At 37.6% G+C, this 288,358-nt stretch overlaps 2 protein-coding genes and 1 long non-coding RNA gene across 4 annotated transcripts; 2 read left to right on the top strand and 1 right to left on the bottom strand.

Moving 5' to 3' along the window:
- The first annotated feature begins 26,647 nt into the window (after positions 1-26,647).
- LOC129784354 (uncharacterized) lies at positions 26,648-32,700 on the top strand. The gene is made up of 3 exons (XR_008747007.1): positions 26,648-26,731; positions 28,182-28,310; positions 30,870-32,700. It is a non-coding gene; the product is annotated as an uncharacterized LOC129784354 (long non-coding RNA).
- Positions 32,701-47,550: 14,850 nt separating this feature from the next.
- Positions 47,551-62,213, bottom strand: DCUN1D5 (defective in cullin neddylation 1 domain containing 5). Of its 2 annotated transcripts, none has more exons than XM_055801346.1 (8): positions 62,090-62,213; positions 59,094-59,176; positions 56,471-56,541; positions 56,013-56,104; positions 49,963-50,071; positions 49,765-49,869; positions 48,646-48,748; positions 47,551-47,889 (listed from the first exon to the last, which is right to left on the bottom strand). In XM_055801346.1, exons 3-8 carry the CDS (start codon positions 56,510-56,512, stop codon positions 47,834-47,836), a joined length of 507 nt encoding a protein of 168 aa, XP_055657321.1. In that variant the 5' UTR covers positions 56,513-56,541; positions 59,094-59,176; positions 62,090-62,213; the 3' UTR covers positions 47,551-47,833. The 2 variants fall into 2 exon arrangements, with proteins under 2 accessions (XP_055657321.1, XP_055657320.1); XM_055801345.1 differs by having other exon boundaries at positions 61,823-62,200.
- Positions 62,214-62,373: 160 nt separating this feature from the next.
- Positions 62,374-240,325, top strand: DYNC2H1 (dynein cytoplasmic 2 heavy chain 1). Its single transcript, XM_027777052.2, is given in 91 exon segments — positions 62,374-64,086; positions 65,821-66,000; positions 67,005-67,140; positions 67,459-67,577; positions 68,149-68,293; positions 69,066-69,298; positions 69,560-69,694; positions 69,790-69,903; positions 70,098-70,209; positions 70,393-70,517; positions 72,310-72,485; positions 73,866-74,061; positions 75,248-75,343; positions 77,137-77,289; positions 77,400-77,498; positions 79,546-79,685; positions 79,777-80,005; positions 80,472-80,599; positions 81,868-81,983; positions 83,236-83,363; positions 86,698-86,847; positions 87,619-87,824; positions 88,723-88,878; positions 88,970-89,084; positions 89,481-89,651; positions 89,838-90,220; positions 90,985-91,117; positions 91,210-91,327; positions 91,491-91,603; positions 91,692-91,811; positions 93,976-94,126; positions 95,654-95,856; positions 96,352-96,534; positions 96,734-96,916; positions 97,075-97,298; positions 98,058-98,173; positions 99,929-100,128; positions 100,798-101,062; positions 101,396-101,603; positions 101,984-102,113; positions 103,523-103,678; positions 104,711-104,970; positions 107,179-107,425; positions 108,170-108,321; positions 108,847-108,913; positions 108,915-108,992; positions 110,217-110,319; positions 112,291-112,458; positions 112,592-112,662; positions 112,664-112,717; positions 113,854-114,102; positions 114,934-115,042; positions 116,053-116,166; positions 116,951-117,093; positions 119,377-119,458; positions 120,782-120,936; positions 122,624-122,761; positions 125,157-125,270; positions 126,513-126,673; positions 126,830-126,953; positions 127,741-127,862; positions 128,558-128,644; positions 129,981-130,107; positions 131,823-131,964; positions 132,492-132,601; positions 135,602-135,700; positions 136,924-137,047; positions 139,906-140,069; positions 141,325-141,444; positions 143,738-143,872; positions 144,644-144,787; positions 146,069-146,158; positions 149,739-149,804; positions 153,282-153,332; positions 155,452-155,529; positions 156,683-156,814; positions 158,745-158,817; positions 161,393-161,553; positions 166,177-166,302; positions 169,578-169,688; positions 171,103-171,258; positions 173,253-173,328; positions 175,410-175,621; positions 177,463-177,567; positions 201,120-201,236; positions 207,761-207,970; positions 210,418-210,507; positions 226,050-226,159; positions 226,500-226,581; positions 234,904-235,020; positions 239,756-240,325. Coding segments are annotated over 91 exon segments (12,930 nt in total). The 5' UTR covers positions 62,374-63,885; the 3' UTR covers positions 239,915-240,325.
- The last annotated feature ends 48,033 nt before the right edge of the window (positions 240,326-288,358 follow it).

Here is a 288,358-nt window from a genome sequence, read left to right as displayed (position 1 = left end):
CAGGAAAAAGACAAAAATCAGTGAAGCTGAATGTGTAAAAGCTCTATTTGTTACTCAAACAATATCAGCCTTGTGTCTAATGATGACAAACAGCAAAAGCAAATAAAGCTGAGAGGAATTTGTTATGTAGGCTATTTCTGCCTCACTGCCCATCTCAGCCAATACTAAATATGTTTACACCAATTAGGGACAGACAACATCTGTTCAGTCAATTTGTATATTCTTCTTTACATTGTCCATCACCAGCACTAAGACTTTTTTACTGAACAACAGTAGCATAAAGATTGTTAATTATCCCACCTTCTTAAGAAGTGCTCTCCCCTGGAGTGCTTCAGGATGAGCACTGAATCATATTGCCGATGTTCTCACTGCGCTGCATTCCTTGCTCATGCAGACTGTCACATGATGTACGTGTCTCATTTCTCTCCTTCCAACACTTCTATATTAATATTTGCAGCATTCCTTTCATTAATGTTGTGATACTTGGTTATGTGGTAAGCAGAGTTTACAGTGAATTTTTCCTGCTTTGTGTGGAGCTTAGGAGCAGCGGTGCTGCCTTGTCATGGTTTTCATGGCTATAAGGAATAATTTCTTGAGACCACGAAGCTCTATCACTGCTCTGCAGAATAGTACTCGATGTATCTCAGAAGTCTGAGTAAAACGAACACCTTAAAACTCCACAGGTAACATTCTCTGAAATTAGCTTTCTTGTACCTAAGGGAGGAGAATTAGATACCACCATTTGTATATCACTGCCAGACTTAACTAAAAGTTTTTTTATTATTTCCAGGCCATTATATCACTATTTTTTCTCAGCTCTGATGTTGGAATCTTTGCTTCTGAAATAGGAGAAATTAATTTCCTAACCAACTGTTAATGCAAAAATGTGATCAGCTCATCACACTTTATGAGAGAATGATCCCAAATTATTCCCAAATGGTTTCAGGGTTGCCTTAATAAATATAGTTTAGCTAATTGGTAAATAAAGGTAAAACCAATTAATCAGGGACAATATTTCAATGATACAAATGTAGAACAGAAAAGTTATTTAGGTAGGCACAAAAGTAAAATTAAGAATTATGTTAGCCTGTTGAATAATGCTCCAAGGAGTTGTGGAGCCCTGTTGTTCAAAACACTTAAGGTGCAGTAGTCAAAGCAGTAGTAGAGAATTGTCTTGCATGAAGAGAATGATAGATTAGGCAGGGAATAATGATTTTTCACTTTCTACTCTCTGTGGTTTTTTTTACACAGGTGCTGTGAAGTCCTTTGATGTTCACAATGAAAACTTGTTCAAAAACTTTGCCTTTGGTACCCTTTACGGAGCTGCCCTGAGGCATTTCCAAGTAATATTTGAAAAACTGGGCAAAGTAATCATAGCAAAAAACTAAACGAAGCAGCTTTTCTGAAAACAACCTCTCTTCTTAGATTTGTCTAAGAGATGCGTAAAGCTCGGTCTTTTGCTATTATAAGACAATGAAAGTAACGAGTGAAAAGACAGTTCACTGTTTTGCACAGGTGCTGTGAGTAAAAACATACCAAGAGAAAAAAGGTAGGAATTCTGTAAAAATTTTGTCATAGGGAATAAATCAAAATGCTAAACCAGAAATTGATCTCTGAATGATTGTGTGTAATGAACCATCTGAGAGCAGATATGGCTGTATCGTGTTTTCTGCACATTCAGTTGATTCCTTTGGGAGCCCTGGTCACGTAAATATACATATTCCAATATGTTTTCTTGCCCGTTTTATTGCTATTTATATTACACCAGTGGCTAGAAGCCTATATTGAGGTATGGATTTTTATGTCCTCTGTATACAAACTGAAGAAACACTGGTGAAGCGCGGTGCAAACAAGCACATAAAAGGGCCAGTGAAAATGAGCAGTATTCCCTTTTTCTGAAACAGCAACACAGACACAGTGTGTAACTTTTTTTTTTTTTTTAAGGGGAGACAAAAAGCCTTGACAGAGCTAAGTACAGACCTGTGAAGTTGCTATCAATTACCTTAATAGCTTGACTCTTTAAAGCCTCAAGAAAGTGAAGTTTTTAAAGTTGGGAATGATGAATGACGATGTCAAAGGCTGCCAGTGCTGTGCATTGTAAGATGTAAAATCTATGGCTCAGGTTCAAGTGATACCACTGTCTGAGTTAAAAAAAAAAAAAAAAAAAAAAAAAGTTACAACTGTGAAGTGAAATGTAAATAAAGGTAAAAGCAGTCAGCAGTGGTTCATAGACCTTGTGCTGACCCCAGTGCAAAGAAGCAAGCATGGAAAGTTACAGTTTAAAAGCACTGAAACCCACAAAACTGCTGAATTGTGAGATTTCAACAAGCACTGCAAAATTTCTGCAGTTCTGGCATCTTGTGGGTGTGGGTAGTTAGCTGGACTGATGGTTAATTTTCACAGGCACAGCAGAGACTGGAATGATCATGGGGGTTTCTCCCCCGCACCCAGGAAGAACGGATAAAGAGGGATGCAACAAGAAGAAATGAAGTGCCTTAAAGCAGCATTTAGGTACTAATTACTTGAAAACAAGAATTATGCCAACCATATGGTTTCAACAGACATTTTGCTACCACAAATAATTAAAAGGTGTCATGTTTTGATTTACATTCTGTGTTGGTGCCCTTAATAGCACCATACAGTGAACGTGGTGAATGCTTTGTGACCCTGAAACAGCAGACACCTCACTTAGGACAAATAAACGAAAGTCAATGGGTCTGTTTATTAGTGTCTTTTACTGCAAGCTGGATTTCCAGTGGAACACCTCCAGTGCCTAGGCCTCCTATACCATCACATTTAGATCAGGTTCCTCTAGGAAGAAAGACAATATTCTGAGACCCGTTGTGCAAGTGGGTAAATGGAGTCCCAAAATAGCTAAAAACACACACTCTGGCTCTGCCTCTCCAGAGTGGGACTCTATCTGTGGGACCTTTCACAAGAAAAGAGTCAAAAGACAGCTAAGAATGGTTTCCACAAGCAGCTCTTAAGCTGGGATAGCAAAGAATTTTACACCAACCTGACTCCTTTTTATATTAAACAGCAGCATCCCTGTGGCATTTTCTGGGAAAAAAAGATGCAATTGGGGTGCCCAGAGGTGTTCAGCAGGTTCCAGTGCCAGAAGCAAGAAATATATAAACAAGTCTCGAAGAGGTAATGCCTCTTGTTAGAATGAGTCTCTGCAGATCCTGTGGACCACTAGGTCATACAGAGGCTAAGGCACCGTGGAGTGGCTGTCTGCCTGTAGAATGAGACAGCTTGCAGTGCAGCACCTGCAGGAGCCTGGCAGGACCTGGGTGGGGGCTGCTGCCACACTAGGAGCTGCTGATCAGCAGTACCTTTCTTCTGGACTCACCGAGTTCCAAGGTAAGGTTCAACTGTAGATTAAAAGAACTAAATCTGGGCACCTTCCTGGGTGCTGCGTGTCTAAACTGTCATTGTATGTAACGAAGCCAATACACTTACTAAACCCTAGACAGCAGTTCAGTTTATACTGAGGTGGACACCTTCAGATTATTTCAGCACCCTACATATAGATATCTGATGTTGTTTGAAGGACAGAGAGCTCTTATCAGTCCTATGTCATATCTGAGACATTTCCCTCCTGTATCTCAAATGGCACTAGATGCCTTTCTCCAGGCTGCTGTGCGAGTCCCTCAGAGCCGTGCTGCGCTGACGAAGGCAGCTGACTGCAGCGGAGACCTGTCACAGCACTCTCCAAACTATCAAGCTGCAACAAGGCCTTTCACCACCTCATACCAACATATTCTTCATACAGTCCCTCTGCTGCCTTCTTCTCATCCCACCTCACCCAGGGTGCGTGTTCTGTTTCTCTTGCTTCTCCCTCTCTCCACATCTTCCTGGGCTGCTCTCCCTTCATTGGCTCTCAACCCCTTAACAGAACCAGCCACAGCTGCACCTTATCTACATCGGCCAGCCCGCCGCCCCTGAAGCCAGCCCACAGCTGTATATAATCAATGATAATTAACCCAGCTTCATTCCACTACACTTCCCTTTTTTTTTAAATGTTTTTAACAATCATTACAACCTTTATACAAATAAATTTTTCATACAGTCCTCTATAACTCCTCTACAGAGCCCCACCATCTGGTGCACACAGAGACACTTCAATTTAGGTGACCTACCCTAGAGCTGAACTTCAGGCCTGTTTTCTGCTGATGCCTGAACAAGCCAGCGGCCATGATGTTGCAGAGTTTCTTGTGTCGCTGTGCAAGGTGGCAGCTTTGCAGCTGGAAGGCAGTGGGATGCCGTGCACCTCCTGTCAGAACAGTGCTCCTGCTCACAGCTACATCTGGCCTTGGGGAAAGGAGGGGTTCCTACCTCATGCTGACAGCCAAACTGAAATAGAGAAAAATGCCTCAAAGAGATGTGAGAATACAGGTTTTCTCTGTCCAAACAACTCCTTCTCAGATTCAGGAAAACTGCTCCAGAGAAGTGAGTGTGCCCCAGTCAGCTGCTCCATGCAAAGCATCAGCTGTAAAGTCCTGTGGAGGTCAGACCGTGCTTTTCTTCTCCTTACTACTCTAAATGCTCCCAAGGACTGTCACTGGCTTCCAGTTTTGGTCTAGCCATTCTATATGAGCCACCCACAACTTTTTCTGCTTCAGGATAAACATACGATGCTAAACTATCTGTTATCATGTGGCAGTTGTTGCCTTTTTAATGGCAATTTTTTTACATCTGCAGTGGTATGTACCAATGCTAATCTGCTCAAGACCTGCTTATTTGTTGTGCTTCATATTGCAATCAGGATAGTGCCTCTGTATCCAGGCCGCACTAACCTTTTGAGGTAGATATTTATTGTGTCTTTTTTTTTTTTTTTTGGTAACTGAATTTTATTGATTCTTGAAAGAAATAGATGGAACTAAAAAAAAATTATAATTATTTGAAGACTGACTGTAGCCATTATATTCTGAGATTGTAGACATGTTTTATTCTTTCATTACAGTTACTTTATTACTTTGTAAAATGTGGTACCCAACTGTCAAAGTCCAGTACTCTCTTGACTGGGCTTTTTCAGATATTCCACATGCGTAGGGTTTAATGCTTAGTACAAAGTTTACTTACTTGAAGTTATTTGAAGTGACATGGGATTTTGAATTAGCACAGTGATGCAGCAATGTACATAACTCACAATATAAGTAAAATTACATCTGGCAAAATATAGCAATTGCAACATACAGCTGAATCACAGTACAAATGTGATTACCAGTCTCTATTATATGCTCACTGTAATGACACTAGGTGTCCACAATCCCTGGAAAGAACCCAGCTCAAGACTCTTTCCGTCTTCAGAGGTCTTTGGCTGGTTTTTATATTCAGTGTGGGCCTGAGCCACATATACACTGCCCCCACACATACACTGCCCGTGCTGCTCTGGCTAACTCAGGAATATATTTTCAACTCTTGATTGACTCAGGGATGAACACTTACACAGCTGGCTGATTCACCCAGTAGATGTAGCCTTCAGTCCCATTTGTGCTGAGACAATTTCAGCTTTCTTTGCAACACCCATGGACAGTCCCTCCTTATATTCTTCCCCAAGATTTATGAGAACGTCACCCTTATCCATGTCCTCAGAGCCTTCTTCCACTGTAAGGGTTCATTGATTGTTCAAATCAAGTACAAAATAACCTGTTATCTCTATTGCTAGCAAACTGTAGGTAAATGATGAGTTTGTGTCTAGCCAACATAATTTTGCTCTTAATGGGAAGAAGCTGGTCAACAGTACAAAGAATAGAAAATGAAACCCAGAAATCCAGTTAAGTAAATTAAATTTAATTAATTAATTAAATAAAAATCCAATTAAGTAAAAACTTAATTTTTTAACTTTGTTTTTTGAGACATCCAGCACCTTATGTTTCTATTTTTTAAATGCTGATGTTTATGTTTGCAAACACTTACAAAAATATATTTAAAGACTACCTCAGTAGCACTGTGGCTCTTGGACACTCATAATTAGGTCTTGGTATGTTTTGATGTATTCTATTTCTCATGTCAACTCAAAAATACATATATCTTTAAACCATTTTAATTTTAGCTCTTCCACCATGGAAAAATATGTTTGCTGTCTGCCAATTTGCTTTAATAATATGCTATAACAGCTTTATTCTCAAATCTTAAGACCTCCGCTATGAATGAATAGCCATTGTTCATAGAAAGACATAGTTCATTGTAGACATAAAAACCCTCAACACTAAGAAGAAAAAAATATTTCCAGGTTTATTTATATAGTGATTCAACATCTCCTTCTAAAAGTTTAGACAGTCAAGGTTTTAAAGAAATTGTTTGGGTGAAACAAATTTTGCATGGTAAATGCCTAAGTGGAGTTTCAACTTTAAATTAGTGCATTACACACCTTCAGGAAGGACAAATAGCCCCTTTAGGAATGTGAAATAAAAAGTGGTATAATGTCTTCTGAAATGTTTTGGTTCAGACTATTTATTATTTATGAAAATTGGAGCTAAGACCCTAACAGAAACACATAACATCCTTCTCCTGTCCTCACAAGCTCTTTTCTCTGATGTATGTTAACAGTTACTATTAGTAATGAAGACCCTCATAACTTCTGACTCAGCTTTCTAATGATCGCTACTTAAGAGCACTATATCTTCTATACCTCTTAAGTAATAACAAACCAGAACAAGTACTATTACTGAATCCAGACATTTCGAACCACTGCTGGCTCTAGTACCTAACCCCATGAATGCTTTGTAGGTATTAGGTAGTCCAGGTATTGTAAGAAGAAATGCAGCAGAGGAATAGAGGAGTGGAGAGAAATCCTCTCTTCAGCACCAGTGAAAAATATGAGAGTTGTGGCCACTGTTCACAAGATAATGATCTATAGTGAATTAGGTACTACCTGACACTTTCCAGATGCGTCAATCATTAAAAGTACAGCCTAATTGAACTGTATGCCTGATGACTTTTCTTTATCCGAGTCAATACCTACTGGAATTTCCACCTGTGTGTCTACCTCAGATTTCTTTTCAGGATCAAAGCCTCCCATATATGCACACAAATTGTTCAGAATAACATCAATTTAAAAAGTAGCACTGAAATTACTGAAAAGAGGTATCATCACAAACCCTAAGGACAGGTGCTTGTCCTTCACAGAAATGCATAGAAAAAAACCTCTTTAAGTGAAGCTTACTGTAAATTTTTGATTTGTAAGGACTTTTAGGAGTAAGACCATACATTTTAAAAACATTTAGGAAAGGAAGTATAATTTTTAAAGCCTTGGCTTTTGCTTGCCAACCACATTCATGTTGTTTATACAGCTGGGCTCTTTAAAAACCAGTTTCTCAACTCTATTGCAAAAGCTTTTGAGAATAAGGGGGAAAAAAACTAGATGTCTGATGCATACAGTTTTATAGGAAGTACCACAAGCAAGTAGTAAGTTTAAAATTAAGGTCTGAATTACTGGTAAGAGATTACTAACGGAGGATTTAAGAAAATTCCTCGTGATACCTAGTAAAGTGCATGTTTTCAACTATAAAGATAAATGGCACAGAAATAAATGCCTCCTCTTTCTCCTTTACAAAGAAATATAATAGAAAAGTGGCTGTACATTTAATTAAAAAATTCACTCCCCCATATGGATCAAATTCAGGGGAGGCCACTGAGATGGTGGGGGCTGGAGCACCTGCCCTATGAAGATGCAGATATGGCTTCGGGGGACCTAACAGCAGCTCCCACTGCCTATGGGGAGGTCTTCGAGGAGCTGGAGCTGGGCATGTCACTGTGGTGGAGGGCAGGAGGATGAGAGACAGTGGGCATTAACTGAAACAAGACAGGTTCATCCTGGATATAAGGAGAAGACTTTTCGCCATGAGGACAGGTTTTGCAATGAGGACAGAGAGATTATGCCCAGGGAGATTAAACAGTCTCTGTTCTTTGAGGGTTTCAACCCCGACTGAGTGAGGTCCTGAGCCTTGAGTAGTCTGGCCTCAGAGCTGACCTGCTGTGAGCAGGAGGTTGGACCAGAGGCCTTCTGAGGTCTCTTCCAGGCTGAGTTATTCTGTGATTCTATACCTTAATATCAGTAACCAAATATCAAAATTAGATATTTTGAAAACATTTCAGTGGATATACTGATATGTGACACTGAAGACATACTCAAATTCCATACATCACAGATTTTTGAGAACGAATTAGTCTTGGTAAAAAAAAACCCACAAAAACAGGCTTGCAAATGCTGGCTGTCATTTGAAAACTATCTTTAAAGGGTTATCATGTTCAAATTTATTTATTAATGTCTTCCTGATATTAGTGGGTCTTCAGTTACTGCAAAATACTGGTCGGATGTATAGAATCATAAAATCATTTCAACCCAGTTAACCCAGGACTGCCAAGTCCACCATTATATACTGATACAGAAAAATTAACTACCCAATATAGTTTGCAAATGCAGATTAACTCTAATGTGATTCAAAGGTAGTTCTCCAGATATGTAATTTCGATATTTTGAACATCTTATTAGCCTATCTAATGCCACAAAATACCCTACAAGCTAACAGTGCTCTATATGAATCATGTTAACAGAGCATTTTCAACCATTACTACAGATTTCCTCATTTCTCTTTCAGCCATTCTCTAATATTCTACCATTTTCACCCCATCCTCTGCTATATAGATACCCTTCTATATCCACTTTCAAAAAAAAGATAACAGCTTCCATTCCTCTTTTTCACAAGACTTAGCATAAAATGACCAGCATTCAATTGCAAGTACACAGGATGGGGAAGAGATGATGATGTTTTCTCACACAGAGTCCCTGGTAAAACGTATTCAGTCTCCTTGTCATGTGGCTCTAAACACTGAGCACTTGGAACATGGTAGCTGTGGGATGAAATGAGAATGAAAAGAAGGAATTTCTGCAGTGTTTTTCCAAGTCCTTAGAAATTAATTCCTCATCACAATATCTCTGTTCTTATATCTGCTGAAAAGTTCCAGTCGTGTGTTTCCTAGCCTTGACATTCACCATTTTCTTTTCTGTACCAGCAAATATAAAGTGGTATTTTCTACTTACTTTTTCTTCTTTCCTCAGCAGGCAGTGTGCTCTGATTCACTGCAGTGGTAAAGACCATCTACTAGTAATTCAAACAGGTTAGTGGGTTAAAGGATTATAAAAAAGTAAAATTAGGAATATTATTGGTTAACAGAAGACTTGCCAAGGCTGTGACTTCTGTTAGAAATGCTTGTTCATATTCATGCTGAAAAACTGAACTTCAATAGCTTAGAGGCTGGAACAGACCTCTGGAGGTCATCTTATTCAACTCCCTTGCTACAGCCAGTTACCCAGACCAAAAATGATCAGAGGGATGGAATACCTCTACTGCGAGGACAGGCTGAGAGGGTTGGGTTGTTCAGACTGGAGAAGAGGAGGCTCCGGGGAGGCTTTATTGTGATCTTTCACGTACTTAATGGGGACATTTTGCAGGGCCTGTTGCAATAGGACAAGGGGCAGTGGTTTTAAACTAGAAGAGGGTAGATTTAGACTAGATATAAGGAAGATTATTTTTACAATGAGGGTAGTGAAACACTGGGATAGGTTGCCCAGGGAGGCTGTAGATGCCTCACCCCTGGAAACATTCAAAGTCAGGTTGGACAGGGCTCTGAGCAACGTGATCCAGTTGAAGATGTCCTGCTCATTGCAGGGGACTGAAATAGATGACCTCTAAAAGTCCCTTCCAACCCAAACTGTTCTATGATTCTATGGTTCTATTACCATCTCCAGACATCTTTTAAATATTTCCAAGGGTAGAGACTCTACCACCTCCCTGGGCAACCTGTGCCAGTGCTCAGTCATCTTCACAGGAAAAAAAAAAGTCTTTCCTGATTATCCTGAACCTCCTGTATTTCAGTTTGTGCCCATTGCCTCTGGTCCTGTCCTGGGGCACCACTGAAAAGAGCCTGGCCCCATCCTCTTTGCACCCTTCCATCAGGTCTTTATATACATAAGATTCCCCTGAACCTTCTCTTCTCCAGGCTGAACAGTCCCAGCTGTCTCAGACTTTCCTCACAGGAAAGATGCTTCAGTCCCTTCATCACCATCATGACACCGTTGTGCTCTCTCCAGTATGTCCATGTCCCCCTTGTATTGGGAAGCCCAGAACTGGACACAATACAGCAGGTGTAGCCCCACCAGTGTTGAATAATCCTATTAGCTTCCAATGGAGCTTCCTATTTCACAGAGTTAAGGGGTTTTTTTTAGTGATTTAAGTTATTTCCTGCATTCCCTCTCTGTGTTTATCTGTCACAGTGCTTTTTAGAACTGCTGCCAAATCTCTTAATAAAAAATAATTCTTTTTAATTGTCAATACATGCCAAAACCCGACATACTATTCCACAGTTAGTTTTCAGCTAGATGCATATTGAAATCTGCCCTTTACCAAAAGAAAGGCTAACCATTAGAAGTTTTGGACACCTTATAGACACAATAAAATAAGCAAGTCCTTCTTTTGCTAAAGAGCACTAGAGGGAAAAAATGAACTTCTCTGGTTATTAGTCAATACCTGCGTAAGGAAACATACAGGAGTTTATATCTGTAAAACACCTAAGGAAAATACAGCAGAGAAGTCACTGCTTTAGCTAGTTCAGCTAGACCTAAAACATCACAACAAAAAATTGCTTGTTACAGATAATAGTTGGTCAGACATTTTCTGTGGCTCATCGCTGTTGATTTCCATGTAGACTTCAGCTGTCCAACAACTGCATACAGTGGCTTATTGGGTTTATTTCATTGCCCTAATGAATATTATCTGAAGGCAGTCATACTTGTTACCAAAGTGCTAAACCAATTGGATTTTTTTGTCTCAAATCCAGTACAGATGTCTACTTTTCCCCCATCTCTATAGTTAACTAAGTTCTGATGTTTCACAAGGACTAGGCATATGAAACAGCTGCTAGGAATCACTCCCACTGTTAAGTATGTATGCATCTTACCAGGTAGTTACCATTCCATGACTTAAACCAGTGATTAACCTCCCAATAAAGGCTCAGAGTTGTTTAATCAACCTAAATTTCCTACTGTCTTTCCCAGCAATTGAGGGTGCACCAGTGGGAGACTAGAGGCTGCTGGGAGTCACCAGTATGTATTTTCTCCAGGTGGGCAAGCATGGTTCCATTTATTGGGAGATCTAGAAAAAGAAAGAAATGTTACCTGTGTAAAGAATACACAAAATGCAAGCAATATTCATGTGTGTCATAAATGTGAAATACTGTGTGATAGTTCATACTTGCAGTTTCATAACTATTAAAAGCATCACTAAAATGATACAAGGTTTAAGACAGAATAGATTCTATCCCTGTCTATTTTAAAATGGTTAGAGCATCTTCTCTTCACCAGCTTTTGTGCTGAAAACAATCATGATATTATCACACCCATGAGACAGTCACATCAAGGTCTTGGGAAGATTTCAAGTCACGTACTCCCAAAGTTTAATTATCTTCCAGTCTGTTTAGTCCACTTTTCACTAGCCAGATGTGAAATGTAGTTTATCATATACACAGGTTAGGAAGTATCTGCCCATAGTTGTACCAGAATCTTTCAAGTTAATAAAAAATCTGGCACCATGTGCCTTTTGGTTCCCTTAGCACATAATGTAGAAATCCCCAACTAAAAGCAAACCATGAAAAATGTTCATTGGAAGTTTCAAAGAGCTTATGCATTAAGTTTTGCTATTGCTTTATTTCTTTTCAGTGCAAAATAATTTATAAAATTTGCTCAAAACTGACATGGAAAACGGACTACTAAAAATGCTTCCATTACTAGCAAATAACAAGACTATTTACATTTCAGCCTTAGATAAATGGTTAGAAATAAGGTCTGTGTATTTTTGTTTTTCTTTAGTTCTGGATGAGGAAAGAGGAGCATTGAAGCAATATATTTTAGCTTTGTCTAAAACCCAGCAAAATATTATGACACGCCAAGATTTTCTCTGAAGCTTGCTTTTCTATAAAGAATTATTTGAAAGTATTGGAATAACTGAAAAATTTTTTACCACTTCTGTTTAGGAAACATCACATGTATCAACTACTGACTTACAACAAAATTAATCCAGTTGACTTCCAGTAATGGAAGACTTCAGACTTGAAGAGGATGTTACAACATGACAGATCTACTTTTGGTTATTAGGGAATTTGACTAGGAGACAAAATTTCACATCCGTGCACCTAGCAAAGGAGGAACTTGAGGTTCACCTACATCCCAGATGAATGCCTTTGTTGCTGTACTAAAGGGCTGAATCAGTTCCTCCTGCCTTTGTGTGCAAAGGGATCAATCCAGTTTTTAATCCTGTTTCTTGGAGCACCTAATTCCCAGAGCACAAAACTCTGATTGTACCATTAAATACAAATACCTTCATTCGGTTTTGCTGAATTGCTTCAATCTCTCCATGTAACATGCAGATGACTATATGATCCATCTAAGTCAGTATTCTGTCTCAGCAATTGTAATAAGAGACAGTATCTAGGGAGAACATGAGTCTGATGAGTTTTTGACTGATGCTGGCTGCTTTCATGGTTTTCTGTAACAGCAAGTTCCAGATATTCACTTACCACTCTGTAAGAGATGTTTTCATTTCTCTGTCTGAAATCAGACTCCTGCAAGCCTGATGTAAAGCTCTCTAGTTCTAATACTGTAGAATCTGGAACATAAAAACTTTACATTCAGCCTAGGATTATCTTACGATTTTACAAATCTTAGTTATATCAAGTTCTCGATCTCTTCTCCAAACTGCTAACTTGGTAGCTTGTCCATTCACTTAATAATTTAAAATGCCTTTCTGGGTACTTTTGTCACTGTCAGTATATCCTTTCTGAGATTTGGAGACCAAAACTGCACAAAGTACTCAAGGACTGGACACAGGAAGGTCTTCTATAGTGGCAAAATTACGCTCTCCATCATTCACTTTCTCAGCCCTTATACTGGTGATGCTGAGCACTTTGTTGACTACTTTTGGCTGCCACAGAATATTAAGCCATTGATTACTGAGTGAAGATTTATTCTTCTGGAGTTTTCACTTTTGCTCTTATACAGCAGGCTCTTTACCTTCCAAATCCAGAAGGCAGAAAGAATGTCAACCAACTTTAAAGAATAAAAGTTGACATGACTGTAGAGTTTTTGCTACTACTGTCTTAGTGGTAGCAAAAAAAACCCCAAACCCAAAACAACTCTAGAAGTGCACACTGTGCTCTAACATTATCAAAACGTAAGAATTATTTTATCTTATTGTGCAATTTTAGCTGCATTCCTTCATTATCATTTACAGGAAAAGAATAACAGTAAGAAAAGATCAATTTCCCATTCAAAGCTGACATGACAAAAAACCCTCATGTGGCTAAACAAAATGTAAGTTAAATTATAGGATATACAATGTGCTGTGCAGCAGATAAATGTGTGGGTTTTTTTCTAAAGCTGTGTGAATAGCTGATATTTTTGTTCAGTCAGGAGAAGACAAAATTCATTTTTTAAGAAGATTTATTTGATCTGAAGTTTTTTGTGTTTGTCTTTCTTGTCAGAAGGAAAAAATAAAACACATTTAATGTATATTTAATGAGAGCTAAGGCTTAAGCAAAACCTGTTTAAAACCCATGGGTAGTATTAGCAAGTACAGCCGTAAGATCCAGGGAAGTGATCACCCCCTTTGTTTGGCACTTGTGAGACCACATCTGGAGTGGTGTGTCCAGGTTTGGACTCCCTGATACACAGAAAAGGCTACTAAGACAGTCAGGGGCTGGAACACAGGGCATAGGAGGACAGGCTGGTAAAGTTGGGTTTGTTCTTTCTGGAGAAGAGAAGGCAAAGGGGAAACTTTACTGTTATCTACAAGTAGCTGACAAGAAAATGCAGAGGAGATGGAGACAGACTTTTCTTGGACATGCACAAAGAATGGACAAGAGGCAATGAACACCAACTGGAACATCAGAAATTCCACTTAAATATTAGGATATTTTTTTTTATCATGAGGGGGGTAAAACATTTGAATGGGCTGCCCAGAGACATTTTGGATCTTCATCCTTGCAGGTGTTCAAAACTCAAATAGTCAAGTCCCTAAGCAACGTGGTCTAATTAAACACAAGCAAAGGTTCCCATGTGACCTCTGAAGGTCCCTTCCAACCTAAATTAATCTATGTTTATTTAGTTCTTTGAATGAAGGCTGTTCTGGATCCAGTAGGTCACTGGAAGGTCTTTCAGAAGGAACCTAAGTAATTTAAGACCTGAGCTGCTGAGAAACGATACTCTGCACACTGCTCTTGGTTTGTTGATTTTTGTTGTCCTAAGTCTGAATGATGTTTCTTCCACCTAGTTCAGATTTGTGAACATTTTCAGGTGCTTTGAAATGGCATTTTTTTTGGTGAACAAAATATTTGTCTAAAATGTTGGGGTTTTTTTAACTCTGAGTTTTCTCAGATTTAATAGTAGTAAGTCAGCAATAAAATTCTGAAAATCAGTCTTCTAGCTTCAAAGTCTTTCACAAGCAATAGGTGATTAACCATCATATGTACCTATTACCTAACTAAGCAGTTTCTTGCAAGGTGTACATTAAATTGAGAAAGATTGGTCGCAAACTTAAACAGTGTCTGCCAAATTAATTGCATTTATTTCTGGCAGTTTGTTAAGCATCTAATTTTAGTCCTCAAATCATGAGGACTCTTTGATTGAAATGAAAAATTAATTTAAAAAATGAAAAATTAATAGTATGCATATAGAGGAGGATCCTAAAAATAGTGGTTAAATCATCAATAAATATTAATTTACAGACAAGTAATATCAGAAACTCATTAAAGGTGGTTGCAGATTTGAAAGTCCAAATTCTAGTGCATGATGCTAAAATGAGGTTTGCAAATTAATTCTTCAACCAATAATTCCAACAAAAGTGTATCCACTGCTAATGGTTTCCCAGTCCAGTCTCCATGTAATCAGTCTGTTGGTATTCAACTTCAAAAAAGAAATCAAGTTGACAACCCAAAACTACATAGAACTTTGGTAGATTTCTCCCTTTAAATTCTGTGTCAGGCTCTCTATTGATTCATAAGCTTAGCCCATTCATTTGAGAAGGAAAATAAAATGTCAAAGTGGCTGGATAAAAATTTCACAAAAATGCTGTCTACAAACGCTTTGTAAGAGGACTAAGTGTTCAAAATAGACTGTTCTTAATTCTTTCATTATGGAGTTTAGACATGTGAGTGAGCACCGTGTATATGAGGGTTACAAAATGCCTGGGAACATAAAATGAGTAGTTCAGTTGCCAAAGCTAGCATGCAGTCAGGCAAGATTAATTATTATTGTGCCCACTTTAACCTCAGAGAACTGAAGCTGTTCACCTGTGATTTGATAAGACTTGGTTGATGGTTATCTGAGTCACATAAAACTATGACTCAAGTCTGAGTCTGAAACTCAGACAGTATTTTTAGGTTATTAAAAAATGAAGAGACAATTGAAGCAGGGAACTCCTCTGTCTTGTTTACCTAGGGAGTAGAGTAAGGTGTTTCACAGACATTTGAAAGTAGAGGTCTTTCCCGTGAATCACTAGCGGATTTTCCACAACTGCTATTAAATAACTAGAAGCATAACAACAAATAGATGGATTCTTAAATGTGCTGCATGTTAAGGAAGACTCAAATTAATCTCTTCTATATGCTAAGTCTTTCTGTTTGAAGAAATACAGAGCTAAACGTTGCCCAGGTACAAGAGTGTGTTGTCATTTTCTCAACTCCTTTAGGCAAAAGATTCATTTGACATACTACTTAATGTTAGTCCTCTTTTTCAAGGACAGACACTACTCCAAACAACTTCTAAATCTCTGCAGAGTCAAAAAACTGTGTTAAAAATGTCCGAAATTTACAGTTAATTTATTAACAATCTATAAATGCAAGCAATTTTCTCACTATCAAAATTGCTCCAGAGTGCTAGGATCCTGGTAAGTTGAAGATCTTTCTGATTAAATAAAATATTTTTTTTTTAAATACAATCCTATGTGGACAGTAATACTAATATAATATTTATTCAAATATTCAGATATTCAGACATTTATTCAGAACTTTCTTGTTAAGGACTTGGATACCTCTCCCTGTCATTAGACCAGGCTATGCAGAAATTGAAAATGTGTCATAGGGAGAAGCCTGCTCAGATTGCTCCAAAAAATTTCTTGGACATTCTGTTTAGAGTAAGCGTTTTCTGTTTCTACAACAGAATCTGGTGATTCAGCCCTGACATTATTGATCGCATAAACTGCAGAATACCTTAAACGGACATTCTTTGCTGATAGCAATGAAGCTACAGAGTTGTTGATCTCCCTGAGTAGCTGCTAAGTATCAGGGGCTCTTCGTCAAGAAAAGTTTGAGTATTGTCTGACTCAGACTGAAACCAAACCACACCAAACCAAACCAAGACATCACAAGGGGTAACCTTACTTGACAGTCATCTTTGTAGGAGTAGGTGGTGAAATTCCAATGTAATGACCCTTATCTTGATTAACAAGGGGCAGACTTCCAGTGGTAAAATGTTGAACCCCTACAGCTCTAGGCTAAATCCCAAACCTGAGATGCTAGAACAGATCCACATACTTTTAGAATGGTCATGGCACAGAGAATGCATAATATAAACTGGAATTATTTACTCCTACTCATCCTGAGTTAATGAAAATTTTGACGGCGGTATTCGAGAGGTCAGTCAAACATTCTTTTTAATAAAAGCCAGTTATGCAACGGTTATGAACAGAACAGTGATTACAGTCCTTAGACTGTAACATCCAACTAAATGGGAGTACAAGGAACTTTCCTAATATATATTGATCTGCCCTCCACACTGTATTTACAAATATATGAAATCCTCTAATGTAGAACAAAAATTTTCAAGATTACCCCACTTTACATGAACTTGGATTCTAGACAGGCCTGGGGTCTGAAAAATGTACAAAGATGTAATAAGAGAGACCATATTTGCAAACTAGAAAATATCCTATGATTTAGGCATTAAAAGCACAGGGCATTCAGATGAAGCAGTGAAAAAAAAGGCAGGATAACAGTGTAAGCCTTTCATAAAGGTGAGTAGGCCGATTCATTTGGGAGGAAGATTGTCATGAAACCAAGCAGAAAAGATTTGATGGGATTAGTTCTTTATCCTCCTCACGTAAAAGATGCTGCAAGTTGTCCCAAGTATAGTCACAGATTCAAGCAAAGCTGATCAAGCAGCAGTCTTGCTAGTGGATGTATTTATTTTTCACATGAAAAGGAAACATAGAAGAAAAGCTGATTTATGGGTTCAGACTTTTTCCTCACATATTCATGTTTTCCCCTCTCCGTTTCTCTTGAAGGACTAGCTTTAGTTATGTGAAATTATGTACATTCTAGTTGCAATTCACTGTGGAGAAGCATGTTAAAAATGGAACTTTCTTTGAGAAAAATATGGCTTAAGAAAATTTGCTTAGTTAAACGTCTGGAGGTAGCTTCACAATTAACCTGTTCTTGATAAAAAAAAACCAACTTCTACATAGACATAAATAAAACAATCATAACAAAACACAGTGCAACTGTGTCCTTTATTTGAAGCTTCTATCAAGAACAAATAATAGTCGTATTAGTGTGTAACTATTAAAATTAAAGAGTAAGCAAAGTAAGGGAGTGGAGGAAACTATAGTCCAAAGTTTGGAAAGGTGAAACATCTGTAATCCCAGGTGTCCTGGAGCTGATGGTCTATATTATGTCACAAAATGAAATAAAAACTCTGGTAAACACAACACATGATTCATATCCTAGTACTGAACTCAAAATGCCTAGGAATAAGTAGAATAAGCAAAAATGAAAACAGCAAACCCTGATTTATTAGGTACCTTGAACTTGCTTTGTTTTGTTCTCCACTGGAATGAGTTTTTGCATTCCAAGGAGGAAATGTTTATTGCCTATTGCAAAACAAAGATATTCAAAACCATTGGATATGAAAAGCCCTTATCTCATATACAGCACTCGTCATCACAAATTATTGATAAAGAAAGGAAGCATAACAGCCGAATATAGCAGCACAGCAGCTGTTAAACAGTACATGGCAGTTCCTACATTGTCAGGCTAGAGATGTACTTACTGAGGCATGTGTTGTAAGTGCACGAAGTGCTCTCTCCAGGTCTATAGCTTATGAAGAAGACTGAAAAACATCAGAACTGCGGATCCATGTTTATTATATAAAGCCCATAGTTAAAATCCAAGTGTGCAAGAATCAATGCCTGTTGAAAAATATTTACCTATAAATATAGGGACTTGAGCAGCATAAATACTGACATCAAGGATGAGCTTTTGTGACCAAAGGGAATGTAAAATTACTGAGTCAGGATGGTATGCTGTCCTCAGCCTGTGGTAGCTTGTCCACAAATATAGGTTAATTATCCCGCAGTTTCTTTGGATAATAGAAGTGGTCACTAGCTAAGTCAGAAGTTCTTGCCAGAAGTTACAAATGTTCCAGGATGGGTCCTTATAGGCATTCACCAAATCAAGGGAATGATGTCTCAAGCTTCCACTCTGTAATGCAGAAGCTGAAACATGATGGAGTTGAAAAACTGCATTAAGTACTAGTACCTTTGACAATGCTTTTGAACTAATGATACGAGCAACAATAGAGATTTCAAAGATTATTTTTCTATTTGATTACCAGATTATTTTAAAAATATAGGCTATGTTTTGAGTCCCTGGGCTTAATTAATGATGGTTATGGAGGACATTTAATTGTTCTGGGTATCGGAGGTGATATTTCTCTTCAGCAAAAGATAATACTTGCACATACTATTACTAATATTTGTGTTGTTCTAAATCGGTCCTGAATGGAAGCCCACAAAGAATTTAAGATACCCAGTGTCACCACTGCTACCCCTATATATGTGAGTTACAGGGCAAAGTTCTGGATGGTTTCAATGGGTATCATGTGAAAACCTGGAAGTGGAAAAAGGTGATAGTCTGAAATAGGAGGGAGGTTTTTCAGAGTGATGAAATTCTACAGAGAATTAGCATCAAAAGCTGCACAGGAGAACCTTTATTAAGTATTAAATAATCTCTCTTTAGATCAGTACTTGGTCTGTTGGATTTAAAAATATATTTTGTACATATATGATCTTATATTTCTGTCATATCACAGCTCACTTCTGTAAGCAACCAACAAAGAGCCGTTAGATACATATAATCTTTCTTGACTAACATGGTTTGTTAGTCTTTTTGTCTTTAATCTCCCATTTGCTATTAAAATATTTGAAGTGGGATTTAGAACTACATTTTCAGATCTGTATCTTGGAAAAAAATATTAGAAAAAGAACAGATGAATTACAAACTTGTTATTGTAGTCTGCTGAAATAAAACAGAAGAATTCCATCAATCTGTTTGTAATGCCACAAATCTATTTGCAGTAACCACTTTAGAGTCCTATCAGGATAATATCTTCCCCATCACATACTGGTGACTTATTTTTCTGGAACAAAGGGGAAGACTATGATCATGAGCACTGAACAAAGAGATCATAAGATTTTTAGGGCATGTTAATTCCCGGTGTAATTCCAGCAGTTGCTGCAGAACGGCACCACTGTGGGTTTCTGCCTGTCTGCTGCTGATGTTGCTACGTGCAATTGTGGAGTGTGACAAGAATGAGAAGCCAATATGTGGCTTTTCCATTAATTCAGTCTTCATTGAGGTATCAGCAAATTTTATTGTGTTTCTCTGCAGGGTCAAAGGAGGAAGGGGATGTCATTAGGCACGTTAGTAAACCTTTCCTTTATTCTAACTTGATTTGCTACATTTTTGTTGATAAAACTACTCAGGAAGAACTGTAATGATTGAGAAAGTCATTGTCACTGAACATCCCGGCCTTCCCCCTGCATTGTCCTTGGGAAGTGGAAATTATAGAAGTTTTACCAAGTCAGTTGTAAATAAAATATTTGCCTTGAAATAATTCAGCCAGTTCAATAAAAATTATTCATCTTGTGAGAGGAGTGAGACAATTTGGGAGCTATGCAATCTTAGCAGAAAAACAGGGCTAAAGTTATGGCCAGCTGTAGGCAAAGTCAGCCCCACAGCGAGGAGGGTTGGGGTGGCTTGGGCCCTACAGCAAGGAGGGTCAGGGTGGCTCAGCCCCCGTCAGGCCCAGCACAGGCTGGCAGAAGTTTCCAGAAGGTGCTGCAATCCCTGGGACACATCACAGTGCATCTGCAAACCTGAGCCAAACCACAGCTATTAGAATGACTTCCTGGCCAGCCTGTATGGAAGTCTGTGACCTACTTCTTGCCACATCCCAGCACATAAACATACCTCCCTACCTGAACTCTGGATTAACTTCCAAGAATCATTTCTTAATATTTTCAACTTGATTTCCCCTTTTCTTTCCTCTCTCGTGCTGGCTGGCCTGATGACCAGTTTGTACGTCCCTGTTCCTTCCCAGCTGGGCTGAACTCCATCTCAGAGAGAATGTAAGCAGAAAAGCCAGATTTCTCACAATTAAAGGTGAAGGGGATATAATCCAATCACTCATCTAAATGCACTATGATATTTGTATTCATACACTTCTCTCCCTGGCACTTCCCCCTAGACAATAAGAGGCTTTCTAAATTACCCAGCTTCCTGCAGCAGGGTCTGGCAGGATTTCTTTATGGGATGCCTCAGTGTTTTTCTTCTCACACCCAGAGGAGTGAGAGACAGCCTGCTCCTGGAGAGCCTGTGATGGAGAGGGAAACCTGGAGATGGGGGGACAGTGCCAGGGGTTCCAACAAAGCCCCATGTGCTAACAGGAATTTCCACTGTGGCCACCGGGCACCTGCGGTGCCCCTGAGGGTGAGCTCAGGGAAGGGAGCAGAATGGAAGCTTAACCTTGTTTTATTATTAAGACATTTATTATTAAGAAATAAATTATTATTTATTATCTAAGATGTTGTCTTAGAAGGAAATCGGCAAATACACATTTCTTTAATGATAGCTAATTGTTCTGGTTTGCATAGTAGAGTCATTGCACTAGTCAGGGATAAATTTTGACATGAAGCGTTATCAGCTGTATTGTCTGCAGGTTTGATCATGTGGTATAATAAAACATGAACTCTACTACCCGAATGCAGTGAAAGCCATGCAAAATAAAAACATAAAACCATGTACACCAATTTTTCTTGTAAAGGACCATGGAAAATGTCCTAAACAAGGGAAGTTAAATTCCCATGGAGTGTTTAATTTTCTCTAGAGGGTTTTTTTTCTTCATCATCTTCTACTGTTGAACATAGCCTTCTTTCTCCAACCTCCTCTGAGGGCATCTCCAATCTCTTCTGGGGCTATCTCCAATCTTCTTGGAGGATATCATGCTTTTGCTGAGACCTCTGCTCCAGTTTGTGTCTTTCAGGCCTGATTTTTTTGTCAATAGTAATATCTGGATAGTCCAACTGGACTTCTGATTATGCATCTTGCCAAACAACTGATTTGAATAAATCAGTCATAAAAATTGCCTTGGAGGGCTCTCACAGCCCCAGAATCACAGTTACAGTTAGGCCCTGCAGGCTGTGGAATAAGCCTTAGCAAAGACCTGAACATAATCATGTGGTGTTGAAGTGAATGATGTGAAGCCAAGTAAAGCAAAGTGAAGCGAAAGGGAGGTACTGGAGCACGAGGGTAGGACGGGTGAAGCTCCATTGCCATGTGGGCACACCTGTGTTGCGCGCTGCTCAGTGCAGAGCAGCAGACGTGCCGTTCTAGGCTGCGTTAATGCAGCAGTATGGCTCTCCTGCGTTTTCTGTGGGAATGATCCTTTGGGATCAGTCTTGTACCTAAGGCTGCACAGCAGACATATAGCAGGGGTATGGTCTGGAATCATGTTTTCTGTACAGACCTATGGGGGTACATCAGAAAAGATTGAGAGAGGCAGAGGAAACAGTCATGACTGTAAGTTTGAGAAGGCTGGCTCGGAGACCACAGCATGGGATGGGAAGAAATACAATGCCAGCATACTCTGGCTTGACACCAACCATTAAATTGGAAACTTTCATGATCTGCTCTCTCTGGAGCTGCCCATCCTGTTGTAACTCACCTGGCAGCCCTGAGGCAGGGTGGCACCCCTCCACAAAATAAATTGCAATAATCCCTTCATGTGCTCTTCCCTGTTTCACTGCTAACTGACATCTCAAAATCTTGTCCCACTAGCTTGCTGCAAGATCAATTCCTAATCTGTATAAGGTAGCTAAAAACTCAGTTTGCATGTTGGGGTGGCAAAGAGGGGTTGGGGCAGAGACCTGACATTAGGCCATCTAAATTTTTTTCTCATTCTTAAGTATTGGGTAATCAGCAGACTTTTTTGTAATGGCAGTTCTTATTGGTTTCAAGTCCACACAGGATGGGTGCTGTAATACAAACTTCTGAGTGGCTCACACTGCTTTTTCCTGTTTACCAAGCAAAGGGGTTTTCATTCCTAGAAGCACCACTTTTGCCAAGAATGGTAACCACAAAAATTGTTGTTTACATCACAAATTCAGAGGCAGCAGACAGCAAGTCTCCCTCTTGTCAGAGTAGAGAGGAAAAGAAGCTTGAGGCCTCAGGTTACCTTAGCGGGGAGGTGACTGGCCATCTGAGCTGGCGTGGGAAGAATCCACCACAAGGAACATGACACTAGCAGTGGTTTTGCTGTTGCCAGTAAGGACTGCAGAGTGCTACAGAACAGAGCATTTCTTGGCTCTTTTTTGTTGTTACACACTAACGTTTAAACAAAAAATACACCTCCCTTCTCCAGATAAACTTTGCCCAGTTTGATCATCATAGTGATTACAAACAGGAGAACTGACAGTAGCTACTGACAGTAATCTGAACCAATAACAAAGAAATCAGCTTTGTGGGAATGTGGAAAAACATGCCAACACACAAAGCATTAAAAAGCAGGCAGGAGGAACCAGCACATGCCTCTAAACATTTCTTCAAATTTGTGTGATTATCTGTTCGTGTTTAAGATGCACAATACTGCTGGGGAGAAAGCAGATTTGTAGAAACACTTTGTTTCGGGTTCAATCCTGCCATGGTGCTGAGCAGCAGAGCTTGCAGAGTGCCAATAGACCTCCTGCAGATGCTAGGAGCAGGGCCACAGCATTCTTCACTTCAGAGCTGAGCGCTGTGCTTGCAACAACTCTCTGACCATGCTGGAGAGACTGACTTCCCAAGTCAACCATAACTGTTTCTTCACCCATTGTATTAAAGCCAAAGGATCCAGCACCTTTATATTGCTTAATCAGCAAAGCACATTTTTAGCCCTTCAGTTTTCCATGACATATAAAGTACATCCTCTGCAGTTTCTTTCTTCTTTTCTTCGTTTACTTGAGCTCTTCAGAACTGAAGTTGCCTCTGATCCTTAAAAATCCCGCGAAAACCTTCATGAGAACACAGATTACTTTTGGCTTTCTTGCTCAACATATTTCCTTCTTCTCTTTTAGTGTGTATCACTCAGACACTTCATTTGACTGTTAAATTCCAATAAATCTTTAGTGTATAAACTTCATCCCTTTCATAATTTTAATCTGCTGTTTAGCATCCTATAGAAGCATTAGCATTCTATAAAAGGAATTCAGTTATTTAATGTAAATCACTGGTTGTTTTTCAAATGAAGTAGAAAATATCCCTCTGTGTTTTTTCATACAGATTTGAGTAAATAATTATTTATCTACGTCTCAGCTGTATTATTTTCATAGAACTCTCATGGTTTCTTCCCTGCTAAATTTTACAAGGATCTTCTGTTTACCTTTAAATGTTTTCGAGACCCTTGGAAGTGAAAATAAAAGACCATGATTATAAGTGTCAAGAGAAATTAATGATAATGTACTGTCTCATCCACTTATATGCAAATGAAAATTAATAAGAAACAAAAGCTTCAGATTAAAATAAAGCTACAAAATTACTCACAGATCTTATCACCCATCTAGGTCATTACCTAGCAACTGTAGCTACTGTATATTGTTTGCCACAGCTTTTCTCTTTGCTTTATAGATAATGCTTGCTTTTGGAAAGGAAGAAGGGATAAGAGCAGTTGGAATAAGAATGATTGGTTTCAGGAATGCAGACCACAAGAAAATCAGGGAAGTGGTAGGTGCAATCTTTTAAGAAAACAGTCTAAGAAAATAACCCCCGAGTGTAGGACAGAATAAGAGAACCAAATAAAGTGCATAAACTGTGTAAAGGCAGACTCTTCTGAAGCAAGAGAAAGGTCAAAGGAAGATACCATTATACTTGAAGATACCTGAGAATAGGAGGGAACTGAATAAAATGTAGAAACACTATTAAGTATGAACATAAAGTAATGACAGTAGCATGTGGGCACAAAGTGAGAAAGATTAAGACAATAAATCACTTTTGATTGTTGAAGGTAACATAAAGCAACAAGTGTAGGCCATACAGTAAGATTAGAAATAAAAGAAAGACAAAGGAAACGGCTTTGTTGCTTAGCAGGTGAAGGAGCCAGGTGGGGAAGTGGATCATCAGTGTGTGAACATCATCAGGTGGGAGCACAATGGGTTCTCAGTGAGACTACAAAGTTCATGCAGTAGCCTACCTCCTGGATCTGGTGTTATTCAACATTTTCTCCAAAGGCTGGATGGGTGAATGGAGAGTATGACAGAATGTGTTACCACATGTGCTTACACGTGTCCTGGACAGCTTTCTTTATCAAGTAACTTGACCATCTTTTTCTGTTGTTTGTTTTTTGTTGTTTTTTCTTTTAAAAACTTCTTTTTTTAGGTGTGTGTCTTTGCTGTTAAAGGTGCAGAAGCCAGTGCATAGTAAATAGTTGACGTGCTGCAGGATTTGGCAAACTGATGAGCACGTTTGTGTCTAAGCTTCTGCATTTTGCAACATACAGTAACTAAGCAAAGATGAGCAGGCTACAGCACCATCCATGTTGTTTCAGCTACTCCTGGAAAATGCTGTCTTTGTTTTTCTCTGATAGAACCTAAACCACAGTTGGTACAATTTTAATTAATATGAATGTAAACATGAGTAAGGCACTATAGATCTCTGGCTGATAAATAGCATCACATAACTAATGAGAAAAGCAATCAACAAGCAAGTTTTAATTTTACCAGTGACTGTATGCTTCAAATACCAGTTACTCTCAGTCAGGCTCATAAAATATGTGCATTCAGATGAGATAGAATGAGCTAGATCCATAGTACAGAGCTGTTGAACTGAAAGCAGGCCTGTAGTAGGTGACTCAAGTTAGTGACAATACTGGAATACTGAAAGGGTGACCACAGGCCTCTGGACACTTCTTCCACCACAGCTCTGAAGTCAAAGTTGGAGTCACAGGCAAAGGAGAGATGAGCTGTGTGTCTTCTTGCTAGGAAGACTTTCAACTTGTGAGCAGCTGCTGCTTCCTCTCCTGTGTATTACAGATGGTAAAAATTCCCTTATGTTGCAATTTATAAATATTCCAAAAGGCATTTTGAGGGTTTTGTTTTATGAAATAATGTAGAGGTGAACTTTGATTTATTGGATTTCTTACATCTATACTGGTCCAGATTGCTTACATCACCTCTAAGATCACAAGCTCTCACTTCACTTAGAAAAATGCAGTTACTTATTGTGCCAGAATAAACTAATGACTACATGAAATGATTATTCTCAGAAACTCCCAGTCATAGTCAAATGAAGCCGTTTTGGATCCAGGGCCTTTGTACTTGTAAAAACAGCTATTAGCTTCTGTTTTCTGGCGTGCTGAGTAGTACTTGCAAGTCAGCTCTATTATTGATGATTTCAGCATTCTCTCAATGTGCTATGGAAGCCACTGGTGCTTAGTTTTCTTTTTTAGTTATATATATACCGCAGTACAGCTAATATAGCAGCAAGAAGTACTGCTACTTCATTTGAGAATAAACGTCTTTGCCCAGGTGGCACAGAAAATGCAAATATTTATATGAATCAAACTAGTAACACTAACAATCTGATCATGTCAATGGTTTTGGGTCAAAAATATATAAGTAAAAAAAAAATATCTTTGGACTTCCTAGGATTTCAGATCATTTGCCCCTCATAATACACAGACTGATTCAGAGTTGTGAGATAATGAAGCTGACAACCATGCTGCTCAGAGGAAGGACTGATAAGGCTCACAGTTTTGTGCAGTAGCTTTGCCTTTTATCCTTGTGGTGTACTTGATGATGAATACTGTATATAGGATATAATGTAGGTCCAATGGTCAATCCTTAAACCACCTTCCTAAATGCACTGTGATTCAACTAGTTAATACAAAGGGCAGAAGCACAGAATGGAATGTTTTTCTCCTCAGTTATCAACCTATAACGTTATTTGATAAATGAGAGTCATGCCAAACACTTAATTTCTTAGCAGTGGGTATTGCACATAGATTTTACCTTGGCTTTAGCCCATCGGGGCTGAAAGCATCCACTGTGCTCTTTTCTTGGAATCTTTTCCCATCACATACTTACTTTCAAAGCAAGTTCAGGCATTATATTAAAAAAACAAACCTTCGCTAAATTACGATGTAAGAATAACTGTAAAAAAATCTTAAAATTTGTGTTTACCACTGTCTTTCGAGCTGCCTCGTGGTTCTGCTATTAATTAAGTCTGCTCTGCTTTGGGAAACCATCAATGGGAGCCAAGAAGGATCTAATGTGTTGTTCTATTTGCAGGATCCACTTTGGCTTTAATACTTCTAGATGGAAACAAGAGAATTTTGTTCTTGGCTGTTCCCAGAATTAGCTTATTTTGGGTAAGTTTGGTAGACCTTGATGCAATGCCAACATCTGAAAAATAATAAATATTATGAATGTGTTTCTAGGAGAAAATTGAGTGTCATCACAGCTATACAATCATGCAAGAGGGTGCAATCCTTCTCTATGAGCTTCACAAATTCAAAGTCCTTCACAGTATTTTCTGTACCCATATTGACATCATTTGCAGTTCCAGGTCCCAAAAGAACAAACAAGCAAAGGATGAGGAGACAGGGTGTAATAAAAAGTAGTAGAAGTGATAATAGAAGTAGTTACTTTATATATTCCATTCAGGTATTAAGAAAAGTGATGATACATCCTACAAAAAAAAGGGAATGAGTAGTAAAATGAGGAGTCAATCTTGGATCCTGGCTGTTTATCCCCCAACAGAGCTGTGACTTTGCTGTTTCTTGGAATTCAGAAGAAAAGGATTTTTCCAATTAGAGATGGAGAGCCAAACCAGTCATGAAACACTGCTATAACCATTCTGGAATGGGCTGCCAAGCACCAACCGAGATGGAAATTGGGGGGTTGTCACATAGCTCTGTGCTGAATTGAACAGGAACTCTTTTAACCTCCAGCATCGATTAGTGCCCATTACTTAGCACAGAAATGTAACAGAATAATACAACTGTAGTTCTTTTACAATATAGAGCTAATTTTGTCTGCTCATTGCTCTGATTTGTGCTCCAGATTACCTTTGGCTCTAAAAGCAAAAAGAAAACATGAACTACAGTGGTTGCAGTTTAGGAGAGCTCATGGTTGAGTGATTGTGAATAGCAAACATGGGACTAGACAGAAATTCCCTGGCTGCAAATCGGAGCCCAGCCCAGCTGCCTGCCAAGAAGGGGCAAGTGGTTTTACTTCACTTTGCTTTTGCCAATCCCTTTTGTTCCTAAAGAGTACCTAGAGATACAGAAACTGTGATAAGCTGCACTTGAGTCAATGCTCTTGTCTGCCATCAAAGAGGTAGCCCTCTGCTAGAATCATAATGGAAATCATAAAAATAAGAGATGGGGAGGGCTAATTGTCATGAGTTAGCTGATAATCCTCCCTGCCAACACACAATTATTACCTACCATGCCCAGATTAGAGCTTTGTGCCAAGTAGTTTTTAGGAAGCCTGTGCTTTGTAGAAATTTCTCTGGAAAAGCACCATATTTATTTTCCTTTTGTGCTTAAATTTTCAACTGTGTAATGTCACTGTTAATTATGCCTACGCTGATCACCTGTAAAATGTCCAAATACTCTCATTGTTCTTGATGGCATGAAAATAAACTGATTAGCCAGCTCTGACCAAAACTTGTGCTCTTGGTTGGATGCTCCAAGCCTCAAGACAGACATGATAAGAATTACTGAGCAGTGACATATAGGCTAAGAACTTTGGTTCATTGGGAATTATAGGACTTCCTGCACACAGATCAATTTTCTATTTTTTTTTCTAATACAGGATAAGGACCCACCTTGTCAAAGGTATCTAACAATTCAGGCATGCATATAACTGGATTTTAAAAAATGTGGAGGCAGCAATGGGAGCTGGGTACTCACGTTCTTTATGTATTTGACTCCAAGCTGCAAGGTAACCACTGGCATATTTTTAAGACCAGTCATGTTCAACTATCAAATTAAGTCAAATACTGAACAGAAACTTCCAGGAAAGACTGATGTTTGTGGCTGGAATGTCTATATGGAATTACAACAGCTCTGAAAGTCTGCAATAATATTTCTTACATCTGAAAGACTACCTTAACTGCTAGTGACTTCACTAGCAACCAGCTCCACATTATGCCTTTCTTGCTACCTGAATACCCTGTTAGTGTAAGAGTCCCCTGGTATACTGACTTGTAACTTTCCATGGTCTTTATACTTACCTAACTTAGTTGTCTATTTTTGTGTAAGAATAAGTCTCCCAGACAATACTGTCATATTGCTATGACAATAACAGAGAAAATGCAACTGATATGAAAATAGATTATTTTAGAAGTTTGGTTTTAATAAAATAAATCTAGGCGTATGAGCACAAATTAGTAAGTAGACATGACAGTTGCCTGACAGTAGATAGCTATCTATGAAGATAGAATGTAGTGAGAATTGTAAGACACATTATTAAATTTCTGGTCCCTTTTATTATCAGGTCATTAGGATTTCTTAGTGTGATTTTTTAATTAACCTTTATTCAGTCTATTTTTAAATGTTTTAAGGTTGCTTCTGTGACTCCCCTTGGGAGACTATTTATCAGTAAAACAAATCTCACATTTGGAACTTATTTGCTAATATGCCTTAAAATAATATAGTTTTAATTTGTGGTTCTTATGATAATTAAGAACTCTTCATTACAGCTAGTTTTGCACTTCGAGTTATTAATAGAATATTTATTCTCTATACTAAGGTTTTTCAATCACCTAAACTCTTGTAAACATGTTCCGTCTTTTCTTAAGCCTCAAGTCTGAAAACACTTCATATATGTATAGTGAGGTTATATGTACATAAAGCTATACCCATGCTAAAATTCTTAGTGGACCAAATCTAGAATTGTCAGGGAAAAATAATTATGGTATTGTTCTGTTACACTATGCATATACGTTATCCAAACACTTTCCAAACATACATACACATATAAATCTAAAGTGTTTTTTGCTATAGCTAGGGAAAGGAAATTATCCTCTGGAAAGCCAACATCAGGATTAATGAACTCTGGGGTTTAGACTCAGGTCTAATCAACTGCATCAGCCTGCTCTTTTGGGTGAGAATATCCCTCAATGAATCTCTGGGTTTTACCAGTTTGATCATGAACAGTTGTAGCAGTATGTTCTTTGAGACGTTATGCTAGCCTCACGAGTAACCAAGGTGAGGGTTAGATTTTTAGGTGACAGTAGACACGGATGATGTCTGAGGAAAAAGAGAAAAAATGTGCCTGATTATAAAATCCACCTGAGCAGCTTTATACACCTGAACTATTCTGTATCTGTACAGGGTGTTCAGTTCCTAAAAGATAAATACCCAGTGCCATTTGGGAGGCCTCCATAGTGCCCGAGACCCCCGGGCAGAGCTGAGCCGAGCTGAGCCGCACGGTGCCGTTTACACCAGCCCTGCCCGGCCCCGGCGCAGCGGGTACAGGCCAGGGGAGGCTCCTGGCAGCGCCTGAGGTGACATTGCGGGGCCTGTTCCCAGGCACCTGGGCCCTGCTCTGTGCGGCCGGCTGTGAGCTGACTGTCCGTGCATGGGGACAGCCGCCTTCTAGGTGCTTATTGAAGTAAGCATTTAGTGTATTTTCCCCAGGTCCCTTGTCCTATCTGCCAGTTTCACGTGTATCCATACGACACCAGGCTGTAAGACAGCCCAAGTGGCCCTAGGCCAGTCTGTTAAACACTGAATTGCTCCCGGGTGTTGAGACTTCCCCTTTGTCTGTGTGCACCCTCATGCTGAGCTCCACCTCGCCCTGCCCCGGCCCTGGCAGCAAGGCTGAGGCCCAGGGCACGTGGGGTGGGACAGGACGGTGAGGGGCTCTGAGGTGGCCACAGCCCCGGGTCAGGAGGCTGTCCCCGTGCAGACAGGAGTGACAGCCAGCTCTGCGTGTCGGCCATTTTCCCCATGGGCCTGAGTTGTGGGGTTTGTCCATCCCACTGCATTTAACATGGCTGAAGAGCTACAGCCCGTTTTTCCCCGAGCAGCCCAGGGCTGGGCCTTCCATCAGCCCTGGCTCACGCGGTGATGTGGTGGCCATGTCACAGGGGGCTGGTGTCAGGGCATCCCAGGACAGGCACGGAAAGGGCTGCGCGGTGAGGCAGCTGGAGGCGAGCAGGCGGGTGAGCCAGGGCTGAGGTGGGAGGGCAGCGAGGCGGGCAGGGAGCGGAGCGCAGGGCTGCTGGGCCTGGGCTGGCAGGAAGGGGTTGCCCATGGCATGACGTGGTGGCTGCTTCTTCTTTTCCTGAGCTGGAGGCTCGCACCAGGACAGGACCAGAGCATGGTGCACTCCCACACCTTCCCTCCACAGCCACTCAGCCAGAGAGGTTTGCTACCTTGTACAGGGATGTTGACACTAAGTTAAGGCACCAATTGTCTGGCAGGGCCCTGGGCCAGGCTTGCCCATGGGGAGCAAGGGTGGCTGCTCCTTTGTTTGTAATCATGCGTTTTACAGTTGCAGGCCCAGGACCAGACCATGGCACACTCCCATCCCCTCTCTCTGCAGCCATTCAGCCAGAGTTGTCTGCAGCTTTCAACAAGCCATTGACCAAGGCCCAGGAAGCACACACACACAGTCTGCACCACGCGTGGTCCCACAGCCTGCTGGAGGCTCCTCACAGCCGTGGACGAGGGGAGTTCTGCACCACCTGCCCTCTCTCTCTGAAACTGACCTTGGAATTATTTTTCTGATTCCTGAGCTATTGGCTGTTTCTTCTCCTTTGTGCAGTCTTTTGGGGGAAACCTCCTGGGCCTTTTCTTTGTTATCATAGAATGTTTTGTGTTGGAAGGGACTCTTAGAGATCATCTAGTCACACCTGCTGCCACGGGCAGGGACACCTCCCACTAGACCAGGTTGCTCACAGCCCCATCCAGCCTGGCCTTGAGCACTGCCAGGGATGGGGCAGCCACAGCTGCTCTGGGCAACCTGTGCCAGTGCCTCACCGCCCTCACAGTAAATTTCTTCCTCATATCTCATCTACATCTACCCTCTTTCAGTTTAAAATCATTACCTCATCTTATCACTGTACTTCCCGATAAAGAGTTGTTCCCATCTTTCCTCTAGGTCTCCTTTTAATTATTGAAAGGCCACAATAAGGTCTCTCTGGAGCTTTCTCTTCTCTAGGCTGAATTACCCCAACTCTTTCAGCTTGTCCTCGTATGCAAGGTGCTCCAGCCCTCTGATCATCTTTGTGGCCTTTCTCTGGACTTGTTCCAACAGGTCCACGTCTGGTCTGTCTTGTGCTGGGACCCCCTGAGCTGGATGCAGTACTCCAGGTGGGGTCTCATGAGAGTGGAGTAGAGGGAGAAAATCACCTCCTTTGACCTTCTGGTCATGCTTCTTTTGATGCAGCCTAGGGTATGGTTGGCTTTCTGGGCTGCAAGCGCGCACTGGCAGGTTATATTCAGTTTTTCATCCATCAAGATCCTCAAGTCTTTCTTTTCAGGGCTGCTCTCAATCCTGCTCAATCACAATCATCACCCAAGCTCTAGCCAGATACAAGTTGGATGTTTTGATTATTTTTCAGAAACATCCCTAAAGCACAAATCTACGTAGATTTCCTATCTGTTTCTCATTTCCATTGGGAATCAGTTGCATATTTATCGGAAGCTGCACAGCATCAGCAAGGGAAAGAAATATATTCCATTTCCTTTGAAATTCTGTCTACTGCAGCATGGTTTGACCACTTAAATCAGTTCACAATTCAGTATATTATGAAGTGTTTTCTAAAACAATAAAATCCTTAAATGTCATCCCTACTCTGCAAGGAAGTTTGCAGAGGTGCTAGAGTTTTAAAGTACCCAGATGATTGTTGACTATATTTTGATGATATTCTTGCATCAGCCATGCCATATTAAAATATGTAGGATGGAAGTCAACAGGAAAATTTGGCTACATGGATAGGAACAGAAAAGTGGTTTAACGGGCCTGTCAAGCTGGCTTTATGGTTTATTTCAGTCCCTGCAGTACAGTGGCACAGTTAGCCTACTATATGCAAGAATGCAGTGTGTGTGTAAAGTGTTCAAATTTCCAATTGTTTTGAATTATTATTTTATTTTAGCAGCCGTGGTGGAGTTCTACAAGAATCACAGGACCTTAACATTAGATATTTAAGATCATTAAGTATTTTTTTATACTTTGTTTTGTTATAAAAGCCTAGTGCACATTGATATTCCACATGAAAAAAAGTGCAAGAGTAATAAACCACTTTTGGTATGGTTTTGGTATGTTTTTTTGGTTGGTTGGGGGTTTTTTTGTTTTTTTTTTTTTGTTTTTTCTTGTTGCATTCTCAGCATTTCTAGGTACTGGTATGAAGCAAATCCCAGTTCCATGGGACAAGACCCTATTATTTGTCTCCAGATAAGGAACTGTAAGTTTTATTCCTTCTTATCTGGTCATCATTCAGTTATAGGTAAAGTGGATATTGACTTCCATTCTAAACTGTATTTTCAACTTTTGGTTTTCAGGGTCAGATTTGTGTTTAAAGAGTTACGCACCCAAGATGCTTTGAGAAACCTCCACTTCTGTGTCCTGTTTTCTAAATATTTTGGGTCACAGGAGACTGCTTTCTGTTGACTTTCAGTCAAGGCTATACACTGGAAACAGCAAAAATGATAGATTCGTGTAATATGTATCCTTCAGTAACTCAAAGAAACCATAAAACTGGGTTATCTGATGAGGTTTATCAGAATCAGATGCTTTCACATGGTTGCGAATGCCATGTCCCTAGTCCACATTCCAAAATGAGACCTAATCCAGTAACTCACCTAAGTGAGGGAGCAAGGCTTGCCCTACACAGAAACGTTACTTAGAGGGCTCTTCTGGTTCACTTTGTCCTTGTGCCGAAATAAATACCACACCAAACACAGGCAGAAGTCGACCCACGGGCAGCCCCGCCGTGCCCAGCTTTGCTGCGCCCGTTCCTGATCAGGCTGGACCCCGCGCGGGGAGAACCCGCAGCTCGGACGGACGCCGGGGGCGATCGTCTCGCTGGCGCCCTCTGCCGGCAGCGCCCGCGCCGCCTCCCCGGGGCCGTGCCGGGCGCTCGGCCAGTGGGACCCGGGCGGCGACGGCAGGGCGACCCCTAGCGGCGGCGGTGGCCCCCCGGCATGGCCGCTCGCCCTCCGCCTTACGGCTCAGTGCCACCCCCGCCGCTGCTGCTCGTTAGGTCGGGGAGGAGGGAGGGTGCTTCGGTTTCTTTCCGCTGTTATGACAATCTTATTGTTTTTACAATGGAAAAATGAATTTGTTGAGAAGGTTTACAGCACTTCAATGCTGTGCCAATATATAAAAAATTAATCTGTTCAGCATCAGATACTGCTGTTGGAGAACTAGGTAAAAGAACATCTATCTCCATAGCTAGAATCACTAGGTAAAACTCTATGGTCAGCATTACCCAGAGATTAAAACTAGGTAGTTATTTTGGTTGCTCCTGTCCTTAAAATATGTGACCCACTCACAGAAGCAAATTACATGAACAAATGAAGAAATCACACACACACACACACAAAGAAAAGGCACCCCCACACCCCAAAACCCAACCATAAAGTTCATGCTTTTCAGGCAGACAATATTTAGCAAAGGACAGCAGAGCTTCTGTGTTTCCCAGTGCCACAGACAAGGTATGGCTATTTCTATGGTTAAACATGGCCCTGAAGTTGTACAAGCTTACAAACTCACTACAGCAGCCTGAACTCTCTGGGAGCGATGGAAGAATTTCATACGAGGTTTAAATAAAGACAAGGGGCGCTGCTGATAGATGAATCTACCTGGGTCTCAACTGCTGGACTCAAAGTAAGTATGGATTAGAAGAGGGATGGAACAGCAGACAAAAGCTGGACAGAAAGGAGGCCGCAGGCCCTTCTCTGGTGGAGAAAATGGATCAGTGTAGAACAGGTAAGGTCAAAGTTTGATGGCATCAAGTGCCATATATCAACTTGTTCCTGAAACAAAACCACCACAAAGATATAAAATATTTCTGTATTTGGTTAAGCTTGCAACTATATTCATTCTTAAAACAAAACAAATACTTATGATCCAGTACGGGATAATGCTGAATATCAAATCACAGCCTTGCTACCGATAGTAATTTGACATGAGTAACTGGGCTTTCTTAAACCAATGCTCTTGTAAACCAAGTTGTATACAGACATCACCCACTCCTGAAGTGAAGGAGTTGGCAGCTACCACAAGAATAAATAAAACTGTGCAGCACCCATGTAGGTCAAAACCATGGTAGTACTGCATTCATAGATATGGGTTTTTTTAAGACAGGGTGGGACTAATGTTGTTCCAGTTTATTTCTACATTGCCTGGGCCCCATGATGTTACACTGTGACTTCTGCATCAAAGCCTCAGTTACAAAAAAAAAAAAAAAAAGGAGTGCCTTTTTTCCAGGAGATGTGCATATTTGGTAATAAAGAACACACATTAGGAAATAGATAGAGTACATTGGTAAATGAAACAAATTTTGCAGTATTTGCTCTAGAAGTCTCCTTTCAAAAATCCCCAAAGAACCGCAGCCTTCTGAGTTTTCTGGGCTTGCCTATTATAGAGCTGATGTACTACAAACACTTACCATTACATAATGCTTAGTCAAAACAAAGACTGATGCAGTATGCCAGTGACACATCAAGGCTGGGAAAAATATTAAACGTTTGTCAGCAAGCATTTCCAAATGAGTTATGAATTTCAAACAGGACTGCATTCCTTACTTAAAATCTAATAAACAACTGATAACTTTTATGACCTTTCTGGCATCAAGTCCACTTCAGATGAAGTCTGAAGTTGTAAAGGTGGTTTCTAGAGGAACAAAAGGATATAGAAACAGAGGGGAAGAAATTCCCTCCAGAACATGCCATAGACCTCAAGAACAAAACTTCCATGGTTTCCCTTTACCCTTATAGCTCGAACAATAACTCTGGCCCAAAGAGTCTGTGCAGGGATGCTGACCTACCTACCTAGTCCATGCAGCGGTCCCTTTAACAGTGGAAAAACGCCTTCTGAACAGAAAAGTAAGAACCTTTCTAATAATGAGTTTACTTCAGAAAGAAAAATCTGCACAAGATAAAGGAACTACTACTATTGTAGAGGACAAACTATTTGTATTTTTTATTTATTGGGAAACAAGTTAAATACTTCTTAAACTTTTCAAATTATAGATGGAGAAGCAATCAAAGTAAAGTTCCAATTTTCTTTGAAATCAGCTTTTTACAGATATCAGATGAAGCCACAGGAGCATTTAACACTTTGTCCTACATAGATGGCAAGTAAAAATCACACCCAAGCAATATTCACTCTGCAGCAGTATTAAGAAACCCAACTTAACCCAAAATAGGCTAGTCTGAGTAGCAGAAGTGGGCTGATCCGATTCTTCAATTCCCCTGCTTTTATTATACTCTGTTTTTCTACAAACCATAGGAAAAAAACCCCAACATGTTATTAAAAGTTTCTATGTCTGTAGGTCTCCTAAAATAGACAAAAAAAAATGCAAGAGAATACAAAAATGAATGGAAATGTGTTTGATCATACTCTCTTTACTGTTGTTAAAAGCATCGTGTCTTTCTCCCTGATGGCTTAGCTTCTCAGTTCATTCTCCTACCTGTGACAGTTCCTTTAATCTATTTATGCAATTTGTATTACAGTTACTGAATTTCTGCAGACCTTGGACATTTATTTCATAAACATTAAACCGAGATGGACTGGGCCAGATCTCCAAGGAAATTCCAAGTGCTGAACAGAGCAGTTTTAGCAGCTCACTCTTCTGTAGCAGAGCTGATGCTGTATCCCCTGCTTAGATTTGGTTGCAAGATAGCTAGCGATGCCATCTCCCACAGGAAATGGCCAGTGACCCATCTGCTCCAGCTTCCAGCAGTCTGATGAACTCATTCAGTGTCTCTGATTTACATCCAACCTGTTTACTCAGCTGACAGGCTACACTAAATATATTCAGTTATAAACCTCATTTCTTCTGTTGAACCGCACTTATGAGTCAAAGTCAAAAGTGATTTTAAGAAAATTTCCAAGAGTTGATTTAGACTGTGCCTACACCTTATTTCGTGGAGCAGGTACTTATCAGAAATACAATCCCTACTGAAATGAATATTCAAGTTTATAACATTTATCTGAGTTTTCCTGAAAGTCCTGTAAGCTTACAAGGTTACTGGACAAAAGGAAGACCAGTATCTCTTTTCAGGACTGTCTTTTGCGTGTGGCTCATACAATGACGTATAATCTGGGATTCCTCCCATATTTTGCCCAGAAGCATACTTTCAGTTCATAGTTTAAAAAGAGGGAAAGCCATTATTTCAAAAGAAAACATTCCATTTTGGGTCAGCTTAACATACCTCATTTCATTTTTTAAAAGTAATTTTGAAAAGACTGTTTCAAGTTAATGCCACTAGTGGAAGCATGAAATACTTTAAACGCATTTATAATGTGGAGTTTTAGTTCAAAATTTTTTGTGGGATTTTTTCTTTATTTAAAAATGTTGTAGCTAGAAAGCAATTGCTTCAATATTCTTCCAAATACTGGATTATTAGTACTCTCTGCTCTCAGTTTCTTGCACCAGATAATTTTGCTTGAAGTAGATCTAGCAGATTTCCAGTTAGGTTCCTTCATATTACCTAGGTGAGAAACTACTACTTTGTTCTTGTTTTGTACAACCTTTTCTCCATTCAATTCTTTATGTAGACTAAGATGGAGAAAGATTAGATCCAAGGTGTAGTTCTGCTGAAACAGAAACATTTGACTTTGATAGCAGTCAAATTCAAGTATTTCCTTGAAAGACAGTTGAACCTTTAATGTCTTTTATTGAAACTAGGAAGAAAAAAAAAATATTTTAACTATGCAAGCATAACTTCTCCAAGATGTTTACAACACTCAACAATACTATGCAGAGCAATACTGTAGCTTTATTTCATTGCACTTTTTTTCTGAAGCTTAGCATCCAACTACATAATTTTCAAACCAAGTTATTCAATAAAATGATAATTAAAATAAAACTCTCTTGCCTCTAGTCATAGTTTCTCTTAATTTCATTCTTCTGAAATTTTTCTTCAGGATTTTTCCATTCATATACTGGAAAGATACACAATTACAGAGGAGGGAAGCCGGGTTGGAAGGGACAGAGGGACCATAGATTTCTTATTTGCGGGTGTAATTTCTAACCTTTGTCTACAAATTTGTATAAAGTCGTGTTTGTATAAAACTATAAATTTACTTTTTTAACATATTGCTAATTCACTATAGTTTGGCCATACAGAGCAAACAGTGGCAACGTGTTACATAAGGAATATTTAGTAACAACAGTAAGCACATACAATCTGGGGGCAAAATGCACTGGCAAATACGCAAGATGTAAAGCTCTCCTCTGCTTGTTGAAAAGGTAAGCAAATAAACAAATTCCTAGCAAAAATTGCTACTCTGTACTTAGGTAAAATCATGCTGAAGGGTGATGAGGGCTACAGAGTAGCAGATACACGTGCACCACTAATTCCAACCGTACAACTGGATCAAAGCCCATTAATTTCTCCTTCCTGCAGGCATAAACCCCGCAGCTTTGGAGGGACTGTAAAGGTTAGTAAAACAGGTCAGCAGTACAGTGTCCTGATATGCCAGTCACTTGCCCTGTAACCTCTCGCACATCAGTCTGTTAAATGGAAAATAATTTTGTAGCTACAATACTGTAGCCATATTGTTATATATATATATATATTTATATATATATAAATAAATACAAACAATGAGCACAGTGAAGTTTCACTCATTAATAAAGTGCTTTTAGATAAGTACATGAAGGCATTCTGTAAGTGCTCATCTAAATTCAAAATATAGTAACCTTTGGCAGAAATCTGTTTATTTTCTTCTGTGTCTATAAAGTTCTATTTTATACAAACAGAAAATATGCATTTAAATGATGAAACACATCATACCTCACAGTTTGTCGTAGATTTATCAGACTTCTTGTTTGGATGGAATTAGTAACTTACTTTGTTTAGTGTGAGGTATTCTGAGTATCTTCTAGTATTGGTGTGCTTAGCATTTGTATTAGCAAGTAAAAACATTCAAAACATCTATCTAATATCTTTAGAATAAGAAGAAAACAATGAGATAATATTATCTAATCATGTTTTAGCAGGAACCAATTCATAATTGCTTTTGAAATGGAAACCACATGCACCAGAAAGCTGTTCCCAGAACTGGTACGGCATCTCTAGGCTGCAGTCACTGTGACTGACGGATAGTGCAGGCAGACTTAAACTATCTTCCATCACACAGCTCCCATGACAGAGTTCTCCAGCTGTTTGGCTGTGATGGTCTCCACCTCTGTGCATACTGTGAAGCCTGTGCAAGCGGCTAGAAGAACAACGTTGGCCGAGCCAGCAGTGAGCTTTTCACTGCTGCATTCCTAGTGCAGTGCTGCCACGGGCATCAACAGTACTGCCAGCTTTACCACCAGCAATGGAAGAGCAGAAGAAAATAGTTACATGCAAATTTCTGTGTCCATTTATACACTGATGCTCTAACATTTCAGTTAATACCAGTTGCTCCCCCTCTGTGTTGGTGGGACATAAAAGATCAACTCATTTCAAAGGACTCACCTGTGCAACTCTTGTCCATGCTGATGAGCACTTGCAAAATTCAACACAGTAATGCAAGAAGTCCTTCTAAAACCAGATTAGCAATGTTAAATAAAGCAACCATGTAAGCCATCCTCTGATAAAAAATGATACATTTTTATGTCCAGAAATTCTACCTATTCCTAACCATATTTTACTGGCACTACATTGTCATGTAAAACCACAATCACTTCCTTGTTTACAAAATGTGTTGTATATTGCATGGAAATAATTTCAGCTGAAACCCCATAGAGCTAACTCAGCAAAACCAAAGTAACTTGGGGCTTTCTGAACTGCATAAAGGCAATTTCAGCCCACAAATTAAATCTATTAAAGCTGGTTAAATCTAGTCCTGCTTTGCTTAGATTTGAAATGGCTGTTGTAATGTTTTTCCTTTCAAATTAGCTACCAAGCAGTGATGTGTCACATTTCCGTAACACATGGATATTCAGGAAACTTCTGTTGGGAGCACTGCTTACCAGTTCTGTACTCCAGATGAAATCTGTCAGAAGCTGATCGGCAGGTAGGGGTGGTGGCATCACATATGGCTGGGGACAGCCTAAGTGCATCTGCTCCTGATGTCCAGTATGACATCTCTAACCAACGTACAAGAGAGGAATAGGAGTCCACTGGTCCTATGTCTCCTGTGGACTCTCTTACAGTTAGGAAACATCCAGTAATCCAACGATTTCCTCTTCCTAGCAGCCACCAGAATACTATCAAGGGGTTACATTGTTGCAAAGGAAAAGTGCCAAAATTTTGGGATATTCAAAGCTTCTTAAAAACAGGCCCTCTGCGTTGCATGTTAGGCATCTGCATAAGGAAACATCCAAAAACCTGAAAATTCAGACCAGACAGATTTGTTTGTGTAATGCACTGTACCAACCAGAAGCCAAGTATGTATCTCAGACACTGCCTGATGCTTCCTTCTGTTTCTCTGTGCCTTACTGTGCCCTATCATTCCTACACCTATGAAGATGTTTACAATGTAGCATGGTGATACTTATTTCTCACTGCAATATAACAAAAAGAACGTACTTAAAAGCAACATAGCCACCTTCACATCTGTTTCAAACTGTAGCCCTAGTGACATTCACCCAGCCTGCAATCCAACCTAAATGCTTCCTCTGTCTTCCACCTGGCATTTCAAAGCAGCAGAAGCTTAGCAATTAGCATTTACTGCTTCTGTTGTACTTGAGACAGCCACTATTTTAGGGATGGCAGAAATTTCAGGGATGAACCATTATAAAATCTAAGCTCAAAGAGCCTAAAATAAATGCCTTGTCAATCATTAGGTACCTAATTTCTGTAAGGATGAAATCTTAATGATGTTTGGTGAACTGGGCCCGTTACTTCCTTCCAAAAGGCAAAATTTAACCAAAATAATTGTATAACTTGATGAGAATCATTGGTGAACTCAAACTATGCTAACACAAATCAAATCTTTGAGGTGAAGGAGGTCAAAAAATTCATCAAACATATTAACAAAGTAATAAATGGATATAGGGTGATTTTTCTATCTTGCATTGGTAAACATAATACTAGAAAACAAGTTTTTGGTTTCTAGTATTTTTAAGGAATTCTGAGCAACTATAGATGATGCAGTTGAATGGAAAAATAATATCGATTGTAGGAATATTCTAGTTAAGAGACAAGCACTATGCAAAGCGTAAGCACAGTACTTATTTGTAGGACAGTAACACCATTAGGTTGGGACAAAATTCTTATTAACAACACAGTACCTAGTACAATGAAACTGAAGCCTTACATGCTAGTACACTAGCTGCCCCCCACTCAAATTAATAGAAAAATTATATTCTGTTATTAAACAAAGATATGAACATGTACCCTGATAAATAGGATCCTTTAGGAAATTAAAATAAGCATAAAAAATAAAATAGCAAATAAAATTGTGTTTTGAAGCTTATTATTTGCTGCTTACAAATAGCTACTGACACTTAAGATGCTTCCCCATGACTTCAGAAACCAGTGGTTTTCCATTCAGCTATACATCATATTCATTATGTTGCAAAAATACATGAAGAAGCTCCACATACTGTAACAACCTACAGCATTAAAGTCATAAGCATTTAAGATTTACACATTGTAATGAACTCAGTTGTATTGCACAGGAACAGCAACATCCTTGTGTGATTTAATACAAGACCTAAAATCACAGTTCCATAAGCAAAGCAAAAAAAGTCAGAGGCACTGGCAAAGGGCACACTTGGCACACACATATGCTGGTGGTTCACCCAAGTATCGGTAATAATTATTGTCTTCCCATGAACATTGTTAGGTTTGGCTCCTGCAATTCTACCATGATTTTTCCACAGCTGAGGATTCATTCTGTGAGTAATCACCATATTGGGGGTGGGGTGGTGGCGGTAGCGGAACCCAACAAAACAAAACAACCCCCAAACATACAATTACAGTCAATGGGTCTTGAATAAGCCTACCGAAGATTCAGGAAGGGAACAGCATTTCACTGTTAAAACTTTAAACTGGCACCTAAGACAGACCTATTCAAATACAGAAAAAACACCACTGAGGGAGATTTTCGTACCGCCTACCTCCACAGCCCCACAAATTTACATATGTTATAGGAAAGCTAAAGGAGAACTAAAGTCCTTTCATAATTCTCCTTTCACCTTCAAAGTCTTTCTGGGCAGTTTCCACTAGGTTGAACATCAGACTGTAAACATCTATAGATTTGTTTTTATATATAAAAAAAGTGTGTGCGTGTATACAAACTACAAGTCTGAAATAGACAGAATATTCCCCTGGTAAAACAAATAAGCATAGAAATAAAGGGAAAAATGGTAGGATATGGCTTTTTTATTTGCAGATATATTTCCTGTTCTTTCCCCTATGTGCCATGAATATTTCTGTTTCACATCATGGCAAAATCACAGTGTCACGATCCATGCCCAGCCCTTGGAATGCCAGCACTGCTCATACAAATACTCAGCAAACTGTATTACAACTCAAGCCCTGATATAAAAATCAAACACGTATGAGAATAAAGTGTTTGTTTTGTAGATCTATGCACGCAGAACCAATAACCCAAATTACTACACAAAAGCACAACTCAGAAGCAAGTGCCAGATACCCAGAGGACCTACTATTTATATAACTAATGCTCTTCTTCCCACTGTTGCCGTAATCTGCAAAAAATTAAAGTGATTACATTTCTCATGTATTAAATGTGATTTATTTCAGATGTGTTCCAATTCATTCACTCAGGTGTCCTGACTAACACTTTTCTATGTTCAAATTGAAGTACATTGAGCAGCTAGAAGAGGATGTAGTATTAGCTGTTGAAGTTAATCATATTTTCTTAAGTTTTAATTGAGAGGCATTACATCACAGGATAATCTCTCCTCCTTCATTAGAAAAATTGATTTAGAGTTAACTGATTTTGAATGCAAAAAATAATTTCACATTAAGCCTATAATAGTTAGCAAGCCACAAATCACATCTACAATTTCATTTTATTGTAATTTAAGTTACTACAATAGGTATAGTAAGTCTTCCCCAAATATTCTAGTATTTAAAAGATTAAAAGGAATCACCTCCGTGCTATTACCAGGAAAAATCAGACTAGCTGGAAATACTATGCTCGCTATAATAAAATGTTTAGTGAAAGTAAAGTAATTCAGAAAACAATAAGAAAAAAACCTAAGTTGTATATTAGCTAGCATTTAATTCAACCAAAAATGCCTTTAAATCATTTTATAATCAGCAGTAATACAATACTGAGCTGAAAAAATTACATGAACAAAACCCCTGAAACATGGAGTGATTTTTTTTTTCTTAAATTGTTGGAATTAGGGAAGAAATTTAATTTGAGAAGCATCTTTATCAATAGGCATAGTTTTTAGAGAACAGGACAGGACACAACCGTAACATTTTAAGAACTTATAAAGTATTACGGTATTAAATAGAATTATGTTGGAATTAACAGATTAAGAAATAGTACTTGGCTCATTAAGATAAAAATCTGTCTACTCTTAAGTCCTATAAAACAGACAAAGTCAGGAACTTGCATCTTCTGTTACTGTTATTATGGTCATGTTATGATTATGATTGTTTGTATGTTATGATTACTATTCAGGAAAAAAAGGCTAAGAAGGTCCCAATATATCGGGAATGCCATATTCTGATTAGCTAAGATAAAAATAGAGGCAAGATTAAAGTTTAGAGTCCGGATGAAGTGATTATACAAATCTAAGAAACTAATTCCATTTCTGTGAGAATCCTAGCTGTGGTTTAAAAATAAAATTTAAGGTAACACTAGGCAGCAGCATCTTGCAGTACACATTCAGTCTTTAATATGCCTACTTAGCATTACAGTGTCCTCTCCCAGAGACAGAAAGAAACACAGAATAACATAGAAGACAAGCATAAAGAGAAGTAACAGAACTGTTGCCATTGCTAAGACACGAGATGCCTGGTTTGCGCACCTCTGAGCATCCTACTGACTCAGGAAAGACACTGGGAAATTGATTATCAAAAGAAGATAGAACTGGAACCGTGGAGACAACAAATGGGCATTGCCTTAAGTCTGAGAGAGACTGCTGGTCTTTGGGAGAGAAGGTGGTCCTGAGCCAGGTACAGCATCAGACCTCAACAACTACAAAGTGTCAAGAGTGGAACAAGCTGTATCTGCAAGGAAAGCAGTATCACTAATGCCAATGCTTGACAGGATGCTGGCTTTGGCCCTTTCTGGAACAGGTTCTGGAAGACCTTATGAAAAAGTACAGTAGAAAACACCAAGTCCTTTCCTAAAAACAGACGAGTGACCCGAGACATATGTGGAGGGGCAACTGGGGTGGTGGCAGGGGCAGGGTGAGGGAAGTATTCAGGGAAGACAGAAAAGCTCGTTCTCTTTTCATTCAAATGCATTGCAACAGGTTGTTGGAACAGTGTTCCTCCGATGAATAGTTCCTAATTACCAGGACCATTATGTTCTGTCAGCACCTAATAATGTTGGATATAATCAAGAATGATGTTTGATTTGAGTTGAGATCCCAGTTGAGATCAAGTTCTGTTTTCTGTATGTGCACACAGGAGCAAAACCATCATTCAGTAAGGTTAAGTTAGAAATTAGACTGATCCATCTTGCTGGAATCAAGTCTCTCAGTGATTTTAAGAACAGTTACACATACGCAAAAGAAACTAAGAGGCAGCATGACAAAAAGAAAAGGTTTCTGGCCTGTTACATACCATTTTATTCATCATACTTAACAAGGCTAACCTGTACAAGTTTGTACATATTGCATTGAAAGAACTGTTCACTGGCTTAAGAAATGAACAAAACATCAGACACAAACTTCTGGTCCCCTTTGCAATTTTTGTGCAGTCAGCATCCATGTACCAGCGCGAAAGCCCCTGACTGACGGCCGCGCGGACCGCAGCGCCCCCTGGCGGACCATCTGGGATTGGCACCAGGCTCCTGTCCCCAGTAATCTCAAAGGCAAAATTCAAATTCTGCTATATAGAAATGTGAGATTACAGCCATTAGTAAAGAATTAGACGTTTAAACAGTGAAGATAAACTGGATCAAAACTACATATACAGTTAAAGACATAGGTAAATATACATAACTGTTTAATTCAAGATCACATTTTTACATAGGTGAAATATTACATTCCAATCGACCAGTATGGCTTTTTCCATGAACAGGTGGGCGTTTTCAGATTTAAAACCCAAAACTATTAGTCTAAGAGAACTAGAAAAAGTTAGTTATCTTAGGAAGAATTAATATCAAGAAATGAAAGTGAGAGTAGAGTGAAGTTTAGAACATCAAGATAGACATCACTATGATTTAGTTTTGGAAGACATTTTACCTTCGATTTTACTATTTGTCATAACTGTGGCACATAATTGACCTCTGAACTTTCATCTCAGAATACTGAAAAAGAAGGTGTCTTTTTTATTAATTCAATAGACTGAAATGCACCTGAGCAAAGCAAAATTAAAGTTCAAAGACTAAAGAAACCATTTAGCTGAATTCAGTTTTGGCTTGTGGACATGCACAAAATTAAAAAAGTAAAATAAATAAACAGCTTTTGGCACTTCTCCACAGTAAGCAGTAAGGTGATTTAATAAAAGACAGCTAATAAAAGTGATCAGCTCACAATGAAACTGTACAAGCCATTAGTTCACATTTAAATAATAAATCTGATTGCAGTTTTGAGCACAAAAACATAACTTAAAATCCTATTTTATTCAAATTTGAAAAACTATATTGATTTTAAGTAGATTAAATACATTCATTCCTAGTCAAAGTTTTACAGCAACTGATGGTTTTCAACCACACGCACAACCAAGTTATAAATCCCTGAAACATGGATTTATTATAGGAATACTGATAAAACCTTAACAGAGATACAAATGATACATCACATAGTGTCTCACACCTTAACGGTAAGTACTTGATCACCTTGGATTGGTAGATGCTTCACTCCTACCGTTATACTCTAATACCATCCTCTAGGTTTAAACTGAATTCACAACAGTTCGCAGTTACCTAAAAAAGATGCCTTTTTTTTTTTTTTAATCACACTATAAAATATTAATCTTCTAACCAATTATTTCAAAACTTCTGGAAAGAGAATTTCCCAGTTATAATGGGGACTAAACATACTAAGCAAGGAGAATCATTGTAGTGAATTTAAGAAAGCAATTTCAGAATCAGTGCCCCTGCAGAGATTTAGTACACAGCAGTACTTCCCTTGACGTAAGTTAATAGATGTATGTTCATCTGCACATCTCAGGACCTTACTCTACCAGTAGATTCTGGGTCTCTCGAAGTTAATCTCATTATGGCACTAACCTTCTGTGGGGAAGGGTAATTTCCAAATGAAAGACACTCTTATGAGTGAAATCAGAATTATCAGCAATGCAAATGGACACCTTGTAATATATTGAAGAGGACTGCTGTAGCCTGCATGAGGTCTAAAATTAAGTACTTCCCTTAAGGGTGTAGAAATACTTAGAACAGCTGTAGTGCATGTGTTTGCATGTGCACAGACACTAGTCACTGTGTAAGCAGAGATTTTCCAAGTATCTCAACTGTTGTTTGGTTTGGTTCCCCCCAATGCTTTTTTTCACTTGGGCAGAACCAAGTTTCTAAGATTCAACCAGACTACGAGGTGACTTGCAGAAAAGCCCATGGACCACCACTACATTGCTTCCTGCAGCCCACAGCAAGCAGGTCTGGAAAGTAAGCTGCAAGAGTGTTCCTCTGTAGTAGGACAAGAGCACAGGCACACACTACTTGTCTGTCCCACTTACTCTTTCTCTTCATAAGTTTTTTCTTCCACCCTCTCCTTGTAAAAAAAAAAAAAAAAAAATTAATCTTGGGAATAAAGCCTTCCTTAAGGATAGGAAAACTCATGCTTGTTAGTCTGAATAAGGGATGTGCAAAACAGAAGTCATTTCCCTGAGGCAAAGATCTTCAAGTCATGCCTAGCTTACAATTGTCTATTCTTATTTCAAGCTGTTGAAATATTTGGCACGAGGCCTTGATCATTGACTGAGTCTCATGGCATTATCACAGTCCACATAATATATTTATAGAATAAAGTAGAAGTTGCAAATGCTTCATTCTCTCATTCTGTTTTGGTTTCTCACATTTACTCATTACAGTCCCTTTCCTTCTCAAGAGTGGCATTGGGCCTCCTGGGCAGGAAGGTAGAGTGACAAACTTCTACTTTATTTAAACACCGCCACGAACACTGAGCGCCTAAAAGGGCAACTACAGTAGTTATTGGACTCAATACACAGAGTAACAGGGTAAAAATTAATCGTCTGTTATATACAGGTCAAAGGTAGGTGATGTAATAGTCTCTTCCTTAATTACACTATGAAAAGGATCCAAAGAGATAAAAAAAAAAAAAAAAAAAGAGTCATGTTGTGAATGCTTCCAGTCTAAAACATGTAAGAAGCAAAGCTTGAAACCAGGTCTTTCCAGCTTTCCCTTTTAAAATATAAATTGCACTTTTTATACAAAGCAATCCAAAGTCTAAATTGTAGTAAAAATTTGAAGCTGCCTTACTGTACCAAAGAGTATCTGTGTTCACCATCCGAAGTGAGGCAAATAGTTTTCAGCCGTTCCGCATATAGAGCCATATGGTCTACACCTTTCTGCTTTAAAAGGGCTTGCCATTAAATGCCGTGCCACTGGGTGGGTTTTGAACAAAAACAAAACAAAACAAAAAACCCCAAAAACAAACGAAAAAAAGAGTTTAAGGCCTTTATCTCCAAAAGGAGCTGAAAACTGTGGCACAACCCATGACCAATACTTAATATAAAATTAGCACACTCCCACCCAGGGCTCCAAAAAAGCAGTCATTCTTTCTAATGTTTGTCACACAAGACAATCATACCATCAGCAAGCAACAGTGCCAGTTAAGCAATTTTAAGGTCTTAAAAAATTCATAGCAAAGGGCACTTCTGAGAAAGATAATCTTAAAGATTTGGTTTTAAAAATAGACACCACACTCACATTCAAGGGACATTCTTCACTTTTAGGCTTTTGTCACAAATCTGAATCTTTATTGTTCTGAAATAAAGGCTATAAACATAAGACTCAAAACAAGAACTCCAGCTTTCAGTCTCAGAAGAGGTGTGGTTCAATGCCCATATCACATGTAACAAAGTTTCCTTAAAAAAGGAAAAAAAAAATCTTAAAGTCTTTCTTAAGAATGAAAATGCAATCCTTTGTTTTTCTCATTAGCTTGTGTAGAGGTGGGCATCAAAACAACTTTTGCATTTTCTTTTGAATTCTTGCTAGGACGCTTGACGAACTTTTTGCCATTCAACAAATTCATCCAGAAGCACAGGCCCTGCAAATGGATGAAACTTGGAGTTATATTTGCCACGGTCTTTCAAACACTTTCTCTTAACATATGGAGTTAAAACTATTAGTCTAGGCAACATCCATGCCAATCCTACAGTCAAATATTGATTAAGGCTCAGAGATGACCACAATCATTTCAATCCAGGTGTAGCAAAAAGTGCACAAATAACACTACACTGAACTATGTTAAAAAAGCATTGCTGACATCTGACAGGAACACTGAACTAAAGAGAAAGCATAAAAATAAGGTTATATTGGAAATAGGCACAACTAGGTCCTTCTCCTAGAGTTTTCAAAATTGCACGTAATTAGAGATCAAAATGGGATGCCTAATGCAATTCAGTCATGGCATGATTGACTATCAGCCAGGCATACAGTTCAGTCCCAGCTGAATCAGCAGCTAGGCTATTTTATAAACTAGAGTTTATTATATATTAGTACAAAATGAGAGTTTGCTGTTCATAACTTTATTTGCGAATCCATAGTTTCATGTAGCAAGCAGCTTCATTAGATCCTCAGCTGAATATAAGTTAGATCAAGTACACCATCATACCCCTGACATACTACTACAATTAATATCTGCAGTTTGAAGAGGGACGGTTATCAGGATAGTTTTTCTATGCATTGCTGGAAAAGAAATATTTTATACCTCACAGTATTGTTTCCATTACAGAAACTTTTTTCATGCAAGTTGAAAATACTGAAGTAATAGTTGAATAAGCAAAAAGTTATGAATACTTACATGCACCATCTTCATCATAGTTGCTAAGATCTGCATGGACAGTTCTGCTAAACTCGAGCACATTGTACCACTGATCCTTGTTCATAACTCTGTACTTCGATTGCTAGGGAAAATATTTCAGAACATTAAAATGTCAAGTGATATTTGGTAATGCCGCATCTCATTTATCTCATTTTATCTTAAATCAGTTCCTAACAAACAATTTAACTGGTATCAGTGTCTACTATTTCCTTGTTTTTCCAGTTTTTAGAATACTATACATGTACATATTTCGTAGTTCTGAAACTACATAAACTGGTTTCTTGAAAGATCAGAGCAAAATCAGAATACCAGGGAATCAGGAAGTCATCACTCTTGAGCTTCAAAAAGTGGTAAATTTTCATCTTGCCCTGAGGCGTGGCGTATCTAGCTCAGATATATTTCCAGAATGAACAATTACAAAAATCTTGTTCTCTCCTGGGTACAACACAGTATCATCATAAGGACATCTACTTTGCAACGTTAGTACTGATTTGAAGCCAGTGAATAGTCTTCAGCCTAGTATGCTCCACGGCCTACACACGTCCACATTACTAAGTCATAGCTGAGCTGACCAAAATCTTCCACAGACAGCCAGAGCTCTAGGTACCTACACACTGTATCCACACAAAGCACACTTGGAATTCAGCACCGATGAAGCTGAAAAGACTACTGGGGCTCTATTATTTAATTTTAAATTTACCTTTATAGTCTAATCAAGACTGAATTTTAATTTACTTTGATAAGAGAAGGGGGGTGGGACACAGGAATGGAGAAAAGGATCTGTAATGTATACAAGAACATCTCTGTTTCATAAGCACATCGAGCAAGGGAAGAGGAGCAACACAGAATCTTAGCATCAAAGAACCATTTAGGTTGGAAAAGACCTTTAAGATCATCAAGTCCAACTGTTAACCCAGGACTGCCAGCTCCACCACTAAACCATGTCCCTAAGCACCACATCTTCACACCTTTTAAATACCTCCAGGGATGGTGATTCCACCATGTACAGTCTTGAGCAAAACAACACAAACCCTGAAATCTTTTCACAGAACAGCCCAACTACTATGCCATCATTCAGAAAGTCAAGGAAACTTGTACCTCCAAGTATTGATAAAATACTGAAAACAGTGGCCAAGTTCTTCCAAGCAGAAGAGCTAACATGGATTTTGCAGTATCAATATCAAGACTTCGCTGGTCTTTATCCTAAGGTTGAATAAAGAAAGCATAAAAAACACTCAAGTACAAGCTCATTGAATAATTAAAATAAGAACTTCTCTAACATTCCAGTAGTCTTACCCTTGCAAAATCAAAGGCATATCTGTAGATATTCTTAAAGGATGAAAAGTCATTCAATTGTGACTGCAAGAAGTCAAATTTACTCTGTAATTTTTCTGTACAGTCACACCTTAAAATAAAGAAAACCAAATGACGTTAGAAGTTCAAAACAAAACATTTGGACAATGAAAAAAATGCCAGCAAACATAAAAAATTAAAATCACCAAAATTCAATCATCAGATGTACAGGTGTAATACTATGAAAGTGACTTAAGGCTGAACATGCTCAACATTTGCAGCATATTGAAATGATGAACATCTGGCTTCTGTAAGCCAGTTTTTAAAAAACTTATCAGCAACATAATATACAGTTTCTGCTTTACTTCTCAAATAGTAGTCTTCTTATGCCATACTCTGCAATTTACATTCATACCCAGCACTACTTTATCTTTCAATCACTATGAAAGTTTGGAGAAAACAGTGTGCATTAAGGTACTAAAACCCAGCTGTAAATAAGGGCTTTACGCCGTATTTCTTTGGAAAAAAACAAAACCCTGAACACACACTTCACAACTGCATATTTACGAGTGGCAGGATTAAGCAGGTACTTTGCGAAACACACTAGTCTGCTCATGTTTTATGACTGATACATGCAAGCTCTGATAAGTGTTACACCTGGATTAGTCAGCAGCTATTCAACTGAAACTCACAGGCTGTACAAGAATGTACAGGTGTGACACTTGACAGGATAACCCTTTGGCAAAAAACCCCCTTTGGCAGAAAAGATGATCTCCATGTATTTTACTTAGCAAGGACTTTTGTTTCCAAATAGAAAAAGGATTAGATTCACCAACAATGGCAGAGGAGAATGTAATTTACACATGGTAAACCTCCAGGAAAGATGCACTCAAAAGAACAGTTGTTATATTATATTGTATAATATTCTTACAAAAGAACAACTGCCTTGATAAAAAAAAACAAACAACAAACCAAAACAAAAACATCCACCTTGCCCTGTATCCTATGTGAGAGAAATACTTTCAGAAATGCAGATGTACATAAATACTTCCCTTCATAACGTGTCCCCCTTCTGGCAGCCCGCCTCTCAGATAATACGTTTGTATCTTTAACTGCTCCTTACGGACTTGCCACAGCACCCCTGAGCAAGGGCCCTTCGGGAGTACTGCAGCAGGTTGCTGAGATGCTGTGCTTTGATACTGTTCTTTGCCCCCAGCCCATACTTCTGTTCCTCATGTTTGCTAGCCTGCCCGTCTGCCCCTCTCAGGCTGCCACAGCAGAAATGTAGCAATTTCAGCTGCTGGAGCCTTTTGTTATTTCTTGTCTCTAACAGCATCTACCCAAAGCAGCACTAAGTCCCAGTCAAGACCAATGCTAAATAAATAAAATTGTTAGCTAATCAGTTTGCATACTGAGATGACTAGAACTAATATATTTTGCAATAAACCACGCATTAAGTTGAAAACAAGTTCTGTTAAAAAAAAAAAAACACTTTGGTAAATTTAAAGATAAAATTACTTTGGTCTTCAGCCATCTAACTGGCCTATGTATTCTATTGTTTAATCCTTAAAACAGGATTATGCTATGCTACAAAGCCATCTCATTTTATATTTATAACTCTTCTTTCTATATTCGAACCTTCACACTGCAATAATACTGTCCTCTACATTTGAGGACAAACCTACCCATTTAACACGTAACTAAATGCTCATGTTGTTAGTGTACTAATGACACTATATAGAAACTACTTAAAGCGGGTTTACCACACATTTTGTTAAATATAATTTGATTGAGATTATTTACCATACCATGGATAAACACAAATTGCACCATGTTTAAATTTCTTACAAAACATCTTGTTAAAATTGTTCAAGTAATCACAAATTTAAGTACAAAGTAAAATTGCTGTTATTGTCTACTGTACTACTGGCTATACATATTTTAATGCAGAAGTGATTCTCTTGAAAGTGAGTATGAAAATGTGCAATTATTACACCTCAAGACTTCAGAATTACTGTCAACCAATTTAAAACCAAACTGTCAAATGGATCACACTGAAACAGACAGGCACCACCCTCTGAAGACTGATGCAGGGACACATCTCTGTTAAAGCCATTTTAGGCATTTCCACACCGGGGCAACGATTTTCTTCACGCTAGTGAGGTAAGGAGCTGTCAGACTCCTCTTTTATAGCGATACAGCTGCTTGTGTGGCTACAGGATACACAAGATGACTGAGGTCACCCACACTTAGAATAATCTTCCTAACAGTCAGAACAACCTTCTGATTAGCACAGCTGAATTAACACCAAACTCCCATGCAAAGGCTAGAAAAGAAAATGTGATTTCTTGAATTGCCTTTACTGAAAGACAGCATTAAATGAGGTTACCTCAAGATCAACAGAACAGAATGTTATCTTTCGGCATTCTCTTCACACCCCTACATCATATTTATAACAAAACTTAAATTAGCATCACAAAGCAGTCCTACTTTCATTTCTACTGAGGCAGAGAGTTCATTTGAAGCATAGCTAACAGGGACAAAGTAACTCCTACCCATATATTCCAGTGTTTCATACTTCATAATTAGTCACACATGCTTGTCTTTTACTAAAAACAAAGATCAGTAGGATGTATACAAACATTAAACCAAAAGCATTTAATAGTAGTATATGAAGTACTTTGATGGTCTTTTAATCTACATATGAGTAGGATGCCCTCTAGATGGACAAAAGGAAATTATATCCGTCTAGCCCATCCACTCTCTTCAAACACTGAAATAGGATCTTTTGAGATTTAGGTTCAATGTTTTAACTGGAGCAATACAGAGGTCCAAGGAAGTAATAGCTTAAGAGAGCAAAGGGACATTTTTTCCTTAACTTGACAATGCTATAGTTTCACTATGTCAACTATTTACTGGTCTGGAGACCAGAAATTGTTTAGATTCCAGTACAGATTGAATGCTATATGGCCATAAAAAAATATATTTACACTATGCTTTGTGTTTGCCTCACAAACATTAGCAGAGAGACAATAACAATGAGCAAAAAGTTCACTGGAAAAGCAGCTGATATTAGGCTATCATTAAATCCAACACAAATAAGTTGGCTTTACTAACAATTCTGCAAACAGCAAGAAGTTACCTGGCCTTTCCTGCCTCTCCCTCTCTCCCATGTGGCTTCTTTTGTACCTAGAGAGATCATTACCTTATCTTTCCCTCAGAATCTAATCTGACTCTTCCCCCATTACCCGGCCACTCATTTTCAAAAGCTCAACTTTAATGCAAAATTTGGCTCAGATTCTAACGTTAAAAAAACAGCCAGAGGGAAGTACTCAGACAATACAGCTGCTTATGCCTCACTTCCTTAAAAACAAAATTGTTTGTATTTACTTACCTAGTTGAAACAATTACTTCTATGGAGTTTTACAAAATCATTAATTGTAATCCTTTTTTCTTCACCTTGATTTTTTGACTAGATTTTTTTGTTTATTTATAGGTCTGTAAAGCCCACAATTGACAAATATATGAGTATGCTTCTTCTGTAACTCAGATATATAAAGTTAAATGCCCAACGCTAAGTTATCCACCCCCTAGTGGCTTTAAAGCAAATGCAGCTGAACAGTCACTTCCTGAGGGCTATTCATTTCATCCTAAGGAGGTGTTTAAAATAGCTGAAATGAATGGCCCAGCAGAGAGAACCGTTTCTCTCTGCTGACTATGAAAAGAACTTCCAGTGATTATTTTAGATTCAGGCACCCAGCTTTCATATATATATATATATATGTACATGCATACATATATACACACATACACAAATATATAGGGCAGAATTTACCCCTCCATCACGATATACTACAAACATTCGCTTTCACAGCTTAAGTTGTTTAAGTCTCATAAGCTGCTACTTAATGCTTAACTCACCTAAATTTTTAAAGTGTATACCTTATCACATATTTATTGTTCTCCTCTCTGACGAGCAAATCACAATCTCTTCATCAGCATATCACAAAACCACACAAAAAGAATGTGACTCCAAGATTCAGGCACTCAAACGTTGGCATCTAACTGAGTATTAGCTTTAGGTGTTGCCCATCAGAGGTCTAGCCAACCAACGTGTAAGAGCAATTCAGGTGATCAGCCACTAGGTCTTAGGGCAAACTGAATACCCCCTCAGGCTCCACTACATTGGCTAGATCTCCGGAGATTGCAGTAACAATTAAAGAAATCCAGCTCTTGCATGTAAACCATACATTTAGGTGTCTTACTATGGAGCTGAACTCCACTCAATCCTGTTCATGCAATTACCGTATGTGACATTTCTCATATTTTGAAAAAAGGATTCTGTAATATAACTCTGACTTAGAATACACTCTGGGGTTTTAATGCATTTTAATGTCATTTCTTCATGCAAAAAATGCTGTGCAAGAATTTAATAATATTCTATTGCTTTAAGAGTGTAAAATCCTTCAAAACTTTTGTCTAATCTTTCAAGAGAAACTAGATTCCCCCATTCCAAAGGGAATCCCCATAATATGATTCTTCCTTCCCACAAACAGCACAAGTCTACAGATTTATATTATCTTTTGTTGTGTTTTAACCCCAGCCAGCAACTAAGCACCAATCAGTCGCTTGTTCACTCCACTCCCAGCCAAAACTAGCACATCTTTATAAGCTAACAAATCTTGAATTCCTTTATGCGAGTGTCACTGCTTCACCCTGCTGCTTAGCCTACAGCCTGCTATCAGAGCACACCCAAGGGAAGCAGAACATACAGGTTAACTGGTTTAGGCTTAGGCAAGTGGTCCAATCACAAGTCTCTTTATATAAAAATACCAGCAGTACCATATTTTCTGTTTTCAACACATATAGCCTACAGCATGACCAGCTCTATTCTTAAAAGAACCAGAAGACTCCTAATCACAGAAGATTATTAGAAACAAACTCCAGAATATTGCCTCTGAAGAGCTGTCTGATTTCATACATCTTTGTGCTTGTGTACTGCTAGACTGGCTAACTCTTGAGAGCCTCCACTTGGACACAAAAATTAAGTACTTCAGAGAAGTGACCAAATTATACCCATTCACTGCATCTAAAAATTTATGCACCCGGAACTTAATCTTTGCCATCCTGAATTTCAGGCTATTTAATCATTGCAGCTCTTACTAAATTTAAGAGCCTGTGATAGTCACAAAACAATCAAGGCATCTGTTGGAAGCATGATCCCAAATCAAATAAGATTTGCACAAGACAGTCAGGTCATAGTTTTGAATAACCAGAGGGTATCTGCCCAATACAATTTCCCAAACCAAATCACAGCTGATACGGCAACTGTGCCAACTCCAAGGGTCAAATCAGCCCCTCCTTCCCACCATGCTGCAACAGTAGCTCCCTGACATTTTTAATATTGAATGCAGCACCATAACAAGTCACACTTAAAACATCCATGTACTGGAAGTAGTTCCATGAAGAACAAAAAGTGACAAGTGAACTAAGCCTCACAAAAAGCTGATTAGTTTCATGAAACAAACAATCCCTTTAGGCAGAGCATTATCTCACCAAAAAAGTCTTACAAACAGGAGTGAGAAGTTTATAAATTGAAAAATTATTTAATCTAAGCATTAAGGATGGCTTCTGATCCACACCTAATAAGTAACACTAATAACCTAAATTATTATCAACGTAGGCCTCACCTACACAGCTTAGAAATCAGTAAAAACTTTCTAGAATACCAGAGCTGAGATATGCTAATTGGTATCTCCTGATCTACTTATTGATGTCTGCTAACTGGAATGGTATTTTAACATGTTTTTGGTAAGAAAAAGAAGCCACCAAAACCTGACTTTTTAGACAAAACTATGTAACTGGAGTGAACTCAACAAATTCACAACCTGAACAACAGTAGCTACTTCCAGTTGTTGCCCGAGACCAGACCTAAAAGCAAGAGTTTATGTTTCTTATTGCCAATGTACAAGAAATGGAGGGCAAGAATGATTAAGCTACTGGTAAAAACATAAAATTGGAACATTCTCTTATATATGTGAAAACACTCTTACTGTAAAGAGGTCATTCCTTTTAACCATTCTTCCTTGGTAAAAAATCCCATGCTTTCAGCCTCTAGTTTCCAGGCCAAAACTAACATAATAATCTATGGGGAAAAAAACAAGGGAGAAAAAGCAATAAGTATGTAAGGAAAGACTGATTTCTGGATGTCCAAGAAACTCCAAGCATTCAAACATTCTTGCAATTGTTGTACACGCTTGTACTTTGTATGTGTTACCATTTAATAATTCAGCTATGTGCAATCTTTCCCTTAATTCCTATTTCTGAAAATGAAGTATTACTATAATAAAACAAACCTCACACCAGCCACACAAAATTGATGAAATATCTAGAACAGTCCCTAAAATCAGGAGGATAAACAACTCCTTGCCTACTGAATGTAAGTTTTACACAGAACCTAATCTTATCCAATACCTGCTTTTAAAGTGTTAGTATTGTGCAAGAAACCTACATTTTCAGGCTCAACACCGATGTCTTCACAGAACTTTTCCATTCCTTCGGGCCCCACAACTTCATCGGGACCTTCAAAACCAAAAAGAAACCAGACTAAAATCTAACATTCTCTTTTCACAAGGGTTAGACACAACAATAATTAGACTATATTGCATACAAGCTATCTTTAGAAACACTATTAAGTAGCTTTTATGTTAGAACCATTCTATCAATTCCAGTGAGGAGACATGTATATTACATACAAAGTAACACTACAAACTAAAAGTAAAACTAAACCAGAACTTTCATGTTGTGCACTGCCTCCCTACAACAGCAGACAAGCTATTTCAGTTTGCATCTGTGAGTTTTCAAAAGTCTCCACAGAGTTTCCCATTTACATAGCTCAACTCCAGTAATTGTGGCAGTCAATTGTTTTTAAAGATAACTTTGTGTACTGTTACTCTGCGCTGAAGTTACTCTATGAAAAACATTCTTCAAAGAGTTTTTATCAACAATGAAAAAATTAGTTCCACCTGAGTTACTATTACAGATATTACTATTTCAATGTTGTTAACTTTGTGGGTTTGCACCAACGATGAAGATGAGTCTTCAAATAATGTAAGGTTAGTTTTGTGATGCTGAGTAATATGAGAGTGATAATAATAAATCAGAAAAATGCTAAGAGTGTTAGGCATGTAGAAAGCAGAAAAACGTTTATGACTGCAATGAAAATAAGTTGATCAGGACCACAAAAGTTAGTGTTACGCTGTCACTTTTCAACACAACAAAAGCCTCTAAAAAGCAGCAAAATAGCATATTTAAAGAACACATACAGACACACTCTACAACACTTTGTTTCTCTGAATATCCCTCTAGTTTCAGTTACTTCTAGTAAGCCTGTTCCAAAAACTACTCCTACTAGGTAACCAAATATTCTTAGAAGGCCTGTTGATAACACTATTCTGATGTGTCTTGGATCATTATGTTAACATTGCTTTAGTTAATATGAACCCATGTAAAAGGTAAAGGCTTTATCTTCCAAAGCAACATGCCATTTTAGCCTTTTTTTTTTTTTTTGCAAATTTTGCTACTTGTACATAGGCAGAGAGTCCCTTCCCCGTCCCCCTGCCCTGATGATACCTGTCTCCACTTCATCTGTATCTGCTGCTGTTATTGCAGCAGAAGTCTTTTTAAGAGTTTGGATTATGTACTTCGAATACTCACTGTGAGATAAGAACATAGCCAAAACCTGAGAATGGCTACTTTACAGGAAAATAAAATGCAACTGGCATTTAAGACCATGAACTCCCACCTCTTGAAAAATGTTGCAAAGAACAGCTCACCTAGGTAAGCAAGGCAAAACACTGCCGTCAGGTTTTGGGAAGCCTGTACATAAACTTGCAATTTTTTTAGCACATTCTAAGTTATGAAGAGAAACAGATACAAGGGTTCACTGGTAATGACAAGTATAAACTTGAATCAGTGTTTTTCGCCCAGATTTCATACGTACAATTCACATATATGTGTGTACTTTTCTCTTTAATGGAAACATTTAATTTCCTACACTGTATAATTTCACTGGAATTCTTTTTTATGCTAGAAACATGGCATATTTTGATTACGGGTTAACTAACAAAGTATAACCTACACTCAGACTTAACAACAGAAACAAAATTTACAGGCCTTGTGTGCAGGCGCATTTATCAGAAGAAAATTAACTGAGAATTATTATTTTCCTCAGAAAATACTCCAAAACAGTATGTCTCAAACCTAAATTAGAAAGCAGACTACTAGAATCAGGAATAGTTCATTACTGTGGAAAGACTGCAAGGAAAACACCAGTTCTGATAAATATACGCAAAGCAATTGCTGGCAGGTAAATCATCAGCTTATTTTGTACCAAGAAATGGGAATTAATGAGTTTTAATCAACTAGTTATGATGGACTTAAAGCAGTGACTAGACAAGAAATCAGTAATAGTTTACAGATCCTGAGGTTCTAAACATAATTGGTAAACAAATGGCAGCAACAGTCTAAGAAATTCTCTAAGATACACTGCATATTCACTGAAAGCAACTGTTACTTGGATAGCAATTTTGATTTATTTGAAAGAGGCTACTTTTAACACTTCTGAATGCAACAATCGTTATTTAGAATATCAAAAATGTTAGGACAGATTCCCAGATACGAAAAACTGTGTAAGTATCTATTATTTTGCTTTGTAAAAGAGAAACCCAAAGGCTTAAATTATGTACTATTTCATTATTGTTCCAATTTGATCATAAACAAGGTCTAGTTAGATTAAATAAACTTCCACTGTCTCTCAATTTCCTGGCTTCTACTTGTCCATTTCAAAATAAGAAGTATATCCTGATTCAACACTGCACTGTCCAACTCATTCATTTCACTTTAAAGAATGCCATAGTAAGTTACAAAGCACAGAGTAAAGAAGAAAAAAAAATCAAAAAACAAATACTGAAAAAGTGGTAGTAAAAGCTATACTAATTCATGTGCATGTTATAAGGAAGCAACTATGGACATATTTTTTATGTCTGCCTCAGCATAATGCAAATGATATTTGATATATGCGTTTATTTTAAACAAAACTGTATAGTTTTAAAGATGAATCCATTGTGTATTACCTGCATATTCATAAAACCAAGCCAGGCACCTTTTGCTTGAAAAATGTTCCTCTCCACTTAGAACTTTACCAGAGGCTTGTGATCTGCAATAGGTTATAGTAATACAAGGATAAGTGTTATTAAAATAAGAGAAATGAGAAATACTTTAAAATTTAATTCCAAATTGTTAATTATTAGTTCAAACTATATAAACTGTTTCATGAAGTCAATATACATCAACAGTGAAGCTGAATTTGTTAATGGGCAACTGTCATCCTACTTCAGCAGCTGTTGGAACATAAAATTACCTTGAAATACAACCCTCTCATAGCCCAATTTATTACAACTATTATTTATCCTGAAATGCAAAAGTACTGTTATCTTGTGCAGATATGAAACCAAAAAACCCACACACAGATGGTCAAAGTATCACTACTCAGTAATTCAAATGCCTTATTATCTACTTATATTTATACATATAGGCATTTAAAGTTAGGTCTCTAATAAGCAGTATGATCTTCAGGAGTGCTGAATATGCACAGATCCCATTTAGGTCAACAGGAGCTGCAGAGTTTGACATATTTAAAAGTCAGGCTATTTATAGTGAAGCAGCCAAATTTGGGAAGAAAACTTGGTCAATTTGTTTACATTAAACATGTAACTACATATCTGTAATTTCTACAGATGTTTGGTACACATACCAGAATAGTAATATGCAATCTATGCACACACAGCTCACCCCACCCCACACCATTGTCTTCATTATGTGGCACACAACTCAATTTGCCTAGGAAGTGAATTTTCATAATTTATCATTCTTTAAAAGAACACATAAAATAACTGATTTCTTCCAGCAAAATCACTAACCATTTGAAAGCATCTTTAGTAGTAAGGAATTGCAGCACCTTTTCAATGCACACTCCTTTCAAATACAAGTTACAGACTCTTCGAACGAGCTAAGATTATTTCTAAGAATGAGGTGAAAATTAATCACATGAGAGGATTTGAAATTATGCAGCTCCTACATTGCAATTTTAAAATGAAAACGTCAAGCAGGAAAAGAATACTTCAATTCTGAGAGGTGTTGAACAACTTTTATCTCCCATATATCACTTTAAGCTTCACTGGAAAAGAAAGCAATGCTCTCCAAGATGAAGCCATATGTGCTGAAAGCTAGAATTAAAGATGTACTACATACAAATATCCATCAAAGTGCCATTAAAAATTCAAGTCACCAGAATGAAACAGAGCCCTACAGTATGCTATTACTTGCCAGCTTTATCTAGTTTAACATATATCCATTTGTAATTACTGGTTTTATTAAAGAATATCACCAATATATTACTATATAAAGAATGCTGTGTCAAATATGCTCATGTATCAAACACTTAGTGACTAGCTAGCATGAATTCTCATTTACATCATAGTTTTTGCCTAACGGCTACCAGCTCCCTATAGAGTCTGGTATATTGGGCTGTTTTTTAAGGAGCTTTCAAAAGATTGAGGTTTTTTAAAGAAATTAAGACCATAAAATTTTGGTCAGCAGTGTTCAAGAAAGATGAACTGAAACTGGAACAAATGCTGAGATGAGCTATGATGAGCAAGGAGAATGAAAATCAGTATTACAATCCAGAAAAATTTAGCGTGTTTAATTTAACAAAATGAAATATGAGAAAACATGCTCACTCCAAACACACTATGAGGCAGGACCATAAGGGAGGAGTGTTATATAAAATATAATGCAAGCACAAGAACAATTATTAACTGGTTATGAAGAAATTTAGACTGAATCTAAAAGACCATAAATGACTGCAGAAAAGGAAGCTGTGGAACAGTTATCCGAAATGAATGGTCATAACAAAATAAAAGCCTAGGTACTTCTAAGCTTAAGCTTGGTCAACCTATGGGGACGACTGTATGTCAGTTTCTTGCAATAGCCATTCCAGTAGCATTGATTTCGTAAGTCACGACTGTCATAACTACTGGTTTAGCGACATACTTAACAAGCTGTAATAGATGAAGGCGGCATACAGTTACTTTAGGGAAGCCACACTGGAAGCTCTACACCATGGTTTATCATTCTAATGGTAATTTTTGGGTATCATGGTATAAGTGGTCTTTTTATGGCTGTTAATGAACAGGATGATTCAGACTCCTGAATTTATTACAGATTCCCTGATTTTGTTTTGGAGTGTGCTGACCATTCCCTCCGTTTCACTAAAAAAAACCCCACCAACAAACCAAAACAAACCAGAAAAGAGACGATTTAATGCAGACACCCTGAGCACTGGCAACCTTAAAATTAAGGGAGCTACGTGGGGCAGGTCAGAGGTTAGAACGAACACGGGGACAGACTCTGGAACAGGCCCCGCTGGTGCAGGGAAAGCCAAAGCCGGGAGGAGCGGGCGCAGATCCCCTGTTCCCCAAGGTGTGCCCTGCACGGCGGGCGCCCGCACCAGCACCCCCGCCACCGGGACGTGCCCGCCGGCAGGACCCAGGCGCTGCGCAAAGCCGGCCGGGCCCCGCACCGCCTCATCGCGCCCACCGCCCCCGGTGCGAACCCCCGGCACCCCGGGCCCCGCGGTGCGGAGCGGGGCCGCCTCCGGCCCCCCCCGCCGGCGGACAAGCGGCCCGCGCCGCGCCCGCCCGCCCGGGGACGTTGACAGCCGGCAGCAACCGCCGCCGCGGGCCCTGCCCGGCCCGCCCCGCACACCGTGCCCGCCGGGCAGCACCGCGCCGCGAAACGGTACCTGCCGAGTTTACGCTTCCTGGGGCCGGCGTCCTCCGGCGCTGCACCCGCCGACCCCGAGGACTTCCTCTTCTTCTTCACCGGCATCGTCCTGCCTCGGGGTGGGCGCCGCCCCACTGCCGGGGCCCGCAGCCGAGGCCCCCTCGGCCTCACCGCCCCCCCGGCCCCTGCCGCCGCCGCTGCCGCTTCCCGAGACCGGTGGCGAGGAGACGAGAGGAGCCCCGTCCCGCCCTGCTCCTCCCCGTCCCGGCCGGGCCCTGCCACCCACCCGCTCGCCGCGCGGGTAGGCCCCGCCGCCACGCCGGTGCCAGAAGTGGGTGTCGCGCCCGGGGCGGGGGCGCGGGACCGGCCGGTAACAGCTGCTCAGGGAACGGCGAGCGACCCGGACACAGACACCGCCGAACAGGAAGTGAGAGCGCCGCCGGGGCGGGCCCGCCGCTCTGGCCCCGCCCCGCAGGGGGGGAGCCAGGCACGTGCCCTTCCCGCCGTGCGGCCGCGCCCCGCCTTCGCCTCACCCACGTGCCTTTCTCGGCCCCTCTGCGCCACCGGGGCACGGGCCGACCCGCTGCGTGACCGGCAGCTCCGAGGGCGCTTAATGGACGGCGGGGGGGGAGTGGGGCGGTAGCAGAGCACTGAGGCCGCATGGTGGTTACGGTGGGTGTTCACAGTAAAATAAAACCAGGGAAGCGCGAACGCCGGGCCGGGCGGCAGCGCTGGGGGCCGGCGTGAGGTGGGGCGGCCGCTTGCGGGAGCCGCAGGTGCGGGTAGCGGGCGGCGGCGTGGCTGGGGGCCGAGTTAAAGAGCAGCTGCTGGGGGAGGAAGCGGTGTTTTTCTACCCCGACTCCCCTGCAGCGTTGGCTGTTGGTATCGCCACCGCACGCTCCTGGCCCGCCGCCTGCCGCCCTCCAAGCCCGGTGTGGCTCAGGAAGCCGGGGGCGGCGGGGAGGGTGTCCCTCAGGCGGGAGGGTATCGCTGGCGGGACCGCGTTCCTCCGCGGTTCCCCGCTGCTGCTGGCCGGTGTCAGGGAGCCCCGGTCACGCACCCGCCGCCCCCTGGGGCCAGGCCTGCCGGGGGGCTGCCGCCCCTCGCCGCTTTGTGGTAATGAACCAGCCCGCAGGTTCGTTAGCGGAAACTGAGCGGTAACGGAAGCGGGCAGGTGAATGATGAATGATGTACCACTTATCTATAGGATGATGTACTTATGTTTAGCTAAAAGTTGGGAAACGTCCAAGGACCCTTATTGCTAACATGACGGATGTACTAATTGCTAAGTCCTTGGATCTGTCATCTTTACAAAGGCTATCTGGTCCTAAGTTCCTGTTGTTTATACAACGTGGCAAAGACAAGGACTTAAATCATGGTCACTAGTTTAGTGAGATATGTAAATGAGTTCCTGAAATTGTAATGAATATGTAAACGATTTCCTGGAAAGTTAATGAATAGGTATGAGTAGCTTGTATAAAGAGGGGACTGAAAAATCCTCTCGGTGCGCATGACTTTGGTGGAGCGATCCCCCATGCACCCAGCGCTGCCGAATAAAGATAACCTCCGCTCACTCGAATAGTGGTGACTGATTCTTTACATCACAGGAAGCACGGCGGTGCCCGTGACACCGTAACGCGGCTGGCGGCGGGAGAAACGCTTCGGTGACTCCCGGAGGCGAGCCCGGCTGCGGCCGTGCGGAGAGCGAGGGACGCCGGCCCGCCTCAGGCGGCCTGGGGGCGCCCCGGCCACCGCCGCCCCGCCCCCAGCCCGGCCTACCTGCCGATTGCCGAGCGCGTCGACCTCCCCCTTTCGCCCCGCTGGCGCAGCGGCGCGGCGTTTGCCCGTCGCGACGCGGACCAAGCTCGCAAGCGTGCCGGCGCCGCCATTTTCGGTCGCCACAGCGACGGGGCCTGGCAACGCGGGGACGCCGGGAGCCCTCGGGCCTCGGCGTGCACCCCGGCGCGAGCCGCCGTCCCGCCCGCCCAGCGGCTCTGCCTCCGCCACCCCTCCGCGCGCTCCCGCGGGGCTCGGGATCCATCCCCGCCTTGTTCCTGCGGGCGGGGGGCGCCGCCTGCCAGCATGGCCGGGGAGGGAGACAAGAGGAAGCGCTTTATTTCGGCCACGGCTGCGAACTACTTCGGCCTGGCGCCGGCTGCGGGCGGCGAGGCGCTGGCCGCGGGGCTCCATGCCCGCCCGGAGCTGGCCAGCTTCCTGGACGACGGGAATGAGTTCCTGCTCGCCGTGCAGCTCGCGGGCGCCCAGCTCACCGCATCCAACAGGGTACGGCCGGGGGCGGGGGGTCGGGCACCGGCGGCTCCGGCGTGCCCACCGCCTCCCGGTGCACGCCTTGGGGCGCAGAGCCCGGGTTCAGTGGTCATAAAGGGCCGGTGCCTGGTTTGGGAGGCGTCTTCCCACGGCTGCTTCCCACCCGTGCTGCTCCCGGTGCCTGCCACGGAAATTACTGGCCCAGGCGCTTTGCGAGGGCCACCAGGGCCAGCTGTGCGGCGCCGTTAGCGGGCTGTGCCCGGGCAGGCGGGTGGTTTCAGTGCTGCGTATTGTCGCTGTGCGAGTGCGATGCAGGCTGGGGAATGGCGTGCTACCTGGCCGCAGGTGCCAGGTGGAGCCACGTTCGGGTTGTTCCCGAGATGTGGCACATCGGCTGGTTTGGCAAGTCCCAGGGTGGGCGTTTAGCCGTATCATGTATTTCGCAGACTGATGTGTCCAGCCATAATCAGAGTTCGTTGCGTGCCGTGTCCTGCTCTGAGTGTGTTCAGCAAGTGACTCGCCACTGAATGCCACCAGGCCACCAGGACGTGGCGCGGCGCCTGCTACACGGAGTGTACAGGCAAAGCCTGCGCCTTGGCATCCTTCTGCTGTCTTGTGTCAGTTACCTTTTGTTTCCACGCTGAATGGGTCCTTACCATACAAACCTGATGGGTCCTTACCATACAAACTGCTATGGCGACCAGAAACTTACATACCTCCTTGTGTAATCCTCTGGGTGCTCGGTGAAGTTCTAGCGCGTGCTATATTCATGCAAGAGTGAATATTTGTGTGTACCGGTTTTTTGGGGTGTGCTGCTAAGCCACTCTCTAACATGCAAAGCCACCATCAGCAGCTGTGGGAAAAATGCATATGGGGGCTATAATGTGTACCTGTTGTCTCAGTGAAACAATGTAGGCATTGGGCTAAAGTCTGGATAAAAAAGTAATTCTGATACCATCCAGTGAAACTGAAAGCTTTCTTTACTAGCCCTCTGTTCCTTTTAATAGGGAAAAAAAGATCACAGATGTTTACAATTGCACCTAATTTGGGATTTCAGCTAGTGTATCTTTTTGCTGTTATTTTATCAAATGTTTAATAATGTTCTCCTGTTTTATGAATTCTCCTCAGCCACAAATAGTTTAAATTATATGATTGATTTAATGTCAGTTTTTGGAAATTTACCCATAAGTTGGACTTTGAAGAAAACAAGAGTCGTGTTACAACTTATGATTTCAGTGATGAAGCAGCATGCCTTTCTCTGTGCTTGAGAAATTTACGAATTGCAGTAGAGTTATGTATTTACAGACTCAGGAGAACAATAATGAATATTTGGAAAAATATTCCCAAGGTTATGTAGCATAAAAATGCAATAAAAAAAGAGAGACTTCATGCTTAATTTTCTCTAGGCACAAGATGGAGTTTCTGGTTTGTCCCCAGAAAGTGGTAAGTGAAGTTTTCAAAATCAAAACAGTGCAAGTAGTTATGGTGTGTACAGATATTTATAATGAAAAAGCCATTACGTATTTGATGTTGGAATTCAGGTTCCTATGAACTTAGGAATGAGTATAATAAATGTTTTCATTTTCTGTGCAAATTAGATACTACCAGAATTTTATCAGAGCCCATAGGGAGTGACATACTTTATTTTTTTTTTATGAAAATAATTTGTGTAAATGGTGTACATAAATTCAGTATAATATTCAGTCAATGAAGTTTTCTAAACAAATCCTGTCTTCTTGATTATTACAGATTGAAGTGATTGAAGCTACTGAATCAAAGAATAATGTGTTGGTGTTCTTTAAGCTGCGACCTGATGTAATTACTGAAGATAATCTTCATAGTAATATTCTTGTGTCATCTATGCTAGATTCACCAATTAACACCCTTTATCAAGCTGTACGACAAGTTTTTGCACCAGTATTACTGAAGGTGAGCAATATACCGGTTTAAATGTTCTGTAGTTTTATATTGAAACACTGAAATTCTATAGTGTGTTAACTATTCTGAGATAAATATTTTATGTTTTTAAAATAAAATATTTTAAGAGCTTAAATAATAGATGGTAGTTCTAATTTCTAAGTTAAAGAAGGTACTTCACCTCCTATCATTAAGGATGGGACGAGGAATCTAGTCATACATATGTCTGAACTAGAAATGTGGAATACACCACTGGGCAGTGGTGGTTAATGGAGACACCATCTCCTTACCTCCTTTCCACCAGTAATTCCCATCTTGAGTGGTTTTCTTATTTTAGATATTTTTATTTTACACACACATATATATATACACATTGATATATGCATAGGTCTGTACAATGAAAACTTTGATTCTTTAATGTGTGGCAGATGGATGTGCTAGACTCTAGATTTATTTATACAGCTACATTTTTCATAGGTTTGCTTTTTTTCAATGTTCTGAGTCTGTTCTGTTAAAGAATATATTTCCCTTGTGGGTTTTGTTGTCAAAACCAACAGCTATGGCTGTATTACATAAACTGAAAAAGCAGGGTTTCAGCATTTAAGTATTTTTAGTATCTTTTATGTCATAATATCAATAAAATAATTTCAGAAAAACATGATCACTTCTAATATTTGATTCCAACAATTTCCAGATTCTACTTTAGAAGTAGATTTCAAATTTAACTTAAAAGAATTCATTAACAAAGAATTTTGAACACATTTTCAGAGTGCCTTTATAGACCAAACAACGGACTTTTGATTTCGTGCTAAATTTTTTTTACAGTATTATTCTGAATTAAGTAAAAAAAAAATGAAGTCCTTTTCCTTGACTTCAAGAAAAATTGTTACGTTGTCCCGCTGTGTGGTTGGTTACTGCCACTAATCTAAATAATTTTTTGTTTTTTTAAGATTAGTGGGAGGAAAACGATAGTCTTTCTATCCTGTGACTGACAGTTTTTGAAACTTTCATTGCAGGATGAGAGATGGAGTAAAACATTGGATCCCAAACTCCAGAAACTTTTAAGTGAGCTTGAAGCTGGCTTGAGTACTGTTCTCAGAAGATCAGATCCTAATTACACAGGAACAAAATTCAGTGAAGATGATGTACGAGGTTTGTTTTGCAGTTACATCTTTCACAGTTAATTTTAAATTAGGAATAAATAATTTGTTTCCACGTTTTCAGTCTTCATTATTCCAGTGACTGCAGAGTGTGAAACTGAACAGGTTGTGGTGAGTAGATTGGAATCAGTGATGCTAAACTGTGGTCTCTTGGTATGAACTTGGTCCTCCATCTAGGCAGACTCAGAAGTTGAAGGATAGTTGCATAATGATATAGTAAAAATTTTCTTTAGGAGGTATGCTCTGACTGAAAATATTTTGTGACCATTTGTGTATTTCATATTTAAACATTTCCCATTATTATTTGCAGCTATACTTACACCAACAGATGAATTTCAGTTCTGGATAGAATGTGCTCATCATGGAAGTAAATGGTGTAGTAAAGAGAGAGCTGCTCATTTTAAAGACCTATTTGAGGACATTGCAAAAGTATGTTTTCTTTTGTGTGATTAGTGATGTATTTGTAAACTAGTAAAAATACTCATGAAATATATGTCAGCATATGTACACTTTTTTCAAATATTTAAATATTTAGGGTGGTTTTTTTTAGGCAGAATTTTACTTTAAATGACATTCATGTAGTTTCTAGTGACAATGGTGGAGGTGAATGCCAGCATTTAATTGGGAGCAGATTTAATCATTGAATACTAAGAGCTGCTGCAGAAATACAACAGTATGCTACAGTTTGTGAACTAGAAATTGACTCATAAAATCATATAAAGGAAAACTGAAAATGAAGATGGATAATAACGAATGCTATCATGCAAAATTTTTGGCACCTGTAAAGTTCTTGCTTTAATAGCACTTCAGATATCAATGCATCCTTGACATGAATAAACGTATGCAAATGCTTGTTTTTTGAAAGGATTATGCCACATTCTGTTAAGCAAGAAACTTAGGAAAGTTTAGGAAACTATAGCAATTGCCAGCTTCAGAAAAGTATAAATGTTTCTACAATACTAGTTGCAAAGTTACTGTATTAAGGATATTTTTTTCCTAGGATTATTACAACTTGGATAGTCTCTCATTATTTGAAGTTGTGGATTTGGTGGAGACTACTAAGGATACTGTTGATGGTGTGTGGAGACAAACAGAACATGATCCTTATTCACAGCCACGCATGCATAATCTCTTGGATGTAATAGGTAAACCTTTATGCAGTTTTTATGAAATAAACAGTTGAGAAAAAGTAGAATGATCCTTGAGCAGAGATCTTCTTCCTCCTAAAGGCACCAGTGATAACCTAAAGCATTAAGATGCTTTCCTCTTGTAATTATGTTCCATCAGTATTATTTCCCTTATAGTATCCAATAATTCAGTCAGTTCTGGTAGATGCCTGCACACGTGCTTTACTTGGGAAGATGATAATTAATAACACTAAGATGGACCTTTCAGTCTGTGGTCTGGATTTGTCTAGCTTCTGTTTGACTCCTTGTCTTTCTCTGGCAGAAGAAAATTTATTTACATAACCCCCCACTTGAAGGTTGATTCAATCTATGTGGAAGCGAGAGCAGGAGATGCGGAGAGGTTGCTTCTCGTTCTCTCAACAGCAGTCCCACGTTCTGGGACAGGCATCAAGCAGTGAGTTTATCTGCTGCTGCCAGATGTGGCTGTGCATGAGGGGAAGGATGGCTGGGAGCAGCCAGCTACTGCTATTATTGCTGGTGCTTTTGTGTGGATGCCAGAATCCAAATCCATCAGCTTCTGACGTTAGACCAACCTCAGTTTAACTTGGAGATGTTTAAGAGATTTGTTGAATCTGAAACAAAATCATCAGTTACTGATACATTTGTGCGGTTTGAAATCAAGACATTACACTAATTTTTTAAAAATGTGTTTGGAATATGGTGTATTGTTTAAAGGAGTTATTTTAAACAAACATAACATACTGCTTTTGGATACTTTTTTGTGTTCTAGGTGGTTCATTAGGTAGATATGTTCAGAGAAAATTAGCAGCTTTGAATCTGTGGGAAGATGCTTTTCACAGTGTTAAAGAAAATCTAAAGGCTGGCATCTTGATTTGTGAGCAATGGGTGTCAGCTTGTGAATACCTAACTGGACAACTGTGGCAACATTATACTCTACATCCATGGAAAAATGAAAAATATTTCCCCGAATCGTTAGCCAGACTTGGCAAACGTCTTGATGAGGTAGAGATTTGAATTGTAAGTTTTTATTTCATTAGACACAGAATTAAACTGCATCGTTTTAAGGTAAAAAAGGGAATTAAAACACTTTCATAGCCTTTTATAGAGTCAAATAGTGTTCCATAATCCATGTTTGCTTGAGCCTTTCAAAAGTTTATTGTAAAAAGGGGAGGAATGGGATGTGCCACTTGTGCTTTTTGCTTCTATATATAAGTTTTATGTAAAAAATATGTTGGATATATAACATATTTTTTTCTGTTATAGGTGTTAACTGTTAGAACACTGCATGAAAAACTTACATTCTTTTTGCCAGCTGGAGAACAAAATGCTTTACATCTTGCCCAAGTGTTTGAACCCTTTGCTGGCCTAAATCCTGTACACTATAATCCTTACACAGAGGTATAATGTTTATTTTTAATTTATTCATTCTTTCTGTGACTTTTTATGGTTTGTATGGATAGTCCTAAACTAACATACGGACTCATTATTTCTAGCCATTATGGAAAGCAGCAGTCTCTCAGTATGAAAGAATTATTGCACCAGCGGAACAAAAAATAGCAAGCAAAATGAAGAAATTTATTTCAGAAATTCACGACAATCCTCAGCAGGTATGGATATTTTTGTAGTCTGAAAGCTTTCCTAAAGAATTTTAAGTAAAGAATTTTAAGTAGTTGGTTTAGAACACAGGAATAACTACTTGGGGCCAAAGACAGCACTTCTGAACAGCACTAACAAGCAGTGTCAGAACATGTTTAATTTTTTTTCAGGAAAAAGAGATAACTTTTTAAACTTCAAATTCCAGCTTCTTCAAACATTCCAGAAGTATAAGGAACTGATAAAGCATCCAAATATAAGCAAAGAATTGCTTTTTGAAAGGGAAACACTGCTAGCAAGACTTCAAGATTATGTCAAAGGTAAAAATGGATTTAGAAGTATTTAATTAATTTTTTTATATTAGAATATTATTTTGTATTAGAATTCTTTATTTACTTTTAGAATTATGTTAATATTCCTAGTATATTCTTATAAGTACAATAATGATTTTAAGCTTGTTCTACTAGATTTCTGGTCTAACATGAATCTTTTGCTTTTGTTAGACAATCGGACAGACTTTGAAACTCGATGCCATGGTGTTCCTGGTGATGTTTCTGGACCGCTGGCAGCCAAAAACCTTTCTGAAGTTGTCAATAATATTGTATGGGTACGGCAGCTGGAGCTGAAGGTAACGGATTTTGTTACTGTTTAGACACAGTATAATCATGGAATGTAAAACATGGTACTCGAGATTTTTGTGGGCAGTTCTCCACAGAAAAATAGTGGACTTCCCAAGAGTCCTATAAGCAAGATTCCTTGTCAGTGGTGCCTCTTGCTAAGTTGAATTTTATTAACTGACCCAGAAGACAGTCTTTTTGTAATACACTGAACTGCTTGCTTGTATGAATTAATTTTTTTTAAAAAAGCAAACAAACAAAACACCAGAATTCTGAGAGGATGTTTTAATAAATTTTACCTTCCAGTTTGCATTTCAAAATTATGAACGCATAGAATGGTTTGGGTTGGAAGGGACATTAAAGATCATCCTAATTCCAACCTCCCTGCCACGGGCAGGGACACCTTCCACCAGACCAGGTTGCTCACAGCCCCATCCAGCCTGGCCTTGAGCACTGCCAGGGATGGGGCAGCCACAGCTGCTCTGGGCAACCTGTGCCAGTGTTTTGCAACCCTCACAGTACAGAATTTTTTCCGCATATCTAAGCTAAATCTATTCTCTTTTAGATTAAAACCATTACCCCTTGTCCTATTGCAACATACTTTACTACAAAGTCTGTCCCCACCTGTCTTATAAATCCCCGTTAGGCACTGTCAGGCTGCTGTAAGGTCTCCCCGGAGCCTTCTCTTCTCCAGGCTGAACAACCCCAACTCTCTCAGCCTGGCTTCATAGGAGAGGTGCTCCAGCCTCTGATCATCTTATTAGCCCTCCTCTGGGCTTCTTAAATTGTATTTAAGATTTAAAGATAGCCAGATTCTGACATCCTAATTCTCGCTTGTTATTACTGAGCTGTGTAGTATGCCCTTGACATTAAAGGGACTCTGGCAGTACTTTTTTGAGTCAGTGTCTGCCAGGGAATTTACTACAGAGACTGTAGTAATAGTTAATGTCAAACAATTTTGAGTTCTTTTACAACAGAATGAGTTTAAAACATATTTGACTCTATTTTAACTTATGTTAGTTGCTTTAGTTTGCATTTATGCTTCAGTTGGAAACCCTGGAATTCTTTTTGGAAAGTATTGACTAGTGAAAAGTAAAACGTTTTCTGTAAACATAAGCGCCATTTACAATAACTGTAGATTTGAATGAGAATAGAAGGTACTTTCCCAGAATAACTGTTAGCCCAGTATTTTTTTATCTGCATTCACCTGTGATTTGCAGAAATCTCAAGGGCCCATTTCAGCTGAATGTGAGGGAGTGTGGCGGTGTTAACGTGTCCTGCAGAGAGAACAGCTGCAGCGCAGGTTTCACAATTCTTTCTTCTGCTGGGTCTGCTGAAGGCTTAGAGAGCAGTTCAGTTCAGCTGTTGTGTGTCAGTTAGGTGTCTCCTTAAGACTGTGCTAAATTTTTAATTGCTCTCAAATCTCCACTGATTGTATTGACTAGGATTTTGATTAATTTGTCCACATGTGGGTGTGAAATCCCATTTGAAATGCCTTTGAGTGTTGGCATTGGATCTTATAGATATAACAACGGGCACATGGGAGATCTGTATCTTTATGGAGATTAAAGACCAGGTGGGATGCTCTGGGGTATCATAATACTGGTGGACAACTTATTCAGACTCAATTTACTATAATATGAAGTTGGACATCTGGATTAACTTCTTTCCCCCCCCCCCCCCCCCCCCCCCCCATTTTTTAATCCTGCTTGGATGTTTTGTAATACTGATTTTTATTGTGGTGATTTTTCTTCTCTGATTGAATACGGGGAAGTTAAGCTTTTCTTTGTGATTGTGTTTAAGGTGGATGATGCTGTCAAGCTGGCAGAGGCTCTTTTGTCTGACTTGCCTGGATTTCAAACTTTTCATCGAAGTGCAGATTCTTTTCTGGAACAGTTGAAAATATATGAACAAGATCAATTTGATGATTGGTCTAGGAATATCCAGTCAGAATTATCAAATCCCAAGTCAGGACTTTGGTAAGTACATTCTTGTTTAAGTAATGTTTACGCTGAAATCTGTAGTGTGTTATTGTATAGAATTTGACGAAAGAAAAAAATTTACAGAGTTGAGACTGAGTGGAGAAACAAAATGGAAGAGTTTAGTATAATTTCATCATCCTGCCAGGCTTGGTTGATAAGGTGAGGTGTACAGGACAGTGTTAGTAAGTCATCTTGCAGTTTCTATTAACACCTGGAATGAAAGACATGTTTGGTTTGCATGTTTTCACTAGTTGTTATCCATTGTAATAGTCATAATGTCTAGAAACCAGTTGAGATTAGAGTACAGCTGTGGTATACAGATGGGACATGTAGATAACAAATGAACTGTTAATTATAAGAAATGCTGCAGTCTAAATAAAGCAGGTGAAAGAAGGCTAAGAAAACCAATTTAAACCTCATGAATTGTGTTCCCCAAAATAATGAAATTACTTTAAGGGCTATTAAAATATATCTTAAGAATTATTTTTCCTAATTTAATGGCCACATAGCTTCAGTCTGCATCTCCGAGTGTTGCAAACTTTCTTTGGAAAAAAGTTTGTCCGAGTTTTAGAGGATGCAGGAGTTGATAGTTATGTGTAAGCTTTTATTTTGTGAAAAACACTAGACTGTAAGAAATAAGCAGATTCAGCACTCCAATATACAATAGGCATCTAATTTCTTAGTACCATAAAATTTTATCATTTATCGTTTAAAAGATGTGAAGAGAGTAATTAATAGGAAAATAAAATAGGTAGTTCACTGCAAAGGGCAATGCAATGGATATGGGAACTAGAAAAAGATGAGAAAAAAGTGAAAAAATGAGTAAAGCTGAAGTTTTTATGAAAGAAGCCTAGAAGGATGGTGGTAGAAGCATTACTGCAGTAGGGAAAAAATATTGGAGTAAAATCTAAAAGATAGGCTGATGTTTTCGTTAGCATCTGATTGTGTATACCAAAATGTTCCACTGTTCCGAGTCCTGGTTCTTGGACTGATTCCCTCAGAGAATTTCTTCCCTTTGCAGTGCTGAAGGCTAGGGCCTGTAAAGTGCCTGCGTGAGAGAGTATGATGGATTGAGCGTATTTGAGAAATACTGCCTAGCTGTGAGTTACATGTTAACTGTTGTAACAAGCCAGAAAACACTTTGTGAGAAAACCAGTAGGCATTATTCATTTCTTCTCGTTGTCACTGGCTTTGAATTAAGTAAAAGGTTACTGGAATAATTTCTGAGTAAATTAAAACATTAATGAACATAGAAAAACTTAATAGAAGGACAATGAGGTTTTTAGAAGTGTTTATTATAGTATTATAAAATGCACCTAAAGAAAGGATCAATATCAAATTATATTAATTAATATGTTTTATTTGATTTTGGTTTAGCATCCAAGATAATAGTCCTGTAATGGAGTTGGATCACATTTCTGGAACATTGAACATACTTTATTCAGATCGTTTAGTGACTCTCCTAAGAGAAGTACGCCAGCTATCAGCGCTTGGTTTTGCTATACCAGCTAAAATACAGCATGTTGCAAACACTGCGCAAAAGTTCTGTAAGCAGGCGGTCATCCTCAAACAGGTATAAGATTAAATGCCATGATAACTTCCTGTTCTGACTTACCAGTTTTAGTAGTAGAACTTTTCTAGACTGTTATCTTTTCTGACTGTGTGGTTAAGCTTTTTGCTGTGTTTGTCTGTACGAAAGTGACTTGTTTCTTGAACAAATTAGCTAAGTCCTTAAAACAGAAGTAAAGAAATGCTTTGCAATTTTGGAAGGTGTCTTTTGAAACCAAATGAATTGTGGTATTAAAGCCATGTGAAGGTATTGTATGAATATACAAAAATAAGACAATTAATTGATTGATTCCTGGTTTTATTCTCAGTTTCTGATTATTATAACTGAATGAAAATGTCATAAAATGGACCAGCTTTTTTTCACCTTTGCTAGTTTTCAATTTAGAATAATAAGTATTTTAATGGAAGTGTGGTTTTGGTTATTTGGGGATTACTTTTAGATAGGACTTAATGCTGCATAAGTTTTTATTTGGCTTATATTTCAGGTGAAAGACAATGTCAAGTTTTCTTCTGTTAGTCTAAGATGCAACAATAGATATGTTTATATTGATAAAAATTCTTATGTAGATACACAGGCTTAATTCGGTTTCACATTGAGGTGTCATTGGTATCTCGGATATCTGCACAGCTAAGGCAGAGATGACACAAGACCTACAAGATAGCCATGCATCTGGATCATTGACAGGTGCCAAAGTGGAAACCTTACTTATCTCAAAAGGCACTAGATGTCTATATATGGACAACTAAACAGAGTTGTAGGGTATCCCTTTTACACCAGCTGCCAATCTGGAAGTAGGCAGATGTTTTTTTAGATCTTGTGTCATATCCTGGTGGATGTCGTAGATACTTGAAGGCCTCTGAAATGGCACTAGATGTCTACATTTGCATAAAATAGTGAAAGTGTTCCACTTATAATAAATTATTGACTGAACCTAATTCACTTAAGGTGAAGTATAATCACCTGAAATGTGTAAGTAGCCATCTGTTTTGCCATTAGTATTCATCACTACAAGAAAATGGGATCACGTTAGCGTTACATAGGTACTTTATCTTTGTAAACATTTTACTAGTGTAGTTAATTCTCATTTCTTAATGGTATTGATTGGGCAATACTTTCAGAAATATCCTGCATTACATTTATTGGCCTATAAATATTTTTATCTGTTACTTTAATCTCTCCACTTTTACAGGTGGCGCATTTTTATAATTCTATCGATCAACAAATGATTGAAAGTCAGAAACCAATGATGTTACAATCTGCTTTAGCATTTGAACAGATAATTAAGGTGAAAGAATTCCCTTCTCTTTGTATTTTGAGTTCTAAGGATACTTGTGCATATTCTGTGCTGCTTTTTCTGTATTTATTGCTGAACTTTTTACCTGCAGCCTTCCCGTACAAGTAATAGCATCTGTTTAATTAGCATCTAATGAAATCCATAGGCTTGCTTTTTTTTTTAATATGTTGTCATCTAAACAGCTGCTTACTCATTTTTACTTTGGATATTAGAGTAATATGCTCTCTCAGGGATTATTTTTAGTCTTTGAACTGAAACTTGAACCACAACATGGTCAATTCTTTAATAGTTGGGAAAATAACTCCTGTATCAATGGTTCTAAATAGTATTATTTTGGTCTATTTTAGTAAAAATATCATATACTTTATTCTGGAGATAAATTAGTATTAAGGAATGGTTTCACTGTTTTGCTATGGATTTTATAATTATCTTGAATACTTCTAATTCATGTTTTGGGCAGGTTGAAAGCAGATTGTTTCTGTTTTAGGTTAAGAACAAAGAATCTGTGGATCTACCTGATTATTGGTCTATGTCTGCAGTTTGTTACAGAGGGTTGATGATCAGACATAATATAGTTGCTCTGAGAAGAGTTGTTTTGGGTTTTTTTTTTTGCAATTGCTAGGAATTTCATTATACTTATAGAAATTTTAGAGTCTTTTAAGGAATTTAGAGCAATTTATTTTCATTTTTCTCCTTTGAAGGGGCAATATGAACTTAAAAATGATAGTACTATCTACAGTTTTTTAATACTTTATCTCTTTTTCTGTCTGGAGAAACATTTATATAATGAATTTCAGTTTATTGGTTTCGATCAGTTTGAAGCACTCCATCCTCTTCCAACACCCTTACAATGTGAGAATCATAACATGTCTATAAAATCTGTACTGGGCAATAAAATGATGCCTCCAGAGCAAGCATTACAGAAACAATTGGAAATTCACTCCTGAGAACCATTTTGCAAGATGGAATATAGGAGCAGGGCTGAAAGAAAGGGATGTTTGGGGTTGGGATTACTTCAAACAGAATGGTGGAGACTCAAGACCAAACTGTAGGTTCAAAAATGTCCTGGCAAAAGTTCCCAAATTGTCTTTTAAATTTTTCTTGGGCTGGCTGCAGATTATGCCACAGGTTCCTTTAGTGTGCAGACTCTAAGACAGTGATGGTGCAGAAATGTTCAAAACCACAACGTAATCTCCTATTTGATATGATTTCTGCCCTACATCTTTTAGAATAGGTCCAGCTGTGGAACTTCAGATGCTTTTGCCTTCTGATTTTCTGCTGTAAACTTAGCAAAATGCATAAACCCCCCAGAATCTTGATAAAAAGCTCAGAGAAATGGAACTGCCCGAAGTTGCTGATGAGTCAATATTTCACAGTATAATTAAAAAAAAATTATTTCATTTTAAACAGGTGAAGTTGGATAGCAATTGTAAGCGTCACATTTTGGGTTTTGGTCTGTGCAGGCCAAAGAGGAAGGGAGCAGTTTAAGGTGTCATCCTAGCTTGAGGTATCTTTTTATGTGTGTGGGGCAGGAGTCTCAACGTCAGTGAATTTATTTCAAGCTCTGTTAAGAGTCTGGCATTAATCCTTTCCCAGTGTGTCGCTGTAGCTATAATATGCCATCTGTGACTTGCCACATTATTATGTCTCTAGTGCAGTAGTGAGAGGCAGGTACTCTATTTTTACTAGGAGTAAAACCATATTTCTCCTATTATTGTGTCCTGTATGCTAGCCGGTGGGCTGTATTTGTCATAAAATCTTACAAAGTTTGTATGTTTTTCAAGCATTCAAAATCTGGTCCTGGAGGAAAAGCTCAAATAACATGGGAGAATCCTAGAGAACTGGAAGCTTATATCCAAAAACTCCAAGCTGCTGCTGAACGGCTTTCCACTGAAAATAGAAAACTAAGGAAGTGGCACACAAATTTCATCGAAAAGGTATGTTTTCCAGGTGAAACTGAAATCACGTCTCTTATAGCTTACTTTACCCTTTCTTTCATTTAAGTGGTGATAAATATGTTTATTATCCTTTAAAATTCTTCTGACAGGTTGTATCGCTCATGAATATTGATCTACTTCGACAGCAGCAGCGTTGGAAGGATGGACTCCAGGAGCTCAGAACTGGTTTTGCGAGCCTCGAGTCACAGGCAGGTTTTCACGATCATATTGCAGACTGTGTACATTTGACTTTTCAACAGTAATCAAGATTTGAGACTGAAACATAGCACGATTGAATTAATTTTCATTAAGGAATTACTAGGTAGCTCAGGAGAACTGACTGTGTACTAGATGATGCCAGATGTGAGGTAAAACCTCAGATGAGGATAAAAAGGATAATTTTTTTAATGACATAGTAGTAATGGGGGAACAACAGTTGGTCAGATGACAGGGGTTAGATGAAGAAATGGGAAAACCGTAGGTCATGTATATCAGTTGTGTCTGAGCCATTAATGCAAGGTAGAATAAAGGAATTGGTACAGACGTGAGTGATCCCCAGGCAGAATAGAACATACGTATAAAATCTAGAATTAAGATGCATTTCTGCCTAAAGTAATTTAAAAGCCACATTTTTATTTGTTCACTTTTTTACTGTCAACTTTTAGAATAGTATCACAGAATTGTTTAAGTTGGAAAAGACTCTTAAGATCATTGGGTAAGATGAAAAAGATTTTGATTAAAAATATCATCTTATTGAATTAACTAGGTGATCTTGCTATCACCTAAGCTATTTTGAGTTAGCATTCAAGTCAGTTTAATTTTTTCTATAGCCTTCAGCAATAATGGTCAAATAAACAGTCAAATAAATGCAGTATTTTTTCTGTATTTTTCTTGCAATTTTTTCCATTTTCTGAAGATAATATGGATAATAAATAAGTGCATAGATTTAGCTTTAGGTTTGTAATTTCTTTTGAAATGTAGTCTGCAAATTTTTATCTTGAAGTCAGTATACTTTGTCAAAATTAATAGTCTATATTAGCTTTAACATCTGTTTGAAAATTGTTTTGGTACTACAGAATATTTTATGAGGAAAATTAACTAAATTCTATTCAGTCACTTTTTTTTTTTTTTACCCTTGAATAAAAGAGATAAAACTTAACCAAGTGTATCCTGTTTTTACCATCCAAAATTACAAGATGGTGTAGTCTTACTGCTACTGTTATCAAGATTTTACATATTTCTTTAAGAACCCTATTTATAATTGTCTTAAGGCTTAATTGAGACAATTTCAGGTTTTCTTCATCTCTGGAATCTTTCTGTTGAAAGAGTTCCTCTGGCGAGCCTTGAATTGTAGGGCAGACCTTGAACTGTGTAGCTTCCTGAAGCAACCCTGGACCACCTCCAAATCTCTGGCTGAAAAATCTCTATCCAATTACATAAGATGAGAGCCTAATAAGCTGGAAGTTTCCAATTTCTTTATCTTTTGTTGCCCTTTTGGAAATCCCTGGATGGCTTAGAAGTGACCATTTACAGGCTTGAGTGTTATGGTACGGCTTTACATATTCTTAAAGCGCAATGTAGCAGATTCCAATGAAAAGCTGAATTCCTTAAGATAAAATCTTATATCTACTTATTAGTTAATGTTGATCTGTGGAAACACACAAGAATTTTCTGAAATACTCTTTTAAAAGGTAGCTTATATATTATAAGAAAACAAAGGGTATGATACAGGTTTAGATCTGTCATTCAGCCAGCTCTGTATCTTATTTCTAGCAGAGTCTCGTGCATTGCAGAGTAACCTTGAAGAATCTCATAGTAAATCAATAGGTAATGAATTTCAGTGAATTTCTTATGCTGAACTGCCATAGAGACTGGGTTGATTTGAATATTTTTCTTTTATTCCTATATTCATTTGAAATAAATAATAGCTCTAGATCTTCTTAATATTCACACTGGTCATAGAATCACAGAATATCTCGAGTTAGGAGGGACCCAAAAGGATCATCAAGTCCAACTTGTTGCTTCTCACAGGACTACTTAAAACTAAACCATATGACTAAGAGCGTTGTCCAGATGCTCCTTGAACTCTGGCAGGCTTGGTGCCTTGACCACTTCCTTGTGGAACCTGTTCCAGCGATGTGTGGTACTTCTTTGAACTTTACTAAAATCCTGGTTTTCAGGCATTGTACTGTGCTCAGTTCCAGCTTATAGTTTGAGGAATAAAATAAAATAAAAATAAACATTGTTAAATTTTAGGGTTTCAAATCATGTGATATGAAAGCTTGGAGACAGCACTGGAACCATCAACTTTACAAAGCTCTGGAGCATCAATATCAAATGGGCTTAGAAGCACTCAATGAAAATTTACCAGAAATAAATATTGATCTAACATTCAAGTAAGATATTTTCTTTTTTCCTATTAAGAAAATATTCTGGCTCAGATTACATTCAAATAATAGGTTTTGTATGATTTGTTTCACTTTTTAGGCAAGGCCGGTTGCAATTCAGACCTCCTTTTGAAGAAGTACGAGCTAGATATTACAGAGAAATGAAGAGATTCATTTCCATTCCAAATCAGTTTAGGGGTGTAAGTGAAGCAGAGGAAGAGTCTATATTCACTCATATGACTGAAAGAAATGCAAATGGATTTCTGACTGCTTTCAGTAAAGCAGAGGATTTGTTCAGAAGGCTGACAGACGTTTCTAATTTGTTCAAGGTATTTTCAGTACTTGACTCATGCTTTTTTTTTCCCCCCATAGATTTGTATCAGTTTAGGCTTCAGACATTCTAGAAGTAACTAAACAGTGACATTTGTGCTTTATTGTCCTTTTTTGCAAGGCATATAAGCAAAAGCTTAGTAAGTCCATTCACATTAAGCCAACCACTTAAGCACATACCTAACTTGAATCATATGTACAGTTCCCATTGAAACTTAGAATCTAAACTACAGTATTAGAGCTGTTTTTTTACTCTTATTCAATATCTGTTTTGATTATCCTTAAATGTATGAATATGTCAAATCATTTTATATCTCCTGATTTTTGCACTAAGATAATCTGTAGGTAATTGTAGGAGCACAAGTAGGAGCACAAAAGTTAGAGAATATAGCTTGAAGACATTATTATAGTTTTTTAGTCTGGAAAATATTTCTTTTCCATGAAATCAAAAATAATGTTGAAAAGGAATGGATCGTAATTGGCCAAGTAGATGTTGATACTCTGGTGAAGACAAATCTTTCTAGCAAACAGGACTGGGAAAAAAACTTCAAAGCATTAAAAATGAGAGGGAAAGAAGCAGAACGCCTTCCAAGGTATAGTGTAATTCTATTCTTTTGTTTGAATAATGTATTCTACCTGATACTTTAAAGGTAAAAGTAAAATAGAAATACTCAAAGAAATACTTTATGTGGAGATACAGATAGAATTTGAAGTGGTTTTAAACTATTGATGTACTTTTTAAATGTTTAGATTTTTGTTTTTCAGTTTTATTTCTAGATACTTATTCCCTTTCATCTGCACAGCCTTCTCTGAAAACTTCATTTCTTCCTTTTTATATGATGGGAAACCCCCTCAAAATTTAGGGCTGATTCTGAAATACTACAAAACACGGTGATATTTTAACAATTCTTTTAGCTAAGTCCTGTATATCTGGAGTATATGTGGCATTTAGGAACAGATTTAGTAAATATTCATACATTAAATAATTCCTGTATTGAAATATTTGATTACTTCTTACAACTTATAGTTTAAGATATGCTACCTTAGCTTTAATTCTTACAGATATTCACATGAAATTTAGTATATTGTGTGGTTAGAGTTCTCAAATGAAACTGATAGGAATCAATGTTCAGAACAAGGAAGAGGTGACATTTCATGCAGGAGGATGGACTGGTAGAGCTTGTTGGCTAAGTGATGTTCTGAGAACTACAGATTTTCGTGAGTTCAGGGACAGGCTGGGGTGAATAGAAATTGGCTGACGTGTCTTATAGCCAGGAATCACACGTGGCTATGAAGTGGCCAGGAGGTGAAAATAATTGGTGTTGAGGGAGGATACTCAGGAAAGTATCAAATAAGGTAGCCCTTTTTTTGGTGTTCTTTAGGTATCTACTTATGGTCACTGTGAGATATTAGATATGGGGCCTTGAAACGACTCACTATAGCTTTTCTTATCTTCTTAGGGCTATTGAAGCTTGGATTGCTAAATACTCATGGAAATTAGAGATTTAAAGACATGACTGTACAAAGAATTAAAATATTTTCTACTTAAGTATAGAAATACTCCTTTTGAATTCAGTGACATTGGTTATATAAAATCAAGCAATTTTCTAATTATTTGAAGGAGCAGAGCAGAGACCTTAGTCTCCACAAAACTGCATATGTATGCAGTGGTTATAATTATTTCAATACTGTGAGTAATTTTCCCAATAAAACCTTACTTTTATTTGTAGCATTATGAGGGGGTTTGTGTCTTACTAGTTTACCCTGATTTTGTAGCCTATAGATATATGTAGATCTTGGAGATATTGACACCTAAGTGTACTACTGAATATTTGCTATTTTTTAATCTTTTGTCTTGAAGCACCATCAAGATAGATTGTATAACTGTTAATTGCAATCCTGTGAAAAATGTAGTTGATGATTTCATCCAGAAGTTGTATGACGTTCTTGTCATTTCTTTGAGAAAATCTATTCAAGGTAAATAATTTTAATGAGTATTATTGTTTCTGTTGTAGTTGGGGACATTTCTGTTAATGTAAATACTCCTTTTAAGAAATGTTTTACTCTTGGGCACAGTGAGCTGCAGAAATCACCATGCAGAGAAAGTAATCTGTTACTATTTTTCACAACAGGCCTAACCTAAGATCCCTTGATGTCCATATGCATCTTTCCCATTCACTTATTCTGGCTACATCTGTTCCAGTTGTAGAATACATATGAACATTAATCTTTTTTCTTTTGTCTGAAATAAAAATACTTTATTATTTCAGGGAGGAAAATTCCTTTAATGTTTGAGGGAGGCAAATGTCTTGGGCATTTGAGGGTAATGGAAGGAGGCATCATGAAATATAATTTAAAAATATTATTTGGTTTTTATTTCACAAATTGAAATACTTCATGAAGAGTCTTAAATAATTTAGAGTTATTCCATAGAGTTACTTGTCACTTAGATTGTCAAAATGCAGAGTATTAAAGAGTGCAAATTATTTCCCTATTTTTGGGTGTATATATTTCTGTATCTGGAGCAGGTAGGCAAAATGGAGTAAGGTGTAGATGATGAGAAGTACCAGTGCTTTGTGCTTTAAATGTAATGATCAGCACAGGAAACACAGAACAGGAATTGTGCAGGAAGTGAATTATTTCCATAGCCTGAAAGATTGTTTCCTGGAAGATGTATTATTCCCTGGAATTGTACAGCTCCTTTCTCAGTACCAAAAAGATGTACCTTGGTAGGAAAATACATCATTATACCTTAATCAGGCTTTTGTTTGGGAATCTTTTCAATATTTAAAGCAAGGTGGCTTTAGTTAGTCAGTTTCTTAAAAAAAACCAAACAAAACCAACAAAAGAAACTTCATACCCAAACCCCCAAAGCAATTTTAACATCTTGGTTTTCTCCATTTACCCAAAAAAGACCTACATATACAGATTTTGAAAGTGTATAAATAAATACCTTGAGTATTTATGTTTAATTCTCAGAAGGGGCTCTTATACTTGTAGTCTAAATCATACACTGAATAGAGTGAATTACATTAAAAAAGCTACATGTAAATACAAATGTGCAGGTTTTTTTGAAGCAGCATATAAGATTGGGGTCTGCAATTTTTTAAGCAAATGCTTTGTGCATATTGTCATATGTTATGACAATGTTGTATCGCAGTACATTTGTGATTTGTACATTTATTCAAATATTTTCTCCATGATAACTTTGTTTTCCATCTTTATATAGCTCACCTAAGTGATGTTTCTTCATTTCTCACTGATGCCATGGAAACATTAGTGATTAGGCCCCAGACTGTGGAGGAAATAGCAGAAGACAATGTAAAATATTTAAACCTACATGAACGAAAAGAAGGGGTAAGATACTATTTCATCATATCCAGAAAAACAGCTATCAAAAAATGTAATTTCTTTTTAGTATGGAAACTGATATTTAATATAACTAGTTTAGAACATGCAGTAGCCATATAGGGTTAGCACAGTGTTTTGTATCCAGCAGTAGAATAAAGTGGGTGTCTAGGGGAAAATATAAAATCAGAGTAGCATATCTGATGCTTTCCCACACTTCTAGCCTCCAACCAGAATGTTTTTGAGTTTTATGTCGTTCCTGAGCCTATAGTAACACTTGGTGGATTTCTCTTCCACAATCTTACCTTGTTTCCTCTTGAAAGCAAATACATTTGACATGCAGAATATCTTCTGGTAAAGTGTAGATTGATTTCATGTTACATGAAGGACTCCCTCCTTTTATTTTTTCACCTCTTACACACCATCTGTTAACTTTATACCATTTAAGTCTTACATTGGAAGAGATACGGACCAATCAGCCCCTATTCTTCTTAGGTGGGTCCTGTATCAGCCATCTCTTTTCTAAATTGAGGAGTTTTACTTCACCTAATATTTCCTTATACATAAGCCCACTCAGAACTGTGATCATCCTTGTTGCTCTTAAGTAAGTCTTTTCTAGTTTTGTAATAATCTTTTGAGGTGGGACGAACGGAATTTTGTACAATTTTTAAGATACAAACAAACCATTGATTTATATGATGAAATATCAGTATTATCTCTTTTATTCTCTTTTTGATCCTTGTGACTTCTAACATTTGATTTACTTTCTACTGCTCACGTTAAGCCGGCATTTTTGTAAAACTGGCTGTCGTAACCCCAAGCTATCAGTCCTGAGCTCCAGCTGTTACCTCAGAACTCAACTTGTATGTGTGAAATTTATTTTTTCACATAGATGTCACTTCATGGTTATCTACTTGAATTTTGTTTGTCACCAGTATTGTCAGTCACTATTTCTTCTAAGTTCATTCTGCAGTTCTTCATAGGTGAACTGTTTTAATGCCTGGAATAACAGTATCATCGGTAAACTTTGTCATCTCACAGCTTACTCTCCATTTCCAACTCTTTTATAAACACCTTGAGCAGTTCAGCATGGTACCTACAGAACTCCATGGGTGACTTTTTCCTATTGCAGGAACTGGTAATTTCCTCCTATCTCTGTTTTCTATTTTGTATCTCATTAATTATTTCTGCAAGGACCTTTGTTCTTATCTCAAGGTTACTAGATTTCGTTAAAAGCCTTTGGTGAGGGTTTGTTTTAAAAGCTTTTTGGAATCCAAATTGGAATATATAATTTTAATTTCCTTCATCCATACCCTTACTGATGCCTTTAAAGAACTCTGATTCTACAGAATTGTGGAATTCTACAAAAGCCCTATTAACTCCTCCCAACCAGACACTATTTATACAGAAAAGAATTCAGTTGTAAACGAATGCATCTGAGTTTGGGTGTATATGTGCACATCTGCAGTGTGTGTGCTGTTAATACACTCAGTAGAAGTCTGGTTCAGTTGCTCACAGATGCAGTTCTAGAGTCCCAGAGATATATATTCAACATCCACAGAAAACTGGCAGACCTAACAGAGAAGTTCTGGGAGGCCTCGACCTTTCCAGTTGCAACTGGAGGCCAGGCAAGTGCTCTAGGGCATCTCAAATGACCCTAGACAGGGTTTGTGAGAAACTGAATCCAGTTCTGAGTGAATGCAATCAACTGTAGCCTAGAGCAGTCCGTTTCACCCTAAAGTAGATACCTTGTGGCTGATTCTCCTGAGCTGATTTCTTAGCTCAGTTAAGAGCTTACTGTAGTTGTTTATACATAGGTGTCTGCTGTTTTGGGGGTGTCCTGGCATGTCTGAGAGCTCCATACAAGAGCTGGCTGCTATGACACAGGACACGTGTAACACCCACTCTTTTGGGACGGTGGATATAAGGCAGATGGGATAGAGTAGGGGATCTCAAGTAATGATGGAAGCCTCTGTCATTAAATGACTGAGACCTTGGTTTCTACGATCCTCTTTGGTGATAATGGAGTTTTAGATGCCTACTTGATAAGCCCATGTACAGACATCTAGTTTTATCTTTATCTTTCATGTCATTTATCAAACAGTTTCACTGTTTGGCTGCTGACTCAGGAAGGACTGTGTTAGTTTGGGTATAAGTACATTTTGTAGCAACTCTTGGAGAATTGTTAGATGTTGAAGAGAGTTAATTCTCTATAACTTACTGAACAGTATCTCGCCTTAGCATTAGTGCCTGTTTTCACCTCTTAATTTTTAAAGGAAAACATACATAACAGGACATTTTGGTAAATGTGTAAAACTGTATGTGTTTATTTCAGTTTCTTCTGACTTACAGAGTTTAAAAGAGTTGTTTTTTAAAAAAAATAGGTTGATTTGGTATGTGGGAAAAAACCTGGATTTTTTCCCCATTATCAGGTAAAAAAAAAGTGCTCTTTCATGTGAATAAAATTTCTGTTTATTTGAAGTGTCTCTATTCCTACTTTTTGTTATTCTGTATTTTTGTGGGTTAACCCTGGTAGGCAGCTAAGTATCGCACAGCTGTTTGCTCACTTCCTCACTCATTTGAACAGCCTCCCCCACCCCTGATGGGACAGGAGAAGAGGAGGGGAAGCGTGAAAGCGAGAAACTTCATGGATTGATATCAAAGTAGTTCAATAAGTGAAGAAAGAGAGAAAGAAAATATAGAACATGGATTGACTGATACCCTGGCTGTTCCTGAAGAAAAGATGTCTAATCTACCGAAACCCCACTCTACCCCATTTTATTGCTAAGCATGTCATTATGTGGCATGGAATATATCTACCTGGCTGTGTCCCCTTTCAACTTCATGCACACCCCCAATCTATTCACTGAGGATGGGCGGGGGGAAGCACTGATGCTGTGCAAACACTGTTCAGCAACAGGTGAAACATTAGCGTGTTGTCAGTATTGGTTTTGTCACAGATCCAAAACATAGCACCATATGAGCTGCTATGAAGAAAATTAAGTCCATCCCAGCCAGACCCAGCACACATACATACATATTTCCTTAATTCAGTTCTGCTGCTGTTCTTGATTCTGATTGTGGATTTCTGCAATATATAAAGAGACACTTATCTGTTTCATAGTAAACATTCACTTGTCAGGATCAAGATTTAGAACTTCTTTAAATACCTCAGATATTATTTTTTCTAGTGTTTTAATATTAAACAGTATTAAAAAAGCAGCTGTATATAAGCATATAAGCTGTGCATACAGAGTTGATTCTAATGTATTTGTTTGTAGTTTGGGTAAACAGGATTTGCTGAATTTTTACATACACATATCTTTAATCTGTTTGAATTTAGATTTTCCTCCTGTTTCAAGAGGCTGAAGATAAAAACAAGCTTTTGCGAACTGTGGCTGGTGCAGGCTTGGACACTATCAGTAACCTAAAAGCTACATGGGATAAATTTGAATTAATGATGGAAAGCCATCAGCTTATGATTACAGAACAGGTAACAATGAAAGCTTAATACTTTACCTAAAAATTTTGAGATTATTTTGAATAGGTCTGGAGAAATATGTTTTCCTTAGATTAAATAGATTCCTAAGTGTTCTTAGTTCAGTGTTAACACCAATGATACTGAGTTGAGGGAGGTCCCTTAAAGGAAGAATACTTGAACTGTTTAGAGGGTAACTAGGTGAAACTTCAGTTGAACTGATGCTGAAGTGAATGTTACGTTATTGTACTTTTGTCTCAAACAATTTCTTGGTGAGAGATAGCTTAATGAATGCAGTGGTTAACTGAGGAAAACAGGGTAACAGTTAAAAAGTAGCATTTTTATTACTTTATCATATTTTTAGTATTGATGTTTGTTTTCTTTTCATAGAACTTTATTGAACTATGTGCAGTCCTGTAATTCCAGTCCATAGGCAAATTGCTGAACTAATTTGCAGTTCTACTGAAGATATCAGTATGCTACATAGATATAACGATTTTTCTATGTGCCATAAGGTGCAGGCTAAATGAGTAGCATGTGCCAAATGAACAGGTCTTAAATACCAGCATATTTAAAAAACCCAAAGTGCCCCTTTTAAAAAAAACAAGAACAACAGAATAAAGATGAACTGGTTTTTAGGGTATTACACAAGAAGTTTTTTGAGTTTGATTTTGATCAAGTTGTAGTTACCAAGTTCTGATCAAGTTTTAAGTTGCTACTTTGATTTCGATCATAGTTGTAGTTACAAACCGTTGAAAGGATTTAATTTTAAGTCTTACTTTACAGATTGAAATGATGAAGGGGAATGTGATTTCACATATTAATATATATCTTCAAGACCTGGAAAAGTTTAAAGCTCGTTGGGATCAGCTAAAGCCAAGTGATGATGTCATTGAAACAGATGATCAAGATGTGCTTGAGAAAAGTGCTCAGATCATAAAGGAAAAAAAGAAAGAATTTGATGAACTGGAAACGGTGAAAGAAAAGCTCATGTATGCATGTTTATTTCCCTGTATACCCTTTTAATTAATGTATTGATCTTTTGCAGCAACAGTGTCTCAGAAAATGTTAACTATTTTTTATCACAACAGATAATATAAGAAATTTCATTTTATTCATATTATATGTTTTTCATGTCCTTTTTATTGATTTTACATAACACGAATTTCTATAGTGAAGTTTTTCTATAATTTCTTGGAATGAAAAACTGGAGAAATCTCTTAGACTTTCATGTAAAGGGAGTCTGTACGCTAAGGGCTTGGCTTGATTCTCACTTCTGAAATTCTCACTAACAGAAGGTTTGAGAATACTTGTCCAAGAAGAGGGAGTTATTACTTCAGTCCTCTTGTAACTTAAGAGGGCAAGAGCTGAGGTCTGCCATTTCTTGAGTAAGTGTTCCCTATGATGGAGTCTTGTGCAAAAGAAAAGGATTTTTGCTCTGTGTGCCTATTTTCAGTTTATTGTAAATCTTGAGTGGACAAAATTTTCTGTTTAAATTCTTATCTTGGCACTTAAATATGATAGTAAATAAAATCAGCATATTCTTTCCACTAACAGGAAGAAACAATCAATTAAAAAATATTTTCTTTCACGTTTTGTTTTTGGGGGCATAAAGTAATGCACTTTTCTCATAAATGAGAAAGAAATGAAAGTTTATGGAAAATAGTTATGAATATCGGAGAAGATTGCTGTGTAGGAGAGTTATTTGTCATATTCCTTTATTATTTCTATTCAAGAAGGATGCTATAAGGAAATAGCATTTGGCAGCAATGTTTTTTAATGAAACTAATGGCTTTTCTTAAAAAAATATAATTATTTCCATGTGATAACATCTTTTAAACCATAAAAGCATAATAATGTAATGTATAATACAGTGATCTTTTTATTCAGTGAAGAATGCCTTCATTTTAAATTGGAAGAGCCTGACTTCTCATTGTCTGAAGTTGTACGTCAGGATATTAAGAGTTGTGCAGAAGTCTGGGCATTGTATGAAGAGTTTCATCAAGGTTTTCAGGAAAAAGCCAAAGAAGACTGGATTACTTTTAGGTATGATTTTATTATTTTATTTTTCATCAACGTATATGTGAGGTTGTAGTACTGTGTTATTGTGACCTTTTTATATTTGATTTTCATGTAGGAGTAAAACATACCTATTTGAAGAATTTTTGTTTAACTGGCATGACAAAATAAGGAAGATGGAAGAACATACTGTAATGACAGTAAAGTTGCAAAAAGAAGTGGACAAATATAAAGTAAGATGCTAGCTACAAAGAACGGTACAAAACAAAAAATATTTTGGTATTACTGGGTAATATACTTCATTCTGTAACTCATTGTTCAATTCTTGTAATAAAATCAGTTATGATTTAACAAAATATCTTCTGATACTGTTTTGAACATTTCACTACTGAGAACCTTTTAGTTCCTTACAGTGAACAGGAGGGTCATTACAGTTTACACAGACACACATTTAGCAAAGAATTTTCCTCAGAGTTATATTCCTAAATATTAAATGCAGCCATTGAAAAATACGTGCTGTAGTTTAAGAATGTAAATTTTTGTTTTGTTTGAATAGCATGTCGCTCTATGCTCAAACAGTACAGTTTTCATAAAGACTAGATGGATTCACATATGCGTTTTTCCTATAGATGATAATCCCACTCCTAAAATATATTAGAGGAGAACATCTTTCTTCAGACCATTGGCTGGATCTCTTTCGTCTTCTGGGTCTTCCCCGAGGCACTACACTTGAGGGTTTGTTATTTGGAGATCTGCTAAAAGTGTCAGATGCCATTATAGAAAAAGCAATGGAACTTAAGGTATGAATCATTTAAAATAAAGGTACTATATTTTATTTTGTGGTGTATTTTTTGTAGTATGTTTTGTTCTGAATGCATTTTTATATTTTTATCACTATAGAAATAGAATTTATGTCATATTTTTGAATGGAAATTTTATTGCAAGCTCTGTAGTTTCAAGTTAAATCTATTTATGTTTTTAAATAGGATTTGAATTGTCGGGCCCAAGGTGAAGTCACAATCAGAGAAGCATTACGTGAGCTTGAACTCTGGGGAGTTGGAGCTGTCTTTACATTAACAGATTATGAAGACAGCCAGGGCAAGACACACAGGCTTATTAAAGACTGGAAGGACATAGTCAACCAAGTTGGAGATCATCGCTGTCTTCTACAGTCCCTCAAGGACTCTCCCTATTACAAAGGTTTTGAAGATAAAGTGTCCATCTGGGAGAAAAAGCTAGCTGAGTTGGATGAGTATCTGCAGAATTTAAACCAAATTCAGAGGAAATGGGTCTACTTGGAACCAATATTTGGTCGTGGAGCTCTGCCCAAAGAACAGGCTCGTTTTAACAGGGTTGATGAAGACTTTAGGTTAGTGTTATGGAATGCGACTTATTTTTTGTAATAGCTTTGAGCCATATAAGCTAGAACATTCTTCAGGGTGAAAATGTATGGAACAATTTAAATATGATGAAGGTCAGCAGCAGAAATTCAATAGACAGAGATGTGTGGCAGTGACATATGTCTGAATAAAGGTGGTAATGTAGGTTTCATTTAATGGAGTACATGTGAATAAGGGGTATTTTATGGAGTACATGTGAATCACATGAAATGTCAAAGATCACAAGGCAGGCAAACACAAGATCAATCTTGTCAACAGAAGCTGAGGTGATGAAATTGTGTTTTCAAGAATCATTTCTTGTTGAAGACAAGCACTTTGTTCACTAAGAAGGTGCACAGATGGACTTTTGGGAGAATTAGATAGTTTATTTGATTCAAACAAGTCAAGGAGATAAAAAAGGATGTGTTTTTTGAACTGTAGAAAGTTATGTACCATTATCTGTCTTAATTTCAGTTAAAATAACTTCTTAAAAGGAAATAAAAGTAAAGAATGGCATTGTCTTGGTTTTGGGTAGAGAAATTTTATCAAACAGTTGTTATAAAATTACATTGGAGAGACATTGATACAAATTCTGAAATGTTTCATCATTAATACTGAAAACTGAAAGTTATATATCAGATATTTATATGACTTCCCTGTCCTTTAATTTTTATTTACGTAACTACTTGTATATCATACTCAGATTACAATTGTGGTTTTTTTTTATGAATGATTCCATATTTTTTCTGTCAAGATCCATTATGTTGGATATCAAGAGTGACAATAGGATAACGTCACTGAATGCCCGGACAGGAATAAGAAGTACCTTAACTACTATACTTGACCAGCTTCAGAGATGTCAGAGATCTTTGAATGAGTTTTTGGAGGTACAGTTGACATTAATATAGTTTTCTAAAAAGAAAGGAAGTAAGTTTGAATTTAAATCAACAAAACTGATTTATTTATTTTTTTTATATAGGAAAAACGCTCAGCATTTCCAAGACTTTATTTCATTGGAGATGATGACTTACTAGAAATTTTAGGACAGTCGACAAATCCTATGGTTATCCAGTCTCATCTGAAGAAGCTTTTTGCTGGTGATGTATTAATCTTCATTTGTGAAATGTACTTATTTAGAAATTGGGTTCTTCAAAGCTAAGTAATATGTTGCAGACTTTTTTTCTTTCCACTACTAGACACTAAAGAATTAATGTTTGAGTTTAACAATATGTAACTTCATTGACATTTTCTGATTAATAGGCATTAATAGCGTGAACTTTGATGAAGAATTTAAATACATAGTTGCCATGAAGTCTGTAGAAGGAGAAACTGTGCCACTTAGAAATAAAGTTCTTCTGTCAAATGATGTAGAGGTAGGAAAATCACATCCAAGTATGTTCAAGTATCTTTGAGAAATTATTTTGTACTGTAACTTTTGAGGTTTTCTCATCTCTTTGTCAGGTGTGGCTAAACAGTTTGGCTTTGGAGATGAAGGAGACCCTGAAAAAAATGTTAATTGACTGTGTTGATGCTGGAAAAAAATCACAAGGTTCAATTGATCCATCACTCTTTCCTTCCCAGGTAGTAGTCAATCCAGTAATGTCACTGTGTAGTCCTAGATTTAACAAATAAGTTATTATTTGAAGTCTCATAAAGAAGTATACCTATGGATTTGGAAGAAAATAACCCAAACAAATCCATTTTATTCGTTTATAGTATAGAGAAATTCTTAAAAATAGGTGTTCTTATAATTGTTTTGTAAACATTTTAAATACTCAAGTCTTTTACATGGCACCTGACTTAACATTCATCTATTTATTGAATTTTATATAAATCTTGATCTTAGTGAATGTTACATGCAGGGCTGCTAAGACTTAGTAACATAAAAAAGCCCTTTTTGAATCTGATTAAAATATAGTTTGTAAAGTTTAGCTGTATAAGCAGAAACAGTCATGAACATGAAATTCTTTTACGCAATTTTGACCAGTAGCACAGAGAATCACACAGAATCACAAAATGAATGGTTGTGGTGGGAGGAGACCTCTAGGGGTCATCTAGTCCAACACCCCTGCTCAAGCAGGTCTGCCTGTAGCTGGTTCTCCTAGGGCCATGTCTGGACAGCTTTTGAATCTTGCCAGGAATGGAGACTCCACCGCCTCCCTGGGCAGCCTGTTCCAGTGCTCGGTCGCTCTCACAGTACAAAAGTGTTTCCTGATGTTCAGACAGAGCCTCCTTTGTTTCAGTTTATGCCCTTTGCCTCTTGTCCTGGGCACCTCCAAAAAGAGCCTGGCTCTGTCTTCCTAGCACCATCTCTTCAGAATTTTGTAGAAAGTGATAAGATGCCCTCCTGGGCCTTCTCTAGGCTGAACAGTCCCAGCTCTCTTAGCCTGTTCTCACAGGAGAGATGCTTCAGTCCCTTAATCAGCTTTGTGAGCCTTCGCGGGACTGTGTCCAATAAAACACGTGTCCTCGTTGGCTCCTCTGTCACTTGGAAGAGCAGGTTGTCATACATGGACTCCAGGAACATCCTGGATTGCTTATGTCCTGCTGTGTTGCCCTTCCAGATATTATTGGAGTGGTGGAAGTCCCCTGTGGGGACCCAGGACCCAGTGAATGTGAGGCTGCTCCTATCTGTCAAGAGGGCCTGATCCACTCGTTCTTCTTAGTCAGATGGCCCGAAAGAGGCACCCACTATAATGGCACCTTGACCTGTCCTCTCTTTAATCCTAACCTGTAAGCTCTCAACTGGCTCCTTATCCATCCCTAGGCAGAGCTCCATGCACTCCAGCTGCTCTTCTATGTAAAGTGCAACTCCCCCTCCTCATCTTCCCTGCCTGTTCTTCCTAACATGCCTGTATCTCTCCACAGCAGCACTGCAGTCACGGGAGCCACCCCAGCTGCACACAGATCTCCAGTTCATTATGTTTATTACCCGTAGTGCTTGCACTAGTGTACAGGCACTTCAGAGAGGCACCCCAGCATGTTGAGTTTCTGGAGAGGGTCTGGGGAATTTGTCCATAGTGGTGCCTTGCAGGTGCTTCCTTGCTGCTGTGCAAGTGCTGGAGGTGACCCTGCTTAAGCACCATGTTGTTGTTTTTTGTGGTCCCTTCCTGTCGCATCACCTCGTGCCCTTTGCTCAGTGATCCTGTCACTCCCGCACAGGACTGTGGGTTACTCTTTCCTTCCACCAGAGTGTAGTTACTGTTACAAATCTTCAGACTGGCATAATTGGTGGAATTTTTTTGTTACTGATCTTTGCAGTTCCAAGTTTGACTAAACCTTCATAGCTTAGACAGGGCTTTTCTAGTGAACGTAAAGTAATTAGAACATAAGTGGACTGTTAGAAACCTGAATGCAAAATACTGTATTAGCAGATCAGTGACGCAAAAAGGCAGAGGTTTTCCTGAGCCTGTTGAGTATGGGCTCAGGATGCCTACAGTATGGTAGTTTTCATCTGACATATCATTTAATGGGAAAAGGTGCTTTAGAAGTTTTGTTATGACATGCTGTAGAACAACTAAAGCGTTTGCTGTATTACATTGCAAGTTTTTGCGAAATTTTGTCAGATTTTAAGGTGGCTACATTTGTTCGTAAAAGCGTAGCAAATATGTGGCTTTGTATAAAAAAGATACAGTAATATATTTTAAATATCAAACATAATAAGAAATTACAAATTAATTGAAAACCTTCTTTTCTTTATGTCTTCTGTATTTATAAAATGTAATTTGAACTTTTTCTTCTAAAGATTCTTTCCTTAGCAGAACAAATTAAGTTCACTGAAGATGTTGAAAGTGCTATCAAAGACCATAATCTGCAACAGTTAGAATTAGAACTCATGGCTAAACTGGAACATTATACTAGTATTGATAGTCGTATGGAAGATTCTGGGAGTACAGGTATAAAAATTATAATTAATATGTAATTCTTCATAATGACTATGTAGTTGTGTAGTATTGAACCCTGTTTAAACAGGATATTATATAAATCTGTCTCGATTTGAGTTCATGAAGTTGTTACATAGTGTTACCCACCTATTACTGCCAAGATTAGTGTATTTACTATTTCAGATTGTACAATGGATTTTTATTTAATTAAAAATTGTCTTGGAGCACTTACATATTTTAAAACATATTTAATTATTTTTAATATCTTCTAATATTTTTTTGGTTTATTTATTTGCTAATAACTGGTCCTGAGCTACTGAACTGTGCACTAGTGTTATGTTTCACAGGAAATGGCCAAACAGCAGTTGAGGTACATTATGTCATGCCTATATTCTGTATGTGATTCTTTTTCTATCTTAGATGTATACACCTGCAGTTGAACTAATAATTCTTGAGTACTTCTGTAGCAAAACCAATAAACTAGTTATTCTCAAGACATGATTGTTCTGAATCCTACGTAGTCCAACTGGGTCAGAATAGTTATGCCTTTGAGTGCTTATTCCTCTGTTTTGACCAGAAGGGGGGCTTTGAATTGACTACCTAAGATGTGAAATTCTGTAGCGTAGGTTAGGTGAGATGGCCCTTACCCTATGTGTATAAAAAGACTCAATTTGACATGTAGTTGACAATCTTCTACCACATTTATATAGCTGCTTACTGTATTAAATTCTACTTTAGAATTTATGAACTGTTAACATCTGATATATTAATTAGGAATAAGTTTCGTATCACCTACCTTCAGCAGTCTGTTAGTGTTGTTCTTTATCAAAGCTCCCTTTCTGTGCTCTTTATGTAGCCATTGGAGAAATGTCATCAGATATAGAAAAGTGTTCATTCCACAGTAACTTTTTCATTTGGGTAATAAGTGTAATTTTTGAAGGGAATTGCCTGATTATCCCCACTTGCTTTGGTTTAATTCCCATCGTGGAATGGTATACTATAGCACATAAACTGGATTTCTTTCAAATTGAACTAGATTAAACAATATGTTCTCAGAGTACACCTAATGCACTCAATCTGCTAATGAACATTAATTGCACATTGCCCTAATTAGTCTTGAGTAAAATTTCCAGAGAGCGCATAGTATGTTTTTCAGATCCTTAGCAGATCAATTAACAGATTGTCCCGCGCTAAGTACTGAAGTACTGTAAATACTCCTGGAATAGCTGTAAATACTCCTGGAATAAAATGCTTTCCAGAAAAACCTCTATCTCTCTGTTGACTGTAGAGGCAGACAAAATCAGTTCTAATGGACTGAATTTACATATGATTCACATTCTCTGTCAGGATCTCATTTTATGCTGCTTGCTTTAGATAATAAATATTTCTATACTTAATTGAAATGTGATCTGAATAAAGTCTGCTGGTAAATAGAAAGCAGCACAATGAACTTGAAAATGGGTAATGTACCTTACTACACTGTTGTGTTTTGTTTTTGTTTCTTTTTTTTTTTTTGGGGGGGGGTGTGGTTATTTGCAGAATCAGGAATCCTTGAGCTCAAGCTTAAAGCTTTGATTCTTGATATCATTCATAACATTGATGTGGTGAAGCAACTGAATCAAGCTCAGGTTCACAATGCTGAAGACTGGGCTTGGAAGAAGCAGCTGAGATTTTATATGAAAGACCAAACATGTTACATTCAGATGGTAGATGCTGAACTCCAGTATACATACGAATATCAGGTGTGGTATCTTTAATTTCTACATGGTGGCTTTCATAAATGTGTCAAACACTTTCCCATTTCATACATGATGCTGGTTGCCTCCCAACTGTTACCATTTTTTTCAAGTTTCTTGTGTCCTTAGAATGCTGTTTCACAGAAAATGCTAAAAGTTAGGGTAGTTGTTTTCATTCTTGTGATATTGATGGGGTAAATATAAGTTAGATGGAAAGCAGTAACATCACATAAATATTTTCTACTTTTTTATATGAGAGTGCAGTTTCATCTATGTTGTCCCCTTTTCTGTAATTTTAAAAAAAATTGCACAATGCTTTGAAACTTGATTATAAAATCAGGAAAACTTCATAGCTGTAAACAAATGCGTAGACTTAATAAGACAGTAATCTTGACCATTGTGTTATATTTTCAAGTTAATGACTTCTGAATGAAATTAATGAAATTACATCATCAATGATTTCTGTCTACCAATCAATATAATTTTTTTTTGTTTCTGCAGGGTAATTCCCCTAAACTTGTATATACACCTTTGACAGATAAGTGTTACCTAACTCTTACTCAGGCTATGAAGATGGGCCTTGGAGGAAATCCCTATGGTCCAGCTGGAACTGGAAAGACAGAATCAGTAAAGGCCTTGGGTGGACTTCTTGGAAGACAAGTATTAGTCTTTAATTGTGATGAGGTGAATGTTTCTGTATAATTCAGGAATTGGATGTCTATGCTCACATATCATAAAACAATTTTATATTCTGGAAATACTTTTGATAATTTGTCAATTTCCATTAGAATTTGTGGCTCTTTCCAATGGCATGTTTTTTAATAGATGGGAAGGCAGTCTTTTATTATTTTCTTATTTTGATAGTATTCTTTTTAACTTTAAGGGCATTGATGTGCAGTCGATGGGGCGCATATTTGTGGGCCTAGTGAAGTGTGGTGCCTGGGGCTGTTTTGATGAATTCAATAGACTTGAGGAAGCTGTATTGTCTGCAGTATCCATGCAGATTCAGACAATTCAACATGCATTGAAGAATCATAGTCCTGTATGTGAGATGCTTGGCAAAAAGGTACAGCAAAACTTACTTATTTTTTTCCTATAAAATACTCCATAAATGACAGCGTCAAGCTTAAAAACTTGACTACTGTCACTAAACATAGTCTACCCCACTTTTCTCAATACTGCTTCATATGACAATATACTATTACAATGCACTTCTAATGCTAGGTTGAAATGGATCATAATTCTGGAATTTTTATCACTCTGAATCCTGCTGGAAAAGGTTATGGAGGAAGACAAAAGCTTCCTGATAACCTCAAACAACTTTTCAGGCCAGTTGCTATGACTCATCCAGACAACGAACTTATTGCAGAAGTGATTTTGTATTCAGAAGGCTTTAAGGATGCCAAAATACTTGGTAGAAAATTAGTGGCTATTTTCAGTCTGGCAAGGTGAGCTTGCTTATTTTTTTTTGTCCCCCTTGTCATGTTACCTTTGTAATTCTCTCCCCTCCTGCTTTTATTTCAGCATTGATCTTTTTATTTATCTCACTGCCATCTTGTTTCTTCTCCGTCTAGTCCATGCCAAAGCATGACTGTAGGGATACAATTTATGCATACTTTTTGTTATTTTTCTATAATATTTTATGATTTGGGTATTGCAGAAAGCTATGTGTTGGAAACAAAACTAGACATGAAACTGCCGGTACTCAGTCATCCAAAATTTTACATTCAATACAGCTCTTAAATCTCTGTAGATACTAATCTAAATTATAAAATAAAAATATTGGAATATATTGGGAGGTTCAGGTGTGAAAATACCTGGAATGCAGTTATAATCTCAAGGTGGCAAAGTATTGCCCCCCATCACACTTACTAAATATGAATGTGAGTATATGAATACTCACAAGGATTGTGTTGAATTTAGACTCAAACGGCTTTTTGGTTGTAAGTATGCATATTAGGAAGAACAAAGTTCAGAGGTTGTAATTAATGCTGTTAGGGGCAATAATAAATACATTGCCTATTGAGTATACTCCCTCTGAAAATTTCAGAGTGTCATTGCTTATATCTTTCAAATGAATTTCAGATGGTGCTACTCACCAGTTTCTCTTTTGTCCAAAACTATATTATGAGCGTATTCATTCACCAAACAAAAACTTCAGGTGCTGTTGCCTAAAGCTTATTACAGTATTGCTGTTTTTAATTTAGGGAGCTTCTGACACCACAGCAGCACTATGATTGGGGTTTACGAGCATTGAAGACTGTTTTGAGAGGCTGTGGCAGTCTTCTTCATCAGCTGAAGAAAAGTGAAGCAAAGCAAGAAAGTAAGGTTAACCATGCTAAACTTCTGATTGTTTAGCATATCGTACAGGTATCATTCATTACAGCTTTCTTGTTCGCTGGAATTTCAAGAAGCTATGGCTTGTATCTGGAGGCAATTTAGAAAAGAAAAAAGTACCTGTGAAAGTCCTCTTTTATTAGGAGATCACAAAAGACTGTTGTCATATTCTAGATTGAGCTTTTATATGACAAGAATATAGATATAGGGCTTTATTTTGGGTTGGGTTTGAGGGGTTCTCAAAGATTCTTTGTTTTCACTTGGCTTAGGGCAGGAAAGTTGATCCTTTGATGCTGTCATTATTCATGAGAGATCAGATCATTTTGATTCTATTTGAGGTTTGCTAAAATTGTCACATGGCATTAGATTCAGATTGGTAGACGGAGACAAATATGAGGACAGGTAGAAATGATAGAAATGTATTGGACTAGACTGGGTCACTATTTTTTTCAAGATTTTTGAAATTGTTGTTTAGATGGTAAACGAGTAGGAATTAAAAGTGTGGGATGAATGAGCGTTTTACATCTTTAGGATACTGCTGCTTCTTGCTCACTTAAATAGCATATATCTGAAAGTTTTTAGACAGGCTTGGTTTACAAATCTTGGCATAACAACTTTAAAGAATTTGTTAGTGACTTGAGTTTGGATTTGCCAAAGAAGGATTACCAGTGCTGTGTTTTAGGGCACATTAGTATCACTGTTTCTTGCTATGCCATTTTAGCTTCATATTTAGATATGTGAAATTTGCTGAAATTTGTGTGGTCTGGTTTAAAATATATTTTTCAATAACCCTGTGAAAGGCATGGTGGATGGATTTACCTATGTTTTAAACCCATTTTTTCTTTGTGTGTGTGGTGTTGTTTTTTTTTTTTTTTTTTTTAATCTCTTAGCTTGGGAAGTTCAAGATATTCCCAACAAATATGGTTTCCTGTTCCGTTACGTTTGCCTGGATTTTATTTTGCTTGTCTTGAATCAAAATCCTTTGGTGTATTGGCTGTGTTCTTAAATGTTGCTTAAACTGTATATTGCTTCTTTTAGTAAAGCAGTTCAACCATTCTAAATCAGGTTCCTCAATGTCAGTGTATTTCCTCTTAATCATTTATCATGGTGTTTAAAAAATTTGTCTGTAGAAGCATTTGCATTTAAGACATTGTTCAGGACTAAAATCCTTGAACTCTTTCCAAATTTCCCTGTGCCTTTCCCATTATGAGCATCTTTATTTTTCTGGCAGAGTAAGGCTTTCTTGTGGCTGTTTTCATTCTGGTCCCAAAACACTTACATTTCCATGGTAATTCAGATTCAAGAGGAGTTGTGGAGTGTTGACTTCTGGAATATTCTTAGCTAATTAGGATGCACTTGAGATGGGACTTCAACTCCGCCTCTGACAGTTAAGGTCTAGAATCCGGGTCCTTAATTTCTTTTATGAGTGCCTTTAACAAGTAAGATATTGTGCACTGCTACTCTTCAGCCCACTTTAATGTATAGGTTATTATGCACTATCTGGCCAGCATCATAACCATCTCATATCTGTATAGAATGCATTTGTAAACATATGTGATACTTATAGTAAGGCACTCGTCTAGCTTCCAAGTAGAGCAGTACATGAACTAGAATATAGTCTGCTCCCTGATTCCACCTTCAGTGTCTTAGCAGTATGGGCTCAAGTGCTGATACATTCCATGGAAAAAAAATCCCATCAAACGGCTTAAAATTGGTCTGACTTCTTTGCTTTTATTTCCAGTTAATGAAAGTCACATGGTGGTTCAAGCTTTGCGGCTTAATACCATGTCAAAGCTTACCTTTGCGGACTGCGCCCGTTTTGATGCACTGGTTAAAGATGTATTTCCTGGCATTGACTTTAAAGATGTAGAGTATGCTGAGTTAACTACAGCTTTACAACAAGTCTTTGAAGAAGCAAACTTGGAAATTATAAGCACCCAGGTAAACATCAACTACAGCAACAAAAGATATATGAGTTAGTCTGATTTAGACCTGATTAATATTGCATTCATTTGACTCATTTCAGTTTACTTTTGAAACAAATCTTTTATAAAAAAGCAAGAATAACTGATAGTTAGATTCTAATTGCATGTATATAAAAAACAGATGTGTGTGTTTGAAGAATGGTAGATCAGTTGTATAACTGAAAGAAAAATAGTGCAAGGAAAATTAAGATGTGAACATGTGACACAGTTTCGTTCAAGCCAGGTACAAACACCAATGAATGTTTTGGACAGTGAAAGAATTAAACATGTGAAAACTTGTTTTTATCAGTCAATTTTGTCTCTCATATTTATTTAATGTAGAGCTGGATAAACTTTTGTGACTAAATTTTCATTAATTTCTCATTAAAAATGTGCTTAAAGGGGGCTAATATTTTTGTATCAGTAATTTAGCGAAAGGCTTCTAACATGCAAAATTAAATTTCTTGATATTCTTTAGTATCATAACTTTAATGACTTAAGCAAATATCTAGTGTAGTGTTTAAAAAAATAAAACTCTAGAAACAAAATGACTGCATGTAAAGTAAATTGGAAAAACATTAAAAAAACATGATTGATTTTTTTTGCTTTGCAACTTCACATAGCCATTATCTCTTTTATTATCTAGATCAAGAAGGCTTTGGAATTATATGAACAATTACGTCAAAGAATGGGTGTAGTTATTGTAGGTCCAAGTGGTGGAGGTAAATCAACGCTCTGGCGGATGTTAAAGACAGCACTTGGTAAAACTGGGAAAGTAGTGAAACAGTATACTATGAATCCTAAAGCTATGCCTCGACATCAGTTACTAGGCCATATTGACATGGATACCAGAGAATGGTCTGATGGTGTGCTTACAAATAGTGCTCGACAGGTGGTACGAGAGCCTCGAGGTATGTCTGTGAGGGAGTTATACATCATTATGCTTAAATTACTGAAATTGTTGATTTTGAGATACATTTTTATATTATGTTATTGTTTGTGGACAGCATAAGGTAAGAAAAACTTTTGGTGACAATCATATTCAAGAACACTGATATATACATTCCAAATTTTATGATAAGAAAGCAAAAAGAGCAGCAGGTAAAGCATGTAAGGAATATCTTCATAGAACTTACGTTTAAGTTATAATGAAGGAAGAGTATTAACTAGTGTTAAAATAGCAAGAGACGATGTTCTCAGTGTTTTTCTAGGATTTGATATTTTATTTTTGTGTCTGGAAATAGACGTTACTTCATGGATAATTTGTGATGGTGATATTGATCCTGAATGGATTGAATCTTTGAATTCTGTTTTGGATGACAACAGATTGTTGACTATGCCCAGTGGAGAAAGAATTCAATTTGGCTCAAATGTCAATTTTATATTTGAAACCCATGACCTTAGCTGTGCCTCTCCTGCTACAATATCTCGAATGGGAATGATCTTTCTGAGGTAAGTCACAGGAGTATTATGTACTTTTAAAGTAAGCAAATGTACTTACTTTTCTTGAAAGGTAGTCTGAAGTAGATGGAGCAATTTAATTACTTGCTTACACTTAGAAAACAAATCACTAGGGAAGTTTTCTTTAGGTTGCATGTCCCCTCTGCTCTGTCATATTATAATCTTTTGGCTAATATATATCAGATTTTTTGAAAAAGACATGGTGGATTCTTTGTCTGTGTTTGACCCTTAGAGAGCCCAAATATTGGTTAGAAATTCTTGCTAAGGTATTTTCCTGAACTTTTCGTGGAATTTTGTTGTTCCTTTGAACCTGTCTATGTGCAGATGTGGATGCCTTGTATTTGTCTGAATCTTGTTTTGTTTTGACTTAGTGATGAAGATACAGATCTTAATTCTCTGATAAAATCTTGGCTAAGAAGTCAGCCTGAAAAATGCAGATACAACCTTGAAAACTGGATTGGGGACTGTTTTGAAAAGGCTTTAAACTGGGTTGTGAAGAAGGTTAGTAACTGAATATTTAATCAAATTTCAGCTTCTGTTAGCAATCCATTTTTCTAGTGTAACACTGAAGAGATTATTAATATTTTTAAATTTTAAGTAAAAAAACCCAAACAACAAACCTCAGTGCTTTTTTGATAGCTGTTTTCTTAATAAGATTAATACTGGAACTATTCTAATCAATTTCCAAAACCTAATTGCTGTACTGAAATTTTTGAAACATTTAATAGAGTTTTAATTAATTAACTGCATATATTTCTATGAAACTTGAGATCTGTCTCTAATGTTCCATACCAGACATTTTTCTATATGTTTTCAAAGATCTGAAAGGTACAAATGTCTAAACTAAAAAATGGAAAAGTAAAGAAATTGTTTTTCTAGATATAAGTTATTGTCTATAACAAAAAAAACCCCAACCAACCAACCCTAAAATTTGAAAAGATGCACAATGTAGACTGAAGCTTGTAAAAGGTTGGGGAGAAATGTAATGCTAGAAACCTAAAATGATTGGTAAAGGCATATCTAAAAAAGTAGTCTGATTGTTCAGAATGCTAAATATTAATGGCTTCCACTAATCTGTCCTGGATTTAATATATAACTTTAGCTCTTTAGGTTTCTACTCAAAACCTTAACTGAAAGATGTTTTAATAGACAAAAGGTAATGTGTAATTACAATATTAAAAAAGCATAGTCCAAAACCTTATACATTATCTGAATTCTGTGATTCTGGGGTCTACATCAAGATAATTGTTCTGCTTGTGCTAGATTTTCTTAAGGATTCTACATGTTTCCCTACCTCCACTACTGCTTCTGGAGTTGCATTTGCATTGAACAAATGGCTTGTGATGCACAAAACATTATTTAGGAGACATCCCCACTGCTGTGGCTAGTGAGCTAGTGTTTGGGAGACTTGCATTACTTCCCCTTGGGGAACGTATATGGTCGTGTTGTGTTTTTAATATTATTTCCTCTCTTGGTTCTTTCACCCATGGAGATTTTTTAGACTTTTAAAAGTATCTTCAGGGAGATGCAGAGGAAAAACCATGACACTGATCCTGAGGCTGCAAATCCCCGTTGGTGCTGAAGGGCAAAATCCATAAAGAATCTGTACAGGAGAGGGGTTTTCAGTGTACAGTTATGCTGATTTCTTATAGATTCTGAAAATCTATAAGGAAAGTTCTGATTGCTTATCCTAAAATGCATCAATACTTGGTCTGGAATTAAAACTTCCAAATCAATGCTTAAAAATAATTGCTTGTTAAGTGAATTTTGTAGAACAACTTCAGTGCTGAGATCTTTAATTGTTTGTGGAAGTGTCAAAGAGCAATGAGTGATAGGCTGCTAGCAATAAATCACATTTATTTTTAGGAATATATTTACATCTACTACAACTTACAACTTGCAATTTACAGAATGACTTTGTGGTAGAAACAAGTTTAGTTGGAACTGTGATGAATGGACTGTCTCATCTTCATGGGTGTACAGATCGTGGAGAGTTTATTATTAACTTGTTACGTGGTCTTGGTGGCAATCTCAACATGAAATCACGACAAGAATTTGCAAAAGAGGTAATAATCTTTTTCAGCAAGTTTTTTAAGAACTTCTCAATATATGTAATAGGAGTAGTGATTTTCTGTCTTCTAACCAATGCAGATTTACAGTAATGGAATATCTGTGCTCTAATTTATTTGCAATCTGTGTTGTCTGTAGGGAAATAGCTGAGAAGTGGGGGAATGTTTCTTATTTCAGTGATAGGCTGCTAAGTGCATCCAGCCCAGACAGCAATCCTTTGGTGATGCACCAAGAGATACGGAATGGCCTCTGTCCACACTCTTTTATGCAAGGACCCACTATAGCAGTTTCTGAGTCTGTATATGTAATACAGATTTATTTTGTGTGTTTTTTCCTCTTCAGAATGCTTGAAATAGTAATGTGAGGGCTTTGTTGCACCTCATCAGGGAGGTGTTCTTAAAGCATTATTTTGAAGTTAGGTATTGTATGCACTGGGATGTGGTTCTATCTTTGTGTAGATACTTGAGGGCATAAGGACTAGGGGTTAGTGTTGGAAAACTGTGGGTATACTTGTCCATAGGGTCTACAAAAGTCTGTCCCTGGAGATAATTATCTCCACAATCACACTTGAGTTTTGTGTTGGAGAGAAGGAAATAGTTCCTTCCAAAACACAGCCTGAAGCTAAACCGTATATACAGAGCAGATGGTAAAGGTTTAGATTCAGCTTCTGGAATTAGCTATTGATGCATGTGAAAGAGTTATCTCGTTCTCATGATAATTTTTATGTACATTGCCTAATATGAAAGACAGTTTATATAAAGCTTTGCTAAATACAATTTATTTTATGCACTTTATATTATGAAACAGTAATATGTAGAAGAGTAATATGTTATTGTTTAGTTAAGGACTTAATCATAAAGTGTATACATAATGATTGAATTTTCAAAGACAGCATTAAAACTATCAAATCAAAGAACTGAATGTTTAAATTTAAAGAATTATTCTTTGAGCATCCTTTAGATTATCTCAAAATTGTAGATCTTGTCATTAGGAGTATGGATTTAACTGAAGCTTTATTTTTTTTAAAGATCTTCAGTTGGGCAGGAGAATCTCCACCAGATCCAAGGAAGCCCCTGGACACATATTATGACACAAACACTGGACAGCTAATGCTATATCAGCTGAAAAAACCTGAAAATCTGACAGCTGAGGACTTCAATAATCTCCAAACACTTCCCGTCATCCAAACCCCTGACATGCAGAGAGGTTTAGATTACTTTAGACCCTGGCTAGACTTTAACAAAAACCAGCCATTTCTTCTTGTGGGTCCTGAAGGATGTGGAAAGGGGTAAAGAGTATTTCCTATTTTAAGCAAAATATACTTCTAGCTATTTGATAAAGTTTGTTATAATGATTTTATCATACAACTTTCTGCTAGAATATCACTTGTTTAGGCTACTAATGAAACAAACTTTCTGTAGTGGTAAATAAGTAAATACTTATGAAGATCTACAGGGAAAGTTCAGGCTTCCACTATGCATTTAAGACATCTGAATGAGTCTTTTACATATGAAATGGGACCTTTGGAAAACCTGTGTTGTCATGGAGCAACAGCTGAAAGGCACATGAGGTATCTGATATCATCTCAAGAGGCACTATGTGCCTGTGTGCAGGCAACTGAATTTACCTCATCCTGTTGCCTGTCTTAGGGTCCTTATTTAGAAGGTTGGATCATATTGTATGAGGTATTTAGATTCATAGAGTCATTTAGGTTGAAAAAGACCTTGAAGATCATCAGGTCCCATTGTTAACCCAGCACTGCCAAGTTCGTCAGTAGAGATGTCCCTAAGCACCACATCCATGCATTTTTCAAATACCTCCTGGAATGGTGATTCCACCCCCTCCCTGGGCAGCCTCTTCCAATGTTTCACCACCCTTTCAGTGAAGAAATGTTTCCCAATATCCAATGTAAACCTCCCCTGGCACAAATTGAGGCCGTTTCATCTAGTTCTGCCACTTGTTATCTGGGAGAAGAGACTGACTGCCACCTGTTTACAACCTCCTTTCAGGTAGTTGTAGAGAGCAATAAGGTCCCCTCTGAGTTTCCTCCCCTCCAGACTAAACACCCCCAGTTGCCTTAGTCACTCCTCATAAGACTTGTGCTCCAGACCCTTCACCAGCTCCGTTGCCCTTCCCTGGACATGCTCCAGCACCTCAATACCACTCTTGCAGTGAGGGGCCCAAAACTGAACACAGGATTCGAGGTGCGGCCTCACCAGTGCTGAGTATGGGGAGGTGATCACTCCCCTTGTCCTGCTGCCCACACTATTTTGTTTGCAAGCCAGGATGCTGTTGGCCTTCTTGGCCACCTGGGCACACTGCTGGCTCATGTTCAGCTGGTTGTCAACCAACACTTCTAGGTCCTTTTCCACCAGGCAGCTTTCCAGCCACCCTTCCCCAGGCCTGTAGCGTTGTGTGGAGCTGGTGTGACCCAAGTGCAGGACCTGGCACTGAGCTTTGTTGAGCCTCAAACAATTGACCTCGGCCCAACAGTCCAGCCTGTCCAGATCCCTCTGCAGAGCCTTCCTGCGCTCAAGTGGATCAACATTCCTGCCCAGCTTGGTGTTGTCTGCAAACTGACTGAGGGTGCACTCAATCCCCTTGTCCAGATCATCGTTAAATGTATTAAACAGGACTGGTCCCAATACTGAGTGTTTGGGAACACCACTTGTGACCAACTGCCAGCTGGATGTAACTTGCTTCACCACCACTCTTTGGGCTTGCCATCCAACTGGCTTTTTATCCATTATGGAGCACACCTGTCCAAGCCATGAGCAGCCACTTTCTCCAAGAGAATGCTGTGGGAGAGAGAGTCAAAGGATTTACTAAGGTGCAGATAGATATCATCCACAGCCTTTCCCTTGTTCACTAGGCAGGTCATCTTGTCATAGAAGGAGATCAGGTTCATCAAGCAGAACCATGCTGGCTGTGTCTGGTCCACTGGTTGTCCTGTACACGCTACATGATGGCACTCAGGATGATCTGCTCTGTAACCTTCCCTGGCACCGGGGTCAGGCTGACAGGCCTCTAATTCCCCAGATTCTGCTTTAAGCCCTGCTTGTAGATGGTCATCACACTGGCTAACCTCCAGTCTTCTGGGACCTCCTCAGTTAGCCAGGACTATTGATAAATGATGGAGAGTTGCTTGGCAAGCTCCTCTGCCAGCTGCCTCAGTACCCTTGGGTGGATCCCATTTGTGCATGTCAAAGTGGAGCAACAGGTCACTGACAGTTTCCTGCTGCTCCACTTAGGACAGGTGTTTGTTTTGTGTAGCTGTATACTGCACTTCTGTTGAACTTCTTGAACGGAAAAATGTTATAATTTTAAACATAAGGATGTTTAATTCAGCAAACCTCATGCATCACTTATTACATTAATACAGGATGTAGTATATGCTTTTTCATTCAAAAGCGATACAATATCTTTGGATACACAGTATTTTAATGCATTTATGTATTACTTGTGCATATATGTATGTACACATTTGCTTTTCTAGGATGCTGCTTCATTATGCGTTTTCTCAACTCCGATCCACTCAGATTGCTACCATTCACTGCAGTGCACAAACTACTTCTCAACATCTTCTACAAAAATTAAGTCAAACTTGCATTGTAATCAGTACAAACACTGGACGAGTATACAGACCAAAGGACTGTGAAAGGCTTGTTTTGTACTTAAAGGACATCAATCTACCCAAACCTGATAAATGGGGAACAAGCACTCTTGTGGCTTTTCTGCAGCAGGTGAACACTTATGTCTGTTAACTATAGAGAGACTTATGTATAATGGAAATAATTTTGCGTAAGTAGTAAATACCTGTATTGATTATTTTCAGAATTAAAATCCTGCACCTGTATTGACATGAGTTTTGTTTGTATTTTGATAGAATATGTAGGTGTCAGCCAAAAATAAGATACTGGTTTTATTTGGTGTATATGCATAAGTAAATAAACACGGTGCTCACCTCAGTTATAATGTTATTAGTTATATAAATATAATTAGATACACGAATCATCAGGAGTAGTCAGCATGGATTCAACAAGGGCAAGTCATGTTTGACCAACTTGATAAACTTTATGATGAAGTGAAGGAGCTGGTAGTTGAGGGGAGAGCAGTGGATATAGTCTACCTGGACTTCTCTAAGGCTGTTGATGCTGTTTCGCAAAAGATCCTCACAGAAAAGCTGTTGATGTGCAGGCTGGGTAAGCAGATAGTGAGGTGGGTTGAAAACTAGCTGAACAGCCAGGCCCAGATCAGTGGCACAAAGCCTAGCTGGAAGGCAGTACAAGTTTAACATCTTCATAATGATCTGGACAATGGGGCAGGGTGTACCTTCAGTCAGTTTGCAGCTGATACCAAACTGGGGGTAGTAGTATACCTCTTGCAATTAAGATAACAGTAATAATGGTATACTTCTTACTATTTTTTTTTTTGGTACAATATTCTGTTGGCTTTCTTTTAATGATTTTTTTATTTAATTATTAAAGGTTCTTACATATCAAGGATTTTATGATGAAAATCTAGAATGGGTTGGTTTAGAAAACATCCAAATTGTGGCTTCCATGTCTGCTGGAGGAACATTAGGAAGACATAAACTTAGCTCCAGATTTACTTCTATTGTTCGTCTCTGTGCAATTGAGTAAGTATGTGGAAATTGTTTTGACTGTCAGAACTCTGATTTAGCCTGTGTTTATAGGGCCCTTGATCAATTCAGTCTTTATGAAGATGTTGCTGTTCTAGTGTTTCATGTTTTGTAACAGCTTGAGATCTTAAGATTTGGTACTGTTTGGTGCCTCTTGGCAAGAGAAACCAGCTAAGGAGCAACCACTTGATAGTGTAGTGTTGGAAATATGTTTCCTGTTAGATGATTTTGCTTTCATTAAACTGTATTCTGTAGCTTTATATTAAGGTGCTGTTTGGTTACAAAATTAGATAAATTGGAAAGAAGTTTGTTTGTTTGTTTAAGTTTGAACACATTTACAGATGAATTTAGAAAATTTCTGAGGGTGGCCTATTGTAATAAAATTATAATTTTAGTTAGCTGCTAGATGTAGATACTATTCATTGAAATTTCTCAGTAGTTGTGTATATAACTTTGAATCTTTTTTCAATAAAAAACCTAACAATAATAGTCCATAGCGATTACTTCTTTTTTCTATTGTAGCTATCCAGAAAGAGACCAACTGCAAACTATTTATAGTGCCTACTTGGAACCTGTATTACAAAAAAACCCTAAAGAATCACCCTGTTTGGGGTTCTTTACCAAAAATACATCAGCTAGCAGGATCTATGGTTCATGTATATGAACAGGTATGGAAATTTAATTTCTTGTTTGAAGGAGATGGAGAATTCAGATTTTATTTTTTTAAATAAATAGCTTTTGATATTAAGATAATAAAAGGGTTTATCAGTTTTAAAAACCAGGTTTATATCCTTTTCGTAATGTTGATATCAATTTTAGAGCTACTTATTTGCAGAGAATCCTACGTATTAGAGGCAAACTTAGGAAGTGGTAAATGCTCCTGCTTTCCCACGGGCTTATTTTATGATTTTGACAAGTATCTTAACCCATCTATGCTTTCAGTTGCTGATTTATAAAATGTGGATACTAGTGTTTTCCTACCTAATGGATGAGGAAACCGTGTACTTTAAAGATTGTTATGTGCTTAAATGTTATGGATGCTGTTATGAATAGAGAAGAGAGATATATGAGAGTATAGTCCTTTACATCAAGGACTACCTATTAAAATTTTACACTATTAAAAATAGGTGTTTAGACACAAAAGTTTATTTTATTCTCCCAGTTACGATTTTACTAACTTCTATGTAGCAAAACAAGTACTTGCTTTTCTTAATCATGTAAATAGCCTTACAGAGGCAGGTACTGTGGGGATGTAAGTGCTCAATATATGTTCCAAGAATGTGTGCATGTCCCCATCTAGGTAGAACCATGATGTAAACCTGGTCTTTATGACTGGGATGTGGGTATAGTCACTGGCTAGCATGTGCTGGTTAGCAGGAGTTTCATATGATATTATAAATTTATTCTAGGAAATCTAAGTTTAAATTTCATCACACTAGGGCCAAGTGACTGATGTAAGGCAGTTATTCTTTGAATTAAAGAGAGTTAGCGTTTCTGTGAGTCTTGTAGTGATTAAGTGTTACTGATTTAGGTAGATTTTTATGATACTTTTGTATTTCCTTTGCATTTTAAATTTGTTATTGCTTTAAAATATATGTTTTGTCTAATAATACTGTACTAAGAGACCTAGGTGATGTGCAGTTGTTTGCATCAAAAATGTATAAAGGAAATGTTCTAATTATGAGAAAATCTTTTGGGGTCAGAAACAAGTTTTAAACAATTCAGCTCTGTACTTTGCAAACAAACTAAAGAGTGCATTAATAAAATATCTAAATATATAGACCAAATAGAACACTAATTTATCTGTTCTTGTAGAAAAATTTAAAGATACATTCCCAAGTGCTTTCCATTTTAAAACATCATTTTCCTTCCCTCCCAACTTCCATTTTTAGGTACGAATGAAATTCACAGTTGATGATCACAGTCATTATCTTTTTACACCACGTATTCTTACTCAGTGGGTTCTTGGTTTATTCAGATATGAATTAGCAGGTGGTAAGTCACTTAAACTTGATTTTCATTGATAAAGCAGTTCTAAAATGTCCTGAATTATTATTGATATCAGTCTTACTGTCGACTCCACATGCAACTAATTCACCTATGGTACTCTTCCTAAACTGTCAAATGTCTGTAACAAATGCCTGACAGTTTATTCCATAACTTACAGTAAACAAGTTTAAAGAATTCCAATGATGTTTTAAAATATGTGTGGGAGCTATTTATAGATTAAGAGAAGTTAGTAGGTTGGGACTGCATTCTCTACTATGGGAACTTGAAGTATACCCCATAGTTTCTGCAATTTTTTTTTCTGGGTTTTTAGGTTTTGGGTTGGGCTTTTCTTGAGCGTAAGCCTTTTTTTCTCAATTCCCAGAGACTTGCCTCTCATGCTTGTCTTTTTATACGTGGTTGTATAAACCCAGTCAGGTGATTGTGGAACTACAACTGATCCACATTATCTACGACCTACTTAACAAAAGAAGAATATGACTACCCTTAAACACATAGTTTTCTAGGTGATTTCTATCTCATCTGTGTAAAAGTTTACAAATATCTATATAACAGTCTAAGTATTCTCACAATTGGGGAATGCGTGATAATTAGTTGTCCTGTTTTCAGCTGGGACAGAGTTAATTTTCATAGTAGCTGGTGTAGTGCTGTGGTTTGGATTTGGTGTGAGAACAAGGCTGATAGCACACTATTTGGTTGTTGCTATGTAATGTTTATATTGAGTCAAAGACTTTTCAGTTTCTCAGGCCCTGCCAGCAAGAAGGCTGCAGGGGCACAAGAAATTGGGAGGGACACAGCTGGTACTTACCCAAACTAGCCAGAAGGGTTTTCCATACCATTGAACATCATGCTAAGTATGTAAGCTGGGGGAAGAAGAAAGGGGGGGGGGGGGGGGGGGGGAAATATGTTCAGAGTTATGGTGTTTGTCTTCCCAAGTAACCATTGTGTGTGATGGAGGGAGCCCTGCTGCCCTGGGGATGGCTGAGCACCTGCCTGCTAATGGGAAGTGGTGAATGAATTCCTTGTTCTGCTTTGTTTGTGTGCTCGGCTTTAAACCCTCTTTATCTCAACCCATGAGTTTTCTCACTTTCCCTCTTCCGAATTTGGAAGTGGTGAAATTTGTAATGGTATTCAGTTTTGTGTGCTTTTCCAAATAGACAGCATAGACTTCTCTTTACTCTTGTTTTTGTCTCTGAAATTGCTATTATTACTAGATCATTAGCAATTACTCCTTATTGTGTTTTAGCTCTTACGTTAATTAAAGGGTCACTTAGAGGGCTGCTTAAAGAGTATAAAAGAGATAAGAATGTTGTGCTCACTTTCCATTTGTTTTCTGGCATCATCAGATAGTATAAATGCAGCTGGAATGAGGTCAGAAAAGCTACACTGACCATCAATGAATGGGTGATATCCACCCATTTAAGTACTCCATTGCTGTATTTGAGGATGACATACGCATATGCTTTTTCAGTGGTGAACAATATGGCATGTCATTTACTCATCTTCCTTCTTACTTTTGTGAACAATATTGAAGCTTTGTATTCTCTAGCATTTTGTAATACAGACTGTTTAGAGTATTCATTGTTATTTTAGTATTTGTTACCAGTCTTCCCCTTTAAAACAGTCTTCTGGATTTTTTTGGGTTCATTGCCTGGAATTTTGTTTCTAATTTTTGTGTGCAACACCTTCTTCATTTTCATTAGAATGCTGACACTAAACTGGAGAATAGAATGTTTTAATATAATATGTTTCATTTTATCTTGTAATGATTCATAAAGATATTATTAAAAAACACTTCATAATGTTTACTTTTTTTTTTATTTCTTCCTTACTGGTGCTGTCCTGCTGGTATGTAATTTCACTTACTCATTTTCAATTTCATAATTTGAAATGGAAAATTTGAGAAATGTAAGATTTATTATAAATATATAAAGTTACATCTCTCCTTAAATTTTGTAGGATCATCGATCCAAACTGCAGACTATATTTTGGAAATTGTTGTTTATGAAGCACATCGTTTGTTCCGTGACAAAATTGTTGGCGTCAAAGAACTTAATGTATTTGATAATGTTTTGATAAAAGTGTTTCAAGGTGATTGGGGCTCAGATGTTCTGGACAATATGGCAGGTAAACCACTTCAGGCATACTACACAAATTTGAAATATTTTTTTTAACTGCCTAATCAAATCAGTCTGATCAAGTCAGATAGCATGTGAACTGAGAACCTGAACTTTTGAATGTTTTCCTTTTATTTTCACAGATATTTTCTACGTAACTTGGGGAGCTAGTCAAGAGGCCTTCATCACCTCAGGACAAGCACTACCACCACATGGGCCGGCCACTTGGCAGACTAAACTCGACAGACCTGAAAGATATTATTCAAAAAGTGAGACGAGATTAAGGAATAAACACAGCAAGGATTCACAGCAATTATTGTAGACATTCTTTGCAGGAAGTAACAGGCTAGCACCAGGTTTAGGGTGAGATCTGCTGCTTGTTCAAGGAATGATCTTTTGCATTTGCTCAAGTGAGGGAAGATTTGTGGTGCTATGTGGCAGGCAGTAGGAAGTATCATGCAGCAAGGTTATTTTAATGAAAGGGCATCAGTCACATTTCCTGGTGATTTATAAGAGTTTGATGAACAACATTTTAAGAAACATTGATGTGCATATATGTCTGTGTATTGTTTGAGTACCAAAGTGTTTTATTAGACATTTATCTTCTGAATTTGTAATTGTCTAATGTAATTTTTATTTCAAGAAATACAAATGGATTGTTTGGAGATCTGGCATGCTTTAAACAGTAAAGTACAAAAATGAACCTAATAAGGAAATGCAAATATGTTAACTCTGCTAGGCTGACTGATCTTCAGGATGAGAGCTTTGAGATCATCTCCCTTTATTAGTAGTGTTTGATGGACTGCTGTTGTAGATGTGAATCTACTCCCTTTCCTTAACTGTCAATTTGTGAACAAGAGACAACATGGGAAATGATGAAGTTCAGTAGCCATAGTAATCAGTTTTTTTCCTGACTACACAATTACAGTAGGCTTCAAAGATGAGGTTTTATTAAATACAACAAGGCCAGAATTTGATCTTAGGATCTGTTGTTATGTGTGTTTCACTAGGAAATTCCATAATCTGCAATTATGCAGCAATTAGCTGCCTAAACCACTCTTCTAAGTTATGTATTAATTATCTGTAGTCAGAGACGCAGCTCAGACTTTGTTCTAGTCCATTGTTTAATTTTAATTTATTCAGTGGTAGATTTCTATTTCAATATATCAAAAATTCTAGAGCATCCTGGTGCTGGGGATAATGGGATCTGTTCATTACTGGGAAAAGGTATGCAAGGTATTTAAATTCTGTCATATAAATAATTTATTTATAATGAATACCAACATGGTCTCTTAAGCTTTCAAGCCCTTCTTTTCTAAACTTAAATGTTGGATGTTTTCATATCTTACTACTTTTATTTATTATTGATTATTGCTGAAAACATTTCTTTTTGGTTTTTTTAAAGGGCATTATTCATTATGGCAGAGACAAAAAACAGATAGAGATTTTACTGTTCCAAGAAGTCCTCAGTTATATGTCTAAAGTGGACAGAGTACTAAGCTTTCCTGGAGGATCACTTCTTTTGGCAGGACGGAGTGGTATAGGTCGTCGAACAGTTACCTCTTTAGTTAGTCATATGCATGGAGCTGTTCTGATTACTCCCAAAATTTCCAGAGGCTATGAGATGAAGCAGTTCAAAAATGATCTTAAATATGTAAGTCACTCAGTGTCTTCCATTTTTCAGTGTTGTAGATGTGTATTAAAAAAAAGAATATGGGGAATTTTGAAGGACAGCAGAGTGTTGCGTGAAGAGGTATTTTAAGAAAAGCAAAATGTCAACAGTCTCAATGAAACAAGTAGACTTTTAGAAATTCTCAGTGTTTAGATGTGTGTTATGCTGTTCTTTATAGTAATTACCTGAAACTCTACTTTTTTGAATACCAGACCTGTTTTTATGAGTGTTGTGGACTTCATAAATTCTGAGTTTGTGAATATTGGAAAGGTGTTTTTCATGTGTATATTTTCATATTTGTATATATTTTTATTTTCTGTCTCTTCTGTGGTCTGCCAGTTAATAGAATAGTAGTTGAATCAAGTAAAATTTTAGTGATTTAGTGATGTGTACATTTATTTAAAAACAAATGCAAAACTTGAATCAGGAGTTTCCTAGTACCTTCAAATTCTAAAGAAAATTCTAGACCTAGAGCCCATAAAAAAGAGCAATATAATTCTATAGTTGAGTCACATCTGGAACATAAATATACTTTATGAAAGAGTCTGGTTAAATTATTTATTTAATTAATTTATTTAATTATGTAATATTGGTAATTTTCATTACCAAGCTCTACACCTAGGTAGAATGTTCTTTATATTTCTATATATCTCATATTACTGAATCACCTAGTAATCTTTTGTAAATATATAGTAGTGTAGATGCTGTGAAGAAAAAATGTAGGTAAAATATAATCAAGAAAAGATTGTCATTCTCTTATGAACAATACATGTATTCCATATATTGAGATTTAAGTGTCTTCCCTGCTTCTAGGTGATGGAGCTTGCAGGCATTGAAGCACAGCAGGTGGTATTGCTGCTTGAAGACTATCAGTTTGTTCATTCCACATTCCTTGAAATGATCAACAGTTTACTGTCTTCAGGTGAGACAAGTCCAAAAAGATTATAGCATTACTTTTACCACACAGACTTAACTCAATGAGGCAGAATTGGATGATGTTTTCTAACTTTATATCCATACCAGAAGAGTGAGTTAGATTTCTACACTGTTGTAGCTGAAGTGCTTGTACGTGAGAAATTGACTTGAAGTTCATTTAGCTATCTCTTAACCTGCCCTACAATATGGGTGCTTTCAGTTCTTCGAAGTTGCAAGTTAAGTAACTTACTTCAAAGGAGTTCTTTATAACAGTGTAACAACAAAATGATAATGTATTCTACTCTACAGCTTCCCTTTTCTAATAAAATTCAAAATTGAGAGGTGTCCTAATGTTTTACTAGATTGTGTAGACGGAGTCCTTTACTTAAGTGAACACCAGAAAAGCCCAGTTTTCTGAAAGTAATGAGGTGATGTATAATAACAAAAAATAAAGTGACTTCACTTGTTATCTAGCTTTGTTCCTCAATCAGAGAGATTATTGAAGGACTGAGTCTAACTTACTAGATTTTTTTTTTTTTTGGAACTGCAGTAGTTTAAGAGCTGATTGATAAGAGCACCAGATTTACCTGTCTCCTAGGTGCAAAGTCTCTTTACAGTTCAAGATTCTTGTCATCCAGTGTTTAACCTCAGTGTCTGAGGACCAAGATACTACTCTTTGATGTTTCTGTTTTCTGGTGTATAACAGTCTGGTTTGATTTATTTTGTATGCAGTATTGCATCTCTGTATTTGGGTAGATTTGAATGAGATTTTGAAGTTTATTTTAGTAATAAAAACCAAGTAGGCTGTTTAAGGTAAATTCAATCACTATAATTTGGTTTGTAGTTTCTATATCATGAAAAGAATTATGAAGAGCATGGCATGATACTCATGAAAGTATGGAGGTAAACACTGCCATATTCAAATTCTCTATACAGGGGATGCAAGGGAGCACTTCAAAGGAATTGGAAGAATTGTAGTATATTTGAGCTAACATTTTAATTTCATTCTTGAAATAGGAGAGGTTCCTGGGCTATATAAAATAGAAGAATTAGAACCACTGCTGTCTCCTCTGAAGGATCAAGCTTCACAGGATGGATTTACAGGACCAATTTTCAACTATTTCACATACCGTATGTGAAGAGAATTATAAATTATAATTTGTTGCAAAAGTGGTACAATAATGGAAAAATAATTTCTAACATGGTCCTTGTTTTGTCTGTATTTTTAACAATTAGTTAAAACCAGGCAGGAATAATGATTATAGTGTGTGATATTTGAGGGCACAGAACCCTCAACTTAAAATTCTTTCTTCTAGCTGAAATTTTGTATTGATGAACGTTCTACAAAGCTGTTATGAAATCTGCTGTTGAAAGTAATTAGAATGGAGAAAGGTTTTGTCCCCATTGTTTTCTGGTTTGTTTAGCTTATGTATCTAGTAATAGAAGTTTCCTTCTATTTTTTAATTATACCTATAAATCACTTTGGATTCTGAGTAATCATAAGCAAGTTTACAGATAGGTTTCTTAATTATTTGTGTTTCTCCCTTGGGCCAACAAGAAGATTAGATAGTTTACAAATAAATAGAAGAATGTGACTGAGAGAAAACAGATGTTGGCAGTCATACTTATGGGCCTTGGAACTACTTCTAATTGGTTCTATGGTTCTGTATTGATTAGAATGAGAACTCACGATATCTATTTAAATACTGTCAGCTCTTCTAAATTAAAAAAATACACAATTTGTTTAAGTCCTGTTTATAAACATTCCTGCCATAGTGTGATGTGGTGTAATAGTATCTTTTTTTCAGAAATTACTTATGACATTTGAAGTAAATTATGTTGGATTTGCAATAAATCTACTGTCATGTAGTCAGATTGTTATCTAGTAAATATTTAATATGTTTCATTTTCTTAGGGATCCAACAAAATCTGCATGTTGTCTTGATCATGGATTCTACCAATTTAAATTTCACAATAAACTGTGAAAGTAATCCAGCACTGTATAAGAAGTGTCAGGTTTTGTGGATGGAAACCTGGTCAGAAAACAGTATGAAAAAGGTAAATTGCATTAATTAAAAACTGATTTGTTTAAACTAGTACCTCCAAAAATAACTGAGTTTTGGTGAATAAGAGCAAAATATTTAAAGTTGTGAAGGAGTTATTGTCACTGTGCTTATTTAGTACATTAGTGTAGTTGTACAAAGACAGAAAATTCTGCAGAACAGTTAGCATTGTTATTTTACCAGTAACATTATATTTTGCTTTCTCTGTGGGCTGACTTGAACAAAATGCTGACTATTATGGCTCTCAACAAACACAGAATTTAAGAACAAAATAGAAATAGACTGCAAACAGAATGTTAAAGCCAACTGTATTGGGTTTGTGTGGCAAGATTTTTGTAGCGGGGGGGCTACAGGGATGGCTTCTGTGAGCAGCTGCTAGCAGCTTCCCTGGTGTCCAACAGAGCCAATGCCAGCCAGCTCCAAGACGGACGTACTGCTGGCCAAGGCCAAGGCCCAGGCCAAGCCCAAGACCACCAGCAATGGTGGTAGCATCTCTGGGGTAACGTAATTAAGGAGGAGAAAAGGTTACTACACGACAGCAAGTGCAGCCAAAGAGAGAAGTGAGAATATGTGAGAGAAACAACTCCGCAGACCCCCAGGTCGGTGCAGAAGGAGGGGCAGGAGATGCTCCAGGTTCTGGAGCACAGATTCCATTGCAGCCTGTAGTGAAGACCATGGTGAGGCAGGCTGTCCCCCTGCAACCACCTGCAGGCCATGGAGGACCCAATGCCAGAGGAGGGGGATGCCTGAAAGAGTCTGTGACCTTGTGGATTGCTCCGTGCTGGAGCAGACTCCTGGCAGAACCTGTAGCCCTGTGGAGGGAGTAACCCAGGCTGGAGCAGGCTCCTGGCAAGACTTGTGACCCTGTGGGGGACCCATGCTGGAGCAGTCTGTTCCTGAAGGACTGCACCCCATGGAAGGGACCCACACTGGAACAGTTCATGAAGAACTGCAGCCCGTGGGAAGGACCCACATTGGGGAAGTTCACAGAGGACTGTTTCCTGTGGAAGAGACCCCACAGTGGAGCAGGAGGAGTGTGAGGAGCTTCCCCCTGAGGAGGAAGGAGGGGCAGAGACAGTGTGTGATGAACTGACCGCAGCCCCCATTCCCCATCCACCTGCACTGCTATATGTTAAGAGATTGCCAAACCCAGTACCCTGATAGATGCAAGGCTGCCACAGCTTCATGGCCCCAACTTGAAGCAGTGGTGAAGCTGAGCGTGTATTCCCAGTAGGCACACACACAAACACACATATATAGCACACACGTACATGTGGTGGGCCACACAGAACAGCACAAACAGAAACCCTCTGCACAAACACTAACAGCACCGTTGGCATCGTCCTCTTCCCCTGTGTCTCAGGAGTTGGCCTAGACCCTCTAGTCCCTCTTCAGTGAGCTCCTGTGGGTGCCTCACCAAACCATAGTAAGTCTTGTGCAATTTGAAATGCTCTTCTACTGCATCCCATAGCATGTCCCAAGACCTCTATGCAGTAACTCCCTCAGTCTGGTCTGTAAGGTGGTCTGTCCTGTCCTGTTGCCTCATGATGTGTTTCACACCTGGGCCACGGGCTTGGTCGCTCTCCTGGGAAAGCCATGGGAGCAGATGGTGCAGAGTATCCATTTCTGCCTGGGTTACTGGGGCTCTTCCACTGGCCACTGTGTTTCAGTTTCAACAGCAGGTTGTATTGGAAGTTTCTATTGGCAAAAACGTTTGGACCAGCTCTGTCCACACCTTAAAAAATGTTTTTCACAGTATTTTCACATTCACTTCAGTAGGGATTATTTCTTTTTAAGTGGAGTCTTATCATTTGAAAATACTTTATTTTTACCACTGTACGTTGTAGAGTTGTAAACATATAAAGGTAAGCCCACTCTTATACCATGAAAAAGACGTCAAAGATTTACTTAGGTATTGTTTCATTCCAGTGTTGTATCTGCAACGGTTGTACTTAAGACTGTCTGATTTCCTGTTGAGTTGTATATCTTTTTATATCTTTGACTTTTGTTTTATTGTAAGAGTCCTTTGAGAATAAGTTGCTCTTTCTTACAGCCAGCAAAAGCTCCTCTGCTTGAAAGAACAGGAAGTTTCAGTGACAGGGAAAGGCAAATCTGATCTTTTTAATGCTATACATATTTTGTGAATACTTTATTCTGAATAAAGCTATCATATTCAGTCTTTTCAAATGAGAATATAGACTGAAGGGTTTCTTTCATTTTAAACTCAAATTTTCATTTTTTGTAAGTTTTATACAAAAAATCATGTTCATTTTTTTAGATACCTGAAATGCTTCTGTATGATTCAGATGAACAGGAAAAGACTGGAAAATCACATAAAGAACTGAAGAAAAAACATTCAGGTAATTCTTAGATGGACCACGAGTTATTATTACTTACTATTAAACATTTATTCAGTCCTCTGTTGGGCATAGATAAAAGCATAGATGTATACTTTGAGTATGTTTTCGCCAGCATATTCACAGACTTTAGTGTTGTTCACTTGGCAGGCATTTTGCAGAAGGGAACATTGGTCTGGAACATACACCCTGGCTGATCAAACCCCATCTCTTCTATCACAAGCAATCACTACTTATATACAGTTTCATAGACTGATAAAGCTGCATCTTGGTTTGGTTTGCTCTTTGTCTTCCTTCTATGTGGATGTTATTTCACAACCTCAAAATCTGATATTTTGAGAATTTTTCAGTCTATATTTTTTCATTATTTTTGTCCTAGGCTTGTTCATTTTATTTTAGTAATTCTTTATCTCCAATAACTAATTCCTTGTAAGTAATGCCCCTTTTTCAGAATAGTTTGTTTTTGTAATAAAACTTCAAATTTAAGCGTTTTAAAAATAGGGTGTCAGACATAATCTTGGAGACCAGTGCCAGCACTCATTTGCATAGTACTGCTTTTAGTTGCTTTGTGTAAAGCATTAGTCTAAGTAGCACTTAGAAGTCATGGAGCCAACTGAATATAACGTGCCACGTGGTTAATTTGGGGTTTCTTGTTTTGTATTGCTTTTTAAATAGACATTCCGGCCCATAAGAATAATGGCCAAATTTAGGATTTAGTGTTCTTGCTACCATCTATCTTCATCCTAGATCATGGTATGGAATCTATGCCTCAGTACCTATTAAAGGCATCCATTTATATGTAGATATGTTTTAGCAATTTTTCATTTTGTAGGGTAATACAATTTATTTTACAGTATTATTTGGTTTCTTTTGAGAAACTGTTCAACAAACTGAAGGATCTGGACTGTTCAGAAAAACCATTTAGTCTACCTGTCATCCGAGACAAGGAAGAAGACAAAACCACATGGGGTTCCTTGCTAAAAAAGTCCCAAGTATTTTCAAATTTAATTTCTGTGGAAGTAAAGTTTCTTTTATGGTTAGTGCTCAGTAATGTGCAGTTAATGTTGCTTCCTTTTTGAAACAATTACATATTTAACAGCTTTGGAACAATTTCAGTATATTTCTTTTTGAGGAATATGTATTTCAAATGTTTTTCAAATTATATGTTGTTTCCCTGACAGTACTTTGGAAAAAACATTCGTTTTGATATTTTGAATGTCCTTAATTCATATCTCAAAAAATGTGTTCTGTTGCTCTTCCTTAGTTATTTTAATGTGAGATAAGAATGAGTATATTATTATCTGTGTAATGAATTATACTGTACAGGTGATTCTGATTTTCTGAAGTCATTTCTGGCAATCCATGAATCATGTAAAATGTATGGAGCAACACCTAGCCAATATATGACATTCCTTCATATGTACAGTACCATCAATAACAGTAAAAGAAGAGAGCTAATAAAACGGCAAAACCACTTGCAGGTATGTATTTAAAACATTTTTAACATACGGCTTTTCAAAATACTCTCACATTTGGAAATGCCTTGTGCATTAATGGGCAGTAGCTGCTAACATGGCAGTGTGAGGTCCTCTGTTGACATATGCTCATGCTGCGGTTTCAGGAGAGGAATAGGGTGAATCTTAATGCACGTTGAGGCTCTGTTCAGATGCCTCAAAGAGTGAATAGCGGTTTCTTGTTTTCATTAGTATTTTTCCTCAAGAATATATAGGACTGGGTATGTTCTCTTCGAAGAGTAAGTTACTTCAAAGTGCTTTAAATTTTTTCACCCATATGTATTGGAATTGTATGGCGAACAACCCATCATCTTTCCATCAATTTAAGTCCTGCCTCTGCTTGTATAAATTTTCCCCATGTGGCTTGGTATTCTGTCCTTTTCTTTGTATTTCTGCAATAACTTCCTTCTTTGTGTGATCCTTGTGTCCTTGTAGTTTAAGCTGTTATCTTTAAGTGACAGGACACGTGTCAAGTCTTGTAGAGCTTTGGCCAAGATTCCCTTTGTTGTGATTTTCTCTCATTTTGTGTTTGGAATTGATTTTGAATTCGTTTTCCACACATCAAACCTTTACATGGTTCTAGACCAAATCCAATTAATCTCACAGATTCACTTTACTCCTGTTACGTATGCATAACATGCTTATTTTTGAAACCTATTTGTTATCTTTCCAGTTCCTCCCCTCTCCACAACCCCCAGAATATTTCTGGAAAGATCTGTATGATCCTTTAGGACATGTAACTTTTGTCTTTACCCTTCTATCTCCCCTTTCAGTTCCTTTTCCCAGTGACTGTTGCTGCTAATCTGAGACCACATTTGCAAAGCTGTATTTCTTCTTAAAGCATCTGTCAAAACCACATTGCTTCCTTGCCTTGTATTCTACACTGTTTTTATTCTGCCAGTGAATCGTTTTCTATCACTGTAGTAAGCAATTTAAGAAGATTTAAGTTTGTAATGATAGAAATTGCCTTTTTATTTATTTAGAAAGTAGTTGTGGTTTGTTTGTGACAAACACTCATTTACTTGTTAAATGCTCTGGTTAAATAAAAGTCATAATTTACATGAAAGTTAAAGATGTTTACGCTAAATCGAAATATCTTCCAGGTAGTATTTTTTTTCAAATATATCTTGAAATAATTCTGATAATCTGAGTATTGTAAAATAAATAATTTAAAAAATGTGAATAAGGAAAATAATCTTAAACATAATCGAGGCTTTGTATTGTGTACATCTATATTCTTTAGAGAATGTAAAAATATGTAGAAATAGGATAATCTTTCAATTTGTTTAATTTTTGTAGACTTGCTTTTAGATGAGAATATGTGGAGTTGGTATCAGTTAACTAAAATGCTATTGAATCAACGAGGAAAATACTATGTACTAGCTGCTGTTCCATTAAAAGTTTATTATTTTGAGATTTTTGTTTTCAGGTTTTTTATGTAGTAATAAATCTTGCAGTGACACATCTAGAAGTGTCAAATCTCATTTTTATGTTAAATAAAACCAAGAAAATTAAATAATATCGAGCATATGTGGAATATACAACAGTATTAGTCTACATCATTCTTAGTTTGTGCATACTTTTTGTAGCTAAACTTCATTTAAATCCATTTAAAATTAATTGCTAAATAACTGCTTCTTGTAAACTTTTATAGGCAGGTGTTTCAAAGCTGAATGAAGCTAAAGCCCTGGTAGATGAACTGAACAGAAAAGCTGGAGAACAAAGCATTTTACTCAAAACAAAGCAGGATGAGGCTGATGCTGCCCTTCAAGAAATTACAGTATCCATGCAGGTGTTGTATACAATTGCATCAAAAGTGGGGTGGGGTGGGGGGAAAGAGATGTTTTTCTAGTTTTGGTCTCCATCACTGTCTGTGCTTTGTATTCCTTTCAAGGGATACAAAACCTGATGCTTTTACAAGAATTTACTTAAAGGAATGCATGAGCCCTGAGGTTTGAGTAAGTGTGCAACCAGCAGAGGACTATGTAATTTAAATCATATTTGAACTGATTGAGTAGGAAGAGACCAGTGCAAGTTTTGCACCTGAGTAGTATTTACTGTTGTAGTTAAGTCTGAAGGTTTTCCTAGAACTTCATAAATCCAAACTGATCCATTTTCTAACATTTATTACAGAGAGGAACTTTAAACAAAATACTGACAAGTAGAACTATTTTGAGTAACAGATACCAGGAATTAAATTTGTGGACTACTGAAAGGTTGTATTTCATGAGGTCCGATCCTCTGAAGCTAACCTCAAAGAAGGTTAAATAGTGCTTCTGTGCTCATCACTCCTTGAATTTTTATTCTTCAGCTCAGAGGTGGATGGATGGGGTTTTTTTTGAGGAGGTCATTTTCTTTAGTAGTGTTTTCTCAGTTAAGTAAAATAATTGCGCAGAAAATACATCTCTACATTGATACTTCCAGGAATCATAAATGTAGATAAGCTGTAATGAGTCTGCTGTCATTACACTCTTTGTTTTGTCACTGGTGTAGTCTGGTCAGTCTGAAGTAAACTTCAGTAAAGAAGCTCAACGTCAAAGACATTTCCTGCATGCTTAAAGTAGGTGCCTGCTCTTTCAAAGAGTTTGGTTCACAGTGCTTTAAAGGAGCATTACTTCTCATTTTTGTAAGTCTACTTCTGTTGGCAATTTTTTATACTTATTAGGCGCTATCTGCCTACTGTACATGGATTTGAGTAATGATCGGCTTGGTGTGTTCACTGCTGGCCTCAAAGAATATATTTTGACATTTTCCCTGATTTCTGTTTTCAATGTGTGTCTGCTGTTGTCCAGTAGAGTTACAGATTGTGTGGCCAGCACATACTACACTGTAGGACAAAGTCAAATAGGCCAAAAGTAATGAAACATGATGGGGCCACTGATATCAGAAAAATTTCAGTAGAACTCTTGATTATTTCCATTAGCATAAAGTATAGGTGCCCTCTAACATTTTAATGTCACTTCAAATGTTCTAGTTCATGTAAGAGAGATGACTCTAATACATACAGGCTCTTTTAATCTTACAGAACAAGGCTTTTGACCTACAACTGAATTTTAAGGTTTTCTTATTCAGAGCTATCACTCAGTACATGTACATTTGCATGAAATGTCTAATCTAGTTTTATGTGGCTAACGTTTTATGAATTTGAATGTAATCTTCAATGACATGCTGGTCTTTAGCTTGGGTTAAGTGCTTAGGAAGATTGTTAATCTCAAAGTTTTCTCTGCTTATATACATGTTATCTTCTGCTACAAATTCAACGCAGCTCCATCTGCTGGTTGCAATAATGCGTTTTGTACTGGCAAAATGGAAACTCTGGGCTTTGTTATCTTGTATCTTTTAGTTGAACCGAGTCTAGAAATTAGTCTTCTTTTATGTTATACATTTTATGCATTTATCCTCAATTACTTGCTTTTGTAATGGTATTAGTAGTCCCTGTTTTGTTTGGGATTGTTTTTGTTAACTTCAGGATATGTAAGGTCCTTTTTATTGTCATTTTTTATACTAGGTATTTTTTGTTGTACTGAAGTGCTTAGGAGTCCTGGAGGTACTTGGTAGCTACTGTCTGCTATATGGTAGGCACAATACAAATCCAGGGGAAAAAAAGCTGTAAACCCAAACAGCTTACAGTGTATCTGTAGGACAGGTATCTTTACGACAGATGGGAGCAAATTTAGAAGTAAATAATGTATTAATATTTTTAGGCTAATAGGTTGTAGTTCCAACACAACTGGCGCTTTTATGAACGTTATAGAAAAGGAGCATTTTAATGGTGTCATGAAAGAAACAGAAAAGTGAGCAGCTACAAAGACAATGACAGGAAGATACTACTTTCAAATGTAGTAAGAATGTTATAGGGGCTGTCACTCTTACCCTTTTAGAGGGGGACTAACATCTTGATAAGGAATGGAAAATCAAAGGCAAGGACAAAAGAAATCATAATGTGCCTCAAAAATAGAGGTACAGGTCTTGTCTGTGGCAAAGAAAGGGAAGGAGACACAGTAAAAGCGAAAGATGTTTATTTCATATAATTTAGTTACCTAGTCAACCTGTCTAGTATCAAAAAGTCTCAGATATTTTATCATATGATATTGTGCGAATTGTGTTATAATCAAGATTAAAATAAATAAGAGAACTAAAGGTATAAAACCTGTGTAAATTTGAAAACTAAAGGTATTTTTTTACAGAGTGCTAGTGAGCAAAAAACAGAAATGGAAAAAATAAAACACCGGATAGCAGAAGAGGCTGCAGAAATAGAAGAAAGAAAAAGAAAAATTGAAGACGAACTAAAAGAGGTTCAGGTAAGAGCTGATAAGGAAATGTAATATATTTCAGTCTGATTTTATTTGACTTAAGTCCTGCCATGCAAAATGGTTGTGCAAAATTTATCCCTGTATTTCTTAAATTTTGCTCTGATTTATCTTGATATTAAAACTTTTATGCGTTAGAAAACAGTATTCTATTTTCCAGATTTAGATTGTCATTTTGGCATTTATATTCTATTAGACCTTAATTACAGAAAGAATTTTCAGGCCAAATCTTACCTCCAGTTGCTATTTCTATTCTGCCATGGTCTGCAGCTGAGTTCTGCAGATATTACGGAATGTTTTTCAATTACTAATATCTTATATAGACCAACTACATTCCTCTGCCTTGGTCAAGCTGGTAATATCATAGGGCTTGGTTCTATGAGCTGAATGGAAATAGTTTATTAGGAGATACATTTCCATTTATTAGTATATCCTGAAAATTATATATCCTAATGGTGCCATAGCAAACTGCTTGTTCAAGAAACTTCAAGCTATTAACCATGATTTTTTGGGGAGGTATGTGTGTTCAAACATTGCTTTTAATCTCTATTTTTCATCTCATCCATTTTAAAATTGTACTAAGGAGGAAGCAAGTAACTTAATTTTTATCCTTTTAAATATCATAGGTGCCAAGGAATTATATCACTGTATCGAAAGTGATAGAACTACAGGATTAGGGTACATCCCTCTCTGTGGTCTTTGACAAATATGAAGGATGTGCAAGGGTGCACAGTTTTTAATGATAATCTTTAACTTTCTTCTGTTTTCTTATAATTTTGTTGCTTTGTTGATAAGGGCAAAGTCTGTCTGGATTTTTTTAGCTACTGAAAATAGAAAGGTTTTGTGACCTCTGCTTCCACATATCTTTACAAAGATATCCTCAAGCATGCCTATAAATAGTAATTAGCATCATTATTAGAACATATCTTTATCACAATGAACTTCTAAGCAATGAAAGAGCAAACAAACATGATTGATACTATCTAAATAATTACGTGCTGAATGAAGAGTTAGGGAATGTCAGGATTATAATATGCTGGTTTATATGGAAATATATTTATTGTCACTTAAACACATGGCAATTTTTTAATTATTTGTGCACATGAATATGCATCAATGATGGTTAGTTAATAAAATATGTAAAAAGAACAAGGAATTGTATTAAAACTGAAATGGCAAATATTCAGTTTCTTGTATCATCACCTCTCCTTTAATGTGTTTTTATGTTTTAAGCCATTGGTTAATGAAGCTAAATTAGCAGTTGGAAATATAAAGCCAGAGTCTTTGTCAGAAATCCGGTCACTACGGATGCCCCCTGACATAATCAGAGACATACTAGAAGGGGTGTTACGGCTGATGGGGATTTTTGATACATCATGGGTGAGCATGAAGAGGTGAGGATTTTTTTTAATAAAGCTTTAAACTTAAACAGTAATTTATAATATCAAATACTTTCTGTTATATTCAGGAAAAGCATGTGTGAAGGATTCTTTTGTTTCATATGGAAATAACCTCTTTAACATTTGTTTCTTATTTAATTCTTTTTACAGTTTCCTGGCAAAAAGGGGTGTGAGGGAGGACATAGCAACCTTTGATGCCCGTAATATTCCAAAAGAAATACGAGAGAGTGTTGAAGAACTTCTTTCTAAAAACAGAACATCTTTTGATCCAAAGGTAATTCCTGATTGCATTATATAAAATGAAAAAAAGACAAAAAGGAAAAAAAAGAAAGAAAACCTCCATGATGGTCTAATTTGCCAACATAATTTTTAGAATTAACTTAAATTAGAGAAAAATTGATGAATTTGTCAGTATAAGAGATCTTTGTGTAGCAGAGATTACTCTGTTGCGTACTGCCTCCAGCAGTGAAAATTTTGTGGGTGACTGAGGAGTGGTGGGATGATAAGTCACTACGGAGTCGAGTCCTCAGAGGTTTTTGTCACTGGTATAAATTAGAACTCAGATCAAGCAATTTTAACTGGCTCCTTTTTGGCCTCCTTGTAGCACTAAGAGTCTTAACAGCACACTTAATTAGAAAAAGGATTAATGATGATTAAATGTATGGGTGATCTTTGAGAACTGATTTTGCAGTAGCTATAAAAAAGAATTCTTGTATACTAGTTCCTTATTTTTAAAAGGAAGGTGGTAGCTCCCTGAGAAGGAGCACTGATAAATTATGCATTAATTTAAAACTTCTTAACTTCAGTGAAGCTTCATAGTTCTAAAGACACTTTTTTTTTTTTTTTTTTTTTTTTTTTTTTTTAACATGGGTTGATGACCTATAATATAGTCTCTTGGTAACAATTCAGAGGAGCAGTCCTTAGTAGTGCCAGTTAGGTGGCTAACTGGCATATTTGAGTTGATAACTCATAAATCTGTTGCAGTTATTTATTTATCCTGTATTAATCTTATCTACATTATACTTCAAGGACTTTCTTGTAACCGTTTCTGATTTTTTCAGAATGCTAAACGAGCTAGTGCTGCAGCTGCTCCATTAGCGGCTTGGGTGAATGCCAATGTCCAGTATTCCCACGTCCTAGAACGAATTCAGCCTTTGGAAAAAGAAAAGGCTGGCTTGGAAGTGTAAGTTACACACTGTTACAAAGTAAATGTTCTTAATTCCAATGGTGATAGGTGAAACTAAAGTTGTCAAGGAGGAATTGAGGTTTATTAAAAACAAAAGATACAAGGAACTGTATCTCATCCATAGGTGATAAAATGTTCATGCTTAGACAGAAGAAGTAAGTGTGCAATATGTTGTTTCCCCTGGAAGGTGTGTCTTGGATAATTTTTGGCCTGTCACAAGTTACCTGTCCTAGCTGAAATGTATCAGGGAGGAATGAACATCACGGTTATGCTTAAAATGTATCCTGTCAGTGAAACCCATGCTGTTTTGAGATGAATTGTTTGACTTTTCTTGGTCATCTACCAAGCATAATCAGTTTCTACTTAGGATCAAAAAGATATGACATAGTTTCAGGACCTTCCATAGCCTGAGGAATCTGTAATAATTGTTTTGCCAGGTCTTAAAATTCTGTATTGGAAGAATTTGTTCTGATCTTTAGGAATACATTTGAATGGTGTGTTTGGTTTCCATTTTTAAAGCTATATCATGAGAAATAGTCAAAACTTTTACATATAAACCCAGATTTTTATTAATATAAATCACAATAAAGAACTGTCTCTGAACTATCTCTATGTAAATGACTTTTTTATTACTTTTACTGTTTTTTTCCCTTTGGATCCATAGTCTTAAAATAAATATTACATTTTTGTAGTAATCTCAAGAAAACTGAAAGTAGAAGACAGAAGTTAGAAGATCTTCTGAATTCTGTTGGTCAAAGAGTATCAGAACTGAAAGATAAGTAAGTTGGGTTTGTTTATTTCAAGATATAAATAAAAATATTGATGGTTTTATAGTATGAATAATGAAATTTATCTAACCAAATGTAATTCCCTAGTCTGAAAAACATTTACATCAGAAGTAGTGATAATTAGGCTGTCTATACACTCGGTGGAGGTAAATAAATACTGTTAGAATACAGTTCATCTCATCGATCAGATTAAATGCTCCTTAAAAGTACCTGCTTATCACTACTCACTGTGTTGGAAGCCTTCAGTGCAGACATTGTAGATGTCAAAGATAAGCAGTATAGCAGTATGTGTCTCACTTTTTAAATCCAAGAGGACTTTACTGTCTGCTTAAGACTTTGGAAACATTCCTATACAAGACTTCTATTGATTACAACTTGAATAACAGCAGTTCTGTTTCTTTTAGGATGGCCTACTTTTCTGACAGTTAGCCATCTCCTTTTTTCTTAGCATCTCATCATGTATGTGACTCACAATGGCATAAAAATTGCTGTAGTGAACCTTTAAACTTTCTCCAAATTCAGTTTAATCCAAGTCTTTTAGCCTGATGTTTCTATTATGTAGTTAGTATAGGAGATACATTACAACCTGACATATGTGCATATTACTAAAAGGTGTGTTTTGTAGTCTGCAAAAAAAAATAATTGGAGTATTCTTCTTGTCATTCAGCTATATAGTGATGTTTTAGCTTAACTTTATATTATATACTATGTATTACAGTTAAATATATTACCTTTTAAAGGTGGATTATTAAATACATTATTTTAATAAAATATAAGCTATTTAGTTATTAAACATTACAAAATAATACCTAAACCTTGCCTGTTATTTAGGGCATGCTGTTACTTTGAAGTAGTTTAGGAAATAAGAGTACCGTGCATTGAACTGGTGTCATCTGAGTGAATTAGCAATATTCTCCTTTTAAGGTTTCATAGATTAAATTTACCAAAAAGTTACAAACAGATAGCATGGTGTTGAGCCTGCTATTGTCCTGACTAGGTGTGGAACAAGACTCAACACAATCACTAAGATCAAGTCATACTGTTTAAGTAGAAGAAGGAATGATTTTCAGACATTATAGTCTATATTGCAAATGTATTTTTAAATCTCATGTGTGCATCTGTCTAAATTTTGTTAGTTAAAAGTCTAATAAGCTCATCTGTCAGTTAGAACCAGAAGGTATAAAAAAAAATATGCAGTTGTGTTCTTCATGAACAAACCATAAGGAAGGAATTAATTATAAATTCAAGCAGTTAAGCTGCCTTGAAAATAATTGTCCATAAGTTTAGTAGTTCATGATAGCAATTACAAACAGTAGTTATTTTACAGATTCCAGAGCAGAACGACAGAAGCAGCAAAACTTGAAGCAGAACTAAGTAAAGCTCAGAAAACATTGAAAGCTGCAGAGGTACTGATAAATCAACTCGATAGGGAACACAAAAGATGGAGCACGCAGGTTAGTGAAAATTTTCATTAATACCTTTTCTAGCTGATAATTTGAAAATACAGGTTTTGCACTGTTAGGAGAATGTGAGTTATTGCCATTCTGCATGTCTACTAAGTGTACATTTATCTGATTTCTCATTAGAAATAAAAGCTTTTCTTCCTTCTGAAACTTACATTTACTTCACTGTACAAGTTACCTTACCTATATCACATAGCTACAGAATGTGTAAGCTCCTGCTCTGCCCCCCATTTAATACAGAACATACAGTGTTCTTTGATGGATGTTTTTCAATCACAATAATAATGTAATTGCTGTGATGGCTGAACATGTCAGCAGTTGGACCCTCCAAGTTGAGATACAATCAAAAGGGACAGATTTTGGGAAGGCATTACGCAATCACAGTCTTAAACCATATCTCCTTTGTGGGATCAATACTGGAAATGCAAATGTCGACCTACCCAAAATGTTGGGTTGCTATTGAAGTCTTCACTTACGTGTTTGAAATTTTTTTGATTCTAAAGTAGGGAAGTGAACATATCTTACTTGCTCAAGTGGTACATTTGGAAGAAGCTGGCAAGCCTTTGGACATGCAGGCCCTTCTTCAGTCTGAAAAAGAAAGGAAAATTTCAAGATATAGACAAGCTGAAAATAGCTGTCACCTCCAGAAAGCAATACCAAACTTTCTTGGGTATCTTAAAATGGAAAAACTCCTCTTGGTTAGAGACATAGTCCTGTCTCTCCATTGACACTGAAAAAAGACTAAATAATTAGACTAATTGCCTGCATTTTGAAGAACCAAAGTTAGCGTTAGATGAATCCTTCTGTAGGTTGACCAGCATAATGAAAAAACAAGGAAGATTTTCCTCTGAAAGTAGCTTTACAGCTATTCTATCTGCTGTAATAAGGATTTGGTATATTTTAACCTCAGAGTTTAAACGCTTCTAAAAGTGATTCTTGACAGTTTTTCACTCTGGTACATTATCCTCGTCTTTAGAAAGTTCGAACTATCTGTTAATGGTATGCTGTAGACACATTAGTCTGGAATAATGTAGATACATTAGTCAGGAAGTCATCCCATATTGAAGACAGTGAAAAAGAAGTATTCCTCTCTCTTTAAATTAAGGAGGAAGTAATAAAAAGTTGGGGGTTTTTTGGTAATGTCAGTTTGATTAAAGTAAAAAACTGACAATACTTTTAAACAGAGATATTTTCTCCAAAACACCAGAACATTTCAAAGCAGAGATGATGTAGTTCAGATAAATTATTTGAAGATGTATGATCTATGTATTTTATCATGTGTGTAGTGAATCACATTTTTAAGTGTAATAGGTACATGTAGTATTTGGTATATGTATGCATATTGTAAGTGTTGCTCACTAGCTGAATGTGACTAGGGTCATGTATTTCTTATTTTTCTTACTATAAATACTATATATCCAGCTACTTATAAGTAACAAGGTGAACTGTTAGTCAAATTCATAGATTTTAGTGGCTAAATTCTCAGAAACATCTGTCCATGCTCTAGCCCAGAGATAGAAAGAACTTCTCCTATATTTTCATGTGTGTTGCTGTGGGTTAGCTAGGTATAGATACCCAAAATGCAAAAGAGAGACTGTCCCAACTGTAGTTTTAACAACAGGCAAATTTAATTCTGACTTTTTAGTAACTGATGCAAAATATTAACATAGTTTTTCTGTGCAATACACTTTTTTTTTTTTTTGAAGGTGTCGGAGATAACAGATGAACTGGCTACGTTACCTAAAAGGGCTCAGTTAGCAGCTGCATTTATTACCTATCTTTCTGCTGCTCCTGAGGATCAGAGGAAAACCAGCTTGGATGAATGGACCAAATCAGCAGGCCTTGAAAGTAATTTTGTGTGTGTGTGTTTGTGTGTAAGTAATTCAGCCTGATTGAGGAAATGAAAAATGCCAGTGAATTCCAGTGAACAGTCTCAATTGTCTTGGTGTTCCCAAATGAAAAGTAGCAACATTTTCATACTCAAGAAATATTTGCATGTACAGACAGACTATTTCTTGGGATTATTCTATTAATTATTAAGATTATAAATACTTCTAAATTTTTATGATTTAGCTCCATAGTCCTTGTTTAAAAAAGAACAGTTTACATGAATGAATGTATTCACATTAACTGTTGTAAATTTGCCAATGCATTCTGAATTGGTCTGCTTTTTCAGTAATGATTTTTATTTAAGTATGCTAATAACGCCATTAAATATTTTTATAACATCAGCTAGTTAATAGTAATAAGTTTAAGCAATAAAATAATAAATTTCAGGGAAATCTATAGATTTGCACTGTGTATAGGGTGGTAAGTCCATAAAAATTATGAAGACTATAAATACTAGCACGAACTTACTCCCTTTCGTTTATCAGAGTTCGATTTGCATCGGTTCCTGTGTACAGAAAGTGAGGAGTTAGTCTGGAAAAGTGAAGGTTTACCTTCAGATGATCTTTCAATCGAAAATGCTCTTGTCATCTTGCAGGTAAATTTTGGGGGTTTTGTCTTGTCTTGGAAGTATTTAAACTTCTACAGATTTCAGTAATATAGCATCTTTCTGGAATTTTGAACTATTTCATTTGTGTTATTTTATTAGCAGCACAGAACACACACAGAGAAAAAAATACTTATGTAACTCTGGGTATTCTGTAGCAAAAGGAAAAAAGCAGTTAAACAAAATACATGTTTTCTTTTTTTGCTTTAAAGTTTTCTTCCAGACGTCAAACAGACAAAACCTGATGTCAGTCTATTGAGGCTAGAAGTGTGAATCATCATTAACACCAGTATAATCAGTGGAAGATGATGTCCCATCTATGTTCATTTTGACTTATCATTTCTAATACTTTTTTTGTCAGTAAAAAGAAAAGTCTATATACAGATACCTTTCAAAACATCTAGATTTTAAACGTTCGAATTTCATCAGGTTAGCTCTGTCATATAGGATACAAAATGCCATTCACTTAAGGCCAGTAGCTACTAATATTTGGGAAAAGAATGATAATACTATGCTTAAAATCATGATTCAGTTCTATCATATAATTATATAAAGATATATAACATATAATAAATATACATACACAACTGCACAGTTATGTACATAATATTGTAGTTATAATGTAGGTAGTTACTAGATCTGCTAGAAAGTAAAGATGTAATGCCATGAGGAGAATTTGCTTTTGCCACAGGTAGTTTGCTTTGATGATTGATGTTTCTGTCAAATGATTTACAGCCATTTCTCCAATTAAAATTTATCATCTTTATACTAGATCTAGTTATTCCTTTCTCAGTTTGATTGGAAAGCTCTCCAATAAATATGAACTTGTACACTTAAAGCTACTTACATGCTATAATCAAATCTTATTTTCATCTCTTTCCTTAGTTGAATAGATTGAGCTCTTAACAATCTTACTGTGTATGAAGAGCTTTTTCAAGCCCTCCCTCTGCTCAAATGATTTTCTTTGTACACAGTTTTTTTTCCCCACATCCTTTTAAAACTGGAATTTGACATGGTATTTTACCAATGTCATCTACAGTACAGTTCTCAAGCTTTTGTGCTCATCAGCTTTTGATTCTTGGATATTGTCTGTGTTTCCCTGTTGTTCAGTTTGAGATCTGTGTAGTCAGTCAGTCTTGAATAGTAGGACTCAGAACAGTTTCAGGGTTTGGGGTTTTTTTAGATTCTATCAGACTGAACCGGAGGATTGCTGAAAATACACATTTAAACTCACAGCAAGTTTGCTGATGACACAAAATTGGGAAGAGTGGCTGATAACACCAGAGGGTCAAGCTGTCTCCCAGAGGGTTCTTGACAGGCTGGAGAAATGGGATGACAGTAATCTCATGAAGTTCAACAAGGGGGATTGCAAAGTTCTGCTCCTGGGGAAGAATAACCCCATGTACCAATGTATGCTGGGGGCCACCCAGCTGCAAAGCAGCTTTGCAGAAGAGGACCTGGGAGTCCTAGTGGACAGCAGATTGTACCTGAGCTGGTGATGGGCCCTTGCTGAGTAGAAGGCCAATGCTATCCTGGGCTGCATTAGGCAAAGTATTGGTAGCAGGTGAAGGGAGCTGACTCTTCCCCTCCCTCTACTCAACACTGGTAAGGCCACACCTGGAGAATTGTGTCCAGCTCTGGGCTCCTCAGCCCAAGGGAGACATAGATGTACTGGAGACAGTCCAATGAAGGGACACAAATACGATGAAGGCAGTGGAGCATCTCTCCTGTGAGGAAGGGCTGGAAGAGCTGGGATTGTGCAGCTTGGAGAAGAGAAGGCTCAGGGGGAGCTTCTCAATTTCTGTACCTGAATGGAGGGTGCAAAGGCAGCGGAGCCAGGCTGTTTTCACTGGTACCTAGTGACAGAGCCAGAGGCAAGAGGCACAAACTGACACACAGGAGGCTCCGTCTGAACATCGGGAAGCACTTGTTTGCAGCAAGTATGACTGAACGCTGGCATAGTTTGCCCATGGAAGTGGTGCAGTCTCGATCCCTGGAGATACTCAAAAGCCATCTGGACATGGTCCTGGGCCATTGGCTATAGTGGCCCTGCTCAAGTGGGGGTGTTGGCAAGATGACCTCCAGAGTTCCCTTCGAATCTCAACCATTCTGTGATTCTGTGAAATCTTAAATGCACATGTCAACTGTGAATAGGTCTCTTTTCACTTGCCTCACTTACTGTTATCTCTGTGGTCACTCTTTGTTGTGACCATTGCGTAAGTTCTGAGCACTGACATAATTAGTATATTGATGGTTAAAATCTCAGCGTTTGGAAAGCAATATGTATAGCATAACGTATCTTATATAATAAAATAGTAAAGCTTTGCATAGTACCAATATGGGAACCACACATTAATAAAGGTTTTATTAAAATGAAAACCTACTGTCTCGTCAGTATACATGTTACTAGGCAATATCACCAAAATATTCTACATTGTAGTGTTTGCAAGTTTGAGATCTATATTTGTTTGCCATTATAAGTAAAACAATACTTGTATCTTTATGCTGGCAAAATACTTACATTCACTACTCTTTCTAAAATGCACTGAGGTCAAAAACCAGAAGTGCTGTTCCTTTGCCCACTACAGGAAGAAAAAGGAAAAATAATAAATACCTCTTCTAAGTTTCAAAGCAGTTATGAATAACAAAAAGCTGTGTGTTACTGAATAGAGAGTCCTGTTTTTAAGAGAAGGTGAAGAACTGCCTAACTTTAGCAGGATAAACATCTGAGAATCTTAGGTTTAGTTGTTTGGGTTTTTTCTTCTTTTATTTAAAAAAACTGAAGAAGTAAAACTGAAGAAAATTCTTTCTACTGGTTGTTTGGGTTTTTTGTCATTTTGTTCTTAGGCTCTTATTTTTTCTTTAAAGAGTTTGTTAATGAAAAATATTTTAAAATTACTATACCATTAGTTTGGGGAGATAAAAAAGGACTTTATTCTTTAACAAGACAGATTTCAGTAAATAATATTAAAAATTATCTTTTTCCCCTAGAGTAAAGTTTGCCCATTTTTGATAGACCCTTCTTTCCGGGCTACTGAGTGGTTGAAGACACATTTGAAGGACTCACGTTTGGAAGTTATTAACCAACAGGTGCAGTATTTACTCTTGGTCTTAGAAATCTGCTCTGCCTGAGCTCACTGTGTTCTAGAATTTAGAGAGCAATTTTTAAAGGGGTATAATAGCACTCACCAAAATTGGGTGATATTACATGATATATATAATTTCTTACATAGTTCTAGGTTACAATGCTTCTTAAATGGTACTGAAAGTTTGTTTACTCAGGGAGGAGATCAGAGTATTTAACGTTGGAGAGTAAACATCTGGTGTTACTTGTACATTTTGCCTCTTCATGCTGCCCTCTCCAAGAATATCAGTATTTCCTACTGAGAGGGAAGTAGTAAAAGATTTGTAAACAGAGAGGTCTTTTGTATTTTTGGTTGCAGTTCACTGGATTTCAGGGGGTATCTATACACTTCTTCCCTGTGATTTTTGTGTTGTATTATCTACATTGGAAGTTGGATTTCAGTTTGAGATTAAGGTATCTAAGATTAACTGCTACGCGTCACTGTTTACATGGGTAGTGAGGTGTGGCTCAGTGGCAGACACACATAGGCAGGCATCTAGTGCCATTCAGAAGTCCTTTATGGAACTCCACCTGGCTTCAAGATATGGCTTCAACAGAATGTAGGTCTTTCACAGATCCCTGCTAGCTCTGCGCAGGCCTTTTAGATACTCTCTGTGCCACTAGATACATATCTTTGGGCGATTGAATGCTTTCCCTGCTAGCGGATTGCCTTGATTAACTTTTAGGCTCTGTTTGCATTGTCTAGTATCTCCGTTGACTGTAACGGAATCTTAAACACGGTGTGCATGTTTAGACATCTACACGTGAAAGACTGTATTTAGTTATCTTAATATGAATGTGAATTCTGACCTTAGATCTTCATTCAGTTTTGAGACATAGCTACCTACTAACATTTGATATGTGTTATGTTGAGATTTCCTGATGCCAAGACTTCCAAGTACACCTGACAGACATGACACAAAACCTATGGTAGATCTGCTTTCTTCTGGTGCAGCACTTGGGGGACTAGGTGTATTAAATAAGTTGCCTGTTTGTCAGTAGCTGAATAGATCAAACTTAAACACTTGTGGCTAAACTCTGAAATATCATATGATGCTTGTAATGGAATTTTTCAGCCATACTACCGATTTTTAGATTTAGACTTCTGGGATAGTGCCTTCATGTTCATTACAAAGTGTTAATACGTCAAAAAAACACGAATCAAAGGATTTTGGTTTTATTTGCCCAGGACACCAACTTCTTAACAGCTCTTGAGCTGGCAGTGAGATTTGGGAAAACACTTATTATACAGGAAATGGATGGAGTGGAGCCTGTACTTTACCCTTTGCTGAGAAAAGATCTTGTTGCTCAAGGTAAATGACCAAGATCCTTACAAACACTTGCTCAAAACTTTTGTAGGTTAGATTTATATATAAATCACATAAAACTTGATTTTTCTGAATACATGGCTATTGTGTATATTTTTCCTCTTTAACCTGCTGCTAACACTTCAGTGCATGCAATACATTGGAGATACGTTCCTGTTTAGTAAGTGGGAAAATATTGAAAAGTATTTAATTTTTAAAAAATATGGAATTAGAATAAAGTGTTTTTATCAACTCTTCACAATTTAAATGTTAAATTAATTTCTAGTGGTAATATTAAACGCATAGTTTTACTTAGGAACTTGGACCTTAAACAGACCAGAAATTATACAACTAGTTGTGCAGTTAGAAATCACTTTTAGAACAGTGGTGTTGCTGTTTCTCTTTTATTTGTCTGAAACTACAGAAGGCACACAGGTCTGTCCCTGGTGTGACTTTGGATGGAGGGGGCATAGACATCAGCAAAATGGTGGAATTCAGTGAGTCTCCCTAACTGATGCAATGAAAGGAGAGAAAAAAAAGAAACATTTTACACTATCTCTGCTTTGGAGAGATAATATACTCTATATAACTATTTGTAACTGCTTTGGATTTAGTTGCTTTAAAAAGAGTGATATGTTGAAAGTTTGCCAAGGGTAAATAGTAATTATATGAGTATCTCAGCACATATTATGTTGAATTGTGTTGCGTATTTTGAAATTATATCAAAAGAACCGAGTGGATTAAAAAAAATATAACAATGTATGTTGTAAATACTTTCTAAGTTATTAAAGTATATTTACATTATCCTTAGTAATTATATTTCTGCCTCAAGTTTTAATCCCTCAGCATGTACCACAGCCTGTTCATGTAATTCGCAGTATGAACTTTGGGCACTGAAAACAGCTCAAGACTCCTTTTGTTGTCATTTGATCTAATATTGAGATCTAGTAGTCGGTGAGGTAGCAGTAATTCTTTAAATGTAAATACATGGTGAAAATAAATGCAAATGTTGTAGAGTTCTTCTATACATTTATCTCCTATATCGTAAAGGTCTGTTTAGTGAAAAGAAAATGTTAGCTTAAATCATTCTTCCATTACAGATGCACTTGCTTTTTTATCTTCAGTAAAAGTTGAGAGCACCACCAAAGTGGTGACTTCAGGGGTCTGCCAAAGTCTAGGTAGAACCTCTTAACAACTTTTTTGTTTTCACTAGCTTCTGCTGAACTTTGGAAAGCAGAGATATGGTATTCAGGCATCTTAACTGATTTTACTCAAGGAATCAGATTAAGACATGAATATGTCTGCATAACTGTGGAGAAAGTAGACAAATTAAAATATACCAGTTTGTTCAGAGAAACTGCTCATAACACTCAGGAATTCTCTTTTGCATGTTAATGAGCTATGTTAATGCTAGGTTTGTGCAAGTCCAAACTAGGGAGCTGCTTTTTGAAAAGGGAGAACCACTATTTGAGTCCTTTCAGTCACTTCATAAGCAAGCACGCACACCTCTTTGTCAAAACATTAAGGTTGGGGCCTGTCTGCATTACTTTGCTTGCAATGGCTGTACGTCTTTTCATTACTTGGAATGAAACGTTAAGAAAAATGTGAATATATATACTGCAATAAATTTGTCTTTGTACAGCTTCCATTTTCTGTTTGATGTTTTTACAGCATAAGCCTAAAATTTATTCTGATCCTTGGCACAGAAGCAAAATTGTTATGTGATTTTCATCTCTACCAGTGTTTTAGCAAGAGATTTATACTTCGAGCATTTCTGATCTGCTTCTAGTGCTAAAAATAGAGAAGCATCTAACTATGTCACCTCAGAAATTTCTGTGGAAAGGGTATTTTCACTTTGAAACTCTTCATCATACAATTCTGTTCTTCCTTTTTTTTTTAGCATCAGGAGGCAAAATCTTGCTCTAGTCATGTGATTGACTGAGTCTATTTTCTGACCCTCCTAGAATGGAAACCTGTGTCGGAAGGATAGTGGTGATAGGCCATACATTCAGTTTCATTCTGTGAAAGGCACATTGAGAAATGTCAGATTAATTGGAATATAAACAGAGATTGAAAACATGACAGCAGAACTTTAATTATTGTTTCTTTCATACTGTTATTAAATTAAATGTATTTATAATAAGACAAATTGATGGGGTATTTCTTAATGGATTTTTTACTTTCAATCTAATGACTAGATATTCCAGCATCTTTCATTTCATAGACTTTCTCTGTAACAATTATCATAGAAAGTAGCAATGATTATACAGCAACATCAACTGTTTGCAAATAAATGTAAGAGATCCAGAGATGAAATCTAATGGCTTTGGATCACATTCAGAAAACGTTGAGCCATCTTAGTTAGCCACTAATTACTAGTGTGTTTCAGTAGAATGGTATACCTATGTGGAAATGTGAATTAGTATGTTTAAATTATGATGGGATTCTTACACAAAAAGGGAAATTCTCCAGTGCATCTTCTGTGGTGTTTGCTCTCCTATTTATTGATTGAAGATTTCAAAGTTTCATTAGTATTTACTTTTACTTCAAGTGTATTCTTTTCCCATTTATGCTTTTTGTACTGGGTAAGGATAATTAAACTACCCTGTTATAATAAATATTCTCACTATGTAACTTTCTTATGCTGGTGCTATGCTATTGCTTTTTTTTGGTCTAACAATGCAGGATAGGTTATCTTCCTTAAATTTGTTAAAATTTATTTTTCCTTCTAAAAAATTGTAAATAACTTTGATAAAATATATTTGAATCTGTTGGTCATAAAGTATTATGCAAATACCATTATTTTCAGATAATTCTACAACGTTCTAATCAGAGTAAATATAATGTCTATTTATTATTTACAGGACCCCGTTATGCTATACAAATAGGTGAAAAAATGATAGATTATAATGAAGAGTTCCGTCTTTTTCTATCAACAAGGAACCCGGATCCCTTCATTCCACCTGATGCTTCTTCTATTGTTACAGAAGTAAACTTTACCACAACAGCAAGTGGGTTAAGAGGACAGGTAGGCATTTAGAATAAAACCAATGTATGTATAACAGACATTCATAGCTACATTCAGCTTCTGGAAGAAGCCCAGTTTGCATTAATGGTCACAGAGATATTTTCTAGCACACAAATATAAATGGTAAAATTGATGCTGAAACTAAATTTAAATTTTAAAATCTTGGTTTTATGCAGTTTGAAACCAAGTAGTGAGTCCAATAGAGAAAATGGAAACTGTCTTACTGAATTCATTTGCATCAGATTAATTGATAAGCTTCTGTTTTATGTTCAAGATGCCTTTATGGTATAGTGGAAACATTTTTGTTATTGTTCTAGTTAGAGAGTAATCCTAGCATCGAGATACTTTGTGTACAGGAAAAAAATAAGGAAACCAAAAAGCTGTATATTTTACTTCCCCCAAAATGCTAGCAGCTTTTGAGTTTTTTTCTATGATCAAAATATAGGGTGCAGATGGAAGAGAGGAAAAAAAAAAAAGAGATAAATTAAGGGAAGAAAAAACCCTCTTTATTTGGTATGAAAGAAGTTTTTCCAAACAAATAAGAGGCTTAGAATGGGATGTAAATAAGTTGTTGATAAGTAAGATATAATGCAAAATGCACAATAACTATATGGATTTCCTCTCTCCACTGGAGATAGGGAATTGACATCATACATCATACAATGTAACCAAGTGAATTACTCCTTCTTTAAGTGGAAATACAGAAAAAATAGTTTTGGTTTTTTGTTTCCTCTCTTTGTTGATGGGAGGGGGGTTTGACTTTTTGTAGGTTTGCTGGAAAGAAATTTGCTGCCATTCTTGCCAGTTTGTGCTTTTTATCACCTACTTTTTTTAATATCTGATAACAATATATACACTAATGCAGACTGCCAATCATTTAAATACAGATGTGATTCAGATTGAGGTGCAAAGGTTTAGGTCTCAGCATAAAAAGGGTATGAATCACTGTCCTTAATAAAGTGATCCAGTGCCTTTTGGGATGGCCTTAAATGTCTCCCCTGGCTTGCATCTGTTGTTATACACAAGGGCATGGTTCACAGTGGTTCCTGAGTTATACTTGCCACTGCAGGATATCCTGGATGTCTACATAGATTTAAAGCTCTTGGATGTGTGGTGCAATTGAGTAAACCCTCAGAAATCTACTTGAAAAAAAGTATTATTAATGAATATATATTATGCTATATAAATAGTGGATATATATTATGAAATATTAGAGTATTTTTTTATCCTGTTGAATAATCTTCTTTCTTTTTAGCTTTTGGCTTTAACAATTCAGCATGAAAAGCCTGATTTGGAAGAGCAGAAGACAAAACTGTTACGACAAGAAGAAGAGAAGAAGATACAGTTAGCTAAGCTTGAGGAGTCTCTTTTGGAGGTGAAATAAACTTAACTGTTTTATATTTATCTATAAGATAACATTCATATTGTTAGGTATTTGAACGAAGATGGTGAAAGTGTTGGAATGAGCCCTCAGAATTTTTGATTTGAGAATAAAAGCATTTTTTGCCTGGGGGCTGTTGGGAGAGTAAAGTAGATAAATAATGTACATCTGTCATGAAATGGTAGTATTTCAATAGATTAAGCATTATCAAAGTTAAGTGTATGAATTGTTGGCTAGATATAGACTGGTTTAGATTGATTAGAAATTTCATTAATTTTAATCCATTAAAAAAAGAGAAAACTTTGTTTAAATTATACTATTTCTTTTTCAAATAGTTTTAAAGAAAGCCACAGTTCTAAGCTTGTGACTCATGTCAAATGATACTTTCTCAAGTTGAGAAATGATTCTGTGTTGTGAAAGGAAAAAAAAAGAGAGAAAAATTCTCAGTAGAAAATGGAAAGATTTGTTGAGAGAGACATTTAAAACTTCCTCAGTTGTTTCTTATTAAGAATGAACTGTAATAGTCTTCATAATTAAAATTTTCCTTTCTCATATTTAAAATTGATATACTCAATTTTCAGTTCACCTTTTAATGAAAGTAATCATGCTCAGAAACAGTTGTACACCTGTAAGTAAAGGTAGCTTCCAAGGAAGAGGACTGACCTGCTGCCTCAAAACCCTCAGTTCATAGCTGAGACATAGAACTTTGCAGTATCCAGCACAATGGACTTGAGCAGAAATTAATAGTTTTTACAGATTCCTCAAAAAGTAATAAACTGAACTTTATTATCTGGCCATTAATAGCTGAATTTTAGAATTTTGCACATAATTATTGTGATTTGCATTTCCATGTTTACTGTCCCTATTAAATCTTGAATGCTAAGCTCAAACCTTTTATAAAACTGTGATGGTGCAGATTTCTCTGACAGACAGAGGGAAACTTGTTTTCTAAAAAAACTGCAAAAATATTCAAAGTTGATCATTGTTTAGCATCTTAATGTCTACCAAAAGCTCAGACTTCAGAAATGCAACACAAAAATATCCACTATTTAGAACAGACTTTTTGTGTGATCTTGGAACTCCAAAATCTTTCACATCTGTCCAATCTGAATTGTCAAGTAAAAAATTTCAAGTAATTGATGACGAAGATACCTGCAACAAAGTGGCCAAGTATTAACACCAAGGTTGGTTTAAACTTTGGTCTTGTTAGCACTGAAATCAGAATCTACTTTGACCTGAAGAAACCTAAAGCTCAGTGGAAACTGACAGGTGCTACATGGACTTTGTCAACAAAGTTGTCACTGCCGGAGGTGGTCTAGCTAAATTCAAGTCGATCCTAAAGCAACGTTAGCATTCCATCTGAAGTATGTACTGATTTTCTTCCGAAAGCCTTGGAGTAAAGACATACATGCTGTGGCTATCTCATAGCTCACACTATGATTCCTCATAGCAAAATGGGACTCCTTGAAAAAACAGGTGATCTTGTCCTTGTCCTAAACTCTTTTCAACTAGAGATCTAAGTATATTCTACTATTCCAACTGGTGAACCTTTGCCTCCAAATATCCTGAAACGCTGTCCTACAGGTATTTGTTCGGAACTGACTTAACTGATAAGAAGCCAATTTTGTGGTGTTTGACTAAAAAATTGTATTGAAGTGTATTTATTGAAGGTTAGTAAACCCCCTTAAATAATCATTCAAGCTTTTCTCACTTCTTATTAGAAGTGACATTGTTTGCATAGTAGAACTCAGGGAAAATGTGGGGTGATCTCAGAGATTTTAAAGGGATCTCTAATTACAAAACTGAAATTGTTGCAATTGTGAATATTCATCTCACTTTTAAATAAGAACTGAATTCTGTAGGGAATATTGGGATGTTTTTGAAGGAAAATGAATTTATGAATTACTGGGTACAGGAATTCATTACAAGTGACCAATTTCATTTTAAATTGGTAGTTAAATAGAAGAAAAAATTAACCTAATTTATATTTATCACAGGGATGTTAGTGTGTAAGACTCTGGTCATAGAAATCATTGTCAAAAGCTTTCTGACAATAAGTTTCAGAACCTGGCAGTCTGCATTTTTGGAGTTTGTGCTTGGGTTTGTATGCTTCTTTAAAGGAACATCCCAGTTTTCGGAGTAACCACCTGCTTTCGAGTACTCTTAATGCATTCAGTGTTTCAGAAATACATACAGGTCAGAAAGAAGGACAACTTCCAAAACTTCCAAATGGTTATTTACATGTTTGGGTTTTTTCAATCTAACATAGATTACTTTTTTTTAACAGACGCTTGCAACATCACAAGGCAATATTCTAGAAAATAAGGATCTGATTGAATCTTTGAATCAGACTAAAGCAAGTAGTGCACTGATCCAAGAATCGCTTGCTGAATCTCACAAACTTCAGAGTTTCCTTGATAAGGTAGGATAATATCTTCATCTTTTATTGCTGTTTTTTTCCCTACTAAAAGGCAATTTCTCTATATAGAGAGGTTATATACATCCAAAGGAGTGTAAGATTGGTAACACACTAAATAATTTTTTTTGAGTAAAAGATATTTGGGATATGCAAGTACAGAAAGTATTTTCAGTAATAAAATTAATTTGTTTTACACATGCTTTATAGCTACACAGTTCTAATTCTACCAGTTTGAATTAGTGCAATTTTCCCCAAGGACTTATTGGCAAGTAATGGGTTTTGCCTTTATTTTTGCTATCTCTGGTTGCAAACAGTATGGCTTGTATGATGTTCTTACTTAATATATCCCTTGTGTTTGCAAAAATTTAGGTCGTTGGTGATGCTATTCATCTGGCATACTGTTTTTGTAACACGTTACAGAGCTTTATCTCTGTGTTCTTATTTGTTTAATTTAAAATGTTCTACTGAATTTTGGGATGTGTTCTGCGGTGCGAAGAGACCTCAGTGCCCTAGGGTTTAATTCCCAAAATGTTCTTCATAAATTTTAAGAAAAAAATTACTAAAAATGGTTTCTTCCAATTTTGAAAACTAAAAATAGTGTTGAAGTCTTGAGTGCATGCCCCTCAATTTGAAGACTGGGGAAGGATTCAGTTTTCTAAAGCAGTGGGAGCTCATCCAAATGTTTTTTAAAAGGGTTGAATAAATGTTTGTGCAATAATCAGTAGATGGCAGTAATGTACTGTTTTTTTAATATATATTTTTTTTTATCCACAGGAGAGGGATGCTTACCTCCCCTTAGCTAAGAGTGCTAGCAAGATGTACTTTATTATCTCTGACTTGTCCAAAATTAATAATATGTACCGTTTTAGTTTGGCATCTTTCCTGCGGCTTTTCCAAAGGGCTCTGCAAAGCGAACAGGTATTTTCTCTTTTCCTGAAGCTGTTAATGCTGCGGAAGAATCAATCTGCTTTCATCCTTAGAATTTTTTAGTTGCTCTGGAGATTTTTAGAAAATAATGTACAATCAGTGATGATAAAATGTATAACAAGTAGTGATGCTGAGCTGTTGTACTTTAGATATTCAGAATACAGACACAGGGAATTTTTAATGATCTTACGTTACATATGAATTGTGAAATTGCCGTGCCATCTGAAAAAAACACAACCCTCTTATTTGTAATTTCAGGCTTGCTCTTTGTCTAAGGTGAATTATGAAAACCAGGGTTGATTATAACTTTACTGAAGGCTTTATTTAAATACATTAATGATTTGATCTGCAAATAACTCTTAATTGTATCAACAAGGGATAGAATAAGAAAAGACCTATATTTCTACATGGTTCAGTTTCCTAAAGGAAGATCAACACGTTGTCTACTTTTATACAGTTTGTAAGCGTACATGCAGACTGTCTTGTTGAAAATGTAATTTTTACTTTTCTGTATTCTAATGGTGATATAATTTTGTTACTGAAGCATAGAATTATGGATTTATCCCTTGTCACCTGGCTCTTCAGATCTAAAAGCCCACACTGAGTAACGATGCATTTTCTTTTTATTCAGCATCTCCAAAATTTATCTTATTTCTCTTTTGTTTCCACCTTAAAAAGGCATTCACCAGCCTTTCATCATGTTGCTTTTGGATTCCTCTTTATTCTGGCATCTGTCCTTACAACTTCTCTTCAGCTCCAATCATTACCAGAAATGGTTTTGAGTATGCGAACTTGCCCTCTTTTAAAGTTCTGTACATATTACTTCTTTTCCATAACATGAGCTTCTAACTTCTTGTTCTTACGTTCACACTCTTTCATAATTTCTTTTCTTCCTGCCTATTATGTTACCTATTTCATGCTCAGCTTCTGATTTTGCCTTCTTTGCTTTCTTCCTTCCTATGAGATTTCAAGGATATTAATGTTAAAAGAAACTGTTCTGTCATTCTTAACATATTTACCTGATATATAATGTTTTATAATGTTCACTGTCAAAATATTCAAGGCCAAAATATTCATGTCTTAATGTTTCAGCATGAACTTCTCATTTTATCATCTACCCATTGATAGCTGCAGCCAAGTTTTATGTGTTTTTAGAACTAGTATGTGACACATAGAGTCCAGATTATTTCTGTCATTCTGCTGAAATTCACAAGGTACATAAAAAGATTTTTACTTCCACATGAATTTTTGAAATCCAAATTTTCTTTATAGGATTCAAGTAATACTGAAGAAAGAATCAAGTCGTTTATTTGCTCATTGAAACATACAGTGTATGAATATGTTTGTCGTTGTTTGTTTAAGGTAAGATTGTATTTATTCTGGCTTTTATGTTCACTGGGTTTGAAAGTATTCTTTCAGCAACCAACACTTGATCTACTTCAAGTAAGTGGTATTGTGGCAGTACATATATAATACATGCAAAAATTTATACTTGCAATATTTAACTTGCAAAATGAGGAGGACTGAAAATTAGGATATGACAGAATTAAGATTGATTATGCACATTTCTCCACAGATCATTTTTCTGATGGACAAAGTTATTCTCAGTCTAGTCCTGTTTCTGCTTTAACTCTGGCTCCTCATCTCTGCCTCTTTCTGGCCTCATGGCCAGTCCCAGGCTTTGCAGTCTTCTGAGCACTCTTATTCTGTTCACTCTTATTTCTAGCATTCCTAGGTATGAGTGTTTGACCTAGCTGTCATGATAAGGTTTTATATGGTGGTTTATATTATTTGGTTTTGTTTTTAAAAGCAAACACACACACACACCCATTGTAATATTCTTTTTTCTCTTTTCACATCCTGCCCCAAATCTCTACCTGCTAGCTTCTTTGTTTCTATCTGTTCCCCTGTTCCTCCATATAATGTTCTTAATGTATTTTTTGTTTGCTTTGTATTTGAATCAGGTGGCTTTTCTCTTCTTGCTTTCTTGGTGGAAACCTAGAACAGATATGCCTTTCACATTCAATTTTAGTTTTTACTTTCACATGAAACTGTCATAACAGGAGGTGTTTGTCTCACAGTACCCAGCTGAAGAATGCATAGTAGGTTGGCATAGATGATTTGAGCAGTAGTACAAATCATGCATGTCTGGAGTTTGATCAGTCGGAATGGAGAGATCTTGGAATATTTTACAACACTTCCTCCCCTCTCCCCCCAGTCTAGCAACACTATATTGAGGATGCAGAGGTAGCAGATATTTCTAAGGATTTTGGTTTATTGAATTCCAAGTGGATTTTCATGAAATATTCTTATAATAATTTAATGTCTGTGTTTGAAGTCATGAGTATGTGAAGCCTTCTAATAAGTCTTCGCATCTTTTGAATATTGGAAGGCAGCTATTTTTATGTATCAGAAAAGATTAAAAATTTCAAAAGCAAGGCACAGAGGAGAAATTTCTAGTAGGAAAGATTTTCACTGTGAATTATCAGATTGGAGTTTGGAATATACTGAAAGGTGTTACTGTGCAGCTTCAGACTAATGGTCCATCTGGTAAATTTTAAAGATTGCTGTGACATTGAGGCTTTATTAGTGCCTTCATAAGTGGTATAGCTGATACAAGTTTATGCCTTTTTAAACATGTTAGAATTAGGAAGGATGGTTTTGTCTATCTGTGGTTTATATTTATGTTTGTGTGTACATAGACTTCATGTATGCTAGTAAGTGGAGTGGTGCCAATAAATTTCCTAAGCACTGGAAATGGCCCACCTGTACTCTTTAATTTGTCAAGATCGTTGCTGTCATAGATTTGGCTTGGGCCAATTAGCATTCTTCCAAACAATTCCCTTTTGAGTTTTGGATACCAAATCATCCAGGGAGCAGTTTGCATTTGGATTTGCTTGCAGACCTTGTCTGAGAGGATGGAAGAATTGAATGTTGTGGAATTGTTCTCAGTGTCATATGATGTTCATGGATGTATTTTATTTATCGATACAAAGAGGACTTTAGTGCTTTGCATGGTTTGACCCTGATTCCTGGTTGGGGCCTGTTGCCCTCGAGTCCTACCCCTGTAACAAAATCAATAGTAAATGCATGCAAAAATAAAATATGATGTCCTTTTATTTTTTTTAATTGTATCCTTGGGGATACTTTGTACCATACGGTTTTGTAATTGAAAGTATTAATAAAACAGAACTGTTTAAAGCAGCAAGCAACAACTTTATATATTGGTATCCATAGAGATACAAATTATGCCAAGAGTTTGTTGTGGCTGTCATCATGCATTTCTGCAGTTACCCAAATCCAGTGTAAAGCAGCTGTGGCTCATATGAATCAAGTTATATTTAACTTCTTGGTAGTTTCCAAGGTTTGTCATTCCAAGGGCGATTACAACTAATAAGGGTATGATCTCTAAGTCACATATGTCCCTTTAGTCAGTCAGTCATAATTCTGGAACCTAATCAACGAGGTAAACTATTAAATAATACATCTGTATTAATCAAAATACACATGCAGATGCAATTGTTATTTTTACTGCACATGAGCAAACTTCCCAAAGATGATGAACGTCTTGAACACCCATACTCCATGTTTTTGTTCTTGTATCTGTTTCTTGGCTGATGTGTCAGGCTTGTAAAAAGGCATCTGTTTGAGAAAGCAGTAATAATAAAAAAAAGTAATTTGGCCCTCATGGAATTTGACCTTAAAAATATAATATATATTCAGATAAGAAAGCCAATTATTAGTCAAACTGTTCATCTTATAACTTATAACGTGTGCATAGTATTTCCTAGAGTATGCTTCCTCATATTTGGTCCTGTCTCCTCTGAGAAGTCCCATGCAATTAATTTTTCAGTAATATTCTTGGTAATTTAATATTCCTCAGATCTGGTAATTCTCTGACGCTAAGGACAATCAGGCTGTCATTTTGAGGTATACATAAGGATGTATGTGGGAAATACACCATGGGAAATTCAAACAACATTGTCAAGAATAGAATTGATATTTACAGAAGTGCAGGTGTGTTGTGTTTATCAGGTAGCTGAGATGCCTGTGCTTTGCAGATTTAATCCAATCCCGTACATTACTGATTTTTCTTAGTCTTCCTTTTCACCTCTGCTTTATGCTATTTAGTTGTTTCACTTTTTTGAAAGCAAAAGAAGAGGTACTACCTTCCTTATGCTTACTTAAAATTTTATATGAGAGAAAATATGTGCTTATCTTCTATTGTACAGTAAAATGAATCTTCCAGATTCCAGCCAGACTTTGAAAATTGGAGGCCTCAGTCTAGGTTTCTGAGTGATCCTGGTTTTCTAGAGTACCAGCTTCCAGTTTTTGACATTGACTTCATTAGTAATCTGTGCTTTCCAGCACAGCTTTGGTAAAATGCATCTATAATATGCAAATCCCAGTTTTAACAAGCTAATATTCTTTTAAAAAAATATTGTCTTGAATGTTTGCATGCCTTAGTACATGGCTCCATTAAATCCTTATTCCTGGTTTATTGCTCCAGTGCTTAGAGACTGTTTGAAATTCAGGTGATGCAACAGACCTAGGAAAAAGCAAGGAGGTTACAGTTGTCTTCCCCCCCCCCCCCCCCAAAATTCTGTTTCAAAAATTGGCTGTAAGAAGATTTCAAGCATTTCCTATGCACAGTTTAAAAAATAATGGATTCTATTTAGTATGTTTGCTTTATTGCAAGTACCTGTTTTTTCTTTTTCACTTGAATTTAGATGCACTTAGATACAGGGCTGGGGTTAGTGTTTGTGTTGCAGAGGTATGTAGCAATTTTGAACATTATTGGGGTGATTTAGGATATATGTCATGAAGTCATTGCTATGGAATTAGAGGTATTTTATTAATGAAATGTTGTTACTTATAAAAAAAAAGCAGAAAGGTGACTTTTGATGAATGTATAAATACATTTTCACTGATTTTATTTCAGGCAGATCAGCTAATGTTTGCTCTGCATTTTGTACGAGGAATGCACCCTGAACTTTTTCAAGAGAATGTAAGTGCTAAAGGAGAAAATCCCCAAGTGATTTGCTTAAACTTAATATGAAGAGTAAATAAGTAGATAAAAAGGTTTTGCCGGTAAGCGTGGGACTCAGAATTTTAGATTTATATGCTACTATTTTTCTGTGATAGTTACTTTTGGATGTCAACATTATGTTTATTAGATTCAAAGTGAAGATTACCATGAGAAAGGTAGGTAAATAGTTGCCTTTTAAATTTTCTAGGATCTGAAAAAGTTTATACAGAGTTCTTCCAGTTTCTTGAAGGCACTGTATCAGTGTTTCCTGCCACCATGTTTCTAGACATTTATCCATCCTTTCAGTTAAATACAGATATTCCTTTATAAGTAAAGTGATGGATACAGACCTGTTTCACACTGACCAAGGGTTTCTTGCAGATCATGTCTTTATATTGAAATGCAGAAAAAGAGTGCAAGACCTAGGGAGAAATTAAATAAAAGTCTGGTTCTGCAACCTGCAGTTGAAGACACTTAAAGCAAAGTATCTTTCTGAAAGGTGAAATAATGAATATACCTTTTGTGCATATCAGCCATTGGTTCTTCAGTGTCTTAAGAAATCCCTGGACCATTGATCATTAATGTCCTTATTTGCAGCACTGTCTTCAAGAGTGCACTGTATAAAGAGTGTCCTTGTATATTTTTCTCCGGCCGCATAAGTATTGGATTCTTTGCACCATAATGGCCTGTCTTTGAGAGGAATGATGAACTCAGCCTGAAATGGTTTATATTTTTTATAGCGTAGTGGCATGCAGCTGATACAGGTTCAAACGTAATAAAAATGGCTGTCCATTCCGTTTTCGGGCAAGCACTGCATTATTGGTATATTCACAAAAAATTGAGAGGTGTCGTGTTATTTTTGACAGTGGTCTGAACGAGGCCTAATCTGCAAATGTCTAATTTATGGGGAATTTACCTCTTGTTTAGATGCTAACCTATTCCTAACAAAAATGCAGCAGAGCTTTAGTACTGCTAATCCTTATTTCCATAGGGCAGCACATGTCTCGGTTATAGCATGTTCCTCTCTGGGTGTTAGGTTTTTGCCCAATGTGGAGTTTCATAGTTCATTTACACTTTTCTGGTAAAATGCTAATTTCAGTAGTGATTGAATTGGTAACTAAAATTTAAACACCTGTTGAAATTAATCTGAGCAGGTTATCCTAGGCTGTCCTTGTAGGAAACAGGAAAAAACCAGATCTGTCAAAGTAGTAATTAGTTTGATCATAAATGAATTTTATAAAATAGGTTATATAGTTTACCACTAAAATTGATTACTGCTCTCCATTGCCCTTACAGGTAGACTAGACTAGCTGGCTGAGATGTAGACGCTGAAGTTGTACTTGTCTATATTGTAGTGAAATTAATGTCTGCCTGCAGTAGAACAATATGCACTATTGACTAAATACTGCTTCAACATGGCTGATTAGCAGGAATCAAGACACATTTAATTATCTAAAATACCTACATGGAATGAGGAGACTAAGATATGGCTTTCTGTACTTGAAGCTGGAGACCAGAAGGAGTATCAAGTGATAGTAGATGTCAGTTCACTAGAGGAGAGTCCGTTATAGGGTAAAAGGTAAAAATCAGATAATACATTTGAAGGAAATAATGTAACTTGATTATATGAAAGATGTGGGTTTAAGGTACAAGGTTTGAGAAAGGTTGGTTGAAACTTCTTGATATCATGAATGCAGTGCAGTTTTATTGCAGACATATGGAATTGACCAAGTGAAACCCCACAGTCTTTCAGCAATGAAGCTGCCTAATAAAAATAACTGAAATTAATCATGTTGGTAGAGGCATACCCTGGCTACTCTTCATTATGAGAACCTCCCTAATTCATCTTTATTATTTCTTTTCAGCTTCTGAAAACATATTTCTAGTCTTTGTGTTTATAAAGTGGTGAAGGCAGCAACTTGCAAATAGTTTTCTGACTAAATTAAAGCCTGTCTGCCTAGGCTTCTAAAGTTTTTTTTAAGTACCGCTTTATGTGTTGGTTCCTATTGTTTAGCATGCATTTCTGTCAGCTATTGGAGCTCTTAACCAGCTTAATCTAGGTTAAATATAATGCACTTTCCTGCGGTATCTGTGTACTCTAGAATTAAAACAGGCAAACAATATCAATAATTTTCTTACTTCTCTGAAAGGTAGAAGTTATTTTAATTAAATTGTTAAGAAAAGAGTGCTTGTACAAAATATTTATTGGGGAAAATGAAGCTGAAGTGTTTTTTCTTTTAAAGTTATTTCTTTTAAAGCTTTTAATCTGATGAGGCTAGAAGTTACTTATTATGCTGCTAGAGAATTTAGTATTCTCAGTCCCTGTCCCAAGAGTTCAACCTTCTGCACTTGGAAATTTTTTGTGTAGTGATGAGAAATTTATAGTAGAACTTCAACATTACACTATCAAATACCTTGGCTCTTAGTAGAGACATTCTCTTTCTGAATCAATACATATAGATTTTACTGAGGTAATTTTACATGTCTCTACATATGGTACTTCTGCTTTTCTTCACAACAATATTACATGATTTCTAGTTTAAAAACTGAGAAGCCTTCATGTATATTATTCTGTGCATGAGCATTTTCTTTGCAATTGGGAGAGGAGCATCAGTTTGTAATTGAAGGAGACAGTGGTTTCAGGACTTAGCTAGATGGGAGCAAAAAGCTATGCTGTGGTCTATATCAGAGTAGTACTAATTGATTGACTTTTTCATTTGGAATGTTACTGTGCTCTTTAATAATAATAAAAATGTTTATATTAGAACTACAGATACTGATTATGTTAAATTTAAACACTTATGAAGACTTTTTAGTGTATTTTTTACCACATTCAAATACAGGATTATGCCGTTTCTAGTATGTTTTTAAATACTTACCTAATTTGTCTTAAAATGATTAAAAGATGTCTTCCTGGATATAAATACCAAGTCTAAAAGATTTAATCATACATAAATGCAACTTAAATTTCCCTTTCTTAATGCAACCAAAGTATTCCTAATAGCAATCTATTATATCAAGCATTCCTCCTGTTCTAATAATTGCACCTGTTGGATACTATAACATGAAACACTATCAACACATGGATTCTGTAGTTACCTGTTCTATGTGGGCTGCTGGTGCCCTATCAGGCAGTACGTGTGTCCTTGCCAGCCACGCACATTACTTCTTGCTGGCTTATAGTTGGGCAATCTGGGTGGGAGCTGTGGGTGCTAAGAAAGGATAGGGCTTCTGCTTTTGTTTCGTCTTCTTATAAAGCACTGCAGTCATTTAGATTGGATTCAACAAAAGGAATTGTATACTGGTAGTGTTACCTAGAGTTTTAAAAATGTCTTATAACTCTTTCAGAATCTAGGCTTTAATTTGTTCCTGCTTTGCCCACATGCTACTACATATTAGTCTTCATTCTTAAAGATGTCTTGTGACTTATGCAAGTTGTTCATTTATTCCCCTTAGGAATGGGAGACTTTTACAGGGGTGATGATTGGAGATACCATAAGAAAATCAGTAAGTTACGTTTATGTGTGTATTTTGAAATAAGGAACATTTAGATAAATCCTGGAAAGTGAAAGTTTTATTCTTACTATATTGTTTAATTAATTGTATACATACCTTAAAGGAACAAAAAACCTTCTCTTGTAGTAATATAAAAACATTAAAATTTTTTGAGCTTTTTGAATGTACCCACTCATTTTCTAATTTGCATAGCTTTTTGCCTTTCCTGCTTTTTTTTCTTCCTGTTTCTGTTACCAGGATTACAATTTGTGTTTTCGGTGGTATGTTTGAGGAGGTTTTAAGCCCTCTTCTGCAACTAAAATCAGTGTTTCTGAGTATCTTTCTCTCCTGGTATCATATATGAGTTGTGCTTTTTGTATGGATTGATGGGATTGTCCACACACTTTGCTAACTTTGACATGCTTTTTTCCCCAGCCTCAGAGCTCTACATCTGGAGATGTATTGTTATATTTTCCTAGGTGACAGAGCTAGCTTAAAAAGCTTCAGTTGTATTTTTGACCAATCATGCTGTAGTTTACCAAGTGTCCCTCCATTCTGTTGAATCTGTATGCTTTGAAAATAAACTTCTGGTAAAAAAAGTTAGAGAAAGCTAAGATTTCTGTAGTCTTACCCATTATAGCTCCTCTTTGAACCAAATATTTTGACAAAGGGTTTGAAAGGTGCTTTTAGGAAACAGGAGCCTGATCAGGGATCATGAGCTCAGTCTTTGCCTATTCTTTTGCTAATCTCCTCCTTCATTCAGTGTCAGGCTAGCTCATTTCCATCAGGCTTAGCTGCAGTTTTCATCATTCAGAATTACTTTAAACCTTTAGCCTTGTTTAGATATCTATCAAGGTATCTCGTACACCCCTGGTACAAGACAAGGAACAGTGTGAGTACCTTGTTTTTAGAATATCCATGACACCATGTTCACATGCATGCTGCTGGAAGTGGCAAGTCACTTAAAAAAACACAATAATTTTCTTACTTAGGCAGTCGTTTGCTTAAAAGATCCTTAAATTCTCCCTTTCTGTAGCCCTTAGCTGACTCTATGGTGTTTTGCAATTCAGTGTGAATATAGAAGTCCCCTCTTCACCTTTGTGGAGTCTTTGTAATTCAATTAAATGTTAGTGAACTTGGTGATCGTTAAGTATTTTCTTGCTGTAGGCCATTTCAAGCTATGTGAGATCTGATTGTAGAATGGAATTTAACGCCAGTCCTACCTCTACCTCACCTAACACACAACCATAAATCTTGGAAATATTGTGGACATACGTGATTCAACCCCATTTCTAACTGAAATGTATATTGCAGACCCATCTCAAGTTTATTCCTATTTTTTGGAATTGCTTCCAGGTTTCCTACTTTTGTTCTTTCTCAAACTTCATAACTCATGGCTGAGACATCCTTTCACAAGAAAGCTTTCCTTTTTTCTACTGAACATTTAAGATTACTCTTGAAGTTGTTCAGTGGTTGAGAGATCCAAGTACATTTCCATACAAAGATTATCAGAGTGGTTAATGGGTACTGTAAGATTTTTTTATAGAAATGATACAGTGAATACAGAGATTCTACTGGAGCTTAAGCTATGTTGTTCATCCTTAGAATTTCCTCCATCTCCAGCATTGAAGGAGCAGAAAAATAGAACTGTGGTCAAACTTTACCAGTACAGAGACGTCCAGAAGCAATGCTTTGCCTATGAATTACCACAGATTTGACTTTGGTGTGAAAAACTGTCGTCTTCATGACTACAAATATGTGCAGTGGAGTTACTTTTTGAAGTCAGTTGCTCAAAGTGCATATGCAGATAGCCAGTCATTTGGGTCATTTGTTTTTAATAAAAAAGGAAACTACTTAAGAGTTGAGTATCTTGTACAGATACTCTAAAAGATAAAGTATTCTCAGGCTCAGGTTGTTAAGCAAATGTTAATGTGAACAGTATATCTCAGATTTAAATCATTGGTAGCTTTTGTTATGCCATTTATGAACTTATCAAAAGACCACAGAAAGATTGCTGTTGTGAATGCTATTTTTGTTAAGAACATGGGTTTCACAGTCTTATAAGCGACTATAGTGTTTGCAAAAAAAAGTTTGCATAACTTATGTGTTTAACGTAACTTGCTTCAATAAGGATTCACAAAGAAGTGTTCGTGACCAGATTCCCTCTTGGATAGAACAGGACCAAGTCTGGGCAGTAGCATCTTTGAAGGTATGCGTCATGTGGCGGGTTGAATTTAACTTAAAAGGCCTTTCGTTTTAGCAAATACTAATTTGGACTTGACTATTCAAATATGTATTTGTCAGATGGAAATATTTTGTTATTTTAAATCGTTTATTCTATCTTTCAGAAACCATGCCTTAATATATACACACTTAAAAAAAAAACCACTTTTTTTTTCTTAATCTCTTTTTTTTTTCTGAGCCTTTTCATTTCTTCTTCTCTACTCCATCTAACGTGAATTTCTGTGCACGTGAATGAACATGTCATCTTACTGAGATTAGAAAATACTGTAAGCTTGCCCAAGGTAGTGCCATTTCTATAGAAAGAAAAATATATAGAGGAAAAATTGCAAAGAATATTTAAATAGTTGCAAGTATCTCCTATGTAATGACTTTTGCAAACTGCTTCGTATTGTATTAAAAACCATAAACTGTTAACTGGGGAACTAGTTTTCTACTTACCAGATTTCCATGCAGATCTTTAAAGGTGTTTCACAGTTTGTTACTGCTCAGATCAAGTAATTTCAAACTAAAACAAAAATGACTTTGTTTGGTTTACCTTGCAAGAATCAATGTTGAAGCCCTCTGATCCTGAAGGGAACAAAATGAAAATACTAGTCCTTGAAATTCTGTCCTAGGCTCTTCTCCTCCATGTAGCTCAGCGGCAAGAAGGAAGACCTTGACCAGCTTTTGGCAAGGACTTTTGCTGCTGAATCCAGAGTTCATTATTTTTCATTTCTCTTCACCAAGAATCACGAACAATTGCAATAATGGTGTGGCAAGCATGATTGTTAGGAGATTAAACAAACAAACAGAGAGTAACTGGGTGAATCAGTAGCATGTACTGATAGAAAAAGAGCCTGGTTATGATTAAAGGAAAAAAAATAAAAGTGAAGAACCTAGAAGTTTAAAAAAAAAAATATAGAGCAAATACAGACTTAGCATTTTCAGGGAATAGGTAAACAAATGGTTACTTTTAATACCTACCCCTTTCTTCTTTAACTCTGAGGGTAAAATTGAATTATGTGATATGCACAAATATTTACAGGTTTAGGGTCACAGTGATATTTGGAAACTAAATAAATTACACAATGTCCAAATGGCTATTCTTTATTTTTAAATATGCATTATTTGTTTCGTAGATTTCTCTCCCAGGTCTGTATCAGACACTTTGCTTTGAAGATGAAGGTCTGTGGCGCACTTTTTCTCAGAGCTCTGTGTGTGAACAAGACTTTCCATCTACTATTGTGAAAAGAATTTCATTGTTTCAGCAGGTAATCTTTTCATATTAAATTCTTTTAAATAATTATGAGTTCAGCATTGAAAACAAGTTTTATATCTGAAGAATATAGGTTTCAGGCCTGGTTGATTTATAAGCAGTGACAGTATCTACATTGTCTTACAGCTTAACTATTTAGTTTAAGGATTTATATTTTTTTTAATATTTATTTATTTTATATTTTTTCTATAATGCTTATTTAGTTCTCTCTTATCTGTCTTTTTTGTATTGGTGTATTGGCTGCAACTGAGTATACCCTGTAAGGAAACAAGCTTTTTATTAATATTCACAGATTTAATTTTATGAATAAGTATTAAAATTCTTTCTTGGTTGCTTTGTTACTGCAGAATTTGTCAGCTTGTTGAGCATCATCAGTTTAGTTCATTGTTAAATGTGCAGACTCACACATCTGACTGAAAGCCACAAAATGCGGTAGCAGCCACTGTTTTTTAGGATAATAGTCAGGAAATACTGCTCTTCCTGAAAGCCTGATGATTAAAGAACTCTCCAGAACTATTGGAGAGGGAAGTTCCTTCCTCCACGGAGGGAACCTTCTCCTCTGGAAGAGAAAAAAGTTATTCCTTTTGTGATTATGGAACTTCACTTATGTTCAGATGATGCAGTGATTTTCCATTGAAGTCACTTCAGATAAAATGAAGGCCTGTCCAAAGAAGGGATGGGGTATAAGACAATGTAATTCCATGCCATTTAGCACTTAAGGGCTCTCTATTTGGAGTTTTTGTGGAGGAGGAGAATTTCTAAAATAGCATGCATGGAATTAGGAACAAACTATTTTGGAAAGAAATTTGTCTGAGTCATATTTGATTTGATGAAATGCAGAAGAGCAATTCTTAAGTGTGCAATGGGTTGTCAAAAATTCTGCTTTTCTAGGAAAGTAAATCTGGAATGATCAGCATATTATCTAGTTCCTTGTGTAGAAAGTATTAAGAATGTTTCTGTTGATGGAATATACTGAAACTACATGGTTACATTTATGTCACTCATAATTTCATTTCTTTCAAACTGTATGTTAAACTTAAAAATAGTGCAGTAGCACTTAGTGTAATCCCAAGCTTAAAAAGTAGTGCTTTCTTAAAAATTTAATGAAGTTCAATTTTTCCTCCAAAACTAAAACCAGATATTCCAGACTTGGAAACCAGAATGTGGCGATAGGTTCAGTATTGTGGTTTGCAGGTCAGCAAGTAAGGGAGTAGAAGAAAGGGTGGCAATTTTAACAAATCCTTTCTACTGAAATTGAATTAGTTGCCTGCAGTTGCCTGCAGTGAACACTTGCAAGAAGTTAACTGACAAAGAGGTAGCTGGTCGGGGAACTGCTAATTTAATTTGTATCTGAATTGATTAGCTCTTCATGTTCTGTAGTCTTTTGAAGAACAGTAAAAGCATCTGTAGAAATAGGATTTTTGAAAGTCAGAATGCCTCAGAAAAAGAAGTTAGATGTAAAACTCTAAAATGTGCTTAAACAAAGGAAATTCTTTCATAACTGATTATTTTGCTGTAGTACTGCACTGAAATCAGAAACATCAGTATTCCAGTTAGGACATTACTGCCTAAATACAGGTATAGAATTTAGATTGCCTGTATAAAACTGTTTGCTTTCTGTCATTCTTGCTACCCATGTAGCTACCTTTTTTCGAAAACATTGTAGAAAATGTTCCAGCTTACAAATAGATATTAGATGTAGATCTATCTTCTGATTCTATTAGTAGGATGAGCTACTTACAAAAGAACAATTATATTAGATTATTTTGGAAGAGAATGATGAGATAGCTTTATATTTTTAGAGAAAATAACTTTGTTTTGAGAAGAAGTTTAAAGAATTCAGCCTTCTTAGAAGAGCGTTGCTTTTTAAATTGTCACAATATACTTTTGTAAACTCATCTCCCCTGAATATGTTTTATTTTAAGGTACTTGTGGTCCAGGCTGTCCGACCAGACAGGCTACAGAGTGCCTTGGCTCTTTTTGCATGTAAAACCCTAGGTAAGTTAATTTTTTACCAGGTGTTTCTACACAATAATGTTTTGGTTTTTGGTTTTATGTTTTCTCTTTTATTTTATACTTCTTATGAAATCCCTAAGTTTTAGGGTTTGATCTTATGCTGTGCATGGAAGTGCTTTTAAAATGGTTTGGTTTATGCTGCATAGTGATTTGAAATATAATAAAAGATCTATTACTTTATTTTAATGAATTGTTGAACACTGAAGTGATTAAGAAAGGAGGATAGCTGTTTTTCTAGAAGTTTTACACTGCATCATTTTCCTCAAGACAAAAATTTTCCAAAAAGATACTTTCATCTAATGTAATTTACCATTTAAAAAACATTAGGTGTGAGATTTTGTAAATTGAATCTCAAAAGATTGTTTCATATTTGCAGTAATTTTTTGTCAGTCTCTTGGACTGTAATACAATTCTTACTGTCTGTTTAGAAATACACATAATTTAGAGTGTTTCAATACTGTGATTGTCTGCCTGTTCTAGCCTGTCTGTTTTCTCTCTGAGGTCTATTGTATTCAAAGTTTGGGACTTAAAATTCCAAATAATCTTAATATTGCAATATACCACACCAAAGCCTTCTTTAAGCTTTTAACAGTTAATGACAATATGCGTATGGAAGATGAATAGTGAATGATGAGTGCCTTACTGGGGTGGACACTATAGTTTTAAGAGTCACCCCTGCATTACGTAGGGACAAGGCAGAATTTTTTGGTTTTAATGTGGTACAGTGTTGGGACAGAAGTGAGATTAAAAAAGAAGATTAACTACTTACTGTCTTCCAGACCGCACTGTATTATGTAATTGGCTAGGTCTATCTTGATACCAGTTCCTTGGAAGCATTCTACAAGGGAATGTTTTTTTGGTAAATGAAACTACAGCCTCACTGAGGAAGGCACACACCATTTGTAGGCAAAGTTTCATCCACAGATTTTTTTCGTGCATACCAGTGAGATCTTATTTTGAGATCGTGTCATAAATCATGACTAACACTTTCCAACTAATAAAAGGGTTCATGCCTGTACGAATATTTTTTTTCATATTTTTTTCTGCCATGTCTTTTTCAGGGTCCTTGCTCTGAAACTTGTTAAACAAACTGTTTCACTTAGTTCAAAAGGGAACTATTAAGTTTCCAATCTCCTTTGGCTGTTTTCCTGTGAGAAAAAAAGAGTTCCGAAAGAGTTGTAATAGCCTATGAGAAAACCTTCCGCTTCTGTTCCATCCAGATATGGCTTTTTCCTTTTTTCATCTTTTACATATATTTTTAAATTTATGGGTGAAGGGAAATTAAAATAATTTCTTTTGAAGATAAAGTTCGTAAGAATTTTCTATAAGCGTGTTTTGTGGGCACCCGAAGCATGCTTGTTTTTTTATTTTGCATGCTATACTGAAATGCACAATGTTAGCAAAAATCATATTGACAATATACTTCCAAATCATTCCATATTGATCATTGAGTTGTTTTGGGTTTTTTTCATATCTGCTTTAACCTAGTTTTTGAGTCTGGCTACATCAGAAGTAGTATTTAAGGAAGCTTAATTTTAATTACCTACATGTTCATATTCTTAAAAAAAAGCAATAAAGATACACAGAAAGAATATCAGTGCAGGCTAAGCAAGTGTTTTATTCTCACACACCATTTTCTATAAAGTAGATCAGAGTTCTCATGGTCACATTGCATCTAAGCCAAAATAAAATTGCTTGCAAAATAATAATGATAAAAATATTTCCTGCTTTCTCTATTGGCATTGTTAATGGTAATAATACATCTACGGTTATTTTTGCACATTGTTTTTCTATGTACAGATCACCAACTAAAGGAATTTTAACAAGCATTTTGAGTTCAAGTTCCAGCTGCTGTAAATTGGTTTAATTGCATTGTCTTTAGTAGACAAGTTCTGTGAAAAGTTGTTCATTGAGTTGCTGGAAGCTTCATCTGTTTATGAAAAATGTGAAGTTTGCACCCTCTGCCAAACTTTGTATTTATATGTCAGGTCTGTCTGTCTTCCCCTTTGTTTTCCCTTTCCCACTTCAGACATTTTCTGAAAAGTTACTTGCTCTCACATATGCTTTTTCTTCTCATGTCCAGATGTCAGTTTAGATAGTTAAGATTTAAGAAATTCTGTCAGAATATAACATGGAGGCAGAAAAGTATGTCAGGAATTCCCACTCTGATTGCATAGTTATTATCTGGAATATGAGTGCCTATTTATTTACCCTGAAAACACTGGACTCCTTTTTTTCAGTTCTCTAAACATAGTCCTGGCTGCATATAGCTTCTCTCATATTCTTATATTCCAGCTCTTCTCTTTTTGTATGTTTTCTTGAAGACTTTACTGTAAAGACTGCAGTTTATATTCATCAAGCTGGAAGGCCAGGCGCCATTTTGATGCTTGTGTCTTTTTCTTAACAATATAGGGTACCTTCTACCTGTATACTGTATAGGACCAGTTTTATGATCTCCATTAAACATAACTTTGACAGCCAGATGATTTCTAAAGTGCTTAATGATGCACTCGATCCTGTGTAATCACTTTTATTTCCATGATAATTCTAATTCTAGGAATAAAAGAATTATCTCCATCGCCTCTGCATTTGAAACGTCTGTATAAAGAGACTCTGGCAATTGAGCCCATCTTAATAATTATTTCTCCTGGTGCCGATCCTTCTCAAGAGTTGCAAGAACTTGCCAGTGTTGAAAGAAATACTGAGTGCTACCATCAGGTCAGTCTTAGATAAGCATAATGATTAAAAACCACAACGTGTAAAATTTTACAGTAGTAATATCTGTTGTACCTTGGTTTTTAATGAAGTTAGTATGTGAAAGCATGGGTGTCTATGTGTTTGTTGTTCCCACCTATCTTGCCATGAACTTCTGATATCATTGGCAAAATGGGTTGGAGAGACACAACGATCCTCACAGAAGTAGAATCAGCACGAGAGGTATTCCTCCAACTTGGAGAAAGGAAAAATGAGTAGATGGAGGAGAACAAAAGAGACTAAGAATTGTCATACATGCTGAAACATTATCAGTTTTAGTGTGGAGTAATTGAAATATGAACAAAACCCACCAACAACTAGACTGCATAATTTTCTCTGCTTGTAGGACTTACATATTTCTTTATTCAACAGAAAACATAAAATCAGATGTTCACTGTTTGTGAACACTTCGGTATTTTGTGAAATTCTGTAAGATAGTTTAAGAAGTTTTACAAGTAAGTGTTAACCAATTAATTGCTGATGGGAGTCCTTGAACAGAACTGTTATATTTCAAGTCTTTTTAAAAAAGTGTTTAAGATCAACCATGCAGGAAGGCTCTCAGATTTCAGGAATAGGCATGCAACATTAAAAATATTTGCCCAGCCAATATAACAATTGTTTTTTGTCATGGTATACAGCTTGTTCCCAGTTTTGCATTTGACACAAAACTGAACTGGGTGAAAATAAGTCACTTTAATCAAGAATTGTAGTGCTAAGAGATCACTTTATATTTTCTATGTCTGTTTCAAAATTAGATCTATGCAGAGGTGTTGAAAACAACTTTTCTTTTTCTGAGAAGGAATTTACTGTAGCTGTTAAATTCATAGAATAACCTAGGTTGGAAGGGACTTCTGGATATCATCTGTCTCAATTCTGTGCTCAGAGCAGGGAGATCCTTCCTCCAAGGGTGGGGATCATCCCACAATATCTCTGGGCAACTTGTTCCAGTATTTGACAGCTCTCACAGGAGAATGTTTTTCCTAATATCACATCAGTATTTCCCATGTTCCAGCTTGTTTGCATTGACTCATGTCCTATTACCACGTGCCTCTGAAAGAGTCTGGCTCTATCTTCTGTGCAGTCTTCAGTAAGTTAGTTGTAGACAGCAAGAAGGTCTCCTGATTGCTTGGCTAAACAAAACCTGCTAAGCGTGCCCTGATCATGTTGGTGGTCTGCTCTGGAGTTAGTTACTTCAATATGACCACGTCTGTCTTGTACTGGGGAGCCCAAAACTGGACACAGTACTGCAGATGTGGTCTCGCAAGTTCCAAAGAGAGGGAAAGGATCACTTCCCTGGACTTGCTGAATGTTTTTACTAATACAGTCCGTTATGGGATTGGCCTTTGTTGCAAGGCCTCGTTGTTGACTCATATCCAACTAGTCCACTAAGGTTTCCTTTTCCCCAAAGCTGCTTCTAGGCAGACCCTAGCTTCTACTATTGCATGGGATAATTCCATTCCAGCTGCAGGACTTTGCATTTACCTTGTTGAACTTCATGAACTGCCAGCCTGTTTCTCCAGGTTGTTCAGGTCTGAGTAGTAACCCTGACTTCCAGCGTATGGATTGCTCACCCTTCTTACACCTCTTTGGTGTTATCCATGAGTGCACTCAGTCACATTACCCATGTCACTGATGAAGATATTAAACAGTATTTGTCCTGGTACTGATCTCTGAGGGATACTGCTAGTTACTGGCTGCCAGCTGGACTTTGCACCAATGATCATCCTGTGAGCCCAGCAGTCCCGCCATTTTTCTGCATAACTTATTTTACACTTCTCCGGCCCATATGTCTCTGATTCGGTGATAAAGAGGATATGGGAGACTGTCAAAAGCTTTACTAAAGTCAAGGAATACAGTATTCACTGGCATGTCCTTGTCCACAGTGGCAGTCACCTTATCATAGAAAGCAATGAAGTCAATCAGGCATGAGTTGCCTTTGGCAAATCTGTATTGGCTACTCTTTACCACCTCTGTGTTCTTCATGTGTTTAAAAATGGCTTCTAAGAGTGCTTGCTCCATAACTTTCGCAGGGACTGAGTGGAGGCTGGCTAGCCTGTAATCAACGAGATCTTTCTCCTTGTCCTTCTTGAAGATAAATGTGACATTTTCCTTTTCTATGAGTAAACACCCCACATCAACATAACCTTTTGAAGATGAGAGCAGGGAGTGACGTTAGCTGATCCCCCAGCATTCTTGGATGCATCCCATCTTGTCCTGTGGACTTTTTTATTTCTAAGTGTGTTGAGTGATTCCTAAATCTCTGTCTCTGCTGTGGGTATTGCTTCACTCCTGCTTGTAGGTGTATGAGACCTGGGAGGCCTGAGAATAAGCCTTAGCAGTGAAACCTCAGACTGAAAGGGCATTGAGTACCTCAGCCTTTTCCATGTGTTTTGTCATTATATGCCATGCCCCACCAAGCAGTGGGCTTGCAACTGTCCTTGGCTTTCCTTGGCTGACAGGAACCTTATATAATTCAAGAAATGTGAAGTCCTCTCCCTGTGAAAGGAGAAACCCTTGCAATGATGCAGGCCATAGATTGACTGTCTGGGGAGAACCTCTGCTGAAAAGGACTGGAGGGTTTCTGTAGATGACAAACGGCATGAGTCAACCTTGTGCCCTGTCAGCAGAGAAGTCTTTGTGATGACCTAATAACAGCCAATATAATAATTATTATAGGTGATGACCTAATAACAGGTCAATACAAGACCTACAAGAAGGTGATTGAGAAAATGGACCCAGACTCTTTGCAGTCAGGCATGGTGGAAAGAAGCAATCGGTATAAATGGTAACAGGATAAGTTATGACTGGATGTAAGGAGGAACTTTTTCACCATGTGAACAGTCAGATTTCCCAGTGCAGTCTCCATCCTTGGTGGTTCTCAAGAGTCCACTGGACAAAGCCCTCAGCTCGTAGTCTGATCTTTCACAGCTGACCCTACTTTGAGCAGGAGATGGGACTAGAGACCTTCCAAGATCCATTCCAACTCAAATTGTTCTATGAAACAAGTGATTTCCTAATATTCCTAATACACAGTACCAGTACACTTTATATCTCTCTGTAAAACATTATTTCCTTTGTCATTTCAAACATTCAGGGGAGGGGAATTACTGCCTAGGTGATCACTGGTTAGCATAGAAATGGAAAATGTCAAGTTTAATGTTGCTTTTAAATAGTCCTTGAAATTGTTCCTTTCCTGGAATGTGCACTGATGTAGTATATTTTTCCTATCAAATTGTGAAGATTTAAATCCTACTGCCAGCTTATCTAGCAGGGAACGTTTCAGAACGTGTATTTCCTACTCTGCCACATGGCTTTTTGTGTTTATCTAAAATATCCTTTAAAAGTTGGACTTTTAAAATGTAACATGACATGGTATTTGATTAAGGAGTGCTACTCAAAGCTGAATCATCTGAAAATTGTGCTACTAATGAGAATACTTGGCTGTTACTTTTTCCCTGCACTTTCTCATGTAATTTGAAGAGAACATAGGTCAAATTTTGCTTCATTGTTGAATTATTTCTCATATGGGATAAAGTACTGACCACTGAATTTGTGCAGTGTACTACCATATTGTCTGGTGACTTTCAGTTATCTTATTTTTGCTGTTTTAAGTAATTTCAAGATGATATGCTCAATTTTATTTAGGCAGATGATATCTTTGTCTCATCATATAAAGCTAAGGGCCCAAGTTTCTTTGATTCAGTACAGTTTTAGGATAAAAAAACCAGGATGGATTTCCTCTTGGGGGATAGTTGATGAAGTCATAATAATCACAATATTTTATTTTGCTGTAGCAGTAATGCCAAGACAAGACTTTTCTGATGGACTCAAACCACTTTCTTTTCAACTTGTTTGGTTCAGGGTTTTTTGTTACATACAGCTTCCAATGAGTTTCTAAGGGAGAACTAAGGTGAATGTACTCTACAGGTAGTCTGTATTGCAGTAATTGTGTCACAGAACAAGTCCTTTATTTTCAGTTTTCACTAATTCGTCTGAAAATCCAGTTTTGGATCTTTGTGGGTTTGGATCCATTTGAAGATCCAAGTTTATTTTAGCAGCAATATGGTACTATAAAAAAAATGAAGAAAAGTCTGTTGGTTAAGCTATTCGTATTTCCCAGTTGGAAAAAGAGCAGCCTTAGTTTTTCACTCATCTTAGTATGAAATTGAGTGTTTCTGTTCAAAGGAAGTACTCCTAACTTGCAGTCAAAATAAACTTTGTTCTCATTTATCTCTTGTTTTTGTTGTATCAGCAGTTCTGCAGTAATACAGTTTAGTGACTGATACTGAAATTACTTTTTGAGTTCTAAGGGAGTGCCATCACTGTCACCATGTGATGCATGTTTTTTCCATAAAAAAAGACTAGGTAATATTGTTTCTTAACAGACTGGTTAGGTTGCAAAGAAAAAACTAAGTTTTCCTTAATTTCCCCCCTACTTTAGTAGCCTATCGCATTAGAGAAAATTCTGGTTACTTTTAGCACACCTTCTTTTTTACATATGTGCTCTAACTTGGAAATAACAATTTTGTATTATACTGTTAAATGAGGTATGATAAGTTTGTGATACAACTGTGTCTGTCATTTCAGATTGCAATGGGCCAAGGCCAAGCTGACCTGGCTATTCAAACTTTAAAAGAATGTGCACACAATGGAGAATGGCTGTGTTTAAAGAACCTGCATCTTGTTACATCTTGGCTTCCTGTATTGGAAAAGGTGAGGGTGACTAGAGAAGAATGTATTGGAAACCTGACAAAATTAGCATGCACCATTTCTGAAGCATTTCAGGCTTTTCCATGGTGATGTTTAAAATTCCAGTAATTTAAAAATAAACTTCTGCGGGTTTCTCAGTCATGAATAAGGTGAAATGCTTCATACCTAAGCAGCTCCTTCCTGTGTGTGAGCACTTTAATTTTCATGAAGTGTAGAGTATTTCTGAAAAATGAGTGAACAAATGTTCCCATTAGGATTTCTGATACTTTATGGGATAGTGCCCATGTTTGCTGAACTCTGCATCTATATATGCTTAAATTTGTTCTTTTTTTGTTTCAGTTCTAGGACTTTATTTTTAGTAGTTCTTTTTTGATAAGTGTAACTTGTGTCTGAGTCACTAAGAGGTTTTTGCTAATTTGAAATGAAATGTCTGATGTTTTATAGAAATGCACTTACAGCATGTAAAATCGTTAACTTGCTAACTAAATCAAAGTGCCTTTACAGGTATATCACTCTGAAATCCATAAAACAAACAAACTAAAAAATAAAAAAGGTGGGGAATTCCTATAAACAGTTACTACAGTCTTAATTTTCCAGTTTCTAATGATTGAGGGATTGTTCATAAACTATACTCCATGCACATAAGCTTGCAGTCTGTCTTCTGTCTGGTAATGGCTATGTGGCATTTAAGTACCTTTAACATTCTTCTAAACCATTTTGAAAAAATGGAGAGGCAAAAGGAGATAACATTGACATGTGTCATCTACTCTGAATGTCGTAATGAACTGTAAAGGAGTGTTTGTAAGCCTCATAGCAATTATAAATTTCCAGATCTTGCAAATATTAAAATGTGGATATGTATCAGAAGTTTCTTATTGTTTCCACAAGAACATAATACTGAATGTGCTAAACTTCTGCTGAGCTTAATAGAGACTGAAATTTGCTGATGTTTGACTCAGCACATCCCCTTGTCTGTTTAGCATACCATTAGCCAGTGTGAGGCTATACAGTTCATATGTTTGAACATCCTCTTAAGAGAGACCTGCATAGTTACAACTCAATTCCATCCAGGTATATACATTTAGTTCTCACAGTCTTTCCATTTGAGAAGATGAAATATGCCTTCTGGTCAATGTGAACTTTACCAATAGTAAGATGTGAAGGTATCATCTTTCAGCTGACTGCCCTTAGCTGTATTCTAGCCAAACACAATGTATCAGAGCATGCATGCTGTAGGTGATTGTGCTTGAACCAGCGTGTAAATTCTTTTGTTATTTTTAGTTAAATCTCCAAGGCTATGGATCATTTTTATGTCTTAGTTTGTCTCCCGTAACATCCTCATAGACAAAATGATGAAATACAGACATGATTGTACCACAGTGAAGTAGATTGAAAACTGGTGTAACTGTGTCTCAAAGGGGTTTTGTCAGTGGCAAAAAATCCAGCTGGAGGACCATCATCAGCGGTGTGCTCTAAGCATTGATACTGTGGCCAACATTGTTTGGCATCTTAATTAATTATGTGAATAATGGGACAGCATGCATCCTCAGCAAGTACAGATGATACAAACCTGGGAGAAATGATTGATACAACAGATTGGTGTGCTTTCATTCAGAAGGGCTTTGATAGGCTGGAGAAGTAGGCTGACAAGATCCTCATGAAGTTCAGCTAAGGGAATACCAAGTGCTTCCCATGGAAAGACATAACTCCAGGCAACCAGACAGTCTGGGAGCTAAATAACTGAAAAACAGCTTGGCAGGAAAAAAAATGGGAGTCCTGGTGGGTAAGAAGCTGAGTATGAGACAGCTGTGCCCTTGCAGCAAAGGTGGCTACCAGCCTCCTGGGCTGCTTTAGGCAGAACATTGCCAGCAGATCAAGGGAGGTGATCCTTCTCTGGTCAGCCCTGGTAAGACACATCTAGAGTGCTGTGTCTGCTGGGCTACCCAGTACAAGAGAGACAGGGGCATGCTGGAGCCAGTCCAGTAAAGGGCCACAGAGGTGATGAGGGGACTGGAGCATCTGACATAAGAGCATGAGAGAACAGGCACTGTTCAGCCAGGGAAAGAGGAGGCTTAGGGGGTATCTTATCAACATGTGTCAGCAGATAGAAAGGTGTAAGGGAGACAGAGCCAGGCTCTTCTCGGTGGTGTCCTGTGACAGGACAAGAGGCCATGGGCAGAATTTCAAATACAGAAAATGCCATTTAAACATAAGACAAAACTTTTTTTACTATGAGGATGATCAAACGCTGGAACAGGTTGTCCAGAGAGGCTGTAGAGTCTCCATCTTTGGAGATACTGAAAACCGGACTGGATACAGTTGTGGGCAACCTGCTGTAGCTTTGACCAGAGTTGGACTGGACAGAGGTTCCTTCCAGCCTCTGTGTTCTGTGATCCTAGGTACCAGATACAGCTGTCATTTTGCCTAAAGAGCAGAACAATTAATGGGTTGACAGAATTTTCTTCTTCACTAAAACCACCGAAAACAAAATTACTATGTTTTAGAGATTATCAAAATGAAAGGATTGTGAGAAAATCTGTTAAGAGATTTTTGAGCTCTATGTTTCTTCCAAGACACATACACAAAACTGTTGACATCGTTTTCAAGTCAATGTTCAAAGAACTTTTGTATCTTCAGTGGAAAATACGTCTGTTTCAGATGCACATAAAGAACCAGCAATATGTTTTCTTACATTCAGTAATTACATATTTTTTGTGAAGCCTTTATAATTTGATACAGCATTTGACAGTATTTATTTTCTTAGAACTCCTTTTTCCTATCTTCATTTTTTTTAAGGAATCATGGTACATGAAATGTGCATACAACAAACACTTGAAGAAATTAATATAGGTATACAGTTGAAAGTCATTGAGATCTGATGTTGATATGCAGCCCACATTCCAAGCTTTCATTTTTTTGAGATGTAGCCTTTTCAGGGTTTTTTTTTGTTGTTGGGGTTTTTTTTTACTTAATGTAAAGTAAAGAACTGCTATATATTTTTATGTTTTGAATTTAGGATCTGGGGCTGAGGTGCAAATATTTTGACACGGCTAGGGTGAACTTTGAACTTGAGCACAGTGACCATATAGAATGCGTGGAGACAACATGTCTTGAACTATATAGCCTTTTGAATAACCTTACTTGTAAAAAAACTACTGAAGAAATTTTTGACAATCCTAACTTTCTAATTTAGGATATTATAATTTTGTAAATACTGTTCTGTATTTAAAAAAACAAACAACCCAAAACTACTTCACTATATGACATGTCTTTAATAGGAACTGAATGCATTACAGCCTCAACCAAACTTTCGCCTTTGGCTTACTACTGAAGTTCATCCCAAATTTACTCCGATTTTGCTTCAATCAAGTCTGAAAATCACTTATGAGGTAAGATTTGTTTGGATAGCTTTTATTATATGTTTACAATGAATGAACTTGTATGTATAGTAAACTATATATTTAGATAGAATATTTGGGTAATGATGGATTGTTTACATAACTGGTTTTGCCTTATATTTCAATTAGAAGTAATACAAAAATTGCTATTTATCTTGAAAGATTTTTTGATGACCATTTTTAATTTTTATGTGGATATCTACAGAAGCCGTGATTTAAAGGGAAGATTTGTAAAACTTATTTGCAGATTTTTTTCCAGTTACAAGTCTGAACTGAAAATAAATTTACCTGGGGGAAGTGTTTCTTCTGTTTTGTGCTCCAAATTCTTTTATGCCTTTACTCAGCTTTTCTTAAAAGAAAAAACCTACACAGGTACTGGAACGTGGATGAAAAACAAGGATTTCCTCTTTCTTGATGAATATCTTCATCTGAATATCACGGAATCACACTTTCTTTCCTTTTACACACACACACCACCCCCCTGCCTACTCCCCTACCTTTATATTCACTGGGCCCTTTCAACAAAAATGTCTCTTCTCCCATACATCAGAACATACTGTTAAAGGCCTTTACTAGAAATTGAGAGCCTTGCTTTCAAAATGGCTCAGCCTAAGGAATAGGTGCGACCATGCTCTTCCAACTTGTTGAAAAGTGCTCTAACCATTAATATCCATATGCATTAATATTCATTATGGAAATCATGAACAGGAGTGCTACTAACTCTTCCATTGGTTATGGAGCATGAAGATTTTGCCTACAGCTAAACCAAGAAGCTTTGACCTTTTATAGTCAAACGTTGCTGACTTCTGACTTTCAAGAAGCTAAAATTGTTACACTTCTATATTGACTGCAGCTGTTTTTAAACTTCTGAGGTACCTTCTTGCTTATACTGAGGTTTTCAATGGTACAGAAACTGCAACACTGTGTAGGCTTGTCACATTTCTACCACTAGATCAGGGAACTGGCATATTGTACATATATACCATATTTATATGCTAGCTAATAGAGTGCAGTGATGACATAAGGTCAGTTGGCTCTGATCAAAGAAATGATAATTGGTAGTTGAGCTTGTAAAATCAGAAGAAAGGTTCTTGTTCTTGAATACATTGAATTTACTTTTATGCTTACATATTTTGATATGTTCTTTTACTAAGTTCTTCTTCTGTAGTTAGTCCTGTCAGTTAGTCCTGGTTACAATTTCCTTCAGTATGTTTAAGTTATTTTCAGTATAATATCATTCTGTTGTTAGGCCATTTATTACAAGCAGATTTTTTTTCTCCTTAAATTCTATGAAGTACTGTTTGTCATATCATTAACTTAAAAATTGTAAGTTAGAATTTAAGAAAGCTGTACGTAAAAGTATTGAGTTTTCTGTTTAGAACAGTGTTTTTTCTTTCCAATGCAGGCACCTCCAGGCCTCAAAAAGAATCTCTTGCGAACCTATGAATCCTGGACACCAGAGCAAATTAATAAAAAGGGAAACTTGTCTCGAGCACATTCTCTCTTTTGTTTAGCATGGTTTCACGCTATATGCCAAGAAAGAAGAAATTATATTCCTCAGGTAATAAATTTTTTGCTACCTTTTTTAAAATTTACCCCATTTCTTAGGTTTTATATTTGGAAGTATTTTTCGTCAGGTGTGTGTTGGGTCATGTTCAGAGGTGAGAAAATTTGTATACTTCTAGCGCCTGCTTTCATTATTGTCTCTGAATTAATTGCAAAATAAGATCTTGGTGCCCTAAATTCTGTCCCTCTGAAAACTGCTACTGCCTACATGGGATTATGTTGTGATTTGTGTCCTAACTGATACTGATGCAAGAGTGAGGTCCCATGGAAAAGATTCTGTGAATCCAGTTTGTTTAGAACAGGAGAGAATAGTCTGGAAACGTACATGATTGAATGGAAGATATGAGAAAAGAGACATTTTGGTGGGAAGGAGATGACTTTGTCTACTCTTTCTGCACACAAACCCTGTTCAAGGAGAGAAGAACGAGGGAACTCATTTCTTGTGAGGATTATAATGGGTTTCAGAGAATGTGTTTTTTTCTTAGATAAATTTTTCTTTAAAGCAAACATTTCTTTCTGGCTGCAGATGCTTAAATTAAACAGAAGAAAACCCCAGCCAACAAACTATTCTATGTCTTGTTTATTTTATTCAGACTAGGGGTGAAATTAACCTGTCATCTGAAAGACTTGATCTCATAGAGCCTGGAATGTTTGAGAGTGTTTTGCTAGTTTTGACTTTGTGGTTTATAAGGTTGTTTGCCTCTTCCAGTAACAGACTTTGAATATGGTGTTCAAGAAGTAAACTAGGTGAAAATATTGAAAGTACTTCTTTGTCACATGAACTCTCATTTGGCTTTCTTCAAATTCAATTTCATTTACCACCAGCTTTCCAAGTGACGCAAACTAGGATTACTGCTTTCTCCATAATTCCAGTGTGACTGTCTCCTGTGCATGCTTAGTGATGGTTTTATATTTTACTTAAGATTACCAGTTTCCAGCATTGCTGGACTGCAGTTTAATCTGAACTAGAAGCTCTTGTATTTTATAATGAATTTCAGGTTGTCTGGAGTCCATGTACAAACCTGTCTAAAAAACATACACTGTTGGGAGACTGCGGCATCTTTCCAATTTGTGACCTTCAGGGTGACTGGTGATAGTTTGATTGTGATCTTTGAAGCAGCTGCAGTCTTGACCTGAGACTGTATCCATCTCACTGGATATGTGCCTATTATCTGGAACATTTACACGGTTTTCATCATGAATCATATACACCTGTTCCTATAATATGGTGCATATGCCAAGGTACAGCTGTAAGAAGATACAGCAACAGGAGGTACCTTTGAGATCTGAATTTCCTGAGTTCTGTATCATATATCAATATCAATATTTATTTATACTTATCCATTTACATGTAAAGTTTTTTGCTAGAATTACGCACACATTACACATGAATGCTATATAAAGAATAATGCCACCAAGAACAGAAGGGAGGTACAAATTGAGAGTGATTAAAATATGTAAGTGGTGGTCAGCATTTGTGCTGTAATAGTAGCAGTCATTGCTTTTCTTATTATAATTTAAGTCAGTAGAGAAGTGACATGAATTAAGGAATAAGATAATGAAAGTATAATGTAGACTGTGCTTGAAGAATCGTACCTATTTATGAAAATCCAAAGGAAACTGAAATACAAAAAAGCCCTCAGTAATAAAATCTTAATTTAATGCGTGACCTAATCACAGATGTCAGCCAGTTTTAGTTGAAGTGAATACTGTTAGGAAATAATATAATCTTAAGTTTACATTCCTCATACTGAATGGATTCTAGTTTGTGTAATCATGTAAATTTATACGTACTGAATGAGCTGAATTTTTTTTTTTTTATACTGCCTCGATTGAATGTTTTCAAAGATGCACTTTAGAGGACATAGGTTGTCTCTTCTTTCATTATTAAGTATTTTACAGTATTCAGTAATTACATAATATTTGTATTTTACTTCATCATCATCATCATGTGACTAATTAAATTCTTTGGATTTCTTTTAATGGTAGGGTTGGACCAAGTTTTATGAATTTTCTTTGTCTGATCTCCGTGCTGGTTTTGACATTATTGATAGACTCTTTGAGGGTAAGCCACTTCTTAAGGAAAGATTTCTCACCTCTGTAATGTTACCCCTCTGAATGTCTCTCCTTTAAAATTCTTAGAATATTAAAAAGAGTCACAGTAATTTTTATAAACTGGTTTCCTTGCCTGATTGTTTTGTTTTGAGTTTGGACTGTGGGGCCATTCTGTTTAAAGGCTGCTTTGAACATTTTGCATTTGAATCTTCATTGGAACATTTTCACAAATATAAACATATGACGAGGTAGGTAGGTAATTACTTCAGTATGGGAAATAGTCTGACCCTCAAACAGCTGCATTTAGGCTTATTAGACTTTTCTGGATGTAGATCCAGACTCTGAGGGATATGGCTGTTTTAGTAAATGAGTAAGGGCTGAACACAGACTCAAAAACTATTCCATGATCAGGTTATTTTTTTCCTATATTTGCTTATACAGACTGGTATTTTTGTAGGCAGCAACAAGGCATGGTTTGTCAGATAGCAGAGCCTGGGGACTCTCCAATAGGCAGCAGGTAGGATGTTACCTTATTTCAGGGCAAAAGAGAGTTTAGATGTATGGATGCAAGCCACCTTGTGCCATCTGACCTTGCAAATAGGACCTGTCCGTTTTACCATTAGTAGAGAACTTGCAGGAAGAGCTTGATCTTTCTACAACACTTGGGTAACAGTGAAGATGCTGCAAGGCTCATCACCAGTAAGCAAAGTTAGAAACACAGGGTGAATCATAATTCCATTTTTGGGAGGTTGGATAAACTAATAGTTTCTTTGTGCCAAGAACTGTTCTGCTGAGCTTGAGTCCAGAGTAATAAACAGGAAATGCAGAAGTGCCTGGAAGATGAACAGAAGTGCCTGGAAGATGAAGTCTTCTGTCCCCCATATTTTGAATAAATGAATTAAAAATTAATTGAATATCAATGAAATCTTCATAACGAAACTCACTGTTAGATAGAGCCTACTTCATTGTTCTGTTAAGTAGTGTAGTCTGTTAATGCTAGTTAATATGAAATAGATAATTAAAAAAAATCTTTGCATTTTATATAATTTCAAAGTAAAGTTAGGAACTGATGTTTAGAGATGGTGTATGATCATTGACTTAAATTAGATTTATGGATGATTAATACTTCTGGAATTGCACCTTAGTTATACAGACTTGAAACGCAGTCATGTAAAGAAGTTCGAGCATTAACCATCAATGATAATCATTAATCTAATCATTAACTGTTGCTGTGAAGATAACTCTTCTTTGAAAGCAATGATTGAGGTGTTTGGAAACAATAGTTACCACCAATAAATGCCCCCCCCCCCCAAAGTAATTACTGCTTCCTTTTTTCAAGGGACTTTAAGAAATACCTTTTTGCTCAAGCTTTACCTGCGTGTGAAAGCTATGGAGTATAAGTAGATCATTGTCCCATGTTGTTATTTTGGAAAACTGTGATAGAAGGGAGGGAAAATAAGTTAATTTGAACTTGCGGGATATAATTAAGCCAGAGTAATGTAATTGCAACATCAGTCTGGCCAGGAAACTAATAGTAACGTCTTAGTTTTATGTGCTACGTTGTGTGATTTATAATGATTTACAGAGTACCTGTCCTGGACCTCTTTGTGTGTGAAAGATATGACATTTCCAGTAATGTTATCTATTTTGAGCATGACCTCATTTTGGTTCAGTCAATCAGTTTTTTATGAGATCAGATGGTACTTTGACACAAAATAGTGTACAAAATTTTGAACAAGGGAAATTGTTTTTATTTATGACAGAGGAACACAAAATGCTAATAGCATCAGTTCTGAAATGCATATAACCAATTGGTTTATCTCCAATAAAAAGCACTTCAAGACCTAATTAATATTTCTAATAACTCATTTTGAAATACAGTAAGCATTTGTTTTATCAATGACATGTATTTACAAACCTGTTGAAGTTTCTTCAACTCTTACTATTTGGTACTATAGAAGAAAAACAATTTGAATTTAATTATTTAATGTCTTTATATTTTTCATTGAAGAACTGCAATGACAAGAAGAAATGCTTATGATGCAATGCTATGCATTGATGCAAAACTAATATTAATTAATTAATTTATAGGTTCCAAAGATTTTCAGTGGGAATTTGTGCATGGTTTGTTTGAAAATGCAATTTATGGAGGCCGTGTAGATAATTACTTCGATATGAGGGTTCTTCGGTCCTACTTGGAGCAGCTTTTCAATTCACGAGTCATTGGCAGTTTAAATGCTAGAGGCAAGAAGATGACTAGTTTCCCGTATGCAATCTCCTTACCGAATTCCTGCAGTATTTTGGTAGGTATACATCTTCTATCACCTAATATAGAAAAACCAAAATAAGGTATTTACAGGGATTATTCTTGAAAGTATTCCCACAAAGAAAACCAGCGTTACAATCCAAAGGATGCCTCCATTTATTTAAGACTTCTTTTGTGTGGAGCACTAATTTTTAAGTTGCCAGAGCTGTTCTGCTAGTCTGTTCAATCAGTCTCCTATTTTATGATACCTGATTGGACTACGGTGCAGAGCAGCATAGTTATGAAGAGCTGAGTAAAAGAAATAGGGTCAATTTATGGCAAAGACAGATATCATTACATTTATATATAACTTAATATGTTAACATAATAGCACTTTTGTACAGACTACTAAGCATTCTTATAACTTCCAGATTATATGGGAAAATCTAAATATATCTCCTTATTTGCAAAATATATCAACATTCTGACAGAATCTGCTAACATGCCCTGAAGGGTGGATGACATTTTATTTCGAGATGAATATGCATTCTGATTCTCCTTTAGTATTCCTCTAGTGTAAACAAGAGAGAATTCGACAGTCTAAAGAACTGATTTCTCCCTATCCTTTCACATACAGTTGTTACTATTACGATTCATTTGCATTTTAATGTAGGCCTCCATGCTAGATCTTCAATACGAGTTGGTGTAAATGGAATTATACCAGTTAAAATAAATTGCTGTTGTTTGGCATTCTCTACCTGGATTCTGAGTGTTTAGGTTTGGGGGTGCTTTATTTTTTTACTTTAAATATGACAATTGTTTTCTATAGTTGTGCTGAGTTAATACCATAAAGAGAGAAGGAATAAACGAATCAAGTTGGTCTCTATTCTTGTAGATAATACGGTCAAATAGATGAACCTTTCTTCTTGCCTGCAATGCATTTAATATATTTCCTTTAGTTATATGATTATTTATGTGAGAGTTTGTACTTTTATGTCTTAAATAATTTTCTGCAACTAGTTTTGATTAGTAGAACACTAATAATAAAGCTAAGTTTTTATTACCAAAGTTAATTGGAATAATATCTCTTACTAAATAGTGTTCCCTTGGTGTTTGGTGTAGAAGTCTGCTACTATTGTTATCTCTGAAGTGAGATTCCCTGTCAAAGTAAATTGTGCACACCTAGGACATGCTCCTGCAAGCCAAGGACAAAAGGCACATGATACAATGCAATAGGGAAGAGCCATACTTTCAAATAAATATTTTTGTCTTCAAAGCCACATAAAAGAGACATTCAGCACCATTAGTCTACCTTAGTCTGCAAGGCCTCTTTCTGTTTTGTACAAGAGTGACATCACTAGTGACTATTACACTATAACAACTATTGATGCTATTCTGCATCTCCCGTGATCACACAAACCTATTTTTACCTGAATTATTTCCCTTTCTTTGAGTGGTAATATATTCATAGATTTAAATAGAAGTGAATGCTCTTCATTTTATAAATATGTATTATACTCTATTATTTGAATTCCAAATGTCAGAATCTTTTTTTATATTGTTATATTGATCTTACTTTTAAGTTTTCAACAGAAGTATTGTAAATACTTTTCAGAGTCAGTCAGCATATTTTTCTTTTCAGTTGATAGCATCACTGTAATGAGAATTACTTTTTGCTTTTTTAGAGTGGAAACTCTGTATAAAAGAAGATAGTTTTTTATTAAATAAAATTGAGAAATTTATAAATAAGATTACCAAGATATGTCATGTGTTATATACTTGCTTTAATCTTTGTGTTATGCAGTGCACTTAATGAAATTCTTTTCAGCATACACTGTTAATTTCTTGAGCTGAAAAAAAAGTTCCCTCAATTACATTTATTCTTTGCTTTTAATGCAGGATTATCGTAATATTATTGAAAGCCTTCCAGAGGATGATAAACCTGACTTTTTTGGCCTGCCTGCTAATATTGCTCGTTCATCACAACGTATAATCAGTTCCCAGGTAAAGTTTCATTTTTCATTGACCTCTGAATCTTTTCTGCATCCAATATAAGCTAGAGAACCCAACCACCTGTTCACAGATATGAATTTCCTTAAGAAAGTCAGAGTAAATGGAGGGGGGTTTGGAATATGTTGCTTTTATCTGTAGAATATATTAATATAATAACAGTTGTATTTAGTTACAAGTATATTTGTTTAGGATTTAAATAAACAAAGAATTATTCAGAAAGTTTGCAGCAATATAATTCAGTTCATATTGAATAGTATCTATGTATATAAGTAGTATCACTAGTTCTATTTATACTGTTGATCTAACTCCCATTAATGGTATAGTTCTTACAGCTGCTGTTCACTGCAAGTTATGGTTTTAGTTTTGGTCATCAAATTCTAATACAGTAGTTTGACAGCTAGAATATGAGTAACATTTTATGCTTTTTCTGAAGGAGAAATTCTGAAGAAATTCCCCAGTAATCAGAATTCTATCTTTACTATTAAAATGTGAAATTTTCTTTTGGGGAAAAAAAAAGAAAAAAAAGTCTTCTTACTGGAGAATAGCATATAACTACTTAGGCATGTCATAATGAAATTCTCAACATAATGAAAAGTATGTTCCAGGGGTTATGTAGATCTTAGTTTAAAAATTTAAATATTTTCATTATTGCTTTAGCCGTAAGATACGGCAGATGGCTATATTATAGTCTAAAATTCTCAACTCTCATTTAATTGCAGTCTAGTGCCAGATTTGAATATATGTTTAATATGTGAGAATGCAATTCTTTTAGTGCTGGAGTAATAGGCAATAATAAAAAAAATTTCACCTCCTTGTTTTAGAGTTGTATGTATAAACCTCAGACTTGGGTAAGTGACGTGGGTCGCCCATTATGACGGGTACTATTAAAGGCACAGCTGGGAAGCTATTCTTCTCACCATTTGTGTAGCCAGAAAATACTGAGTGTCTCTATTATTCTCCTCATAATTTCTATTTTGTCAATTTAAGAAGGGAAAAGATGAAGTGATTTGAACTCTGAATGGCTTCATCATCAATATGGTGTTTGGTTTGTTGGACAAAGATTTTCATAGTCAATACTTTACCACTTCCCTTAGGTGTCAATTCAGTTGCCTAAAAATTGGTATCTTGCATCATATGGAAATGCCCTAGTGTATTTAATATACCTACTAGCAGTTGCCACATATGATACAGGACCCAAGTGAATAATTTTTCTTGTCGGGCTAGCAACTGGAAGGCAGGGGCAAAATGGCACTAGAAGCCAGTGTTTAAATAACTGGTTCCCACAGCTTGTGTACCCTGATCCAGGAAAAGCATGGATCTGTAGGTCCTGTGTAATATCTGCCTATCCTTAACATTTTCTTGGATAACATACAGACTCTCAAATGGCATTATGTATAACAACTGAATTGAACCATTAAGGCCTAGAGTCCAGGGAGGAGTTTGACTGAGAAGTGGCTGTATCTCAGCTTGAGTTAAAATTTGGTAATGCTCACAGGCAAGTTAAAGTCCACCTTTTGTTTATTCAGGTTTGCTGGGCATTCTAATACCTTTTAGCTCAAATATGGAGCAAGTTCAGGACTTTGAGGCAAAGCTTAAATTCTGTATTTCATTTTTTTCCCATTGCTTTTTAGTTAAGTCTGGGTGAGAGCACACGATAACTGTATAAATGCAATTAAACATAAATCTTTAATTAGTGATCAGCATAGTTTATTGGATTGGTAAATTGCATCAGATAACATGAAATTAAGAATTTTATATCAGAGCTGTGAAGTGAACTGGTCTTTATATTAAGGCTTTCTTTAATTTTCTGCACAGCCCTAGCATAGTGTCTTATATAAGTACAAATTACGTGGGGGGAAAAAAAAAAAACCAACAAAAAAATCGAAGCATAGAATACCAGATTGGAAGGAACCTCAAGGACTGTCTGGTCCAACCTTTCTTGGCAAAATCAAATGGAAGTTCCCTATAATTGGAATTCCCTATAATTTCAAGACTTAGAATTACAGTTTTAAAAAAGGTATCTATTTGTTTGCTCACATTCGCCTAACAAGGGCTTCATGCAGAAATTTGTTGGTATAGACCTTTGCTCTGTTAAAAAAAAAAAAAATTGGCTTTGTTGAATATCAAATATAGTACTGGTAAATCTGTTTAAATACATCTGTTCACTTAACTTGACAATACAGCTATGGATTTATTTGTTTTATTAGTAGCACACAAAACTGTAAAGCTATATAAAGACAAATCAGTAGGATGAGGGTGCATGGGTAATACACTGAGCTTGAGAACTCCTCTATTCCAAAGACAAAAATTGCAGCAGGACTCAATGTACCTCTCTGATTTTATCTTAATATCTTTTATGTAAACATTAACTTTAAACACTTTTGTTTCTGTCAGATGCACTGTAGACTGCTGATTATTTTATTTATTTCAGGTACGCTCACATAACTTGTTAAGAGCTGCAGTTGTTAAAAATGTTAGTATTTGAAAATAAGTCCTTAGTTAACCTCCATGCAATCAGAATAGATTCATAGTTCCTTTGTGAAAGGAAATAGGTAATGAATGCAGTTACATGCAGACTCACACTCTACTGAACTGGTTCATCATAGCATTGATTATAACCTATGAACTACGGATTATAAACTTGAAAATATGAGACTGTTGTAGTTACAGGTTTGTGAGATGCTTCTTTGTCATATGAGAGATTTCCTTATCCTTCCAGTAATAGTTTTGGTACTTCTTTAAGCTTTAGGCAATTTAGGTAACTGAAATGGGAGATTTTTCTTAAATTGTCTTTCTACCAACCATGAATCCTACTTTCTTATTTCTGAGCTATGAATCCCATTTCGTAACAGTTTGGCAGCTGTCTTAGATCCATAGGTGATCCCATGCCATGGTTCACAATCTGAAATGGAATGATTGCCTTCTAACAGAAGTGTTTCTCATAAATCCATTGTCAAGCTAAAGCAGAGAAAAGCTGAATGAATAAGGTAGTGAGAAATAAATTGCTACCAGCTCAGTCGCCGTGTCACTAACACCAGAAAGGTGAAATTTAATACGGTGTCTTCTACTTCACTGATTCTGTGCTAAGTATGTGGTATATTCTCTTACAATTCATGTCTACTGTCCCATGTAGTTTCTCATCTACTAGCTGTTGTCATTCCTCTGTCTGTATTTTTACTAGCATCTTTCTCCTTGTGCAGATATACACAGAACTGTATCTTCCTCACCACTGAACACAGAATTAGGGGAAGTAGTTTTTCTCTGAAACATACATACTTGGAAGTTACTTGTCTAAACCAACTGATAGCAATTTTGACTTTAGTCATATGTTTGGGCTCAGAGATTTAAAATAATCATTCGGATATACATTGACTTTAAATAAATTCTAATTAACAATCTTTTATCAGTTCAAAATTTTTTTACCTAAATATTGAAACAGGTAGCACTATGATCTATTCTATTAACCACAGAGTTAAACTAATGTAATTCTGTTAAAAGAAATCTGATAATATTTTATTACATTGTTTCACTACACAAGATAGAATTGGATAATAGAAATGTAGATTTTTATATAGACTTGCTATTAATTTTATTTACATTTGATGTATAGAAATGGTAGTTTGTATTGATGCAGCAACACTTTGCTGTAGCAGAAATTTGCTGCAGCACACTGCAGCAATTTGCAGTCATGCAGAGATTTCTTCTGTAACCTACTGCATTGCTGATGTCTGGCTAAACCTAAAACACCACTAAAAAGAAATGGACTTTTTTTCAGTAACCTTGCAAATATTGATTATATTCACAGCTTTTCTGTTTTCCAGCAGAGAACTTAAATTCTAATTTAAAAGCTGAATATCACTAGCTGTATTATTTTAATATTGGCAATTACTAGAATTCAATTAATAGAAATTTCATCTTACGATATTCTGTAGTGTAATTCAGAGAGGATTAATGCTGCGTGCATATGGGTAAAAGCCGTTTTGTTTTCAAGGAAATATTAGACTTGAATAAATGTGATCTTTTCAGAAACATGACAACCTTTTTTTCTATATTTTGTCCTAAGTTGCTTTATGTAAGTAGAGCTAGGTAAATTTTTAGAGGTCGTATTTCTAGATTTCACTGTGGCTCTTTGGTTCTGCCTTACCTGCTCTCACAACGAGCCTTTGATACATCATCCCTTAGGTTGAATATAGTCATGAATAGCCTTCCGTCTCTTGCTTTGTTCTCTCTGCCGAACAGTGCAGTTAAAATAGAAAAGAACTCAGCTGACAGTGCAGCTGCCGGAGTCGACATAGCTCGTCCTGTCTATTTTACACCAGGTAGAGATTTTCTGTACAGCTGCAACCCATGTTTCCTCACACTCAGCAAGAGGTCTCACCATTTGGTTGCAGTCATGCTCCTTTCTTCTGGTCTGATAAACACTGTATTTTTGCCTGCGTACTGGCCTGTGTTCAGGTGGTTTAATCTCCCAGTCTAACCTATAACCAATGAGAAGAGCAGTCAGAATATGTGGAGGTTTGCTTTAGGTTGCAGATGGATGAGAAGGGTCTGTAATTTAGATCTCTCCCCAGTCACCTTCTTGCAAAGCAGGCTTTTGGCTTTGATGTACTTGTCTCTTATTCTTGGGACCATATTTCTGTTCTTTCATGAATTCCTATGAACCAATTTCATCCTTTATTATAATTTTTAATAGAACCATACATAAAGTGTCTTAGTCAAAATAACATTTATCATATGTGATAAATAGATTTTTTTACAGACTGAAACAGACAGGCCTGTGTATGTATTTTTACACTTAGATAAGCAGTAAGAGCTATCTTGTTCTGTGCAGGATTATACTTGCAACTAATATGTCTTACTGCCAGTAACCACCCTAGGAAGGTGAAATGAGAACTCAGGGCCATTGCTTTGTCTCCCTCCTTTCTTTGCACAGCAGACTTAGTCATTACAGGCACTCCTTAGAGAGTGTAACATTTGAAGCCTTCTGTTAGCGCTGTGTGATCCCATCAAACCCTGTCAAATGGCTATGCCTGCAAATGACTACAGCCTGTAACTAGTAGCTATGTATGATCAGTTGACTGGTTAAATGAAACATTCTCCAATAATATAGTAAACATTTTGTGAAAAAAGCCATTCAGTAACTGCCAAGTTATCCAAGACTCTTTCAATATGACTGCCAATGATAATCAGTATGGCTAGCAGTGAGTTTGCTTAATGCTAATTTCTATATAGAATACTGTCTATAATTAATAATATCTTGCATCAGGAACTCGGTGTTCTTTTACACATACAGATTCATAAAGCCTCACAGAGACTATTGTATGACACAGGTAAGTCTCAGTAAGGTTAGAGAATGTGGTTTTTTGGTATTTTCATGGACAAATGAATACGCTTTCTCACACATATCACGCAAGGATAAAGGATAGTTACAGTCTCTCTGCATACTAGTACAGCATCTTGATTCTTCTGTGTCCACCATGCCAGTAATGGCAAGTGGAAGGCAAGCCTGTAGACTTACAGTTCACGTTTTAGGACCTCTTGTGGGTGATTGTGCATACCTAATTGAAACCCACATTTTAAACTTTGTGTGGAGGACTGTCTCCTATGACTGGGACCCCACACTGGAGCAGGAGAAGAGAATGAGGAGGAAGGAGTGGCAGAGACAACATGTCACGAACTGACCGCAACCCTCATTCCCCATCCCCTTGTACCACTCAGGTGGAAGAGACAGAAAAGTTGGGAATGCAAATGAGCCCAGGAAGAAAGGAGGGATGGGGGCACAGTGTTTTAAGATTTAGTTTTATTTCTCATTATCCTGCTCTGATTTGATTGGTACTAAATTAAATTAATTTCCCAGGCCAAGTTTGTTTTTCCTGTGACAGTAATTGCTGAGTCATCTCCATGTCCTTAACTCGACCTACAAGCCTTTTGCTATATTTTCTCCCACCACCATCCTGCTGAGGAGGAATGAAACAGTGGCTTTGGTGAGCACCTGACAGCCAGGCAAGGTCAACCCACCGCATCTTCAAAGTGCTTAAAAGCATCACAGATGTAAAATAATCCTTTGGGCTTCAGATTGAAGAGCCCACAGACTATACTTACCAATTTTTAAATGAAATAATATAAAATTATTTAATTATTGATTTTATATACCAATTAAAATGTTGAACTGTGAATACTCATAACTTCAAATAAGTGGATTCCAATTCATTTCAACTGAAGTTGCTGGGAGTATTTCTCCTATATTTTGTCCTTTGTAATTTTATTTGATTTTGAACCGAACCAGTGATACTCTGCACTTCTGATGGTTCAGATTTTGCAGCAGCATTACTTGCTTTAATAACCTGTTTCAGACAAATTTTATAGTCTCGAATATAATCTAAATCAGACTAGTATTTTCTGTGGCAGAGTAGAGGATATAGGGCAATTTAATTTTCCCAGATAGATTTCTCTCAAACACAGTTGCATGCTTGTCTCCACCTGTTTTGTCTCAGAGTGATGGGAATCCCTCTCACTTCTCCCAGTTAGCAAGTCCGTTATTTTTATTATCTGAAAGGAATTGCAGAAGGATGGTTCCTTGCAATACTCCTTTTTCTTTTAATCCTAGATATTTATCTCAGCTTCTTTGATAATAATTGATTCTGCTTTTCTGTCCCATTTAACTACTCTCAAAATATCTTCATTGAATCTAGCTGGTATTCATGAAGGCACCATAAAACCATAAAGAGTGAAACAATTCCTGTAACATTAACATGCTTTTTTTATTATTATTGTTAACAAGAGAACTGGCTTGCTCTTTGACATATTTAAATGAATGCCTTTCCCATCATGGTATACTCTAGGTGCTCTCTTCTGACCTTCTGTCCCTCCATTTCTCTTTGGACTTTGGTCATCATGACCTGAACAAACCTAGTTTAAAGCTCTGCTTGCCAGTAGCAAGCCTGTCGGCAGATACTCTTTTTACATTTTGTCAAATGGATGATGTTGTCTGCCCCTGGCTTGTCAATCTCTCTTAAACAAGGTGTAACAGCCATGACAGCCAAAGTCATGTCTGCAGCAGCCCAGCTCTGCAACTAAGTGTTGTGACCTGGTTCCATGGTCATATGCATCCATTTGTGTCCCATTCCCTTCACAAGCAGAACTGGGGAGAACACCACCTGAGTCCCCATGGCCAGGGTCATCTACCACTTCCTCTGAATGGCACTGGTTCTGATCCATGAGTCAGACTCAGGTAGCCCACATGCCTCCCTGGCAGAATTTTTCTTCTTCACCTGTTTCTACTCATTCTGCAATTGCACATCTGCAGGTGGAGAAAGAGCCTTTTCCTTCTTGCTGGAAGTCACAAACTTCTTTTATTTACCAGTATGGACATAATCTTTCAGGTGCTCAATACAGGATGGCAGATAAACTAACATAACACAAAAAAACATTTTCTATACTAAGGATGCTATTAATCTAAGAAAGCTTTATTTTTCTCAGAATTAGGTGCCTAATCTTATGGTTATCTAGGCTTCCTGTATGTTACAGTCCATCTCCAAAGAATAACACATTCATACCGGCCACAGAGTGAATTATATAGACCTGTGAAATCCTGTTTTCTTCATTAATACTATCTGCAGTTAATATTTTAGTATTTCTTAAAATATCTCCTGTGTTAATACCAAATACTTTATTTACATGTTATTCTTTAATACATTTTCCATGAGGCAATGGTATTTCAAAAATTGTATTTTGTGAAATGAAAGTGTATCTTTGTAATACACAGAGGGGTTCTGTCAGATTTGTAGTTCAACTCTTAAAGGATATTTTGTTTAAATACTACTAGAAAAGACTTGTGATGTATTTAATGATTGAAACCACTTCAAATTCCCCTGATCAATATTAGAATAATCTCATGTGAGTTTATATTTCTTTTAAATGTCTAGGTCCTGGGAAAGAAAAATATAAGGCCAATTCAAAGCCAATTGGATTTAAAAAAAAAAGCCCCAGTGTAATTCCTCTTATCTAACTTGAAAGATAGGAATATTAGCCACCTCAACTAATTATCCATTTTTTTGTTACTAAAGAAAGGCAAGCAGCTACAGGGAACAATTTGTGCCATTCTTAGCTAGGCATCTGAAATAAAGGGGGGGGTGAATCATCAATTGGAAGTACCTATTTCTTCCCATTGAACTTTGGGTCAAGCTCTGAAATAATATCAACGGTATTTCTAAAAATTGTATATTGAACATTTTAATGACTATTTAAGAGATGAAAGAAAATTGCCATAACTACCAGGTGGTTGGTCACGCAGGAATAGGAGGGTATCTTTTCTACTGGAAGCTGGAGCATTTGAAAAATGAGGTATTCATTGGGACAGGAATTGAAACATAGTTGTTTCTCCCATTTCTGCATTGAGCGTTGTAACGATACAAAGTGAAAATTCAAGCATCTTAAAGCATTGCTTTCTCTCAAAAATGTTCATAATTTTCTTAGAAATGCCAAGAAGTGAAAAAGGGATTTTATTAATTAGTAAACATATTTGTTTGTTTGTTTTCCAGGGCAGTGAAAGACCAACACATTTCAAATTTAATTTGTTTGTTACAGTTTTATGTTACAACTGCTAAAGCAAGTGAATGGTTTCTACAACTAATTGTGCATCTTTAGGCAAGGCCATCGTTCACATTAATGATGTCTTGTGAGATTGACCTGTTTCTTGTTCACTGACTAGAACTTTTCAAGATTGCAGCTTGAGATTAAGAAAAAAAAATTAAAACAAATTAAAAATGTAAATGCCATCTTAAGTTAATTTTAACACATGAGAAACAGAAGGAAAGCCATGCACACCAATATGAGGTAGCATGAAGACTAGAATCCTGGTTAGAAAGTTTTCTTAGATCACATAGTTATGGAAATGTTGGCTAGAAGGGAACTCAATGGTTTATGTAGTCCAGCCTTCTTCTCTAAGTGGAACTGTTGCCAACACTGTTTGTGGCTTTGTCTGTGTGCAGTGTGCCATCATCCAACTTATTCTTGGAACTATGTGGGCCCCAGTATCAAACCCCGATTTCTTTCTCTTCTCAGTAGCTGCCAGCCATATGTCCAGACCTGGTTCACTACCAGTTGAGCCCAGGAATGCAGGCAGTTTTTCTACCAGCTGTCATGGTTTAACCCCGGCTGGCAACCAAGCACCAGGCAGCCGCTCGCTCACTCCCCCTCACCCAGAGGAGAATCGAAAAGGGATGTAAAACGCGAGGTTTGAAATAAGAACAATTTAATAGGCAAAGCAAAAGCCGTGCACACAAGGAAAGCAAAACAAGGAATTCATTCACCACCTCCCACAGGCAGGCAGGTGCTCAGCCATCCCCAGGAGAGCAGGGCTCCAGCACGGGTAACAGTTACTCAGGAAGACAAATGCCATAATGCCAGATGTCCCCTCTTCCTTCTTCTTCCCCCAGTTTATATACTCAACATGATGTCATATGGTATGGAATACCTCTTTGGCCAGCTTGGGTCACCTGTCCTGGCTGTGTCCCCTCCCAGTTTCCTGTGCCCCTCCAGCCCTCTGGCTGGCAGGGCCCAAGGAACTGGAAAATCCTTGATTTAGTATAAACATCACCTCACCCAGCAACAACTAAAAACATCAGTACTTGATCAATATTGTTCTCACAAGAGCCAAAACACAGCACTGCACCAGTTACTAAGAAGAAAATTTACTCCATCCCAGCTGAAACCAGGACACCAGCCGATTCTTCAAGATCATGCTTCAAGTCCTTACTTCCTAAGCTTTCAAAATAGGAAAGCAATCAAACATGGTGTTCAAAACCCCTATTAGCAGTATCCCCTCTTCTTCTCTCTTTCCACTAGTTGTTCAGTCACAGAAGGCAATCAGATTGGTCAAGCATTTTTTGCATTTGATAAAGCCATTTTGGATGTTTACAATTGCCTTCTTTTTCCTTCTAACGTTTGAAAGTGGATTCCATGTCTATGTGTTCCATGATGTCTCCAGTGACAGAGATTCAGTGGGAAGCCTATCATTCCATGAATCCTCCCTCCATTTCTTAAGGCAGGTATAAGTGTCACCCTTACCAGCAGTAAGGATTTTCTCTGTTGCCATGAATTTTCATATGCAGTACAGAGCGGCCTTGCCATCATATTGACTAGTAGCCACAGGTGAACTTCTCTGGATTTCATTGATTTGAATGGAATCATAGAATCAAAGAATCATTTATGTTGGAAAAGACCCTTAAGATCACAGAGTCCAACTGTAAACCTAACACTGCCAAGCCTACCACTACACCATGTACCTAAATGCCACATCTACATGTCTTTTAAATACCTCCAGGGATGATGACTCAACCACTTCCTTAAGCAGCCAGCTCCAATGCTTCACCGTCCTTTCAGTGAAGAAATTTTTCCGAATATCCAATCTAAATCTCTCTTAGTACAACTTGAGGCTGTTTCCTCTTGTCCTATTGCTTGTTACTTGGGAGAAGAGCTCAACAACCACCTCATTACCACCTCCTTTTGTGTAGTTGTAGAGAGCGATAAGGTCTCCCCTGAGCCTCCTTTTCTTTAGGCTAAACAGCCCCAGATCCCTCAGCTGCTCCCCATCAGACTTGTGCTCCAGACCCTTCCACCAGCCCCGTTGCCCTTCCCTGGACACGCTCCAGCACCTCAATGTCTTTCTTGCAGTGAGGGGCCCAAAACTGACCCCAGGATTTGAAGTGCAGCCTCACCAGTGCTGAGTACAGGGGGACAATCCCTGCCCTTGTCCTGCTGGCCACTCTGTTTCTGATACAAGCCAGGATGCTGTTGGCCTTCTTGTCCACCTGGGCACACGGCTGGCTCACGTTCAGCTGGCTGTCAGCCAGACGCCAAGGTCCTTTTCCACCAGGCAGCTTTCCAGGCACTCTGCCCCAAGTCTGTGGTGTTGCATGGGGTTGTTGTGGCCCAAGTGCAGGACCCAGAACTTCTTCTTGTGAACCTCATACAACTGGCCTCAGCCCATCAGTCCAGCCTGTTCAGATCCCTCTGCAGAGCCTTCCTATCCTAAGCAGATCAACACTCCTGCCAAACTTGGTGCATCTGCAAACTTACTGAGGGTGCGCTCAATCACCTCGTCCAGATCATTGACAAAGAGATAAACAGAACTGGTCCCAGTACTGAGAGCCCTGGGGAACACCTCTTGTGACTGGTTGCCAGCTGGGTTTAACTCCACGTTCATGGATGAGTATGTTCGTGCTGTCTAAGCAGACTGTTTCTTCTCCATTATTAGCTGCTCCTTTCCTTCCTAAACCATGCACAGAGGCCACTGAGTACTTCAGGATTTTATGCACCATCCCTCACTTCTATTCTCGTGCTTTTGTCAAATGTCCCATGTTTTCTTTGACCTTTTGCATGTGTTGAAACCCATCTCAGCCTTTATGTTCCCTGCTAGTCTTATCTCCATTTGGGCTGTGACTTTTCCAGTTTCAGCCTGAAATGCCTAAGCAGTGCTTTTATCTTTTTTTCTTTCTCTGTCCTTGATTTTGCTTCTTGTATGTTCCTTTTTTTGTCTTTTCAACCCATTGAGGCACTCCCTGCTTACACAGCCATTCTGCTGAAAATCCTGGTCTTTCTGCACAATGAGGTGATTTGTTCTGAAGATCACTCAAAAATACTCCTTTATTTCCCTGTTCTTTTTAATTAGCTGAAAATAATGTGCTGTCCACTACACTGTCTCAAACTTTCCCTCTCCATTATGCCTACTTCTCATGGGATTCTGCTGATGGTTCCCTGAATAGACACCGTCTGTGTTCCTAAAGTCCAAAATTTTAACTCTGCAGTTTACCTCATGCTTATCCTCAACATATATATAAACATAAATTATAATTCCTGCCTGCATTTGCAATGTTGGCTGTTAACCCAGCACTTTAGAAATTTCCTTCAGTAATGTTTACGTTAATAATACAGCTTTTTCATATACATTTTGAAATATAAAGATATACAGCTACAAGTAATGGTATTAAAAGGGCTTCTGTGACTGAAAGGTAACTCTTAAAAATTTATAAGCTTGCAGGTCTCATGAATTTTGTTCAAGCTTTTAAGATATAATTCCCATGAAAAATTTGTTGATGCAGTTCTTTGACATAGTATAACGCTTATCTGTTTTTTTTGTCATACTGAGTAAAAATCTAGTCTTGCAGATCGCTGCTATAAATATCAATTTTGATGTGTAGAGGACTAGAATGCACATTGTTATAGAGAATTTTTAAGTGTGTGTAGAAATGTCCTGTGTCTGTTATACTTATTTTCATGTATTCATACTGTAACATTTCATACTCGTCATGAATGGCATCTGAGTAATTTTAAAACTTAAGAGTTTGTTCTAGCAGGAACTCAACATGCAGAAATAATATTTACACATTATATCAGGATGACTTAAGTAAATTATAATATCTGAACAAAGTCAGGTCTACAAAATCAGGCAAAAAGCATGTTATCTAACAATACAGAAATGATACTAGCACAGAAATGTCACACTGAATGCATTCTTTTTATAGATGTGGTTGCTTAAAGAGAAACAATAATTTCTTTAATGAAATCTATTAGAAGTCAAACAGGAGTAGCTCATCATACCTTAGTGTAGCTGCTAAATATAGCACTTAAAATAATTACTGTTGCTCTTCTGTCTGTGCTTGAAACTTAGAAATGTTGTAGAAAAACGCAATTATCTTTTTTTTTATAGCTGTTTTTTATTTTGTGATGAATACTTGTTGAGTCAAAATTAACAGTAAACTAATACCAGAAAACAGTGCAGGACAATCTAATAAGGCAAACACAGCACGAACATACATCAGGAAACATGAAGTGAGTTTTGCCTCATCAAATGTAATGGCAATAATATCATTGACTTCAGTAAACAGTATTTTATCCTTCAGCGTTTTTTTTAAACTTAGTTGCTGAGCTGCTCTTATTTTCAGCAACTCACTGGCTGATTCCTCCCACCATTCCTTGCATATCTTGTTTACTTAGGTTAAAACTGCTCTGTCTTCCCGTATCTGTAGTCAGATGTATGATTGTAGTACAGTTCCAGTTGGTGGTTTTTACCTTGAATGACAGAGAGAGCATGTGTAGGGGAGGGTGTACAAAGACACCTGGAACTTGATTGCTAGATCATGCTTGAGATTATACACCAAGTCTCCACTGCTGTTATCACTCAATTCAGATAAAGAAAAATTAGGGTGAGTAAGTATACCTGATATTACTTACAGTCATACATCTGCCTGCAGTGTTTCTGCTGTATATAGAATAGTGGGACTTCAGTTTGTGGTTAAATTTCAAGGTGCGATTGTAATATAATGACAGCTGTAGCTTCTTACATGTTTGTCAACAGACTAATTTTTATTTTTTATTTTTTCAAAATCTAGCTCAACAGGACTCTGAGCACTGTACCTAATTTTATATCTACTGCTCCTCCATGATTCTAATCATGCAACATAAAGTAATAAGGGTATAATTATTGAAAAGCATGCAATTGAAATTATTCTTTAACTTGTTATGTTATTGCTATATATATCAAGATGAACATAAATCTATTTTCTTAAAATAATTTAGCGTCTATATAACCCTTGTATCAGCTATGCAGAGCATATAATTACTGACATTAAATGCATCCGACATCACAAATACATGACTAATAGGCTTTAGCAGAAACTGATGAGTTATGCCAAACTGTATTTAATATTACCCTGCAGCTGAGCGATCTGAGTGCTTAACAAGAACTTCTAAAATGTGGGGAGTGTTTTGTATATACTGGTGGTGTTGCATGAAGGAAATGTGTTGTGCGGCACAGTGGAGTGGAAGCCACAGTACTGTGCTCAAACAGAAAACACAGCTCTTTACCATTGCAGTGAATCAGTGCAGTGCTTCAGGGAGCCTTATTAATTCCCATAGGATTGGTGCTATGTGTATGAGAATAAGTTGGTGCTCTACCTACGAGAAGTTTGTTTTCTTCTAAAAACAGGCTGCAATTTTCTGGTTTTCTTAAATTTTGTTGTATTGTATAATTAGCTAAGGTCAGCCACCTCTTCTCGCCTTCCTTTTAGCATTATGTTCTCTAGGTAATATGTATCCTGGAGATCTCCAGGAAGTAAAACCTTTCATTATTCTTTGGGAGAAGATGCAACTAGAATACTGGCTGGGTCAGTAGTGGTCTTGAGCTATCTGCAGCATCCTGCAGTTTTTCTTTCCTAATCCACTGAACATGTGCTCTACAAAGGATCTCACTGGTGTCAAAGGTATATGATCCTCTTCTGTATAGAGGAAGATAGAGGTGGTGTCAACGCCTTTCCCTCATTTGCTTTGCACTTTGACAGAAGGCATATATCTCTGTATTGAGTCCAGTCCTACTTCACATCCTTATCAGGTGAGAGCGACGCTTTATGTTGGCTTGAGGGAACAACAAAAGAGCAAGCATAGACTTAAATTGTTTCGTACTCATCCACATGCAGTCTGCATGATTTTGTTATGAATGCCATTAAAAGTACCTTCGTTCTAACAACCTCCATGGGACCCTATTCTTGCAGAGAAGGTGAGGGACACGGAGTGATTGAAAGTCAGGGAAGTCTGATGGACAGCTCAGTCTTAGACTACTTTCACAGCATGTGAAACCGAACTATGAGGAACAGTATGGAAGCATGTAGTTCTGTCAGAAGGCATATCAAACTTAAACCTGTGCCCTCTCTTGACACAATGAACACATAGTTGCATTACACTGAGTAACTACTTTCCCAATATTTACTAAAGTGACTATTTTATAACTTCATCTTTTAGCTTGAGCTGTAAATTCTTATAAAACCAGAAATATCTTCTTGAACAGCTGTGTGAAACGGATGTATTGTTTTATTCAGAGAAATGAAGCATAGAAGTGGTTTCTGTGCTAAGACCACATCCTTTTTAAAACCGGTAGATGGCAGTAGAGTATCTGCTTTAGCATTGTCTTTACTAAGAGGAGCGTGTTACCTGCTTGTACAAAAATAAAATTCCTTTTATCTGTTCCATAAGCTTGGAAAAAAAATAGCAGTTTTGTGACTAGCATATCTTTTCTGGTTTATATTCTTTGAACAGTAATCTTACTTAGTTCAGAAATGATTGATCTTAGATTTTTATTTTTTTTTAAATTTCACAATATATTTTTGACTTCATTGCTTTTCTCTTTTTCAAATTGTAAAACTGTGTGTAAAATTTTATTTTGTTGTATGACTTGTAGGCTAGATTGCTTCTGAAGTAAATACAGTACTTGGATATAAGCCTGTGTTTATTATATATTGTATTTGTGAAGTAGCAGTTTTTGAAGTAGCTGTGAATGACTGAAAGGAATGACTTTTTCCTCATCTTGTTCATGAGTAAAGAATAGAAATAGATTTTATGTTCCTAGAAATCTGGTTTTATGTAAGTTCCAGAGAAGGAAAAATTAAAATATTAAGATTTCCTTATTTTTTTCTTCCCCATTAATTTTTATTTTGATTTTTCAGGTCAAACATGAATTTCTAGTAGTTCCATATGAAGCCACATGGGATCATTCATTGTCTTTATTGCTTTCCATTCTGCTCATTATCTCGTAACTTCTTTAAATGCTTGGGATTTTACTATAATGTGTTGGTCAATATCATAGCACCATATATCCACAGAAACTCATAAAGTTAACAATAGATTAAAAAGCTGAGATGCACAATTAAATAAATAACTAGGTAAATAAGTATTGACAGTTTAACTACCTCACCTTTATTAATATATGCAATTTATACTTTTCTGTGCTGCCATGCAAAAGAAACATAGTGTACAAATTTTCCACTAAGAATGGAAAAAATATTCAGTAGCAGTTCCTGTATGCTTTTATTAGATGCACTGTTCACAAATAAATTAATCTGTTGAATTTTAAATACAAATGCTGTTATAATTAGTTGACCTTACTTAAAACAGTCAGCTTCTACAAAGACTTATGGTTCTGAATAATCTTCTCACCCTGTTTTAAACATACCATTATTAGTGATTGATTGCTTTTATATTTTGATTGCCTTTCTTTCCTTCCCTCTCATATTTTCAGTGATGGTACTGTTTTCCTGCTATATAGTAGATTTTTTTCACTCATCATTATTCAAAATATTTACACTTGTATTTGGACTGGGCAAGGACAACATATAAGAGCGTTAGTGTATAATGTTAAAAGAATATGTTGCAATAGCAAAGGTGAACATTCAAAGGTTAGGTATTATAAAAGTAGTCTTATTTTGAGTACCCTGTGTTACACAGCTATGATTAGATTTTCAGTCTCCTTAGTATTATAAGTACATTACTTGGTACCTTTCCAAAGTGGAGTTCAAAGAATATGGTTCAACAGACCTAGATGTCTACATCTGTGCTAGGCACTTCTAATCTCTCTTTGTGGTCATAGAACTATCATGTTTAAGACAAAATTAATCTCATTCTAGAGTAAATATGTGAAGTCAATTGTACGTTGACATGATGGTAGCATATACATATAATGCAGTGAGAGAAGCTGAATTTTTCTTGTGTTTTGAAGTTAAATTTGCAGGAAATGAAAATCCTTATACTAATTTCCACAACAGAAACGCATCTATCTGGGGTACTTAACGTAAGAAACTTATTTTTCCTACGTACTCGATAGGAGAGCCTTCCACGTGACAAATGAGCCCGCTCAAGATCTGTCTGATTATGTAGGGAGGCTAAGGTTGTAATCTTGGTTATTTAGGTAAGTTTTAAGTAAGCTTTAAGTAAGTGCCGAAGTGTAGATAGAGTGAATTTGTGCTTGTCTGTATTAAGTTTGATTTAAGTGACTATGTACAGTTCCCCCTCTCAACCCAAGAGTTATTTTGTCTCCTTAGATACAGATCCCGAACCATATTCTCTTTCTCAGCTGAGTCAAGGTCTCCTAGGTACTCATTCCATCTGTGTGCTTGTTCTTGCCCTACTGCCTTTACGGGGCCATTTTTGTCTTTCATATGGCCCCTGGGAATGTATTCCTGATACTCCTCATTCTTTTAAATCCAATTTCCCTTCCAACTTCAAACTTGTTTCTCCTGCCTGGAGGTGAAAACACTTCCACGGAGTGACTGCAAACATATCACATAACCTGGGAGGCATTTATGATACACCTGGTAATTCTAATAGAGAAATATATCCCATTCATGGTTTTATTCAGGTAATTCCCAATCTTAACACATTCTTTGTTCCAGTCTGTGCATTTGACTCTCTTGTTTTTACAGGACGTAAACTGAAATGAGAAAGGCCCAGACTAGATATTAGGGGAAAGTTTTTCATCGTTAGAATGGTAAGGTAGTGGAACAGGTCATCCAGAGAAGTTGTGCAGTCTCTATACTTGGGATTTTTCAAGACCAGGCTGGATAAAGTCCTGAGCAACCTGGTCTGATCTCAGAGCTCACCATGCTTCAACCAGGAGGTTAGACGAGAGACTTCCTGAGGTCCTTTGTAACCTGAATTGTTCTATGATCCTATTAAAAAAGAACAGTTTCCCTTTTCATTTGAATAACATTCAGAAAGAGACTGGTTTGAGAGTACTGAGTAAACCTTTTCTTAGGCTTTAGCTGATTTGGAGTAGCATAGACTGGTCAGCACTGTAAGAAACTTCTCTGTGATTTGTGAGAATAAAATGTTTATGCCATTTAAATTCTAAAATCAAACTTGTCATCATACTTAAGCAGTAATATAAGTTACTGGTTTACACTCTAATTCTTTCCTAAATATGGACAGATTTAATGGGTGTAAAAAAATGGCACACAAAAAAATGTCTACCAAATTTGCAGTCCCTCAGCAAAAGTTTAGAATGCTGAAGCAGTTAAAAAATGAGGTTAACCTGAGTATTTTAACATGACTTAAATGTATTTTCCTGTGTTTATTGTAGGTGGATGACTCTTCTAGGCTAAAATTTTCAAAAAGTATCCAGGCCGAAACAGCCACCCATTACACAGTTTCAGCCCAACCCATTATTTTAAAAAAATTACAGTCAATTGGAAACAGTGTGCTGCCATAAAAACTTTAGTAGTAAGTTATGCTACCATCATACCTGTTATACTTTAGAGAGGAAATGGGATGAACTGGAAAGAGGTAAATAATTTCCATGAATATTTGATAAAGTATGTAACAGTACTCTAGAACACTGAGAGTTAAAACTTGATTATTTTTTTTATTCAATACTTTTAATTTTAATGCTTAACTTTGATAAAAAACATCCCAGTATTTTTGACCTACTTTGGTAAAATACACAAAGCAGAAACAGATATAGGAGCACTGAAGAAAAAGAGATTGAAAAAATGGATAGATAGTGCATTTCTATTTAAATTATATTCACAAATTCTATAATTAGATAATTAGAAATAGACAGCTAAACCTATACTAGAGTTATAAAATGCTTTAATTACTTAATCTTGCAGTCACTACTTCTCAAACTCATTTCGGCTTTATGGAGCTAAGCATATATACCTATGAAGGCAGTTTAAAAAATAATACAATACTTAATATTTTCAATCCCCCATATCCACAAAGCAATCATAGAAACTTTTTGCAGCTTTATAGTGTAAATATGCAAGTATATATAAAGTACTGCTTACTGAATTACCAGTTAAAGTGTATTTGCTATAAATGTTTTCTTTCTTTGCAAATGATGATAAGCAACTATCAAAAAACAAATTGTAAGAGCCAGAACTATAGCTAAAAGAATGATATCTGGAAGGCACAAATGTGTGTTTGTCATCTGTATTGTTTGTCAGAACATTTGCATGTGTGCAGAGTAAAAAGGAGGAAGAATAACAGGAATGATAAAGATACTATGATCAAAACATTAATCAGAGAAAATAAATTTTTGCTAGATTAAACAAGAATCTTTTCTGCTATACACAATAGCTAAAGCACACAAAGAATTATTAAGGTTTACAACTAAGTTTTGAGAATGAGAGGATTAAATGGTATTTTCCGTAACAGAAGCTATACTGAGAAATGGCTCGTATTTTCTTTTCCTCCCTTTAGCTACCAGAATGCTTGCAGAAGCCCTTCTTGTAGGCCTTTGCATCTGTTGCTAGTTTCAAACCCAGCTGAGGTTTGGCTTTCCTCACTCCATCCTAACACAATTGAGCAATGTCTTTAAATCTGTCCATCCCTTCTCCCGTATTCTGTGGATTACCTTTTTACATTTGAGATCACTAGCTTCCTCTTCATCCATACCGATCTTCTGCCATGCTTGTTTTTTGGCTTCCTTATCATGCTTGCTTCCTACACATCAGAAAGGGCTGTTCTTGTGCTTTGAGTTTTTTCTTCAAGTTAAACAACCCTCCTGGCCGCCTTTGCCCTTCAGGGCAGTTGCCCATTGGGTCCTGCCAAGAAGATCCCTGACTAAGCTAAAATCTGTGCTCTCCTGAGGTCCAGGGTTATTGTTCTACTGCCTGCCTTGCTCTTATCAACGTTTAAACACCACAATTTCATGGTTTGTGCAGCCAAGGCTGCCCTCAACCTTCACGTCTTCCACCAGTTCTTCATTGCTCATTAGCAACAGATTCAGTAGAGTGTTTCCACTGGATGGCTAATCGATTGCCTCTATGAAGAAATTGTCTTCAAAAAATTCTAGAAATCTGCATTCCTTGCACTGTCATATTGTCCTCATAGTAGATACTGGGTTGGTTGAAGTCTCTCATGAGTAGGAAGGCCTGAGATTTTTGGGCTCCTTCAAGCTGTCAGAAGACAGCTAACTTCCTTTGCTTTCTTGATCAAGGAGTTGGTAGCGCACATCTACTGAAGCACAACATGTGTTGGTCTGTCGTCTGATCTATGCCTGTAAGCTCTTAGCTGGCTCATAACCTGGTCCTAGGCAAAGCTCTGTTCACTCCAGCTACCCCTTTGCCTTGAACTGCAACTTCTCTTTGCTTTCCTTTCTGGCAGTATACTTCAGACTAGACAAAAGTAAAGGTTTAATACAGTAAGATGCTTCTTCCAGATATTAATTAGGTATGCATGTAGTTCCTCTTGGCAAACCAAGTTGCAGGGTCATGGCTAAAGTACTTTATTATAATAGGCTATGACTGTGGGCAACTAATACTGTTTTTTAGGACTTGGAATTAATTTACCTTTAATTCCCTAAATATAACAGAGAAATACAAATCTCTATTTTCATCGTGTTTGAGATCTGGAATCACAGACTATGCATAATTCTCTAGGACAACAGATTATAATAGCGTCATTTCTGAGGGAACTAAAAAAGATTTTTTTTCAGAATTAAGATTATATTAAGAAGTCAGCTTTTAATGAAAAAGAATACTATTTTAGCTTAATTAAAAGTACCTTTATACTTTTTTCCCTAAATATAGGTTTATAGGTCAGCTGCATGACAGTGGCTGATGGGACCTGTGCGGGGCCAGGAGCAATGGCAGCCAAGCCCCCACACCTATAAGAGAAGCTCTGAGGGAGCGCTAGCAACCAGGAGCGCTGCCAGCAGGGCGGGCGAACAGGGCATGGGGCATCGGCAGGGGTGTTGCGTGGCAGTTTGCATGGAAAGTCGTGCAGAAAGGGCACTGAAGCTCTGCCAGCTCGACCAGGGGCAGTGGTCCCCACCCAGCAGAAAGCCGTGGCCTCCAAGCTCTGCACCCACCAGGCCTGAGGCAGCTGCCCAGGCAGAGCTCTGGTGGGAACGTGCTGCCACCCCGGTGCCGGGCTGCCGGCCGTGCCCTGCTCTCATGCCAGTCCTGGGCGGCGGCGGTGAGCACACCTGTGGGAGGTGCACCCGGGTAGGGGGGCTCGTCCGCTGCGTGACAGGGCTCTGGGAGGGGGTGGGTAGGCTGAGCAGTATCGGGGAGTGCAAGAGAGAGGCAGACCGCTGCAATCGCACTGTGCCTTCCCTGAGACAGGCCCAACAGGCAAACAGGACACGTGGGACGGCGGATTCTCTATCCTCCCTCTGCCTGGCTGAGCACAGTGACTTGAGGGATCGGGGGCAATGGTGACAAGTTCCTGCCTGGCACAGCAGGCGCGTCTCCTCTTGAGCACCCCACCTGCCCAGGTGCCCGTGCATGATAGGTGTGAGGCCGTGCAAGCGGAACTGAACGATATCGAGGGCGATGGTTCATCTGGCTCGGAGGTGTCGCAGAGGTTGTTAGCCTCGCATCAGAACTGCTTCTATGGAGGCAAAAAGACGGGTCATTGTCATAGGAGGCTTCCTTCTGACCAGAACAGAAGGCGCGATGTGCAGATCGGACCCGCTCCTTAGGGAAGTCTGTTGCCTCCCTGTGGCCCAGATTAAAGATATGAAGAGAAAGCTTCCTACCCTGGTACAGCCCCCAGGTTATTATCCATTATTAGCCCTCATATTATTATCCATTATTGATTTCTCAGGTAGACAGCAATGAAGTTGCAACAAGAAGATCAAGGCCAATCAAGAGAGACTTCAGGGCCTTGGGACAACAGGTTAAGGGATCAGGAGCACAAGTAGTGTTCTCCTCCAGCCTTCCAGCTGCAGGGGATGTTGATAAAGAAAGAGGAAGAGCCAGCAGATGAATACCTGGCTCCAAGCATGGTGTTGCCAGCAGAATTTTTGGGTTTTTGATCATGGGTCAGTCTACAGGACACAAGGCCTGCTGGCAACAGACAGGACAGGAGACACCTGTCTCGAATGGGGAAAAGGATCTTGATGTAGAAGTTAGCAGGGCTCATTGAAAGAGCTTTAAACTTGATTTGAAGGGGGAAGGGGATAAAATGAGGCTCATTAGAGATAAGCCTGGAGGCAACACACCAGTGTTTGAGGGATGGTTTACTAGTGAGGTCCTTCGGTCATCTGTCTCAGTGGAGGCAGGGGATGGAGATCCATGTGGCACCAAAGTGTGTCACACTGGAGTGTGTCCAGAGACAGGCAGTGCAGCTGGTCTGGAGCACAGGTCTTATGGGGAGCACCTGAGGGAACTGGGGTTGTTTAACCTTAAGAAAAGGAGGCTCAGGGGAGAGCTTACTGCTTTCTACAGCTACTCAAAAGGAGGTTGTAGCGAGGTGCATGTTGATATCTTCTCCTAAATAACAAGCCACAGGACAAGAATAAATGGCCTTAAGTTGTGCCAAGAGAGGTTTAGATTGGGTATTTGGAAAAAATTCTTCACTGAAAGGGTTGCCCAGGGAGGGCATTGAGTCACCATCCCTGGAGGCATTTAAAGATGTGTGGATGTGACACTTAGGGACATGGTTTAGTGATGGAGTTGGCAAAGCTGGGTTAACAGTTGGACTTAATGATCTTAAGGGTCTTTTCCAACCTAGATGATTCTATGATTTTATTATATACAGAGATATTTTATATATTTATACTTTATTGGTTTATATCTTGTAAAAATATAAGAATAAAAATATAGTAAATGTTATAGAAGTTAAAATAATGGTTCAGCATACAGTCACCTTGTAGTGCTTCATAGACCTGATCAAAGCTGATAAATAAGAAGCTGCTGTTTGCTTCAGCAAAAGAAAATGAGAAACAAAACAGAAAACACTACATTATTGCAAATCTTTCAAGAATAGAAAATAAGTCAAAACCCAGCGGAAACAACTTGACTTCCTGCCTCATTCCATCTAACAATAATATAAAGTCCTTCTGAACAATTAATAATTTTTTTATTATCAAGTTTAATTCTTTATAGTCAAGTAAAAGAGGAGAGAATTAGTAAATTGTTGTCTAACAAGTCTTGCAAAAAATGCACTGTGAAAAGTAACTAAAATTTAGCTAAAATACCTAAAAATACTAGGGGTTTTATACGCAATTTAAGGGACAGACTGCAATATCACTGAAGAATTTGAAATTCGGTATTCTTTCTTTGTAAATGTATAAATATATTTGATCGGTTTATGTGTGGAGTTACCAGGGTTACTAACAATCAAAGGCAGTTGGATCTAATGAACAGGTAGTTCCATTTTTTTTTTCTAAAAATTTTACAATTATTCTTTTAATTGCTTTCTGTCTTTCTTTAAACTAATAAATTTGTGGTGGCACGTATATCTAAGCACGTAAGAGATCTGTGGAAGATCAGAATGAATATATTATAGTTATCTTGGAGTTTTGATGCCTGATATGTACTGTGTATTTAGTAGCATATTCCAGGGGTTTTGTTTTTTGGGGTTTTTTTATTTATTTGTTTGTGTTTGTTTTTTAATTACAGGTGGGGCCTAGTTAAAGGCAGAACTTGAATTTTGTCTTTAAATTTTGTGGAAAAGAGGCTTTTTAATTAATTATACACCTCATTAGTTTTTCAATTATAGTGGAACAAAGACTTTTACTCTGATAAGAAAATATGTATTTGTTTGGGTTTTTGGGGCTTAATATGAATGAAGCTCAAATATTCTGTATTTGGATATGGTTATTTTTTTATGTTTTGGATAGATCATGATTAGTAATTAAGTATGCCGAAAAGTTAAGTCCATAGATATATCTATATCTGAGAGTATTTGCTATTGTATTGCATTTTTGTGCTAGAAGAAGTTTGTTTATCCTTCTTCAAGACTGCATTTGTATTCTCATCACTCAGGTCATTTCACAGCTTCGGATCCTGAGCAGGTCAGTAACTGCTGGCTGCAAATTTGACAGAGAAATATGGTCTACTGAACTTTCTCCTGTTCTCAACCTATGGAAGAAACTTAATCAGGTAGGAAAGTAGCTAATTTAAAAAGATAACTTTTTCCCAGGTAACTTTATTAAATGTAAGGTCTAATGAATTATCTTGCATATTGATACATAAGAAGTAAAAAAGTAAATTAAATGCATTTGAGGTGGTATGCACAATTTTACATGTGTGTGATTAGCTATGAAGTCTGTATGTACGATAACAGGCTGTCACTTTTTTTTTTTCATATGGAGATGATACCCCACTCACAAGACATGAGACTAACATCTTGTGTGTGTTTCCAAGAACACCACTAATTATTTTAGATTTGAATTTAGTCTCTTAATTTCTCTAATATTCACAAGGCAATATTGAGTGATAATAAAAGTTAAATTAAGTTTTTCCTGTAATGAAATACGGTGCTAGCTTTAAATTGAGGTTTATTAAAATCCTTGCTACAATGCTTGCAATATCCAATTTCACTTACTTTTTGTTTCTTTCTTGTTCTGGGTTGGTTCAGTTTCACGTTTTTTGGGTTTTTTTTACATATATTGTAGAGCTTGATTTCCAACCATTGAATTCTTCTTGTGACTGTCTGTTCAGTTGTAATGTGTGCAAATTCTCTCTGAAAGCAGATGCTACACATACTTGGGAAGGACCCCTCTCACCTCACACTAGGAGCCTACTTAGATAATTTAGCATTATTTTTTCCCCTTAGCGATAAGTAACAGATAACAGACAGCATGTCCTAAAAACACATCTTGTACACAACAGCACTGGAATGAGAAAAATGTTTCCCTAACTCAAATAACTACATACAAAGAAGAGACATGAGGTGCATGCTGGAATTTGAAATCCCTCATTAAATTCTCATTTAATCCATATAAATAGATGTATGACACATTGTGGGTTTGTCAAAATAATCTTTTGATACAAAATAACTGAAACTGAAAGAGGGTGGGTTTAGATTAGATATGAGGGAGAAATTCTTTACTGTGAGGGCGGTGAGGCACTGGCACAGGTTGCCCAGAGCAGCTGTGGCTGCCCCATCCCTGGCAGTGCTCAAGGCCAGGCTGGATGGGGCTGTGAGCAACCTGGTATAGTGGGAGGTGTCCCTGCCCGTGGCAGGGGGGTTGGAACTAGATGGTCTTTAAGGTCCCTTCCAACCCAAACCATTCTATGATTCTATAATAAACAGTCTGCAGCTAAACAAGATGTACAATAACTATTTTCAAGATATTTGTAAAATAGTTCTTTTTGAATTAATCCTTGATTCACATACTCAGCATTGGAATAAAAATGTTTAAAAAAATACACAGATGCTTCTGAAGCATAACAAAATTTGCCACTTGACATAGGTTTGTGCTGTAGAATTTACACTGGAATAATTGATCATAATATTTAAGTGTGGACATATTTTTATTTGTACACTTTCAATACTGTATGATGATCACTTTTGTATTCTGTAATCTAGTGTCCAAGTTTAGATAAAATAATAGACGCATTTGACAGGGTATTTCTCTGGATTGAACATCAGTGTTTCATCCTACAAAAATCAGTCTAAATAATTTAGAGTATATAAAGAAGCTAAATTGTCAGAATGTCTATAGAATTTATGTAGTCAGTGAATTTCAGAAATCAGTGATAAAACAAAAATTTTACCTAATATTGGCCAACATTGTGAAGTAGATGAGACCTTCTTGACACAACTGGAAGAAGCCTCACTTTTTCAAAACCTGGTATTTTGGCGGGAACTTAAAGGTACATCAGCAATGAAATGAAGACCAGGAAGAGTGTAGGCCCACTACTGAATGGACATGAGGACTTGTCCACAAAGGATGAGGAGCAGGCTGAAGTACTAGATGCTTTCTTTGCCTCTCCATACTGGTAAGTCTGGCCTTCACCAGTCCCAGGTCCCAAAAGTGGTAGGAAAGTACAGAGCAAGGAAGACTACTCTTGGAAGAGGATCAGGTTAAGGAGTGTTTAAACAATCTGAATATAGACAAATCCACAGGACCTTACAGGATGCACCCTTAAATGCTGAGGGAGCTAGCTGCTGCCGTAGTGACACCACTCTCAGTTATCTTTAAAAGGTACGTGTGGTTGGGGGAGATTCCTGAGGATCAAAGAAAGCAAATGTCACTCTTTTAGAAGGGCAAAAAGGAGGATCCAGAGAATGATGGATCAGTTAGCTTCACCTGGAAAGGTAATTGAGCAAATCATCCTGGAAATTATTTCCAAGGATTTCCAAAGGTCATTAAGATAATTAGGGGACAAGAGCATCTGCCATACAAGGGGAGGATGAGAGAACAGGCACTGTTCGTCCAGGGGAGGAGAAGGCTTAGGGGTATCTTATCATTGTGTGTCAGCTGATGGGAAGGAGTGAAGGAGACAGAGCCAGGCTCTTCTCAGTGGTGTCCTGTGACAAGACAAGAGGCCATGGGCACAAACTGAAATACTGAAAATGCAATTTAAACACAGGACAAAACTTTTTTATTTTTACTGTGAGGATGATCAAACACTGAAACAGGTTGCCCAGAGAGGCTGTAGAGTCTCCATCCTTGGAGATACTGAAAACCTGACTGGATACAGTTGTGGGAACCTGCTGTAGCTTTGACCAGAGTTGGACTGGACAGTCTCCAGAGGTTCCTTCCAACCTCAACTGTTTGGTGGCTCTGTGAATAGTAGTCCTTTGTGCTCAGTTTTTAGAGCTATCACAGTCTTTGTGGCCGAACGGCAGATATATATTGGAAATTTTAGCTTTTTCATTTTTGACATTTTGAAATGGGAAATATTTCTTATACGTTAATACAGTACTGAGGACTTACATGTTATTACTTTTTAAGAAATATTTCTGGAAATGTGTAGAACTTATTTTTCTTCTCAGTGGCATACATTTTGCAAAGCTCTGTTAAATGTTGCTACCAATTATTCAGACATTTTGAAATTGTTGAGCTGGAGAGTTTATTATTCTTTGTCTATCCATAACAATAGAATCATGGAAACTGCCTCTCCTTCATCCACGGTTTATTAGTCTAACTCAGGGGTCCTCAAACTACGGCCCACGGGCTGGATACGGCCCCCCAGGGTCCTCAATCCGGCCCGTGGTATTTACAGAACCCCCCCACCCACCCCCCGCCGGGGGTTGGGGGGGGAAACCAAGCAGCCGCAGATGACTGCCTGCCACTTCATCTGCGCGCCGGCCCCCTGTTTAAAAAGTTTGAGGACCCCTGGTCTAGCCAGAATGCAGGCTCCAGAATTTTTAATTGAATTTTAATTTAAATGAAATAGATACTTAAAGTCTGGTTCAAATCAGTGCACTCCTGTGTTGAAAGTTACACAAGCAAACTTCCTCTTTATTTAGCTCTTCTGGACTAGTACAGAATGTCTTGACATTTTCATCTATCTAACTTCATTTGAAAAAATACATTTTAATTCTTGACATTTGAAAACACTCTTGTAATGAATACTGTCCTAAGACAGCTTCTGCAGTGTCTTTCAGCATGATTTAATAACAACTTAACACTAATCAAATTAATTAAACTCTCATGAACCTGCCATTAAGTTATAAAAAACCCCAAATACTCAGATGCCCAGTATAAGTTTTCGTGAAAGACTGTTTACTGAAAAAGTGAAGCCATCACTGAATAACTTGTCAAACAAGGGTTATACAAATTTAAAAAAAAGATATTTCTTAATGTGGAAATTAAAAAAGGATGGCCAGGGCTGGGTCATCAGCATAATTGAACCAGCCTCTGTCCTGATGTCCGTTCTCTTCCCACATAGCCTTCTGCCTTGACAGAATGTAGAACAAGACCTATATAAGCACTTAATTGTCACATAACTAGATCAGTTGGAAATTACTGTCCAACAGAACTCAGCCATTGCTCATCATATGATAGTTTTCAGAGAAGCACAAAAATGGCAGGATGCAGTGGGGCTGCATAACTGTTTCATCATGTCCAAATGGCTATCTGTCATGAGTAGAAAGAGACAGGAATCAGTGCTGTATTTTTCTTGTAAGTAGGATGCGTTTTCTGCCTTGTTTCAAAGACACCCTTTAGTACCTCTATGAAAGTTAGAAAGCCGACCCATAATGAAAATTCGGAAGCAACTGCTTCAAAATTATGTTTCCTGAGTATATGATCATATGCTGTCATGATGCCTTCTACCTTATCTTTTGCTGTGTTTGTAAACTGAAGGCTAACTATTTTCATAAAGTTGCATGATGCTGCAAGACAATTGCAAAATTAGTTTTGAAAATTAACAGGTTGCTGCTTTTTTATCTAAAACATTAGGAACCTCAGTTTTAATGAAAGAACAGTGTTTTTTTCACCAAGTAAAATCAGTGAAACAGAAATATAAGGTCATTCTTTCTTATATTTTCAGCAGTAAATAATGTGTGTAATAAACAGAGAGGCTAATATCTAAAAGAAAAGGCAGAGAGACTCGAAGGGCAAGGCAGAATAGGTACATCAAAAGGGCAATGGAGGTTTCCAAAACCCACCACCACCACCAAACCTGATTTTTTAATAAAATGCATAACTAGTGGAGGCATATGAGTTTGTTTTCATTATATTTGTTGCATTTCTGATGGGGCAATTTTCACAACATATTGAAGTTTAGGAACACATTTGAGTTTAGGAAGGTAATAAAGGAAATATCTGGAGCATCTTAGGCGAGACTACATGAAGTCTTGTATTGTACTGAGATAATAAAAAGTATAGAAGCGATAGAGGGAAAATTATCAAAGTCTCAAAATACACCTAATTTAATATTGGTAGCATAATATAGTGTTCAATATTAAAGATTATAACCTAGCTTCAGTTTCTTACAATTTGGAAAAACACTCAGTACTTCAGCAGTTCTTCATCTGAATTCCCAAGCAGGTCACGAGGATATTTTTAAAGCTGATGTGAATTATATGCATAATGGATTTTAAGGGAATGTAATAGAACTTTAAATGTATAAGCTGATACTGGTATTCATGTTTAATTTTCCTATAAGAATGACAGATGGGTTGTTTTAACAAATTCTCAGGAGAAAGCATTAGAAAGAGTGATGAAATGAATATGCAATTCTTACAAGACTGTTATGTAAAGGACAGTATTGAGGAACTTGGAGGCCTTCTCTTTCAGAAGTTTTTCATTAATTAAGACTGTGTATGTGACAAACTGAGCAAAGCCCGCACTTTGCAATGTCTTTGTTCTTTATTTTTTGTGTAATTAAACACTCCAATAAGAAATTATCAACTAGCTTATGCTAGTTTTACATTATATTTTATATATACTCCACAAACTATAGTCCAGAAATACTAAAGTGAAACTGGTACTGTGATTTCAGGATACATGCAAAGACAAAATACAAAACATAAAATGTCTAAATACTATGTGTTTCTTACACTTTCAACAGTAACTTTGTTGTATACCTTTTTAATAACGTGGGAAGGAAGACCTTATCCTTCACTTTTTTGTTTGTCATAAACCAAAGTATACTCTTTCAGTTAGTTTTTTTCATACTTTTGCCTAGTAGTTGAGTGCAGTATGAGCTTGAAATGCAAAACACATGAAAGTTCTGACAAACCTACAGTGCCCGGGAATGATTGTGGTGGCAGACATTCTGTATGCAAGACAGATGTGCCAGACATCCTGGGAAGCAAGATGCCATGTGACAATTTAGAAGTTTATTTAATGTGAAAAAAAAGGTCAAAACAACTTATATTTTCAGAAGAGATACTTCAGAAGGAGTAAAATCTGACTTTACCGTAATAAATTACTACAAATTGAAATAGCAAAACATTTTTTTCCCCAAAGGCTAGGGTCTTCTTTTTGCATTTGTGCCTTGCAGAATTTTCCAGTAAAGGTTTAAATTTCATAACTGGAATTCAGTGCAGCATCTTGTCACATGTCAGATTGGTAGTTTCATAGCACATGCTAAAATATATTTATGTAATAAGCTGCATATGAATTAAGATTTGAAAAAATGGTACCATCTCTTGAAATTACTGAATAAATTTGGATTTTCAATGGCAGTAACAGAATGGAAGTATGTAATAAAAATATCAGTGAGAGAAGAGCAGTACCTCTCAGAGTCCGAGTTACTCAGTATTTACACATAGTATTATATTTACTTTTTATTTATTTGTATTTAATCTGCTGCTAGGTTGAACTAGTCTTATCAAAGCAAGGGCTATATATGGCAGCATGGTTTATAGTACCCAGTACAATCTTGTTATGCTGAGTTAGACTACTGCTTTTTATACTAACACATTAACACAAATACTAAAAGTAGTGATTCAGCTAAGTGAAGATTTTTCAGAAATTCCAGTACTTTTGAAGTAATTGGGTAAGAGTTGTCTCAGAAGAATGATGCCTTTATTGAAAACCTCACAGACAATATTGAAAGTGTCATTATAGTTTTAATCCCATGTCAGAAAAGGGGGGATATCTGAATTACTTAAAAGCTAATAAGTTCATATGGAGTATTAAGAATTAAACAAATAATACATTGTATAACATAATAGATTCCCTGAGTTTATTAACTGGACATCACATGTTCTTTTTTAGAATTCTAACCTGATTCATCAGAAGGTGTCTCCTCCTGTGGAGCAACAGGGATCTCCAGTCTTATCATTCATTACTCTGGAACAATTCAGTGCCATTCGCCTTGTGCAAAGTGTCCATCAGTCACTTGCTTCTTTAAGTAAAGTCATCAGAGGTACCTCATTACTGACTTCTGAAGTACAAAGACTAGCAAGCGCTCTGCTAAGTCAGAAGGTAAATGATTTTGTCATAAATTTACATTGTAAACAATGAAAACACCCAAGGATACTGAACAAAATTCTGATACATATTTTCAAGTCATCATTTGTTCTAAGTTCTTTTATTGATAGAGATGCTAAAATGGAGTTATTTTGTTGATAGTGACTCTAAAACAGAACCATGTTCTGGAAATGAAAACACAGAAAAAGGTTGCTTCAAGTACTTTCAGAAGCTTCTGAGTATATTATACTTTTATCAAGCTTTCCTTTAAGGACAAATCCAATAAGATTAGAAGTTGTGGAATACTATTTCCATTTCAAATGCCAAATCATGCTAGAAAAGTCAAATATATTAGCCAGTAGAACATGTACATCTGTCCCTTTTCTTAGTTTTTACAGTTTCTTAAGATTTAAGTTTTGCTGCAGTTGTAATCACAATTTGCTCTCTGCATTTATCCAGTATGGATTATTGCCATATCATACCACACAAGCTGTGCCTATCATATCAACGTATCATCTCACCCTGTATTCTTAATATACGAAAAAAGCAACCAGAATTTTTACAAGCACTTTCTCCATGTTTTCTAGCAGTAAACTGGGCATTTTGATAAATTGGTACCATTAGTGACTGCAAATTTACATGCTGTCATTAATAGATAATTGGATTCCAAAGATAGTCAAACATTGACATGAAACTGTGGGTTTTTTTCACCTGCAGAAGCTGATAAATTTTAATGGTGCTAATGCATAGATACTGAGATTAGCCCTGCAATGAACTATAATTCCTATTAACTTCTTGTTTATCTTCATGTGAGGAACAAGTACTGTTAAGAAGATTGTTATGCGTCTATTCATCTATCATATTGCTAATTAAAACAATGATTAAATTTCTTGTCTTTTCAGATTCACAGGCAGCATTTGTTAACAAAATTGCAGTACAATTAGAATAAATTAACATTTTCGTGTTAGCAATCTTACTGCTTTTTTAAACAAGTTTTGACTGTGTGGTAGGAATTGGTGCTAAGTACAAGTCATAGTGAATGCAAATGATACATGTAATGGCCGTTTTTTAGTATTTATAGTTATATTTCTTGTTACTGAGCAAGAGAGTATGGCTTGCTTGTGCACTTAAGCTGCACTCTTAAATTGGAAGCAGCAGCTTCCAAAATATGAAGCTGATCACCATCACAAAAAATTTACTTAAAGGTTCTGTGCATTTTTATCTCTCACAGACATCAGTTCGGTGCTTGCTGATGTACTGAACAAAGTGTTTCTGGCATTTCGTCTGCTTACTTACCTACTTACCTAGAATCTTACTTAGATGACTTTATTGGATTGTGACCATAAAGCAATCTTTTCAGCAGCCCTCCAGAGAGGCTAACGCCATGCTCTTGGCATGGCAGCTAAATCTGCTGGCAGCTAAACCTCTCTATATTTATCATCTTGAAGTGATTTGTTTCATGTATTTTCTATACAGAGTTCTTCTTTAGTTTAGTGTAGTCACACAATATGTAACAAAGAACTGGTTTTAAAAACACCAAGATTATAGTTCTTTTAAGATTATAGCACCTGCAGAAGCTGCTAGGTTACCAAAAGAAATGTAAAACTCAATAAATGTATGACTTCTAATGGTTTCAATGTGCCTTATTTATGCAAAATTGGTATGTTAGTATACATCTGAAATATGCTTTCATACTAACAATTAGCTAAGCTATTATTTTCAACTTAGAGTAATACAGAGTTTTAGCGATAAATAGAGATATATTAGCAACATTACGTGAATGACTTATAAATGATTGGTGAGCTGCCTGTAAATGCATATTGAGCAAAAGAGTCTGAAAAAATGCAAGGAAAATACTTTCAAATACAAGAAGTTTTCAAAAAAATCATAATTATGCAAAAAGCATGCAGGTAAATGTGCTTTATCATCTTGTATATATTTTAGTTTATTAAATTCATTATTAATTCGTGTTCCTGAATCCAGATATTTTCAGGTTTTTATCTACAAAAGGTACACATAGAGTATTTACTTTGAAAGATAGTTTTTCTTATGAGCTTCTGTGAGCAGATTTTGAAAATCTGTTCAGCCCATACGCTACTTGATTGTTAAGTTCCTTAAAAATGCAACTGTAAATGTTAAACAGTATGAACTATTTATTTTGCTCAGCATCTTCAGTGTTACGCAATATTTCACAGGTAATGATTTACATGTATTCTCTTTCCCGTAAGTAGGAGAATCTTGCAGAGTCAATTTCAGTGTGCTTCACAGATTCCTGTGGAGTAGGTACAATTAATGGTTTTATCCTTATTGTATGCTTTGATCATTATATAGCTCGTATTGCCTTTTTCCTTTGTATATACATTTGATCTCCAGATTATTTAATTTCATTCAAATTCCTAGCTTAACATGTCATTATGATGATTTTGAAATAGATACTTTCAGTAAATATATTTTTGTTTCAGTGTCCTGTCACATGGCAAAGCAAGTGGGAAGGTCCAGAAGATCCTTTACAATATCTTAGAAGTCTTGTAGCTCGAGCACTTGCTATACAGGTAAATTTAAAGTCACTTTACTTCAGTATGCTGGTGTCACATGTATATTATGTGAATTGCACTGCAGTAGGCCTTTCCAAACCAAAGTCCCAAAGAGCTTTAAATGTGTGAAAAGGTATGTAAAAATGTAAAGATGGATGAGAAACACGAAGACAGCAGACTGAGCAATTTGAAGTCAGTAACTTTAAATACAGTAATGTTACTTCAACTTCTTAGCTTTTACTCATTAGTCTTTCTGATGAACTGTATGGAAAAAAGATTTATTTACTCAGATGATTCTTTACGTCTAAGTCAAGACACACTCTTTAATCTGGTAGAGAGATACATACAAAGAGGTAAAGTGAATCAATTCTAATAAAGGTAATGTAGAAATTCATAGAAGACTAGTCTTTGAAGAAAATAAAGAAAACATTTGCGTTCTACAGGTTTACAAGGTTCAGAGTCCAACAACAGCTCTGTCTGTTATAGAAGATAATTTTTAGTTAGTGTAAATCTGTCTATACTTTGTTTGACAGAAGAAATATATTTAAGATAATAGGCAGACAAATTAAAATGTCATTTATCTAAATCAATTAGTATTTAAGGAAACAAATTTCATCATGCTGGATACATAGAGAGGAAACTGCAAGAACCTTCCATAGAGGAAGGTTCCTTTAGGAGGGCTAGATCTGTTGCCTCCGGGCAATAAATAGAAAGCTGCTAGTTTTGACCTTGATTAACACAGTCTCGTCCAGTGGGATACGATTTCTGTGAATATTAGTGTTCTGTCAAATTCAAAAAGAAGATTTGAGTGGTACATGACTTCTAGGCATTACTTTTTTAAAGAAGCTGTCAAATGGATATTTCCAGAGTTAATAAGATCCTTGTTATGCAAACCATTTCTTTTCGCTAATGCTTAATATTTCTTTATCTTTTCCTTCACAAAAAGGCTTAAATTATGGACAATAAAGTGTAAAGATATGTATAGCAACAAGTGATAATGCATGTTCAGATATTGTTTGGTCATATAACCAGAGTTGAACCTAGTCCCTTCTCTCTTATGACTATTATAGTCATTATTATTTAAAAAGCATTATTTGTGGCTGATTCAGTAGTGTTCATAATCTTCAAGAGTACCTTGCAGTTTGTGACTTCTACCTTTATTTGGTTGTGACCAAACTGCATGCAATTTCCCTTTCTTAGGCAATTTTTTTTTTTAGATGCAAGCCTGAAATTTGATTTCAAGCTTCTGTGCAGATGTACCTCCATACAAAATGGAGATAATGTGGCAGAGTGTAACAGGATGAAATTAGTATTAACAATAATAGATGTTTTTCAACCAAGAATATTCAAAGAGTTTTTATTTCCATATATTATCCCAGTCAACTATTGACAAATGTGCTGTGTTTTATTACCATCATAGTAATCTTCCTTTCTCATTGTTCAGACTGCTGACAAAATTGTACATTTGGATTATTAATTTTTATGAAATTTTATGAAGTATTATGAAGAAATAATTTATAATTTTAAATACTTACTGTAAGAGAAGGACAGATTATTAAGGTGAAGCTTTACAGTAGATATTTAACTGTATCCATAAGCAGTAAATTGTGTTAATTTTTTGTTAGTCACAATAGAAAGTAGTAACAGATGACCAAATACTGCTTCTTATATCTTTTATATGTTTTTTAATGTCAAATATGTAATACGAGGGCGGGGGGGGGGGGAGTTGAATTACTTGTGGGAATTCTTAATAATACATTATCAGTCTGTTTTGGTTCTCAAGCTTCTAGTCAGATCACGTCTGAAATACAATTTATATATTTTGGGGTTTGTATGTACTTTACCAGAAAAACTTTGATTATTCCTAATAATCCATTTCAGTTGAATAATTTTTTTCTTAAAAGTTATTCCAATTCATGTTTTTGCATATTACACCAATATTTTGATTAGCCTTTATAATTTTTAATTAACTTTCTTTTTTTAATGACTTCATTATTGATTTTATAAACATAATTTATCAACGGTTAATTCTAGATCTAGTATTCACAAATTGATTAAAGGCTTCAATAAAGATTTTCTCTCAACTCTTTAAATTACCTTCAGATTTATATTTCAATAAAGGCCATGTTTTGGATTGGTTTATTTTACATGCCCGACTCAATCATCCTGATTTCTTGATAGTTACTCATACCTCCCTCTCTCTCATTCATTGTAAGATACTCTCTTTTGAGACAGGTTTGATTTAGATATTTTGACATTGAAACATCAAAATTGTACTGAAAGATTGCATCTATTAAGGATGTAGTAAGTCTCTACTTAGGTTATTAGTTAAAAGCTGACTTGTCAGAATGTTTGCTGCCAGTGCAGAAAATAATAAAATTAACTGTTTTGTTACAAACATTTAATGGGGATAGGGAGGAATCCAGAATATAGGCCAGATGGTAGAATAATAATAGCAGAATTTATAGAAGTGTAAAGATTTTCTGAGAGCATTACAAAACAATAGACAGAAAACCAACAGGTGTTGCATTTCTCAGGTCTGAATTGACTCAGTAAAAGCACAATAAAAAAATTAAATCTGCCTACTTAAAGTGCGAAGAAATCAGTATATGGAATAGAACCATGTTTTGCTGTGTATTATGTTGTGGTAATAGAGCTGATGGAAATATATTTCTTCCCAGGTGGAAGTTCTGATATTTGGAAGTTAACTTTTGCATTAAATTAAAACAAAAATTCTGTGTATCGAACGTTCTTCTAAGATAGAAAGTTCTGAATGCTTTCAATTAGCAATGCTGACATTGAACTTTACAATATCATGGTTCAGTTTATCCATCTACAGTGATTTATTTGCTATCAACATTAAGATATGAAGCTTATGAATCATGATAGATCTTTGGTGGTTGTAATTCTTGGTCTTTATACTCTCAGTTTCCTCATGGTGGCATCTTAAATGTGTTCTGTGGTTTCCCTCTCTCGTGGTACATGATTACAGCTCAGTAATAAAATACAGCAGTGTATAATGAAATGTAAGTCCATCCCAGTCTTCTGGGATGTTGTTGTCTTCTGATGGCTATAGATACTAGCAGGAGAGAAAGAGACCCAGAACTGTTTTTGTTAAGAACTGTTAAGAGGCAAAACAGCAGCCCAGGCACATGTCAGATGAATATCAATATCGAAAAAAATGTTGAGGTCAACAAACTGGAATTTACTTTTTGTTTCCACAAGAACCAAGTAAAGAGCTCTAATTCCACTTCTTCCATAAAACCCCAAAACCCTCTTATTCCAACAAGACCTTATCTTTTAAATGAAAACATTTATTTCATTCTTTTGGACTCGCCTGCTTTTAAGTCATCTGTAAAAACAGTTCTGCGTTGTGATAGCTGGTTCGTCAGGCAGCTGCTAAAAGGCTTGTAGTGTACACTGAAAATCAAGACTAACCTCAGAAGCATAAACAGTACTTTCAGAGTTCTGATCAAGAAAATGTTTATGAATTCTGAAAGTTTTTATTTGCATAAGTTATGAAAGTTTGTTGTTGACAATGTGTTTATCTATAAAGTACTCCTAATACTAGATAAAAAAGTTGTATTTCATATTTTAGCAAAAGACTTGTATGTATCTGTCTGGGATGCTGTTATCTCTTGTCCCCTCCCATCCTGAGTGCAATCTAGGCTAGTAATATTTAATTTCAATACCAGTTTAACCCCCTACAATAAGATTTTTACTATTTTACTACTTTTTTACTATTTGAGGTAGAATGACTGTTTCTGTTTTGGAATCATTGCTATTCCTCTGTTTCAACAATTGGGTCTCCAGAAATTTAGATTGGACACTCAAGGTATAAGAGGTTTGAACTCTTGGAAATTGCCTGCTGAAGCTCCTAGAAAACATTCTGGGAATAGAAGACACAGGCTTCTTCCTTCACACACGAAGCATCTAGGCAAAGAAGTTCAAGTTTCATTCACTGATAACAGGCAGAAAGTCTGCTCTTAGAAAGCTAAGGAAGTCTAGTCCTCTGACTTTTCACTGAGTTAAAGAGCTCTTGAGGACCAGCCTATAAATCAGTCTTAATGCAACAGTACATGAAATGCACATAAAATCTGCAAAATAGAGGCAGAGCATGAATCTAAAAATGGGCATGCATACATACTCTGTACAGACACAGCAAACCACACACAGGCTAACAGAGGTCAGTACCTTTACAGGCAGCTGCACAAACACAGCACGAATAGTTCTATCCTCTTTCTGTGGTTCATTGCTCAAGGAAAACACCCTTCACCAGTCTCACGGATTTTTGGTCTATTCACTGTCTTGCTTCCAGTGGCTCAATCTGCAGCACACAGCTCCCAGACTTCTCATCCTCTTGGTGGCTGGTACAGCTAGAATTTTGCTAGTGGATTCCTTCCCCCACATAGAAAACACACTTGCCAAAAAAAAACCCCTAAAAATACAGCTTAAGAGGAGGAGAGGATAAACTCTGGGGATCAGATTCAAGGTTGGCCAAAGTGTACTGACCAGCAGCCTCCCTATGTGTGACCTGCCCTTTTATATCTCTTTTTTTGTTCATCCCCCACCCACCCTTCCTCACCTTTGGTCCTTCCCCTCCCTTGGTCCTTCCCCTAAATAACCCATAATAAGTCTTGTACAATCCCAGTATTGTCATGTTGAGTTCCCAAATCACCTGTCTGGGCACTCCATAACAAGGCCTGTACCCCTTTAAGGAATCCCACTTAGTCTGCATAGCATTTCAGAGTTTTTTCTAATAGATTGCTTTAGCAGATTTTGCAGCAGGGACACTAGTTTAATGGTTTATCTGTTGTGGTTTTAGGAGCAGCTGATTCAGAGGGATTAGGCTGGCTGCATTCCCCACCTTAGACATTGTTCTTTTCAGCATTCTATTTGAACAGCTGTTACCTAGGTATCTGTATACTGCAGAATACTTCAGATTTAGTATTCTAATATCAAAGCACAAAAATAAAAAAAAAATACTATGGTTTAAATCCACCTATTCCTTTATTTTAATTCAAATTTCCACCTTATTCTGAAGAATTACTGATTTTCTGATGCTTTTCTTGGCTTCTCCTCTTCAGCTGTCACGAATATCAAAACAAAAATATAACTGTAGCCTAACATTATCTGCTAAGAGACAGAGCCTCAGTTGGCTCCCACAACTCTCACCGTGTTGCAGCATGATTTCACTTTGTTCAGAATTTATCAGCCAGGATACATCTTTCAAAACCTTTTATCTAAGTGATAACTGCTTTGTAAGAATTGGAAATTTGCAAGTACTGCTATAAAAATGTAGATTTTTTTTCAGTGTCTGGCATGTAATAGGAATATTTGAAGCTCTGATAGATCCAGGTGTTGTATCATGCCCCTTTTTAATCACTGTTTCATTTAGATTGCATTGATTAAATAGTGGCCCTTATAGAGTAATAGTGCTTTATAAATAGATACACCATCCAAACAGGAGGCCACCCAGAGTGTAAGGTGAAAGTATTGGACTTTATGGGTCATAGAGTCATCCACTGAAATAAGGTCTGGTTTCCAAGGAAGGTAAAGCACAAGCTGAAGTGTTTTATATACTCAGAAAGTTTGTGTGCTCTTTGTGACTTTCAGAAAGCTGCATTCATGCATGGTTGCCTGAAGTGGAAGGATACCTTAAATTTTCTTTTCTGTTTTGTGTACCAATTCTAGACTTTACTTTCCAGAGTTACTGAAATCACTATTTCTTGTATTGAAATAACTTTTCCTTGAATACAGTACGTTTTCCTACTAAATCTGCAGACTTTGCTGTTTTCAATGGAAATATTTTTGGTTGTCAATGAGCAAGGATTCTCTCAAGTTTTGGGAAAACAATATGTTTTATGCATGGAAAAAAAGGTTTTTTAAGAAGCAGCATTGGAAAAGGAAAGATATCTCTACTTGGCGTTGGGGTTTTTTTTTTTTTGGTTTTGCTGTGAGTTTTTGTAGTTTAATCCCAATGAAGTTTAGATGCTGTCTTAAATAGAGGCATCCGTAAGATATGGGCTTTTCTATAAATGTTTTCAAAAGTAATCTGTTTCAACAGAATTCAATTCCTGTTGATTAAACTCTCAGACTTCTAAGCATGTTTTGTGAGAATGGCTTTTCTATTTAAATTATTATATACTACCTTGTAAGCAGGAGTTTGAGCAGCATCCTTTATCATACCACTAACCAGTTGTTCAGCTCTGATTGTAGAATGCTGATTGCAGAAGATGATCACTCATGAAAAGATTTTTATAAGAATTAGGCTTAGTGCTCTGTGTTTCTTGTATGGATGCAAGTTAGTATTTATATGCTCCATAAATTACAAGAAATTGTATCATGTTTTATGTAAGATTTAAAGCTGTAGTTGATTTCTTTATTTAGTGTAATAAAATAATCACCATTCATTGATTTTTCTCAGTAAGCTACAAGATACATTTTCACAATAAAGGAAGAAATCTGAAAAGATACAATGATAAAATATTAATAAACTGTATGCATTTAAATTGTTAAAATGTAAAGTGTAGATTGGTTTCTAATAACTTGGTTTTCATTGTGTCTAGCATGGACAAAGGTTTCTGCAAAAGCAAGAAGAGTAAAATGGATAGCTTGTCTGACAAAAGCTCAAGCGAAAAAAGATTAATTTTAGTACAAATGGTAGAAAGGGAGTTGCTATCATTTGCATATGAAAGTGAATCTCCTTATGGTAAACTGTCAAAGACTTTGGTAATTTTAAATTTCAGCCCTTAATAAATGAGAACTTTTGGAATTAGAAATTGCTAATACACCAGTTTGCAGATACATTCCATCAATCTGCTTTGCTTTTTTCTAGACACGTTGGCTACAGTAACTTGCTCTTCTGATCATCGTTATACCGACACAAATACTGTGTCTGCTAATACTAAGCAATCTATTCAAAATCCTTTATTGTTTAATTTATAATTCTGATTTCATAGTCATGTGCATACATACAAATGAATTTCTTAGAGTAATAAAACAACTTTGTAACTAAAAAAGTAACTAGATGTGATCATGGTTCTGTTTTGAACTGTAGATGTTTTGGTGGGAACTGGCTTGGTGAAATAGTTTACAAAATATTTCATATCTTGATTTGAGTTTTAGTTGGTCAAGATCAATGGTAATACGATATTCCACAAATAGCATTTGCAGATATATGTTAAAAAAGTAAGCCCATTTTCTATTCCACAAGCAAGCGTCATCCATAATTAGCAATATTTTTGTTATTTCTTTGGGGGAAGGCAGAAATGTAGCTGCATGTTGACATATCTTTCTCTCTTTGAAGGAGATTCCATATAGCTGAATTTGAAATGATAACATAGTTTCATATTGTACTCCAGTACCAATATAAAAAAAAGATTTAAAGTTTCAGAGCTGTCATCTTAAATTTAGTTTGTGAGGGAAAAGCTTCATGAGAGTAATTCTTGACTAAATCCTGTTTATCTGTTGTATCTGCAGTAGTTTTACCCTTGGGAAGTCACATTCAAATAAAGCAATCAGTGCAGGATGCAAGTGCATTCACCAACTCTGTTATCATAACTATTTTAAAACTGGAGTAAACACAGAGGCATGCGGGTTTGGTGTTTGTGGTGGGTTTTTTTGGTCTTAGTGAGTTCTTTTTGGTGTGGTCTTTGTCTCTAAATGTTTAGCAAGGTAAATAATTGAGAAAAAAAACCAAAATCTTGAGTCAAAGGTGAAGCATTCTTAAGAGTGGTAGGAAGCTTAAGATCCTTGTTTTGGGCATGTTAATGCCCTTAAAGGCATTAGGATGACAAAGGGATGCTTAGAGGCAGGGAGGGTAAATATCCTTCTGCTCTATAATACATTACCCAGTGCTGTAAATAACAACTTAATTGAAATATGTGCCCTTACATGGAGGAGAATGTGAAAGAGCACATTTGGAGGCAGTGATATTTTTATATTGTTAATTCCACATAGTCAGCCAGAACTAAAGAGAGTTATCATCCAATTCTCTATATCTGATCTTGAATTTTGAAATCCCCATCAGGTATGTACCGTTGTATAGTGTTGTGTATGCTTTTTCTTATATATACAATGTATTTTTTTATAGGTGCTTTATAATTATCATTTTCAGTGTAATTCTGATATTTCGTGATCCTATATGAAAATCTGACCAGCTAAAATTACCTACATATCAGGTAAAATGCAGTAAATAATTTAGAACTAAATGAAATATTGTTCTTTATTCAGATATGTAGATTATGAAGCTAGAAGAAAGATATATTCAGTCATGTGTATTCATTTATTTTATTCTCATCAGACTGAGAAAGTCAAAACTGATGATTTGAATATATCAACAGAAGCATCCATCAAGTAAAAAATACAGTAAGATATTACTAGGTTAATAAAAATAAAATTGTGTTTCTTGTTAGCTATGAATTTGTAAAAAAAAACGTGTCGCCCATGATATCATGATACTATAGAAACACAGAATTCTTAATGAGCTTATTAAAGTACAAAGGGAGTTGTTATTTATTTCTATTCTGCACTTTTGAGGCCATATCTGAACCATTTGACCAGTTTTTGGCTGTTTGGTCAAAAAAAAACATTGCCCAGTTTGCCCATAGAGGTTTGTGGGATCTCCACTCTTGGAGATGCATCGAACTACAGTAGACACTGCCCTGAGCAACCTAAACTGACATTGAATTTGGCCCTACTTTGAGCTGCAATGGGATCAAATGTAATTTAGAACTTCTCCACTATACCTATTGGGTCAAATCTTCTCTAATGGATATGGACTTGATTTTTACCACTTCAGCATAGTACTTCTCTCTGAGAAGTTAAAAACTGAGTAATGATATATGTAGTTATATGCCCTGAAAGTTTAAAATGTTTCATGTATTGCTTAGGTATACATAATGGCACTTATGAAGATCAGCCAAGAGAAAACAGACACAAGTTGCAAGAAGGGAAACTCTGATTAGGCATTTGGAAGGAAGAAATCATGTTGTGGGTGGTCAGACAGGTGGCCCAGAGAAGGTTGTGGAATCTTTGTCACTGGAGATATTGAAAATACCATTGCACAAGCCCCTGAGCAACCTGCTGTAGGCTGACCCTTCTTTGAGGGTAGGGGATTGGACTAGAAGTTCTCCAGAACAGAAATTCCTACTCTAATTATTCTATGATTCCATAATAGTGTAGGATACTTTAAATTTTCATGCAGTAGGTATTATTGCTGGCAAATGTTTAATTTTATTAACAAATTATTTCTATAACAAATAAGTTTAAAACTAAACCTGCTGTATCTAGAAAAAGAAAATGAATTTAAATACAAAACAAAAGAAAAAGTCTGCTGTTTAATAAAATGCGCAATATTTTTTCCCCAAATTACTCCATAATATCTGTTTCTCTGGGTTACTTCGTGAGAACAGATTTGAATGAAGCCTCATGCCATGCAATGCTCCTCACCATTCTCTTAACCCTCAAGTGTGACAGGCCATCTGAAAGAGACCTACGGCCTTAATGATAAACTGTTCTGTTGGGGTTGGCCACAATAAAAAAATTTTCTTTTTTGTTTAAAGAAACATTTTGTGGGCTTCAAATAGCTCATCTACTGTACTTGAGGTATCTTCGCTCTAAATGCCTTGGCTTTACCGTGTAGGAGCAAGCAAGAATCCATAGCAGCTTATTACAGCAAATAAAAAAAAACTAATTTCTGTGTCTACACAAAGTTATGCTTTGTTGAACAAACCATTTGATAGTCTGAGCAGTAATCCCATGTTGCAGTGTTCTGTTCAATGGAGTGTAAGCAGCTTTAGTAGGAGCTAGCGTTGTGTGTCCCAAGATGCCATGACACAGACGTGGCCATGCAATCACATAGTTCCTTTGTTTAGACTGGGGTTGCATCGGCCACTGTTCCCATTCTGTGACCTCTTTTTCCTTATAGAAAAATAGATTTCCTTCTTTGCCTTTTCACTGTGTTGTATTTGGGGATATATACCTCACAGAGTTAAACAATTTCTCATTAGATTGCTTTAGTGTGTTTCATAAACATTGCATGTGTGTTAAGCCTTAATAGTTGCTCATAGAGGAGTGTTCTGTGACACAGGCATGGCTGAGAGATTTTATCTGAATTTTGACAGCCTCCAGAGAGGGTTTTAGCAGAAAATAAATTACTGGTAAACAGTTAAAAGAAGAAGAATAAAGAAAAAGGGGAAAAGAGAAAGACTGGAGAGACTGGTGACTGCAGTCCAAGGGGTCATTGTTTCAGAAGAGAAACAAGGACTGTGAGGGAGATGCTTAATGGAAAATCTGGATCTCATTGGATGTTGACCAGAGAAAATGAACCACAGCAGTTTTCTGTTGGCTCTCCTTATTGTAACGTAGCCTTCAAGCTGGTACTATAAAACAAATTACTGCAGTGCACCCCATCGTTACTAGTGCCTAATATAGTGAGTATTCTGTACCCTTGTTTAGTCACACCATCATCACAACATAGAATTCAGCATCCCTGCTCCAGAGCTCTGCAAAGGAATTATGCCTGATGTAGCCCTGCCTTTATCCAAGGATACAGCAGTCAGTCTTGTCCATTACCTGCAAATGAATATTACATATCACTCTTTTCCCTCCCCTGCAACTTTTTACCAGTGGAGGTGGGAAGCAGGACCATAATCTCTTTCAGAAGAAGAGGACACTGAAGTATCTTTGAACGTTTGTCGCCTTTGCTCTGCATATTTTGTAGTTTCTGGTTCTACCAGCTCTTATACCTCCTTGCCCAGTTATATGCTGCATGACTGCAAATGCAATCTAGCACCTAGTGTCTGTATTTAGTTGTGCAGAAAGAAAAGTCTAGAAGGCATGAAGCATAAGGGTATTGTCTAACTAGAATCTGTGTTTAGTGATCATGTAAGAGATATCTGAAAGTAGGTTATTTTTGGCATACATCAATCATGAACTTGTCAGTATGATGTTACAGTTCTTATGCAGTAGTATCATTCTGGTGTCCTTATTAAATGTAGGAAACAGCAAAACATGGAAAGTTAAGTTCCTGTTTTGTTAAAAATAAATTAATACAGTAACTGGAATTAGATCACATTTGCTAATGCTTCCTTCAGCTATTCCTTACTGCACTTCTGCTTCTGGCACATTGTTAGCTAGCATGTTTATGCTAATGGGCTCGGAATTTTTATGCTCCAACACCGTGCTATTGTGTTAGTATTCAGACTTCCTGAATAAATGAGTGTTTCTGAGGCATTTCAAACTGAAAGAAATAAATAATACTATTTTATTTAAAGCACTAACCAGCAGTTTTGGTCTGCATGCTGGGGCAGGGGGAGACATTTTAAAACAAAAATAAGACTCAAAATTGAATTACTGTGTGGTTTACCATTTGACAGATAGTATGTGCCAACACTTTATCATATACCTGAAATACTGCAGTATTCACATGTTCATTTAATAAAGGATAAACTAGCTAAAGAATAATAGCTCAAGGGTTTCACATACAAAAAAAAAAATTACCACGAGAGAGTTGTTGTACACCAGTTACTCCTTAGAAGCTACAAGTTACCCCCTCTGTGCTCAGTCCCAGAAAAAACTACCTCTATTTCATTTCTTTGGAGAGCAATACTATTACTCCTGCTGGCATTTACCACTGAATGCTGAGACTTAGGAGCAGACCTATGGAACAGCTGCTGCACTGTGAGGGAAATGGGACTTTAGCATAACTGCTTGATTGACTTTTGCTTGATCTGAAATCTGGTTAACTAAATGCTTACTCCCTAGCAGTGCTACTTACCATCATTTGCTCTCAGACTTATCCTATGTCCTGCCTTTATTTTTTTTTCCCCTGGTAACTTTGAATCCCTCTAAAGCTAGTGGAAAACCAGAATTGTACTCTATGGTTTCTGGCTATGCATATTCATATATCACTGAATACAATATTCCATCTAGGCACAGAAATGAAATCACTTCTGTAGTGATTTATATGATTTTCTCTTTTGATTATAAGTTCTCTTCTGGGACCACACCATCAGAAAAACACAGTAGAAGAGAATACATTTGGAATTAATTAAAACATGTGAAGGAAAAGTACTTGCTTCATTCTAGAGGGGTTCTGTGATCCTAAAGTTGTATAAATGGTAATGAGAAAATCTGGCAGCCTCTTTATTCCTTCCACAGTTCAATACAAGGTGCTTAGTTTGCTTTGGGGTTATAGAAAATAAGGAAGGCTTTTTTCTGAAAACGGAATAGATGCTTCTTGGATGTTAAGATACATGAAAAAACAGTATTTGAACCACCTGAGACTGCACTTAGAGATTTATTTTTGTAATAGAAAAAAATCCTTTTATTATACCAAACAAAACCTGACATTGATTGAAGTTTTGAAATGTCCTGCTAGGAATTGCTTTGCAAGCATTTTGGATATTGCTGATAGGTTTTGATATTATATAATCATCATATGCTAAATTAATCTGTCATGGATAGTTCAAACTTAGATTTCTAGTTTCATTGTAATAAGAAAGATTCAGGAAATATTGAAATATTGAACTAAAGTTACAAAGAGTGTATGAGTAATTTTTAATTTTATTTTGTAATATTAATCTTTTCTGGGTTAGGGTATTTGGACTTGTAGACTACATTATTGGTATAATATAAATTATTGATATAGTGTGATTTTTTTTTTTTAATGTCATACACCATTTCAGCTTTCATATGTGTTTTCCCAGTTGTTATAACTGCCATATCTAACTAAAGCTGTGTCATTAATTCATACACTGAAAGCTGCTTTTAGCGAGTTTAGATCTTGACTATTAGCTGTTTTGGAGAAGAAAAATCAATCCTAATTGCAGGAAGCATGTTAAAGACCATGTTATGGGGGGTAGGAGGGAGGCAACAGTTGGGAAAGCGTGGGTGTTGGCCTGAGCCACGAAGAGACAAGTAGGTAGATTTTATACCATCCTGGAGCTGATGGTTGTCTTCTCACTGTAATCCAGCTGGCAAGTGACAAATGCATGGATTATTTTGGCCTGCCAGGCAGGAAAGATAAAGTTTTCTGTTGAGTTGGTGATGGCTTTGGCCATCCAAGATCAGTAAGTAGTAAAACAACTTTGCATCACTTTGACAAATGAAGTCATTGTATGTTACTGGAGTTGGGATAGGGGAGGAAAATGAAGATATTATAGCTAATCTGTTACAGGATTTCTCTAGAAAATTTCTTCAATTCTCCAGAAATTTTCTTCAATTTCTCCAGAAATTTCTTCAAGAAACCTCACTCCCATCTTTCTACAGCTTACCTTAAACTTCCTTCCCTTCAAGATCTGATCTCTTCCAAGCATTATGGCAGTGGCAGTGAATGTACTAGTGACAAATGATCCAGTTAATAGAGTGGTCTTGTCTTTTGAGAGAGTGCTTCACTGACTTGCATCATATAAGATGAAAAAGAGAATAAGCATAATAATAGTTTTTACACTTCTGTTGTAAAATACATTTTATGATCATTTTTATTGCATTTATTTCTGAAAGTATTTATTAAACAGTTGTGAATGAGCTATGTCTTCAGCTTGATGTAGAGCAGTGCAACAATTACAAACTTTGCTTCTGTGATCTAATGACAGTTTTTGTTATTGTGTATTTCTTAGTGCTGCTTAACTATATGAGTTCAGAATTAGTATCACCCATACTGGTCTTTTAATTGGGTGGAATATAAGCATCTGTGTTCCTGACAGTGTTTCTCTTTAGCAGCTACATTAAAAGTTTATTTGATGACAGCAATGGAATAATTACATTAAATACAAGTTGAAATGATTGTGTCTACTTTTATTACACAAAATAATTTATAAAATCTGTCCTAACCAGGATGCAGTTACTGCTATATGATAAAAGAGATTGTTACATAAAATCATTGAAAGAATCATGCAGACAAGAGTCATTAACTATGTACATTTTCCTAATGAAAATGGAAAGCAAAGATCTCCTAACTGATTCATAATCATTTGGGTTGAGGGCTCATAATCAGTGATGTGGCAGATAGAAAGGTCACCCATTAAATGTTTGAACACGGTGGAAACATTGTGGAGATATGTCTGACACACAGATGAAATAAAATAAACTGAGTGGTAATTGCTTGTATCTTGGATAATTTTGTCACTTTCAAGATGCTTCTTATGGAATTACTGCTCTGTCAGCAGTTCAAAGAATACAGTAAAGTACTTTTTAAACAGATATGGATGTCTGGCAGGTGCTTTGTTTAATGAGAGTGTAGCTTCCAAGGTTTTTTATTCCGTGACTAGAGTAATTTAATATTTTTCTAGTAGTTGGTATTTAGAAAGGAGCATGATTTGTCTTTCTCTGTTTAGTGATAGCTTGTAGAATCTTAGTCTCTGATTATTTTCTGGTGTAGTATTTAATGCTAATCTTTCTGTGCAGAAGCATATGCCTTGCAACTACTTATAAAGTAGGTTGTACAGTAATTTAATGTTTATAAGACAGTACCATAGTCAAGATTGTGACTATACCGTGTAAAGAAATTTTACCACAGAAGTGCAGTATGAAAGTTTCAAAACAAAGGGTTCTAAGTGTGAACTGTCACATAACCACTCAGTTACCTAAATAACTTGTTGGAAAATAATAAATTCCTTAGTCTGAGTTTGTTAGTGTTTTTGAGTATCAAACTCAGATTTCATTACTTAAGACACATGGTGCAAGGTGTGTCTCACTTCTCATGTTGGCACATAATGTGTTGTGTTGATAGGAAAGTCCAAGCTTGCTACTCCTAGTAACAGGCTTCATAGCTACATGTAAGACAAGGTGTAAGAAGTAGGTTGGGGCATGTGTTCTGTGAGGATAATTGAGGCCGGCTATTCTCCCAACCTCTTTTAGTTTCATTTATTACCAAATATAACAGAGGCCAGTTTTTATCAGAAATTCTGTGAATTCAGGTCTCAAACTAATGCACTAAAAATGACAGCATCAACGTAATACTAAGAGGTATTTAAAAAAAAAAACAATTGTTGATAAGTACTTATAAAAACTCTTACTGCAGATTGAAAGTCAAGTGTTTCATGAATTTAATATGCAGGTTACATAAAAGAATGATCTTAAAACATACTCAGAAGGAATGCAGTTATTTGCCTGAACTTGGTAAAGCAAAGACAGTAATGACAACCGTTTTGATGGAAAACATAAACTTTCCTGTTAGTAAAGGAAACCATTGCAACAGAATGTTAGAAACTTGATAAAAGTTCCATGGTACAAAGTGAGCTGCACCGTACAAAGAATGGAACAGATGTTTATTTAGGATGGACGCGTCACATTACACACAAACTGCTCGGGTTTTTTATACTTTTATATGGTGTTTATTTTCTGTTGACCAGTTTGAAATAGTTGAAATTAATATTAATCTTTTACAGTATATTTACACAAACATTTTTTTTCATTAATCATAATAATTAAAAAACCCACATTATCTCAAAATGTTGAAAAATCAGGCAAGAACTCCAAGATTCTTTGGTTGGTTTATTTCTTCTTCTTCTTCTTCTTCTTTTTTTTTTTTTTTTTTTTTTTTCCTCTTTTAGAACTGGGTAGAAAAAGCTGAAAAACAGAAACTGTTGTCAGACACCCTTGACCTTTCAGAGCTATTTCATCCAGACACATTTCTCAATGCCTTACGCCAGGAGACTGCAAGGTGAGAGAAAAATAATCTACCTATTTGTGCTAATATGCCATTGTTCCCTATTCATGAAGATGGTTATTTCATTTTCAGGACACAGATTTGACAAATTATGTCAATTGCTGTCATTAGTCATCTCATTTTTATTACTTGCACTGAAGTAGAATAGCTGTGAGTTACTTGTTTAAATGCTGCTGATTATTTTTTTAATAGATGAAATTTAAAATTTATACTTCTTCAAAGTAAGACTTAGTATGATATGGTGCACATTGAAAATACATTGGCTTTGGTTTTGTTTTTCATTTCCTACTGTTATATGTCTCTAAGATAGACTGTGTGTATGTTTCCCTTGCAGAGTAATGAGCTGTTCAGTGGACAGCCTTAAATTTACAGCATCATGGAAAGGGCGAATAGAGGAAGGCAAACTCCAAGTTAAGGTATTTTACTAGGATGTTTTACTAGAATCTTACGAGGATGTTTTATAAGTACAGTCCAAGTCATCTGTCCATAAGCATTATGGAAAACTGAGCTATAAATACATCGGCGTACATGAGATATAAAGGCTGATTAATGGTATATAGCTACAAAAACAATAGTGCAAAAATTGCACAGAAATGGGAGAAGGAAAGCAGTTATCTTTTTACCCCTCCCTAGTCATAGTGCTTATTTAAAATTATTCTTGCTCCATTCTCTTCAACCACCTCTTAGATAAAAAGTGAAGCTGCAATTTGATTAGTTAATACCTAACTGTTGTCCAGAAAGTAGTTCAGAAAGACTTGTGGCGTGTAGCAAGAAGAAATACACATGTAAATCTGTAAGTCTAATGCCATGTGTTAGTATTTGTGAGAAAATTTCTCTCTGAAAAGAGACTTCTAACAAGTAAGCAAGCCAAAGTAAACTATACTATGACTAGCTTTTGATATGCTAAAGACCTAACAATTTTTTAATAGGCACTTAGGGCTACAGCCAGCAGCCATAAAGTAACTAATGAGTGCTTAGACAGCAAAGTAGAAATAAATCTTCAAATGGTTTAGTTTAGCTTCTTAACATTTCAGTTGGCACTGTCACTTTGGCTGAATCCAGATCTCTTTGCAGCCTTTTCATACTTAATTTTGTAGGGAATTCGCAAAGTAAGTTCTCTATGCTTATGCCTTTCAACAGGTACGTTGGTCCCATGATGATACCGCACAGCTCACAGCGCTGTGCTCAGCACAGAGCGTGGCACTTAAGACTGCATTCTTAGAGAAACACGGGTGAATAATGCAGGGCACTCCCCATGCAACTGTATACTGATGTGCAGCTAAAGCAGAAAGATTGCCAGCCTAGAAACGGGAAAGCAAGTGGCATGGCACCTTCTCTAGGCTGATAACGCAGGCAGACACAAGGCTGTGGGATTTACTAGGGTTCTGGGTTGGCTGCTGACACTATCTAAAATTATTAATAGAGAATGTGTAAGAATTCATATTTCTAAAATATTAATAGATTGTAAAGCCAGACAAGAGAACTGTAATAATCCAATCTGACCTTTACACAATACAGTCTTTTGAACTTTGTTCAATTAATTCATGTTGGAGCTAGAGAATATATTTAAAAAATTATTCAATCTTTATATTTAAATAAGAGTAATGGTTGCCTACTTCATTTAACGACAAGCAGATGGGAGTCTAGAACCTGGAGATAAATAAACCAAGGGACTTTCAGGGCACTTTGATTCCCTGGGTTAAACCTGAGATATGATAAAAACCTTGGAGCCTGTAAATCATATGTTCTGAGCTTCCAAATTCAGCCAAGAATTCTATGTTCATGGCAGTGAGCCAAAATTGAGTTTCACATCTCAAACCACTCATTCTAGCAGGCTAACTATCAGCTGCAGATCCTAGAAGCCTGGACTTCTTCAAAACCGTCCTACTGTCTTTGAAAAATGTCAGAAGTTAATGTGAAATACCTGAACTTCATGCATGAATACAATCATGTAGGTACTGTCATGTGCTAAAAAATATTACAATATTTTACAGTTGCTAGACTGAAATAGCTGCTTGGAAACTAAAGAAACAAAGGGTTATTAGAGGAAAGAGTTTTATAACAACACTCCAGTTAGGTGTATTGAAACTTACAATTCTTTGTTATGTGCAAATTTATGTGGTAATTTTTGGTAATATTAGTTAGCACTCGCTGTTATATGTAGGCCAAAAGGTTAACATATTCTCTATTACTTCACAAGAATGAGTCCTATGTTCCAAGAGGAATCAAAAATAAAAGGACAATTTTGTTTGAAAAGCATATTTATTCTCTGCCACAGGAGTAGTAGAAGCAGTTAGGTGAGTGGTTGTTTTTAACAAAAGGTGAGAATCCTGACAAGTTTACTCACCTGATTTGAATATTATCCTTTCCTCAGTAAAAACAATATTCAGTGATTCTGCATTAGTAAGTATTCATCAGCATCTTCCCTGCTCCTTTAAATCTTTGATGTACAGAAAGGCTGTAGAATGCTTTGCCATGCTGAATATTTATATTCCTTTCCATGATTCCTTCCTCATGCTCATGGAGAACGGGGGAGAAACTTTCACATTAGTAAAGCTAAATACCACATGGACTGTAACTAGAGCATAAAAATGTCAGTGATTCAGAAAAATCATCGTCTAAAATATGTCTTGTTTGATAAAGATCCTCTGGATTTCACGTTAAGCTTGGTTCACATGAACAATATGAATTTTAATACTGGTAAGGTTAATATTGTATGTTCAGTTTCAAGAATTCAGGCTAATCTTATAGAATGAAAAGCTCTTTTGAGAGGGGTCTCAAAAAAAAAAATCAATCAGCAGAATAGATAACTCCTTAAACACATTCTGTGGTGAGATAGCTGAGACCCTGTTTTATCCCACTTGACTTCAGATACCCAAATTAGAAACTGGAGTTTACCAGCCTCATTTTGTCAATGAAGAAAGGCATGCACCAATTCAGATCTTAAATGAGTAAAAATGAGTTAATGATGCCAAAAGGGCACAAAGTAACTGCTCAGAGACCAATGGTTGGCTTTAAGCAGCAAAGGTATTTATTTTGTGCAGCATTGGGGAGCTAGCTGGTTTGCACCAGGCAAACTAGCTCTGAAGTTTTCAGTGAAAAAGTCAGGTAATTTATACAGTTTTCATGAGAGGTTACAACATCTTTACATACTTATTCATTTAATTTCAACATCTAATCATCATTAAGCAGCTTTCAGGAGTTATCTGTCTTTCTCCACTGACAGGAGGAAATCTACAATTGGTATGGTCCTGCCATAGTAGTTTTGCTCAATTACCCAAAGGGAAAAGGTTTTGTTTTTTTTAAAACCTCTCACATTTTGGAAGTTTAAATAAACAGGTGTCGTGGAGCTGTAGGGCTCAGGGAAAGAGTTATTTAAAGATTTTCCAGAATATATGCAAGTAATATGTTAAGATTATATAGTGCTATTATGAAGAACACCAGTTATATACTTGCTTAAGGATTATGTCATCATTGTGTAAAAGCACCAGTGCTTATAAGAAGATCTCTTTTATAGAAAGTCTAATCCATGAACAGAAAATCTTACATAGGAGTAAAATAGAAGAAAACAAAGTATGATCACTACAGGATGTTGTAAAACAAAGGTGGAAAGTGGTAGCAAAAAAGTCTGCTTTTGCTGGCATAGGTTACACGTAATCCAGTTAAGTACATACAATCCTCAGTGAACTGGGCCACTACAAGTGTGACGTGTATCTCAGCCTTATGCTTAACTGTAACTTCCTCGCTGAATATACTTCTGTCTACAGATAAGGCTACTAAGAATTTTTTCCCATTTAAAAATTCAGTTCATAAATGAAAGTAGAACCGTTTCCATTTCAGATGTGTGCAGAATATGATAAATAAAAAAAAAATGTAAAATGTTTCTTGGCATCCTATTGTGTATGCATCTATTGATGTATTTATTTAATAGTATATATGCATAGACATAACTTCTGTATGTCACAGGTTTTTGAGTTCCCTTGGAAATTTTCTTTTCATTATGATATATCATGTTTCAGCTTAGAACCTACCCGATCATACATCTTTGTCTATAATATACACTGAGATATACCCAATCCCACTGTTTTCCCCCTCCTTGGCGACTTCCAGTTTTCAGATTATATTATCAAAGTGGCATGAACCTGCATCCATTTCTCTTTGCTAAGTCACCCTCTTCTTACATAAGATAGATCTTCAAACTATCAATTTGTGATAAAATAATTGGTAGAAGTGGTAAATATGATTTATTTTTGTCAGAAGATTTGATTTGTTGATACTGCATAGTCCTTCTTCACATGATTCAGACTACAGGTTTAAAATTGGATTTCTCACATCCCCTGCAAGAACCAGATCATGGTATTCTGATGTTTATCTATCTGAATTTATGCTAATGGTGCTATTTCACTTTGTGTGACTATTTCCACTGAGAGACTGGATTCTGTACTCACATGATTGGGAGACACTTTTTTTGGATATGGCAGAGTTGTCCTCAAGTCCCTGAATCAATGGATATTTAATTATTCAAATGGAATATCTTTATTGAAGGATTGGAACAATTAGGAATATGTATGAACATTAAATTTACACCTAAGATTCACCACATACTTTATAACTTTCTTAGTTACACTATCAGTTAGTGACTGTTTTGAAGACATGTTCTTTGAGATTTTTTTTTCTTACCTTTAATTTTAGAAGTTTTTCCTGGCTTAGAATTTGTTCTGATAAGAAAAAGAAGGTGGAAATCTCATTATGATCTGTATGATGAAAATGCTTTTTCAGTCTTCCTGTATTTTTAAAAAATGGCATCATGCTTCAGCAATTGTAGACAGTTGGAATGATCTGTGTGCCAAAAATTTCAAATAATATACCCCGTGATCATCTGTAAATCAGAAGTACGAAATGCTAGAACTGTCAAGGTAACTACAAAGTAGGCAGAGGAGCTCTCAATCAGGCCAACAATATACCTTAATCTGGGTGGGTTATCAAATCCAATGTTAAATTATCGGTGTTAATTCAGATGATAGTTTAGTTATATGATGTGAAGTAGGTCTCTCCTAGGCTGATGCGATGAATATTTAATTTAGAATCAGTCTGTATAAAATTACACCTTCTTTAATACAGCTTCAGATTGCTTTAGTGAAAGGTACTGAAAATGTATGGCTGTTGCAATATAATCACATATTGATATGCACATAGAACTCTTTGCTTTGTGCACTGATTGTACTTTAGTACAAAAGCAGGTAGTCATTCCTCTTCACGTGCCATTTTCAGTTATTGTAGAAAAGAGTGAAAGAAAGGAACAGGCATGGCAAGAAACTTTCTGGGTAGTAAGTGCTATGAGCTTTGGTAGAGCTTAATATAAATAGTGAAAAACAAAAATTTATCGCATGACTGTATTCAAATACATAATATCAACATTGATATGCTCTCAGCAATTGACAGAAATACTATTATAAGGCATCCTAAGCGGTCTTTTTTTACAATATACTTCCATCATGATATATAAAGAAATAAATGGGGGAGGCCTGTTGAGGTAATGAAGTGAAAATATGACTTCCTGAAGTCTGCTATAGTTTATATAATATCATGGGAAATTATGACATTAAATAGTAAGGAAAAATTAATTGCAGAGAATTTGAAATTTTGGAAACAGAGATGCTTTGGACCATGGTATCAGCACACTTTCTACAAATATATTTTAAAGAAACATAATCTGTAATGTGTAACAATAGCTTTTTTGAAATTAAACTATTACAATAGTTGCAAAATGCCAAACACCTTGTAAGAATTAAACTTCTAAATATCATGGTTAACTCCAGCCATTAGTCTGAGCTGAGTTGCAAAAATGCTATACATGCTAATTATAGATACTGTGAAATCCGTGACCTTCGTATTAGTTGTAATTTCTTTACACTGTTTGTCAGAGAAATGAGAACATGGCTGTGGGAGTACTCAGCCAAGCAGTATCTGAAAGTAAATTGTTCTGGTGTTTTATTTTTTTCAGTGTCTTTTAATACTGGATCAAAGTAAAAATTTTGGTCTTCATCTTTAAAGGAGTTTCTGTGATTGGTTGAAGTTTTCCAGAAGATCAGATGTTCTTATTTTACATAACTATAATGTCAAAGGAACTACCATTATCAAAAGAAGAAATGTGGGTGCAGGAAAAAGAGGTTTTTCAATAGCAACCCACTTCTTTTAGAGATGTTCAAGATGGCCTTTGAACACCCTAACAATAAAATTTAAAACCTTTTCATCAGACCAGTCTTCCCTTAATAACTTTGCCAAACTCTCATATTTATCAAACTAAACTCCATAGCAAAATCCCTGTAGAGTGCAGGAAGGGCAGAAAGAAGAACATGAGATTAATCTTTCTAATATTTGTGTGATAGGGATAAGTAAGAGCTTTGAAAGCATTCAATCAAAAGTGTAGTGAGGTAAAGTGTAATATAGGACCTGTGCACATAATAAATTGAGGTCTTAAGTATCAATGTTAACAACAGAGAGCAGTAGGAAGGAGTGTGTTGGGAAGCCTCAGTATAATCATTATTAAGACTTTGTTCCTTTTATGATTTTTTTTCTTCATATTCTTTGTTCTTGCAAGACAGAAGAAGTGGCACTGGAATATGTATAGGCTGTCATTAAAGACTGGCACACAAACTTCTCTTTTACTAGATAAAGCCATCTTTTTCCAAGATATCTCTATGTGGAGAGATTTTGAGTTTGAAAAGAAACACTATAAAATATCAAATGTCAACACTGTACCTGAAAAGCAACAGACCTGAAAATCTTAGGGAAGATTTAAAGGAAAGATCACAATAAACTTGGCAGGAGAAGGAATAGGAGTAGGGAGAGGAGTGTCACACTTTCATAATGAGGAAAAGACCTTAAGCTTTTGACAAGAGGTTGAAGCAGAAAAAAAGTTTTTGCAGTTCCAAATCAAAAGTCTGAAAAATTTAATCTATTCATTTCACTGAGGCCTTGTTATAAAAATTTGTGGAAGTTAAAGTTATACCACTCTAAGCTTTCCATTTCGCGTTGTTTTGGTTCAGGTTATCCACAGTTTTGGAGGCTCTACTGTGAGTCCTAGTCTGTATGGAGCACATATTGCTTTGAAGAATGTTGCCACTTCTCTGGTCATTGTCTGTTCAAGGAGAAACACAGCTGTTTTCTGTAGCTTTTTAAAATGCAATCTTTTATAACCTTTTTTTCATGTTAGGATACGTATATACGCATCTTGCACATTTTAAGAGTCCTCAGCTCAGGGTAAGAACAGAAATATGACTTCAGAGAAGCAAATTTTTGAAGACTGCAATGCCTGCCTACAATCAAAGGAATAATTAGTTAATAAAAATGCAAAATGTAAACTTAGCTACTGTACAGTTAGTAGAGTATTAACAAAAAGACCTCAACACTTTGGAAGAAAGCATTGCTTTTCGAGCATGACAGTAACCTCCCTTGTGTTACTGCTTAATTGCAACTTTTCTTGTCAAATAAATAATTTTAGAATACTGTAATTACCTAGAACAATTTATTTCCATTACATCTTCTGTGATACCAGTCTTCATTGTAACATCATACTTTAACCACTTTTTAAAATTTAGTACACTTTTAGAAATTTCTTGCAAGAGATAATGTATTCGAAAATGGTACTTTTCTCCATTTTGTTTTTGTGGTCACTCATCCAGTTTCCAACAGCATTGCATTTCCTAGTTCCAGTGCTGCTTTATGAACATTGTGTTTGGTGAAAGCCTAGGTTGTTATTAGGTGTTTAATTCAGGGCTTTAGTATGATAATATAATAGGCACATGATTTGCAGATTGTAACTTGTTAGACATCTTCTCCAGCTTAAGATTTAGCCTTTTGAAAAGGTGCATGAAAGTTATTACTGAGTTCAGTTTTATTATTGCTGAAATTGAAGTTCTCACTGCAGCAGGCCAAACTGACTATTATTATCGTTATTATTATTTATACTGGCAAACTATAATTATTTGTACTGGGAAAATAAAATGATCAACAGATACTGAAAATTTTACTTGGAAGAAATCCAGAACAGATATCATTGTCATTAATATATGCAGATCTTCAGTGAAGAAAAAAAAGGAATGTTGATTTCTGAGGCTGAAAGTACTTAATTAAAAAAAAAAAGCACTTAAACCACGTTACATATAAGCATTGTGTAGTTACATATAGAAGCATATGGGATTCTTATTTAATGTTTCCAAACAATAGTTTAGGTAAGAAGTCTTGAGTTATGTTAAATAAAATCTTCTTTCGTATTATTTCAATATATTTTGTTTGCCACTGCAGAAGCTGTGTAATTGTGCATTCCATTCTTTGAAAGCTGTGCTGAGACTTCCAAGCAGAAAGTCATGCTTATTTTCAGTGATTGTTCTCTTCTGACATTGTAATGATTGTGTACTTGGCTGTTGCTATTGTATTTCCATTAGTCTAATGCCAGGCAACTGCAGTTTCATAAATGATGACATTTACAGGTATTTTTCTCTAACAGTTAAAATAATGTGAATCCAAATCAGAGGAAGTTCACATTGAATCATGGTCCAGATCTTGCTTTTAAATCACGTTTCCTATTCTCACACAGAACATTACAATAATTAGTTTCCTGTTCTTTTAAAATTCGGTCACAGTAAAAGGATCAGTATTTATTAAAGCATAGTGTAATCATTACTGACATTTCAAGTCTGTTATATATGTTTGAATATTTTATATTTCCATGGCAGATCAGTGGCTTACAACTGGAAGGTTGCAGTTTTGATGGAAATCGACTTTCAGAAAATCTGCATGATTCTCCCAGTGTGTCATCTGTTCTCCCTTGTTACATGGCCTGGATTCCACAGGTACTAAATTATTAAAAGCCCTAAACTTTCAAGACCCTTAATTTGCTTTTTTCTGTGTAGTAGCATTTCAGTATGATATTGCTGACCTGTTTTCCTCCTCATTTCAAAATAAAAACCCCTGTCTTTAATAGGAAAAGCAGTTACTACTTTTATGCAAAACAAACTTACTATCATTTTCTCAATATTTGTTAACTACTATTGTTTAGATTAAAACAAGGGCTTTATTTCACTCATACTTTTCCTTCCCTGTCTTTTAAAAAACATTAACGTATTTTCAAAAGTTTATTTAGTAAATATATACATGAGTTTGGGAGTTTCTTCCTAGAATATATTTTTTTCGCATTTTAAACATTAAATTTAAATGCAACAGCAATAAAAGGATAGCAAACATAATGTGATCTGTACACAAAGGAGGCCTTTCCCCTACTTACACTAATTTAAAAAAATGCCAGTGCTTGCAGAACTATGTAAGATGAAAGTGAAGTAATCTGAACAGTACAAGTTCTTACTGCTTCTCTCAAATTATAGTAGCAATCTCTGAAAAATAAAGGAAAAAGTTGCATAGAACTTATCCAAGAGTGTGTATGAATTACAAATTCATATGCTTACAGTCTTATAGCTAAAAGAAAGGTTATGGTAGAGTTCATCTCATCTAAATTTAGCTGTCTAAAAGTTTTACCTGGTATGACTTAGTTGCCTTAGCTCCTTCTTTGGTCTCAGTAAAAGATAGGCATCTCAGGAAGTCCACCCCATCATAAGGTTAACTGGGATAAATGTCTGTCTAGATGTGGCTCTAGAGAAAGCCTAGACCTCTAACTCTGGGACAGACAGGTGAGAAACCCCCCCACATACAGATTTTACACCAAAAATCAAATGTAAATGTAGACAATGAGAAACAGGTGTGGATGCAGTTTTTCCCACTTCTTTATCACAATAAATCTCAAATTATCGGTTTATAAAAAATGAAAAATAATGTCACCTTTTATCCTGTCCTGTAGACATTAACTCATCAAGAAAATGAATTTATTAACTGGAGGAGTTTGTGATTTGGCAACCTAGAGAACTCTGCAGAGTTCTTTTGAGAAGGCTAGATTTGGTTCGAAGAATGTTAAAACATTCACTGGACCCAAGTAGTTGAAATTTCAGTTAGAATTGAGTTTATTTGTTATAATAAATTATGGCAATCATGAGATCTGTGGTATATTGTGATAGATGTTGTGCAAGGATTGCTAACACACTACTGTATCACTCTTCCCCCCCCCCCCCCCCCCCCCCTTTTTATTTGTAGCACTGGAAGTATAGCATTATATTATAGTGCAGCATTAGGAGTATAGTGGTCAAGATTAAGGCTTTGAACACTCAAGTAAATACTAGCTGGCATCTGTACTACTGCTCCCAGCTTTGATAGTTAAGAAAATACTGCAAATAAATAAATAAATAAACCCCACCACCAAACCACTGCAAAATGTATTACAAAGTTGACCAGTGAGATTTTTTTCCCAGCTCTTTAGTATTTTACAAGATTTGTTTTGTTCAGAGAAATAATTTCTAGTTTACTTGAAAAGTGATGCATGCAATAAACACTGAATTGCCAAACATCTTTAATATATAGACTCAGTGGTGGGTGGGGAAGGATGGTAATATACACAGTTTTACATGGTAGCACCAAATGCTTATCTTACACACACTGAAAATCAGGACTGCTAAGTAATCCTCTCTTTGCCCTGAAAAACATTCATCATGTGTTAGAGACAAAACAGATTCTTAAGTGTTTTTTCTGAATGAGTCTATGTTCTTTACATTTCAAAGGTAAGATTGGCAAGTTATATGTGACATCAGCAGAGAGCTTTATAAAACATAGAAGTGAGATAGTTCAATGATCAGGGAATTAAACTTCTTCCAATTAACTTCATATTCGAAATGAATAGCAACTGAAATCTTTGTGTTGGAAAAAATATAATTATTTTCAAATGCAAACTAAAACTTGTCAGCTGCCCCGATTTAAAATATATAGTATCTCTAAGGAGAGCATTTCTGAATTTTTCTGCTCTTAAGTTGTTTTGCTATGAGCTTCACTGTAAAAATTGACCAAAATCAAACGCTGTACTCAGAAAGCAAGGCAGAGTCGGGACATTATGCACTTCCCTTATCTCATTCTCCTCTCCTTAGGAGAAGAGTGCATCAAGTAGAACATATTATCTTATGATTCTCAGGTTTTTAATTTGTTTTCTTTTCCCCACAAATATCTCTTAGGAAATCTAGTGAGCAAAAATCTGTATATTTATAATGCAATGCTTTGACGTCATTTTCAACCAAAGTAAAATAAAATGAATTCTTGTGTGTGTGTGTGTCTGTCTGTCTATGAGTCTGTGTGTGCGTGCAGCGGGAAGCCAACCCAAAAAATGTAGGATTTCTCTGAGAACCCCCTCAAAATGCTGCAGTGCTCAAATTGGAGTATTTTGAGCTACTAACATGATGCTTATTCTCATTAACCTGTGAAGATCCTTTACAGTTTTGATCCACTGATAGATCCCAAGCTGTGAAGGATGTCACTAAGGGGGGTGGAGCTGTGTGTGAGGCAGTCTAGGCAAAGAGAGTTTTTGGGCTGTACACAAGCCAAGGACATAAGGATTTGTGGTTCAAAAAGACTTCCACAGAATGGTTTTAACCCTGAAATAATGTGATTCCTTAAAGCATCAGTGGGGTTGGGAAAGATGTGAGAACAGCTAATTTGACCCAAAAAGGTGTAAAAAGAGGTCCTTGAAAGCAAACTGGCCAACTTTTGGCCTCTCAGCTTTGGCAAAACTTAAATTCTCTGACTGACAGTTCCCTTACAGATTGGCCAGCATTTTGTCTTCTTCAGTAGGGTTAACCAAGGGATAATAAATATAATCCTTCTGAGAACAGCTGAGTTCTGATGACATACTTGTGATTATTAAGTTGTTCTATACAACTTGTAGAGTGCACAGGCCTTCTGCAAGGATTTAAACACTGATGGTCAAAAGACATGGGAAGCTGATTTTCAAAAGGAACAACAAAATTCTTCAGAAATGGCTTACACTTGATATTACAAGGCAAAGTGCTTGAAACAGTTATTGTTTGCATGTTCCCTTTTTCCTGTTTTCAGTTATTTTCTAATATTGAAGCTTCCCTAACTCACATTTGATGTGATTTGCATTAAAAAGACCCCTGTTTTTGTTTCAAATTCCTTTCTGACAAGTGAGCTGGTTTGTTGTTTCATGAAAATCTTCTGACATTTTCCTCTTGAGAGAAAGGGATATTTTGAGTGTGACAGAAAACATGCTTAAAATAAATCAATTGAATCAAACCCCAGATTATTTACACGCAATAAATACATCATGGGTTGAAACCCAAATTACCTGCTCTAAGAAGTCTAGACTGAGTCTGAGCTCAGTTCTATAGCCATACATAGGGACAATGCCCTGTGCAAAGCCCTAGAAGGGAGCTACGTCCAAGGCACACACTGTAGTACAGAGAGGAGCGATTACTGTGCTCAGGCTAGAGCATTGCTTGCCCATCAGGATACGGACTGAGAGGTAAAACCATGGTTCCAACCAAGGGCCTTCCCTGAGCAGCGTTTACAATGCAATTGTAATTTGTAGTAGTAGTACTGCTAATATTGTGCAGTAGAAAGGTACATGTGTAGAAAAATACAAACTAAATTAATTCAGCTGGAAGTTCAAAGCACTCAGTTCAAATCTGAATCCTTAAAGTTAACTTGAGAATTTCCTATTTAAGCACTTAATGGAAACGTCCTGTTTTCCAGAAGGGGCAAAGAAACCCAATTGGGACTGTGATCAGTATTAGTATAAAAGGCATATAAAAACAATAATTAAAAAAACCCAAACATAAAAAAGTCATCAAACCTACTTATTTGTTTACTAATAATATAGCTTTTTACATATGATTGCATGTCTTGAAGTGCTAGAAGTATATGGGAAGTATTAGGGAACTGGGGCTTTTTAAGTCCTGCTCTAACTAAATTGTGGTTAATGCTAAGTTCCTCTTAATATCCTGCATTAAGGGGGGACCCTGTGAGGCTCTAATGTACAGTATAGTAGCTTTCTCTGTATCAGAGAACAATTTTAATATTTGGAGTCACCTACGTTAGAAATCACTGTTTAAATCCATAAAGTAGCCTGGTAAGTGTGGGGTAAGATTTTTTTCTTTGGTGTGGTTCCTGCAGTACCCCACTTGCCAGTATCCCAGACGCAGGTTGCAGCTGGGGCTGCGGCACAGGAGGAGCAGCAGGGTCGTGCGGCAGGGAGGGCATGCTGAGCACTGCCTGCCCCAGGGCTCCAGCCTGCCCCTGCGGTACAGGTCACTTCTCCTCTCTGGGAACTGTTCAGCACTTCCCTTGCCCCTGGTTTGCAGAAGCTTTCGACATGTAGTTTTGGGGGGGTTTAGCTGAATGAAGGTTTTGGTGTGTAGTTCATAGGATCACCCCTATTATATAGTGTCTTGTGTTTTCAGTTTAACAAACTGGAGGGAAAAAGTAGAGGCTTAGTTATGGAGTAATATAACAAATTTTCTGAAGTCTGCTTTGTTAGTAATCCGTCTTCTTTGTAGCCTGGGCCAAGAGTTACCTGTTCAAGCATGCGGTGTCTAAACTGTGTCTTAGGATCTACCTTCAGATACCGTATCACTGGAGATTATTCCTTCCTCATGCTTCATTTTCTGCTTAAGTGATAACGAAGTACTTGTTTGTTGGCAGAGCGCATATGGTCCATATTCTCCAGAGGAGTGCATATCGTTACCAGTCTACGCTAGCATGGAGAGAGATCGTGTGGTGACAAATATTGATGTACCTTGTGGAGGAAACCAAGACCAGTGGATCCAATGTGGTGCTGCTTTATTTTTAAAAAATCAGTAACTTGAAACTGCATTAAATTAACTCTTGAAGTTAACCATTTCAACATCTCGGTTGTTTCTTATTAAAAGAAAACTTTAGATTCTTTCCTTAAACGTTTTTAAAAAAAACAGTTTATAAATTCCCATTTATTTTTTTAAGATATATAAAATTAATTCTATTTGAATAGACCTTCATAGTATCTTTGTGGGATATTGTAAAAGTTAACATGGCACTATTCAGCAAACTGTTGCTTTAGATTGTAAAGTGCTGTATTTCTTTCTCAAAATTGCTGAAATCTCTTCTGTTTTGCCCATAAATATTGAATATAAAATCAAAGTCAGTGCTTTTTCTTTAATCGGTTAGTTTCATTATCCTTTTTGAACTGTTGTTCTTATGCCTCTATTACTTAATAAAATAAAATGATAAAACTTACCTGTTGTAATTGAAATGGAATGTTTTACTTGAATATAAAAATCATGATAAATATTTCAGTCTGTTTTAATGATGTCTTACTTGTAATCATATTTCTTTGTATTTCTTTTCAATAATAGGAGCTTCATAAACTTAATGTGGAGTTACAAGTTCAGATAGACTACCATCATGGCTGTTATCTAGAAGTTACTGACAAAAAAATTTTATGAAACTGTACTGAATTCCAGTAAGAATGTGCACATAAATGCCGGAGATAGACAATTCTTTAAACAAACGTAAATGGGTTTCACCCAGTTGTTAAGTGATTAACAACGGGATATAACAATGCTTTTGGTCTGTGATGTGAAATGACCCCTGGAGTCTTATTCTTAGTGCAGGATACTCAAGTTAGATTTCACTGATTCATGATGTATCATGTTGGGATGCTGCTGTAGCTTTGGCGTGCAGTTAAGACTCCCAAAAGAAGCAGGAAACCCAAAATCCAGCAGGAAGCATCATTACTGAAGAATAATGAAGTCTCAGCATAAGAACTGAAAATGTTTAATTTTGAACAGCAATTACAGAGTCACCTCATTGAGATATTTTTAAAAGCCTAAAGAATAAAAACACTTTCTTGGTGTGCTTAGAAAGCAAAATAAATGTCTTGGCTGTGGTATCTTGGATAGATTTTATGTTTATTTTAAAGTAGTATTTAAATTAAGGCTATATTTCACTTGCTTGCTATTTTTCATGGGTGGTTTGAGGGAGGGAGAAGGAAAGCAGAGAAAAGATTAACCACATCTCCAGGTTAGCATCCTGAAGGAAGTCTTTTCCTCTGTTCCACTATATTGTTCATCCCTTAAACCTAGTCTTATGTCTTCTATTTGGAAAGTTTCCCATTTCAGTTTTTCTTGTAATAGAAAGATGTTCTAAAATAATTGATACGAATGCACGTACATTTTTCAAATTGAATCCTATCTAAAAGCAGAATAGAGATACTGGATACTTTTCAGATAATTGTCTCATCTTTCTTGATACATGAAGAATAAAAATGTAGCAAATTTAGAAAACAGTTGTCTGTGAAGAAATTTCGGAAGAAAATGGCAAAGTTTCAACAGAACAGAAAGCATTCGTATAAATGCATGTACAAGTTCTGTGAGGATAAAAAGCATGACTTTTCCAGAGAAAGTAATCTGTCATACTAGGTTTTCTTGTTAAGACAACACTGGAAGAGGAAACAAGTTTTACTGAGGGCAACTGTGCTTTCAATTCCCTTAGCCACATTTTAAAGACCATGTTGCAACCTTCCCTTTCGGATCCAGCATGCTTCCATAAAGCAGATTGCCTTTTAGCTTCTGTATATCTCACAACTGAGGGATCTACTGGCTACTACTATTCCAGCTTCTTTTTTGCGGACAGGTAGAGAAATACAGATATTCAGATAACTACCTTAGGGGAAAAATGTCTGGAAAATAGATATCATGTTTTAACCTATCTTGCATAGAAAGTAGAAACCAGAAAGGTAGCAGGAGGGTTTGACCGGTCTTGCTTGTTACGGGAAATAAAAATCTACTGTAATGGGTTGTAGAAACCCTGACATAAAACACTAGTAGAATGTTGTAAGGATTTTCATGTTTTGATATGGATAGGGTTTTTTTCCTGTCCTGATTGTAAGCTTCAAAGATGCCTTCCATCCTGCCAAGTGTAAATATGAATATTATTTAGAGCCACTGGTTTCAAGTCTCTTCTTTTTATATATTTAGTCAGGAAGTCTTTACTGGTTCTATTCATATACAGATACTGACTTTATCACAAAATGCAGATATAACAGACTCCTCCAGACCTACCACACTATCTTTATTTCTATTTCAGGGTCAGGAACTGATTCGATTTCTTACTAATAACTTCTCTATATCCTAATCTTAAATCAGAACTGGCCTGTCTCTGCTCTGGAGGTTTATTACCTCTTGTATCTGTCACCTCCTACTGCCTCACGTACAGAATTGCAGAATATTTCTCAGCTCTCACCATCAAGAGTTTTGCCTTCAGGACATGGATTCATGTATTCCTGTCAGGGAGCCTTCTTTTTGTGAGTAGAAAGTACTGTTAGCCACGTTGATTAAATCCCCTTTTGTTTGGTTCACCTCTTGGTTTAGAGCCCTTCCACATTACCAAACTTGTCTGCTTGCTTCTGCTCTTTCTGAGTCCTTCCATGAATGATAAGAAAAAAACCAACTTCTTAATGTTTAGCTATAACTAGAGCATTGAATTGTAATTTTGTTTGGGCAGAAGTCCTTTGGGAGCTCATCTAGACTGTTCTACATTACAAATGTAGAAGGTGCTCTCTTCCTAGGTGGCTTTGATGTGCTCATTTTTTTTAGCATGGGATAAAAAAATGATTGAAGTAAATCTCAAGGTAGTTTGAGAGCTTGAAATCCAGTAGATTTTTAATGACATAATATTATCATCATAAAAAACTTGAGAGCTGTACGTTGTGTTCCCAGTGTATTAAGCAGTGTGTTTGATACTTAGTCAAAATAAGTGATTCACTGATCTTTCCTTCTCATGACTCTAGTCATAACCCTGATATTTTAGAAGGCTCCCAGGTGACCTAAAGAGGAAAAAGAGATTACTTGTCATGTTTTTATTGATATTTATTGGCTGTATTCATTGTAGAGTATGCTTTCTTTCTACACAGTGTTGTAATCTAAATGAAAGATACTATAGGTAACTACTACTGTATATCATAGGAATTATATTTTTGGTAGTAAAAGACAGAACTGTAGTGTTTATTACCACCAAAGTGCAGCTGTATCACAAGCATAGGCCATTCAGAACTATGAATCAGGAAACATAAGAAATAAAAACATCAAAAACACCTTAATGGTCTAACTAGCATTTTAACAAGTCTGTTCTGCAATTCAGTTTCAAGGGCATAGGAACTTGGAAAAAAATAATATATATACATATATATATATATAAATTATATATTTTATAAAGAGATCTCAGAAAACACACATTACTACCCTGTAAACCCCCTCTTTTGAAGGCTTGAGAAATATTGATCAAGTGCAAATTGTTATCAATAGAAATCAAAGTGAAAGAATACAAAGTGAAAAAGCTTTAAAGAATAACAAAACCTTTGAAAATAATTACCTTTGTGCAGTAATATCTTGAGTGTTTAAAATAGAATTACTATTTTTTTTACAAATGCATTTACTTTATAATTAAAAAGTAACAATTTCTTCCTTTTACACTTTATAGCAGTCAAGTACTTGCCAACTATTGATGCTGTCATCTCTTGTCCCAAAGATGTGCTGTTTGGTGCATGTAGCAAGTTCACAGCAAGTGTACTGTCACAGGGCAAGTGTACTGTGTTCCAAAACAGAAGAACACATGTTTGTTGAAGAGTCAGACTCACTTTTAGTTGTCATTTGAGATAAACTACCTTTCAGAAACATAACCTATGATTGTGATAGAATACCTCGAATTGTTTAAGTTGGGTTTTTTTCCAGAATATTTTTACAATTTCACTGAAATCCAAATGCTGCAGTGGAAGGGATCTAAGTTATGCTGAGTACAAATGGAACTGGTTATGCAGATTTAGTCTTTCCTCCTCCATTTCTTTATTTCAGCTTTCAGAGAACATTACTTAGAAGAGCAGTGATCTCTCCAAAACAGCTAGATAATTGTTAGAGCTGAAGGGGGTAAAAAAACTGAACTCCATGCTCAAAAGCATCAGATTTAAATCATTATAAGACCTCTTAAGCTGACTGTCTTTTGCCAACAAAAATGAGTTTACGTAAATTATACTTAATATCAATTACCATACTAAAAATATGCAGGCTTGACTAGGGCTAGAAATTCTTGTATGAAAGTTTACATAAACATTTTAATACTTTCAATTTTTACATTTTTTAATCCTTTGAAAGCAAAAGGTGTGAATAAGCAACTAGACGTAGAAGAGTCTGAAGACATATAAAGAGTAGTTCACATCTGAGAAAACAAGTTGTGAGTCCTTATGCTGCATTCTCCTGCGAAGGTGTACAACTTCATGAGTGCACTTGAGTTCTTCACATATTAGAAGCTTCTTTGGAAACTGTGCTGCTTGAGAGGCCATCCTCCTTCAACGCAGCACGTTGCCTTCTGAGTGTGAGGCTGCATAACTCAGCACCATTCCCTGTAGATTCTTTTCATTTCAACCACTGAAGCTGCTTATAGCAGAGCTCACTAAATTGACATGTTTCAAGAAATGCCTCTCTGCAATCTAGATTTCTTATTTCTAGTTCTCATGACCTTCAATGTAAGATGCCTAGAAAGCAATAGGACAGGGTTTTTTTCACTTTCAGTAGGTTTGATACAATCAGAAAGACATTTCACTAACGTGTTTTAGAAAGTCAAAGAATAAAGTCAGTGTTACTTATTTGAACAGCTTCACAACAGTAATTGCTGTTAATATGGACTGCAGTTTGCCTGAGGAATAGTTCGTGGGTATGATCTTTGTGGAAGTTGGGGTGGGTTTTTGCCTTTCTTTAAATTTAAATTCATGTGTTTTAATTTATTTGACCACTTTATAATGTATAAAGAATCACAATAGAATATCCAAAAATCTTTGCACAGGCTGATTCTAGATTGACATTGTAGATACGTGAAGCTAGTCAATGCAAGAATTTGGGTATTCATTCTGTGTTACAATACGTTACTATTCCACTTTTTTGTCATCAAAACCATCCACGTTACTGTGTTCTTGTTCAACACATAAATTAACTGGGAGCACATATAATTTGAGTACAGTGTGAATATACTGTCCAGTGTTCATTCTGGTTTGGTGATCCTGTAAATTTACCTAAACAGCAATAATCAGATGCCCGAGATGAATGTCAGATATTCTGGAAACAGTTTCTAAAGAAGACTGTGTCAGAATTACTGCTGGTTTTGCATCTTGTAAGAAATCAGGCTCTCCTGGTTGTCTTCAAAAAGTGTTTAAGAAATGTTTCTTGTAACTCTGCCCGGTTAGATTCACTTATTTTTTCCAGAGCAGCAGAGAACGGGTCATCTTTGGGAAAAGTAATTAGTAATCATCCTTATGAAGCATACTGGAGAGGCAATTTCATCGTCAGGGCTGTCTAACTCCTCTCAGGCCCTGACAAGGTGAGTTCTTCTCATGCTGTCCCACATGGTACTATTTCCAAGCATAAGAGGGTGTTTCATACAATTTTATCTCTACTGAGATTGCTGAGCGGTGTGGATGGCTAGGGGCGCTTTTGTAATGGACATGGTCATATCCAGCTCTGCCACTAGATGGCACTGTGGGCTAGACCCGCGTGAGAGACTGGCACCGAAAGCTAGGGGGGTTTGGGAGGTAAAGGTAATTTATAGTGTCTGTAACATTGCATCAACTGCCAGTTCCGAAGGAAATTTTCTTATCAGCAGTGCTGAATAAGCAGCTATGTCTTTAAAAAATGCTTACAGTTCCTTGTGACGTAGTTCTTTTTAGAAATAAGTGATTCACCAAGTGGATGTCTCAGTACTTGGACATGCCTTGGTTCTAGAAGTAGGTGAGGTATTGACTCACCACTTTGGCCTGTTTGCAGTTATTTTTGTACATCTTCAGTGTCTGCACGGGAGGAAGGAACAGTGAGGAGGAGTATACCCTTGCATCATGGAAGGCCAACAGCTTCCTGGCCTGCATCAGGCAGAGCGTGGCCAGCAGGTCAAAGCAGGTGACCCTTCTCTGCTCGGTATTGGTGAGACACATCTGGACTTCACTGTCCAGTGCTGGGCTACCCAGTACAAGAGAGACCTGGGCATACTGGAGCAAGTCCAGAGAAGGACCATGAAGGGACTGGAGCATCTGACATGCAAGGAGATGGTGTGAGAGCAGGGACTGTTCAGCATGCAGAAGAGAAGCTTCAGGGGGGTTATATCAGTGTCTATAAATATTTGATGAGGGGGAGTAAAGAAAATGGAGTCAGACTCTTCTCAGTGTTGCTCAGTGAAAGAAAAAGAGATGATGGGCACAAACTGAAACGCGTGAAATTTCATTTAAATATAATAAATTTTTTCTTTTCTCTTAAGGGTGACCAAGCATGGGCACTCGCTGCCCAGAGAAGTTGTGAAGTCTCATCATTGGAGATATTCAAAACCCAACTGGACACAGTCCTTAGCAGTGTGCTCTAGATGACTATGCTTTGAGAAGTGGGGTAAGACTAGATGATCTCCAGGGGTGCTTTCCAGCCTCAGCTGTTCTGTGTTTGTGTAATCCTGTGGAATGGCTGGAAGCAAAGAGGAGCCGTTTAAGCTACTAGTATCAGGAACACTGTGATGTGAGAACAGGAAACCCATTTTAGGGAAGACAAGTGTCCAGTAAATAACTGAGCCTTCAAGTTCATTGTAGGTGGGTCTCAGAGGTGATGTTTCTATCCTTTGGGTTCCAATAAGGATGAAATGAGTGAAAATCCCAGTATCATTTGCTGATACTGCCCTGTCCACTCCGTCTTGTTCTTAGTGATTTGGCTTTGAAATACTTTTCTTCTGATTTTTGTAAGAAAATTGCATATAAAAAATTGGAAAAAAACTTAGTAAATTGGAATTTAAAAGGATGTTTGGACTCCAGTACATTTCCAACATAATAAAGATACAGCAAACATCTCACTGATACTGTGAAGACAGCACTTTAGTTATATATACAGTTTGCGTGACTTGCTCTAATAGTTGGCATCTATAAAAATAACTTCTACAAATCACGAGAAAAATGTCAGAGAAAAAGCCAGAAAACTGGAAGTCAAAAGCCAACCAATATTTACTCTAATTTCAGCATTTTCAAAGTATACTCAAGAAAAAAATGTTTGTAGATGAGATTTTTTCAGTGTGAACTTTCATTATTGGAAGGAACTGTCAGGCATTTGGACAACACAAAATGTCCCTTGTAAGCACATATTTGACTTTCATCTATCCAGAAACAGGTTTTGTTCATCACTTTGAACACAATGTAAAGCACTGGGACATGTAGCCTACGTCCTGTGAAAGAGGAGCTTCACTCATGGTTACATCAACACTGGGAAGAATGTCCTGATGAGTTAAGGAGGGGATGGGATGCAAGGACACGAAGGAGCAAAAGTCGTATGTATCATAAAGAGCACAGTGATCTGTTACTGATTCAATGGAGTTTAAATGAAAACAGACACTGGCCAATTCCGTTCCAGTATCATCTACATGAAATCACCTCTTACTCTTTTCTAATCTTTTGCTTCCAGTTTTTCTTTCTCCTCTTTGTTGAGGACCTAGGAACTTTTCCCTCAGGCCCTTTCTCTAGGAGTGACTTCACTGGACTTCCTGAAACACCATCCTCACAAAACAACATGGGAAGGAGAGATTACACTTTTGCTTTTGGCATCAGATTAAATGCCCTAATTAGTTCTTTGTTGTTGAAAATGACATTTGCACTAAAGAAAGATCCTCTTGCACGAATAATTCCTCTTGTAGTCAGAGTTCTGTGAAGAATTATCAGCAGGAACATGTGAGCTCCTAAGAAAGTGTGATCATTGCTTTTGTGCCCTTCACAATAAAAGGGAAACAGACTCATCAGTAGGATTGTCTGGGGAAGGCACTTCACTTTTGGCGGTCACACCTTAAAGCTATGATTAAAATTTTGAAATAAAACCAGGAAACAATGCCATGACTGCTTTGCAAAGCTTTACAGGGATGTTAGTAAGTAGTTAACGTCCTGTTTTGACGTTTTTATTCTTTAGACCTTTTGGAGTTGTACTTTCAGCAGCTGCACACGGGGAATAACAGTCCCCACTCCCTTTCACATCATATGGGTAGTACCTACACTAATCCACTGAACTACATCATATGGCAACTCACTGTCCACGTGTTCCTTGCTTTTTCCTGCAGAAATCAGGATGAGAGAGAGTGCCTGATGCACAATCCATCTCTCTCATTAAAAAGGAATGTTGACAACATAACTTGGACACACTAGTAGCTCCCATAGTTTAGACATAGCCATAAATTCCATGGCTCTTTTTGGCTAAGATTGTGGAATACTTAGAAGCTGCATTGGGAGAAAGGGAACAGCATTCAGACACCAAAAATTGTGGTTGACTGTTGAAAGAGAGTGGCAGAAGCCAGCAGTTTGCAGAGGCAAGAGAGGAATGCTTAGTTCAAGAATGACTGGACAGTTCTGAGTTGTCCAATATAAGAAAGATATTGGAAACCTTGAGACAGTTCAGTGGAGGCCACCAAGATGCTCAAAGGGCTAGACCACATGCCTTAGGGGAAGAGGCTTAAGGAACTGGACTCATTCAGCCTGGAGAAGCGACAGTTTTGCTGGGAGGGACATATTAGCAGCTTGCCATTGACTACAAGGAGGTTATCAAGTTCCATGACAGGAGGACAGGGGACAGGGGATGTTGTAACTGTATAGAGGGAAAAATATTTTCATCATGAGGACAGTCAGGCAGCAGCACAGGTTGCCCAGAGAGGTTGTGCAGTTGCCATGCTTGGAGTTTTGAAAACCTGACTGAACAAAAATCCTGAGCAGACTGTTCTGACCTCAGTGCTGACCCTGCTGTTGGGGACCTCCCAGGGTCTCCTCTAAGATGAATTATACTATGCTTCTATCTCTGAACAAAAGGATGACAGATTAGTTACATGTTTATTGTTCCAAGCAAAGTGTGTAAATTACAGTAAGAAAATAATGTCACTCTGCTTTTTCTACTTTGTGCATATAGAAATGACCTGCAAGTCCTTCGGTTTTACTGCTGCCTCATAAGCTATCAGTAAGTTCAGGGATAAGTCAATGGAAAATGAAGTAGTTCACAGAATAAATGGATGAATTAAATGTAAAACCATAATAAGGCAGGCCAAAAACAATTTAGAAGAACCTCACTTAAGGCAATAAAACCAAAAATAAATGTTCTGAACACATCAGAAGCAGGATGCCTGCCAAGGAGAGTATTGGGTTATTGGATGACTGGAGTGTAAAAGGAGTACTTGGGGAAGATATGACCACAACACAAACGTAAATTCTTTACATCAGTATTTGTTTCAGAAAAGCTGAGGGATGTTCCCACACTGATTTCTCTCTCTCTCTCTCCTTTTCTTAATTAAGGGATGAAACCTTAGGGATCATCTTAAATTCACCCATCCAAATAAGAAGTTTTAGAAGGAACTGAGAAAATTACTAGTAAATCACAAGTTGTCAGGGCAGATAGTCCCCATCGAAGAGTCTTAAAGGAACTCAAGGAAGTCAAGCATAATGTTGCCTTACTACTCAGTATGACATCTAACCCACCGTTTAAGCGGGCTGTGGTTCTAGGGGAATAAAAAGTTCACTTTTTTTTTAACAGTCCTCCATAAAACTTTTTTCTATGTTTGCAAAACTTACTGAAATTGTAAACCAATAAAATTTGATAGTCAACTATTTTAAAAGCATGGATTTCAAGTCTTATTTTACAAGGAACAATTTACTAACTTTTAAAAGAGCTTTAAACTTATTGGTGTAGTCAGGAAAATGATTTGATACAGTGTACAGGGAGAATTTGGGAGAATGTTGGGAAAAAGTAATTAATTGGTAGAACAGAAAGCTTGAGAGCAAGAGAGACGGAGACAGTGAGTAGTATTGTGCTATTTTACAGCAGCTGAGGATCTCAGTTTCCTATCTTCATGATCTTCACCAGAGCAGGAATCCCAGGCCAGGATATTTGCTGTCACTTTTCAGTACAACAGCATACTTCTTCAGGGAGAAGTTTGTGTTAATTTTACTGCTTTTACTATATTCAGGCATGCTGTCCCCAAGGGTAGGTTATCTCTTAACCTGTGTACCCTCTGTGCCTCTCTCTCAGATGTTAAATAATTGATCATACTGAAACGTGGTGAAGAGGTAAACAACCAGTTTTTACTTTTCAGATACTGCTGTTTTGTCAAATAATTGGTGCCAAGATACATTAAAGTAAGAAGAGAGATCTACGTGTCCTTCCTCCCTCCCTCCCTCCCTACTCGTTTGACATCTGGTTGGCCATTAAGGTAAGTTAAAATGAGGGGAAAATTAACTTAAAGAAGTGTTAGGAGAGAATGAAGAATCTTTTATCTTGGCACTTATGATCCAGCGCATATAAAAGAACGGACTGTATCACACCTGAATCACCTGGAGCAGCAACAACATAATCATAGGAATGAATCTGAATAAAAGTGCCCTGCCTGCACTTCCTGATGGACTCCTGAAGTAACAATGAACAGACCTGAAGGCTTCAGGCTGATCACTTCCTAGCATGAAGCTGCATCTGGGGATGAGCTGATGAGATGTGAAATTTGTTTTGCTACAGGCGAGTAAAAAATACTGTCATGTGTCTGTGAAGCCAATGTAATTAATCCATGTAAAGCTCATTTTTAAATAGTTCAAACTACATGTCTGAAGTGTATTTTATTCTACTATTCATTGAATTCATTCTCTTTCATTGGATGGAAATGAAAAGGTCCAAACTGGTGAAACCAGAAACCAGTCTAAACTGAAGTACAAGAAACCTGATGCAGACTTCAAATATTGAAGTGAAATGTGGGAACCAGTAAAAAGTTGTTCATAAACCAGAAAAAAATAAATAAAAAGAAAGCTAAAAATTAAATGGAAGAAAAAACGTATTTTGCGGAATCCCAAATAATGACTGTGCCGTGCTTGTTGAGGAATGATAGGGAGTGCTTCACTACTCGAATGTGATGCAATTGCAGTCTGAAGACCCAGTCAGCCGCTGGCATCATGCCAGCTGCCTTGAAGAGTAGAATTTAATCCACAGAATAAAAATATCAACTTGATGAAGAATTGTCTTCCAATACAGAAAATATTTAAGCAGTAGAATTATGCAAAGATGAGTCAAATTTAGGAAGCTCCCGATCAGGTCTTGAATGGAAGGTGAAAACTGCTGGTTTAGATCAGGACTATGCCAACCGATCCATATGACACCACTGTTGACCAGTGCCCACTATGAAATATTATTAAAATATGGTAGTGTACCCAGCAATAGGCAAAAGGAATACAGTAAAGCTGTTTAAGTTTCCTTCTCTTTCCTACAAACTAAAGGTTGTCTTAGTTTTTCCAAAGATTTAATTCCCTTTCCAGGGGATCCTGTGTTAAGTAGTATATCCGTGAATGCTCCTGTAATGCATATATATGTATGTACAAACCTTTGAGTCGTCTGAAATTTTGAGCCCAAGAGATGCTTGTGAGGAACTGGAATTTTCTTTCTAGATTCTTTACTTCATACATGTTTAAGATATCCCCTCTTAATAATTTCTTCCTGAACAAAACAAAATTTCAGAGGGGTTTAGAAAAGAAATAGCTATTTTCCATCTAATAATTTTAAACTAATTTTGCTAAGTTTTCTTTTATTCTGAAGTATATTTTTCCTTTTTTTTTTTTCTTTTTGGATTTTTTTTTTTATGATCAAGTGGTCAAAATGTTTCAGGTACCACCATATCATCTTTTATTTTCAGTTGGTGTCCACATACTCAAGTGAATTGCTTCCCAGAAGGTTCACATGCTGTTGAACAGCACTATCCCGGTGCTCCTTCATTGACGAGATAAGCCAAATATTGTAACTTTAGAGGTTGCCCATCACCTTTCATTAGATGAAGGGAGTTAGCCAAGTTCCATTAAGCCAATACTTTCTTATTTTTGCAATTTTACTTTAAAGCAACATTGGCTTCAAATCTACCTTTAAAACACCTTTTCATTTTAAAGTTATTTTTAAACAGATCACATTTCATTCCCACCTACAGATGGAACTGCTTCAGAGGTAGGTGTTTTGCAGAGAAATTCTTATTTTCTCTGCAAAAATGCTCAGGGTAAAAGAAACTTTAAATTCTCAATTATTTTGCAATAGTAACACACAGTCTTCTCTGGACCTGTCAAGAAAATTGACTTTCCTTCAAATCTGGAGACCTGGGCTTTGCTCTTTGCTCTTTACAGAGGCTGCCTAGTTTCTGGTGGTGTATCAGGGTCCCTGCCCTCTGTCTGCTTTCTCTGCCCCACTCTCCAAACGGTTCCTCCAGCTACAAAGGTCTGGCTGTTTCCAAGGTGGAAGATCCCCTCCATTCCCAGGGGTTCCAGCTGCCCAGAGCAGGCAGACACTTTTTTGCCACAGCTGCCAAGCTCCAGCCTTTTAACAGAACAGAAATAAACAAAGACTAAAGGCAGGCAGGAGATACACTTTCTGTCAGAACTGCAAAGACATTTTATCTGTTTCCTTAGCATATTATGCATCATCTGCTTTTAACATTATGGAAGGAATTTCCAAAGCACAAGAAAGGCCTCGTGGTGGTTTTCTTGGAAAGCCAGGAAGGGAGATACATATCTGTTGAATGACAATCTTTGCCCTCAGCTCAAAGCATCTGCTGTGGGTTGTTGCTGGAGGTAGGGGAGGACTGGGAAGCAGATCTTTGGTCTGACCCATTGTGTGAGTTGTTTAATCCATGTGAGATTTTACGGTGGGTCTCATATCGCAGAAATTATTTGTTACTTGTATTCCATTCTGACCACAATGAAGACCTGTCTAGGGGAGCATCATTCACATAAATCATCAGAAGGGGTGGAGCTAGAAAAGTGCCATGGCAAACTTGGAAAATTTACATGGACACTCTCAGCAACTGTAAGTCAGTATGTCCCTGTTGTCTGCAGGGAAACTCTGCTGGTTCAGGCCAGGTGATGAAATGCCTCACTGAATTAATCTGACCTTAAACAACGTGTGCAGTGGGGGCCATGGCTGTTGTGAGCAGCGGAACTTATTGGCTAGGGTTTTTTCATGGAGCTGATTAAGAAATTAACGCTGATTCTTTTTTCCATTGGAAAATGATGATTCATTAGAAGCAGAATGTTCCAGAGAAAGAAAGTACATTGAAACCAGTCCTAAAGAAAAGATTTAAAAAGAAGTTTTTAAGACTGTAGTGTCTCCCTCTCAGATAGCTGCAATACAAAAGATCATATTCCTCAGCTCAAAGGAATTTTCTGTTTTGAAATCTAAACATATTTCTTCACATCTAAAAGGATACCAAAATAAATTAAACTAAACATCTAGGATGAGTCTAATTTGGTTTCTTTTACATATTATCCAGTCACAAAACAAAGTGCCTTCAAGCACTTAACACTAAAATTATATGTCAAGATAATTTATTTGCTTTGTAAACAGAGATCTGATTTAACCCAAGATACATAAGTACATTTTTTGTGGACTTCAGGGACCCATTTCTGTCATTAGAGAATTTGGTTTTCAAGAGTCTGGACACTGAATGTACATATCATAGCCTTTCCTCCAAAATATGACCACAATTTTAGATCCCTTGTGAATTAATTGTCTACCTGTTTATGACTCTAAAGCATGTGGTGCTTGAAACAGTTTTGCCCAGACTGTACTAGCATGAGTAATACAGTACAGCGAAACAGGCTTTATGATAGGATATAGGTTGTATTCACTGTATTTATGTATGTATGTATGTAACAAGTCTTATGAGGAGAGACTGAGAGAACTGGGGTTGTTTAGTCTGGAGAAAAGAAGGCTCAAGGGAGACCTTATTGCTCTCTACAACTGACTGAGAGGAGATTGTATCAAGGTGGGTCTCTTTTTTTCATGTAACAGACAACAGGACAAAAGGAAATGGCCTCAGGCTGTGCCAGGGGAGTTTTAGGTTGGATATTATGAAAAATTTCTTCACTGAAAGGTGTGTTAAGCATTGGAACAGGCTGCACAGGGAAGTGGTTGAGTCACCATCCCTGGAAGTATTTAAAAGAAGTGTAGATGTAGCACTTAGGGACGTGGCTCAGTGGTGGACTTGGCAGTGCTGGGTTAACGGTTGGACTAGATGATCTTAAAGGATTTTTCTAACCTAAATGATTCTATGATTCTATTTGTTAGGCTCTGGTTTTTCAATATATTTTGTTCATACAGATTACTGTGATATTTTGTGTTTGTTCTGGGTGCTGGAACAGAAATATAAAAAATTATATATTTTAAGACAAATAAGAGTACTAAAATTTCAAATTCAGTTAGTAAAATGACTGTGTCCCACAGTACAATGTACAGAAAACAATTCTGAACCCACAGACACTAACATTTCCTTTCAGAATTCAGAATATGGGATGTGATATTTTGATAATTATGAACAGGGCTTGAGAAGTGCCTCAGGCTCACTAATCCTTTGGAATTATGAACCTTATGAGAAATCCTGTCTTGTGCTTTGAAGGATTTCATGAGGATTGGATACTTAGCAAACCTTGGATCTCCCATGGTTTTACTGCAATGTTGACACAAGCTTTTACTCAGGAGTATTTCCAGGGCATTTTTTTTCGACACAAAATTACTCTCCTCTGTATCTGAGTGTTTTCCAGCCAAGTTAACCAGTCCAAACTTGGACCAGATATGGCTTTCACGTGGGCTAGTAAGTCACTGTCAGCTGTCAAAAAGTGACCTAAAATCCCTCTGTAGCTGTCAGCCCTGAGAGTCTTGCCCCAGTTGACCTGGCCTCCTGGGAGCGGTGGCAGGGCGGCTTGTGTTGGCACCAGTTATCACAAAACACTCTCTGTGACTGGGTTTCACTCACCTTTGCTTTGCAGCCTTTTTTTTTATTATTATTATTTTATTTTAAGTGAAGGGGAAGCAGTCCTTTCATATTAGGCTAACATTAGTATGTAAGGCAGGTGGAATGCACCACCTTTTGAATGTATCAATATTTTCCTCTACAAAGTCTTCACTAAAGGCCTTTTTCTCAATCTGAAAAGAGATGCCTCTTTCTTTCCAAGTGCTTTAGATAAAGTCTAAATGGCCAGCTATGATGTCTTGATGTCTTGACACCTTACTTTCAGAGCAAGATTTTATGTAAAATGCATGCATCCATGGTGTTCAATGTCATTTACTAATTCGACGGATATTTTTGAGGGGACTGCTGCTCCAAGAAAGTGTTTATGAAAATCAATCTCTTCAAAGTGCGTTGAGCAAAGTAACCAAAGTATTGGGAACTGTAGAAAATGCAGTCTTCAAATGTGTTTTTTTTTCTTTTTAAAATAGGTATTTAGAGTATAAAATCACAGACTTTGCAGAGAAACTCTAAGTAGACAAATACTTAAATTATTTAAAACTTTAAAAAGTGATGAATTTTCAACTAGATGGTATAACTTAAAAAGAGTAAGGTAGGAAAGGATGATCTCCAGTTAAGAAAGCTGTTACCAGAGTTCAGGGTCCCCAAGCATTGGAGGGTGCACCCTGAAATAGGCTCAGTCACTTTGAAATACACCTAAAAAATCACTGCATTCTGGCATGCTGGAAATGTTAGATGGTGTTCAACAGCAGCAAATGAGAGCCTTTGTTACCTTGAAGTGTGTGGGATTTTTACTCGTTGTCCTTTTTTCACTCTCTTTTCTGCACCATTTAATGGTTCAGACACCTTTCAGAATAGACAGGCTGACTGTTAAAAGCAAATGGATCATGCATATCAAGCTTTGGTAGTAGGAGACAGACCTTTTAATACCTTTTTAATCCCAACATAGATGAAATGAACTGGCTTTGGAATGTATTTTCTTTAATTCCTCATCTCTAGCTGAAAACTTGGGTGATCCCCACGGCAATGAAAGAAAGATTTCAGCCACACTTCATTGCTTTCTCCTGGTTCTGTTGGGCTCAGAGGGGCATTCTGCCAGAAACAGTTGTAAATGGCACCATTCCTACAAAGGCCAGTGGAAATTCTGTTTTCAAACCTCTTCAGTTGTGACCTCCCTAAAGACCTCTTGGGGGTTTCTGCAGAAAGAACAGCTGGTGGGATGTACAGAGGTTGTAAACACTCACATTTAAACATTGTCAATGCATCAGGCTGCATAACCACACCAGCAGCAAAAGCCCAGTAGCACACCCAGATCATAAATTTTGACTGGAGTCCTACATGGCTCAGAAGCAGTAGAGGGCAGAGGCAATAAGTGCTACCATTACCCATCATAATGAAAAGGAGTGAAAAAAGGCTGAGAGGCTTCTCTGAAACGTGCACTCAGGAATGCAAAACACGGCAGGTAAAACCCAGTGCATGCTATTCCTTTCTTTTCCCTTCCTTTCCAGGAGTATCATACCACGAAGATGACTTACCTTAACAGATTGCTCTGTTATGATGTTTTAAGTTGTATTGAGTTAGATTTTATGCTCAGTTTAACTGAACTGAAATAATAGGTTAGAGGATTCCTGTACACAAATAAAAATTGAAAGAGATGGCATTCCTACAAATAGGTTACGCCTAATACCAACAGACAGAGGTCTCAAGACAGAGCAGTGAGACTATATATTACAGTTATTAAGTAAGTGTAATATATAATAATTATTAAATAACACATACTGCTGGGTTAATGCTCCATAGTGATTTTATCGGAGAAAATGTGTAGCAGCTAGGGAGACTGTACATACAAACACAGCAGATGAAGCCGTATAGTTCTTCATCAGACAGATGCTTTACTGCAGTCATAGGGACAAGCTGAGGTCAAGTATAAAGAGGTACAAGTTCATGGGTCAGGAGCAGGGTACCCTCTACATGGTTGTAAATTGGATTAATTCCTATAGTCGACACAGTTATGCTACAAAAGTAAGATCTGGTTCTGGTTCGGAAAGGTTTCTGTGCAATGTATTGGGGGGTACTCCAGCTAATATGAATCAGTAAAACACTGTAGTTAAGACAGGCTGGTTTTCACCAGCAGATAGTTTGACACACTGACCAGATGGAAACTTGATGAAAACTAAGGACTGTAAGAACAGATCCAATATTTAGGATAGCAAAACTGCAAATGATGAAATAAGAACATAAAACCCAGCAAGGCACCTTGGAGACGTATTTGCACCTTGCAATGTTGGCTATTTCTGTATTACATGTCTGTCCTCATGTGCTACAGCCTCACTTCGCTTTTAGTACACAAGCAAAGCAGAACAGAAACTGTATAACCTGTTACGTTTGTTTGTGATTATGATAATGGTTCCCCATCTCGATGGCTGTCTAGGCACTGCTTTAGTCAACAGTGTTATTACAAGAGCAGGATGCACTGTTTGTCTCCTGCTTATAGGTTTGGGAATACGTAATTTGCTGTATATTTGTTTGCCTTGCTCAGGATGCATCTATTCATCTTTGCGTGTTGTGATCTAAATTTTGATCTTCCTAGCAATCATTAAGTCTTCAGCTGTGTCTGGATGATTCAATTACATTCAAGTTGCCCTTTAAAAAGCAGAAGTTAACTTCTTTATTTTCAGAAATGGAGGAACTTGATACCTGGGACAAAATTATTCATGAGCACAACTCCAAACAGATGTGCTCCATGGAGAAATATTTTTATCTTGTTAGAGAAAATGCATTAATGCAAATGTGAATACAAGAAGTTACCAACATTAAAGGTAATTCCATCTCAAAGCTACTTACAGAGACAGAAAATATTACACAGTCTTTATAATGCTGTAAATTGTGTCTGATTTGAACTTCATTTTAAACTCCATAGTGAAAGAGAAATCAGAATTTCCAGTTAAATACAAAAGATTAAATGAGAATTCAGCACACAGGAGACAGCGGGCTGACAATATACAGTCTCACTGAAGCTTGAGTGTGCATAGACTAGCACAGTTAATCAAAAACTCCACTCATCTGCCAACTCTTTATGCATTCATCAAAGCTCAGCGGAGAGTTATCAGCACAGAAGATTCATACATCAAGGCTTCAGCTCCGGCTTCCTTGACATCCCAGGCAGATTAGTCTGTGACAGATTTCTGTAGCCCAGCAAGCATCCCAAAGTGAAGGTACAATGGAGATGACAAGCAAGTCCTTGGCATCTGATGTCACATCCACTTGTTCCATCAAAGCCAACAAGGCTCCACTAAGGTTATTGAAGTCATGCAGGTTTAGGAGCTGTGTTTTGATTCAGACAATGTGACAGGACAAGTCCTCAGCGGCTCAATGCAGGAGATACCTACCAGTCCTCTCAGACATCCCATGAATAAATAAATCCTTTTCAGAGTCCTTTCAAAACAGCCATGTGTCTCTCATGCAAACAGACCAAAGGAGGGCTGGCTCACAAATATCTGTTCAAAAATGCTCTTTCTGTCCTAACAAGGTATCTTGAAGGGAGTCACTGTGCACTTCCCAGTGCCACAAGGAAGCAACAGCCGAACAATCATCTCCCCACGTTTGTGTGCCTCGTGTAGCTGATGCTGGGCATGTTCTGGATGGATGCAGATGTTCTGATCTGGGTTTGTAGCCAGCCATTAAGGGGTGTGTTGCCTGGGACAGTGCCACAGTGTATCTATGTAAGAGGTCAAGCAGTCTCCTTCAGCATAGCACCAGTGTCTGGGGTGGGAGAAGAGATCCCCTAGGGATCCCGGCACTAGGCTCTGCACAGAAGCAAGGCTGCCTGTCTTGCTCAGAATGTGAAACCCCCCTGCCCATTCATTTTGCTTCCCTAGGCAAAACTCTTAATGTCTCTGTCTGCAAAGACAGCATCATGCCCCATTTCTCCACAGCATGGATACAGACCCACCGGCTCTGGGGACACCTTATTGTGACCTTTCAATACATAAAGGGGGCTTTTAAGAAAGATGGAAAGAGACTTTTTACCAGGGCCTAACAAGGGAGAATAGTTTTAAGCTGAAAGAGGGTAGATTTAAGTTGGACATAAGGAAAAAAGTTTTCATGAAGAGGTCAGAAGGACACTGGAACAGGTTTCCCAGAGAAGCTGTGGATGCCCTGTCGTTGGAAGTGTCCAAGGCCAGGCTGGATGGGGCTTTGAGCAACCTGGTGTAGTGAAAGATGTCCCTGCCCATGGCAGGGGTGTTGGTCTAAATAATATTTAAAAGTCCCTTCCAACCCAAACCCTTCCATGATTCTATGATCTCTCCGCTGGGAATTTGTAAAGTGTTCCAAGATAGTAAATTTATACAATTATTTTTTTTAAAAAAAGTAAATCACTGGAGTTGTTTAGCGGGGTTTTTTTTTGGAGTGGAGAAGAAAGATTACATTTGTGTATCTGGTGGTGGATATATCAAAGTACTAAAGACTGTTTCATCTCGTTCCCTTTCTGGTCTCTGACTAGTCATGAGTCAAGTGTTTGGTCATACAGCCTGACCTGTCTCAAATTTGCTTCAGAGATCCTTTTCTCTCCATACCTGTACAGACTCTCTTGAGTTTTTAACTCTGCCACCAAAAAGGTACGTAAGAGATTTCTCTACATAAACAGCAAGAATAAAGCACCACTCTGGCTTCCTGAGGCTTACGGGACTGCTTCCTTTTCGGCATCTGTAGACTGTAAGTCCTTGTTGCTCTAGGGGTCTTGCAAGGCTTCGTATTTTCAATTTTGAGACCACAGAATTCTACTTAACTTATTTTCCAAACCAATGAATATTTTTCTTTAGCATTTGAAACACCATGTTGAAGGAAAGGGAGTATCAATAAGCAAGTGGTGTGCTTATACTCTTGGTCTTATCTAATCTTATATCTCACAATAGCCAGGTCAGTTTAGACAGGCTTTGCTCTTCAGTTACAGAAGCAGAGCCAGCTTGCATCCATTCAGGCAGTGATGATCCTTCTTTGCAGCTGTGTTTGAATGTTCTTATTGTACTGGTTTGGGCTGGGATAGAGTTAATTTTCCTCATAGTAGCTTGTGTGGTGCTATGTTTTGGATTTATATTGAAAACAGTGTTGATAGCACGGGTGTTTTAACTATTGCTGAGCAGTGTTTGCAGAGTCAAGGACTTTTCTGCTTCTCATGCTGCCCCTGCAGGTAGGCTGAGGGTGCACAAGAAATTGAGAGGGGGGACAGCCATTACAGCTGACTCCAACTGACCAAAAGAATATCCCATACCATGTGTTGTGCTCAGCAATAAAAGCTGGGGGAAGAGGAAGGAAGCGGGGTGTTTGGAGTTACTGTGTTTGTCTTCCCAAGTAATTGTTAATGCGTGACGGAGCCCTGCTCTCCTGGGGATGGCTGAGCACCTGCCTGCCCGTGGGAAGTGGTGAATGAATTCCTGGGTTTGCTTTGCTTCCATGCGCTGCTTTTGCTTTACCCATTAAACTGTCTTTATCTCAGCTCAGGAGTGTTCTCACTTTTACCCTTCCAGTTCTCTCCCCCCTCCCACTGGGGAGGAATGAGAGAGTGGCTGCTTGGGGCTTAGCTGCCTACTGGGGTTAAACTGCAACACTTGTTCATAGTGATCTGGATGCTGTTCAAAGGATGACACAGCAGCCGTACTCATTTCGGTATTGCCCTGTAAGACTCATTAAGTGTAAGCCGTCAGACAGCTATTAGAAAAGGATGATAGATCAAGGTACTGTAAGAATCTATAAAATAGCTTTCTTGTACAGCTGGCTGACCAAGCATCTCCACATGCAGAAACGAGAGGATTCTATGCCCTGTTGCTTAATGCAACACAGCAAGGAAGAAGTCTAGATTACATGTGATGCATCAGTCGCATCAGTCACTCGCCTCACTCAAAAGAATGGTACAGGTAAATTCTCTGGAATGGATATGTAACTTGTACTAAAAACACAGTGCACAAAGAAATATTTTACATACAGGAAATTCTGCATTTTCCTTTGGTAAAAATAAGATGATCTATACCTAATCAATGAACTTCACAATGTTTTTTTGTATATAAGCTCAGATTTACTGTAAATGCTAGAATTATAAAGAGAAATGGTTCCCTTTTAGAAAGCAGCCAGAACAGATAAACCAAAACCTCCAGGTTGCCATGGAATGTTCTTTTATAGACAGCCTTAGAAAATGTCAATTCCAAATACACATAAATATCCTATAAGAATTCTTGCAAGAACAGGCATAAACACTCAAGACCCTCAGCAGAATTTTCTCTATGAATCCTCTGCAACGAACTGAATAGTTTTTATGGGTGCTTTGTCCAAAGAGGTAGCTGCGCTTCAAGCGTCTCAGACTGGTGAAACCTATTCAAAATGGAATAATTAATGTAGATACAATGGTTTCCTTGTAGAGATGAGGATAGATATATTAAAAAAAATATTTTTCTGGAATCATCTCTATTTGTAAGGAAAAGTCTAATTGCTGCACATATTAACAGGTTCACTAATTCGGTTAAAAATGGAAATGTAACAAGGTCTAGGATTACTTCAGTCCCCTTTAGGAATGCTAAGTGCTTTATGAATGTATTTTGCTTCCCTAGCTCACGGGAACCTGATTGTGAGAAGAGCAGAAGCTGTTAAAACTGGCAAAAAATTACAGAAGCTGAGAATCCGAGTAAACTGGGCTGATAATCTGATTACTAGAAACTGGCTTTTAATGGTCTGAAAACTCATGTAAATTTTCTGTTCCTTTCTGGTTTATTTCATACACACACGCACACACAAACACACACCTACACATTTCACTCCAAGGGAATTGCTTTAATGCATTTCCTTCATCCACCTGAAGCTGCAAACATCCTCGCATGCTTGACCTGCAGGTAGTCCTGTTTAGGACCAGAGACTATTTAGGATTATTACAGATGTCCCTATGAGTAATTGTGGGCCCCAACAGCCACTGCACAAAATGGGGTACATGGTCAGTAGTGATACCCAAACCTTTCCGAGCCTGGGAGCAGGGAGCTGTCATCAGCTGTCTCCAGGTGATATCCAGCTACGGAAGAATAAGAACTGCTAAATTAGGCAGATCTGGCCCTGAAGACATTACCATATCATCACATCTCCATGAGCAAGCAGCTCGGTTCACGTGAACATGGCACACATCTCACAAGGCAAGTTAACTCACAGGTGTAGGTGTGTGGTGGATGGAATCATGTGCTTCACTCATGAGAAGCAACCGTATACCCTGTTGCTATAGAAAAGTGAGTTAACACAGTTCAGTGCTAAATACGACAGTGGTGTGACAAGATTCAGTGGCAAGTACACGATTATTTACTGCATGGAGAGCAGGGTCAGATGGAACTGTCAGGGAGACCCTCCTGCTGAATCATTCAGAAAGGTCCCCCTTGTGCTCTAAATCCCTCAGAGGGGACTCTGGGTGTGGCTGGATCCAGGCCTAGTCCCAGATTCAGTCATCAGTTTTTGTCTAACAGATTATATATGCACAATCAGCCCTTTATACCACTTAGCTAAGATTTCAAGGTTTAGCACGCTATTATTCATTTACTCAGAATCTGTTTTGGCAAGGAATCTCTCAGCCTCCAGGAGCAACCTTGAGAGGTGTCCCTGCTCAAGGGGAGACCCTGACGTGCAGCCCGCTGCTGTGCAGGAGAGCTCAGTGGGCTCTGGGCTGTCCACTATTTATGGAGTGAGATGATTGACTCGTAGTCATATTTGCATACCAGGAAGATGTCTGGGTCACCATTTCATACAGCCCTTGGCTACTGCATTGCCATCCATCCCCCAGACTCCAAAGTTGTATGCAGCCATCACAACCCTGCTGGGCGTTACGGCTTAAGTGGGGAGGTCGGGGGGGAGCTCTTCACCACAAGGTGCTAGCAGGCTCTGGCTCCCCGACCAAAAGCAAAGGGAAAGACAGCCAGACGGAGCTGGGAGGACAGCAGCAACCCTGGCAGACACAACGGGGAGCCCCATTTACCCCTGGCAGGCTCAGATAAACCAGACAGGAGGTGTTGGTGGCACCTTCTGTGCCTGTTCAGCCTTGGCTGCTCACAAGGGAGAGGTTAGGTGCAGTTGGGGTGTGGAAACCTCCTGCAGAGCTTGTATCCCACCTTTGGGCAGCAACTTATGTTTCAAGGAAAAAAACAAGCACTCCAGTAACTGGTATCAGCATCTGCTCTGGGCTCTTCAGGCAGCTGTCGGGGAGGCAAATTATTGCCTTGCACCCCAGAGGTGATCAGCTGGTGCCCTCAAGCAAGGAAACTCATTACCCATGTTTTGTCTTCACCTGCCTGCTTGCAAATGTTTACATGATAAGAATTTCTAGCCTTTCTAAAAAGCCAGTCAGAGGTTTTGCCATGGAGAGCTCTATGAACAGACAGAGCATCTCCTCCCTCCGTTTCATGTAGCTCATACCCAGGCTGCCTTTCCAGCCAGGAGGAGAGGGTCACGCTGCATGGCCAAGGTTTAAGGGCAGCTCTCTGAAAAAGGAGTGATGTATTTTTTATAACCATAAAATACTTCAGCACTGAACAATTCTATCATGGAGAATATTAAAATATGATCTGAGGTATTTTATGCAGTTGTTATTAAATAGTCATTAAACATTTCTGGAAATTATACTCCTAGGGGATTTGACATTGAAAAATAGATTCTCAAGGCCCAGTCTGAGCCATGACTTATAAAAATATAATCCTACCAAATGCGGTAAGCTTGTCTTCATCATCAATTATCTCCGAATTCAATGGTTGTCTAAATACTGTGCAGAGTTTGGTCCAGGGCATCTAATTTCTGTTTGCGCCTCACCCCAGGAACACTGTGTGCTATGGGCACATGTAGCACATGGCTTTGCAGTGTCTTGGAGGAGGCTGCAAAAAGACCACAAGAAGTCCATCTGCCTGAGGATCTCAAGGCTCATTTTTGGATTTAAATGTAAAGTGGTGTTTATCTCACCAAATTTTAGACCTTAACAAAGTGGGGCCCCCCACCAGTGCTAGGAGGCAGCATTCGGGAGCTAGGGGTGGTAGAGAGACACAGACTGATCTGGGGCATAGTTCATCTGATGTGTCAGATGTACTTCTTGATGATTTGACCTGTGTTTGGCGATGCCTGTTCCTTGGCTGACTATGAAGATAACTATCTCAGGTGATTGGTTCAGATGTCCAGACTTTGTGTCTACCAGGCTGTCTCCTTTAGAGACACAGACTCCCCCTCTTCTGCTCCCAAACCCAATCAGAGATTCCCAGCAGCAGCTTAAAGTTTCTTCCCTGAGTGTTATCCTGGAGATTGATGAATTAGGGGGGTTTGTGCCTCTTTCAAATTTATTGTCTCCAGGTAATGGTCTCTGACAGTGCAGCTGAGAGGACTGCACAGTAAATTCTTCTATTTCTACCTAATTTTTATATGGCTTCAGGAGAAAATGTAGTGCTTCCTGCTGCCCCTTTGAACTCTGCAGGGGTTTTGTCTGCAAGGAAAAGCCCCTCTTATTTACAGAGTACTCCAAATTCCCAGGGCACTCAAACCCCTCATTCCCAATGCCAGACATGTGGTTTAGTTGTAAGCAGGCTGTTCGCCTGACTCCACTGGAAGTTTTGGTCCTCTGCTCTTGTGCAGACTGCTCTGCTAAGGGAGAACAATTCTCCTTCTTAATGAATATGCAAAAACCCCAATTTCCACACTCATAAGTCTCTCAGCTGGTTAGTTAAAAGCCTCCACTGGTGGTATACAACAGCAAGAATAACAGCTTGATTAATCCCCATCTACTGGTCTAAACTAAGAACCATGCCATTTTGTCACACTGCAGTGACAGTGTCATCATAAAACAATACAGCTTGAAACGGCTCTTGCAGATTTGGAAGGTTATAATGGTATCCCCACTGACCCAAAATATCTGGAGGTATGCAAATTTTTCCTTTGCTGAAATGAACAGGAGACTGATTTTGAGGTTTCATTGTTATGGAAATATGTTCTTCTCAGGACATTTACCTTTGACACCCACCCCCACCCCCCAAGCATCAAGAATATTTAATATGCTATCCTGATTAGCACCGTTAGTCTTCTGTTTCTGTGATAGTTTTTCTAGGTAATCTATGCATAGGGATATGGCAGAAGAGAAACTACAGTGGCTCACTATTGATCCTATTACAAAATTCACCTGCGAAAGCCCTGCTTTTCTGTCAGGAGGATCTCAAAGCATGAGCTGTGGTAGCCTTATCACTCCTTTTTGGGCTCTACTCAGTGACACTGAAACTTCTAAGTTAGCCCAGCCTGTGGAGACAGCCATGCTAAGAGCAGAGCTTGAACTGCCTGGTGGGATATAGGCCTGGACACAAGTTATCCATTGAAAACTTCAGAGATCTCCTGCCAGCCTGTGCATGTTCTTGGTTCTTTGCGTTCATTGCAATGCCTTGGGAAAGAGGTCTGGATTGCTGTAAAAGCCATTGTGCCTGGGACTGAATTAAGAACAGAGCAGTTACTTCACCAGTGGCGTATTTATAAGTTTTACCATGGTTTGGAGGGGAGTTGTGAGAAAAACATCAGGGACTGCTTGTTCAGATCTGTCTATCTGAAGATGCTGACAACTCTTTATTTTGGGCCATCTGTTCCAGCATTGCACCTGGATTCTACCGACTGTACTGGAGCTACTGCTGTACTGCAGCTCCAGGTTCATGCTCTGCCTTTCCTACCGATTTCAGCAAGGCAGAAGTACCAGGACATTCACAAATATTCAGAATATCTGCGTTAATTATTTTCATTGTAGGTTGTTTTGGGTAATATGTTTACTGTCCTAGGGATAAACACGCAACCCCAAAAATGTGAATCAGTTTGCCTTTTGTGTGGTTTTGCAGATTCAACGTTAAGGTCGAGTTCCAATTCTCTTCAGAAAGAAAAGACATTTCAGATCCCTTGTGTTTCTAAACAGTTTACCTAATTGTGTCTCTAAAAACATTGGTTATAGAGTGCACCTACAGGTAAACATATACGTTATACATATTTGAACATGAGCTGCAGTTCAATGTATGCCTCCATGTGAAAGACACAACTGCATTTCCCACCCCAAAACTGTATCATGCTGTGTTCATCTCTCTTCCTCCTACAACATTTTGCTTTCATGTATCTTCTCAGGAACTAAAAACCCACAGCGTTCCCATTTAAGAAAAGGGGAAAGCGTGGCCTAAGCATCCATATCCCATCAACTACACACACACATCAGTAACCTGCAAATTAAAAACATAAACCCACTTTTGAATGAGAAAAAGACTGAACACATGGAGGTAAGGATGAAATAGCATAAAATGAAACTTGCAGTAATAGAGCATGTCAGGGTAGGATTTTTTTCAGAAAACAGTCTTAGGACTGACATTTCTTAGGGGCAGTAGAAGAGAAGTTTAAACAAGAGCAGAGAAGGTCTGTATGAACAAACAGCAACCTACATGGTTGTGGGTAAGATCGGACAGAATAACTGGTGGGTTTCTGACTGCAAGAGCAAGGGGTCTCTGGGACACCTTTTCTCTCCAATGGGAGCATCCTTCAGTATTTCAAGATGGAGTGTGGTCACATAAGGACTGGGATTACATGATGTAGACCCCAGGGACTGTTGCCAGCTAGAGTCAGTGACCCAGAAGGTTGCCCCAAGTCCTGAGCTACTTATGTATTTCACCCTTCCTTTGCTGATCCTCTGCCATCTACTATCCTTCTCCATCACGTGGCCTAAATACTGTGCTACATCTTCTAAAGTATGTCATTCTCAGATAGGTTTCTTGCTTCCATTCTCTAGAGAAAATGGCAGAGAAAAGGAAATTTTTTACAGTTCCCCCTCCCATTCACTTCTGCATACCCATGTATCTGTTGTTCATTTCAGTTGGCCAGACCACTGAAGCTGATGGGATGATGGAAGAACAAGCCAGACTAGGTCTGGGCTGGCTTATCAGTCGAGGAGTTTTAAAATTCTCTCTGCCTAGCGGGGCGCTATGTACCCGGTCACCCTTCCCCAGCACTTCTTATGTTATGGCAGCATAGGAACTCAGTGCAAAGAACACGTGTATGAAATGCTGTAATCTGGAAAGTTTACTAACCAGGAAGTTTAGTGTCACAGACACACAGGATCTGTGCAACCATGTCCCTCGCTCTTTGAAAGGCACTGTCCCTTCCCAGGAGCGGACTGTTTTAATCACAGTATAATAGTTCTTGTTTCTTCCTACCCATTTTGGTACAGATGTAGAGTAGGCAGCTGGAATGGCAAATACATAACTGATGATTTCCTGTGTAGCCTGAAGTTTTTTGACATGTGTCATTCTGGAAGCCTGCAGGGGTTTTTTTACGCAAAAACTGGAAATGTCTACACTCTAGTGTAGGGTTTCCTAGCTAGAATACCATCATGATGATACACTAAAGAGCATGTCCTTTTGGATTTGTACATACATAACTACATTGATAGTAACCCAGAAAAATGCATTCAATTTTCACTTTCAAACACTACAGAGCAGTTTGAACTTCCCATGAACACAACACTCCACCTGTATATTTGCATTCCCTGATAGTTTTTTGCTGTTTTGTCTTCATTCAGTGTCTCCTGTGGAAAGCAGAAGCTAGTAAGGGTTAAAGCACCATTGATGCTATTCCCATCAGAGAGGAGGTGAAGTTACTGCCCCTTCTCCCAGTGTGGGGATAGGCAGCCCACGATGTCCTGACAGGTCTATTTTGTTTGATGATGAAGCACAAATACACAACTTTGGCCTTTTTTTCCTGCTTTGTTCTTCTCCCTTGGCCTCCTCTTCCCAGTACCAACGTTTTAAGTGTGATGAAGAAGCAAAACATGCTGGTGCATAAGCATGCATAGCAGCTGTGAAATACCAACAAGGTGCCTGCAGGTGTGTACCCAGTTACCCTGTAGTTTCAGCACTAGCTGCAATGTGCTAGCTGTTTTCTTAACACCAAAGAAGAAGTGTTTTCTGGTCTGAGGGCTCATGGCTATAGGGATAGATGGAAGAGGAAGCAGTAACCCTCAGAAGTTTATAATTTAGTCTCTCTTTCTTCTTAAGAGGGGGTGGTGGTGGATCTGAAGGCAACTCTGTTCTTGGCTGTACCTCTGACCTGCTGTGTCCCCTTCCTCTGCCCTTTTCTCTCCTTGTTGCTCTATTTAGACCACAAGAGCCTGTGGCTCTGTGGCTCCCCAGCTGAATAGTGTCACAGCAGTATCAAAACTAGCCAGCTGCAACAAGGTTTTTACCATCCCATACCAGGTTAACTTCAATAAGTAGTTCCCACGCCTTGCCCCAACATGGCCACCAACCCCCCCACAAGGTTTCAACAGTTCATCTGTTGTCTGTGCTGTTTCTTCATCCTCTTCAGGCCAGTCCACCCTGCTTCTTGCCTCTGCTGTGTCCAGATTCTCTCTTCATCCAGGGCTCCTCTTCAGCCCCCTTCTTCTGGGGCCTCTCTTTGTCTCTCCTGTATCTGGGGAGGGCAGGCAGGCACACTCTCTCCTACCTCTGCTGCTTCATCTAGTGCTCCTCTTTTGTAACCCTTAGAGCTATTTAACTACTTAACACAGAACCAGCCACAGCTGCACCTTATCTACATCAGCCAACGCACCGCCCCTGAAGCCAGCCCACAGCTGTATATTATCATTGTTAATTAACCTGCCTTTATTCCTTTATAATTCTACAGAATGGGACAATGGCTACTCTGCAGGCACCAGGCAGTTTTGCAGGACGAACAATAACTTGTGCAATATTGAACTGTCTCAGAGTGGCCTGTCCAGAAAGGGCAGAGAGCTGAAACAAGGGCTTTCATGTGGGACAGGGCTGCGGGAGGTGGTCCTGTGAAGCATGGGAATGGTCCTGACCGTGGTTGTATGGGGGTGTGCGGCAGGGACTGGCAGCGCAGGAAGCAGGGTCTATGTAGGCACCAGCTGGAGCCTGAAGGAGATAATATATACACATGGCTGTGGGTCCAGAACAGACCTGTCCTACAAAGCCACCTTTGCTGCCTCGATGGATGGCAATCCCTGTTAGCCGATGCATAGGGATTATTCTCTGCAGGACTCAGAGAGTCCAATTCATTATAGCAAGGCCTATTTTTTTTTCCTTTTTCCACTCCAGTGGAGCATAAATGACCCGAATAAATCCTACTCCTTTGGCACATGTAATGCACGGAATGTGTTCCCAATGCTATATCAGGATTTATCTCTTGGTGCATGTTGTGAACACACATTTCTTTCCAGTCAGTAGAATTGTTATAGCTATAGAGCTTGATTATTGAAAGGGGAGCTGGTTGGGGGAAGAAAGATATATAAATGTGATATACACAGTACACACCAGCCACACCAGCTGGAAAAATCCATTTATTTCCACTGACTGAATAACTCACATTTGATTCCAGTTTATACAGGTAGGAACATGATTACTCAGTGGCTGTCTCCAGTAACTCAGCTAGTGTTGAGCTTTGTTTAGCTGTTGTGGCCAGAGCCAGCTCCCCTCTGGAGCCTGATACCAGCAATCTCACTGGTGTTCAGGGGTGGGAACCAATACAGACCTGCCCTGCTCCAGCTTTGACACACATCCCAGGGCAGGTGGCAGTATCTTGTGTCCACCAGGTGCAATGAATATGTATGTAGAAGTAGAATGAACAGGAGCATAAATGGACTTGTCTTGTACTTCTTGCCATACAAAAACATCAGATGTGTGGTGGGATGGATGTTGTACCACAGGAAGAAAGAAATGTCCTTTAAAGTATTGGAAATGGCCACTTAGTTCTGTAAATGTCCATCACAGGGTCCCTTGCTAGAACAGGGGCTATGAACAGAAAGGTCTGGGCATCACTAAGAAATCAAAAACCTCCACACCAAGGCTTCAGCACACGCAGCCTTCTTGGAGGAAGAGCTTTGCTGTTTGCATGTAGATTACGGTGGGGGTTTGGTTCAGTGTTGTGGCTGCCCCAAGCAGTGGTGGGCCACCCAAAGGGCTGTAGGGCACTGTTGTGGTTTAACCCCAGCCAGCAACCAAGCCCCATGCAGCTGCTTACTTACTCCCCCCCCAGCGGGATCAGGGAGAGGATCAGACAGGTAAAAGTGGGAAAACTCATGGGTTGAGATAAAGACAGTTTAACTAGTAAAGCAAAAGCTGCACACACAAGCAAAGCAAGGAATTCATTCACCATTTCCCGTGGGCAGGCAGGTTCAGCCATCCCCAGGACAGCCGGGTTCTATCACATGTAATGGTTACTTGGGAAGACAAACATCATAATGCCAAACATCCCCCCCTCCTTCTTCTTCCCCCAGCTTATCTATATGCAGCATGATCTCATATGGTATGGAATATCCCTTTGGCCAGTTCAGGTCAGCTGTCCTGGCTGTGTCCCCTCCCAATTTCTTGTGCCCCTCCAGCCCTCTCGCTGGCAGGAACTGCAAAACTGAAAGGTCCTTGGCTCAGTATAAACACCACCCAGCAACAACCAAAGCCATCAGTGTGCTATCAACATTGTGCTCACACCAAATCCAAAACACAGCACTGCACCAGCTACTAAGAACATTAATTCTGTCCCAGCTGAAGCCAGCTCAGGCACCAGGCAGAATTCTTACCTCTGAACAAGGGTGATAGCTGGAGTCTTGTGAACCCCATCGCTCACTGCTGCTCTCTCTCTCCTGCCTGTGATGTGTCTGAAATTATTTCCACTTCATTTCTTCCTTTTCCCACTCTACCTTTCCTCGCTGAGGCTAAAAAGTGACCTCCAGCTGCCTTTCTCAGCCAAGGCAGAGCTGCATCCCAAATGCTACTAACTCCAGTCACAGTGATTTCCAGACAGCCGGTCCTTTGCCAGGCCCCAGGGAGTGGTCAGGGTAGAGAATCTATGCTTTCCCAACAGAAAAGCTTGCACACAGCAGGTGAAAATCCTCTTAAGGCTTTTCAGCCCAGCAATCACTGGGCCAGGTGTCTCATTACTGTGTATAATGAAACAGTATCCCAAGGAGGGGGAAAAGATAAACATATGTCATTCAAAACTCCCCTGATTACTGGAAATGTCCACCAACAGGGTGCCCAATTAGTCTATGCAGCTTTATATTTTGCCCATCTGTTTTTACTAATCTGGCCTCAAGTGTGCAGTTTAGTGCTGCAAACCTTAGGTCAGGACTGCTTTATTAAACTCTGTGGTTTGCAGCATCTGCCTCCAGCTCAGAGAACAGTTTTGAAAGCCTTCCAAATCGCAATACTGGTGGTTATATTTTCTGTGCTCTAAACAAACACACTTCTGGTCTGGTCTGTGCCTCAGTTTCAGAGAGATATATGCATATAGCTGCATGATCTCCTGGAAAGAGGTTGTCTGCTCAGCAGATTGCATGCACTAGTCTTGCTGTCTGGCTGGGTCCCATTGCTTGGCTCTGCCTTCCGTGTTGGTGAGGGCCTGGGAGACTAGAACCACCAGCTCCTTGTACCACACATGGTCCCCTCCAGGCATCCCCACTCACCCACCTGTGCGTGTTTTGGCTGCAGACAGAGGAGCTTCCTGGCAGCACTTCTTGGTGCTTCCTCTTTTTCAGTGACCTCCTTGTTGTCACCATGACCAGCGTGACCTCTGCTCCCAAGCTGATGGCTAGTCCTGGTCTTCCTGTGAATACTCACTTGTGAATCTCCTTGTACTAAGTGAGTGCAAATAACTTCTCGGTTCCCCTTTTCCTTTATTATGTAAGGTTATAGGCTGAGATCAGGGCATCAAGGTAGGCGGTGATCTACACAGCAGGGTAAAAAGATGGCTGGAAGCTAAACCAAGGATCAAGAAAACAAAACAACAATGAAAAATGAGAGAAGTAAGAAGCACACAAAGGTGCTGAGGAAAAGACTGCAGCTAAGACAGCACAAGGAATAAGGCCTACAATATGCACAAGGAGTAAGGCCTACAATATGCTCAAGGGCACTATGCTGTGAAACACTGACCTTGACATATTTGTGAAGCCCTGATGGAGGAGCTGGTCATCAGCTGCCTCTTTGTATGTCCAAAATATGTTTCCACAAGGAAAAGGCTGAGGTACTTAAAGCTTTCTTTGCCTCAGTTTTTAATAGCAAGACTAGCGTACCTCTGGGTACTGAGCCTCCTGAACTGGAAAAGAGGGATAAGGAGCAGCATGAAGTCTCCAGAGTCCAGGAAGAAACAATCAGTGACCTGCTGCTCCACTCAGACACGCACAAGTCTATGGGACAGGATGGGATCCACCCAAGGGTACTGAGTCAGCTGGTAGAGGAGCTCACCAAGCCACTGTCCATCATTTATCAACAGTCCTGGCTAACACGAGGGGTCCCAGAAGACTGGAGGTCTTGGGCAGGTGTACTTTATGCTGGGTAAAAAGGTGGCTGGTTGTCCAAAGAGTGGTGGTGAATGGAGTTACATCTGGCTGGCAACTGGTCACAAGTGGTGTTCCCCAGGGCTCAGTATTGGGGCCAGTCCTGTTTAATATCTTTATCAATGATCTGGACAAGGGGATCAAGTACACCACCAGTAAGTAAGTTTGCTGACAACACCAAGTTGAGAGTAGGAAGGCTCTGTAAAGGTATCTGGGCAAGCTGGATCAATAGGATGAGACCAGTTGTATGAGGTTCAACCAGGCTCAGTGCTGGCTCCTGCCCGTGGGTCACACCAGCCCCAGGCAGCGCTACAGGCTGGGGCAGGGGGCTGGGAACTGCCCGGTGGGAAAGGGCCTGGGGGTGCTGGCTGACAGCCGGCTGGGCATGAGCCCCCAGTGTGCCCAGGTGGCCAAGGGGCCAGCAGCGTCCTGGCTGGTGTCAGAAACAGTGTGGCCAGCAGGGCCAGGGCAGTGACCGCCCCCTGTACTGGGCACTGGTGAGGCTGTGCCTTGAATACTGTGTTTAGTTTTCGGCTCTTCACTTCAGGAAAGATATGGAGGTGCTGGGGCATGTCCAGAGAAGGGCAACAAAGATGGTGAAGGGTCTAGAGAAGAAGAACAAGTGGCTGAGGGAACTGGGGTTGTTTAGTCTGGAGAGGAGGAGACTCAGGGGAGGTGGGGTTGGTGGGGGAGTGCTTATTGTTCTTTACAACTACCTGACAGGAGGCTGCAGGCAGGTGGGGTCCATCTCTGCTCCCAGATAACCAGCCACAGGACAAGAGGAAATGGCCTCAAGTTGTGCCAGGGGAGGTTTAGATTGGGTATTAGGAAACATTTCTTCACTGAAAGGGTGGTGAAGCATTGGAAGAGGCTGCCCAGGGAGGGGGTGGAATCACCATCCCTGGAGGTGTTTAAAAAACACATAGATGCGGTGCTTAGGGACATGGTTTATTGGTGGACTTGGCAGTGCTGGGTTAACAGTTGGACTTGATTTCAAAGGTCTTTTCCAACCTAAGTGATGCTATGAATCTGTCAATCTAACAGCCATACAAGCTGCAGCACCCTGCTATTGAATCCTCATCTGGCAAGACTTTGTGAGTTAATTTACCATTTTGATAAGTGCTGCACACAAACCCAGAAGGCAATGATGATCTGCCTGTACAATCAAAGTGCAATGTATAATAGTGTTGCATACAGATAAGGAGTATGAAGAAGTTGTGAAAGAATATTTATCATCATGAACACTACATAGGCATGGCTGGGATATTTATTTTCTGTAATCATTCATCTATAAAGAACTTGTGGGAAGTCAATGCCGCAGAGCATTCATGACTGGTTAAGGGAACTTTTTCATAATTTTGAGGATATATTTGGAGGAAGCTTGACGGTGATTATTAGAAAATCTTACAGCTGAGATTCAGTGGCTGTTAACTTGGGCTGTCAGGTGCATTAACCAGATTCGTGATATGAAGGATGTTTTCTCATGCTTTTCTTTTTCCTACTGAGCTGGTGTCCTATAGTAATAGTAATTGTTTGGTGTCGAAGTATGTAAGATAGACACTCCCACAGACTTCTTAATTTGGCCAGCTGTGAAGAAAATAATTTGTTGCTTTATATAACAGAGTTCCTTACTTAGTAACGGAAAACTCATCTAGCGGGAGGTCCACAATTGCTGCTTTGAGACAGCTTGCTTTCAGATACAACGGGGATATCAGTTTTGACACGTTCATCACAGTCAGCTGTATTGCAGAGATGCAGCTGAAATCAATGTCCGCTGCTGGAACCTTTCTGAGGTAGAAGAGTTCTTCTCTGGGAGACAGAAAGCAATTGCCAAAGTGAAAAGTCTGCTGCATTTGTAATTGCCAAAGTGAAAAGTCTGCTGCATTTGTATAAGCTCTCAGTAAGCTTCGTAGCACTTGCATATCTTCTTTCCTCCTCTTAAGTAATTTAAATTTTTATGATCTACTTGGTGAAACATAGTGTCACATAAAAGATTTAAAACAAAAAATGTAGAACAAAAAATTTAAAACTAAACCAAAATTTATCTTTCCTACCAGGGAGGATATTAGAAGGTGTTTGCACATCTCCTTTGACAGCATTGTGAAAGAAATTGGACACAAATGCTGAAACCTACTTGGTGGTTTACTGGGTAGATGCTCCATTTATGACTTGCTTCAGAAAGTAGCCCAGAGAAACAACTTCTGCTTCCTGGACTATAACTTTGCACCAGGAAGGGGCATCAGCTTTTGCCTGTGCCACTTGTCAGCCCTAGCTCACTGCCAGGGACCAGCAGCAGCTACTGTGACAGCTGGCAGGAAAGCAACATGTGTCAGTGAATTGTCTTTATATGGCTGGTATTTGTCAATAGATGGCAGGAACTGAATAACCTCTAAATGGATGTTTGTGAATAGCACTCTGCAATATTTGCTTGTTTCCAGCCTGGACACAGATGTTACGGACATAATCATCCATGCTGAAATACTTCCCAGCACTCAATAATCGGGGCAATAGGAAATATTTCTGCATGGAGCAAAGAGGATTATGCCTTATGGCATATATATGCATAACACATGTTCATATGCTTTTATTAGCTGTCACCCGTGCTTAAGGCCAAACGATGCATGCCATTTTGCTAATGGCCACCTGTCTTGGGAGGGAATTGTTCATTCAGTGCTCACAGATGTGAATAAACATCTTAGACCAGCATCTAGGAATTTAAGGAACAAGTTGTGATAGCGCACCCAAACAGATGTCAGCTTGGATTATTCAGCTGTACTTGTCTCAGAGACTACTGCAGTCCTGGTGTGTTATACACACAAGAGAATTTCAATCTGATAACCTTTGTGATCAGTATCTACTAGAGAACTGATATAATGCACATTACCTCTTCTGTCCATTCATAATTATTGAATTATTTTTGCTGTTCTGGACTCTTCATTATATGTTAAGAAAGATTTAGTTTTCTTCAGTCGATAGTTTCCACAATATTTTATGATAATAACTCACTTACTGGATAATAAATGTTCAAAGACTTTGGCAGTGTTGTCCTGGAGGGAAGAAAGGCATTCTCAGTAAGACAGATGCCTTTAACAAGCACCCCAGCCATTTAACTACAAAGGCAGCCTTTCTACAAGTTGAACATGCTGCCATAATAAAAGTTCACCAGCCATGTCGAGTTTATGGTGGTAGTTGCTTGGCAGGGTATGTAAATCCACAGAATCTGAGAATGACCGCTATCTGCACAGTATGGGATGGCAATGCCTTCTGCTCAGGGCATCGACATCTTGAACACAGAGCTGTGAACTGAATTTAAAATACCTCTGAACACCCAAGAAGTACCCCTGCAGGGAGCAAGGAGGACTAAACCCATGATACCTCCTACCAGAGCTGACATGACCAGAAAAGTTTCCAATAAAAATTGTTAAGACATGTTACCGATTATGGAAACTTAACTATTCTGGCAAAAGACAAATAGGACTATAAGGACACACTACGGAACGTACGGATTTTTGTCAACTTGGGAGAGAGGTGTAAGAGTAGGGACCTAGCTGGGGCTATGAATCTGTCCATACCATGGTCCCAATTGTGTGAAAACACATTGTTGTGGTAGAAAGATGAGCTAAAAAACAACAGAGTGAGCACCATGACTGTATTAATGATAAGAAGCTCAGTACACCTCTCTGGGGTGTATACCTTCTGATGGGCTTCCAGTCTGCACCTGAAAGGCTGCCTGTGCTTATGATTTGTGTGTTAAGCAAGTCCTGCAACGAAAATTAAATTCCACGCTTGTCACTAAGTGCTTCTGTAACACTTGCAAATTCAGTGGCTGTTTAGCAAAGTCTGAACGAACTGTACAGAGCTTTTAGCTTTCTGCTGCTCAGGCATTGTGTTCTGTTTAAGAAGAGATTCAATTTGTGATTACACAAATGTACTCCCCTATGCGAAATTTTAGTAAAAAATTATTTTTTAGTAAAAAAGTATAGTCTGACTGGTCCTGTCTGGTGTATTACAGTGTTAGTTTTAAGAGAAGATCATGTTAAAATGGCCCATTCTTTCTAATCAAATAGAATTCCTCATGAAAGGGACTGCCAGAAATGAACATGTAAAACTGGAATTTTTCACAATGACAAATCCAGGTTTGAATTCCTTGTGAGATCCTGTCTTCCTTTGTTAGGACTCCTGAGACTGACCAGGAGGAAGATCCCAGGTGTCCATGACATTGTCATGCTCTACAACCACAAATCAAAATGCAATTCGCAGGTGCCTTTAGGGCAAGCAACAAAAGATCCACTTAAAATGTATTCCCATACAGTAAAATCTCAGGAAAGGATGATCACATTTCCTTGGAACAGGAATCTTGCTAAACTCAGCAAGAAGTACACTTTATTCTGGATTTTAGGTTATCGACTGATATACTAATGGGATGGGCTCATTAAATGTACATTGCTAGATAACTTAACTGGAGTTTTTTGAGGAGGAACTTATTCAAACCAGAAAGAATATTTCATTCAGAAAGGTTTTTATGCTAAGGTATTTTCTCCCAGCCAAATAAGATGTGACTGAGAATTTGCTTTTAATTAATACAAGTAAAACTAGTGAACAGGGAAATTAAATTCATCCAGAAGTAATCTTTCAGACTTCTTTAGCCTTAGGTTAAAGAACCAACTTAGGAAAGGGGAGGAGGAGAGGTTCTATTGCTGTCTGTGCTCTGCTAGAATTTTGGTGGAACCCATATATATTGTTCTATAATAAATGATCTGTGTTTAGTTAGCCATGGACTGGGGCATGAGTTAGGATACTTCATGTATCAGTCAGGAGAACTGGTCTGAGCAGCAAGACAGAAACCATAAAGCCCTCAGACCATGCTTGAAACAATTGTATGTGGATCATCACCAGCCCTGTCATACTTCATGTTCAGAAAGCTATTCCAGAATTTCAAAGTTTATTTCATCAATGAAAAAATTTTTACCAGTGTTGCAACCGTTGGCTATGTTTACATGGTTGGCTTGAACTGCTCCTCCTTTCACCTAAGACCTTGTTTTCCTGATTGACCATGGCCTGCATGCTGTATTACCCCCAAAAAATTCGTAGAGTGTAGAAGAAATAGGTAGTTAAAGCTGTGGATAGTTTGGTAGCTGGATGGGTCCAGAGACTGCTCCACCTGGCAGGGTGGATGGGACTGCACCACATCCTGATGCCTTGGCTCAAAGTGGTCCTTGAAAACTGGGCTGCATCAAAAGAAGCATGGCCAGCAGGTCAAGGGAGGTGATTCTGCCCCTCTACTCCACTCTCATGAGACCCCACCTGGATGGCATACTGCATTCAGCTCTGGGGCTCCCAACATAAGAAAGACATTGGTCTGTTGGAATGAGTCCAGAGAAGGGCCACAAAGATGATCAGAGGCTGGAGCACCTCTCCTATAAAGCCAGACTGAGAGAGTTGGGGATGTTCAGCCTGGAGAAGAGAAGGCTCCAGGGAGACCTTAGATCAGCTTGACAGTACGTAAAGGGGGCCTACAGGAAAGCTGGAGAGGGAGTTATTACCAGGACCTGTAGTGACAGGACAAGGGACAATGGCTTTAAACTGAAAGAGGGTGGGTTTAGATCAGATATGAGGAAGAAATTATTTACTGTGAGGGTGGTGAGGCGGTGGACAGAGAAGCTGTGGCTGCCCCATCCCTGTCAGTGCTCAAGGCCAGGCTGGATGGGGCTTTGGGCAACCTGGTCTAGTGGGAGGTGTCCCTGCCCATGGCAGGGGGTTGGGACCAGATGGTCTTTAAGGTCCCTTCCAACCCAAACCATTCTATGATTCTATGACTGTTCCGGGATGCCTTTCCTTTCAGCATGCCTTCATGCTCTGTTGGCATTTCACCCATGTGTTATGTTATAGTGGTAACAAACACAGCAGTTTGCCGCAGAGTTGGTCCTCTCGTTGTTTCATAACACAATGTGACCTCCAAAAGCATTTTAAATGGCAAACTGTCCTTGAATCAAAGGGCCTCAAAAGGGATGAAAAGTGCCCTCAATTATAGCTGGAGCTCATGGTGTCTGGGACTTTCATGGCCACCTTGGGACACAGGCAGGTGGTCTCATACTGAAAGGTTCAAGCATAGCCCCAAGCTGTGCTGCTTGACACGTAAAAAGGACTGTCCATGGGAGAAACTACCCTGATCAGATAAAGCATGCGGTGACATGCTTTTCACAGTGTCATAGGTATGCAGCACAGTGTTGAGTGTGGATATGCATTGAGCATCTCTCAGATGCGCTGCAGGATGGTGCAGTCAGCCTGCCTTTGATGGCAGTCTGGACACAAGCCACCCCATGCTGCTTGGCCCAAAAAGCAGGGACCAGTCTGGAAGCAGATCTCAAGGACAGTACATGAGGAGCTGTATCGGGTCTGTCTGAGCCCCACAGCAGCCCTCCCAGTGCTGTGCTTTACATTGTTAGCTAGAAAGGGGGTGATAACACACTGGTGTTTTGGCTACCGCTGAGCAGGGCTCCCATGGCATCAGCTGTGTCTCCAACCTTCTCCACCTGTCACCAGCAGGCTGGGGGTGGGCAACATCTTGGGAGGAGACATAGACAGGACAGCTGACCCAAAGTGACCAATGGGATATTCCATATCATATGGCATCTGCTCAGTTATAAAAGCCAAACAAAAGAAGAAGGAAGGAGGGTCATTTGATATTTACAATATTTGTCTTCTGGAGCAACCAGTACGCATACTGAAGCCCTGCTTCCCAGGATGTAGCCCAACACTGCCTGCTGATGGGAAGTAAAGAAAAACATCTTTTGTTTTCCTTTGCTTCCGCATGTGTAACTTTTGCTATTGTTTCTTTAAACTGCCTTCATCATGACCCACAACTTACTTTTCCATCTTACTTTCTCCCCTGCTGTTCTGCTGAGGAGGGGGAGTGATAGAGCAACTTGGTGGGCACCTGGTATCCAGCCAAGGTCAACCCACCACAGGAGCCATCTGTATTCCTGTTCATCCTTATGCTATCATGTAAATGTGGCTCTGAACCTCTTTTTAACTTTGAACTATGCACACTGCTTTCCTGTGCCCCGGGGCAGTGTTAGGAGAGCTCCAGGGCTTCTTCCTGGGGAAGATCAAGCTTTAACACTGTGCAGTGCATCAGGACATCAGATCTGCAGCAGACAAGCCACAGCAAAGCCTTCCTCAGTTCTTCATAAATATTGCATGGATGACCTTTAAGCCTGACCTGCACAATGTGAAATTGAGCAAATGAACAGAGCATGTATGGACCCAGTGTGGATAAAACCACACTTCAGCCCAAGGATAGTCTAGTGATGTTTTCCTCTGGCATGGTAAAAAGAGGCTGCCCAGGAGTCATCAGGAGCGAGAATTCACCTTGCACAGCCACAGAGACTTCTCACTAGTCCCATGTGCTGTGCAGGTTAGCCAAGCATGCGTGTGGTATCTGAGAGAGATATGCTGGCCTGAATATGTATTTCATAGCTGGCCTGTGTTTCCAGTGATCGCTCAGCCTGGCAGCTTGGACTGTTGGCCATCATACGTAGCAGGAGTGTAGCAGAACACTGCTAAAAAAAGATAAACCTCTAAGAAAAGTGGTGGAGCAGCAAGGTGTGCCAATGGTGAGCCACCAGATATTTCCCACCTGTACGGGGAGGTCATACCTTCTGTGTGCTACCACTTAGGGCAGCCTGTGTTGCATCCATCATCTGCATCCATCATCTTAGCCTATAGATTACTCTGGGACAATATTTGAGCCCTGGGTTTTTTCTGTCATTATAGAATTGCACATCATACAGATTGAAAGATAACGCAGACAGTCTGTAGTCCTACCACCTGCTTGGTGTTAGATTAAACTGAGAAGCTGTGGATTGTTCTGATTTCCTTTCTAACTTTGGAGTATAGCGAGATGATTTTTTTTCTTCTTAAAATGTTTACGTTTCCCATTTTACTCAATTGTTTAATTATCTCATAGACAATCAGCATTCATGTCTGATGTTGACATCATCCTTTCAGAACTGGCCTATATTAAAGGAAAAATAGAACAATGAAGAAGTTTCACCATACAACAAAATGTGTAAACTGTCAAATACCGATGCTAAAATTTGAACTAAATAAAAAAGCACAATAATCTAAATACATTGGGGGCCATCATTTTTTGAGTGGGTAATTGTTATTTCTTCTATAATTCAATACTGGCTTTTACCTTTAAAAGTGTAATAAGCCTTACTGCATTTCAGTTAAGGCTCCATTATATTGAAATCATCAATCTAGGAAAAGCTTTGTGTAGGGGGTAAACACTGCTTCCCTTTGCTCCAAGGGTTAAAAGCCTTGGAGAAGCACGTCTGTGGCCTCTAACTTGTATAAAGAAGCCATTTGTGTTTTATAAAGCCTTTGTGAGTAAAGTGAACTTGCTTCTCCAGGGAGACCAGTCAGAGGGAACATACAGAAAGCAAGGAAAAATTAAAGGAAAGGGAGAGGGAACACAACTCAGTTACTTTTCAAGGATCACATTCCTGAGGACATTGTTCCTGGAAATACAATATTGTCCATGGGAGGGTGTCTGCTGCCCTGAGTGTTTTCCCGGGCAGGTACTCCACCGCTCCCCTCTCCACCGCCTTTTCCTGCCATGCAAGCCCGGCAGGCCTGCCTCCAGCCCAGCCGCTGGCCCCTGTGAGCCAGAACCTGTCGTCTCTGGGTGGCTCTGCCACCTCTTGCCCTTGGTGCCACCCGCCTGCCCTTTCAGGAAACATCCTGACTTTGTGATTATTGTCATATGTAGTCCCAAGTCAAAGCAGGGACCCTTGTCAGGCCCCAGGTTTTATTTGTTCAGGTGCTTCCCACACTGTTAATTGCAGTCTTCCTCTTGCCCAGCCCTCAAAGCATCAGCTTCATCAGTCCTGAGCCTGCTCAATAACCACATGTAAATCCACCCGTTGCATTATTTAGCTCTAAGCATTGATCCAGAAGGAGCCATTACCAGACTGAACCCATTACACCGTACGACTTGGGAGGAATTACTTAACAGTCCGCTACAGAACAGTTCTTTCAGCTTTTCTGGTCCACCCTGTCTTACAAGATTGACTCATGTAGGTACATTGTTTGAAGATTAATTGCCAGTGAAATCCTGTATTAATACTTTTTTTTTTTTTTGACCAAATTGACATTTAGAATCATTACCAATGAGGAAGACAGAGAAAACATGTATTTCATTATTCAATCTATGTCATGTAGAGCTTTAAACAAAAGTTTCTTGCTATCAACACTTTGAAAAATTAACTAAGACCTTCATCTACCATTATCAAAGGCAGATCATGTGGTACACATCTCCCTTTATCTCCAAAAGGTGTGTGCCTGAGGATATTCCTTTTTACAGACCTAGTAAAAGCCTTTTCAACTTCGATACAGTAAGCAAAACGTTGGAGGGCTCAGCAGGTGTAAAATAATGAGACAGTGCATGCAAAAGAGCCTTTGATGTGCAGTACAGCATTGTTCTTGCTGTGCTGGAAGAAAAAAGCATGTGACTGTAGATGCTTAAATTTGTAAAGTGAAGCATTCTGTGCCAACAGATTGCATGAAACTCGGTATCAGAAAACTGTTCCCTGCTAGAAAAGTCAGTTAATATTTTCTTGCAAGGCCAGCAGTCTTACAGGTGACTTACGCTGTTTGTTTCCATGAAGATCTCACCAAGATAAAATACCTGTGCTTTGAATTTTTTCTGCTGAAAAGATGTTTTCAAATGTAAATTATTTATATTAGCCTGTTCACGCTCCCTTGTGCATTAAACTTGTTTGCTCAAAAATATAAACATGGAAAATTACAGACTCCAAAATCCAATTGAGTTCACTTTGGCTTCAGGTGTTGAAACCATGGGTAGGATTCCTGGTTCACTTGGAGGGCTGCCGGGGAGCTTGACATTTCCATACATCTGGAGGCTATCCCTAAATGGGCCTGATGATTGCCAGTGCCATTGCTGGTCCCGGTGCCAGTTGCTGGCAGGGCTCAAGGGGACTGCCCCATTTAGCTGAGAAAATACCTGAAAGTTTCGGAAGGCCTGAAAGATGGGGGTGAGACAGCAAGCCAGGTGGACCCGGCAGCTTCAGCACTTCTCGGCTGCTCTTACATTATTGCCATGGAGCACCTAATCTCAGTAAATTCCCAAATTCTGATATTTTGTGAAATCTTTTTTTTCTAAACAATCCTGCAAAGTCTGTCTCTATGAATAAACATTGAGCACCACCAGTGAAAATTCAGGGCATTTTTTATCTCAGTATGTAACTCACTGTGGTCTGGAAGTCAGCTTTAGGTTGTGAGCTGTGGCCTGTGCTATGCAGCAAATCATCCTAACTCATCGGATCTCTCTTGTGACCTCTAAACTATACAAAAATGATGACAATTAATTTACAGTATGTTAAAATAATTGATTTAAGGCTGTTGCTTCTTACAATATCTGTTCTCCCCGTAAATCTGTGTCTTCTGTAGGAAATGGGAACACCATTAAGAGCCTCAGAATTGTAACAGACCTTACACAGGTCAGTATTTAAACTGTAAGGGACAAGAAAACCATGCTTTGCAGGCGGTCAGACCTTAGCTTCAGAAGTGCAGTATGTAGAAAAGAGGTTTCTGCATTGTGCAGGGTTTCTCCTGTATCATAAAATACAATCTGCGTATTCCTACCATCAAAATATTTTGCTTTCCAACATTATTCTGTTGTACATAAAAAAACTATGGAAAATAAAGATATGCTATTTCATTTAGACTGTATTGTTCCAAAGAAAAGTAATTACATTAGCCTTTTTCCTGCTTTTGCTCTCAATGGAAATCAGTCTCTGCTAGTCATAGATTAAACCAGCATTATCTCCCTGTTCCATGACTTTCTTGGTTTTATTGAATCACAATCACAGTACCATTATGCTGAAAAATGTTCATTTTCCCCCCTCAGTACAAATATTCTGCCAGTAGTGCAAAATCAGGTATTGTTAACCTTCGTGGTCTTCAATATGTCTACCCCCCACTTCGCTTGTAAATGTACTGTAAGTAAAAATGACTTTCTTTTTATATTACCTTGATTGTTCTATTCATTTGGAAAAATATGCTGATTGTCACCTAAAAGCTACCACTTTTAATGCTGAGTGGCTGATAGCAATTTGTCAGGAAAGTGAATTTGCTCAGATACACCTTAGGAAAAGAAAAGAGAAATGCAATGAGAAAGAAATCGGTATTCACAAAGCACAGTCATCCTGGATGTATAAAAATACCGCTCAGTAGCTCTCTTACATCACAGCCCACAACTGGATCAGCACAGACCTACTGAGAAACACCAGTAGGCAGCAAGGTCAGGACAAGGGTGCACACACGGGTGCAGGCTGCTCCCTGTCCCAGCTGAACTGAAGCTCGGGACACCAGGGAATGACAAAGGCAAAGCCAGTGCTCAGCACTTAGTGCCGCTTCAGAATGTGTTCCCACTCTTTGCCAGTGATAACAACTGAAGGTCTTGAGAGACCTTCAGGTGATGGTATTGGATTTGAAGTGTTGTGCATATGGGGTAATTTCTGGATGTACCCCTTTTATGCAGAGACTTTTCTTCCAGGAATGTATTTTTCAGGTGATGCACAAGTGTGGGAGATGTGTGGTGGGTTTTGGGTTGGTTTTGTGGGTTCTTTTGCTTATTTTTTTCTTAGGATCTGCTCTCAGAGAGAGTTTTGGTTTTTTTTTCTGGGAATGAGTACAAATACATGGTTTGCCTGACTGGTAGCAACAGTCAACCAGTTGCAGGGCAGATCTGCCATTCAGAGGGACATGGAACGGCTGGAGAAATGGTCTGAAAGGAGCTTTATGAAGCTCATCCAGGGCAAATGTCAAGTCCTGCCCCTGGGAAAGAGCAGCTCTAGGCACCAAGACATACTGGGGCTGACCAGCTGGGAAACAGCTCTGCAGAGAAGGACCTGAGGCATCACAAACAGAACAGGAGTCAGCAATGTGCCCAGGAAGCTTCCATGTACTGAGCTATATCGACAAAAGTGTTGCCAGCAGGCCACGGAAGGTGATCCTTCCCCTCTGCTCAGCCCTGGTGAGACACATCTGGAGTGCTGGGTCCATGCTGGGCTGTCCAGTACAAGAAAGACATGGGCATACTGAAGCAAGTCCAGGAAGGGGCCATGAAGATGATGAAGGGCCTGGAGCATCTCACATGGGGGAAGAGGCTGTGAGAGCTAAGACTCTTTAGCCTGGGGAAGAAAAGCTTCAGAGGGATCTTATTTAGTGTCTACAAATACCTGATCAGGGGATGCGCAGAAACCAGACTGCAGAGGTGTTCTATAAAAGACAATGAGCAACAGATACGAGTTGCATTAAGGAGAAAAGAAAATCTTTAGAGCAATAATAGTAAAGTACTTGCACAGGTTGCCCAGAGAGGCTGTGAATCTCCATCCTTGGAGATACTCAGACCTTGGCTGGCCAAGACCTCAAGCAATCTAATCTGCATTGCAGTTAGCCCTGGTTTGCATGGAAGGGTTGGACCAGATGACTTCTAGGCCTCCTTTCCAGCCTGTGTGATTCTGTGGTTTTAAGATTCTGTGAGGTCAGTTGTCAAATGTGAGGCTCCAGCTCCTGAGGGATTTATAAGATGAGTTTTTTTGTTTTTCATAAAAAGATTTTTCAAACCAATGAACCTTGTTTATCATGTCAGGAGGTTGAGTGAGAAAACTGGAATTAATCAATATGTTTAGCAGTAATGTTCCCTAGGAAGATGGCTTTGGTCTGAAAATTTAAGAAGTATAAAGCAGAAATGAATTGTCTTTATTAAACATCCTTAGGTCCCCAACATTGACAAGGGTCATATTTCATGGGATCCATCTTGTAATTTGTGCCAAAGCTACATCTATGAACTTCTGCAGTTATCTTTTATAGAGAGATATGCTTCACCATTGACCTTTGGCATGCTCTCTCTTGCTGATGTGACCTAAAAAAGTCTATTTTTAATACAATTTATGTTAGTTTTGTTTTGTTAATGGTACTTTTCATGCTGCAATCACCCCTCCAAGGCCCATCATATGTGCATCACAGCACCAAATGACTTCTGTGGGTCTGAGATGGCTGTTATTTTTTCTTTCTTTTGGCTTCACAACACGGTGTCTGTTCAGTGGCAAGTAGCACGTTATGTGCTTCAGATGGTATTGACAGTAATCCATATAATCTCCTCGACAGTGTTCTGCCTCCTCATGGCTCTTGACAAACCTCTATCACTTTTTGCTCAGACACTGTTTGAAAAAAGCAATGTGTTCCTCTGTCACCCCTAGGATGTGCATTTGAGACGCACTATATCTTGGAGCTGACACTACTTGGGAGCACAGCCAGTCAGTCCGGTGGAGGAAGAACAGGCATGCACTGAGCATTTTTGCTGTTTTGCCATAGCTCTCCAGGCTATTTGCTCCTACTTCCTGGTTTGCTAATCCACTCACTCAACTTAAGCCTTTGATGTATTATAAACTATTGTGCCTAAACACTGTGAGCCTTGTTGATAAACACCAGCCTGATAATAACCATTAGCCCTGCTCTATGTGGTCAGCATGCTCTTAAGGCTTCCAGAGTCTGAAGGTTAAATATAGCACACTGCAGTGCTAGCCTATCTCTCATGCAGCTGCTGCAATTCTCCATAGCCTATTAATTTCAGGCTTTCATTTTGTTTTCACATTATGAGATAACGTAAAAACTGTTGCCCATATCAGATTTTTAAAATGGAACCTAATCAAATCACTCTGTGTTCTGCATCCAACGCCCTAGTCAAGATGCTTTAGCAGCACAGTGACTCAGAGTAGAGGCTGACATCTGAAAAAAATTCACATCATGCTAATGGCGAGTGGATAGCTTGTGCAAACAGGAGAAAGCTAACTATTGAGGGGCATGAAGGGAATTTAATTTGACAAAACCTTTGAAAAAGCTGAGGACAAATCTGAATCCAAGGTGCTTCCTGTAGCTTTGGGGTTTAGAGGAAAGGGAGTTTCTTTCTTTTATTTTTATATTTTTCTGGGGGGCAGAAGAGAGCTTGTATCTTGGGAAGTCTGTACTTGCTAGCTTTTTCCAAAGAATGATCAAGAAGCTAGGAAAATAACTATCTTGATTGCAATAACCTTCCACCTGGAGACTAAAAGAAAGAAATGTGTCTCCTTTGCTTTTTATTTCACAGTCAAACTTTACAGTTACTTAGATTTTATTTTGCTTATGGTCTTAGCCTTATATAAACAACAAGCCAAATAAAACAAATCCCAAAGCGTATACCGTTACATTTCCCAGGCAGATGTAATTTACAAAAACAGTAGGCACACATCAGGAGTTCACTGTTGTTTCAGAAGCATTTCCAATTCTAGCTATATTTCCCATGCTTAAACTGGTGCTCCAGTAGTATCTCAGTAGCCAGAATTAATTTTGCAAGTGCATACATACTGCAGAGCAGCGAAGCTTAATACGAGCAGTAAATCTGCTTCAGTGAGGTGGAGAGATGCTGCTGGGAGCCTGACACAATGGAAGACAAAGCCGTTTTTTAAGAATCAGAGATGTCATATGAGTCCTCCAGGAAAGAATGAGGTCCATGTGTGTGGAGGCGTGCAGGTACGCACCAAGCATGTGTCACATGCTGTGGTTGAGGCTTCTTGAAGCTATTGACACAGGAAAATTCCTTTCAGCAAACATGATTTTGTAACATAGATAAATAATTTCTCTGACCAAATCTTAATTTCCATTATATATATACAAATCTGATGATGAAAACAGAAAGGGGAAAATTGGAGCCAACATTTCAAAAATGAGTAAGACACAGGAACTCACCATCCATTTGTCAGGTTCAAATTGATTTTCTTTCAGCAAATGGAATACTTTCACTTGCATTGAAAATGCCAACATTTTTAACTGGCATCTCCTATTTTTAGCAGAGGCATTCTTCTTTCCATAGATTTTAACATTCTTCATAAACAATCTAATTCAGAGCAGAAACTCATTTCAGAATGCTGCCATTTCTCACACAATGAAAACCTTATTTCTCTGAGCCATCCTTGGTGCTAAATTTTTTTCCTGGGTTTTGCAGGATGAGAAATATTTTCCTGTGGTTGCAGATTAGAAATGCCTTGTCTGGTGCAAGGCTTAAGTGCCCTTTCTAAGAAGTGCCCCCAGAACCACTTATCACTGTTCTCTGGAAATTCCTGTTGACTTACAAAAGAAAGAAGAAACCTGAATTTCTTACAAGGTTCAAACTGAGTTAAAAAACCCACAATCTCTTTCCTGCTGTTTGCATTAGCCAGTTTTTTGTGTCCCATTTTCAGTTTTCCTACATCAAGGACAAATGCCAGACAGTTGCCCCATACCAGCTCAGAGGATGTCCCAAGGCAAAGAGGAGAGGGAAGGGGGCCTGGCTGAGACATATCAAAGACCAGCTCTGGGCAGCTTGCAATACAGGAAAGGTAGGTGGGAATACGGTGGATGTGAGGACATGTGTAATGGTGCGCACTTTCCAGTAAACATACAAATAGCTGACATACCAACAGAAATGCTTGGCAAGAAATATCTGCGCTATCTGCTGTTGTTTTCAAAATAAGCCAGCAAGATCCCATGGTGCAGACCTGTGATCCCCAAACACCTCTGCATCTGAGAGCCTCCAGAATTGGTCATGGGCCTGTGTGTTGCCCCTCAGAACATGTTTCTACACATTTGCATTATGCAAAGACAGAGCTGTCGGCAGCACCATCCCACTCCGGTGTTTTGCCCATGCATAAGGCTGGAGACTATTTTGATAGCCAGATATTGACAAGAATCTTTCTTGTCTTCTGAAGGCATTAATTATATTATTTTTACATGCATTCATATTAAATGTTATAATTGATGATAAATGGCCACTTTTCATTGTTAAGGAAGCTACCTCTTTCTAACTAACCACCACCTCAACAATCTAGCAGATGTTTAGGGTGCCGCTGAAAGTCAATGGATGGAAAGAAACATTGGTATTAGTCTCTTATGTTTAGATATTAGACCTTTGAAGACGGTGTCTCTTTATTGACTATTAGGGAAAGCTTGAAGGTGAAGTCTTCTCCAGAGTCCAGAGAGATGGGGAGAGATCTGGCAAGGTGGGGTAG

This window comes from Falco peregrinus, chromosome 4 (genome assembly GCF_023634155.1).
Source record: "Falco peregrinus isolate bFalPer1 chromosome 4, bFalPer1.pri, whole genome shotgun sequence".
NCBI classification, from domain to species: domain Eukaryota; kingdom Metazoa; phylum Chordata; class Aves; order Falconiformes; family Falconidae; genus Falco; species Falco peregrinus.
Note: the sequence above shows the minus strand (reverse complement) of the source record. Positions and strands in the feature narration are given on the sequence as shown.

Excerpts from the sequence above, each read along its gene's own strand:
- DCUN1D5 (XM_055801345.1), bottom strand. The coding sequence starts at position 61,908 with ATGCCGGTGAAGAAGAAGAGGAAGTCCTCGGGGTCGGCGGGTGCAGCG. Across the intron at positions 56,542-59,093 it reads TTGGTTTTATGAATATGCAG|GTCCCGATGAAGTTGTGGGG; the intron begins GTAATACACAAT and ends TTGGTTTTGAAG. Across the intron at positions 56,105-56,470 it reads TCGGTGTTGAGCCTGAAAAT|ATTATTATGTTAGTTTTGGC; the intron begins GTAGGTTTCTTG and ends TTTTCCCCATAG.